Source organism: Zosterops lateralis (genome assembly GCF_965231275.1).
Source record: "Zosterops lateralis genome assembly, chromosome: 3".
Classification (NCBI taxonomy): domain Eukaryota; kingdom Metazoa; phylum Chordata; class Aves; order Passeriformes; family Zosteropidae; genus Zosterops; species Zosterops lateralis.
In genome coordinates this window covers 43,064,402-43,352,759 of record NC_139764.1, presented here as the reverse complement: position 1 = coordinate 43,352,759, position 288,358 = coordinate 43,064,402, and the positions used below count along the sequence as shown (strand labels likewise).

Sequence of the window (288,358 nt, the reverse complement as noted above, 5' to 3'; positions counted from 1 at the left end):
CAGAGAAAGTTAGTAGTCTCCAACTCTGCTGCCCAGGGAGGTAGGACAACTCCCCTATCACATCACTGGGCTAGCAACTTCTATAAGCATAGTCAAGAGGCTGAGAAAATCCTCTCTTGTACATAAGTGTAAGGCCTTTTCAGAGCTGTATGAATCACTGACATTTTCTACTGGGAAGTAAAGAAGCTTTGTGTTAATGGCAGTCTGTTTTTTCCTGAGATTTTTGGTTAACTAGAATAATCTTTAACTACTGAAACATTTCCAGTGAAGTGCTGAAGTGCTTGGAACACCAGAAGACAAGGAGATTGTGGTATGAGGAAGAGGACAGCCTGGTGGCAGACAGTGACCAGAGATGGGGATCACTGAACTCTAGTCTTTTGTCCAGTGACTGAAAATGACAATAGGTAAAAATAGTAGCTTCAGTGAAAGGCAAGAATAGCTCACAGCAGTGCTCCACTGTCCAGAGCCCAGTCTGTGCTGGGTGGCATAGGCTAAAGAGTTGATTTGACATGGGGACTATGCAGCTGTAATTGCTGAGCTCTAGTCTGTGAGCAGGAATGAGTCTGGGGAAAGGGAAACACCCATGTTTGGCACTGTTACTTATATAAAGAGTATAAAATATTTTCAGCACCAAAAAGAAAACTGAAAATTACTCATAGGCACAGATACTTCAAGATGACTGAAAGGACTTTTTTTTTTTTTTTTTTTTTTTTTTTTTTTTTTTTTTTTTTTTTTTTTTTTTTTTCCCAAAGAGTAGTCTAGTAGTCTCTTGGCCAGATCACAAAACTTTATACATCAGTCTTGGAAGAATAAGCTCTTCCTCTCATTATGTTGGAGAACCTTAAGTGCTAGAAGCTGAGTAAATAAAATTAGTTACCAGGCAGTAATTATCCTGCCAAACCTGTTCTGCTCTGGCATGCCTACAGCATGACCTCGCAGTATAAGGAACAGAGGAGGTGGTGGTGAGGAACGGTGGGATGAACCGGGACGGTGTAGGAGGCAATAAAAACTTAAGTGGGGAGAATGTGAGGCAGTATCGAAGCTGTGTCACCCCAACAGCTGAAAATTGAATAGCAGCATGGAACTGATTTGTCCTTCAGAACCTTTCTTCAAATTTGGCATGGATATAAATTCAGTGGTTATGGCAAGTTTGAAGTCTTGACTGATCAGTCCTAAATTATGTATACATGAAGAAAGGTTGCCATAAATGTGAGATTCTCTGAATTCACTTCAATTAATGATTCTGCCCCTTACAATATTTTTAATGAAACTCATAAGAAGCAGAATCCTTCATGATTTGCTCTATCTGTTAAGTGAAGGCTGGAACATAATACATTTCCTTTACAGAAGAAAATTTTCCTGATCAATTGCTTCTAAATACTCAATTTGTGTTTGCAGAAGTTAGTATAAGGGTGGCTAGTGGCTCTGATTGAATGTCATGGCCCTATGGGCAGGCAGGATGTGAATTATAAAAATCACATCCTTGCAGGCACTGACACAAATGTAGTTAACTTGAGAAGCAGTCAGATGGGTTTCCATGTGTTCTGTTTCCAATGGATAAGGTGTTCTATTTTGGCTAAATGGAATCATCTAGATTAGGGTCAAATAAAGCAAACTTACGGAAGTTGAAACAACAGAGCCTGACTTTTCAGGGAAAAAAGTAATCTCTGAAGAAGGGATGCATTCCCACTTTAATTTGGCAGGAAGATGGAGATGGAATAAAAGAGTACAGATGCATTTAGGTTTTTAAAATTTGTTAGCAGCCATACTGGTGGCAGTAGATACATTGCTATGGAAGAAAAAGAGTCAGTCCATGTTCATTTCCAACAACACCTGCCTGGCTAAATTCTACTTAAGAGGGAAGGGAGAAGGCTTCAGGTTTAGTGGTTTCCTCAAAGAAACCGTTTTGTGCTGTTTGCTTAATGACGCATCGCTGTCCACAAAGGTTAAGATCACTGATGTGTGATAGCAAAGGAATGAATGTGCCTAGTGTGGAGCTATATTTAGGGGAAGTTTTGAATCATGATGTAGTAGTGTTTAGAATCAAGGAAGTTTATATGCATGATCAGGCACAATTTCGTTCTTGAGTGAGTCATCTTTGGTCAGCGTAAATATGATTTTCCTTAGAGTTGCAAGTATTCATATTTTACCAATGATCTTGGTGTCCAAGTAGAATAACTGATAGATAACTTTTATTAAGATCAGCATTTTATGTCATGGAAAAAGTAATGTCATGTATATTTGCCATCAGGTTTAGCAATGACATTATCCAGAAAGCAGTTTGGTTTCTCTAGAGGTGTAGGTCCAGTGGGGATGAGGGCTATATGTGCATAAATACACACACCCATGTATGTATTGTATGTATGTGTTTATATATATATATATGGTGTTGTATAATTATGTATATATATAGCATGCTTCTTCAAACTCCTCACTATTATATGCCAAGTTGTGCCATATCTTTGTAGAAAAGTAATTAACCCCTTATTTGTAGGATTGTGTTAACATTAAAGAAATGTACTAGCTCAGAGAATTCAGGATGTCAACATGACCTTATTAGAAAATTACATTAAATAAAATTCAACATTTTCAATAAAGTGACCTTGCCTTCCTAAGTCCTATAATAGTCACCCAGCAGAACTGGTCTTTTTAACATCTTGTTCAAGATGTTGAAAAGACAAATGGTTGATACGCTTAATAGTTTGTACTGAAAAATAAGGGTTCAAGTCACAAAATACTTTATATTTCTTTCATCTACTCTGTAGAATTTTTTATCCTTCTTCCCCCAGCTTGGAGGTCTGCTCTTAAAGGTGGTTATAGTGGGAAATAAAAGAATGCAGTAGCTGAAGTGGCTCACACAGCTGTGGGTGTCCAAGCCTCCACTTTGATCTTACCAGTTCTGGGACCAGTTTTGATTTTGTCTTGAAGATGCCTATTCCTGGGCACCCAGGAAATGATGGTGTCAGCAATGCCCACCAGCTTCGTCTGGTCCAGTTTCAAAACATACAAACCTAGAATGGATTACACACTAAATGGTCTGTCTATAGTTACTTTTTACAGTAGCTGGGCTATATTTCCATGGTTTCTGATTTTGATTAACTGGCGCCTCATCCTAGGTTTAGTTTAGTGGTGCTGTTGGGCAATAGTGGTACATCTTTTTGCCTCTTTTATTTCAGTTTGCATCACTGTAGAATTTGTATACTTGTAAAATCAATTTTATGCAACAGGCTGAGTTGAACTTGTGTTACAGTGACAGACAAAAACTTCGTCCCAGCAGCGGTGACGTTCTCTCTGACAGCTCACACACCCTCTTATCCATTCACGGAAAGGTCACATTAACTTGTCAGAACAGCTTTCAGCTTCAGCTCCAATTGACTCTGTGTTCCTGGGCCCCAGCACGTGTACACTGCACAGGACTGCTCTCCAGGGCCTCCTTGCCCTGGGCTGTGAGTTTGAACAGAACAATATGTGCATGCTTGGACAGGATGTACTGGGCCAGTGTGCCGGTGCCTGGTCTGGACACTGACTGCTCTTTGCCTTAGGCAGCTGGGCTCCAGTGGCTGGAGATGTTTCTGAGGATGTTATCATTTGTAGCAGTGAATGTCTTCCTGCCTGCAGCGCAACAGTTCCAGCCCACAGGAGGCCTAGGGGATAGCTCACATTACCTCCAGGCCAAGGTACTTCGCTAAAGTAGGGAAGTCTGGTGCTGGATGTGGCTTGCCTGCGTGTGGATCATACAGGGCAGGTTCTTAGGATGAGTTCCAGATGCTGCCTAGATGCTGCCCAAGAAGTAATCAGCTGTGGAAGAAGTAGGTTTGAAGATCTGGGACAGGATCTCTCTCCTGCTGCATCCATAGCTGATAGCTAGGATGTATTGCAGCTTGGCTTTTCAGGGATCTAGGCTCCTGGAGAGCAATCCTAATGAGAGGCCCATCTTTGCAGACTCTAAAATGTAAAACACATTCTAACCCAGATACTCAGGTATATCTGAAAACAACACTTGGGTCTAACCTTGTGTATTTCTTGTGCTGTTTGGATCCTACAGTTCAAAGGAGCCTAATGTTTAACCGTAGGGTGGCCTAAGTTCCAGTGCTTCCCTGAAAATGTCCCAGCAGGATGGAAAACCCATTTTCCCTGGGCACAGGCTTTACAGCCAGCACGTGGTGAGGGGGAGCACTCAAACAGAAACCTTTCTCTCATCATTCCTGCAGGGCAAATCCATGTGTTTCTGGGGTTGGTCCTGGGAGTTCAGAGGCCTAATAGTTCTCTGAGAGTGCAGCACAAACCAACACACTGTACCAGATACCCTCAGCCATGGCATTTATTCCTTGTAGCTGAAGGCCTGAATTACCACAATGAAGTCAGCAGGAATTACTACTCGTCAATAAGGAAACAGGCAAAACCATCTAATTTGTGATACTCCCACCTAGCCATGCTATTTGGACTGGTCCAATTTCCAGGCAACCCTTCTGCCTCAGCAGTGTTAAATTTTAATAAATGCTATTCGTTGCTTCACTGAACCAATGCCTGGAACAGCCCATGGGTACTATTGCCACATGCACCTGCTATAATGAACACCAAAGCCTATTTCAGTGACCTGAATCTTTTGAAAATTTAGTCCTTTATTTTTATCCACTTAGAGGGAGCACAAGCTACAGTGTCCTACTTTATCTCAACTGTGTCATCTGACTCATCAATCAAAATTGAGGCTGAATCTTATTATCACCCACTGACTTTCAATCAACCTAACAAACTGATCAGAAGTAAAAAAGAAAGGTTTTGTCACCCTATACCTTTGCAAATCTTGAGTCATGTGAGATATTATAAAGTTTACAAAAAATGCAGTTTCAGCAAGGCCAAATCCTCACTCTTCCTTGGAAAGGTATGCTTAGATAGAAAGAACATCACAGGACAGAGAAAAACTTCTGTGAAGTAAGACAACTTTATTATAAGCTTTTATACTACTGGGTTGCTTAATTTTAAATATAATACAATAGTAATATTGTTTTATCCATTTCCATCAGGGTCCACTGTACACTCTTATAACATTTACCAGATATAGAAATATAAAAGATATTTGGCCAACAAGCTGTTAAAGAAATGGCTTAAAATGTAGGCCTATCTAGAAAAACTTCTGTTAAAAACCTGACTTTTTCCCCCCTGTACTTTTAAAAATGCATAAAGCAATTTAAAAACAACACCTTACCATCACCCCTACCACCAAAATCTGGTTTTCTTGTTGTTACGGCAAAACAAGTGTCAGTGACCTGATCCTATTCTGTCTGACTCATGAGACATATATAGGAAATAATTACAACACATGCTAGAAGATCATTCCTTCCTTCCTCTTAGAAACTCTTTCCCAGAATCCAGTCTGCTCTCCTTCAAAAAGTCTTCAGCCTGGCCAGGAATAAAGAAAAAAAGACTGAAATATCCCAGTTTCCAAGGAAAACAGCCCACATTGCTCACTGTTGCACCATTTGTCTTCTGATGTCTCACACCTGATTTTAAGACAGATCTACAAGAAAGTTGAAAAGATGTTCGGTTGGGACCTAATGTTCACAGCCCTTTTGAACATTGCCAACTGTGGATTTTCTTTTTCTGCTGCATCGTGATTGTCTCTACCTCCCCCGCTTTGTTTAAACTAGTCCTACCTGTTAAAGTCCTGTTAAAGTCCTACATCCCATAGAGTGAATTTAGGACTATATTTTCATAAACAGAAAAATGCAATAAAATTAACACTGTATATTTTATAACACTGTGTATTAACACGGTGTATTTTTCAAGCTATACTTTCATGAATGAAGTCCTAAGCATCACCTCAATGCAAAAAACTAATGATCAAATCTTAAACCAGGCTGCAGAATTGACCATTAGCATAGCTTTTCCAATGAAACTGAATTGGTGTTAAATTCATTTTGGGACAGTAGATATACAGCTTAGTATCAGGAACAAACTTGCTAACAGATTTTATGCTTTGGATGAGCCTCTGTTTCCAAGTCAACATCATACACTTCATCAACATAAAACTAATCCAAATTTTGATGATTAATATAAATTTATAATTAACAGTAATCAGATTGCCACAATGACAATTACTTTTATTTTGTATTCATTAAGTAAAGGGAAATGTTTTCCTAGGCAGTGCACAGAGAAGAAAGATTAAAGAGATACCCTAATATTATTGGTTGTTGGAGTAAAGTTTTATATCACTAGTCGATTAGACAAATGAGTCGTTTTCACATTGTGCTGATGTCTTCTATTTCACTACAATTAAATTTTTACCATGTTGAGTTTGACTACAAAATACAAAGGCTTTCATATGTTGTGTGCCTACCATACCACATTAAATGTGTCTTTTTGAAAAAGCATTATTAATAGAATGCAATTTACCTGCAACAGTACAAAACACTGTTGGTGAAGAAAAATAAATCTGCTGATGAAATTCAGTACATCCAAAACCTATTACTGAGTTGAAAAGGAAAACACTGTTTATAGAGAAATAATTTATGGTCTGTATACTCTTCTTCAGTTAATCTGAGCTTTGATTACAATAATGTAACATAAAACATAGTACATTCCAAGGAGCAAAACCAGAAGAATCAGATTGTAATAAAAAGATGTTTCAGCAAGATTTTTGTGAGAATAATGCATGGTAATACATATTTAACATTAAGCTTCACTGATACTAAGCATTTATGTTAGTGCTGAGTAGACCCCTTAGTCCTTAAAGGATTCTCACTTCCATTCCAGAAGGAAAACAAGCATGAAAGGAGGATATGCAGCAAGCAGCTAGAGGCTGAATGATCTCCTGTCAGCATTTCAGGACAAATCTCCCCTATCCAAGATCAGTGAAATGATTTTGTGGAGTTGCCTCAAATGTTTAAGGCAACTAGAAGAGAAATAGTTTTTGTCAGGTAAAAATAGTTACAAGAATCACACAATGAGTGAGGCTGTATGGGATTACTGATGAACAAAATTATGGTGGTTATTCCTACTATCCAAAACCAGAGCAATTTTGTCCAGGGTTGCAAAGAACCTCAATACTATTGATTATTTATATCCTCATGCTATTATCAAATCTATTCAGCCACAAAATTTGTCTAATATATTATATTATTGTGTCATAATTACTGAACAACTTAATAATTTTGAGCACTGAAAGGAGAGAAAGTTTCAGTGCTTTAAATCTCCTGAAAGTTTGAGTGAGGAAATTCTGGTTTTCTGATTTTATATCTGAAAAATGGAGTCATAGAAACAGAAGATCACTTTCTGAAAACCAGTCACCATGAAATGGGGAGAGGCATTTAATAATGTGGTCAGGAGTGCCAGCAAACCCCTACTGACATCATTAGGAGTTGACATGTACAGTTGATAGCAGTACTTTTTTGCAGTCTCATGAAGGACTTGCCTGCCTCCTAAACCTCTAATCCCCAGTGACTGAAGTCACTCCATGGAGGAGAAAGCAATGATGGAATCAGTTGGCTGCTGCCTGGAAGTAAAATCTATGTGCAAAGCACCGGGAAAGCATATTTTTCTACAGCATGTGGAAGGGATGTCTGATTTCCAAGCTGGCCTTTACCAGAAAGTTTTGTTCCCTGCCAGGGTCTTACCTTGCTCCTCTGGGCCACACTCTTTACCTGTCAGTAATTCCTGCAGGATTTTCTGGATGTTTGTATGCATGCAGGCATGTCCAAAACTCATCCATGTCACAGCAGCTCTGATGCCGGTTACCATCAGCCTTTTCTACTTGACACCCTCTCCTGCTAATTATTCAACAAACATTACTCCCCACTAAGGAACAACAATTTCCAGTTTAAATGGTGATGGATGAAGAATCCTACTGGTGTGCAGTCCCTGTCTTCCAACATAGCTCCTCAGGCAGAGCTGGCCTGAGTGACTTGCCATGCTGTCTGGACTGTGGTGGAAATGCTGGACATATGCCAGGGAAACTGCAGCTGCTGGCTTGCTGCCTTCTCCCTCATGTGGCATTATGTGGCTTGTGTATGATTTTCCACAGGCAAAGGGGACAAGAGACCTGAACGACCATTGCACAAAATAACCTGCTAGCAGCTCAGAAAAGCCTAGAGTCTTATGGTTAATTCCCTAAATGCCAATTCTGAAACTTGAAGATAGACACTCCAAAATTTTTAGCCACAGGCTTCTTTCTGCTTAGACATTCACATTGATATTCTGTGATAGATAGACATTATTTTGTGAGAACAAAATGGGCTATTATCACAGGATCATATAAATCCTCCCTGTCTTCTGGGAAGTTCAGACTGAAAGATAATCTGGATGTAACTATCCTAAAACATTAAACATTTATGAAAAATATATATCACAGCATTTTACATACAATTGTGCAATATACTTTAGTGACTTTCCTCCCAAGGCACTTCTTTTAGATATTAAATTGATGAAAAATGGTGTGATGCTTCACAGCAAGAAAATATCTCTCCTCCAGCCCCCCAAATGAACTCCCTAAGACATATTTCTTCTTCTTCATGTTAAAGCAGAAAACTGCATTTCCACCTTATCATTTTATATTGTAATGGTTCTGGTTATGAAAATAGAATAATCAAGAAAGCTATTTTTAAAATAGTTTCACTAAGCCATAGAGGAAATTATATTGTCTGCTGAGTTAGAAAATGTCTATAATTAGATTTAAGTGTCACTCCTTTCAATGCATTTTAGCATTTCTGCAGACTGTAGTCCTTACAAAGTATATAGTTCAAGAGTATAGCCTTTGTCTTTTGAAAATTATGACCCTGTGGTATACTTTCAGGAGATTATGTCTTTATATCAGCTGTAAAAGATAATCTAATAGTTGATACAGTCTCATTCCTGTGGCGTAATTTGTTTTCATTTGCTTTTCTCTATGTATTGTGTGTTGTAAGATTGTGAGGAAAATTATTCATCTGTAGATAAGAATAGTGCAGAATTTTACTATAAATGTCTCTAGTTTGTATTTTACAAGTGATGCTTGTATATATGAAGTGCTATTTACATAAAGAGCAGTGGAATTTCAGTGACTGTAGTATTTTTTCTCATTCTGCAATCTTACTCTATAAATAGAGAAAAATGTTATTAATATGAAAGATATTTATATAGCTGTCCTTTTGTAGAAAAGAAAGCCAACTGACCAGCTCTTTTTGGGTTTTTTTAATGCCTACAATAATGCCATCATTTATGAGGTTAGGTTTTTTTACTCGTCCACCTGTAGTGGCTGTTTCCAAATTGAGACCTGTTTTCTGAAAACTACACTGAAGAGTAAAAAGTGACTCCTAAAGAAACTGTTGACACCATATTTCTAGTTCATCTGGTTATCAAGACATTGCTATGCTTTAGTGTCTTCTGGGTACACCTACAGTACATAGGATATGTATAGGGTGGAGAGATGGAGAGAGGAGGGGGACACACAAGCAACCTGTGCTGTCCCCTGGCCACCTCACAGCTCTGCCACGTGTCCTGGTGATGTGCACTCGTGTAGTAGTTGCTGCGGTGCTGGCAAGCCTCCATGATCCTTTCCTCCTTTTCTTCCAGTCCACTTCTAACATTTGACCAGCTCAGATATGCCCCCTAAAACAGTCCCTGAGCTGTGACAGGGAGGGGAGGGAATGGGGAATAAAGATGCACAAGGCCAGATCATCAGCCAGCATTGAGCAGAGTAAACAAGACCAATGTAGATGGTTTGCCACACCTGCAATTCTTATGTGGATGCCTTCATCCTTGAGAAGAGCAGAGCTGACCCTTTACTCTACCAGGTACACCTTCCTCTGAGGTGTTCAACCACTGCTGGATTTGTGTTTAAATCAACTAAAGTATAATGCAGTGGAAATATTTTCCCTTCAGGACCTCTGATTTTCAGAATAAACAGTTCCCCTTGTTAGCCAGAAATGAACTGTAAAAATCACACCTCAGCCCACATGAATTCTGACTATACTTGAAACTTTAAACTAATTAAACTGTTAACTTTAAGCTCTGGCATAAAAGAAAAAAAAAAAAAAAAAAAAAAGGATCAATTTTTACATTATGTAAGTAAGGTAGCATCTCCCATTTTGGCACCCTTTGTACCTCACAACGTTGAGTTCAGATACTTCAAATCTAATTAAGACATATACATGGACTTCCACTAACTTGTCATGTAAGTACAGCTCAGGTACTAAAAAAATCAGAAACCTCAGATGACCCAGCCTGCCTGACTATGTGGCTGGTGAAACAATGCAATTTTCTTTTATCAAAAAGTCCTGACTCCAAAGATCTGTCACTGAAAGAGTCATGGGAGCAAATCACATGCCAGCCTAAAAAAATCCATATTGATGAATAAATTGAACTATAATAGTGTGTCTGTCTGGTTATTTAAAAATAGACGAACAAAGAAAATGCAAAGCACACAAAGCAGCCAATAAAGGTTTACAGAGATTACTCAAAGGCTGAAAAATTGCAAGGAAACTCCCCTTCTGGAAACAGTCTGGCTCAAGACCCTCTGAAATCAGAGAAGTGGCTTGTTCCTATGACTTTGAAAGTCTTCTAAGACACATAATTTGTGTCTTCCCAAATACAAAGAGATAGTAGCTTATTTCCTTTTTTTGCTTATATACTCCTATTATGATAGTGCCCAAATAAGAAAAAGGGAAGGGTCTTGGACACATAACAATTTAGCCTTCAGGCCATGAACTTTCAAGGAAATGGCACACAGCAAATCAATCAACAAACAGTGAGCTGAGATTGTCCCAAGAGACCTTATTAAATTTGCAGGAGAATTATGGATGCATTCAAAAGGTTCTACTGAAAATTGCTATCAAACCTCTGAACTGTTACAAGCATCTTTTGGTGATACTCTTGAGGCTTCTTCTAATATTCTACAGAAGATGCAGTTTTGCTTTCAACTCCACAGGGTGCTTCAAAAGTCTGCAAGGGTTATAATTTTCTAGCAAATACTATTGTATCGAACATTTCCTTTAAAACTCTCTTTCAAAATAAAAAGTAATGAAAAGAAAAAAAAAAAAAACCCACTTAGAATGCAAGGTTTTGACTATCAATAAAAAGAAGAGACAGCTGAAAAATTGTATATGTGAATATAGTGAAACTCAAGGATTCATAAAGAAATTAATGGCATTAATGAACCACTAGCAGGGATCTACAAATAATTGCACATTTAAAGCCTCTAAAAGTGACACTTTAGTTGGACAAATATTTACTGACATCTGAATCCATAGGAATAAACTTTTCTGGGTGCCATCAGAGTCAGCAAATTTTCTCTAGAAACTAACTTTAAAATGCTAATTTTTTGAAGGTATCTATGAATTATTCCTAGAATTATTCTGTGCAGCTGCTCCATTTCTCATTTTAGGGGTTGTCCTCACTGGGCAGGGGGGACCTGTGAGCTCCAGCCTGATCAGTTGTTCCTCAGAATCTGGCCAGGGGATTCAACATGGGAAGGGCTGATCTGATACCAGTTCCCTAAATGTTGTGCTTGAGTCAGCTCCTGGCTCAGTGGTTATTGGAAGCCTGAAGAGATTTTCCTGAAGAAGCTGAAATAAATGAGCTTGTTTTACAAAAAGTCCACCCTGCTTTTAATGAATAAATTACCCTGCAGTCTTATTGTTGGTCATGCTTTTCTAATGCATTGTAAAATCTGCTGAATCTGGAGGCAGAGCAATTATGACACTTCAGGTTCATTTGTGATTATAGTTTGTCACTGTGTAAGCAGTGACTGTGCTCACAGCTCACACTGCATCAGAGAAACTCAGAGCCTTTTATGAACACTCAGAACAGCTGGAAAAATATATCAATTTATATGTCAATACCCTAAGATACATTCTTATATTTGAATATTATATGCTGTCTTTTCTTCTCAGAAGAAATCTTTTCTTATATACAAGTTCACTAGCAGCTTCATTCTCCATGGCACTGTATACAGTCTGTGAGCAATCTGATAGGGTTTAGGGAAGGAAACAAAACTATGGTTGCTAGAGAAAATAACAGAAGCCACTCTGAGATGTGAAAAGTAAATAGCTAGAATTTGGCTAGGATATGGAAGCTAAAATTTTTGTACTCTTGGAAATGAAATAATGCTGTTTTTAATGACTACAGTTTCAAGGGTGTGCCCTTAAAACTGTTTAAACACAGCCCCTATTAGCACCAGTCTGGATTTTATGTTAACACAAGGTCAGAGAGATGAGTCACACACAGTGCAGTAATAGCGGATCACTGAACCCACGCCCGAGTGAGTGTCCTCTGCACTAGCTGGGCATTAATGGTCTGTGACCACTCTGCTTAAGGTGGCACAACTGCAGCACTCAGCAGGGACAGCATGGATTTTCTCTGTGTCCAAAGTAGAGAGCATGCACTCCCATCCTGAGTCACACAAAGGATGGGCAAACATGCAGAGGAAAGGCAAGGTTTAGGTAGGGACAGGTAGCCACATCAGTCTATTCATTCTTGGGCTCTGTGCAGTAGGTAAAGAGTTTTGGATACGGGAAAATAGCTGATGTAGGGGTTTGGCACACGTGAGAGAAGGCAGCCATCCTGGCACCCTGCAAATGCCAGACATGTTGGTGCTGAGGCAGGGGCTGTTTGATACCTATGTGAGGGTGTGTGCCAAAGAACCTGCTGGTTAATTGTAGGATGATTGAGGCAGAAGGAGGCTAAGTATTTTTGAGTAGTTGTGCCACTAGCTGATAAGAGAGGGGATATTTTATAGGCAGAGAACTAAGACAGTGATGAGGTGACTAAATTTAACCCAAATATGTGAGACAGCTAGGAAATTAACTATCATCTGTCTCCATATTCCCTGCCCAGGTTCTTAAAGCAAACAGCATTATATGCTCTACTTTTTATCTCTGCCTCTGTGAGAATCTGTCCCTGTTGAACAGTGTGCACTGCTTTGCATGCTAACAAAATACTGTGCATGATAAAAGGCTGAAAGCCAATAGCTGTAGCAGCCTTACGTAAAAATGCAATTAAAACCCTAGAATGAGTTACTGTTAGCCAAAGGGGCTAGGAGAAACCAGAAGGTTGGTCTGGATGGGTTTTTTCCCCCTAACACATTGGAGTGGGAATGGAGCTAGAGAGATAACACAGCAATTAAAAATGAGAAATGGATGAAATTAATGATGAAATTGGCTGGGAGAGGCTGAACTTTTTAGTGATTTTTAAAAATCTGTCTTTAGTAAATTAAATTTAAAAAAAAGAAGTTTGAATAATCAAGAAGTCAGAATGATACTATAAAATTAATTGCTAATTAAGAACACAGAAAAAGTAAATGAAAAATGTAAAATAGATTATAAAATGGCTCCAGTTATACATATCTCTAAGGAGCTAGAGGAATTGTGGTGTGTGAATGGATTTGATGGGGTGCTGTAGGGAGTTTGCTTTATCTGGGTTTATGTACCTAATAGTAGTGTGAAGTTACAAGACTCATCCCTCTGTGTCATGGTGAAGGAGTTGCTTCCAACACCACAACACTCCATGGAGAGACCAGAACCAATAAAGTATTTTTGTCAGAGATAGATATGATGAAACCTGATGATGATAATGTTACAGCTTCACTCAGCTTATTACAGTGTTCTCATTACCAGGACTTCAGAGCCTTACTGATATTGAGTTCACACTGGCTCTGTATTCCCTTAACTCCATCAGCTTCCAAAGGAAAAAAATGAAGGAAGTGCTGAGACAGAAATGAGGCGTCTTCAAAGGGCAAAGCTGCCACTTCAGTTACTTGTACCAGCACTAAGCTCAGAAGGGTAAACTTCAAAGGGAGTGAAGCCTCTTTTCTCCAGCAGCTGGATGAAGAAAACATGACACATATAGGGGCACAGATAGAGGGTTTTTCTGAATCCAGAGCCAAGAAAACATCTTACATGCATCTAAAGACAAGTTCCATAAAGACTTGGAAATCGAAATTGATTCCCTCTCAATTTCTTCCTTGTGCTTTAATCCTTTAATCAGAAATGATCTCTGGCAAGAATCTTCGTTAACAAGAATCACAGCCAACAGTAAAGTTGATATACCTCAAAAAGCTGCTGGAATTGCTAAAATAGCCAGCAGCAGGACAAGGCAAGAAGATATCCAGAGATCAGTGGTTCATCTTTCCACTGTGTACCACCCTTGCCTTCTGCTGAAGATTTATGCAACCTTGATCATTTGCATCTGCTGCCTGGGCTCTGAAAGCAGTGTGGAGTGACTGTGCACAGGGAAGTCTGGAGGGAACATTCCAGTTGTCACATAAGGAAAGCGCCGCTGTGCTGGTGTGAAAAGAGAGAAAACAGCTCTGACAAGCAGACCACATATGAATAATTAAAATGCTACCTATCCTGGCTGCTGGAGTCCTGTATCCAGCATTAATACACCATGTGCTACAAACAGGTGGCACCAGGGAGTGTGCCTGGTGTATCCTTAGCCTGTTTGCTGTCTTGAACAGCAGTGCATCCCATTTAGTATTTTTCAAGCAGCATTTTGGTATTTAGTCAGAAGGAAGACCTACTGCAGGCAAATGAAAGATGAGCAAAATATTTCCATCAAATTCTGCCATGGACACTGGCTGTTCACCTACACATTTCTTGTTCAGAAACCCTTGGGGTAAATTTGCATGTAACTGTAAAAATGCACACTGAGGAAACTGAGTGCACAAACTGGGAAAAGCAAGGACCACAGCAGAAAGATAAACTTGAATCTCTTGATCAGTTTTGTTTTAGTATCTTGAACTTCTTTGGATAGATCCACACAGTTTTTCATTAGATCCTTTGACCTGGTCTCAGTGTGATTCTTTTGACTTTACTTAGCCCTCTTCTATCAGAAAAAAAATATGGGGAAAAAATACATCGTTTATACCTCCACTGGGTGTGGAACTGCCCTAATGAGGATGCTGTTCCTTGATGTGCTCACTTTTCCATGTCCTCTGTGTTCAGACCCACTCTTTTAATGATCATCTGCAGCAACCTCTGAGATTCAAAGGAATTTCCCACTCAACTTTCCCCATTTGTCACTATTGAGAGTTTTATGAAACAAACACAGCTAATGAGCATTACTTGGCATGTTTCCCTTTGGTTTTTTGAGAGATGTTAGACTGAATATACTCCTGCAATGTTACACGGGGGGTCAAATACATCCCCAAGACTTCTACCTTCTGGAAGTAAAAATCATCAACGCTAAACTCATGCATGTGTTCACCACCTGCAACTCTCATTCTGCCTTCAGGAGTAGGTGTCATTGAGGCATACAAAAATAAAATTCCACATGAAATTCATGCTACTAATCTCTGCTTTGCTTTAACCTCACTTAATAAGCCCCTAGTGCATATTATAGTCCTTAGTGTTTTACTAGTGATGGCTACTATGAAGAAATTAAATACACTTGTGCATTCAGGTTCCTTTACCAGTGACAAAAAAATAAATTAGAAAATTTTAAGAAAAGCTTCTGATGGCTTTGAATTGCCTGATTAGCACAAAATCATGGCTGCAATGCACTAAAAAATCCACTCTGGATCAATCAGTGTAATTAAAACCTTATGTACCTCCTCCTGTTTCCCCCACGGAGTGGTCATTTGTTAAATTGCCCCATAAGGCTCCTGCATCGGCTTCACATTCCAGCCTGATTTCATTGTGTAATAGGGCTCTCACAATCACTCACTGTGCTTGCTTGCAGGTAGGTGTGTCAGCACTTGTCTAATAACTGCTGTACTAACCAGCCAGTTTCAGTCAAAGCTTTGGAGGTCTCAGAGGTGCTCTGGTCCTGTAAGATTTACAACAACAGAAAACTCTGAGGAGGGAGAATTTTCTGTACGTAATTTTCCTGAAAGAAATGTAAACACAATACCCATTATGAGATGTAAGGGAGTCCACTCAGCAGCCCAATTAAGCTTAATTAGTCCTCCAGTTTGCCAAACAATTTGTAAGTAACCCAACCATCCTGCATTTACAGAACCATTGTAAAATAAGGAAAACAGGGACCTCTGGGGGGCTTCTAAACCAACCAACTAGATCAATGATATTGTGTCATACCTGCTAAACATCTGTGTAACCTATTGAAGATTCCCAGCCCTGAGGTCTCCCCAGGCAATTATATGAGCAAAAAGCTTTATTCTGCACACCCTTATGCTACTGCTGAAACTTTGTAATTCATTAGTGAAGCTCTGAAAATTATGGTTCAAAGCCTGCAGTTTGTGGCTGCATTTGCTTTTCAATTTAGAGCAGTCTAGGTAAGGCAAGGAAGGTAAAACAATGCTGCAGCATTGATTTCTCTCAGAGACATGACAGTTGCATAAAGGGCTCTGCTAATTATAGCCACCAGCTATCAGCAGACCCCACAAAAGCCACAGCAGCACTGCAGCTGTTTGGAGCCTGCCACAGAGCATAGCTCTGCAAGCTGAAAGCATCTGTCACACTTTAGAATTGATTTCCAAAGGTAATGACCCAGCAGGCCCCTGCAATAAAATAAGGGTGGACTTGACTCTGGAAAGTCCTTCTGATGGTGATTTGCTGCCAGAGCACTTTTCTGCAGTACACCTGGTTTTTAACTGATGGGACTTCTCAGAGTAGATCTATTATACATGAGTCACTCAGCTTCAGGACCTTAATCCCAGAGAGGTTACTGACAAAGCTCCCTTTAATTTATTTTGGAAACAATATAGACCATCCTTGAGATGAGAAAGTGCAGTATTTAGGCAGAAACATGCAGTTCAAATTTATCCATTCATAAAAGACTCAAGAATGTCATTGCTACCCAAAAAGCCAGTAACTATTTTCCAAGTTAAATGGAATGGATCAGGCTGGGTTAAAATTACGGTTTTCATGCAGATTTTTCACTGCCTAAACATAAGACTACATTTGGAGGGATATGTGATAATTTTACACACAGTTAAATGCAGTGCTTTGCGGAGGATTAGGAAATGCCACCCTCTCTCCTTTCTCTGGCTTGAGCAAGTCCCAGCTGCTTGCTCTTTTGCTTCCTGCCCAGCTGACACCAAACTTCTGCCCACTGCCCATCTGAGTCCCTCGGCTCTGTCTATATATGCTGTAAGGTTTGGGGTAAGAGGTAGCTGAAGCAATAGCTAGGGAAAATAATCTAAACAACTTTCCTTGACCAGACCTTAGCTCTTTGCCTCTCCCAAACTTTCCCTAGGAGTAAAAAGTTTTGTGTGAAATTTTCTTTGATGAAAATCCTTGGTTCTGTTTTCAGCATCTTAAAAATCTACAAGCTGCTGCAGTTTGGCAGCAGCTCCCTCTACTCCCTGCTGCACAGGGGCCATGTTGGCTTCTATCAGGTTTGGCTGCCATTGCCTTATCAGTGCAAGAGGGTAATTCCTCAAAAGAGTGAGATAACTTCATAGAACAAGGCAGCGATGCAATTCATACCCTCCTCTCCCTAAGCCTGCCTTTTTGCCAAAAAAATGACAAAATATTTAAACATAATGTAACTTTTTAATGGTTTGTGGCATTCAGAGTTGAAACTCTAAGCAATAATTATGCTAATGAAAGATAAATTATGTTCTTGGCAACAGAACACTTTTTTGTTGGTATTGTCATTGATTCGTTTATTTGTTGCTTTCTTTTCATCATTGCTGGCTCTCATTTGTATGCAGCAAGTGCCATTTACAGCTGTCCTTGAGAGAGCGGCTGCAGCTTCCAAAACCTGTTTTTCCTTTTTTTTTGTGTGTGTGTTTCAAAAGTAACAGCTTTTTGACTTTTCAGGCCTTTGACATGCCATGGAGTTTTTCCCTAAAAAGGGTAATGACTTCTTTGCCAGAACAGCACAGCAGAGCACCAGGGGAATACATGTGGGGACTTGCCATTACAGCAGATAGGAGAGAAATGAAGTGCCCGTCCACAGGGGCCTCAGTATTGGGTTGAACGATCACATTCCCATTTCAGTTCTTAATTGAACAATAAGCAGGATGGAATGGAGTAGATCCAGAGGGATCTGCAAACCAAAAAAGCAAATACTCACCCAGAGCATGCTGCAGAAAAGAGCTTGCTGCTCTTCAGCTTACACATTTTGAGCATAAGGAGCAGCTCTATCTAAACAAAACCATCTTCATAGTGAAATCCCTTGAAAAACTGGTGATTCAATTCTGCTTCCCTCCAAAGATAAGTCTCTGCTGAGCTGGACACAGGGAGAGGTGAGCTGAGGTGGGAAGGCAGGGAAGGAGAGACTGACAGGCCATTGCACAGTGTCACCCTCAGTGAGCTGAGCAATGGTCACTGCTGCCAACACTGGTCCTCTGCCAAGGCTGAAGTACTCTGGGCTTCTGCCCTGCTGGGTTCAGAGATGTGCATAGATGTACTCTGCCTGCAGAGGAGCCCCACCTACACATGGAGGACCTTCAGCTTCCCAGCATACCATGAGGAATGGAAGCATCAGTTCAGCTGCAGTGGATGCAAAGGATGCCACAGCTCACTTATTCACATTAATGTGATCGGCATGAGCCAGAAAAGCCCTAGCTGTGAGAGCTGGGTCACAAGATCCTTGTAGGAGCTGCTGTGCAGTGCCTGTGACATGGATCAGGTCTGGGAATCTTTAAACACAGCCTGTAAAATGGATATGAATCTGATTTCCCAGTTTCCCTGTCACACCTGTGGTGTGGCACACAGCAGGTTTTTGGCATTTCTTAGTAGGATACAACTGATTCTGTTCAGTGACTGAATTATCCTTTGACACTAGTTTGAATTAATGTAAATAGAAAGTGAATTCTGTGCTTGAATTTAAAACTACTAATATCTGTGTAGCTCTTAGAAATAAGGAGCAGAGCACAGAATGCCTGCTGTATCTTATGTCTCTACACTGTGTCTCTAGCATGCAATAACTGACATTCTTTTCTTCTTTTACTCTTTGGGGATATTGCTTGAAAAATGTGCTACTCACCAGATCAATTAATCAGTTAGTGCTCTGTTTCTCCTTGTACTAGATCTGCATTAAGCGCAGCAAGAAAAACCAGCCTCTTAGGGCATGAATACTCATGATTGTTAGCACACAAAACATATCCATAACATGTTCCAGCACTTTGTGTCCCACATCGCCATTTCTTTGCCTTTGTGTATACTTGGCGAACAGTTGAGCTTTTAGGTTTTTAATAAAGGGGAGAGATGATTTCCAAAAGTACAGAATCATCTGTACTTGAAAGAACTACTACAGACTGATGAAAATACACTTGCTTCCTTGGGATTGTATCAGAAGCACCTTTCAGGCACTCAGCAGGCACTCCTGAGAGCTGCCCTGCTGCATTGCGAGCAGCTGCTGATGACAATCCCACCACCCCAGCATGACTTCTGCTGTGCTGACACAGCCTCACTGTCTCTAATTCTGCTCTTTGACAGATGATCAGACCTACCCAGGGCCACTGCTGCTGGGAAAACAACTCAGTACACACATAAAATAAAACCAACCAGGAATCACAAGGGTGCATATAAGAACATAGACTTTGTGCTGACTGACGTCAATGCAAGAACGAGTCACTGGAGATTGAGGCTGTACTCACTGGTACATGCTTTTCCTGCTTCTGTCTTGGCTCTGATTCTTTCCTTCCTCATTGCTTTACTCTGTAGTCAAAGCATGTAACACACCATGTAGTTATACTGTGCAACACATCTGTAACACTCCAAACACAAAAACCGAAATAGAGATCAAGGGGACATGTCACCAGCTTTATAACAGAGAGCAACACATATATGAGAGAGGACATTTCCACAAGGCTTGGGGTGAGCCACTGATGTATCCCAGGTATGTATGAATGATGCATTTGTTCCTTAATACCCAGGTAAGCAGAAAGGAAAGAAGGAGTTAAGAAGTTGCTGCCATGTCACTATCTGTTTGCTGCCAACACCCAGCCCAGGTAATCATTGACACCCATGTTCAATGTCTGTAAAACTCTCCCTAGATTGTGCTTCAAATTAATTTTGTACCCATAAGGAGTGACTGGATAAAAGCTCAGGACCAATGCATTTCTACCTGCTTCCATGTGTCCTCTTTTCTTCCATGAAGCCCCACACTTCAGAAAACTCAGGATTTTTCTTTTCAGCTACCTACAAGATGTAGCTTTTCTGTTCAACTATAGGTTACTCAGAAGGGCTGGTGTCCCCTATACCTGCCTTCTGAATCCTAAAAGAAACTGAAAGAGCCCACCACCCCTGACATATCAGGATTTACATTTCCTTAAATGTATGCCTTGAAATACATCCCATTCCAGAACAAGGTTACTGTAGTTCCTTGAACATAAATGAGGACATTACATCACTTTTAGAAAAGCAAAAGAGAAAACAGTGATGTAGGATTCTGTCTCAAAGTATTATTTGATTTTTAGTTTTTTGCTGGAGGAACATTTGGATATTTGATTTTGCTGCACTAGGGAGTTTTCTTTCCATTTCAAGAGTCAGAAAATTGATTTTCCATAACCAGGTAGCATGATATCTCAAAGACCTGGGAATTACTACACCAGCTTCCTTGAATGTATTCATAGCTATGGGTTTTTTTATTAGCCTAAAAGAAGGGTAAGGAGGAGGCAGGTGGCAGTCACTGGACAAATATTCTTTAAAATGTGGAAAATACCAAGCAATTCAAAAGATGCTGGCCGTAGCAAGATTTTTGCAAGTGCTGCTGACTTCCAGGAAGATAATTCACTCTCAGGTGGATGGAGCTGCACCTGATTTTTTCAGAATGATGAAGGGCAAATAGGGCAAGGCAGAACAATCTCACATCCATTCAGGAACTTCTCTCCATCTCCCTTTAAGCAGCCCAGACAACACCCATATTCCAAGTCTAAATGTCATCTGAAAATTTGGAACTCATCACAGAAATTAAATCTCTGGTTTATAAAGGTTATTGAATTTCTGCATATGATAAAATGCCTGGTAGAAATACACCTCAGGATTAGAGCTGAGTGAGAAAGAGATGGTTAGCTTTATCTTGCAGAATATTTAGATGTTTCAAAGTCTGGTATTTCTCCAGTTCCAGAATTTCTAGTATTTTAGAAATTCCCAAATTTCTAGAATAGAATCTAGATTTCTGAAGTTTTTATTTCTAAAGATTGTGTAGACTGGAAGGGAACAGTCTACACCGAGGTGAACTGGGAGTCCAAGAGGCCAAAGAGCCATTGCCCTGCAGTGCCTGCAGGAATTCAAACTTCTGGATCCCTGATGGCCATGTGGAAAGTGAAAATACAGTTTGTGTGTATGGCAGGTGCAAGACAAATACTGTCAGAAGGAAAAGTGGCTTCTAAACAGGAATTCAGACTCCTGGCAGGTTGTTCACGGAAATTTGTATGTGATATTGATCGAAGAGCTGCTGTGGCTGCTGAGTTTATTCTGAATATATAGTACATTGCTGTGCCATGTGAAATCTAAAAGAAATTCCCTTCACTTGAAATTTATACAGATTATTTCAGCAGATTTGGAACTTCATGGTTGCAGAGTCCTCTTATACTCAGTGCAATCTCATTCTTAATTTAGTTTGTGAAATGAGACTGATTTTAAAGTACATGTAGGTGAAGTTATGTGTGTCTCATTTTTACATATTGTAATAGATGTGCACATAAAAAGATTAGTTTGCAAAAAGTACATACTGTAACATGGAGAAAAATATAATCAAAGGACAGAACGCCCTTCCTTGTGATTTGGCTGAAGACAAGTTGGATTCTGATATTCCTCTAGTTCAAATGAAGCATACCTAAGGCGTTCATTCTTGTACCTGTGGTTCATTTACTAATATGATTTTATATCATCTCGACACCTTTAAGTTATATCTATGTACTTCCAAAACATCTTAGCTCTTGGTGCATGACGACCCGATCCATTTCTTGCCAGCTGGGTTTAACTATGTCAGAAAACAACAGATCACTACAGAACTCACGCTGTTGAACTTTGCCAGTTAAAGGTCAGTTCTAACTTTTCCCATTCTGCAGAAATCAGAATTGAAGCACGGTTTACTTGGCATCTTCTCAGGTGTTTCTGTTGCCAGGTACAAGTTTCCTGTGTACATAAAAGTACATGGTCTTTACCAGTGCATTCAGTTACACCTTATAGCTGATCAAAAGTGACACTCTGGTCAAAAATGTCACATATTTATTGTGTTATCCTTCTGCTTTGAGTACCCTGGACATGCCCTTTGCATTCACAGCTGGCCTTGTAAAGATGTGCATTGGTTTTATAAGCAGCCCAATAACCTCTAGAGTATTGTAGATGTGATTTGGACAGTGTGCTAAGATCATGCTTGGCAATTATTTTGAGCTGGTTTCAGCCTTGCAGAAATGAGGACAGACTAATTAGACTTGGACTGTTCAGCTGAAAAGAAGAGACAGCTGAGAGGGGAGATAATAGTGGTTTATAATGATAACTGAAGTAAACATGGAACAATTACTCAATCTTCCACCCACTATGAGAATTAGAAGGCACCCCAATTATCAGCAGCAGGATTAAAACAATGAGAAAGAAATGCCTTTTCCCCTAACATCTAATTAAACTGTGAAACTAAGTGCTCGTGGAGGTTGCAAAGGCTAAACTTATAAATTAATTTAAAAAGAGATCAGACAAATTCATGTAAGCATGAATGTCCACCACTGCTGAGTGAATGTCACAGTCTGGATGCAACTTTTGGCTCAGGAGGCCCCTTGAAAAAACGTTTACCTGGGAAGGTGCTGCTTTGCATTTGTCCTGCTTCTTATGCTCTCTCATAAGAATACATTTCTGGCCACAGCTGGAGGCGAGATGCTGGGTGGATCTTTCAATTCACACAATATAGGCGTTTTATATTTCTATTACAGTCTTCATTGGGCTGCCATAGCATTATTTCAGGCACTCACATGATGGGACATACAGTAACACAAGAGCTGTGGGAGATGCTGAGTTCTGTGGGATGATGAGGAGAAAGTGAACAAGCCCATCATGCCTTCAGCAGTGAACTGAGGTGGGTACCAGGGTGCCCAGTCTGTGGCCCTAGGATGGTACATCCGAGTCCTGGAGTACTTCTGCACAGCACTGTCACTGCACTAGAACATGCATTCAAGTGTCCACCATGATAGGATGGTCACCATGGCAGGAGAGTCACTACAATCTCCTGCAGGCCATGAGCAGCATGGGTTCTGTGGCTTCAGCCAGCACCATAATGTGGAGAACCACATGCACATGTACCCTCTTCAGGACTTGCATTACAATAAGAGACCACAAAAGCAAATTAGAGAATTGATCTCTTGGTGGAGAACAATATGACCTAGACATTGGGTGTACTGCAGTTACTGCCTCAGTCCTTGATCTTCAAACTCTTTTGCAGTTTGCTGCTGCTCCGAGTTTTGCTCTAAACTAGGAAAGGCACATATGCACACACAAAGGCACAACATTCAGCACATGCAACACATCTGCTTTCTTCTCCAAGATCATCAGCTGGGAGGAACTCTTTATCCAGTGTTACTGCCTTGTACCTTTTGCTGCTCGCTACCTTTTCCCTTTCTGAGAAGTGTACAGTCCTCCATTCAGTAGAATCAAAGTTGTGAGAGAATCAAGGTTATGGTCTCTCTTAAAAATAAAATTTATTTCATTAAAGGAATGACAAAAATCTCTCTAGATAAAACAAAAACCTATTTCAGATATCATGCAGTAATAAAAAAACCCAAAAAACTTCTAAGCCAAGGAAATCACTGAGGAATCATTATATACAAATTTCAAATATTGGACATATCACCTCACCAAAGTGATAGAGAGTGTCCTTTTAGGAGATCACAAATCAGAGAGAAGAATAATCTGAAAGACATAAAACTGAATCAGTATACTTTTTACTTTCCTCCTGAATGAAAATTGGTTTCACTCTAGTTTTCTCTTAAAAAAAACAAAAGGGAGGAAAATGTCAAGACAAAATCTCAAAGAAATAATATAGTTCCCTTTCATCACAGTTCTTTCAAAGCTGATTTTAGATTGTAAATTGCCTGGAATTGCTTCTTCAACAGTCTCTTGGTTTCCTATCTGCTAGTTCAGGTTGAATGAAAGGCACAGTTGCTGCTGGTAAAATAAGCTTTCTCTTTCGAAAGTCTGCCAACTTGTGCTCTCTGCTATCAGCAGATAAGCCAAATGGTTCTTCTGAGGAGATAGGAATTTCCAGACAACTCAGCTATTTGAAGCCTCAGCATAATAATAGGAAGACAAAAAAAATAGAAAAAAAGGGAAAAAAAAAAAAAAAAAAGAAAAAGAAGAAGAAAAAAAATCCCTTCTGTAGCATCCATAAATACAAAACAAAGAGATAACAATTATATCATCCTTCACCTACTTTAGACTGATGTGAAGAAAACATGCAAGGGGATTTCAGGACATTTCAAAGTCACTAATGCTGCAGCTCAAATATACAGAAAAGGTTTACTTTTTGATCTAGTGTACTTCTATCAATATATAGGCTGCAGGTGATACAGCCTTCTGTGTGACAATCCAGATTGCCCACAAAAGAAAAAAAAAAAAAGAAAAAAAAAGGCAGTTTAGAGAGCCAGACTGTGTTCTTTGGCCCACCTTCTGCCATTTGCTTCCCTGGAGAAGCTCCAGCCCAGCTTTCTTCTTGTGGAAATGGCCCAAGCCAGAAGGGAATGGAAGTATCTCCACAGGAACAGGCATGGCAGGTGAGGCCGCAGGACCACTCTTTGGAGCAGGCTGCAGAGGGCTGGGTAAAATTCCACCCTCAGCAGAATGTCTGGCCTCTTTTCCAGAGTGTTGCCCATGCAGCAGGGCTGGGAGAGCAAGGAATATCCCTGAACCTCCTAGAAGTCCTAAACAAACTTTCCTTTATTAGAAAAAAAAAATAATTTCCTTTATTTTTAGCTAAAGACCTAGATGCTTTGTGGGAACTACCAAGAGGCAAATGTCTTTAATTCCCCATTGCTATCCTCCAGTAGCAGGCAGTTCCCTTGAGGCTGGAGGGGGAATCCCAGATGGAGAGCCTGGCAGGCAGCTGCTGGGTGGCTGTGTACCAGCGCCCAGAGGCTGTGTCTGTGTCTGAGCCTCAGCTGCCATGCTGGTGGCAGAGATTAATCACCAGGCCAGTTCTCTTCTAAGGTGTCCTTTCCCTTTTGTTTTCTCTTGTTGAGCCACCATTTCATTTCATTTCTTTTCATCAGGGAATATGAAAGTACTGTCTTGGAGCCTGCAGCATCAAGTGAGGGAGGAAAACCACCCCTGGCCAAAAAGTCCTAATAAAAACTCTACACAGATATAGGAATAGAAAGACATGTTTTGATCTTTATAGGTTTATTTGGGAAAAGCTTTATCCTGCACTCTCCGGAAGCTCTTTGGCTGCCCCTTGCCGAGCAGAGCTGCAAAAAGCTCAGGACAGTATGGATCACACAACAGTGCTTGTGCTCTCTGCCAGCCTGCTGGGCAGAAGTTGTTTTCCAATCCATACATCATGTACAGTATTTCCATGAAAGCTGGAGCACTTTGTCAGTAAAGCTTTATTCCATGACAAAGTCAGCTGTACAATAAGAATAGACAGATCTTGTAGGGGAGCAGCTTGAGAGGGGCTGAGCATATCCATCCATGTGGCTGATGCAACAGCAAGTGCTGTGAAAGACAGGAAGCCAGTCCAGTGCAGTGTTACTGGGAAAAAAGCTGCTGGCAGGATAAGCAGAAGAATAGAGACAGGATCAGGAGTTAGCTTGGTCCACCTTTCTTGGCTCTGGCAAGCATATCCTCGATCTGCATTCAGATTCTTGGCAAACTCACGGGGCATGAGGATTTTCTACAAAAGTCCTTGCAAAAGCATGATGCTGTAATGGTTATGGATGGCTGCTTTTACAGTATAATACTGATGTACTTCACTACAGAGAGAAAAATCACTATAAACGTGAGGAGTTATTTATTTGCCCAGGAAACTGTTCAGACAAGGGGGAACTTTGTCAGACATTTCCTGTAGAAGCTGCCTGCAGAAAGTGTGACAAAAAGGTAAAACCCGTGTCATGCCTCACCTGGCAAATTCAGAAGCCCTCTGATCTAAGTCTGAGGGTGACAACATAAACCAGGAGTTCGTGTGGTTTGCACGCTCCAGAGGCTTTTCTAATAGCAAAGCCTGACAACGATTGACAGAGAGACATGGACTCCATGGGGTGCATGCATGAAGCTGTTTATTGATACACCTAGTTGAATTTATATACCTTTTCATTATATAACAAGTAATATTGCCAAGTACATTGCTTAAGTCATGCCTCACAGTAACTAACACAGGTATGTGCTGTCTTATCTCAGTTCTGCTTGCTATCACGTATCGTACCAAGCCCATCGCTGTCTCTTACCTTCCTTTCTCAAACTTCTGCTTTCAGTTGCCAAGGCTTGCAGCCTACTAATGTTAACATGTCCATTTCTGTCATGAGCTGAACAGTGCTCCCAGCTCTGCTCTCTAGCTGTATTCCCACGAAAGCCTATTTGAACTTTACTTAGCCAGCAACACTAGATGGGAACTGGTTGTATATTTCAAGCTGAAAACACATGCTGGGATCTGCCATCATACCTGACCCACCTGAACGTGGGGTCATTAGTCAGGGACAGATGTTGGCATGACACAGATTCAGAGTGCTGTGTATTTTTATGAATAATCAGTGGAAAGCAGAGAAGTAAAACTTATTCTACAAGATTACAGCAGCTAAGGCTACAATGGCAGTGACATCCCCAGAAGTTATTGTTTCCTGTTGCTGCAGGTAACATGCAGGATCTAGGGCCATTTGCACTGAAAATTTACAACCAGGACCTAAAGCTGTCATCTGCACTGAGAGGGGTTAGCTTGAGTGGAATACAGAATAAATGAGCTAGTAGGAAAAAACAAAAAGGCATAAAGAATAGAGAGGGGAGGAATAAGTGAGTTGTTGAACAAGGCTTATGACATTTCAATGAGAATAATCCTTTCTCAGACCACAAAAACATTTAGAGAGGAAATGTGGCAATAAACCTCAGAGAAGCACTGATGAGAGACTGTAAATTCAATTCCAAATGCTTGAGAGGTTGTTAAGTGGACTAATATTAAGTGGGATTATAAGTGTAATGGCATGTAATACAGCTTTTAAGTAACTAGGGAAGCATTATATGAACTGACAATGGTGATCTGTGGTTGTGGAACCTTAATAAATTTATGAGAGTTTATTACTAAATTTCATTTATAGCCATCATAAGAAATGCTCACGCATGACAACTTTGCATGAATTGAGATAATTGATCATCCAAGGAGATGTCTAAATGCATTTAAAGGAAACGTTCAAATATAAACTTCAATTTAACAAGAAAAAATATGTTAAAATCTATTCAGGGAATATTGTTAGCAGGACAACACCAAGCCCCCTAGGCAAGAAATGTTCCCTGTTATATTCGATCTTGACCACAAGAGAAGAAAAGTTTTAAATCAGCCCTCTCAGTACAGATACTCTCCCTAAAGACTCAACAGTCCCAATGAACAACAATGACATCAGTTCACTAGAGGTCTAAGTTCCAGCTTGGGCTCTGGTTGCTCATGGCCCTAATTGCAGCCTCACATTCAGCAAGTTACTGCTGTGCTCTAAATCCAGGGAAGAAGTATGAGGGTTTCTTCAGCATGAGTGTTGCTCAGGCTGGAAGGTGGCTCCAGGGCCATCTAGTCCAGCATCTGCTCAGCTTTCCCCAAGGAGAAGTGATATGCAGAGATGGGAACATTAGTGTTTTGTGCCCTCAGGGTGAGCTGTGGAGAGCACAGAGTCATGTCCCTTCCCTGCACCACAGTAAACCACTTGTGGATATGGTGTAGAGTCACCAATGGCCACAGCTGAGCCCCAGGAGCGGTGAGGGAAGGAAGGAGGGACAGAAAGAAAGAAGGTGTCAGAAAAAATGATGAAAGGTAGAGGAAGGGAAAGTGTAAGGCATAAGAGAAAGAACAAAAAAAGAAGGCTTCTTACACATGGAATAGGAAGGATCAGAAATAAACTAAGAAATCATCAAAGACAAAATGTACTTGAGGAATGGACAAAGGCCAGTAAAAGTTAAGAAATAGAAAGAGGAAGTCAAGGACAGAAATTGGGGCTCCAAATGCTATTACAGAAGTCCAGTGTCAGATCTCATTGAGCCTAAATTGGGTCTTTTTATGTTTGAATAGGATTTTTGGATGGATTTTGTGGATTTTCATAGTGGTCCAAAGAGCTCCTCTTTCAGTACAATTTCAATTGTACAAGAGTAGATGATGTCAAAACATCATGACCAACAGATATGGAAAACTAAAGGAATATAAAATTATAAGACTGAAGGTTATAGATTGAGCACATGTTAGTGAAACCAGCCCTTGGCTAAGGTCATGAGCAAGTAAGAAAGAGATCAAATCATGTACTCTGGAGCCACATAACTCAGCTGGGACCTAAATGACACCAGTCCAGGATCCAGAGAGACACAGTGACAGCTTCCCAGCTGAATCTCCATCTTTTTCTCTACTAACCTCACCCATCTTTACAACTTCCAAACCCTAAATATCATCCCTTATTCACTTCTAGGTCTTGGAACATCAGTTTGCCTGGCCTTTCTTTTGGGCATTTTTATTTGAAAGCCTTAAAATATATGTATATTCCATGACCTTGACTGCTTGGTAAATGGATTTGTTAGAAGGCTTTCAGTAAATTAAACTGTTTAAGGATGTGAGATAGTTTTCAACAGGACAGTGCCAAAACAGGCAATCAGATCCAAGAAGCAGTCCTGATTTTTACTGCAGCAGAAGCACTGTCAAAACCCTGAAGGAAGCATCTGGCAAATTAACAGAATATTAAATACAACCAAATAATATAAGGTCAAGAGACATTGCCTGTGTAGCCTTGATAGGAGCTTACTAAATGTGTTCATTTTTTAAAGGCAGATGGTGACCTTTGGAGCCTCTCTGCTGTACAAGTCTGGGAATGAGCTGGGGGCCGAAATCAAAAGAGTTTTAATGGGAGAAGGCATCTACAAAGAGCAAGTGGTGAGAGAACAGAGCTGTTTCCAGTACTTCAGAAGCAGGCAGTAGGGCGCTGCCATTTTAAGCTCACATTTGTACTTGGCCAAGATGGTTTTTTGGTGATGAATTTCCAGTCAAAGAAGTGTATGTGTCTCACTGGTCATCAGGATGCAAACAGAGGTCCATCTCCACTAAGCCACCTGTGGAACACACAGGCAGTGGGAAAGCAAAATGGGGGAAGGAGAGATCAGAGTCTGTCATGATCATCAGTCATGATGACTGTCCCTCTGTACTCTCACTGGAGAGGACACCTTGAGTACTGTGCCCATTGTTGGCCCCTACTTCAAGAAAGACCTTGGAGAGCAACGAAGCTAGAAAAGGCTCTAGAGAATAAGTCATGAGGAGCAGCTGAGGGAACTGGGGTTGTTTAGCCTGCAGAAGGGGAGTCCTTAACATTCTCTACAACTGCCTGAAAGCAGGGTGCAGCCAGGTGGGGGTCAGTCCCTTCTCCCAGGCAAGAAGTGATGGGACAAGAGGACATAATCTCAAGCTGCAGCACCAGGGGAGATATTGGTTGGACATCAGAAAGGAAATTTTCACTGAAAGTGTGGTCAGCCATTGGTAAGGGTTGACCAGGGGAGTCATTGTCCCTGGAGGAGTTCCAGAAATGACTAGATGAGGCACTTAGTACTACAGTTTAGTTGACATGGTGGTGTTCTGTCAAAAGTTGGACTCGATGATATTGGAGGTCTTTTCCAACTGTAATGATTCTATGATTCTATGATCTATTCTTTTTGTCTTTCCCTTTTCTTTTCATCTATGTCCTTTACTAACATTAGCCCATTAGAAAAAAAAATAAATTCGAGTTATCTCTCATTTGCCCACTTGTGTATGTGAAGTGTTGCAAGCCAGCAAAGTGATGTCTGAGCGCCACAGTGTGGGTTGAATTCTGCTCTGTACACTGGGTCTGCTTCTCTGACATCTCTTTGAAGTGCAGATGTAAACATCCTTGGTCATGAGTCATTAACATCCTGAGAGGTTTTGAATGAAGGCTGGGCAGCTCAGTGAACCAATATGATTTTAACAAAACTGTGATTTAATAATAATAATTAAAAAAATTAATTGAGCACCTTGTTGACATATTTTGTCTCTTATTTCAATGTACCATTTAGGAATGGAGATCTAGGGTAAATAAGGACAGAAGAATAGACTCTCACTGGAGAATTACTAGCTTCAGCTCGACTTTTGAAATTAATTTCTTGTCTTTCCTGCTTCAAAATGGGAGAGCAGGAACACTGTGTCTTATGTCCTATCCCTGGTGACAAGATTTATGAAGCCTTTGATCAGATTTCTCAGTGCACAAAGCAGAGGCTGAGTCACTGAGATGTTCCTATGGAGGCACCATGGGAAGCCGAAGGACTAACTTAGCAATATTACAATTCTTGTTACACATACGTCCCTCACCAAGCCCTAAACCACAGCAGCATCCCTTACTACCCTCTCCTGTCTGGATGCAGGTGTGGACCAGGGACAGTGCTAAGGTGAGCAGGCCAATTCCATCCCATTCCCTCCTGGGTTCCCATCAGCACCTGGCCCTGCATGTTCATGTCCCACTAGAAAATCAGTATGTGTTCTTTACATTTGTTTAAACTGAAAGCATCCCTATTCTTCTTTTCCCCTTGCACCCTGTTTCTCATGTCCTGAAATTGCAATAATCCCTTCTTGCCCCTTTGTATCTGCTTGTCTGAAATCTTGTTTTCAGAATACACATAGACACACTTGCAAGCTCAAGTCCTGTAGAAATAAAAAATCAGCTTTTACGAACTGATGTGCTTCTGGGAACATAGGGTGGTGACTTTGAATCTTAGTATCAAAAGGAGAGTGTTTTCCTGAGACTTCATTTGGAGTTCTATAAATAATTTGTGATTTCATTTTAAAAAACAAATTTTGATGCATTTTCAAACTGAAATGAAACTTCTGGAGATCTCAAAATGTCTCCCTTCTGAGAGAGAATCTAAGATGAGTGGTACATAATACATAAAACTAGTCCCAAGAGATAATGCAGAGAATATGATAAGGAAAGAAGTTCATTCCTCTAGTATAGATCAGATATCAGGGTTACAATCCACACATCTTTTGCCAGAAAAGATCTTGCAGAAAGACAGCTTCTTGCATCAAAGATAATCCCTGAACTATAAAATGTGACTCTTTCTATCCACACAGTTTTCATCTTTATTCCCATCTAAAGAATTTTGAAGAGCAGAGATGAACAAAAAAATAAATTCTGAGGGGTACAGGCAGCTCCAGGACTAAAAGACTGATGCACCTTGCACTGAAGACATTCAAGAGTGAAAGCTGAACGAGCTCTGTATATATCCCTAAATCCTGTAATGAGTCATCAAGTATTAAATCTTTTCTGTTGTATTTAAATATGTTGCCTAAGAAAAATAATAATAATAAAAAAATAATAAAAAACCCCAAACAACATAGTCGAATGCTTTCAATAGAAATTGGATCTTGAAATAGGAACAAAAAGGCTTTTTTCTCATAAAAAGGCATTTTCTTATACAGCTCTCAGTATGATTTTGAACACAGGAGGAGCAGCACTGAAGACTCACTTGAACAGCAAGCTCAGCAGGAACTGGGGGCTTGGAGCTGCTGCCTCACCCAGGAAAAAGCCCATTTTTTTGGAGGTTAAGGAATTCCTGCTGAGGTGAATATAGCAGGAGTCATGAAACATAGAATGTTTCATCAAACCTTTGCCTGTGATGAGGAGAAGCCCTGGCTTTTTGTTGGTGCTGACGTCAGGTGGGATGGATGATCCCACCACATCTCAACCCTCATGAGCAGATACTGGAGGAGCTCAGAGTAGTGAATGCACCACTATCTCCTACTTAGGAGTGTGCCAGAGAGCAAACCCAGGACAAGGGGGCAGCAGCCATCATTAAATTGTCTCTCCCTCCACTGTCTCCCTCTAAAAAGACTGGTATCAACACTCCCTATGGTCCCTAGTGCTGACAGTGAAATCTCAGCAGGGGTCTGTTTTAGCACCTTCACTGACAATCAAGAGTCAGCTTTAGAGCCTGTAGAAGAAATGGGACATGCCTGATTCTAAAGGAGGGTCTGAATCCCCTTTCCTTCCAAAAGGTTTGGGAATTGGAAGGATCAACTTGAAGAAAGCAAAGAAAGAAAGCAAACTAGTGTTGCCACAGAGCAGGGTCACTCTGAGGCTGGTTTGTGCCTTCCTGCACCTACTGGGTTAGACAGTGGAGGAAATGGTGCCATTTGGTACTGCAAGGTACAGTGCCTTGAAGATTAAATCTTTACAAGCCAGAAAACACTTAGGTTGCTTTACTTGGATCCTCATCTTTCAGTCAGACTTATAGTTGTAGTTGCACCAATTGATGGAACAGTTATAGAGATGCACTGTAAGACAACTGTCTTGAACAACAACATCTTACTTCAAGTCACAAAATAGTGTTCTTGAATGCAGTAATGATTTGATATTTGGATGAATGCCCATTCCTCTCATCCTTTATCTCAAATACTGAAAACTTGAACAATGCCCTGATTCAGCCCTGGAAATGTTGGTGCAACTCAAAGGACCAAACAGTCAGGGGCAGCACAACCCAGTGCTTTGTGGCCAAGCACTCTGAAAGAATCTCTTTGGCCAACACCAGATTTTATTGCTAAAATGTAAACATATCAAGACCTTGATACGCAAGGAGACAAGGATCAAATGAAAAGAAGACTTTCCGTAAGCAAAAAGTTTTTACTGGGGCTATGAGGGCATTTTGTCTTTTAGCAGAGACTTTGTTTGTGTGAACATACACTATTTCTCTAATACTTTCTCTTCATAACCTTTGATAAACATATAGAAACTTCTGACACTCAAAGGTGAACCATGAGACCCAGTGATGCTTACACAGTCTAAAATTACAGCCTGTTTGCTGGCCAGCCACACCATGTTTACATTTATGAGGGTATCTTTGCTAGTACCTGCCGCACATGATTTAAAGTGCACTTGAAGAAGTCTCCTACTGTGACTTCTTCATTCTTTGAAAGGTTGGTAGGGCTGAATGATTGAGATGATTTATAGTGCTTGTCTGTTGGGTGAATGATTAAACAGCACAAGTCTGGAGGAAGAAATAACACAAAAGGTTATTCATGTGCACTTGAATTGGTAGAAATATCTCATAAAATACACTGTACAGTTTGAGAAACAACATTTAATGATGGATGATATTCAAAGACATCTCAACAGATCTTATGTATTATACGTATTATAATCTAATTTATTCTACCAATTGCAGCACTTTATATTTTCCACTTTTTTTTTTTCCTTGTAGATCTGACATGTTCTGTACAGCAGAGCCTACAGCACCTAAGACTTCAACAACAGCTTTTGCTTCTTTTTCTGATAGAGGATTTTAGAACCATTACCAGTCGATGTAAAATAATGTATAATTCCACACCTAGCTTTGTAATGAACTATAGACTAAAAGGCTCTGAAATTGCTGCAATTACCATCTCCTAAAAGGGAGTCATTAAAAAAAAAAAAATTACAGTACATGATCTGAACAAAATGGAGAAGAAAATCACACTATGCACCTGGTATGTTTGCAAGGCTGTAGTGTTACATCTAATACCACAGGTGGAAAAACATGCAGTGCATATGATTTGTGGTACAGACACTGCCAGAGATACCATCCAAAGTAAAATTATGATGTATAACTGCTCCACTTTTTTTCAATAAGGAATTTTGTATGATCAATTGCTTAAACTCTGATCCATGATGATGTCACTTCTGCTACTCAAGACTTAGGTAGGTTTCATTTTAAAAATTTCAAGGAACATATCAGTATAGAAAGTACTTCTCTTCCTCTCCTTCACTCTCTAGACACTTGGCATAAAGCTAAACTAAATTTACCTCATTTGAAAGAGTAACAAAGAAGGAAAGGAGGAAAACATGACTGTGCTACATTAAACCTCAGGCAGTCCTGTATGGTGCCTTTAGCTTCAAACAATGCATCACTATGAAGGGAAAAGTCAGTTCAGATCCAGATTCAGATTTGCAAGGAAGCCTCCCATAGTCTAAAAGAATCTCATGAAAATGACAGATAATGACAGAGCGGAACTAAAATCTAAAAGGTCAAAAACCAGCTATTGTAATTTTTAAGTATAATCAGACTATTTAAGTCTCAATATTAAAAATGAAAAGGCTAATCCATGTTTTATAAAAGCTAAAAATAGGAATAATTAAACTAAAAATAGAGCAGAGAACAAGAAAGGGCATATTATATAAAGAATACAGTAACCAAGGAGATCTTTAAATGAACAATAGTAGGAAAACATTTCCAATTTCTTGGAGGTAGAAGAAAAGGCGCAACAAAAAGTAAGGGGAATAACTTGTCTCCAGTCTGCTTAGTAGAATGGTTGTAAAAATGACTGAAAACATTTCTAAAAGCACAACTGTCACAATACATAATGAAATACTTCTAAAGAGAAGATTTATGATGGCGTGAGCAGAAGAGAAAAGGCTGTGGGGACAATCAAAATTCAGTTCCTTCCATTTGCAAAAACAAGGAACATTGACTGTTTCTGTCAACCTGAACTGATCCCTGATCTGAACTGCAGTGACTGGAGCTTTATGTGACATGGGAATTTTTCCCCTGAGTTTATAAGGAGTTGAAACTGTTGTAAAAACTAACCAACCAACCACACTGAAGAAATGTACCAAAATTAGTCGCTGAATTTCAAATGCCGGTCACCAGCAGTGAGAGCCTTTCTTGAGAGAACATAAGGTCTCTGACTGGAATGAAAAATACTTTTGTTCAGTAAAGTTCCTGCTTTGTACTGGACTTAACACCACAATCAAGACTTAAAAGGCAAAATACAGTCATCTGTGAGGATGGATGAATGCAGAGCACAACTGCAAGACATGGTCTCTCACTGAGCTACCAAGAATATTTTGGAGCTCCTTCTCTGTACTGAAAATGTGATTATAATGTTATCTCTCTATTTTATAGCTGTTAGAACTTTGCCATATTTTACAAGGGCAAGTGGTGCCATCAGGAACGATTGCTTGGTTCCTGCTATCTAGATTCCTGGTATTGTCCTTCATGCCAAATACCTGGTTAAGCCTGAATTATTTGTATCTGGTGGCTTTTACTATTTTTTTAACTGAGAGTAGCTGTCCCATACTCTGAATAGTTTGTAGTTTAGGTGAAACCTCAAACTCTAGATCTAGAGATCTATTATGGAGTTCAGTTTAGAAATTAACAAGATTTGGATCTGGAGGTAGATCCAATTTTGCCCATATGTCACTGGCAAAAGAGTGAAGGATGGTGTGCCACCATAAGCTACATCAGCACAAAATGTATTTAGAACGTAAAGATGTTTTGCAGAAATGAAGCAGTTTAGAATGGCTTTAGATCTAAGTAAGCTTGTAATCAGGCCCCTAAGATCAACCTTAATATCTCCAGTTAAGCCTGTTCTAGTCTTTTATGGTGATGATGCAGTCTTCATTTCACAAGCTTGAAATCAGGTTGGTAAAAAGTGAGACGTATTTATAGATGAGTAATGATGAAAATTAGAAATTACCCTCCACAGAAAGAAGCAAAAGTAAAGTAAGAGAAAACAAGAAAGGTGCTAGAAGTCTCTACCAAAGATGTTGATCTGATAACTTGATTGAGCTGGGATGAAAACAGATGTGGTATGAGGAGAGAGGGGCTGGCTGGAAAAAACTCCCAAGTTGAATAATATTTGATGGTAACTTGGGGCAAGAATGTGTCCTGGTCACTCCTAAAGTTACTAACAGATTCCCAATGGGCAATATCCTTAAGAGGCTTTTTAAGTTATAAGCCTATGCCACACACACTGACACAGGAGGGCTGGAGGAGGAAAAACCTACACTTTATTTATATTTTTAAGTCCTATGAGAGTGGATTAACCATTACAAGCATGCTGACATGCTGAGGATGTACTTGCTTTCAGGGTCATCCAAGTTGACTTTTTGCTCCAGAAAAGTGAAAGGCTGCCTCTCATTTGCACAACCAGGGCAAAAAAAATTCTTCTATTGTCCGTATCTCAATTTATGCAAACCTGTTGTTTCAGAAATAATGCAAAATGACTTGGAGACAATCCCAGGCCAATGGGTGGTTTTAAAGTTACCTGTAGGTCAGTGAAAAGACAGTGATTGAGACTGGAAGATGTCTGGAAAAGTGTTGGCATGGAACCAGTGTCATCAATGCTGTAGTAGGACCAGGAAATGGGAAAAAAAGTTTAAGTTAACTGTGTTATTGAAGATAAATAATCTCATTCCTTGCCAACATTTCATGAAGAAATTTTTATTAGCTCAGCAAGAACCTGCTTGATGTTATGTCTATTGAAGAGTTCTGTGCTGTCCTCACTGGTTTGGGTTGTGGGGAGCACAGTTTGTTCTGCTACACTAGAGAAGCACTCTAGGGATCTGTAAATACAGTTTTTATAAAATAAGAGAAGATAGATTAGACAAATAGATAGACGTGGTTTTATTTCTCTCTCAGAAAATATAATCTGTGTTTAGATTCCTAAGCACTTAATTTGTTAGGACAAATGCTCCTCATTCTGATGCACTGATGAGATTTGAGAAAGTAAGAAGTATTTTCCTTAGACTGAGAGTTTTGAGCTACAGGTATTTTATTTTATTACAGAAATTTTAAATAAAATAAGCTAATCAAATTTAAACAGCACGAAAAATTACTAATACTCTGAATGTTAGAAGACATGGATATAAGCTAATGAATTGGCTAAATAAATGTCTGGTGAATATTAGCTAAATGTTTTTCCCCTTAGGAACATTGCTGAGCTTGATTTAATTTATTAATATAGTTTAGTAGATAGGATTTCAATTATGAAAATACAGCAATATGAAACAAGCACAATCTTTTTCTAGGTGATATCTTGCTCATTTTGTTCCACATTAGGTTTACAAAAATATGGCCATGCCTGTGTATGAAGGAAATGTAATTCAGCATACTGGAATTACTGCCAGCATTATCCATGCCACCCAGGGAATTGGCTCAATCACCTTAACAGGATTATTCCTACTGATTATAAGAGCTGAAGCATATTCTGCACTGCACTTAATACCTCATTCAAAGCACACTGGACATATTAAGCCTAATTAGTCAGCAGTGTAAGATCAAGAAATGCAAGCAAATTTGTTGCTGGCTTGACACAACACTGCATCATGGTCCTTGATTTCAGCCTGTTACAGAGATATTCTTGGTATATTTTCCTCTTAGTTCTGAGTGTTTCCTTCTGTTCCCTGTGGCTGAACATACATGCAAAGTTTTGAAATTCTTGGGTGAAAGATATTCAGCAAATACAGGGATAACATCTCACATTATCCAGCAAAAGAGTCAGCAACCCACAGCAGTTTGATTCCTTCTCAACAGTTGCGAAAGTGAAATAGTTGTCGTGATAACCTTACCAGTTCTGCAAATTATCCAGTTCTCTCCCTCCTCAAACACTGTTTAAAAACTTGAGCATGTGAGTCATCATGCCTTTATAACAAGTGTGCTGAGGCACACTGAAGAGATTTCATTAGAATTCTCTGCAGGCTGGAATAGATTATAATAAGATTACTGTCACCAACAAAGGGAAAACTGCAAAGGTAGATAAGAAATTCTAAAGGTTGCTGGAGGTGTAAGGGATGCTAGAAAAATAGGATTCTATAGAAATAAACAAACAAATCAAACCCCCTAAGGAAACTGATAACAGCAAAATTGCGGAAATGGTTGAAGAATTGTGTGGTTGAAGAATTTCACATTTGCTAGAAGTGCCAGTGGAAAAGAATTTGCAGATCATATGAATTTTAAAAGGAGGACTTTGAGGTTAACTGCTTTAAAATTTAACTCTCAGAAGAAAAATATAGCAGTCTCCCAAACACACATAACAGTCTTTACAGAGCAGCTGGTATATATTGCTTAGAGCTGATGAAGTACCCTCCAGCTGGATCCAAAACTTGTCTCAGTTGCAGGAGAAGAGGTTCTGGGTAGCAAAACTAGGAGACTTCAAAAGAAACCTGAAAAACCCACCAGTTCTACCTCACCTACATGGAGACTTGTTGATACACAGTGTAAAATAAGTACTGATTTCCACCCCGTTTGCTTCATTCCCTTGTAACATTTTGAAGGAGTCACATTCTAAGGACCCTTTGTGTTCCCCTTAGAGGGAACAAATTCAAAACACAAGCAAAGCCAATTGATTGCCACCTTTAAAGCTTTCCTGTGCTATTTTTCTACTTCAACAGCAACAACTAAGAAATTTAACAGCAATTATGATACAGGTCTACCGGGAATTGCTGGCTGTCAAAGCATCTAATATTTTCTTACTGTTTCATTTTAGCTTCTCATCTGACTCCATCTGTCTGCCTTTATGTTTCTGCTCCTTGGGAGAGGAATGACTATTTTTTTCGGTCTTTCTGCAATTCTGACTGAGCTGCCACCATGCATTGGGACAATAACAATAGTGAAATATTTTCATTGGCCAAGAATAGGCAAAAGTGGAAGATGCAGAAAACTTCCATTCATCCTTTTCCTTTAAGATGGGAGGCTCAGCAGAAGCATACATATCCCCCGTGTGCTTTATTTGCTGATGGGACAACAATATGAGTGTGTGATTTGAGTTCCAACATGCATTTTATAAAAAATAATGTTCTTATTCAAGATTCTCCCAAAAGATACATACATGCTCCTCTTTCATCTCTCCCAATCTCTTTCCATAAATGAGTGAAATTTGTCAGACCTAACAAAACAAGTAACCCTCTATTACTGGGAATGTTTTTATGCTGAGTGGTAGAGAGAGATGGCAAAGACTGGAAAAGCCAACAGAAACATGTTTAGTGCATTCTCACTTGCAGGGAGGGTGCCACTGGAAAGTCCACTTCTATGATAAAACACCCTCTCTTGTTGCAAGTTATGAATATTATAAACATTGTTACAATGAGCAGTTCCCTGCCTCTTATTTTTCAAACACAGGAAATACCATATGTTCTGTATATTTGTGGCATTTTCAAAGGTTAAATTACTGTGACCAAAACTTTAGGCAGAAGTGGTGGTCCTGCAGTATCCAGCCTGGCTAGTCACAATAAATTTCTTAAATTCTAATTTTCTTAACAATTAGAGATACTCTAGTATATCATTACTCTAAGCATTAAAGTTTAAAAAATAAATAAACAAACAAATCATGCAAACAGTTCATACAGTTCTGACCTACCTTTACAATACCTTCTCACTGTTCTATATATAACTACAACATGAGGTTTAGTGCAAAACTTACGAATGCAAAATTTTTGGAATACAATCATATTTCTGAATACATACACTTTATGTCAAGAGTAACATGTTTCATTCATTCAAATACTCATCAACACCATTCCCATCCTTACAAACTTCACTTACACACATTTGAACTCTGGTGAAATAGAAAGCACAACTCACATTGCTTTCTAATTGAAAAGCAAATCCTTGGTCTTGTTCATTTTTTGCAACTGCAGCTCAAAATAGAGACCCTCCAAAGTCATATGTGATTTCCTAGAAACATGGCAATTTGAGTAAATCTGATTTATGCTCTTATGTGAATACTTTGACCTATGGATGACATTTGATTTCTAAGTGAAGGTGCAGGACAGAAACATTGCTGAACATTATGCAGTTTTTGGTGCAGGTATCTTTTTCTTGAGTGTAGGGTACCAATATGGCTTTCACACATATTCACTGTCACATAAAAGTGCCTTTTAATCCTTAGTTGGACAGTAAAGGTATTAAAAGGATCTTTTGCACCTGCAGTGAATGTCACAGTTTTCAAGAACTTGCTTCATTGACTACAGGGATAAGACTGGACTATAATTTGCACTTCTCCAGTCATTGCTGACACTTGCATAATATTATGATTGCAGTAGGTCTGTTTTAATCACAGTAGTTTAAGAAAAATGGTTGTTAACAACTGAAAGATTTGGATAGCTCTCCAGGGAACACACAGTGCAATTATGAGCTCTCATATTCCCGTTTCTGCAGAATACTCTGTGTTTGATCCTCTGGTAAAAAGAGACTGCAGCTATACCAGATGCATCCATATGTAAATTGCTGCACATATTCAGTCTATGTGGCCATTCAGTCCTCAGTCTCTCTCTTGGGACTGCCAAAGGATCTGATTACTGGGCTGTTTTGTTGTCTGTGCTTCTTCACTAGGAGTGCAAATAACATCATTGTTGTGCTCAACAGAGACCAGAAAAATGGCAATAACTGATTATAAGGGCAGGATTTGGTGCAGTTATTTGAATAACAATTTTCCATATTGCTTTACCAGTTCTTTCACTCAGCCACTGCTGTGAGGTCCCAGGATGTTTCACCATTCAATATTGGCTTCAAAAGATATTGACACAAATAAGATATTCAAAAGAATATTCACACAAATTTTTGAAAACAAGGGTGGGGTAATGATCAGAGGTTTCTAGCCCTCAAAAATTATCTTGTGTCATTGAGTACACATTTCTAAAGGGAATATAATTTGAAAACATATTATTTTTTTTGGTGTGGCAGCCATTGCTAAATATATAAATGAAGCTTTCTCTACTCCTAAAAACTGTCAGCTTAACTAAGGTGTATCATGCCCACAGAGGTTGGTTTACAAGCACTCAGCTTACACATTTACATCTGATGGCTGAACTGGTGTACTGCTTCGTAATTCTTGACTCATGGCTCACAAGAAGATTGTAGGAGATAGTCAAAGTTCTTGTTCTTCCATCACAGACTCAGGGAAAATGGAGCTGAAATGGCAAATCACTGTATCTATCCTCCAAGTGCAAGACCAAATTAGCTGTGCATAAGACATTCCTGACAGATTGTCATTTTATTTGAAAATACCCATGATGGAGAACCTACACTAAGACAACTCCAGTTTTACTGTCTGTACTATCAGAAAGATTTTCCTCAAGAGTCAACATACTCCTCACATGCTCATCTGTTACATCCATAGTGTACCAACAGAAAAGTCTGTTCCTCTCTCTATTCCAGCTATTGTTTAAGTGTTTGGCAGCCATTTCCATGCCTCTCAAGTTCAGTTACTGGTCGAAGACGTATTCTGACTGCTGGGGTGTTATGGGAAAGAAAAAGAGCTTTCTATCCCCTCTCCCTCTTAAACAAATTGATTCTGTCCTTATCTTGGTATATGTAATAATTTACTCCCTTTTGTTTGTTCATTTCTTCCCTCACTCTCCTGAGCTTTGTGTTCACTAAACTGAATCAGTGTAGGGAAAATGGGAAATAATGCATGGAAATAATAACAATTTGACAGGACAAGACCCCAAGAAACTTGTTCTAATGACAAAGCCTTCTTTGAGTAGGCAGTTTGACCAGATGACCTTCAGATTTCCCTTTCATACTGAACTATTTCATGATTAATATTTGTAGGTTGGAACATTTAGGATGAATGTCTAAATTAGCCTTTCCAAAAGTATCATCTGCTCCACATTAATTGTCAAGGAACAGATTATGTTTAACATCCTTCTCTTCTACCCATGATGGATGAATCATTATCTCATTGCAAGGGAAAGGTGTGACTCTTTAAAAAAACTAATGCAGTGGCAGTTGTTTGCTGAACAAGTAGGTACTGAAGTTTTATTGGGTGAGGAAATGACACCTGCTTTTTATTCATTTGCACCTGGTCACAAAGTCTCTGTTTTGATTGCCTATTCTGATTGATTGCCACTGGGTTTTTCCATTTCACATTTTAAATAAGTGTTCCTTCCTCCCCAAAGGGGCTGCTCCGCTCACAAATGTTCATATATTTAAGCATTCTCATCTAGTGGCATCAGCATTAGCCAGCATGAGTTTTCTCCTCTAAGCTTTGTGCTTTCTAGAGGCTAAGAACACAGCAGGAATGAGGGCTCTTGCTCTCCTGGGTGACTGAGTCACTGGTTCAACTAAATAAAACTCCATTAATTATGAAGGAGTTAGCAATAAATAAATAAACTCTCATCTGTGAAGATTTGCTTTATTCAGGTTTAACCATAACTAATTGCTTCTTTAGTAAGTGTTGGAATAAGTGAACTAATTTTTATGTTGCAGCAACTGTACTGAAGTGTCTTTTAAAGGAACAGCTTTTTATTGCTGATTACATTTTAGTGGGTGAGCATATAAATCAGAAGCTTATTATCCATCTAGGAGCTCTTGTATCTTGCTCCTTAAACATAATTATTTTAGTTCAAATTCTTCCCTTTACTTCCAGTAAACAATAAAACTCAGGATTTTAATGCACTATCCACTCTTTTTCTGCCCATCATCATGGGCGCTGCAATACAACAGAGGTGAAGTGTTCTGCCAAAAACTCTGCATGCCTCGTCCATATTCATCCAGTTGGGACCAATCAACGATTACTTAGAAAATTAGGTGAGGAGGCCAGTCATGCCTCCAGAGAAGTCACATTTCTGAAGCGCAAGGTTCAGTCTCACTGCAGGTTGCTAGGAAAAAATACAGGTCTAAGGTGTTTATTGTAAGAATGGATTGGTCACAAAGTATTCAGTGTACTCAGGGTAAACAATGAAAAGTAATGATTGTAATATTGTGAAGTGCTCTACAAACTCTCCCCTACACTCTAAAGGCAGGAACCTCATCACATCATCCTGATGAATAAATCATTTCAGTTACAGGACAACCATGAAGAATCTCTCTGCTCTGCTAGATGTATGCTTAGCAAAGCACCAACTTTGACTACTAGCTTTCTGAGCTTTCTTTGTGCTGTTCACTAATTTTTTATTAAGAGGTGATTAATTATGGAGAACCACATCTCTCACTGCTAAATTTGCATTAAGAAACCATTAAATATCTCAAACTACAATTAACATCCTCTCTGTCCTTCTCTCCATACATGTACCAACAGATCAAAATATTTATAATTTTTTATTTGCGATTTCTCTTATGCAAGAAATACTTTAAAATATGTTAATTTCCCATTGTACTGAAGTTTCAGGAGTGAGAAGGTAATCTTACGCTACTCAGTAGAGGATAGAGGTATTTTGAAAATATCTGCACTGGAAGTCTGTTTATCCCAGCTTTTTCACTGTTTTTCCTTTTAGGGCCTTTCATGCAATCACCAAATATTTAAAAATTTTCCAACAAAAAAAGTTCCTTACTTTTTTAAAAATATAATACAACTTTGGAAATATGTGTACAATTATCCACCTCTCAGAGCAAAGAATGCCAAAGTTGTCAACAGTTTATAATCCATGTATCATCCAGTCACAGAGCTTCCTTTTTTCCCTTAGTGGGCAGAATCTGTCAAGAATAAGTAATTTGTCAGAGAGGAGGGAAGGAAAGTGCTGAATGATGCTGCAGGCAGTGGCATTTCATGCTAGTCAAAACCCTGGTTTCACATCATTAGTTTTTGAGAGAGAGATGAAGACTACAGCCTTTTTTGGGTGCAGGAAGGACAGTCATCTTCACACGTCTTGCACATTGGCCACCTGACTGTTGGATGTGCATTTACTACTTGAATCATACTTGGACTCCAGAGAGAACATCCACAGAGATGGAGAATGGCAGATGATCCTTGTCATGAAGGATGTCCTTGTGAAGAGCAGAGCACAGGGCTCAAGGTACACTCTCAAATTCAGTGGCAGCAGCTCATCACCAGCCCTGGTATTCGCATGAAGATAAAGTCCTCTTTTCAAGCTTCAAATATAACAGCTCACATTTGTTAATTAAATGGTTCTTCTCAGAGCTCTTGGGTACCTCCTACAGCAGGAACCTTGGAGAAGGTCATTTATTACTGATGAACTTTTAACAGAGCAACTGTCTCTGAGGAAATCATTGATCATTGCACCTAATGACCAGAATATCATACAGTGTAATTAATAATTGTATCAGCACCAGCTAGGCATTTGAAAAAGAGAATTTTTGACCTTTATAGGGTTTCCAATTCTATAATAATACCTACAATAGAGGCTGGCAAAGAAAAGCCAAGTTTTAGGGCTCAGAAATCATTTAATCAGAATCCACTTGGATACAAAGTAAAAAATTCTCACAGAACAATTATCCATCATTTTTTCTGAGTTCAGCCACAGTTAGTGAAACTGAAAGATCCTACCCCCTGCATAAAATGAATATGTATTTGCAAAAGAGGAGAATTACATCTATGGCCTTTATTTGCAACATGTTCTTGTTCTGTTGCCTGTCTTATTTTGAGCCTTTAAATAATCTTTAAATATGCCCCTGAGCAGACAAACAAAAAAAGTACATGTCAGGCTGACATTGAGTCAAGCAAGAAAACAAAAACAGGAGAAGAGCAGGATGCAGAACAACACACAAAAGTCTGAGACCTCTTGGTGTCAACATAAAAGGACCTGAGTGGAACAAACACGGCTCCGAGACAATCTCACGCATTTATTGATCAGGTAGTTAGCTGGTGGGAAGGGCTAATTGGCTGATACTTCCTTTGAGTCTAGCAGTGAGGATTTGGAGGACATAAAATTGAAATGCTTCAGAGACACTGAGAGAAAGGAGCAGGTCAAGGGCAGTGTGACAGAGCAGAAGAAACTGGAGATATAAGCTCTGAGGAATACAGAAGTTTAAAGCCCAGTAAAACAAAGAGACAACACAGCAATACTCTGAGGAGCAATGAAATGTTCCTTTGTACAAGCAACAGAAATGGTGCAAATCTGAGATAATTGCCAGCATGTTAAATAATCAAGAGAGAACAAACAGACCCCACCTAACATGGACTTACAATGGTAAACATCTCTGCATATGGAACAACTTTAGAGCACAATGGATTTATTCATACATTCTAAACTATAACAGCCTTTATACAGCCTTGTTTGGTTATCAGTTGTACTTCCCAGATCTATTTTCTTTCATATTAGTTTGGCACCTTGAATTCCAGCAGTGCATTTTAAGAGTTAGATGTAAAGATTACACCAGGAGGGACCAGCAGGGCCTGTCTGGGGACAGGACTTTTCTTCTGCACTGCCACTGCTGAGGCTGTGTCCCTGGGTAGGCAGCTGCTCTACACTGGCAAGTTAAGCAACACTTCACTTTTCACAGAGCACTTCTTCCAGGAACTCAAAAGTAAAAAATAACATCATATCAAACCAGAGCCTGATAGCAAATGTTTCAGTGAAACAATAACCTTTGAGCCTGAGTATGGATGAACCTCTTTATTTTCTCTCCTTACAAGGCAACATTTATCCAGCTGTCTTAAGCAGCTGCCCCCATCTCTCTCTGAGGCTGCTCCCACCAGAACTGAAGTGTGGCTGGATTCTACTGTGAAAGGAAACCCAAAGATAGGACAGGAGGAAAACGTGGGAAAAACAGTTATTTATGACAACTATCCCTTACAGCTCCCATGGAGGCAAGAAATCATGTCCTGGCAGGAGGATCATTCTTTGGCATGTTTTGCCTCAGGACACAGGCACATCCCTTGCAGACTGCCATGCAAAGCAGCTGCCTAGGGAAAGAGCCAGCTTTCCTACAAAGCAGACTTTAGAGCACTTAATTGTATGTTCCTTTCGTATCACTGCACTTCACACACTTAAAAGTAACAGCAAAAAGAAGTGGTGAGAATGTGCACATTCTGTAAGAACCTTCTACTTCCCTAAGAGTTTTCACTGTTCCACTTCATCACTCCAAAATGCCCATTTGTACATATGAAGACCAGAGGATGCCTATTCCTGTGAGCGTAAGTCCTAAAAGGTTTAGTAGGAAGAGTGAGAAGGAGATGTGGATCAATAAGAAAAATCACAAAGAAACCACGATTGTCCGTGGATAAAATGGTAAATCACAAAGAGAAAAGCAGTAATCAAACTAAAGGCTCCTACAAACACAGCCTGCTCCAACAGTGCAGAAAATCTGGCTAGGGAAAGATTTCAGTTATGAAGTGCTTTATAAAGAGAGAGAAAGAAAAAAGAAGTTGAACTAATCCCCTGCCCTGACAGATCTTGATTTCTAATCACGGATTCAAAATGTATTTTCTGCTCCCCTGCTCTTTAGTTTTCTAGACACTAAATCTCCCTTTGTGTTGGTCACTGTCCCATCAAAGTGTCAACCATCACTGTCTCCCACTTTGCCTGATCTTTGAGTCCCCAGCAACATCATACCTGTCCTTGGAGCTTGGTTTATTCAGCACAAAAGCAAAATGTGAAGGCCTCTGCTCCAGTAAGCTTAAGTCTCTTTGAGGAGCAGGATTTTGACCTTTTCCCCTATTTGTTCTTGGAGATTTGCATCAAGATGAGATTTCTGCTGCCTTCTGTAGAAACTACTGCAGTCCAGGGTTTTGGCATGGCACACAATTCTGTAGCTGTTCAACTTAGGCACTTCTGAGGAGAGATCAAAAATAAAGAAAAATTGAAGCCACAGAGAGACACTGCAAGCATTGTTCTCTCTCAAAATATCATCTCTTTGTCTGTCAGAGAAGGGAACCTTGGGGAAACATTTACAGGATGACTGTCTCTGACAACCCAAGGAAGTCCAGACTGGAGCAGATGGTGCTGTGCTTGCTTTTGGTGCCTTTAAGCCAATCCTCTGGGGGCAAGCACTCTTTCAAATTATTTGCACAATATGATCTGGAAAAATACTTTTTCCCATTTTCCAGATAAGATATCCTGATAGACCAATGAAGAAGGGAAAATAACTTCTTACAAGCTTAGTCAGATACTGAGGGAACGATAAGCCAGGCCTGTGAAGAAGAGGAATCTAAGTGAGCACAACAGTGACATCCAGAGGGCAGAGACTAGCAAGCAAGATTTACCAAATATAAATAAGAAAACAAACTCCAACACCACCACTGGAGGTGAGTTTCAAGCCCACTCATGGTAGGCTTCTCACCTCCCACAGATGCTGCTTTATCTGTGTACCTGACCACCCAGGGAAAGGAAGGGATAGGGAACACTTCTGAGACATAAACGACTGATGTATCCATCCTTTTGTAGGGCAAATGAAGATGGAGCTTCCTACAACACATGGAACAGGAGTGTACACGAGGTGTAGCACCACACAAACTGGGTCCGTTCTGGAGTAGTGCCAGCCTTCTGAGGTGACTCAAGCAGTGTCACTGGTCCAGGCAGGCTTGTCATTCCAGGTAGAACATCCCCTGCTCTTTTCTCTGCCCCACTGGGCATGCTGTGAGCTGTCTTTCTGCAGCTCTGGCTGACCAAAATGGATGTTTAGTTTCTCTCCATTGCATGAGTGCACTCTCTGTCTCTCAGTCTCTTATGCCAGCCCACGTCTCGCCTACTCCACTTTCTGCCTCTCTTCCAAATCTGTGATTTGAAACGCTTTAGAAAAGTACAACACCAATATATACAGAAGAAGGTTGCTGTTCTCTGCAGTTTTCACCAGGGAGATTTAGTGTCTAGAAAATGAGACAGTAGGGGAGCAGAAGATATGCTTCAAACTGAAATTGTTTGCTCTAAGGAAACCCCAAGACCACAGGATCCCTACAATCATTTAGATGACACGTGGTTATCCAGCTGCTTCAGGAGCAGGGATTTCAGACTCCTCACATATTAAGACAAAGAGCGCTGTAGGTGGGGTGGCTGTGCAGTATATGTTTGACCCATCCAGATCAAACTGGGATGGTGTTAGATCAGGTTCGATTTTCTGTATGTGGCAGCAGGTGGAAAGGTGTATGTTCTGCCCTCCTTCAAGGCAGGCTTGAGCAGGCTGTGTTTCACTTGTCTGCACTGTCTTAGCAAGGCTTCTGTTTCCTCAGGCAGGAATAGAAATCCCAGAGGGGGAGACCATTATCCTATTTACTGAGTCATGATGATTCACTTAGCATTCAGCTTCCATCAGATACAGCAGCTCCTGGAGTTTAAACTAAATCTGTTTCCATCCTGCTGTTATTTCAGTTTCTCACTGGCTTATCCAACTCCCCAGAAACTTCCACTTTCTGAGAAAATAAAGCAGAAAGCAAGTCTGGGTGTTTATTTATTTATTGAAGATACATTCAGAGAAACTTACTTTAAGTGTAAAGTACAAGGAGACTAGGCAGAGGACAAAGCACACGGTATTGTTAAAACCTTCAAAAACTACTTGTCTTGTTTAGACAACAGCTTTCATGTCATTGAGTGAAATGTTCTAACCTACCATGAAAACAACTTCAATCAAAGACATCTTGAAAAATGCTCTTATTTTGAAAATTCAGCCAAATTGTGGCATAGCCATTCACATACAGGGTATTCCTGCCAGGGGACCAAGAAGACAGCTGTGTCCAAGAGTTAGCAAAGGGCAATGACACAGCTTTGGTGTGAGTGCCAGGGCAGCAGAGATGCACAGCAGCTGCAATCCTGACCAACTCTGTGACAATAACTTAACAGTGGGTGTGATGATTGACACCAAAAGTGACAGGGACAAGTTCTCCTTAAGAGAGACCTGGAACAAGAAATCATGAGAGGCTTCTTTTCTCCTCAAAGCCCAGTAGTACAGAAAACCCAACGTTGTGCCCAGGATCAGAGGGAGCCTGCAGCAGAACCATCGCTCTTTCCCTCCACTCTGGAAACTGCCTCATGCTCCATGAGTTCTCAGTGGGCATCAGGATGCTGCTGTGCATCTCAGATGGACACAGATGTATCCAGAGCACATCACTTGCAAATGTTTAGGAGGACCTCTGTTTTCAACTACGTACCAAACCTCACCCCTTTTGAAGTCATTGAAAATTCCCAGATTTCAATGGGACTTCGATTTCAGTCTGTAAATCCATCTCTCCCCCATTCAAATTAGAAGGCATGGTTTGAGCTTGAAGACATATGATAAATTATAATTTCTACTGAGCAAGAAAGACATATCAGGTTAAAAGAAATAACATTATATGCGGCTGACCTGTGTCCAGTCATACTCCCTGAAACAGTGCTACTGTCCAAATTTGAAATACTCTTTTAGGTTCTCCTGGTATCTCCAAGGAAAGAGGTTTCCCAGGAGCCATTTAAAAAGTATCAAACATTACAAACCACAGGAACATGTCTCTGAAAAATCCTCCACAGTTAGTAGCATTAATTTCAGAGGAGTTAGTTACCACTAAGGAGCAAGTTACCACTGATAACATATTTCCAAAACACATTTTTGACAGCTCCAGTGGCTCGATCCATTTTTCATGGCAAAACAACATCTTTAAAAAGTGACTTTAACCTTTGCTCATACAGCTTGTACTTCATTGCTCCCCAAAGGCTACAGATCCTTCAGGCTCCCAGGCTTCAGGGCTAGGATTTAAAGTACTTGAATCCTCACAAGGGAATGTCAGATTTGAGAATGATTTAGGAGCAAAAAAATATGCCAAAGCCTCTTAAGGCAGAATTGGGATCAAGACAGTTACAGGATCAGCAACACCGTCAGCTCCCAGGTCTGTGGCAGTACTTTCAAGCACTGTGTCCAGCTCCAACCTGGTGAAGCACAGGTTGCTGTAGAATCTCTTGTGAGGACTTTCAAGCACTCCTGTGTGCTTGATGAGGAACAGAAGATGCACACTGTACATCTAAATGAACCTGGTGGTGTCTTGGGCTTTTTCTCTATACTAATTCAGAAAAGAAAATTTAGGGAGAGTAAAATCACTGCTTCTTTGCTAGATTAGGAAAGATTTGGGCATCTCTGTATGGTGAAGTTTTCTGCAAAGGGCTACTGCCATGGCTGGTGAGTGGAAGAAGGAAGAAGTGGGATTATGTCCAGAAAAGGCTGCATTTATCATATGCTCCTTGCTTCATTCTTTGCTAGGAAGAGGAATACTAGCTAGACAACTACCTGCTGTTTAGCATCTCTTTTCTCCATCTGGCCTGTATTCCCTCCTCTAATTACCTGAGGTGCTGATGGCATTCATCCAGGAGTGAAGACAGCTAATACACTGAACAGTCTTGAAAAACTTTGGAGGATGGGAAAGGTCCTACAGCAATGGTTATGATGCTTGCTCTCCCCACCAAGACATAACAGCAATGGTTATGATGCTTGCTCTTCCCACCAAGACATAATAAATAAATAAATAGAAAAATAGAAGCTCCTATAAAATTACACATTTGTCACCTTCATTTTGATGGGAGAAAGGCCAAGTTTGGAACTATTGAAACTACTATATGCTAATGATTCTAGTGGTAGAATTGGAAATCACTTTCCAAAGAGTCCAACCCAAAACTTAATCCTGCTGTGGGGCAAGGTTAAAAATTCAGAGTGTTTCTCCCATTTATCAAGCTCAGTCTCAAGGCAACAAACTGGAACTGATTTTGAGAAGTGCAGAACAGCACAGCACAAAGTGGGAGAGAAAGGGGATGAATGGTGCTCAGATGGAAGGGGAGGGCTCCTCAGGTCTGCAGGGCTAGATTTGCTTTAGGTACATGAGAAGAAAAAGTAATTTACAAAATGAGGGAGGTAATTATTCCCCTGCTTAGCACTGGAGGGTCACAATCAATAGCACATCTACTTTTGGAGAAATCGCACTTAAAGAAATGTGGGGAAATAGTCACAGTCCAAATCGGAGCAACATTATGATCAAAGGTTCAGAAATATGATTTGCAAGAAAAAGATGAAAGAGCTGAATTTGTTTAATGTCCAAAGGAAAAGAAGAGAGAAATAGAACAACAGTCTCCAAACATAAAAAGGGATTTTATTAAGAGAGACAGCAATCAACAGATGGGAAATAAAGGAATTTAGTTGAATTTCTCCTTATAGAACACCACTATTTCTGTTAAAAAAGGATGGACATCTGTCAGGGATTATACAGGTAAGGCTAATGGCATGTCAGAGCAGGGCAGCAGGCCCTTGACATCTCCTTTGGAGATTGATTTCTTTTGATTACATTATTTTATCTGTCCTCAGTAATTTCTTTCAAGTGCCCACATTATAACTGCTAATAACAAAAGCAGAGCTCCCTTCCCTTTGAAACCTCTTTTCTCCACTGTATTATTGTGCATAATGACCATGTCATTAAGTGTCAGCAGGACTAAAGGTTTGCTGTATTTTAGTTTCCAAGCATTGAGGCAACAGACTTCCAGAGGATAAATGTAGCATAACTGTTACTACTGCTAATGAGGGAGAAGAAAAAGGTCAGCATCAATACAGAAGGAGAATGCTCCACATGAAGTGTGAGGATAAAAGCAAATGTTAAAGGCAGAAACATAGAAAACCAAAGTTCCTTAGCAACCCAGAGTGACAACCTGAATAGAGAAATACAGTAGCTCACCAAGAGATATTTGTTTCTCTGAAATTCACGATACTGTCTATCCATGCTTGATAGTTAGTTATTTTAGCTTCTTCACACTAAATACACATTCACATTTTCTTGATTCCTCCATGAATTGAGGTATTTATGGACCTATGTCAAAACTACTTAACCTAGTGGAGTTACAGTGAATATAACACAGAACAATCCTTCACCAATTCCTGCAGCTCAGAGAGTCTTGCACAATTTTTGCACTTCCTCTATCCTCGTTCAGCAATGGATACCCTCTAAATGGAATTATTTACTCCTCTCCAAAAATTTGTGAGTTTTTGCCTTTGAATAGAGGAAGCCTCATGTGCTTGGGAACAAAGTAGGGAAACACCAAACCTAGGCTGTTCTGAGCTGTGAAAAAACAGGCTTAATGATGCTCTGCTATTGAAGAAAAAGGATGCTGTTGAGTTGAGAGTGGTTTGGATGAGGTTTTGAAAGCATTCTGTTAAGGAGTTGTAAAGATAGGAAGATAGGTTGGAAGGAGGAAGGGAGCTACTAGAAAGATGATGAGCCAGATGAGAGCAAGGTAGGTCAGCAGGACTGAGTCCCACTCTGCCAGGTATTGTGGTACCAAGCAGTGAGGGATTACTGATGGGTAGCAGCTTGTCTCAGTTTATCCCCCTACAAACGTCCTATTTCTCTTGATAGACAGAGTGAGGAAGTCAGGGTGGGAAAGAGCTGTGTTCATCCCTCACTGACCCGACCAGGCACCTCACATTAAGAATAGGTTGCAATGAAGCCTGCATAGAGGGGAGTCCAATTTTGTGTTGTCAATGATGCTATACAGAAATGGGCATTGGCCTTTAGTCCCATCCCAAATCTGACCCAGGTGACATAAACCAAGAGACACAATCATTTTTGACCTGAAGGTCAGGATACAGTGGCATCTGTCAGTGGTCAGAAATCAAGTGTCTTGTGATGCTTCCCTTTGAAGTGCTCCCAGTACACTCTGCCTTGGCTGCTGACACTGATCCACCACCAGGAGCACCTCAGCATCCCTGACTCTGGGGCCAGGTGTGGCTTCTCTGAGCACCAACAAGAGCAGTGTCATTTCTCGGCTGAGGGCTCTCCTAAAAGATCACAATGAGGAGCAGTGGCTTGAATTGCATAGAGTGAGTGTGGCAGGTTACCAGACAACAGGACTGTGGAACTAAAAGTTGGGTTTTTTCAGCTTGATGCTGAAATAGACATTGTGACTATTAAATAGACATTTGGTTTGGACCAAAATGCTGCATTTCATGTTTGTGTCATGAGCCACTTCTGCAAGGCAGGTAAGGGTAGATGGAATCTGGGAAACCTAAAAAGAGCTGCACTGAAACCTTAGATGTCAAATGTCCCATCTTGTCAAAGCCAGCAATGGACTGTATCAAATGTTTGCTCCTACATTTACAACCTTTTTTTCTTTACCTCTTGCAATTTCTTTCTCACAGAAGAGTCAAAAATCGTGTGTGTGTGTGTGTGTGTACTTTATATAAAGGATGACTGTAAAAGAAAGTGATTTTTCATTTTCTCACATTAAGGAAGAAAAGTCCTATGATAAAATTTTATTAAAATAGGTGTTTGAGTACATCTGGTATTCCATCATCCTGACTCAAAACATTACTTGATAGAGCACAACTAATTTTCACCAGAGCTAACCAGAAGGTAAAAGATCATAACAAAATCCTGACCAGCTCTTCCCCACCACACCATTGCTTTCCCATGCTGGAAAACAGGAGTGTGAGTTACTGGCTCCTGCACCTTCCAAGTGATGTGAGATCCAATAATATTCGAGTCTGGCCACAGGCTCTTCCCAGCTACTGTAAAAATTAACCCTGTCCTGGCTGAAACTAGGACACAAACAAACAAGCTGACCTTCAGGAGAAGCTGGTGCTGCTGCCTTTGCAAAGGAATTGCAGAGCATCATTGAGTGTTATTCAGTAACCTGTCTTCAATTCCAGAGCAGATAAAGATGATGCAAAGAAACGATTTCTGAGTATTCCAGGCACTTTGGATAACAAAAGTAAATAAGCAAACAAAAGAACCCTTTGTCTTGTCACAGAAGTTAAATTATTTTGTTTGACAATCTATTTAATTCATACTCATTCCTATTCCACATTTCAGCCTATGTGCTAGGTGAGTCACCACCATGTCTTACCTATAATAAGCAAAAAGAGGCTGTTTACAAGAGCATCAAAGTGTCTCCTTGTATGAGCCAGGAGCAAGGAGTTTTTTCCTTTAAAAAGCAGTCATATAATTCTTACACGACAGACTCTCACTGGGAAAAAGCTTTTGAACTTCAGCAAAAGAAAAGCAACTCATATAATACAAAGAAAAGTAACACATATAATATATACCTTCGTATACCTTGTCTGTGTTCCTAAAGCCTTGTAGTGCCAGGGCAAAAGGAGTTTTCAAAATCACCATTAAGGAGATGTATCAGTATGGCTCAGGTGGAAGGGACTGACTACAGACCCAGAAAGAAAAAAGGACAAGTCCAGGCAAATGTGATCTGTCACATTATTTAATAACTTGTGGGGCCATAAGCACAAGCCAAGGGACAACTCCTGTTCTGGAGCTTCTTGCTTAGCCTGCCTGCTTGCTATGAACATATCTAGTTTGGGTTTCACACATCACTGGTAGAATCAAGGAGATACTTTCCAAAGGAGCTAATAAACATAAAATTTATTCCTACACTAATGCATGGATCTGCAAGTGACAAGGACAGATTTTTCATTGCCTGGTATGTCTGGAGTTCTGCTGCTCATCTTTCTTCCCCTGCACCAGCTATAACAAATACCATGGGAAACAAATGTCAGATACACAAGAGATTGCTGTTCTCAGAGAACAGAGAAGGCAATTAATGAATCTGATTTAAACACCTCTTGGAGAGCTTTAAGTCTTTCAATTGTATTTTTAACTGACATTCACAAGTCACAAGTCTATAATGGCTGGTAAACAAAATGATTGCAGCCATCTAAAATCAAAACTAATTCTTTTGCAATGCCATGGCACAAGCAGAAATTTAACTCCTCCTTTTTAAAGTTCTTAATCAAAGCTCAGTTTTATCACAAATCCAGGATGTTCTCCCACAGAATGCCAGGAGAAAATTTAATTTATTGACATCCCAGCAGCACGTAATAGCATTTACATGGTAATTGCATAGGTGTGCAGCTATCAGAGAGAATGTTGTTTATAAAGATAGAGATTTACTTTTTCTTCAATACAAAAAGGTGATGTGTCCACGTTTCTGCCATTCACAAACACATACAGTCCATACCATCCAGTGAGCTTGACTGACAAGGTGGTTTAAAAGTGCAAGCCCAACAACTTGCCTCTGCTATGGAAGTGCATTTGGCCATAGCCATTTGAATACAGCAAATGGAAAAATTTGCAATTACAAGCACTGACAGACATAAAAGTAATCTCTATCATCTGCTGTGCCTTAAGTCAATACAAAAGCTGGTGGCTTCAGTTACTGAGTCATAACCTTCAGAACTCAACAGCAACTTTAACCCCAAAACCAAAGTAAAATTCTAGTCAGATAGGCCATGTCAACTGCAGCTTTGGGAAAAATCAGCAACCTTGGGATCTGAAAGCATGAGGGCCTTTTCCGATGAAAGCTCATGTGACATTTGTCATAGGAATCCAATGGCTGCAGGCCTTTGGAGGTCTGTAATCAAAGCCAGCCCTCAGTGGGCACCCTATGAGGTGCAGCATAATTGCTTCCTTGCTATAGGCATTCAGAAGTACTCTTGTACACACTCCAAGGGGTGTGAATCTGACTCACTACAGTGAGATGACTTTTTTTTAACACATCTTCCATCCACTGCTTGACCAAGTCTCCTGCCCCAACCCATCTCTAGCAGCTTTTAGGAAATATATTTGGATGGGCAGACAGGAATTCACTTCTCACTGACAGAATTATCCCCAAATACTTGAATTCAGTTCTGTCAAAGGCTGTAGTTTTTGCTACCACTTTCCAAGACCAAAATTACATTACAGAACTCTATGGTATAGCTTAAGGAAATGAAGTTTGTTTGTCTGACATAGCACTGGATCCTTATCAAAGCTATCTTTTCGAGCCAGCTGGATGTACTGGTGTTGCCCTTGTTTAACTGTATGAGATGGCTGCTCTGCACTGCAGCACTAACATTCAGTGAGATGGGGTATTTCAGATGCCACGGCTCCTTGCTCATTTCACAGTGTGAGCAAGGATCAGCACAAATGTTGGAGGGTAGGTTAGGAGCACAAAGACCCAGTCTGTATGCTGCAAGCATCTCCTGCTCACAAACTCAGGGAGGAAGGGAATACAGACTGACCTCAGGGAAGATCTCTACAACCTCTGAAAAGATCTAGGAAGAAAAATGTCATGTGAAATATCACCATCCCTGTCTGACATTTCAGGTGAGTCTCACAGGCAAACAGGAAAAAATGCTGCTACCCAAAACGTAATTTTTAAATTGAGGGTGCCAGTTACTGCAGCATTGTCTAGGACCCACCTCTAGCTCTCAATACACTGTTTGCACCAGCTCCTTGACATTATAAATTGTGTTATTTGCTGCCTCCCAAAATGTCATATGCCTAACCTTTCCAGGCTGCTCTTACACAGTCTGATTTTCCAAAGCTCATTAAATATACCAAAGACCAATAGTCCTGTGTAAACCTTGCGACCAAGCCAAGCTGCAAAGAGTTCAAATGTCTTGGTGTTCCACCTCAGACTTTGGGTGCATCCCATTTCTGGATGCAGAGGTCTGTCTTGCTTGTCAAACTGTGAGAAAAGGACACTTTTTTTCTTTTTAACTGTGTAGACAGTGCTACTTACAGCTAGTCGATTTTCTTTACAAACATAAATCATAAATATTCCCTGGAAACAATTGTCAGCAAAAGTCAGTTCAAGGCCCATGATTTGGTTTTCCAAATTTCCTCTAATCTGTCCCTATTGTTTAAATTAATCCCCAGTACAGAATATCTGACAGAATGGGCACTTTATGAGTGTCTTGGAAATCGTGAGACTACTGCTACATCATCAGACAGGTTGGTATTAACAGCAGATGATATTATATTATATTCCAGATACTATGAATTATTAACTTTCTGAAGGAAAACGACAAGCATTAACATGAATTCTTCCAGTATAATATCCTATTTGGTCTGGGTTTTTTAAAGGAAAAGTAAGTAAAAGAGGGCTTGCTGTTGTACCTCTCAAACTGACTAAAAATAAACAAAATCCCAACCAAAACCCCCCTTCCAACCAGGGAGTTTAATTACAAAAATTCTGTGTGTTGTAATTGAGCATTATTCCAGTGCTAGGTTGTCACACATAGGATGATGAAAGGTTGGGGGAAAATGTGCTCTTCTTCCAACATTAGGAAATGTTTCCTTAAAGATGCAAGGTATGAATCACTAGGCTTCCTGTAACATAACTAATGAAGTGCAGATCAAAAGTTACCTCACTTGCCAGTTGCGCATCAAATAACAGACAAGTTGCCAGAGAGACTTCAAAAATTCTGTCTCTCTTTTGTTCCTTTCCACAACCTTATATTTCTTACCAAAACATTTAAGAAGAGATGATGAGGATTCAAAGAATTAAGTTTTGTACCTGAACTCTTCTCATGACTTTCATCAGTGGAACCAGATCACTGATAAATATAGTTTTTCAATGGATGTGAACTGCACACTGTGCTTTCAAGGAGATAAGGCAGCAACATTATTTTGATCTTTTCCTTCATTAGGGCCCATAATGTACAGCAAAGAGCCTAAACCTAACTTTCATTCCTCTAATGAGCAGAGAAAGGTGTTTGAGTGCTGGTTAGAAGTTGTTTTGTGCAGTTAGAGAAAAGGCAGGTCACTGGTAGACATGGAATTAGGGCATCTAATTCCATGGGGGGATACAGCAGAAGAATCTCATCCTAGTCATCATGGTGGTTTGTTCTTAACCCTTCCTGTAAACCTCCCAAGAGAAGCTGGGGGTTTGGCTGACCACATTTTGTTTTCATTTCCTCTGGAGATAATCTGGTGGGTGGAGTGGGATGGTCTTAAACACCCATTTGAGGTGTCCAGAGATTGTGCTCTTGCTAAAACTGCTGATAACCACAGTATAGGTGGCTCTGTGGGTGCTCAGCAGCAGCAGATTGGGTGGAAGCTGGGGAGCTTGCTGATGGATAGCAAATGCCAAATGAGACACTTGTGCATCCCAGGCATCTAAACACCTCAAGGGAGCTGAGGTTAAACCAGGTGGTTTTGCCAGATGGAATTTCACATTCTCAGCCAGTGCAGGAAAGCAAAGCAGTCAGGAACCTCTAGCAGCAGAGGACAGGCAGAGACATGCAGTGTGGTCAACATCTGGAGCAAGGCACACATACAGGTAGCTCCACAGGATGCCTCTCCACAGCCTCAGAGCTGTCTCTTGGACTGTCTGAAACTGAAATGATTGGAGAAGGAGCATTGTCACCAGCAGAGCTGGGTGTGGTGGATGGGGCTGCTGTCATCAACTGAGAAGACAAGTTTATTTTACAGATATATTTGGCCAAATCTAAACAGCTCATCTAGCCCAGAGCTCTGTGGAAGTGACGAGAGTCGGTGCCCACACTGAGCTGAGCCCCCACAATCAGCAGAGAAGCACTGTGGTTTTCTCCCCCGTTCCCTGCCCCCTCAGAGGAAACAGGCTCTCTCTTAATGAGAACTCAATCGTGAATAAGGTCTATTAGAAAGATATTTTCCATTATGGCTGTCCCCATGTAACTTATCTCAGTTTTACCAAGTTGATCCTGAAGGAGTTTGTTCTGTGATGAAGGCTTATTCCCTGTGAAAAGCAGACTTAAGTCTGTTCCTCCTAACTCATATTTGTATAATCACTTTGATGCTTAGAAACATCATTAAAATAACTCAGCATTAGGATTTCATAGATGCTGTGGGGACAGTTGAGCACCTCCCAGTAAATTGGGATAACTGAAAACACACACACACACACACACACACACGTCACCTTTCAAATAAAAAAAAAATAAATTAAAAACCCACAAATACCACCACCTCAACCAACAGCATCACCCTACTTCCTTTCTCTGCCCTCTTCAGGATTCAATTCTGTTGAAGTAAATTTTTGGGGATTAAAAAATGAAGAAAAAAGAAAAGAAAAACACCAAAACCTGAAGCCTTGCTCTCCATCTTGACACTAAGGCATACTTTAGGAACTGTGCAGCTGTGTCTAGCTTTTTCAGCTTCACAGCTTATACCTGCCATTTCTTTAGCATTTACCCTACAGTAAAACCATGAGTTCAGAAAGGTCCAGTTCACCTCATAGTGCTTAGATCCACAGAAGGCTTTAAGCTTAACAATTTCTGTCAAGATGAAGCAATAAAAAAGATCTTGAATAACCTTTAACTGTCCATATTCTGTGATTTCATCCAGATTAGCTGCCTGTGTCTCAGTCCAAATTTTATGTTCCCTGCAGAACATATCCTTCCTCTCTGTTTCAGTGCTTTCCTGTTGCTAGTCTGGTGGCCCAGGGGAGAAATTTAGCATTCCTGCAAGCTACAACTGTTCAAAGATTTTAAGGAATGGATATTCTTAACTAAAGAGCTAATCAGGTGCAAAAGTGCTTGGAGGAGGATGTGGCTGAAGATGCAACGGGTGTCTTCAGAGAGCCTGAACCAAGGTGTTAGATTTATAAATACAGCAGCAAGCTCAAAGCCCTGCAGCAAAACAAGTGTGCTGACATCTGCAGAGCTGGAGTGGAGAGGGCATGTTGAGGCACAAAGAGGTCTCTGGGCTGTCCTTGGTCTTGCACAAGAGATGAGAGCTAGATTTGCCACCACCTCCCTTGCCAACAGCCTAACTCCTGTGCATGGTATGCCTCTCTTTCCAGGACTAAAACCTTTGCTAGAGGCAAGGAAATGTTGCAAGGAATCCAGCCTGACCACGGAGCCATAGCCAATAAGTAACTTATTTCTTCCTTTAGTTTCTTTTGATCTGTAGAATTGCTGATTTTTTTTATGTTATTTGAAGGTATGTGGTAGTGCAGCCAAGAGCTCTGCCAAGATGGAAAAAGCAAACCTGTTTTATGCTTCTTGGGCCTGATCAGCGCAGGACAGATGGTTGGGTAAGAATTATTATACCAGCTCAAAGGGATTGGGCAGTGTAAATACGCACATTTTGTACCATAGAGGAAGGGGAAACCAGCAGATGTAGTTTATGAGAAACATCTGCAGGAACCTGATAATAAGAATTTGTTAATTAGGTCAATACAGGTGGGGTTTTGTTGGGTTCCTCTCCAGCCCTCCAAGTCTTGGAGATGTTGCAGTTTTATTACCAGATGTCTTTATAAATTTTAATAATATCCATAATTACTAAGCCAGATTCATGGAGCTATGCTTCTTGAAATATCTTAATATGGCAATAAATAACTGTGCATCCTTTTTTAACACTTTGTAGTGTTTGCAATTCACAGCAAGAAGAATCCATTCAGACTAAAATTCAGCAAAAACAGTTGAGATAACAGCTACAACATGACCCCGAGGAAGAAAAAGAAAGACTCCTACCTGCTAATAAAAGCTTCCATGGTATCATTAGAGGTAACCAAGATATGGACCATGACAGCAAATACTAACATTTTAATATATTTACTATTTCTCTTTTGAAATAAAATTTTCAGGAATGCAGATACACCTTAACCATTAGTCTTTCGGAAGAAAAATATCTTTGGAGAAAAGAAAACCCCTTTTGGAACACAGTGCAGGTGCTCCTACTACCCACAGATACAGTTCTACAACAAAAACCACATGGCAAATCACAGGGATTAAAAGCATCAGTTCTTTAGGATGCTCTGGAAGTATTAAGGTTTAAATATTCTTCCCTATCCCCTTATGGCTTTTTACAAGTGAGAACAAAAAGTTTTTTATTATTACGCCATGAATATTCGTGAACAAGGCTCATCAGGGACATATTGTTCTGCCAGAAGAGCAATCCAAGCTCTCAGTGCAACAATAGCTTGAAATTAGAGGATGTATGTTCCTGACTTGAACACAGGTTTGTTGCATGATCTGAAGTAATGTGTTCCTTGCCCCATTTTAACAGAATCACAGAAGAATATGTGTTAGTCCTTTGGCTACCTTGAAGTTCACAACCTCTTACTCAAAGCAAGACTAGTTTCATCTGTTCAAGGAGCACATCAAAAGGACAAGAAACAATTGTCATAAATCGCAGAAGGGGAAACCTCAAGGTAACCACTTCAGCTGTGATGAACTTCTTGAGCACAGGAACAAGTGCTCAGAGGGCCCTCAGAAATTCTTGCTGAGAAGCCTCAAAACTAAAGTACACCAAGGCCTGCACAACCTGGTATAACTTTGAAATTAGCCTTTCTTGATTCAAGAGGCCCTTTGCCAACAGACAGCAAGCACTGTGTTCAGAATTTCCCCTTAGTTTCATTACCAATAAGCCCAGCTAAAGAACAGACTTGCTCAAAGATAATGAAATAGCAGTGCTTCATACAGTGCTGAAACAGATTTCCATCACTTGTATAATTAGCCATACCCTGGTGTTTGTGCAAAGCACAGATATTTAAGCACAGTTTCTATGACTACCATCATTCAGCTCATTATCTCTGAAGGATTAGCCTGGGGATTCTCTTGAATCAGTGTTAAGAAGGGGAAAACATGATGGCAATATTCTTACTTGGGATGTGATGGGTGCTAGGAGTGCAGCAAATCACTTTTTTAGAATATTACTTTCAAGACCCTCTCCATCTTGGTCAAGCATATTTGTGATTTTAGCTCATGACTAGTCATTTACAAACCTGCCAAGAGCTTTCCAGACAGAAACAAGGGAGCAGAGTTTGGAACTATAGCCTAAAGATGGTTCAACATGTCTTCTCCTCTAGCACAGAGGGAAAAGGCCAGCAAGCTAAAGACTCTACTTACAAAGAGCTTTAATTTCAGTAAGGTTGGGGAAGTGGATGGAAGGGACAGAGGAGATTTCCTTTAAGTATTAGAGGAGCCCAAAGTAATGAATTTATCTCCATGAGTTTATCTTTATGTCTGATCTGTAACAAGAAGGAGCTGGATCCAAGGCTCCAAGAAGATCATTCTCTGTAGAATGAATTGAAAAGGAGCTTCCTCCTCCCTGAGGAAACCCATGGACTTCAAAGTGTGTTTTCATTCCAAAAAGAGACTAAAAAGACAGTATCTTGGAAACTTCCACAAGAAGAAATAATTTTGCTTCAGTGTCATCAAAAAGGCTTTTTGAGCACTTATATAATTTAGGTTCTGATATGAAGTTTTAGAAATCAGAACATTGTCCAAACATCTGGAGAAATTTGATGAACTTATAAGAAGCCATTTAGTGCTTTCCCCCCCCCCCCCCCCCCCTTTATTCCTTGTTTTGCAGCCATAGTACCAGACAGACTTTGAAAGAATGGGTTAACACTGAGCTGAACTTCAGTTCTGGGCAAGTCTTTATTCTCTGCACAGCTGAATTTGAAAGGCTCAGGAGATTCTCTGCTGCCTTGCATCAAGGAAAAAATCATGGTGGATGAATGATAAGCAACAGGAGCAAAATTATTCAGGACACATCTTCAGGCTTACCAACACAAATAGAAAGAATAACACCTCTCTAGATGCTGCTCACTGTGCGCTCAAGTCTTAGGTGACTTCTGCTACCAGCTTTGTACAACTGATCTTAGAATAACTACAGGCTTTAAATGGTTCTCTGAAGATGGAAAGGGAAATGGCATTTCAAAGTACTAACGAGAAATTTGGGATTCCTCCACTCCTGTTATAGGAGTAGAAATTCACAGGAAGCTAACTCCCATTAAACCAGCTGCAGTCATTCTATACCTCATTTTTAAAAAGCCACAACTAAACCCACCAACCAAAAAACCTCAACACACTGCAAATTCCAGAATACTAGTTCTCTAAAATTTTAAGAGCAGTTGTATGGTTTTGGGAGTTTAGAAGTGCTGTAGGTACTTCATAGGGGTTTGAAATGTTCAGTTATACCTGACATGAATTGGCATTAAATAGAGCTCTGTAGCAGCTGGATTAGTATAATCACAGTGTACAGTACCACAACAGCCTTCAGAGCTTTCCAGAACCCAGCTGTGTTGTGCTCGAGACTGAACACACTTGGTTACCAGGAAAAAAATGCTCCCACTTGCTCTGTGTATGTCAAGGAAGAAATGAATTTTTAGGAAAAGTGTCTTTCTTCTAGGTTGTTACCATACAAATAACAACAGAGTTTTCTTAAGTAAGGGAGTTCCCACCCTTCCAATACTGATAGAAAGATGCTGGCTGTAATGCAAGGCACCCAGTGTCCCAGTCTAACAAAGTGATATGCAAAAGAAAGACCTCATCTCAAAGTTGCAATAACTTAGAGGTGTAGGTTTAATTAAAGTTCAGCCATCCCTTAAATTTCCCCATGCCCAGACACAAAATTGATGCTTACAACAGGAATTGGTTCTGGAGGCCCAAAGATGACCCCCTCTGCCGCAAGCCCCAGCAGTTTTTTCAGCAGCCACAAGCAGGAGAACAGCCATGCAGCAGCTGTAGCTGAGAGAACCTATAATCCATGGGAGACTAACTGAGATCACACACTCCTAGATTAATAATCAGTCCTACACAGCTTTGCTTTTATGCAAAAATAGTTGTCCTCCTGCTTACCTCCTGACAGCATTTAGTGCCACGGTCTAGTTGATCTGGTGGTGTCAGGTCATAGGTTGGACACAATTTCAAAGCTCTTTTCCAGCCTGAATCTGTGATTCCTGGTATCATTTCCTTTTTTTTTTTTTTTTTTTTTTTCTTTTTTTCTTTTTTTCTTTTTTTTTTTTTTTTTTAAAATGTGCCTTTAAGAGGCTTAAATCACTATATTTCCCCCACAGCATGGGTAAGGAAACAAGTTAGGCTAACAAGCAATCTAAGACAAATGATGGATAGCAGATGAACTCAATATTGTTGTCACTGTTAAACAGATTTGGAGAGGCACAGGGTACCTCTGGTGGCAGGCTGCATCTCTAACAGGATAAACTTCAGCTTGCTAATTGTCACAAAGTACAAATTGGCTGTTGCTGTGTGCCAGGAGGTCCTGGGTGATAGACTGAATGAAGGAAATTTATGTGTAATTGCCCAGAGAGATTTGGACTAAAATCTTTAACCACTGTCTTAATGGCAAAACAAGAATTCTGCTTTCTGTCATTACTGGGTCACCAGTTCTGTGCTGGCTTTTGTCTACAAGGATTGGAGATGGCTCTCTGAGTTCTGTTGTGCAATTCCTAGGCCAAGCTTGTGCCTAAACAGACCCTGCCCCAAGAAAGGTGGAGAAGTTGTAAACACAACAAAAACAGAGAGAAGAAGGAAACTCCATGTTCTTTTTGTGGTGTTCCAGAAAATCCAGCTCTCCAGTGAAAGTTGAGGGAGGGAAATGACAGGCAGGAAAAACCCTTCTGAGGAGTCTCCCACTTCTGAGGGGCAAGAGACAGATCCAGGCTCTGTCAAATCCAGAAGCAAAGACATAATTTTAGTGGCCAAGTGGATGGATGATTGCAGCTACAGCCAACATTGTACTTGCAGTTAAGTCCCCTCAGTACTTTGCCCCAGCTCACAATGTCTGCACAAGCAATAGGAGGATGGGCACTCCAGCTGTCTGTTACAGGGTTTGTTCTGGATGTTGTGGAAAGGAAGATTTGGAAACAGAAATTTCTTCACAAGAGCAAAGTCTCCATTTGCCTTTTCAAATTCTTTACTTTCTATAAAACTGTGCCTTGAAGGAACAGTAACCAGTATATAACCTGATCAAGGTCACAAAGCTTTATGTCCTAGCAGAACAGTATAGTTCAGTTCACACTGGATAAACAAAACTTATGGATTTATATGCACACCAGAAAACAGCCATCTAATTCCTCACCTTCCTTTCTTCCCCCTCACTAACATATTTTTTATGAAAAGGGTTAGAGCCCAGGGAGTTTGTATTCTCCTGCAGTGAAGTGTGCCTGTCTTAAGAAGCTTATAATTCAAGATGCTAACACCACTCATGATATTCCCTTGGATCTCCAGGGCCTAAAACACAACACTACCTGAAAATGCACCATCTCTCCTCACACTCCTGCTCTCTCCTTTAATTCTGACAGCAGGATATGCAGCACTCACGTATTTGTTTTCCCGTACCAATCCTATCATAATGAGAAGGTACTGTGAAATACTTCTTTTTGAGGAACACTTTGCTTTACAACAGGCTGGCCTTGGATAAAAAGGTGACTTTTTTTCCCAACACCTAAACCCAGTAATAACTCTTATAAACACAACCTCCTCACACAGGCCATCCGAAATGGCCATTTTTTCCTTATAGACAGAGAACCTCTTCCCAAGGCATTACTAGTGGCACATGAATTTTTATTCTGTATCACAATATTCCAGGCAATGATAGTATGATGACAAAAAGATAATTTTAATCACCATTTTTGACAATATTTTCTATATCTGTTATGGAAAAAATCATCTTCTACATTTTTCTGTCTTTCAGGAAGACAGATTGTGGCAAATTGGAGTCCCTTTGGATAATACATTACTGAAAGTTGATTGATTAGTTCAAATACTGATTAGCTCAGTATTAATAACTGAACTATTATGCTTATACTGTGCATGGACATCTCCTGAAATCTCTGGATGACAAAAAAAAAAAAAAGACTTCATCTTCTCTAGTATAAGCTTATTAGGTAAGACTAAGTATAATTCAGATTGAAACATTCACAGGTAACAGGAAACTAATCAGACAGAAGGAGATCCAAATTTTTATATCCATTTCTTTTTAGTATGAACGACAAGTCAGAGTTCAGCAAACTTACCTTTTCAGACATCTACTGGTTTCCCTTTTATCTGGGCTTCCCTGCTACTCCTTACAGGCCCAGCAGGGAAAGGTGGCCCTGAGCAGAAAGCCCCATGTGTTGTTAAGGATTTGTCCCCCTCCTATCACCAGCAACAAAGGGGGAGAAAATAGCAGAGAGACAAAACTCAAGACTGCAAGTGCACTTATTGAGGCTGACAACAAAGTGAAATGTTTAGGTGGCTAGTTGGAGATCCCGAGAGGAAAAGTAACTTAAAGCATTCAGTGAGGTGACAGAAGAAAGATTAGATGTCTTCCTATAGTTGGCATTACTCAATTCCTGTTTCAATAGCTTTACTTTCAGACACATGTACACTTCTGTACACCATTCCTCCCAAAAATATTATCAGTATTTCCACAGAAAAGAAAAATTATAAAGGGAACAGTGGTTTAAAAAACTATTTTTAAAAAGGTCTCCCACCTCAGAGAAAACGATTGACTGTCATCACTTGAGTTCTCTGCTTTTTAAAAATTTACATTTCAAAGAATAAGCCAAAGAGAAAGAAGAGATTCCACAGTAACATCAGCTTAATTAAAGCAATTGTTGAATATTTATTTTCCCTCTCATCTCCACAGAAAGATTGGTACTGCTGTAACAGTTGCATGATGTGCATACTGAAGACAGGAGCTCTGCTGAGCACTAATTTCAAGTGAAAGAACATCTATGCATTTTTATGCTTGTTAGTGCAATTATAATTCAATATTTTCATTGCATAGTGCTTAAGCAATCCCACTGAGATTCGTTCTCCTATGCAATGTACAAACATGTTGATATGACCCCCAAAAGGGCTGTATGGTTGCCAGTCCCACCTTGCAAGCACATACATGATTTAAAGGCTAAGTCTACAACGTTTTTGACAAGACTTGTACATTTGCCGCTAGCACCAGCTCCTGAGCTAGGAAAGGTGAAATGAACAGGAACAAGCACTTTATCATGTTTTTCTATTGTGCTCACACACAATGCAAACTCTGCAGCTCCCTGTCTGCAGCTGAAGGGAATATGGTTCAATATGGAGCACACATTGATCCAGGAACACTCCCAAAGCCCATCCAAGAGCATGCAAGCACTGTCATTTTGGCTAAGCACACCATCTACCCCTGTACTCCTAAGTGAGTTAGGTAGCTCACAGTCAGACCAGGATTTTTCATTCATTGCAGTGTTGTGCCAGAAGACTTTCAGGACTTCAAATGATCAAAAATCTGTGGACACTGTGTCTTTACACATACTGACACATAGCTTTGTGTGCATGCATAAATACATGCCTGCGTGTGCACACAAACATCCCCTTAATAGCCTCCTATACCCAGAGAATTGAATTTAAGCTTTGACAGCTTAAAACAAAAAGCAGAAAACAGCCACAAAAATCCTCAGACAGGGAACAATGGGGGAGTTGCCCAAACACCATCACATACCTTCTCCTGGGATGCATGAGATGGTCCTGGATGGACCAAAACTGCTACACCTCAGTAAATCCCACCAGCTTCAGTAGGGCACAGAAAATCCAGAGACTGCTTAATATTCAATCCCAAGGACTTACAGGGGAGTAGAGACAAGCACTCCAAGACACAGGCCAGCAAGTCTGGCATGGGTACCTTGACTCTCAAGTAACACAATCACCAGCTGTGTCAACTCTGCACACCATTACTAGACCTGCAAGCCATTAAGCCCCACCTTGTTTCAATTGGACTAATTAACTACTACCTTGCAGCCCTTTCCTCTTAGCTGGACTCTACTGTTGCCAGATGAATTCACACTGATTAGAGAGAAATTTTGTGCTGTGAAGAAACCTGACAGAAAACATTTTTATTTGCACAGGGTAGCTATAGTAAAACAAATGAAAAATCACCTTTCTGGCAGCTGAAGAGCTGCACAGCATTATATAGGTGTGCTCTTGTACCATTTGGCTTAGTTGGAATCACAGGAGAAAAATACCAGCCTGTTTCAGGGACCACAACCTTCCTCTGCATTTAATGCTTATATTAGTTCCTGCCATGTTCAGCAAGACTATTCAATCCTCAGCTGGTGATGAAATCTGAGCCTTGAAAAACTCACCTTTCTTAGCTGAGATGGGCTGTGAGCAGTGGCAACAGTGGTTTTTGCAAGCCAGTGGCTGTCTCTGGTGTAAAGAGGGCAAAATTTTTCTCCCTCGTCACAGACCTGAGCTCACCCTGGCTCTGCAGCAGGTTTGACATGTAGGAGTTTGTGTGGGTGTGCAAAGGGAGAAATGGGGGCAGGCATGCAGACATCTGAGCCCCAAAATGTCTTCTCCCTTCTTTGCAAACTGCCACAAGCAAATCAGAGGCAGCTGGGAGCAGCTCAGCTCCACACTTGGTGCCTGGAATGACAAACCTCGTTGTCAGTCCCATTTCCAGTTTCCCCATCCACTGCTCTATCAATGACAAGCTCAGCACAGTGGTCAGTGTTGGCAGTGAGACCAGCACAGGCTACTGCAGGCTTGATGTGGCATAAACCCATGAGTCCAGAAGTTTGTTCAATTCAGAGACTTAAGAATGAAGTCAGCCTTTCTTCCTCCAGCTTGACGATGGCATTTCTAACACCTCTCACCTCTGCCTGAGTCCTTAAAATCACTTTCCTTAAAATAAATGGGTGCCTTTAACACTCTTCTGATTCTTCATGTTGAAATAATACTAGCAAGTGGTTTAGAAAACAAAATAATTAAGAAAACAGAATGCACCCAAATTTAGTTGGTTTTTTCAATAGAAAAACACCCACAACTTTCATCATGCACCACAGAAGTCAATGAAATATCTGCTGCTTCTTAGAACCCTTTTGAAGGTTAGAGTTTTACTTTGAGCAGGAAAAATCCTAATTTTGCTTCTTGGCCTCATTTAAATTAGCTTGGGGTGGCAGAAGGCACACTTTATATCATTAGATATGAGATACCCATTTTACAAAATAAAACCATCAATACGTTAGTCACCATACTTGCATTAGCTGGTCAGCATATTCCATTTAGTAACACTCACTTTCTCCCCCTGGAGCTCCAGCTGGCCTCTGGCAGAGGAGGCTTGACAAGAACTGTTCTTAGTTTGTTTAGAGCCAGGTCTTTTATCAAGGAACAGAAGAGATGTCTGTTGAGGACATCTAGACTAACTTATTTTGGGAATCTTCAACTTTAAACCTCTTAATAAAAAGTGGTGATTCTTTAAAGCTGTTGAGTAGTCAGTAAAAAAGCACCATGTCTGAAATCATTCTGTAGGAAAAGGACATCTTAGAAGATAGCAATAAACATACTGTAGACTCACTGCAAAAATAATCCAAATCTCATGTTCATTTAAATGACATGTTTCCCATCATGTTGACAGCCACAGAGATAAAGGGAGGCAGAAGAAGGTGCTACAGGACTCTTTAATGTTCCTGTCAGCCATGGAGTTTAATTTGATCTCTTTATTTATTTGCACCTGAAGAAAATTCAATTCTGTCATTCTCTCCCTTGCTCTGAGATGAATAGACTGTATTTTTCCCAGAGATGACAATCAAATGTTGATCACAGTGACAGGTGCCAGTCCTAGTAGTCCATAAACAAATTAATTCCACAAAGATCTAATGATTTGCCATTGTGAAAATGCACCACTAATATTTAGATTCCATGCATCTCCAAACATAGGCTTTTGAAGCAGCCATTAATATTATTGTGAAGCAGCCAGTAGGAATACCAGTTTCATCTAAACAAAGATTCTTGTCAAAAACAAACTTAATGAACCCCCTACAGTATTGGGTTTGTTCATTTGACAAGCAAACAACATTTCTCAGGTAATGAGTGTTCCTCCTTCATGTCAGTGCTTTCCTCCTTCATGTCAGTGCCTTCCTCCTGTAACACCTCTGGTGACAGCCCATCTTTCCACATCTTCCCACATCAGCTGCCTGCTGCCCTCCAAAGGTCCACATTGAGGAGACTCAGCCCTGCACTGCCCACTGAATAGCCATAGCTGGAGTTTCACAGTACTTCTAGGTCTTTGTCCCTCTGCACCAGACACAGATACAGGACAAGACAGCTGTGCAGCTGCTGCATGGCCTGGGCAGTCCCCTCTGTGGCTTCTACAACCCAATGCTGGAAGGCAGAGGTGGATAGTTCATCTTTCTGGCTGGTTTTATAGCCACATAGCTTAACAAATATAAAAAATCTGTGCTATTGCTCTTATCCAGCTGCATTTGACTCTGCATCATCTTTTAGCCTCTGCAGCACTTTATTTTGAAAATGCATGGTGGAGGTGGACTGTAGAGTGGCCTGAACTTCCTGATATCATGGAAAGAACTGCTTTGTTATAATCAGTGTACGTAATCATGGAAAACCTAGTGATAGTATGAAGTACTAAGGCCTGAACAACAGGCCCTGAGCCAAAGCTGACCTCTAGGTGAACCTTCCAACCACATGTTATATATATGTTCACTCATTAACAAAATATTGTTATATGTGTCCATTTATTGGCAAAATATGCATTTACCACTCCATACCTAGAAACCAGATAAGACCAGTTATTAGGAGAGTACAGAATCAAAGACAACTCTCTTGGTTCCTTCTTGAGCCCTGGCCAGGGTTTGCATGAATGCCAACAGAAGAATAAAATTAAAAATTATGTCAGCTTGTTTGTTTTACAGTATAAAAGCTGGGCTACTGTCACAGCAAATTTTGGGAGCCTTATGTCCTGCCAGGTGGATGCCTCATGAGATTTCCCAGTTACTGGGTGTGGTTCTCCAGTCCTTTGCTATGGCAACTTCCCCCCCACAGCTGATGTATGGATTTGGATGATGCTATAGTACCAGGGTAACTGGTGATGTGTCATTCTTAATCATTAGAGGCATTCTTTTGTAGCAATGTTTTGCATTGCTTAGCTTATCCTTTTGTGATTCTTTGCAATTTTACATTATAGTAAATTATGCTATTCCTTAGGCTGGTGTCTGGGTCTCTGTCTCTGACCCTACCCACTGGCAAAACATGGTATCAGACTTCAGGTCTTAAATTATTAGAGAGGGATACATGTTTATATAACTTAAGATTCCCAGAATATTGTGGAGACCAAAAGAACAGCTGAGCTTAGAAAAGAGACTGGCAAGTTTCTGATCAAAAAAAGTCCACTAACCTTTTCCCTCAGTTGCTCTCCTTGAGAAATGTTTTGTCTTTTATCAGGGACAGGGAGAGTCAGACTACTCTGCAAATCCCCAGCAAGTGCTCCATCAAACCTTCACCTTTGCTGCAGCTAATTATCTCGCTCCAGCAGAGAGTTCTTATCAGAGACTGTACACTTCTCTGCAAACAGGGAAAATAACACACTGCTATTCCTCTGTGTGTCTCTGACAGCTCCAGCTCAGAGTATCTCACTGTATTCACAGACAATATCAGTAGTGATGGAAGTAGGAAGAAAAACCTCCTCAGAGAAAAAAAAAAATCCAAAGTGTTTCATCAGCAAAACCATGTAAGATTTACACAATAAATATTTTTAATTTTTGATTATGCATTTTAATTTCTCACATTAAGACTGTGTTGTGATGCCATGCAAAGCTCCACTGTGCTCAGGAGAACCACACTAGAGGGCTTCAACATTTCAACAAAGCAGTCCCTGAGGAATGCCTGGAAGAAATCACTTCCTTAAAACGATTTTCTTCTTCCAGTACATCTTCAATAATCTTAGCACTCAGACATTTCCAAGCCCTTCCAAAATATATTGTTACAGATTAATTTTTAATTAGCTTTCTAAAAGACTTCCCTATTAAAACACATAAAGTACTGTAACTTACTAAGAAGCCTTGTAAACGAGCTGTATTTCTTTTCATGGGCTTCAACTTATGTGGTTAATTAAATGCTGCTGAACTCATTCTCCTCATTGTACAGCTCTGTAACCTATTAAAACATTTTCCTCTGGTGCACACACACTGCACTCTTATAACTATTCAGCACACCACCGACTTTTAACTAAACAACACAAGAATTATTTTTACACTCATCAGCAAGCCACTTAAAAAATCCAGTCAGTCTCAGGACTGGGAAGGCGAACAACATCTGCACACTGAGAGCAGGAAAAGGCCAAATCTTTCCAAATGAGAAAGAATTGCTGCTAGTCGAGTAAGGGAAAAGCTCTTTTAACGTGTCATTGCTATGTGTTTGTGTCTAAGTTAAGTCAGATGTGACAGATTCCTTGGGCGGATATCACAGATTCACGGTGGGAGCAGATGGTTAAAGGGATAGGCTTTCTTATGGGAAAGGTTGTCAGGATGTTGGCTCCTTCAGCAGAGAATGAAAACACTCCATGAGAACCACCTGTGATAAAAGAAACTGAAAAGCAGAGTTACCACACAGCAAAGAACTTCAGACAATCCCTCACAAAGCCAGTTGCTTGGAATTGGGAAATAAAAATGCATAGAAAACATGGGAGAGTGACTATCTGCAGCATTTGTAAAACAATGGAAGGAAATTAATAACTTCTCACATTTTGGAACCACATGCAATGAGGATCATCCAGCAAATGCTGTAATTTTGTACAGAAGAAGGCAGCACAGGTGGCAGGGCAGACTTCTATGACAGGACCCTGTCTGCAACAGCTGAAGAAGCAAATTACATCCAAATATGCCCCTGTTCTAAGAAAAATATAATTTAGAGGCAAAATTAGGAAAAATGAGACTGGATATGAAGGATCCCATTTTCTTTTATGGGAATGATTTGATTTTGAAGGGAGAAAAAAAAACACAGCTAAAAGAAGAGTCTGTAAAATTAGGGAATAAAGAGCTAGGATCAGATCTATTTATTTTTTTAGGGGTGCTTGGTTCTGAATTTCATTTAGAGAATGCATACAATAAAGGAATAAAAATATCTATGCATAAAATTAATTTTCAGATATCTTTAATGGGACAGTCAGATTTTTAGTGTTCCACTGCCCAGCTACAAAGGCTAGAAATGTCCTTTGGTATAGAAATATCCTTAGATATGGAAATATCCTTTGTTAATAACTGTACAAATGTTTTTATGAAGTTTACTGATTGAATTAGAAAACAAACTGAATTTACCAGTGCAGCAAGGAGAAGTGTAGTAAGCAATTGACATAAATATTTAGAACATGAAATATTTAGTAAATTCACTTGCATCCCACTAGCAGGACATTCTTATCATTATGCTTGAAGCTTAATATTTTTAAATAATTCTTAATGGTTCTGGCCCATTTCCCTAGATAAGGAGAGTTCAATGTGCACTTCCAATATGCCTCATGGGAGAAAATAATGTTACAGAGTACTCTGTGAATTAAAATCTCTTCCTGGTACATTTTTCCCCCCCTTGGAATGTGGTTCCACAGCTTCCTGAAGGAATACAGGGCAAAGTATCTACTGACAGCATCCTGGGAGCACAAGAGCAAATCAGAATGAAAGGCTACAGAAAGGATTTCACAAAAAGGCTCAACAAACACAGCTGAAATTAAAGAGATAACTTGAAGGTCACCTAAATGAAATCCCTAGGAGAAAGACTGAAAACAATACAACTAACACAGAGGCATCCAGGCACAGTGAACTCTGGAGGAACACCCACATCAACCTTGTCATCCTCTGCTCATCTCCGTGTCGTTGTACAGAGAGGAGCTGGAATATCCTCCTAAGAAGGGATTTTCCTGTTTTAAAAGCCTTGAAATGAAGCTGTCATCCTTGCACGATGCTTTTACACCAAAAGACAGAGCAAGTTTTCTACAAACACTTCAGAAGGCAACATAAGGCACAGTACGTGTGCAAGCAAAATGATGAACTTTGAGTGTGAGGGACATACGTGCCCAGAATTCTTGCTGAGATAGGGTGTTACTGCACACAGGCACATGCACTGGAGACCAGTTCTGGCAAAAACTGGCAGTGATGATGCTGCTGCATAGAGAAGGGTTACATCTTGAGAAAACTGTCCTTTTCCAGCTGTAGCTGTATGGTTTGTCTGCTCTGTACAAACTGCAACATTAGCTGCTGATGGCAGACATGCTCCTAAGAGCACCTGATCAATCAGTTCTCATGAACCACAGGAAAAATAAGGCATGCAATGTCCATGTATGAGAACTAACTCGCGAAAAATGACATAGAATGTATTTACAGAAGCAATAATAAAAGATGAGATAGTTGCAGAAAGCAATTAAAACTTATTTTCTTGGTTTGCGGTGGAATTTTGGCTATATTACCAATTCAAACCACCGTGGTTTTCTGTAATTGCTGGCTTGCTATTTAAGGGTGAGAGAAAAGTGCTGCCAGGGGCACTATAGGCTGACCTGCTTCTAAAAACACAGGAAGGTCACAGTGGTAGGCAAAACACAAAGGAAAAATCATCTGGTCCACTGCACTGGCCAGTACTCTGTTTTCTCTGTCAACCAAGGGGAAATTTCAGCACTGGAAAAAAATACAAAGCCAGGACCATGGTCTACCTGAAGTACCTGTGTTGTCTTCCTTCTATAAACAAAGATACAGAATATTTTTTTTTCAATATCTCCAGAAAATGAAGCAAATCTGAAGGTCTTAGAAAAGGACAGAGAATCAACAACAATCAAAAGAGGGGAAAAAATGTTCCTTTGAGAATAGCCAAGACATACAAGTACCTGCAAGGTGTAAGAAGCAGCCCACATAGCTGAATGGGTTTTGCAACACAGTAGTAATATTAGATAATTTTCTGTTGGTAAAGTGGAAAAGAAGAACAGCAACTGTTGCTTCAAGAGAAGCTAAATATTAGAAGACAAATCACTGATCCAAACCAGTTAGTCCAAGAGATGAAGGCATTGAAAGAAAGGAAAAAAGGGGTCTGAGCACTTTCCTCCAAGAGACCCTTGTTAAGCTTCTTCTCTCCTGTATATATTCTAAGTCTCCTCCTTGAACCTAGCTCACAAAGTTACATAAAAGAAGTTGAAATAAATGTGTATCTCTCATGTTCCAGATGGGGGCTTCAGAAAACGATGTGTTCCTCCTTGACTAAAGAGAAAAAGTTTCACCAAAAGAAATCTAGGAAAATGATGAAATTTTTGAAAGAAGATAATTCTGCCCTTTTCCTCTGTCTTTTTGGTACTTCAAACAAAAATACTTCTGATTCAATATTCCTGTCCGTATCCAAAGATCCTTTGCTACCCTTAAGCCTAACACTGCTTCTCTTTAAATCAAAGGGAAGCTAATTGAAAAGCTGAGATAATTACATCTCATGGCGTATCCTCAAGTCATTGTTAACATCTGGACCTAAGGCTAAAGGAACTTGTTTAGGAGTACCTGAAAAACCTCTGTACCACACCCTTCCTTCTCTGTTGAGCTTTGACTCTTGCTCCCTGCCATCGCTGTGTTACCATCATCACCCCACACACAGCAACAGTAAAAACCAGCAGCAGTGAAGTGCCTGAATGCTTTTCGACCCTGTGCAATTCAGGCTGATCAGAAGCCTGCAGGAAATCACACTTCCAATTGGTGAATTAAAGAAGAATTGGGAAAGGGATGCAAGAGTTGACAAAGCGCATGGCAGAGTCTGACTGGAGAACTTGCTCAAAGCAAGGACGTGTTGCTGTCACTCTGTGCAATGACATGGTTTTTATCTGCTGTCCCTCCGTGCAATGCTGTCACCCCTGCATTTCTTGTTTTCAAGTGTTTGAGTCTTAGCAGCAGCTTCTCACGCTGCTTCATGTAGACAATATTGTATTCGTAGAATTTATCTGTATCTTGTTCTCTGAGAGAGAACTTGACTGATGGTCATATTGACCAATGGAGTCAGGAGGTTGTAACCTCTTTGGGCCAATCTTGGCCCTCTGTACAATATATATATAAGCTTTTGGAGTCAGAAAATAAAGAGCCTTCCATGTTTGACCCTGCTGCTGCATGCTGTCCTCTGTGAGAGTCCACACCACGCCGCAACGTAAGGGCAGGGGTAACACAGTGCCATGGTTTTTACCTGCCCACCCGAGGATAAGCACCTCGCCCCTCCTCGGCCACACACACATTTTGCCGCGTTTTCCAGTCCCGCCGAGTCCCGCGGTGGCCGCTGGTGACATCTGGTGGAACAGCAGGGGCACAGCAGCTCCGGGCCGGGAGCTCCTGGGAGGAAAGAAGCAGCGTCTGATCCCGAGCCAGAGTTTGCCCTCGCTCTCCTGAGCGTAACTTCTGCCTTAGAACGAGGCCAAATACCACAAATCCGAACCCAAACCCAACATCTCGCAGTGTTAAAGCTCCCCCAGACAGCAAGCGGCACTCCAGCAATAGACCTCAATTCTTTGCTTTCACTCCTTTTCCAGGAGAGAGTCCTCCTTCCAGGATTCACTGCTGACAATCTTAGAAAAGTACAAGCAATATCACAAGTATTCTTAAAATACAGAAAAAATAGTCCGCAACGTCGTCAAAAAACCTTTTTTTTTTTTTTCCCTGTGAAATTATGCTACTTGCAGGTACTTCCTCCTTTTGCCTGTAGCAACAGATTTAAGTGAGCCAAGCCTCTTTTGATGAGAAATAAGTGTAAACTATTCAACTCATCATTATTTGAACCGGTCCCAGGTGGTTGTGGTTTTTTTTTTTTTTTTTTTTTTTTTTTTTTTTTTTTTTTTTTTGTTGGTTTGGTTTTTCTTTGTTTGTTTTGGGGTTTTTTTTGGGTTTTTTTTTGGTTTTTTTTTTTCAATTATTTTGACCTAACATCTGAGGAAGGAATCTACACCGTTTACTTGCTCTGCTTGTCCTTTGTCTTCCAGCCTCTCCCCACTTGCTTTCTTTCAGAGAAGAGAGGACTTCCCAACCAAACTGGCAGACTAAAACAAAACAGTCAGATGTTGCAAGGAAAATTGTCTCACTTAGCTTTGACTGGACTCATGGAAGGTTGGTAGAGCAAACGGTTTATATAATTTCTCAGGATTCAAGTCTCAACTTTTTTTACAACTACCCAGCTCTACCAAGCTTTTAACTTTAATTATTTGTCTCATACTCCCAGAGCTCAGGACTGCAGCTTCAAGGAAATTAGAGATTTTTATGGAGCTACAAAAGCCACTTGAAGGCACTTTAAAAACTTTTTTAGAGCTGCAAGGCTGCATCTGTAGCAATTATATGCTTCTTTTATTAACTCTTTTATTTTAGAAAAAAATATTTAATTTAATTTAAAAAATGGAGTTTAAAGATATTCTAAATAAGAACTTCCACAACAATTCATCCCCAGAAGCATTTATGCAATGTGCATTTAGGGTCTGGTATCTTACACTTCAGTGGACTTCTCAAGAGAATTATTTGTACAGAAGCACCTTGACAAAGCTTAAAAAGGGAATTAAAGCAGCACATCAGGAAAATTGGACCTCTCCTCCTTCCTGGAGCCTTAGACATACTGCTCAAAAACAAGGTTAGTAGTAATATAAATCCACCACGCTGACACAACACAGTTCCCCTTAGTCATGATCCAAGGAAAGAAGCTGGACCCTTCAGCCAGGCTCATGTGTGACCCTGTTTTCCCTCTGCTCCAGAGACAGACTCCCAAGTCCCTTGAGGCAGCACCATACCATGAGCTGTCACTTTCTGTACAGTCAGCATGTGGCCTTCCAGCTTCTGGTCTGGATTGTTAGGGCTTCACTCCCTGGTATGGGATCTCCACCCAGCCAACTTTCGTTTCTTGCCCAGTCAATTTGTCTGCAGTACCTCGCCTCTATATATACCTTGTACAATTCAGGAGAAGAGACCTTGAATTAATGCTGCAGAATTTCTCTTCTTTGGTCATCCTTCAACCTCCCCTCAAACCACAAGCTGGCTAGTTCAGTCAGCTGTGATTGCAGTGAAGGAAGCTCAACTACAGAGCCCCCCAGGTAACCCTATGATACCATACTGAAGAAGCAGGAGGACACCTCTGTGTGCTTTAAACAACAAATGAAAGAAAACATTTTTCAGTCAACGAGTTTTCCAATGTTTGTAATGGAATTCTATTCTCCTTAATTACGCCACTTGCAAATGTGAGTTAATAATTCTGCTGGATTGCTGCATACACATCATCATGCCTATTAATCATGCTGGGTGAAGAAACACTGATTTTATTTATCTGCTTTTGGTTTTGCTATATCATTGCACACAATTCTTAATAGATTACTTTCTTGTCAGGATTTCTACCTGTGAGTTCAATGCACCAGTTAATTAACTGAAACATAAAGTTCAGTGTTCTGCAATCCTTACTTTTCCAAGTGCAAAGATAACTTTTTTCCTGAGCTGATGTTGCCATTCCCAACTTCATCACTGTGAGCAGCAGAGGAATTTGGCATTGGGCACATTCCATGATTACTGGAGGAATAAGGAATCTAACTGGCTTTGAGAATTGAATGGGTTAAAGTTCAATTTCCCCTCTAATCAGCAGGGGCAAACAGGTCTTGAATATATATATTTGAATAGAAGGCAAATTCTGTTGCTATACTCACTATCAGTATGGAGCAGGGGGGGAGGAGGCAGAAATTGCTTCTGTTTGTTGCCTTGGGTACCACAAGATGACTTGTTTTTCCTCCCCATAACAAAACCCTAGCATTTCCACATCCCAGCAAATGCAGTTGTCATAATTTGGACAGTCTCCAAGGTTCACCAAGTAGAGTAGATTCATCTTGATTTTCTCTTTAATCTCCCAGCAACTTAATCTATTGAATGAAGGACCAGTGGGCAAACCTCATCTCTGCAGGTAGCTGGTTTTAAGTTCATGGCTTTGTAAGATACCACTTTTCACTTACTATTTCCCAACCACTCATCACATGATTCAAATTACATCTGAAAGTTGATTACAGTAGGTTGCAAGAAAACCAGTATCATTGTCAATCAAAATTAGCATATCTAGCATACCAAGGAATCAGCAACTGAAACGTCATTAAATACAGAAAATCTTTGGCTTCCAGGATTCCTTCCAAAGGCATTTATAACATTGCTTAAAATCCTATGACAAATAGGAGACCGAGGGCACAGAGGAGCAACAGCAGTTATTGCTGAAATGCAATTGGTTGTACCCTGCAATGCAATGTCAACTGTCAACTCTCTAAAGTAATTCAGAGAAAAAAGAAGTATCTTTTTCTGTAACTACTACAGAATTAAAAGTATGTTCAAGTCTGGCCATGATTTGAGTGCTTGTTTCTAGCCTTAAGAAAAGGGTGAGATTAAGAAATCATTTTTCAGGATTCTACTCTAAGTATATTCATATTCTCTTGAAGTAGATTCCTCTTTGGAATTACACTGTTCTGGGTGAAAAGACTCAGAGCTTTTGCCATCTATCAATTTCAAGCTTTTGTATGATGAACTTGACTTCAAAATACTCCAAAAATAGGAAAATCACTTTCAATGTAAAAAGTCCAAGAAGATACACAAAACTCAGGTAAATACAAGGTGTACCTTTAAGACTCCCCTCCCTTTATAAAGAGGCTTATAAGTTCTCAGTGATGGGAAATTGTTGGGATATCAGGGATGAACCAGAGATAAACTGGCTATCAAACACATACTTTAACAAAAATTTTCACTTTGACAGTTTTGCTTTTCTTTTGTCAAAAAAGTATAATCAAAAGGTCCCAACCTGCTCTGCTTCTAAATACAATGTACCAATGACACAAAGGGGACTGGCTGTGACTGCCCCACCATTTGTGTACAAGCACAGCAGCAGGTTGCAGCCACAGTAACAGAAGGCTGCACAAACAAAAAAGTAAAGATAAAAAAAAGGGTGACTATTAATCAGTAGAGACTTTGTAGTAAACACCTCCTCAGCTCCTGTAGGTGATTAGCTTCAAGGGCAGAGAACTGCATTTTGGCTTGTTTAAAGAACCAAAACTTGGCACGGCAGGGCGCTACCGCGCTGCTCTTCCATCAACTGCTTACCTCTGGAATTTGAAGCTGGAGGCTTCAAACCATACATTCTTTCAAGCTTATTGACTTACCTCATATTCATACCCTTAAAGCACAGAGATACTGTGGTGGTGAATGCTGGCAGTAACAGACTATCTCTCCCTCTGCAGTGTACTACTGCAGGATCTGTACTTAGGGGAGATGAGATTTATGGTACAGCTCCAGGCGTTCCACTTCCGCAGCTCAGTTATGAGCCAAGGCTTTCTGTACCATTGACTGAGCCTCCAGAGACCCATTCAGAGCTCACTCTTCCAGTTCACAGCAAGTACTTATTTCAGGATAGCCTAAATCTAGATGATGGAGTAACACTTCTCCTCCCTCATCCTTATGCTTCACATTAATTCATTAAATCCCTTCTCCAAGGTAAAGATGGAGCTGTTCCAAGAGATAATGGTTCAGTGAAAAAGATGAACTTATCCTGACTTTGAGGCAATAAGCTGTAACATAATTCTTCTTTAGGGTGTAATTGCACATTTGCTGCCCACTCATAAATGGGAACAACCAATTAATACAGCTTTATAAGAACAGTATTAATCAGCAGTGGTTGAAACAGGATCCTTTCATTCAGACAAAAGAAAATACCAAGTATCCTAATGAATTTAGAGTGGGAGAGAACAATGAGACAAAATTGGTTGTATGAACCAGGAAATCAATCCTAAGCTGTAATAGCTTTGACCAGTCATGAGAACCTTAAAAAAAAAAAAAAAACAACACCAAACAACCAACCCAACCAAAAACAAACACTAAACTTTGTGTAATTATTTCCCTAATGTGGCAGTTACTGGCTAAATCATTGCAGCCAGTTGTGACTGGAATTGTTCCTTACCAAAGTTAAACTTTAACTTACCAGAAACCTGTGCTGTGAAAGAGAAGTATGTACAGCTGTGGCATACTCAGTTTCCAGGCTGAGTTAGAGCTCCCCTTTGTGTGTGAAGTCAAGGCATTTACTGCTGCAGCTGTTGTTTACCGCTGAAACGTGGTGCCTTTGATCACAGCCCTGCAAGTGCTTTACAAAAAAGGATGAAGTCCTTGTGCTCATCTTACAGACCAGCACTACAGTGTAAGCAAAAAGAAATTCCCTGACTTGTCCAAGATCAAAAGCCAAACTTGCCCTGGAACCAGGGTGTGATCTCCAGTTCATACTGCTTGCAGCTAAAACTTTCCTGCTGAATTCACTGCACTGAAAACTGCAGGAAAGTAAAGCCACTTTGGAAGATGCTGTTCAATGTTGCATTTTCAAGACAAAATACTAAAACATATCACAAAGTAAAAAGACAATATTTATTTCATGCAAAGGTAAGCAAAAGTTTTCAGAAGCTTACATCTAACCAGCCTTTTAAAGAATTTGTAGAACTCCTAAAGTACTTGACTTTTACAACCTCAAATGTGAACTAAACTGGCTGCATTGATTCAATGCAATTACATGGGCAGCCTTTTTAAAATCTTCCTTGAAACGGCACTGTTAATTATTGTTAAAAGTGGCATGGGAGAGGTCACTGAACTGATAACACTTAGATACAGTGTTTTTAACTCTTTGAAATTGGACACGTCTAAGGACAAGCCTACCTAGAAAAGCTATTACACAAAGATTCGATGTAGCAAACTGATTTCTTACCCTAGTGAAGAAGATTTTATATAAGGATTGAATGGGGCTGTTGAGAAGGGCACACAGGAAAATAATAAGGCAATCTGGACATCGGCCTAAAATGAGGACAGAGGTATTTACTTATAAATATGGTAATGATAAAGCAATGAGAGAGAAGAGTGAATTAGACTAGGTTGTATAAAACCATAGTAAAGATGAGGAAGAACCAAAAATCTTAATACATTGAACAAGATTATAAGTAAATTAGTATAATTTATGAGAAGTATCATGACCAGAATACAAATCATAAAAGCCAAGACTTATTAAATATGGGGAACTGATGAAATTGTTGCTTTACTTATCAGAGATTCGTATGCTTGTTAGTAGTCCAAAATACAAGAACTACAGGTTTTGAAGAAAATCTGTGAACTTATCTGAAAAACGGGACACTCCTACATCTCCATTCCCCAAACTGACAAAACTAGATTTTAGTACCTGAAGGACTTGAATATAAGCTGAGAAATAAATGGGAAAAGTAAGTTAAAAACTTTGAATCAAAGGTATGACTTCAAACAAATTCAGTGTGAGAGAAATGTGATTCAAGGGCAGGACCCAGCACCTGGTGTTGTGGAACTTCATACAATTGGCTTTGGCCCATTTGTCCAGCCTGTCCATATCCCTTTACAGAGTCTTCCTACCTTCCAGTGATCAACACTCACAACCAACTTGGTGTCACCCAACCTGCTGTCATCTCTTACACCATACTGAATCAACACTCCCCATTTTGATCCTCTGACTTCCTTTCCAGTGAGAAAAAGCTAACTGGTTGCATTACAAGAATTAGATGCCTGTAGTACCTGTATCTCACTGCTTCACGTGGTCAGGCCTGAACTGGTATTTTTAAGTATTTTATTTCACATGAAGGCTTTTGTGGACTACAGGATCTCTGGGATTTTTCAGTGTTAACAGCAAGATAAACTTAAATTGGACTATATAGAAAAGGAGGAAAAAAGACAAAGCTTCTTTACTTAGGCTTCTTTTCAACTGCAACCCAGCCTCATTCTTTTCTGACTTCCACAGGTATTCAAAAAAATTCATCAGGTGCCACAAAATTTAATAATTTTCAAAACAAGTATTATAGTCATTGTACACAAAAGCTGGGGTAATTTTTTCTTTTTGAAAAGCACTCATTGTATGTATATTCATACTATACTTTTATCCTAGAACTACCTCCAGCAATAGTGGTTGGAGCACATATAAGCCCCTCTACTTGTCTGACACATAGGTAGAAGGAGGGAGCACTGCTGTCCTTCTTCCTTGCAAACCCTCAAAGTGTTAAAAGGTTTTTAAGGGAGAAAAACTGTTCTAGGAGCATATTTACAGCTCTAAGAGTATCCCTCTTTGCTTTCAGTATCTACCAGCACATAATATGCAAACACTATGAGTGCCCCTGACTTTCTCTAAGGGTTTCACAACCCTGTTTAAAAAATACATATTGGTCATAGGCATACTTCTCTTCTAAATATGTTGTACAACTGTGGAAATAGAACCTCATGGTAGCTCTGCAGGCCTGAAAGAATATATATATTCATTCTGTAGAGCTTCCCTAACTTGGTAAAGTCATCAAGCTTGATGACTTCATACTATGACACTCTTAATATGCTTTAGATAGTATCTGTTCTTTGCATCTTCTAGCTATCAATGATGACAGTACAGGTTTTCATCTTAACAGCCTGTTCCTATAAACTTCTAATAAGTAAATAAAATTTACTTAACTAGAGAACCACCACAGTAAAAACCACCCAAACCTGAAAAGTCACCTAAAATATATACTTTAGGCAGGTTAAAGTTGAGGTACAATTAATGAAGTAGACAAGGCTATTCCCTTGGCCACATGGGAATAAGTACAAGTATTTCTTGTGGGTCAACTAGGATGTTGGTATCTTAGCCTCAAAGTCAGCCATCAAGCAGCTGCATCTTCTTAAAAATAAGAAGCAATCAAGGCCTTGGTGATGAGAATTTTGACTATCAAGAGTGGAGCCACCAATGTCAATAACTTCTGGGGCTCTAGAATGAGAAAAATATTTTGATGAAAGTGTGATAGAAGAGTGATAGAATCACTGTTACTTCTGCCTTAAACATTTCAGGTGGCACATGCACTGAAGGAGACACACATATACCCCTAATGACAGAGTCAAAAAGGCATATAGCCACGTGAAGGCCACTTCTGGAACAAAGTGGATTCCCTTTGGGTGAATACTCTGCAAGAGACTCTTCAGCACTTCCAGGAGCCATGTGCTCAATACAAACTGAAGTGACTGGAGAATGTATGTCTAGTATATATCTTTCCCTTACCTAGACTGCTGGCAGATACACCTGATGTTTGATTCACTTGCTGCTTAGCTCTATCAGGCTTGGAAATAAAATTCTGCATCCTCCCAACCACTGACAGCATTTACCAGACAGACTAAGTGGCATCTAGCACAAGGCACAAATGTCACTTTTGGTCTGGAAGGCAGCAGAGTAAAAAGGCTTTGTAAAATATTATTGCCTAATTCCCTCTGCCATAAAAGGGAGTTTAGAAACTTTTGAATTATGCAAGTGATTTGCAAAACAGTGAGCAGAATGAACAGTCCTATTGTTTATTTTCTCCTTTACCCCAAATTTGCAGACTTCCACCTGCTTTCATAAAGACTGGCAAGCTCTCAAATGACTGGACAGTTCATGGTGACTACTGCTACACCAGAGATCTTATCTAGGTGTATCTGAAGTTGGCAGGAAGACAACAGCACATGTGCAAATTCTTTGGCATGGGAAGAACTCAGCAGCTACAGCAGGAATGGCTGCCCTGGGCACCTTTCTTTCGAGAAGCACCAACAGTGTTCTGCTGCTGAGGAGTTCACAGCTGTGGCCTCTCTGCCTCTCCTTCAGAGGTCAGAGTACTCATCAATGTCTTCAGCTGTAAGAGATTCAAGCTGTCACACCCTGTAACTGCATACTTTATGTGGTGGAAGACTGGTGTTCTCAGATGTAACACAAATGTTTTTTAAAAGTCCATTTAGCAGTGTTGCAGAGCATGTGACTTCATATTAATGACCACTCAAAGGAGGAACACCAAATGTGACACCTGACTGAAGTTTGACTAGTTTGGTCACCCGGGGTGAATTAATGATTTTTGATTGATGAATTTGCTTCTAAAGCAATTTGCAGATATTTTTAACAGATTTAAGCTGTTACATCAAGCAGCACTGAACTCAGGCCATCCTGACACCAAATCTCAACTACTGAAATAATTCACTAAGGCCTAGATCTGAGAATGGTAATTATGTCTTGATTTTTGAAATGGAAAGAAAAAAAAAGGCAATTGAAGAATTGCAATTACCAAAATCACTTATGAAAAATATTTTAGATTGTATGAATAAAACATGAGATGGTTTTAACTATAACTTGCTTAAATGTCACAGGTGGAGTACCCCAGGGATTGATAAAAGTGCTGATTAGGGTTTAACACCTCCATTACCAACCCAGATGTTGGGACAGGGTGTATTCTCAGCAAGTTTACAGACAATCTAAAACAGCAGGAGTGGCTGATGCACTAGATAGCTGTGCCGCCATTCAGACAGACATGGACAGGCTGGAAAACTGGCTTAGAGGAATCTCATGAAGCAGAAATGCATTTGGGGAGGAACAAGCCCACGCACCAGTACACACTGGGGACCAACCATCTGGGAACTGGCTTTGCAGAAAATGACCTGAGAATCCTGATGGACAAGATGAACAGAAGCCAGCTGTGTGTCCTTACAGCAAAGACAGCCAACAGTTCTCTGCATTAGTTATGGTGCCAGCAGATTAATGAGGGCATCCTACTCGGCACTGGTGAGGCCACACCTGGAGCGCTGTGTCCAGTTCTGGGCTCCCCAATACAAGATACAGACTTAGTAAAACAAATCCAGTGCAGCACCACAAAGACTGGCAAAGGACTTGCATCTGTGGAAAGGCTGAGGGAGCTGGATCTGGAGAAGAGTCCACGAGGATCTTATCATTGTTTATAAATACCTGATAACGGGGTAAAGAGAGAGGTAGGCTCTTCTCAGAAGTGTCCAGCAACGGGATGAGAGGCAATGGGCACAAATGAAAAAAACAAAACAAAAAGTAAAAAAACCAAAACCAATCAATCAACAAGGAAAAAAAAAACAAACCACAAAACAACCCAAACCAGCCAGTTAACATGAAATTCAATGTGAATGTGAGCAAATGTTTTTGCTGTGAGGATGGCCAAACACTGGAACAGATTCCTGAGAGAAGCTGCGGAGTCTCCATCTGTGGAGATGCCCAGACCTTCAATGGACATGGTCTTGGGCAGCTCTATCAGAGGGGCTTAGACTGTTTCATCTCCAGAGGTCTTTTCCAACCTAAATGACCCTGTGATTCTGTGAACAAAGAAGTAAAACCATCCTAGCTGCATAGCTCTGTATTCCATTCTCCAACTTATTAGATAAAAAAGCACTTATTTTGGTTAAAGAAACTATTTTATCAGACTATCTATATCAAGCATGTTGGATTTCTGTTAGCATTGAGATAACTAACTCATATTTGGTTTGTTCAGGAGGAATTCCACTACATCCTTGAATGGACTCTGGACCTAATCTGGAATACCAAATACTGCAATCTTAAGCACCACCAAAACTGCATCAAAAATGTATTAGGTAACAGAGTCTCCTTAGTTTCTCATAATGCATACACCATAGTGATCTGAATGGTTACATTAAAAATGAAGGTGGTTGGTGACAGTGATCTTTTCTGTTACCTCACACTTGTACGCAGATCTTTGTATTACCATTATAACTGTGTATAAAATAAGCTGCCTCTGCAGCTTAGCTTACAATCTGGGCTTCATACTGACACTCAGAGGCCACATAAATATTTGTTATGCAGCCAGTCTCACTACAACCTGAGTGCAAGCATATCTTTGTAAGACAGGCTTGCAGCATTATAAATCCAATGTACGATTCAATATATTTGTATTTGAATTTCACTGCATCTTACCTGTTGTCACTGTGCAAATGGATACTTCCTCTTCCTACGTGAAAAATGGGCTAATGCACCCATGACATTATCATGGAAGAGGGAAGTTCACAAAATGTGTTAAACATATTATAAGGAAAATACTGGCTTCAATTGCTTAAAAATCCCCCAACAAACCTAACAAAAAAACCTCAAAGTACCAAATCCCTCAAAGAACCAACAGACTGTCCCAACAAAAGCCCCACAACAGAAGGATGTTATTACTTACCTGAATTCTTGATGCTGAATCAGATGCTGAGTTTATTTATATACACTACTCCTCTAAGACACCCAGCCAACATTGTAAAAAACATCAAAGGAATATTATGGTCATATTGAAGAAAAAAAACCAAGCTTATGCCAAATGTTTCTGCCTACATCAAGTGCAAGATATTACAGGAATGTTCATGTTACTGTACTGGATTCTTAATCTTGGAGTAAACAATTATATTATAATTTTCCAAGAATAGCTCCGGGTTTATTCACCAGATTACTCCTTAGTACATGTTAAAGAAACATTAAAATACATTTTTCAAGAAAATTCAGGTCACTTTCCAATACAGTAGCTACAAAACATTTATTTTTAAATAAAAACATTTAAATCATCAGGTTTTGTAAAACAGTATATCAAGTGTTTATCTTAATCTTTGTAGTGTAAGCACCTTCAGTTTTATGCTAAAACAATCAACATAAATTATTATTTGGTCAGCCTATCAACCTACATTGAAATAAATATCCTTTTAACCAAGACAGGTCACTTAATGCATACCAGATTTCCATATCTTTACAAAAAAATTCTCTGGTGATACATGAATTACAGACTGAACCCATGATTGAAATAATGTGGGGTTTTTTAATTTCAGTGAAGACTGACCTGTAATTTTAAACTATAAAAACAATTATAAAGCACTACAGACTATAGCTTAAAAAAACCTGCATCATATCAGAGAAATATTTGAGATGGTTTACCTAAGAAATGGAACACAAACTCCTAAATTACTTAGAATGCATTCAGCTGGCCATATCATACGTCCCAATCTCATGGGAAATTATCCATTGAAGAGGAATAGAAATCTTTTTTTAATTACAAGAGAGATGTAAGCCACTAATAAATGAAAACAATCTAGCTCAAACAGCTTTTTATGCTGATACTATTGATTACAAAACATAGGGTGCAAAATTCAACACTTGAAATCATATAAACCTTAAAAATACAGAACTGAACAGAAATTTACAAGTCAAAATACTTCAGCACCTGAGATTTTCCTGTAGAAAGCTAAACAGAGATACTTTCTTCAGAAACACATAATACAATCAGCTCCTTTTCTCTCAGTATTACACAGGAATAACTGATCAAGAAAGAGTTAAGATATACATAATGCTCAAAAATTCTAATTAAGCCTTGAAGGTAAATGTGCTATTAATCTATACTTAAAAAATTTGATTCATGACTTTATTTTACAAAAACATTTTGTATTAAAACTAGAATAGACAATCTATTAAAGTGTTCTGATAAAATTAAAGTTGAAACAGAAGACAAAGAACAGTATGTGACTTGAATCATGTTGACAGAGAACTACGAATACAGTGACAGAAACAGGCTTGAAGAAAACATAGTAACAATTGCTATGTAAGCATTTAGACTTACATACAAACAGTGGTTTTGTCTTTACTTTTGGTAGTAAACTAATACTTTATGGAAGTTCTTTTCTATTTTCACTTTGAGAGCTGGGAAGTTACATCTTCTGTGTTCTGTTCCGTGCGATTAAGACTTCAAGATTTTGTTTGTATAATTGTATGTCATCTTCAAGGTGGACACTGTAGTGCATACAGTCTTAGAACAGAAATTTTCTTTTTTAATCCTTTGGTTTCGAAGCTTTAAGCAACTGTGTATTCTATTCGAACTCCCAGACCCCAGAGTAAAGAAGAAGAAAAGATTTAAACACAGTTCTTAACAAAACAGTATTCTGATGAGAACACAGTCATTTTAGTCTAACATTATCTAATTTTATTTATGAAAACTATTTAAATGCCAGATGATCTGCAAAATTGGGACTTCAGATACTGGAAAATGAGGGATGTTCCTTTAATTCTAAAAACGCTTTCATCAGGGAAAGTATACTGTATATTTGATTTTATTTAATCATTCACTTAGTGATACTGTAAAAAATTAAACTACCAGTGTTATCAAAGCTAAATGTTCCTCCCCCCACAATTGACTACTTGGAATTTTCTGGAAACTTTCTATCACTGAAAACCAGTCAAGCACATCTGTTTCTGTCCTTTGATTCCGTATTTCCTAAATCTGAGTAAGCAGGCACTCAGTAGTACCTTAGGAAGAAAAGCTACAGAGATTATACTGAAAGATTTAATATTAAATTATAGCAGTTTTAAAATTAAGTGCAATAAAATGCACCATTGGCTCACTTAAAACCAATTATCCTCAAAACCCACCAACTTTCTTCAATACAAGGTGCAGCAGAGTTTAAAAAACAAGAAGGGGGACAAACCCTTCCACCACAAACAAAAAATTCAAACCCAAGAATATTGCTTTCAGTGCAAACACTGTAGTCTTCAAAAGGTTAAGAGTACAAATATTTACGTTCCAGTGTATCCTTACTTACAAGGAATGTTGTTTCACATTACAAAGTATGTCAAATACCTTTACTCCCATCCCAATACTGAAGTTTACCCTCTCAAATCGATATGGTGGCTGAAACTGAAATGTTTATACAAGCAGTGTAACTTTCTGGAGAAACTAAGCCAGTTCTCACAATAACCAAGGGCAAAAACCTGCAAATTCGGCTACTGGGTTCTTAAACAATTTCAGTATCAAATGCCAGCAAATAATCACCTCTTTAATGAGTGAACAGAGCCTCCTGTACCTTAATCCTTTATGCCTCTCTCTGAACCTACAAGCCATAGAGGTGAGCTAAAGACCACCACTCCTCAGGTGAAACTCTTCTTGACAGAACAAAACCCCGCTCTATATGTCATTTGGTTTTTTAATGCGTGAAAGTTAAATTTCTAAACCTCTCAAACCTAAAAAAAAAAACCTTCTGTGACACAACAGAGGGAGGTGGGCATTTTATTTTAATCATTCAATATATACTTATGAAGTTCACCTAGAATACCATTTTGCAGCCTTGTGCTTTTAGAGTTACCTAGTTGGGATTCCAAGGAAAATTTGAAAAAGGCACCTACTACACTTAATTAGCTGCCCGTTTTAATAATTTTGGTACTATTGGTCACAGTACATCAGAAAACAGCAGCACAAAGTGTTAGACAGACAAGAATTTTATATTTGTTCCCCTTTATGAAGCAAACATTTTTTAAATGAAAGGCACTCAAGACAGAAACTCTCTCTCCAGTTCATATATAGATGGTCGACAAGTTTTGCTCTTCATTCTGCATAAAGGCACAGTGCAGTCTCTGTTCTGACCTTCCACATCAATATCAAGTAATGAGGGCATGTGGCAGTTAGTTCTTTCCTCAGTATCTGGCAAGTTAACATCTGGCTCTACACTGCCCTCTGAACATTCAGAGTCTTTAGAGTTTGGTTTAATAATACGTGGAATAATCTGCCATGCATCTATTTTATTTCTTAGAGAAGAAGGTCGAGGCCTTGAGATAGTATTGACAACACTTTGCTTTTCATTTGAAACACCACTGTGATTGCTTCTTTGTTGAAAAGATGGGGAGGGCAGAGTTCCAGGAACTGACAAGACTGGGAGTCTGGAGACATCACTGGTTGAAGCAACTCCATTAGCTAGGGGAAAGAAAGCCCAAACAAAAAAATGCAAATTTAAACTACTTGAATTCTTTGCCATTTGTAAAACTAGGTTGCCATAAACACTGGTGACTTTTCTTCCACCACAAAAATTAAGAGGTCTGTACATTGTGGGGCATCTCCTAAGACAAGCACCAGTGGTGCTCAAGTAACGTGTTTGCATCTAGACTCACTGCAACTGGCAATCACAATTTACTTTTTATTGCTACAAAAGAGATGTAGAGAAAAAGCACTAACTCCCCAATAACTGGATGAATATTAATACTGGAATAAAGTCCCATGAACTTCTCCAGTTATTATGAGAAATTACACATGCACAGAGTATCATAAAGAACATTACATTTAAGCCACCCCAGCATTGAAATTTAGAACTTCTTTTCAAAAACTCATTGATCATGAGCTTATCTATTTAAATGCAAACCAGATTTAGAGATATTATTTTGCACTTAAATTTTTATCAGCAGCATAATTTAAAGATTTGTGGAAGTTCTTAATAACCTACCTGTGGTCTGAAAATGGTTCCCATCTGATAAGGTTCGTCTGTGACCCAACATATTTAACTTTGTGGAGGAATCTTTTGGCACATTTTGAGACTCTTGTTTCAAACCAACACTAAAAGGCTGGTTTTTCAATCGTGTTGAAACTGTATGAGGAGCCAGCTGTATCCTTTGTTCTCTCTTACTTTCAGACATTTGAGATGAAAAGTTGTCAGTGGAACTACATCGACCACAATCACCAAGCACAGTGCTTGCAAAAGCATCTTCACTATCAGGTTGAAGTAGGCATTTTGTGGAAATGGAGGGCATAGAGAGAAGATTCACAGTATCTGCAGCTGGATTTAGGGATGGAATACTTGTTTCCTCTTTCTTGGACTGCAGCCGTGTAGGGCTGGCACTCCTGCGGAATTTTGAAGCACGCTGAAATATTCCGTCACGCTTCTTTCTCTCATCTTTAGGCAAGAGCTCATCTGGACCCTGTGATTTGTTCAGTTCTCTGATATCCAAGCCCAGGGCAACAGATGCAAGGAGGACAGCACACCCATACAGCACAGAATCAGTCTTCTTCTTGTGCAGCGTCCTGCTCAGACTGTTTGTGGGTGTCATTTGAGGAGTACTGTTTGTAGAACTAGCAGAGGTTCCTTCTTCAAAGCTCTCATGTTCAACTGTGTTCTCTCCTTGATCATCTTTCCAAAGAGGTAGATTAATATAGGCCTGATTGGGCAACTTAATTGGCTTTGGTCTTTTACTGTCCAAACCTTCAGGGGTAAGTTTCTTATCAGTACAGGCACCTGTAAAACATCACAGTATTCTTTAAGATTGCAATTCAGCTGTTTAGCTATTGCATGTCTCTGCATATGCACATCATTATTTCTTTTAAAATGCACAAGTATTAACCTTGAAGGATACTGTACAATCCATTTAGATGCTGTCAGAAGCTCAGACTCACATATTGAGTTTCAGAAACACATCCTACGCCTAAACCTCTTGGTGTTTGCAACACTTTGATAACGCTTTTTAAATAACACAAAAAATATTTTGGTGTATGGATTACAGAGAAGAAAGTTACTATACACAAACTGGCAGATAAGATCTGGAATATATTCTTTACAATATTTTCAATTCGTTGAGTTCCAAAATCCAGTCAGTTATTAGAAATTTTTCCAATTAATTCATTAGGTCATGGTGGTCTGGAGTAAAAAGTAAATTTAACATCTTACAGCTAATGACTAATAAAAAGGAGGTATTATTTGACTTGCATGTGCTATTTACTGTAAACTGCTAAATGCTAGAGAATAAACACAAGTATTTGAAATTCAAGTATGTTAACTTTGTGTGCAGGGTTATAGTAGTAAGCTAATAAATCTATAAAATTACTCTTTGTGAAGCCTTGATTTATACCCCTACCACTACACATGAAGATTAAAATGCTTTTTTCCAGCAGTGTCCAAGCAGCTTACTACTACTTCTTCCAGATGGCATAAATCTAGCTGCTGGTATGGACACCAGGTTATATCACACAGGCTTTTTTCCTGACACTGGTAACTCAATTTTCTCAGATAAGAGTCCACAGTATAGAAAAAGCGAGGCACACTTTAACATTATTATTTTATCATCACTGCCCATTTACAGTAATGGTCATAAAAAACAACATGCAGCTATTACATTCCTGATCCTAAAGGGACCAAGTATGTTCTTCCTTGTGATTTACCTGTAAATAGCAACATGCTGTCTAAAACATTTTAAGATTTGAAATCTACATTTCTGTATTGAAAATTAAGGTAATAGGTCTCATTCAAAAAACCAGGGCACTAATATCTGGGAATATATCAGTGCTTACAGGTTTTTTAAAACCTACGGGTTTTTGCAACAACTATGCAGATCTCATAACAATGTCATCAATGATTATTTAAATGTCAAGACAACTACTGATTTAAGTTCTTTTTAAAAGAAACAAAAAAGTGGTGATTGCAGACCTCATATACAGAGTGGTCTGCAACTCAAAAACATGGAAAAAATCTCTTCATGGTTCTGTTCACAGACTACGTGTATTTCTCGGTTATTAATGATGTAAATACAGGGGTTTTTTGCAGAGGAAAATGGTTGGCAGCATGACTTTTCCTATAACAATCTGTAATCCTTTAAGGAATTCAAGCAATACAATTTGTAACATTGGAGTTAATACTGTTATATGGCTACTTTCACTTTTTCAAAAATAGCTCTTACCTTGGTCCACAAATAGTGAAGCTAAGGGAACACCCTTCTGATTTTTCATTAAAACAGTTGACCAAGGGTTGCTGCCATCTGAAAGGGGTCTTACTCTGCAATAACAATAGTTATTTTGAGATTACAGATCCATGCTCACATAAACTTTGTGAGAAAATTACTTTTCTTTTCAAACTATAAACCTGCAGTACATAACTTGAAAACCTTTCCAAAGGTAAAAAGAAGACTGAGTACCATTGAATCATGTGGTTATAAATGTAAACATGCCCTAATGTCAGGTATTCTTTTTGTGATAAAAATTTCATGCCTAAAAAGCAAGCCAATGAAAAATGGGCCTTTGGTACCTATTGAACAATACAGGTTTGTGAAAACCTGAACAATAGTTTCATTGTTTCAAATAAATGATGTGAAAAGTGGAAGTTTATGAAACACAGTGACTTTTAAACATACAAAAATTATATAAAACCAGTTCCAACCAATTGTCTGGAACCAACTCCTAACACAGGTAACTGAGTGGATATCCCTACCAAGAAAAATAAAGAAAGGCACTATAAATAACTTTCAAAACCCTTTCACCTTCTGTCAGCATAAAGGATGTTGTTGGTGTGAACTGTGCCTCACATATGCCAAATCAGGCAGTCTTACTTAATGATACTGAAAGTACCCAGTGGGGGCCATGCTTGCAATTCCTCAAAATAATGTGAGGAAGGGCAAGAAAGACAGGCCATAAATGTCTTGTATGCACTGGTAGCTCAGCATCCCAGTATGTTCCAAATCTCAAAGAACCAGAGATAAAAGGTAATAGATAAGAATCAATAAAACTTTAACATAAGTAGGTGTTTTATCCTTAAGACTAAGTGGGGGAGCTACGCATCAGTAATGTAATTTCTAAATTAACTAGAAGATAGGAATTCTTGCTGTAACTAGAGACAGCAGAACTTTTTTCTCTCACAACCTATGCCACTACCAAGGACGCATCAGTATTATCAAAAAACCAAAATGTTGTAGACATACTTGTCCTTACAATCTGCACGATCCTTTGTTTGAACTGAACTTGGTCCCCATGTACAACCTTTCTTTTTAAAACTTCTCTTCACATCTTCAAACTCTTCTTGGTGATATGTTGTGCTCCTTCCCCAAGTTCTGTTGCTTTCATCTGAAGTTACTGGAGATTGAATTTAAAAACACAAAGCCCACACACATAAATACTATTTCTAAAGCCAAAATATTTTGACAGAACAGAGTATCTTCTGCACTGCAAAACCACTAACACGCTAGAGTAGAAAAAAAAATTGAGATTTTTTTCCTTTAAAAAAAGCACCATGCGAACTTCAGTGATCCAAAAAGATGAGCAAGAAAGAAAAGTAATTTATGAGCTGACAAGAAACCCAGATTAAAGATAAAGTAGCAAAGCAATCACATTTTCCATGCTTCTTTTAACTGAGAACCTTATATTTAGGTAAGTCAGACAAGTGAATTAGACTGAGCACTTAAGTTCAATGAATAAAATATATTCTGTGGACAACTGGTTTAAAAAGAAACAGAATATTCCAGTTGTGACCATGATTAACATTTTCTTTCTCACTACACCAAAACAAATTATACTTTAAAGTGTCTAGCCTCCATTAAATGCTTAGTCTGTCACTGTCTCAGCTGATAAATTAAACAGCACCAGCACCTAGGAAACATAATGAAATCTTGCCTTTTTTCATAACCCCAAAGGGAAGTTCATATTCACTTGTGATATCTACATCTTGCTGGTACACATATACACTGTTTCTTCGGCCATTAGCTGTGTGTGTATCTGTTTTTGGAATCACTGAGGAAAAATTAAGAGAACGTAGTAGAGATCTTAGTCAAAATGATTTTAGAAACAGAACTGTTTCCCTCATATTTTTATCTTTGGGTCATAAAGGCATTAAGCATCTTCTAATGATGGGTTTTCATGGTAGGGTTTAAAGGATCCACTTTCTAAGACCCAGCCTGGGAGGGTAGATTTTCACCTGCCACTGACTAATTGAAGCATTAGCTTGGTATCATGATGGCATGCATACAGATATGATGGAGAGACCTAGGAGAAAAACAACGTAGCCAGTTATAAGAGCATGATAAATGAGGGGGCATTTACATGTCCATAGTTCTGCTGTTCCTTCACTGTACAGATTCTCCTCCTTCCTCAGCATACACCTTGCCAGCAAAGCTCTCCCTGTAGCATTGCACTTCACTTGCCTACTTTATACTCTCATTTACAACCACATTCCTATGGAACATGTACCTTAGTGGTTTTCCTTCTCCCTCAAAAACACTTTCTAAAATCAGCAGAATTATTTTTAATAAGAAAGTAACTAGATTTTTCTTTCAGCTTAACATTGAAAGCTAGACTTGCTCAAGACAAAGTGAAGCAGTCAAGTAACCAGTTGCTATATATGCGTGTTCAATCACCTGTATTTGAGCAAGTCGTCTTGAAACAAAGACACTTTGAAGTTAAATCAAGATAAAACATTACTGTGGGAAAGGGAATTTATTTTGCACAGGTGCAGATGGGTGTGGAAGCTAAATTGTTTCAGCTAGATACTCCTGAGATATTTGATAAGCTTTTAGGTAAAAACCTAAGGATCCAAACTCAGAAGCAGACATACTTCTTTTAAATGAGAGCCTTTATGTTGTCCTGCATGTTCAAGCCCTATGAATACAAATGCCTGCTCAAATATAAAAAGAAAAAACTCAGTGGCACTTAGCACACATACAAGGAGTGGCATTGCAATAGCTTACACAAGGCTATGCAATTAAAAAAACAAACAAACACAGAAAACTCAAGTTTTCAGAACCATGCCAATACCTGACATTTGCTTCACTTTCAAGCATTTCCTTGCAGAGCAAGGAGAATGAAAGACAAAGAGATAGTTTATACGTAATTATGACATTTTACTAAGAAAAGACTTTCTTTACCTTTCTGCAAAAAGCTAAGTAAACCAACCAACCAGAAAAAAACACCCTGTTTTGAGGACAGGAAACTATTGACAACACAGATACTCTGTCAGCTAACATCTGAAAAAGACTCCAGTTGATTTTTTTTCCATCTCACACTTCTATTATGAAAAACAAGACATAGTTTGTCCACCTCTCTCCTTTACCCACAACGTTGCCAACTGTATCCACTGCAGCTAAAACAAATACTGAAGTGCCAGAGAAGACATCACTGCTCCCCTTTAGACATTAACAATGAAAAGGATAAGGCAGAGGTGTTACAAAGGAGATGAGAGATCTGATTTCTATCCAAACTTTAAACAAATTGTCAGGCTGGTCTAAAATTCAATCAATCTTTACAGATTAGCTACAGATCAGTATGGAAAAATCCTTATGCATTCTGACTTCCCCTTCTCCTCATTTATAGCTGACAAAGTCAGATTCTGAAGTAATCTCCCTCACAGCTGACTGTGCTTGCAAGAGAAGGCAAGCAACATCCATAAGCCATCAGCTGGAACTGGTTCCACTGATTTCATAAAGAGAGAGAAGTTTAGGGCATTCCTCTCTGAATATGGATAATTAGACAATCTACTTTGCACAATAGATCAGACAATACAAATGCAAGCAGTGATTCCTGTAGGAACTGTTTTATCTGTGTGTATGTCATTCCCAACTATAAATGCATACTTCTCTGTAATTACATGATTGTAATAAAATTGTATTCCTGGTACCTCCACTATGTGAGTATGAACGCACCTTCCCTTCTGTAATCAGTATACATAAGAATGTAGACCTAAAAATGTACCCACAATTGTTTTTGTCTCTTTTTCCTATCTTCAAAAAACCCAAAATAAGATTTCTTTTGGACTTACGCCTGCTTAAAACTTGATACTCTTTTGACATAAGAAACTTGGGTTATTGGCTCATTCTTTGATATTTCCATATTACAAGACTCCCTTACTCTCTGAACCTTTTTCTTTATCAACTCCAATACCTAATAAAAACTTGTTTTCCATCTTGGGTTCTAAATGTGATGCTTTGCCTTTTGTCATAAATTTTGATTTGTCATTGTTTTATCCCAGTCAGTTTACAAATTGGTTCCCAAAGTAATTAAATAAAGGTACAATTTAAAGCATTCACAATCATTTTGAATTACTAAAAATTATTTAGCATTTTAGTAAGATTATCCCTCCTTTCAAAGAAGTTACCACTATTAGAACCAAACAAGGCATGTCCAAATCAGACAGAAATCTGCCTGGAATCTGATAGTACTACCAACATTTCAGTATGTACATGGAACACTCTCTAGTGATCAAATGAGTGGAGACTTACATTGTATAGCTCGAAGACGAGGAATTATTGTGGGGCTACTTGATGGACTAGAGCTGTTACTGTTTAAACTCCTCCTCTTGTCCAGATTGGGGGATGCCTGCACTGTTATTTTGTGCTGGAAATCTGTAAGAAAGCAAAACAAATCAGTTTTAATGTTCTGAATAAAAAATTTCTCAGAAGAACATGCTGCTATACTTCTTAAAACAAAGTTATATAATGAATTAGACTTTATTATATGTAATTTATTTATACAGTTAAGAGACATGCATATTAAAAAAAAAAAACAACAAACCCTTGAAAAACTCTAAATATAACAATGAAGATTTTGAGTCAAACAGGCAGGACTTCACACCTTCATGTGATAGTCTCACAAGAACATGAACAACAGCAAGTTGGTACAAGTGGCCCTGATCTACACATCTACACCACAAGCTGTTATTCAGTCTTTTTGGTTGTCACAGGAGGGACAAAAAATACCCCTCAGTATTTCATCTCAAATGAATCAATTCTCAAGGCAATGAGATTTGCCTGATTTTTTAAAAACATGTAATTCATATAGAATATTAAAAAAAGCATTAATAATGAAGTCACATTTATTCATGTTAGAAAATCATGACAGTAAATTACATGATTACAAATATTTATAGCAAAGTAGTAAAAAAAAGAACAACATATATTGAGGAGGAAAAGATTTATGAAATTAACCTTAATATATCACTCTAATACCCATCATCAGTGCAATTATATTGTACACTATTCTTAGAACAGAATTGTCTCAAGGACAAGTTCATCTGGATGTTCTTGATAACAAGGAGCTAACTGCTATTCTGAATGAAAATATTTATTTTATCACTGTTTCAAGTTAAATATAAGCAGAACTGGAAACATAGCACCAAATATTCAGTTGAAGTTTGCAGTCCAGCATAAATCTAACTAAAACCCATAAATCTACCATGTCTGTCTGGGAGGCTGTAGGGTGGCTTTTATCTTATTTGCTCTTATTTTTAAAGTAAGGAAAAATATTTCACTAGTGCTGAGATAGTACTCTAAATATTACTGCCCCCTTTGTGTCTTTCCAGCTACCAAGTTGCTACAATTTGGGCAGACTTGTGTTAACACAGCATCAAGTTCTTAAATGCATTTGTAATAAACTGACAGACTTGACCTGGAAGCCACTGAAACGAAGTCCACCAACCCCAGGATGCTGTTAATGAATTTGAAATAATAATGAAGGCTTTCCAGCCATTGGTGAAACCATGCATTTCTGTAGTGCTATCTGGTGGCAACATTAAAAAGGCACCTCTAAATCAGCCTTTGAGAACTGAAAGACTCTCACTGTCTACAAACACGCCTCCTTTACAAAGGGGGCATTTTAATGCATTCATAGGTGGAATGAAATGCTCTAACATTCAAATGATACCCTATTTGTATTCTGAAATCATCTGCTCCTGTTATTAATACATTTTTTTGCAAGAAATAAGGCACTGAAGATTGTAACTGCTGTGTTGTACTCCCAACTGCAATACGTGTGCAGTTTGGACCTACTGCACCTGTACACCCCTGTACAGTCCTCTCGAAGCACTGTTTTTCTGCTTGGTATTTACAATTTTAGGGCAAACAGCACTGATATTTGATCATGTTAGAAAGTTCTGGCATGTATCAAAAAGTATTTTTCTCTCTGGACAGAAACAATGATAACAAAAATTTGAACTTTGAACCAGTATTAAATCATGTGGCTCTGGTGCTAGTGACCTTTCCCTCCAAACGGTATGGACTTCTAGGTGAATCATTCTTCCAGAGGAAATGAGGACTACTTCATGAGAATATGGTATGTGAAAACTTTTCCTTGCGGGGAGGGAGCTATACAATTCTTACCAAACCCTTCTGTGCATTACAGTAGGACGTGGCAACAAAATAAAATAGGAGCCAACACTGAAAACATGAACCATGGAAGAACTGAAGAAGCTGGCATATTTAATCATTCCATATACAGTGAACTTTTAAAAAATTGCAAACCTGAAGGCAAGCTAATTCTGTGTCCATCTTTGAGTTTTAACCGGCTTCTTTTGAACTTGCCCTTCCTCTTCTTCACATTGGGTTTCTCTTGGTTCAACTGGAATATCATGATATTCAGCTCACGCTCCAGTACGTCGATCTCGCGTTCCGCTAACTGCTGCTCGCGGCGCTTCAGTAATTCTTCTTGAGATTTTTGCTGAAGAGCTGCTCTTGTCAACTCCTCTTCTCGTGATCGAAGCTCCTGAAGACAAGATTCAGAAAAGTAAAACTAAGTAATAATGTGAGGGCAGTATTAAAGGACATATGAAGTGCACAATACTTCATATCTCCCGATTTATTTTTATGATGCACTATATACATGCAACATGCCCAACCTTCTGTCAGTGCTCCATTCTGAACAAACTAAGATTCTGTATTCGGAATCAAGCATTACACAGATTTCCTTTAAACCATTTAACTTGAGTCATTCCACTTAAAACAGGTAAGCAGTAGCAATAGGGACAACGCATGCAATAAAAGATTATCAAGTGACAGCCCAGCAGAAAATGTGCTTCAAGTATTTCACATGATGAGAAACTCTTGCACAGCATGAGGGCTGCCATTGGATAGCTCCAACGCTTTAACATAAAGCCAGTGACCTGACGAATACACAAATTATTGCCTTTATCTTAAATTCTCTAACCTTTCCTGTTTTTCAGCCACGTATTAAGGAGCATTTTTCTATCTAGGAAAGCAATCAGTATTACACTGAATGGGGATTAGTGCAATAGGATAAACTAAGTCATAAGACAGCTGCTTCTTAATTAAATCTAGCAGGTATCTGTAACATCACACAGCTACTAACCACTGAATTACAGCACACAGACTCCCCAGCCACCACTCTCAGAAGAATTACTCTTATTCTTTTTTAATTTTGTTAAAGGAAAAGCTTCAGCAAGGAAGCTAGTTAATTTTTCAGAGTAAATAAATACCTAAGGCTAAACAGCTGTATAAACCTAGCATGTTAAAATTATCTTAATTTTCAGTTTCCAAAATCTGTTAAAATAAATCTGAAATTTAAGACCTCCCTAATTTTAGACTTTCCTTCATATTATGGGACATATTACAGGAAACAGAACACTTACAGTCTAAATTGCTAATAACACTGTACTTGAAAGTATAGGAAAAGGAGAACAAGATATGACTCATACTACAGATATTTCTCATGACATTTTTTTTCCCATGATTGTATAAATTCCACTTAATTCAACTCAGAAAACCATCCTTTGAAACAAAGCTATGCTGAAAGTTCAGCATATCTAAGAATTTTATTTCTATTTAAAATTAATTAATTTTTACACTATACAATTTTATAATTGTGGTGTTGCTTGGTTCTGGTTTGTTTGTCTCTGTTCCGTTTTAATTTCAGAACTGACTGCCTAATTCTGCTCATTGGTACACAACAATGCTGTATGCCAGAAAAATTCCTTATTTCATACTTTTAAAGCAAAAAATTACTTCCTGAACTGTATTATTCAGTGTTTTCAAATGAACGGATGTTCAAATATTCTTGCCAAAAAGACTATGAATGTCAAAAGGCAGGTTGGCACTGAGGCACACTGGTTGAGTGAGAAGGGTCTGTTCTTCAGAAAGATACTTTCTGGGTTTTTTTAAAAGCTGTAGCACACATACACTGCTTATCATGGGTTTAAAATTTAAGTGATATGACAGACATATGGTATACTAACTTTGAGTGAGCTTGTTTCAACACAATACTGGAAACCAAGTATTTTTTTAATTGGCCCATTTAACATAGAGCGTCTTGCTAAAGGCAATTCTGCCTCTTGGAAATTCAAAGGAACCTGTCTTTATGCCAGGTAATGCTTTGAGGTTGTGTTCTTCTGTTTGCTCTTTTGGTTTTTTTAAAGATATTTAATTATTCAATTTAGAAACTCCTGAAAATCCTCACTTTCTTCCTCCTCCATCCACTCAAAACAGGGCAACCTAAAAGAAGGGTTGAAGGCAGAAACTGCATGAATTCAGATTTAGAAAAAAGATACTTTGAAGTTTCAGTAGAGAAGATCTTTATTGCTGGATTAGTAGAGTAATAAAGGTACATTAGGAGACACTGTCAATTTTCCACCTTTCACAGCCCTCAAATCCAGGTTCCATAAATCTCAGCAACCATGCAAAAACTGTGGGCCTGTACTGAAATGGTAGACAGTCTAGAAGAAGTAAAAGTGTTTCCTCAATGAGAGATTAAGTATTTACTCTTTTGCAAATAAACTCATTAAAACCAGACTTATTGCAATTAGTTAGGCAATGTTTCCATACCACTCTACAATTAAAACACCCACTGTAAGGAAGCTTGGAAAGAATTCTATATTTCAGTTGCTCAAGAACATTTGTCAAAATAAGATTGTGATCTTCTCTTTGAGTAGGCGTCACCGTCACTCATTTGCAGTAAGCCCTTGAGGAAATTCCTCCAGCTACAGAAGTTCCTCTTTTACAGGAGGAATGAGAGTCCATACAAAGGATTTTTGTTGTTTTATTAGTATTATTATATAAATACCTCATAGTCATTACCTTCCCTCTAGTAACTCATGGCAAAATTGATAATATGCCAAATTAAAAAACCTTGTATATGTATGAAAACCTCGTCTAAGTCAAAGTTACAAGTTTTCAGTCTTAAAGAAATATACCTCATTAGGGGAGATGCCTCTGGAGATGCACTTACTTCGGCATACAAAAAGTAAATTTCATTCTATCTTTTCCCCTCCCTAACTGAGCTTAACTCACTTTTGCACCAAAAATATGACTCTTCTCTTAAACATTTTCACCTGCTTATTTAATCTAGAGCTGATTTAGTCAGATTTTTCTTGCATAGGAAATCTCATACTAGAGTAATGCCTCCAGAAAAACAAAAAATAAACAAAGAACCTGAACAGGAAGGCCTGTTACAATTGCTCCCAAAGTAAAAAGAGGAAAATGGTTGGTTGAGCAGTTGCTGGAGGGGCCAAAAACAGAGTTATGTTCTATGGCAGGTTGAGACAAGAGAACACGGTAGCTGGTGACCCCACGGCAAGTAAAAAAAGGAAGCCTCTACTCTGTTGAGGCTGTAGAGTTCCTGTAGAGGAACTATAACTCAACTGCAAAGGAAGAGACCTGACAGCTCCTTTGCTTAGCTCAGCTCTAGCCCTCTGTATGCCTACTGCAGGCAGAGCAGACCACACCACATACTTACCCTCTTCTGTGAACTGAGACAAAGAGGAAAATGCAGAGGGTAGTAGACAGGAAGTATGTAATGATACTACAATCTAATGGGTAATCAGTAAATTCTAACACCACTACCCTGATATTACAGTACATATGCAATGTCATACCCAACATTAGCCAAAGTCCACACACTGCCACTTGATAAAAACAAGTGAAGGATAAAGGTTACAAACAGTGACTAGAAAGATGAGAGTTCAGTTCTTGCTTTTGTCAAACTTGGTGACTACATCTTCCATGAAGTTCCTTCACAAGTCACTGCACCTCAGTTTATTGTCTTCCTTGTTTACAATCACTTCATGAAGAATGACAGCAAATATATACTGGGCAATAATTATACTGCAAGAAGCACCTGCAAAAAAAGTAATTTGTTTCTTCCAGAAGCCTTTCTAACAGAGACTCAAGCACACCTTGCCTATTCCAACTGTTATCCTTATCAAGTTGTCTTAAGGAAAATATAAAACTCAGGGTGGTTAAAACCAAATTGAGGTGAGTATAAGAGAAAATAAAGAGAATTGACAGTGAGTACTGATTTAGTACAAACATATCATGACGTGAGAGTATGGAACAAAGATCAGTGACAGAAATCTGAGTAATAAAAGAAACTAGATTTGCTGATTCATGTGTATGAGTTTGACCTTATTAATATGCCAAGAATATGTTCCAAACCATTGACAAGCATCCATATGATCAGTCTGTTCAGCAAGAAGAGAGATAAAAGCACAATTCCATTTTTGGAAAAGAAGCCATGGGAGGATACAGTCACATTAACAGGATGAAAGGCTTTTCATTCTCACAGCTGAGGAGAATGTTCAACAGCAGTTAAAAATTTGTGGTCATAAAGATTAGCTAAAGGGATAAATTCAATTTAAGTGACACATGCAAACATACAAGAAAAAAATAATACATTGTAAAAAAGAGCCTAGAATGCCATATTTACAGATCTACAACCAGTTTTATTTGGGGAGGCAGGTGTGGATATCTTTCTTTTTCAACTGTCTGTATATTTGTGTGTGTACATTGGCAAGCAACAATTCAAAATTTCAAAACTGCTGTATCACAAACATACATACACATATACCCTTCCTTCACTGCCATGCAATCAGAAAAATCAACTCACTTTTTCCTTGGTCCTCAATTCATTAAATATCTGCTGAATTTCCAATTTCCAGTCATCTTGCATGGAGTGGAAAGACTCTTGAGGCATTTCAGTCATAACTGCCCCTTCAATGGCAGTAAGCTGTTCAAGAATTAAGGCAAACGATGGTCGGATATGAGGGTCCTGCTCCCAGCATTCTAGAATTTACCAAAATCCCATCAGTTTGTAATAGCACATAGAACTTTTTGAAGAACTACGTGAATTTCAAGTTACTTCCTACTGCATTTCAAGTTCTAATGTGTTCTCTTTACCTGCAAGACATCACCAGTCCTGTCTCAATTTACAGAGGTGACATCAACCTACCTGTAAACAGAGGATTGTTTTTGTACTAATAGTAAGTTTTATTGGTCTATTTTTAGCATCTGAAATAGCAAAACTAGCAATATTGCATGGAAGGAATAAATGAAAAAGTAAAAAAATCATTAAACACAAGGAAATAGCCATTAGCAAACAATGTTTATTTCTCTCTAAAATATTTCCAAAACATTTTTGACACTGAGGAAGAAACAAAGAAAAAAACCCTGGCATTTGTAATTCTTCCCCTTGGAATTTTAATCTTATCTTGTATTAATCCATAGTATAATCCTGTAATTTATGAAAATTAATGTAATTTCAGAGTAGAGCAAAATTTGTGATATCAGAGCAGAAACTGTATTGTTGCTACTGAAAAACTTAATATGCAACACTGTATGGCTCCCTCAGAAACACACCCATCTTTCTGTAACACCAGATTGCTGTGTAAAGAAAAACAAAATACCTGATACACATCACTGTAAAATGAGGTACTTGTTTGGCAACCCCATGATTATTTCATACCCCCAAAACATAACTATTTAAATACATAGGGAAAAATAACATGGATACCTTTCATTAGTTTTGCAAATGGTTCAGGGCAGGTGGATGGAATGGGCAAAGTGAGCTTATTGACAGCTACTCCATAAGCCACAGCAAGGCCATCAATGCCACGGTAAGGAACTTCTCCTGTAAGCAGTTCCCACAGCAACACTCCATAACTAAAAAAGGTAATTTTTTAAACAGTTATTTTCTCAGAAAGGAACAACAAGAACACAAGAAAACACAAACAAGTATCTGTCCAACCATGTCCTCAAATTTGTGAGGATTTCCCAGTCGGTGAATGCCTCTAAGTCAGGTCTACTTTTGTCATCATGCACCTTTCCACTTACAGTGATTAAGCAAATCAGGTGTGACTTTAAGATTGGCTCACACTCTTATTCAAAATGTAAGCCTGAAGCCAGTTCTATAGAAATGCTAGGTGTCACATAAATCTGACTTACAATGGGAAGTCTGAATGACAGGAAAACAAGCAACCTTCTCCTCACCAAAAACAAACAAACAATAAAAAGAAATCCTCAGTAGAGCATTCAGGCCATTCCCCTTTCCAAATATTTCACAGCAATTTACCGAGAGGAACAGACTTTTTCTCTTATTTTTTTAAATAGCAGTAATAAAAATTACAGAAAACTCCCATCTTTATCTGGAAGTTTGCGTTTCTAATCCCATCATGCATATATAAAGGCCAGTTAACTTGTCACTTCTCACTGAAGATGCAACAAGATTGAGAAATTATTTTGTGCACACACAACTAATTTCTCCATCCTAGGAAAAAAACCCACAAAATCCAAACAAAACAACACTGTTTCCAGTGAAAGGTGGTGGCATGAAGAGATCTTTTACCAGTGTCAGGTACAGAAATCAATCACAGGAAGTCCTATTACAGTAACAATAACTATAAGAATTTCTGCAATGCTCTCCACTCAAAGAGCTGGGTGTTGTTTTTACCTTCTTTGGGTCTGTATGCCCAGTGCTGGCCTGTTCAAATGACCCAAGCCCCTACCCCCTACAGAGGAACAACACGCTGTCTGCTGTGGCTCTAGAGCTCTTATTCTACCACCACTGAAATGGAAAGCTTTCACAGTCCTTTTTGTGGAAGTGAGAATTACTCCTTTCAAAATGCTAGCCTAAAGTGGACTTTATGACTGGATTTGGTTTTTTTCTCCCTTCATCCCCAAATGCCCTCCACTTCTCTTCCTGCCAGGGAACCACTACCTGTAGAACAACGATACAAAGGACAACCTACTGCTGCTTTTGAATAGTAAAGTGAGCAGGCAAAGGAAAAAACAGAATACGAACTACTGCTCTTGCCCCTTCTCTCCAAGTGTGCAAAGAAACCACCTGCAAGTTTTGCATGACTAGACTGAACTCTCCAAGACAAGAAGAAAAGCATTCTGCACTGGGGAAGTGAGGGCTATGCACCCCCTATGATGAGAAATGACACCTCAAGTGGAGTGGATGTGACAGGGAGAAGAACATACACCAGTTAAGATTTTCTATCACTGCCTGCTTAATGAGAAAAAGTCAGTCAGCACTATACAACACCTTACAACTTCACTTTAATAACAAAACAGCCAACTACACAATATCAGCACAAATATCAGGAGTTATCCTGTCTGTTTGCCCAAGAATTTTGGCATTTCATAAAATCTTAAAAACTAATGAATTTACACTGCTAACACTTCATCAGAAGCTGAAGAAAACAGACTGCACCTGCAGCCAAAAGAAAAAGGAATTTAAAAAGTCTTGGGCTTATTACTAATTCCCATCTGATTTTTCTGATCTAATTTCTGCATTTGCTTGTATACTCAAAGAAAGTTAAAATAATCAATTCCATTTTGTTTTAAAACAGTGGTGTTCTGGCCATAATGAATACAACACTTCCTGTGGTACATACACATTTTTTGCCTGATGGAGGAATTCTCCTGAACTACAGCTCATCTGTGTCCTCGGAGAAAGTATTAAAAAAAAACCTCTCAGCAAGTACAGACTGTTCTAAATTCAAGTAATTCCCTTGTTCAGACTATTCCGTATGTGTTTTAGCATGAATTCTGAAAATCAGCAAAACATTAAATTTAACTAAAAAGAAGTCACCTTTTATAAAAAAATTGTGTCACACTATTAGCTTTAGTTGTATTTATAGTTCAAGCCTTTAATCTAAGAGAGTTCTCAACAGTGCCACGAAGGTGGTTGTAAAGTTTTAAACAGACCAACACAGTAACAGCCTTTTAATAAAAAAAAGTCTTAATGGCAAGTACCAAGAGCCAGCACTATGGGGGAAAAACTGCAAAGAGGAAGCATAAAAACATTATGGTCTTGATATGCCAGAGTTTTTGGGAGGTACTAATCTGCCCTTATCTAGGAAAACAACTAGTTGTTAACTCTCTTAACTACACAAGTAGCTACTTTGTGTAATAAATTTCACCAGCTCACATACAATTGTCTTATGCATACAGCCTCAGCTTCTAAAAAATAGCTTTTCTTTAAAGAGGAAAAGCCATATCCCTTTCCATCATCAGCAAAAGGCCAAAGTCACAATTATGTCATTGAAATACTATTGAAAACTTTTAAACCACAGAAACGAATACACTTCCAAAAATATGCTAAGTATTTTCATTATTAAAATTATTTACCTTCAATCAAATGTGATTTTCACTCTAGTGAAAACTTACTGATTTTACATATTTTAAGAGCTGAAAATCTGAAGGTAAGGTTCTCAAAATTTCTTTTACTCTACAATCCATCTTGTAGAGCAGAGGTTCCTAAGCACTGTTACATGAATCACTTCAAATTTATACAAATGTTCCAGGCAAAAGAAGCTGCTAATTCTGCTGCACAGTAGATGCTTCCTGGCTTTGCCAAGGGCTTGTACAACCAGGACACATTACTCTAAAGACCACTGCTGAAGCACACCATCAGCACTTGGAAATCTGTGGGCATATTGGTACCTTCAGGCTCCACACAAAACCAAGACTGACACACCACTCAGAAATGTGTGATGACTGATGGAAGGGTAGGATTGGAAGAGCAGAATTCTTGTCTGGGAATTTGGAAGCATATGCCAGAGTAAAATAAATACAGTAGTTAAAGGTCTGGTTTGGAAAGCAAAAGGATACACGTGCAGGGCCTGGAAAGCACTAGGTTTGCTATCTAGTATGACACCTGAGAACATACAGCCTGGAAGGCTCTGCATGAAAATACTCCCACAACATTTCCGAGCACTGGCAGATTCCGTAAGACTAGCTGGAGGTGTGAGTTGCCTCAACTTGAGCAGCCTTGATTGCTCTTTTTTTTTTTCCTAGTAAGAGGCCTGCAGATTTCATTCAGAGCCTCAGTACTGAGTATGTGTAACTGAGGTTTAGAAATTTGCTGAAACATACTGTGTTCTTGTCTTAGAGAGACCCATACACTTAAACTGGTAACCTGAAGGCTTTTTAAAACAAAAACCACTCCTGTAACCAAGATATTCTTTATTTGCTTTTCTTTTAAAGAAAGAGTGAAGACAAGCAACAGAATAGATCAAGGTGCAGTGAGCAGAAAATGTTTAGAAGCTAAGAAGGTTGAAACTATACTGCAAAACACAGCCTTTCTACTTAAAAACCTCTCCTGTTAGACTTCCATCATTGAACTAAATACTTACATTTTTACAAGAGAGGCGTGCAGAAGAGAAGGCGAAGAAGAGAAATACTGTAGGTTCCAAAAATGTAAACTAATGTTGCAGCAGAATATAAAATAATTGCACCAAAGCATACCCCCTCAGATACCTAAAATCACAGCAACAAGACTGGACAGGACCTGTAATTAAGCATGGAATACAGCTGATTAGGGAAACGCCTACACCCAACCTCCATCCCGCAAAAGAAAAAAAATTAAGAAAAAAGTAAGAAAGAATGGAAAAAACAAAGAGTGAGGCCAAAGATGCTTCCCAACTGGGCATCAACTGAGACTAATGCAAATAAAATTGGTTCCAGAGACAAGACAAATGAGTGTCACAAAACAGCAGTGCAGATACTGATTCACCACGAGAATACCAACAGTATTACTTCATGCTGTAGAATATCATGCATTCAAGCAAAATAGGACCCTATTTAAGAATTATACAATACAGAACATGCATAAAGCAGCAGGAGAAAACAGATTAAAGTCCTCCCCTCCTTCCCCAAATAGCTATCTTGGACCCTTCAGAGAAAACATATCAAAAAGAAAGGAAATGCAGACTTTTCAAGGTGGGGCACAGCAGCTTTTAAAGCCTATTGTGCAATCACTACTTTTCTGCACTCAGAAAACAAAACTAAATTAAAACTAAAGTTTTAATTACCTTTCTACAGTATATGTATCCTACACTACACCATTCAAAAATAGCATCAGCAGTGAGAGCCATATTATTTATATTATCCACAATACCATCTTAAATGAGAAAGCAACAAATTTAAGACAGGGCATTTCCCACCTTTTAAATTAGAGAGCAAGTTAGAACAATTTTGTGCTGAATACACTCTCCTTACTCCAGCTACTGGAAGCAAAATCTCTGTAAATGTAGAAGCTTCAACCTAGTATTAACTTTTACACACAATCACATTCCAAATTCCTAAAAATTGCACTAATTCAACTTAACATTTGGCAAAGTTCTGGTTTGCACCTTATTATTATTTATCAGGCAGATAAGGCAATAATTGGTTGGTCCCATTTTTAAGCAGATTGAGTTTTCAGACATCTAATATAAAATAAACCTACCAAAATAAGATCAATCATACATTAAGAGCATACAGTTATTTATATTAAGACTCCAGAGAAACACTTGGGTATACTAAGCAACAAATATTTTAAAGGCTTCTCTTAATGAGAGCTTGCTTTTAAAAAAAAAAAAAAAAAAATCTTTATTTTCCCTCTTCCTTCCCCAGTTTTTAAGTAATGGATAATAAAAGGTATAACTGAAGTAGATAATAAAAAATGTGTTTGTTTCTTAGAAAAGCTAAACTAGCCATATGTTGAGGCAATAACCTAGCAAACCACCAAAACAAAAATTCTGTCAAAATCTTCAACACAATTCCACTGAACATGGTCTTCAGCAGACAAACTTCTTACCTCCAAATATCACTTCCTTTAGAGAACATGGAAGACTTGATAACTTCTGGAGCCATCCATGCATAAGTTCCCGCTGCACTCATTTTGGTTGTTCTGTGCCACTCTCTAGCCAGACCAAAGTCTGTAATCTTCAGAGTTTTATTACAAATGTCATCATGTTCCATCTTCTCTAGCAACAAAACTGCAAAAGATTGTGTTTGTAAATTAATAGCAATTTAAAAAAAATACATTCCTCTTACAAATTTCACACATAACTTGTATTGCACAGATAATTGTATACTGTGTACTTTTAGTGTTGTGAAAATATTATTGCAATTCTTCTATGAATGAAAACTTTTTTAAAATAATTTTAAGCTATTCCAAGCTATAAAACCAATACTTACACTATCATGAACTCTTTATGCAAATGTAGGAGCATATATTAAATTAGCACAAGAAATACACTGGAGATGGAAAATAAATCAGATAACTTAAGAAAGCCCAGAATCCTAATATCCCAGATGATGACAGGCCGCGAGGAAATTATCCACTTTACAACAAGATTCTTTACAACAAAAACAGCAGCAGTAGTAAACCAAAACCAAATGTTAAGAATTCTCATAGAAGACTGATAAAGCAAAGCAGGATACATTATGTCACTGTATAAAATCCACTCTTAACAGTGCACTCAATCCTGCCCCCTACTCATCTCTGAAAGTGTTTAACAACTCAAAGAGACACAGGGAAGGACACAAGTGGGGTGCTCAAAACAACATAACCACAGCCACAAGGAATGGTTAATAGACAAGAAGCCTTTCCCTAGAAAAAAAAAACATTGGCAAACAAAAAAAAAATCTATATAAGAATGCCTCGTTAAAGAAAAAAACAGAGGTGACAATTGTTCAAAGTTTCTCACTACAAGAAATGGACACCACTGGGTAGAATTAGGAGGTGAGAATCAAACACGTGTCCATCATTCACACAACACATAGGTGAACTTTGCAACAAGATTCTGGACTTTGGAATTCTTGGCATGGTATATGAATATTATTATTTAACATAGATTTAGAAAGCATCTGCACAAATTCACAGAAATCAACTTGATAGAGGGAATTTATATCAAAAAAGTTAGTTTATTTTCATTAAATCCTTGGGCCACAAATCAGAACAAAGTTGGGAAACTATATGCCAGGGGAATTAGTTTGCCTTGGGAATCCCCAACTGGCAACAGGCCACTGGACTTGGATCCAGTCCCTTTTATGTCATACACACTGCACCTTCATGAATGTTAAAGATTAAGTTATCCTTTTTTTGCTGTTGCATCCTACAGTGTCTGACTTGTTCATGAAACAACATTACTGGCAGAGTTGTAGCACCTCTTCAGGAAACAGTGTTACAGGAAGAGAACTGGGTAATTGTCTTGGACCTCACAAGGAGAGAGACAACAGATAGAAAGCAATCATTTTAACACACTGTAATGCTAATTCCATATTCAGCTCCTCTGTCACTGTTTGTGAGAGCAGCTGTTAGTTTTAACTTTCTGTTAAAATGATTTCCTGGGACAAAGACCAAAAATTAAATTACACGTAAGAAGCATAAATGTGCGTTTTCCACCTGTATGTAGAGCAAAATACAGTACAGGGAAACCATTAACAAATAAAGCAGATGAAGATTTATCCTCCCCCTTACAGAAGAAAAACCGATGACCTTGCACTTGCAACTGAAAGAAATAATTCTTACTGGTAGAGATTAACTCTTACAAATATTTCAAAAATTAGACCAAATCCAGATAAAAGGAAAAGAACCCACATTCCATTGTCAATAAGCTTCTTAACAGAGCAAAAGAAATGAAGGCCAAAATGGTACAGATAAACCAAGAGCTCACCAATGAGAATCACCAGAACAGGTTAAATTCATGCAAGTTTTTATACTTTTATACTTGAATCAAAGACCTATTGTTTGGTGTTCCATTTCAAACATGTTCAACAGAATTCCTGACATTCCTTGTCAGTCAATGTGACCGAAACCAAAAACAGTCAGTCTTGCAAAAGGTAATAACTGGCATGTGACCAAGTTTCATCCTACAAAGGGACAACATTTCTTAGCAGTTCAAACTTCCTTTTCCGGCTGGTAGCCAGGCAAACAACAATACACACACATTACTTAGCAGCTGGGCAGTAAAAATGCTCAGCATAGCTGAGTAGCACTCTGCAAGAGCTTACCTTGGAGTAGCCTAGCAACCTTTACTATAGCATCCTTCTGCCTCTTCCATAGCTTCCTGGCCCTTGCTGCCTGCTAACCTGGGAGAAGTCATTTTACCATCACCAGTTTGCCCTGTTTACTCAGCATCCCCCTTGTTTCTTTCCAACCCTTTAAATTGTCTTTTCTGGCACCAATATACATGCAATCTTAAGCTGGGCAAGAGCCAATTCAGCACTTTTGGGTTTACTTCAATATTTTTCAGACTTTTTTTTTTTTTTCCACAAAGAATGAAGTTCATATTTACATTAGAGATTTGCTCCTGGCAAGCAGAGCCCAAAATATTTAGATGTACAAAGACTATTTGAAAACAAAACCCACAGTTTAGATTAGGTATACAGAAATGCAGAAAAATTCTATGTGCTTACTTATTCACATGTAAGTAGGACATAGGATAAGGATATTTATCTAACACTTTATTTATTTTTACATAAGTAAAACCAGATACTATATTTCTGAATGATTCAAAATTGAAGGAGATTAAGTTGGGGTCAAATGTAAAACTCTACTTTGGACTGTTACCCAAACATTCCAGACAGAAATAAAAAAAATGACCGAGCAGTCTAAGTTGCATATGATTTTTACCAGCAACACCGTTTTCAACTAAATTTTGAGTTATTATATCTCCTTTTGTGATTCTACCTTTCTGCAATGAGATCAAGGGGAAAGCAAATTTATTAATATCACAGAGCAAAGGCTTGGGTGCCATGCAACAGGCAGTCCTTGAATCTATGAGACAGCACATGTTCAGAAACATTTACAGCAGGTTAACAAAGAGGTGTTCTTTTCAATAATTCCTGAAATATAAATCAACAAGTAGAGATAAAAGCCAGGTTAGTCAGAGAGAAAAATGAAATACTATGCAGTAAAAGTGGTAGATAAGGTATCATAGAATCATAAAGGTTGGAAGAAATCTCCAAGATCATCAAATCCAACCTTTGATCAAATAGCATCATGTCAACTAAACTACAGCAATAAATACCACATCCATTCATCTCTGGCACATTTGCAGAGATGGCGCCTCCACCACCTCCTTGGGCAGCACAGTCAGAAGGTAGTGCCCACTTTAAGAAAGAACAGACCATCATACTAAAAAATATGCAAATTTGCATAAGATTAATCATAAAATCTATAGCTATAAAGAAGAGATAAAGCAAGGAGAAATTCATGGCTGTTCTGGCTAACAGAAGGAAAACTAGCAAGCTACATGTAGCTGTGCAAGTAGTTCACTCAATGCTAAAAGACACTAAAAAATGCTTAGTTTAGTAGAAACAGGGAGGTATCAATAGAATTTTACAAAGCATAACACCTCATATGAAATACTGAATGACTAAACCTGCACATACATGTCCAACAACAGGAACTGAAGCAGACACAGAAAATAGAATAGTTAGGCTCTAGTAATGTCTTTTATGCAGATAAAATCAGAAGAGCTTGTCCTTTTTGCTCGGCTAAACAAAGATTTAGAGAAGTTTATGAGAACAGAAATTACCCATACCTAGAAACAGATTGCAGACCTACAGCACTGGTGCTCTTAACAACAAATTATTTTCCTGGGCTGGTCCCTCTTACAGGTACACTTCTGATTAAACTCAGGTCTAGATCTGGAGTTAGCAGGGTGGGGAATTTTATTGCCTCTTTTCTTCCATCGCCATTTCAGCCCTCCTCTGCAGTGTAAAGCAGAATTTACTCCTCAAAAAAGTTGCAAGATCCAACACACAAACCTAATGGTTCCTGAAAAAGTAGTGCCATTAATCTTTCTTGCTTTCTGCACTATCATTGTTACAACTGAAATATTTTTCTACTGATCTTATCTTTGCACAATGCAAATATTTCATGGTGTAAGAGTACGCAGGTAAGATGTTCTGCACACTTTTAGAAACCGAAATCTAACACTTTGCCACAGAGCCAGCCGCTATTTCCCAAGAATGTGTTCCCCTAATTATAGCTGTCCCAGCAACAATTCTCTGCTACATTACTTCTGTTTCCATACAAGGTGTTCTTAGTACAAGAAAGGAACAGAATTCAGGCTTGAAAGGGAGGCACAGGTTCCAAGAAAATCCCCCTCAAATGCTCCCAGTTGCCACTCCTTTTCCTGTGCCATTCCCATTCAATCATTCCCATCTCCAAACTCACCAGTCAGGCAGTAAAGCTCTCTTAGGTGAGAAAAAAGTGAGATACACAGAAAGACCAAGTCTGGCCAGAGTTGAACAAGAACTGAATTCTCTCTTCTTTTGAGCTTGGGTTGAAATTTTACTGGGGAAAAAGAAAGATTAAGCAAGAGTCTACATATGGACTGATAAGCCAGAAATAATAGAATGGAGCACATGTAGACAAACCAGATTCCTGGGGGTGCAAGTCTGCCAAACTCGGGTACAGAATGACACCCCCAGTGCTACTTTCAAGACTAAGCTAGAGAAGAACCAGAAGTATTAATATGAGTTGCAAGCACTTTGTTTAAAGCATAATTCTAAATAAAAGGCTCGCATTCCTGCCTCAGCTTCTCTCCTTTTTATTTGTTAAAATTCATGTAACTTAAGAAACAGTCTTTACGGCAAGCCTGAGGGAGGCCTGGATGGACATTTTAGGCAGGACATCTAGGAAACCTCTACCTAGAACTAAGCTCTTCAATACTACTCTTTTAATGCAGGTTATTTCCTATGGTCTTAAGTCTTCTTTTTGTGTCTAAGCACATATGGATTGTATTTCCTCAATCATATCTAGTCAAAGTCCCCAATTAAGACAACACTTAATTTAATTTCTTTTTTTTTGAAATCCAAAGACTTCATACAGCTAAAATCAATTTTATTGTACAAACAAGGCATTCCAGGGATTTCATGTGACTTTTTTCAGTTACCATACAGATAAAATAATTAAGTAAAAAAGGTATTCTGAGAGAAGCCAAGGCAAAGGATTGAACACCTTTTTAGTTGTTTAAATATACTGAATTCAAACTATCTTCTAATGCTTAAACTTAAAAAAATCATCCCGAAATACTGAAGTCCATTCTATCTCTCTTATCATCTCTGTACTTTCTATTATACCCTCTTTATATTACCTATTTTCTTAGTACTAAAAATAAAACATTAAGCAGCCTCATATTCCCAAGTTAGTCAATTGCTACCAATCATTACTTGCTAGTTTGCTGAGCAGGTGACTATCATGGGTTTTGCAAATATAATCTATTTAATACCACAGCTATTTAAGTTACTATGACTATAGGTAAGAATGGCTACATATCCACTACATTTACCACCACTGATAAAGTCATTCTTAGAGAATACTATAAAGGAAAAAAAGTTGTTATGCTGTACAACCCTGCTTGCAAATAGAATTATCCAGACAATGCTGCTACTGTCTCTATTCCCCCCGCACCCAGTCAGTTCCCTCTCCAACTGTTTGCAAGCAAATCTGGTTCCTGTTAATTCTCTAAATCAACATGCAACAGGACCAGCAGGGTGACCCTACATCTTTACCTGGGGACTAACAAGCAGAAAAAAAAACTTATTAGATGTTGTATATCCAATTAATGAAACACAATATCTTGTCCATATTAAGAGACCCACCTCCATCATTTGGAACTGTCATTTGGCTCCAATTGTAATTGGAAATGAAAATTTCTGCATTGCTTATAGAAGCCATGTCCAGGTTTTCAACTGAAGATTAAGTATCATAGTGAAAAAAATAGGTGTGTGAACAGCAAATTAAACACCACAGTAAAAACATTAACTGATCAGAACTCTTCTGTATATACAAAAGATGATATTTTTGCCTATGCAGCACCACTTCTTAAATATCTTCCTTTTTTCTCCTGTGGGCTCTCAGGATGGGTTCTGTTATCTCTGTAGCTAGTATCTGTCAGATTGTGATTGTCTCACTGGATTAAGTTCAGAAGTCATCATCAGCAAGGGAAATTTATCCCTTAAATACAGCTTACATATTCAGGAGACTTTTTTATTCTAGGGATACTGTGCTCCTCTATTATCTATGTCCCTTTACAGCAGGCATATAACCAGTTCTTAATTTTCACACTTAACTGAAAAGAACAGTTTGTTCTTAAATGCATTTGTCTAAAAATATCCAGCTTAAGGAAAAAAAAAAAAAAAAACCAAAACCAACAACCCAAAAAATGTACCTCACAGGAGCCAACATATATCAAAAAACCAAAAAAATCCTGAACAAAGTGTTCCCAGCTGGAAAGCCAAAACAAGACAAGACTTGACACAAAAAGTCCTTGACATCATGAATTGACAAATGCACACCAATCTTGTAAGAAAAGCACATCCCATAGTAGGATATGTGGTAAAAGAAAAGCACCAAAGGGTGAGAATGACTAGGAGCCACCTGCCTTCTGGAGAAAATGAAGGGAAAAGGATAAAGAGGAAAAGGGATGAGAGATTTCAACAGCTCCAACATACCTTGCGTCACCATTTTTTGCTTCCCCTTACTTCTTTAATAACTATTATTAAAGCAACTTTGGGCAAATGGAAACTTGAGAGAAAGAAGCAGTTTTAACAAGTTATTGGCACTAAGTACAGATGCTGCAAGTTACTTTACTGCATGCCATTTGTGCTTCATTGCTCTTCAGACAGATCTGTAATGCAAACCAGAAATTCCTATTGTACTGTAAGAGGAAGTACTAGAGGTAACAAGCATTTATAATTAGACATTCAAATAATCCCAATTTAAACACTGGATCAGCAGTAAATTCTGAAAAAACGTAGGATTTGGATACTGCATCAGCAAAAAATCAAAAACAGACTGGACACCAAACATTCTCAAGTTCTCTTTAATGAAATATTAAACTAAATTCTCCTGTTTAAAAACTAAATTTAAGAAAAACGACCTCATTAAAGCAATTCCTCCATCATTTCACAATTATATGGAAATCAGTCAATACTGAAACTAGGTTTTAAAACTCAAAACACTCAGTTGTGTGCTATCTACCAAGAACCTCCTCACTTATTTGAAACAGCAATTACTTTCTTCGCTTGCTATTTTTAAAAGGCAGCCTTGAAGAAAAAAATAAAAAAGAACACCCCAAAAATAGAAACACAAAAAAAAGTGACCAAAAGAGAGGCAGATGAGGTGGATAACAGTTAGGTGGTAAATTCTTGATTAAGAAAATGTTCTAGTTTCAAACTTGGCAGAATAAAGTGACACCATCTTTGTTAGGAAAGTGACTTATTTCTTTAAGGAACTTCATCCTATTTTTAGAACAAACAAAATATATGGCAAACTAAAGCTATTATGTTCAAACTGCAGAAGAAGTCTTCATCAATATATAACACTTTAGGCACAGTTTCCTCCAAGAGAAACTATGAGAAACCATTAATTTCCTGCCGAACCCAAAATTAACACCCGGCCATTCCCTAAATCAACGTATGTCATACAATATACAGAATTTAACAAGCAAGGCAAATGAGGTTTATAATCTCACAAATGGCATCCAAAGGGCAAGAGCTGACAGATGGTACCTTCCTTCAGAATTAACAATTTAAGTTATCTATCATTAGTCAAATCACCTTTTCAATATTTAGTTTTAGAATATTTCATTCAAATTTGTCTTGGATTTATTAGTTATTTTTTTGAAGTCTGTAGAACATGACTCAATGGAGTTTGATGTTTCAAGCTAATCAGAAGGATACACAGCTTCTGAGTACATGGAAGTATTTACATAGTTGGCATACTTGTCCTGATCATAACATATTACACTCTGCAATTATGAACTTCCTTGTTGCTTTATTTTTTGTGACCTGTCTCAAGGTGCACTTGATGTGTTGAAATGAGAATATTTAATACAAAAAAAGGTCACATCAAAATGAAATAAAGTTTAATATAAATACATAGACACATATCTAAAAAAAATTTAAAAGACACTCTACATTTAAAGGTGACTTACTAGCAAAGCTGAAGTAAAGACATGTAGTCTGATGTCACAACCAAGACAGTAAAAGTCTGCTGCCACTGAAATATCTACCTTAACCTCCTCTTCATTTTTGGCCCCTCATCCTCTACAGTTTTTTCCCTCCAGACTGAGTCTAGCAACTGGGTAGTCTTGGGAGACTCAACTAGCCAAATAGCTCAGCAGAAAAGGAAGCCTGCAAATAAACCAGCTTACAGCAGTTTCCTGCTGGATGTCTCCAAAGATTTAACCTGATCTACTGACCACACAGGCAGAGACTGAGATGTGTAGACTCTGCTGACAGGTGGGAGGGGGGAGAAGCTGCCTGGAGGTAGGTGGGGAAGCCTCCTGGTGCAGCTATAGCTGCCCAAGGAAGCCACGCGTCACCTGTTGCAACAAGTGGGAAGTCAAGCAACATTTCAGAAACAGGTCAACCTTTTTACATCTAGTTTTAGTCAGAGATTTAAAGATAGGATCCAGCTTTGCTACTTTTTTTTCCATTGTAAAATCACCTTTGATGAAATCTACTACTGAAAAGAACTCATGAAATAAACCAAAAACGAAAAAATTCCTGGGTCCCTTTGAAGATGCCAATTGCTATGAATCCAAATTCTGGTTGGAGATACTCAGTCAGGTTTAGTCATTGAGTTCCTTCAGAATCTCATCAGTTAACATGAAACCCCTTTATCATAATTTCTATGAGGAATTTTGATAGGTTACACTTTACAAAGAATTTTCAGTCTGTCCATTTCTTTTATAAAGAATATTTTAGAGTCTTGCTGTCTTTAAAAAAAAAAAAAAAAAAAAAAAAAAGCCAAACAACCTGTTACTAAACAAATAGAAAAAAAAAAAAAAAAAGACAATTTTGAGCCCACTCTTTTTTTTTTTTTTTTTTAAGACAAAACTTGGGCAGAGAAAAGTCCTATCAAAATATATTCTGTGGGGGTAGGATTCCTGCATTCCATCCTTGCAGTTTCTTCAGTACCCTCTCAAGACTGTGCATTTTCAAGAACTCTAATTTCCAATAGCAAAGTGAAAAGACTTTTTCTGAAATGAGAACTCTGCAAACTTGACAGGGCTGTCCTTCTCTTGAGAAGAGAAAATGAAAGGGAAAACTGATTGTCTCAATAATTAGTGTAACATTAAGCAATGAGTTAAAAAGTACATTTTTTTTCCTTTCTACATAATACAGGAGGAAATAAAAGCAATTTGTTTCTGGAAAAACAGTGGCATCTAATCCTCACAGAAAAGAAAAATCACAAAACTGCCTAAACACTTCAAACTAAAATATAACCAGTTCCCAAGGGTTAACTTGTCCCATAATGAACCACAGCAAGGAAGCATTTACTCCTACATTTTTGAGAGGGAAAGCTGACTTATCAGCTCTGAGTTAATAGTACACCTGCCAAAACACAGAATTTAGTCACTATGAAGAGAACAAAGAATGATTATGTAGCCAACATTGGCATGTCTAGGACTGATTTAACTGGATCTATGACCCCACACACACACAAAAAAGGTTAAAGTTGGCAGCAAGCTGCAAGAAGGAAGAATAGTTCTGTGGTGATATTATACAAATATGTAATTTTTCCAACTTACCATATTTAATCCATGAATTTAACATGAAGTAAGTGGGGTAAAATTTAAACATCCACTTGTTTTCACTGACTGGACTGAGGTAGGCTCTTAGTAATATGGTCAAGCAAGGTAAAAATGATGAAATGTAGTTTAAAGCTGTCAATCTAGGAATGCACATTACACCAGTTGTTATTTTTGTACTATGAATATAGACAGAAAGTAATTTAGTATTTATCTGTATGTATGTTTACTTCAATGCCCTGATTTTGCTTCTAATAAATAAAACAATTCCAAAGTAAAAAAAAAAAAAAAAAAAAAAAAAAAAAAAAAAAAAAAAAAAAAGAGTATCTGCATTTTTAGAAGCATTATTACCGAAAGTCATTGAAACAAATTTCAATGCCTTAAATTTTAACAAATAATCAGAAATAAAATTCAAGGTCAGAAATTACCCTACACTGCAACCACCCCTTGCAAATGTTTATCATACAAGGTCAGCCTGTTTCAGAACTTGAAACACTGAAGCAAATTTAGAAGAAAGTTCAAACTCAGTGGTAAGAAAACTTACATATTGCAAACAAAAAGCCATTCTCTTCTAAGGTCAAAGAAACCACAAAACAGCATTCAACATCCAAATACAGTTCAGTGATGTGTTACTTCTCTATTCTTTTGAGGTTGCAGAACATTTTCATGGAACTTTAAATATTTGCTAAGAGGGTCCAAAGACATGCCCTGTCCCTGTAGTTCCAATGGGGATGGGGGAATAATCTGTGACTGAAAACTCAGTTATGTCTCAACTTCTTCTAATGCCTGGTAACACTATCAATGTCTAAAATACCAACCACACTTTGCAGTCTGTTTATTTAAGTACAACACCTCATTTAACAAGTGTTTCGGTCAGCAGTTAGACTTATTTTTCACTGTTTAGAGGAATGAACAAAATTGTGTAAGTATTTTAACAGCCAATGGGAGGTGTTCAGCTGGCTGTTTTTCCACTGACCTCTGTGGAAATGGGTTGCTTGCTCAGTATAATTTTCAAAGGTAGAAAGGTATATGAACATATCCTTAGGATACCAACTTTAAAAATTAAAAAAAAAAAAAAAAAAAAAAAAAAAAAAAAAAAAAAAAATTGAGCCAAATAATGCTTGAAGTCTTCTTTAATACACAAATATAAAAACCACTGTTATCCAAAGTCCTACACTTCAATTTATAATTCTACTCCAAAACAGAACTCTATCACCAAAAACAGTGAGCAAACACAACATACAGACTACAATGTGATTCCCCACATACTCCATTAAGAGGTCACCAGAAACTCTGATGCAAATCGAAGTCCTGCAGAAACCTGCTAGGAATAACACAAAGCAGCAAAAAACCAAACCAAACAAACAAAAACCAACAAAACAAAACCAAATCAAAAACAAAACAAAAAAACCACCAACAAAACACCAAAAAACCCACCCCAATCTTCCAAAAATTGTAAACCAGATGGCTTGGTGTTTTACAATGACAAAACAAAGAGAGAAGAAAGACATGAAAAACCAAGTTCGATCCAGAGAAAGATCAAAGTAATATTACTCTTGACTTAATAATACCTGTTAGAGATGCAGTCTCAAGACCAAAAAAGAAACAACTCTCTACAGCTGTCAGATGAACATAGTTGGGAAAACATTCAAATTAAAGTCTTTATTAAAAATGAGTTATAAATAGGGGTATTAAAAGTTCATGGGGTTTTAATTAATCAAATTACATAAAGCTAGTGTTTCAGCCTAGAGTCTTGTTTTCAGCATTAAGCACTACATGTAAATATACTTGTTAAGTTTGAGGGACTTTGTTCTAAATTAATGAGCAATTTTTTCCACCTGTTGATGTCCAGACTTGAGACACAGAGTAACATCAAACAGAAGCAAATTTAGAATATAGTAATTGAGGTGAAATAAATGGCTACTGCAGTTAAGTCTTCATCTACAAATAAAATAACTACTGGATATTATTCCTCCTCTGAAAGCTCAGACTGTATAAATATTGTGTTACAAAGCAGTAGTTCACAAAATTTCATTTGACGGATATTGTATTAAAATCATAATGGTCCTGAATATTATTTTTAAATGCTGAAACATCCTTCAACTGGAAATTCGGCCCCCACAACATTTTTAGCACTGTAACTATATTTATTAATTATTTATAATAACTATAGTTATTAACACGTAATTTATTTCTACGGTGGATTGAGACAATCACAGCAATCAGTTACTCCAAATTGTTCTCTCTTGAATTCCAGCATCTTTCTGAATACAAAAGATACAATATATTTCTATGCAACAAGTAAATATATCAAGTGAATATTTAAAGAGGCATAACACATAGGATTGCCTTTGATGAACTGGAAAAAGATAATATTCTAGCTCAAGGCTGCTAAGCATTTGATGCTCCCACAGAATCCAGCTAACCCTCAGGGCCTCTCAAAATATAGAATCCCTATCTACATAGTCTGAGCAGACAAGAAATAATGAAAAAATTACTGGGAGCAATGTTTTATGAAACACAGAACTCTTTCATGTGACATAAGGACATTTGAAAGAAAAACTTACCGGAATTCAATAGCATGCTAGCTTTAAGTAGATTGTAACCTTTAAAACAGGTGTTGTTTCCCAAATTAATGAAATTTTGCAATTCTACCAATGTTTGCATGACGGTAGTTTGATTTTGGTTTTCTGTGTTGTTTTTTTTCAAAGAAAACTTAGCAACAAGGTTATAAAAGCCACAGTGCTCCTTCCTGCTTACACACTTTCAGGTGCTTCAGGATGTATGATTGGTTCCTAATGTTGTAATGCAGCAGCATTATTTTTACAGCAAAGCACAAGGCAGGGCTATTGCCTCTCGAGATGGGGTAGGAACCTGGTACACCTGGCATAATTTTTAGCTTTATGCAATTTTAAGTAATTAAGAACAATGTAAACCATTTAAGTACTATGACTTCCTATACAAAGACAGCATGGAAAACAATAGCATGCAGATTTTAAAATGCTAAATAACTTCTGCCCCACTGTTCTACCTGATGGACATTTATCAAAGTGATACCACATTATCAAAGACGTGGTTCCTATGGGTTTTATGAAAGTCATTTGCCCTACGGCAGAGGACCTTCAGTTAATTCTGCCAGGAAAAACATCCACTCCCTTCCAGACCTCAGAGACACCAGCCACCAGGAGCTCAGCAGCCAGCCAGGCAGCACAAGCAGTGTCAAACCAATTACAGCATATGCAGCATGATACAGGAGGCGCCTGAGTCACCCAGCACTGGAGATAGGCACCTTGGGACAGCCAGGCTCAGCCTTCCAGGGACACTGCAGACGTGGAAGCTCCACAAATGGGAGTGCCAAGAGGAGGAGATTGAGATGCAGAATACATATTCATAGAATACATGAGGTTTTTTTAGTTTTGTTATACCACAATAGGTGAGCAGTAATTGGCACAGTGCTACTGACAGAAAAAACTCCAAGTTTCACTGCCATTAGTGGGCATCCTGGAACTTTATTTTCAAAGGAAACTACATTGAAGCTCAAATCTTCTTAAAAGCCATTTTTCTTCTCTCTCAAAACTACCAAAGACAATTGTAGTATAATGTATTTTGAATTCTCTTGGTAACTGTACAAGATTCTGAATTTCAAACATTTAATAACAGCTGTACTAGTGATGTGAACAAGTCTTAACCTCTTCAAAATAGTTGAGACAAATTATGCACCCTAGTGACAAAATCAGATCAGAAAATGGCAGATAGACTTAAGTCTAATTTTTTAAACTAGAAAAAACTCTAGTTTCTCTCTGTTTAGAAGAGAGAACTTTCTCTCCCTGAACAGCTAGCCCAAAGTTGCTATACAGAGAAATTTGAGAGAAAGGACTTTTTATAAATTCTGGGAAACATCTCCATCTTATTTCAAAGCTGTTTAACAGCATAACTTGAGCAATTCTGCTGCAAATAACGTATAAAAGCAAAGAACCAGAGATAATTTGTTCTTGCTTTTCTCAAACTCCAGGACACCTTGCCTCATCAAAAGCAATTCAACTGTTTTGTCAAAACACATCACATTTCCTTTTAAGGTTTTAAAATCAATTATTTTAAAATCAAATTATTTCTACTCTCAAACTGCTTCTCATTATACTATTTGAAGAACATGACATTACAGTGGGTTGTCCTCTCGTTTGTTTGATTCCTTCAGATTCCAAGTAGCTCTCATTAGCACTGTCACTTCCATGGTCTTATTCAACAATCCTTGAAACTCCAGCTGACCTTGACAATTTCAAAAAGCAATATAAACTCAACGCCCTTCACAGAGCTGAGGAGCAAAGGACCCTGGATTGTTGGAGAAGCTGGTGAAATCCACAGCAAACTGAACCCTTCTGGCACAGCATCTATGACAAGTGAGCACAGAGTACCGTGTAACACGGAACTTATCAGTACTGTGTTAGTACACCTAATCTACACATAATCAACTCCGTATTCATGGACAGGTCTATGCCATAAACAAGATATTCTGAACTTACTGCAATGCTTCCTAGAAGTACACAAGGCTGCTGCACTAGAGATGAAGTGCGTTTTTTTAAAGGCAGAAGCAGCGCAGTCTCAAATCAACCCCAGAATCACAAACCTCTGTTTTTTCTATACCTCAGAAAGTGAAAATATGGCATACTCTAGCTGAACATATTACTAGCATTCTTCAGGATAGAATAATCAGGGAAGGCTGTGCTGAACCCTTATACAACCTCAGGTCTTGTAACTAATGGGGTGTCTTTGCTCAGAAGCAAGAAATTTGATTCCCTCAAGAGCAAAAAAGTTGCCCTTCCAAGGAGTCAGAAAAACAGCTGAAATGTGGTAAAAAGACACATATAACTATTGGTGCCTAGCCTTGTTGATGAATTCCTGGATTTTATTTCCAGTAAAACTTAATTTTTTTTTCATAATCAGCTGGAATGCTTAATCAAGACTGAATTCCTACCCAGAAGACAGAGTTGGGAATATTCAAGTATTTTCACAATTTTTAAGACACCTCCTTTTCAGTTAAAGCATCAGTTAATTCAGAATTCCTTCACTAACAATGATGGCTTGAAAAAAAAATCAAATTTTCTTCCAAGATTTTTATTCAGATTTTAGATTAGCTAAAGTTCACATGTTAATTTTTAATTTTAGATTATGTACTTAATCTATAAAGTATATTGAGGAATCTGAGAACTGCTTATGAGAAGTTATCCTCAAAAGAGGCTACGATCTTTGTCAGTGAAAGACAAAACTTTCTCATCACTTCAACCACACAAGGTTTTACAAAGGACCCACAATTCATAAGTCAACATAAGAGACCGTGGTTACTATGTTTTATTTTATCAAAGATACGTAAAGCTAAAAGTGCTCTTTACACCTTTGTTTTGTCTGCTTCTGACAAACCTGTAAATTTAAATTTATTTTACATGGACTCCAGAACTGAAGAAACTCTCTCTGCTGTTAATAAAATGCATGAGTAACACTTCCTTGTTCAGCCCTAAAAACCAAGTTTGTTAGTTTTTCTTTCCAATATAGAAAACATTTGTTTACCTATTCATTTCCCTTACTCTGGCAGAAACACAAACCTTTTCCCACCTCCCAAAAGGAGTCAAATGGAATAAGACCACTCAAACCTAGACAGTCACTGCTGTTAGTAAAAGCTGGCTGCTCTCAAGGCTCTTCTGTGGCACTTTCTCTCCAGTCCTGTCAATTTGGCATCAGTGAAACCACACTAGATATGCTGTAGAGATTCCCAACTCCCTAAAATTGCACAGAGAGAAGTAACATGCCTGCTTTTGAGATGCTTGCTATTGCCTGCCAACCACAAGCCCAGACACATACCTTTTCTGGATCAAATGCACTGGTAGAAGGGGCTCCCTTTCCCTGGCTGGAAAAATTAGTTCCTGCCTACTTGCTAGATAAATAGTTTGAGAAGCATTCCTTTCCACACTGTATTAAGAGCAGTCATTTTTCTCATTTATTGTCTGAGGAGGAAAAAACATCTGTCTTAACAAAAATAACTAAGCTAGCACAAAACTGATAGATCCGTATACTACCCTAGAGTTGCTTAAGGGGAGAGCACTGAACCACCAGCACCAGCAGTGCCAGAAAGCAGCAATGAGCAGGTGAGGAATGGGTGCTGCCAGAGCCCTGCCTGGAGCTGCAGCCACTGCAGAACTGTTACTATCCACGCCAAGGAGTCGCTCAGTGAACCCTGGCAGCATTCCACTCCCACTGTGCAAGACTGCAAAAGACTACAGAAAAAGAATGAAGGGGAATCTTCCACGAATGGATGAGTTACCACATCAGGGGATACTGCCATGGCTTGCAGTCACTTTAAATTCATGTTGTTGAATGGTATATGGTACCACCGGTGCACCATTGCCTTCTAACACTATCATTTAGGTGGATGATCAAGGGACATAATTCTATTCAGCATATTCAACAAACTAAGAAGTTTGAAGTTTCTTGGTATGATTAAGAAATACATGTGAGAGATCTAACCAGCTCATATTAAGTGAATCTACAACAGGAGTTAGTAATGGAAGCAGTGAATAGGCACATGGGCTGAGGTTATAATCGTTATTATATTTTTGAAATGCTCTGCCATTACCCCTATACAAAAAGATAATGGTAACCAGTTCTCAGCAGTACCCAATGCAGCTCTCAGTGTTATGCTAAACCACAGGGTTATGAATTTATTTTGGACACAAACTTTGCCACTGTCACTTAACATGCTGCTAGCAAGCAGCAGTCCCCTCAGCCTAAGGAGAGCCACTAAAAATTCAAGGTGCAGCAGCTCATTCCGAACACAGTAGCAAACTAAACGGGCTCAAGCTGCCCACAGACCACTTGCTAGAAATTAAGGTGTTGGCCATGACGCTAAAGGTCCGAGAGTTCACTGCCTGTGCTACAAACAGAACCACAAACACAGCTGAGCTAGGTTCTTTCTTTATCAAACAAATAGTGAAAGTATTCTCAGAACAGTCAGTCCCATGACTGAGCCTTGTCTTAACAGCCCATGCATGGTGACCTGCAGGACACACAGCCTCTTAAACGAAGTGCTTCAAACTTGAATGAAGCTTTTTTATTTCTGCTGGACTACTTAAGGACTCCTAACTGGAAAAAAAAAAAAAAAAAAAAAAAAAAAAAAAAAAAAAAAAAAAAGACTAACACATTGGTGCACTTTAGGAACACTCAGAACAGAAAGAAAAGAGTTGAGATAGGTTCAGCTATTTATGGAAACACACAGATTTCCACTTTCAGGTCATCATTTCTAAACACAACTACAATGGCTAGGCATAACACTCTGTTCTAGTAAGCCAGCCTTCCAAATGCACAGTGGCCAAAATCTTAGATGCTTCTATATTGTCCGATGGACCAAAGAGCCATTAAGCAGGAATTGAGCAACTCCCTCATTCCTGCAGGTGCATTTATCCATGCCAAGGGATGAAAGCAAATCTGGCATCTGAACAACAGCTTCTACTGGTTTTAGGGTACTTGTCTTTTCCACCTCAACATTGACTAAATTTCAGGAATGTTAAATACATGCAGTGAAAACCAGAAACACACATGATGTTCGGCAGTGAAACAGAAACGATATCCTTAGTAAGTATTTTCTTTATAAGGTGCTTGGTTCCTTGGGTAAGTTTTAAAAGCCAAGACCACACAAGGCATCAGAGCAAATATAGATTTGCCTTGTAGATTTGCAATTGTGGCTGCGCGCAGGATTTTATCCCGCTTGAAGTGACCTCCCGTCAGAGGGGGCAGGACTTTGGAGGTACCCCAGGCTCCTCCCGACCTTTCCACGAGTTCCTAGCCAGCTCACAGCCCGGCAAACCAACCTGTCGCTTGCCCAAGCTTCTGGCACCGGGTGCCCGAGTTGCGACACCCGTCCCCCGGTGGAACAGGGCACCCGGACGGGGCCCGTCCAGGCCCGGCCGCCCCGGGCCCCGCGGCCTAAGGCGGGGACATCCCCTCCCGCCGGTCCGAAGGTCCCTCGTCACCGCCCCCCCGCCCCGTCCGGGACTCACTGTTGCTGGACTTGAGGTCCCGGTGCAGGATGGGGACGATGGCCTCGTCGTGCAGGTAGAGCATGCCGCGGGCGATCTGCACCGCCCAGTTCACCAGGATGTGCGGGGGGATGCGGCGGCCCCCGCGGGCGGCCCCGGCCCCGGGAGAGGCGGCCAGGGCCCTGTTGAGGGACCCGCCGCGGGCGAACTCCATGACGAGGCAGAGGTTGGGCTCCCGCAGGCAGACCCCGTGCAGGGCGATGATGTTGGGGTGCCGCAGCATGGAGAAGAGCTTGGCCTCCTGCCGCACGCTCTCCGCCGTGGCCGTGATGTCCTCGTCGGGGTCCTGCCGCGCCGCCTTCACGGCCACCTCGCGGCCGCGCCAGGTGGCCCGGTACACCTTCCCGAAGCCCCCCACGCCGATGATCTCCTGCAGCTCCAGGTGCTGGAAGTCGATCTCCGTCAGGCTCCCCGCGGGGTCCCCCGGCCCGCCGCCCCCGGCCGCCGCCGCGCCGCGGGGCTGGCGGGTCACGTAGTTGGCCGGGAAGATGCCGAGGCGGTGGCGGATCTTCCCCGCCCACCAGCCGTCGTCGCCGGACACCGCCGCGTCCTGCGACAGCACCTCCACCACGTCCCCCCGCCGCAGGCTCAGCTCGTCCTCGCCGCTCGCCTCGTAGTCGTACAGCGCCGTCCACAGCGGGCACGGACCCCCGCTACCACCGGCGGCCGCCGCCGCCGCTCCGGCGCCCGGCAGAGCCATGGCAGCGACTTCAGCCCCGGCGGCCACCAGCAGCAGCGCCGCCGACGCGGGAGCGCCGGCCCGGCCGCATCCTCACCTGCCGCCGCCGCCGCCGAGGGGGAGCCGCGGGAGGGGAGGGGAGGGCGGGGCGGGGCGCGGGCAGGGGCAGGGGCGGGGCCGCCCGGCCCGGTCGCCGCCGCCGCCGCCGCGGGGCTCCGGCAGCCAGAGCGCAGGCGCGCGCGGGAAAGGCGGGGAGGGCAGCGCCGGTGCCTCGCGCCCGCCCGCCCGCGGCCGCCGATTGGCCGCCCGGTGTCACGTGTCGCGGGGCGCGGCGCGCGGAGGGGCCGGGGATGAGGCTGAGGGGGGAGCTGTGACACACCTCACACCCCTCACACACCCTTTGGTCCCCCGAGGGCTGCAGAGCGGGCTGGGGGTTTGTGCCTGAGCGTCTGTGCCTGAGCCGCAGCTTCCCCTCTCCTTCTTTCTGCGGCTTTGGGGCTCCTTTGGAACAAGCCCCAAGCGGGTTCTGAAGACACGGAGCTCCCTTGGTTGGTGCTTGCTCTGCAGCCCGCCTCCGCCTCTCTGGGCCCTCACGGAATGGTCAGGCTGGGAAGGACCACAGGGGATTACCTGGTCCAACATCCCTGCTCAGGCAGGGTCATCCCAGAGCACACGGCACAGGATTGAGGCCAGGTGGTCCTTGAACATCTCCGGTGAGGGAGATGCCATGACCTCTCTGGGCAGTCTGTTCCAATGCTCGGTCATTCTCACAGTAAGAAGTTCTTCCTCATATTCAGATGGAACTTCTATGCATCAGTTTCTGCCTGTTGCCTCTCGTCCTATTGCCCAGCCCCAGTGAGAAGAGCCTGGCTCCATCCCGTTGGCACCCTCCCTTTAGATACTGACAGACATTGATGGGGTCCCCTCTCAGTCACCACTTCTCGAGGCTGAACAGGCTCAGCTTCCCTCCACCTTTCCCCGTAAGAGATGCTCCAGGCCCTTAATTGTCTTTGTTACCCTCCTCTGGCCCCACTCCAACTCTCCCCTGCTCACCACCCTGTCCATGCAGGGGCTGAGAGAGTCCCAGCCCTGTGTGGTACCATCACACAATCCTTGCAATTAAGAGGTTGCCCGAAAATAGCAAATGCTCTGTGTCTGCTATTTCTGGGTAAAGATTCTCCTGGTTTTAAGTGGAAAAATTGTATCACTTTCTAAACTAGAGTTGTCCTTTCCTTGGAAGTTGGGGGGAAGTGTGTGGGCTGGGGACGCCCTCCCGTCTCGCCAGTGTGGTGGGAAACCGTGCTTCAAAGTGGAATGAAATGAGTTTTCATGCCAGGAGCCAATCACTGTGCTGTGGGACCTGTGGTTGTGGATGTGGCTGCTGCTCGCAGAGGCCCCAAGGAGGACAGTAAAGGCTCGGGAAAGATGTAAAACTGCACTGCTGGGTTGAATAACCTGGTGTGATAAGCACTCGATGTTTTGCACAAAAACGTACATCCAGAGCACTGTGCATCTCTACATAAGCACAAAATTTGCAGCTGGATACCACAAATTTGAACACAAAGACAGTAATTAAAAAAAAAAAAAGTTAAAATTACAGTATTAAAAAAATCATAAATTCTTGTTTATCCTACTGTATTTATAGTTACACACAAGGCAAAAATACAATTATGCTAAAGTGACTTAGTGAACCACATTAACCAAGAAGAAAGAATGCAGAACCAGCATGTCTATCAAGTCTTCTCCCATTTCCTTTAATATAACATTGCCTTGCAGCTATTCAGAGAGGTAATTACAAGCCTTTCCCTTATCTGCATATTTGCCTTATTATAAAAGCCATAAAGTATGTTGTAATACAAGCGTTCTGCCACACAAATTCCACCTTGTACTTTGTTATCTAAAAGAATCTGCAGGAACTAATTAAGTGTGGAATGTTTTGGGTCAGACGAGGTATTGGTTGCAGTACAGTGAAATGTTTAAATATTTATCTAGAGCTATTATTCTAAAATTTGCTTTCTGAAGTGCCACTATCCACTAGCAATCACTGCACTCAGGTTAGACTTTGTTCAGTGTTTCTTCAACACGCAGTGTTCCAGGATTTTGGTGTATAGTTGCTGTTCTAGGAGTTCCAATAATGGAAATATGATGAACCCGAAACCGTGTAAAGTGCCCTTAACTTTCATGACGGCACCACCTAGTGGAGTTACCGGCTAAAAGAGCGGCGTACAGACGGCAGAGTTTTCGGCTCAGACCCTCACTGGCATCTCTCTGTTGAGAAAAGAAATCCCTTTTTTTCATCTTTGGCACTCCTGCAACTGTGTAGCTACGATACTGTGCATCTACATTGTGTCCAGAATACATATTCTGACCTGGAAATTACAGCAACCCTTCATAACTGCAAGTATCATTAAACCAAAAAAATACTTGGTGTCAGCATTATCCAAAGATGAGGAAGAGTTGAAAGACTTGAGTGATGTGTGGACAAGTGCCATGGTTTAACCCCAGCCATCAGCCAAGCCCCACGAAAGCACTCACTCACTCCCCCACCAGCAGGATCAAGGAGAGAATCAGAGAGAATGAGAAAACTTGTGTGTTGAGATAAAACAGTTTAATAGGGAAAGGAAAGTCACACTCAGAAGCAAAGCAAACCAAAGAATTAATTCACCACTTTCCATGGGTAGGTAGGTGTTCAGCCACCTCCAGGACAACAGGGCCCCACCACATGTAGTGGTTACTTAGGAAGATAAACGCCATCACTCCAAATGTCCTCCTCTTCCTCTTTCTTCCCCCCACTTTATATACTGAGCATGATGTCATATGGTCTGGAATATCCCTTTGGCCAACTTCAGTCACCTGTCCTGGCTATGCTCCCTCCCAGATTTTCTTTTTTGTACCACCTCACTGGCAGGACATGAGACACAGCAAGTTCTTTGATTTAAGACAAACATGACATAGCAAAAACCAAATATCAGTGTGTTATCAACAGTATTCTCATATGGAATCCAAAACATGGCACTGCACCAGCTACTGAGATGAAAATTTACTCTATCCCAGCCAAAACCAGGATAAAAAGTCAACCTAATATCAGTTGCAGACTGCATTATCTAGGCCTTCCACATTATTACCTACCTATTAGAGGTCTCAAAAAAAAAAAAAAAAAAAAAAAAAAAAAAAAAAAAAAAAAGAGAGACAAGGTTTTGAAAAAGGTTTCTATTTTATTTACACCCTTGTCTACCCACCTTTCTATTTTGGAGCTGTGCATGTAAAGGAAATTATTTGCTGGTCTGCCTGTGGAAAATTACTTCAGTTGTTTCTGAAACTTAACATTTTTAGTTACCATACATCAAAAACATTATTCATAGCTGCATACTGCACTTGATTCAATCATTACAATTGCTTTAACAAACTTTGTCATCTTTGAAAAGAACCTGCAAAGGATTAAAAAAAAAAATCACTCAACAAGGCAGAAATTTGGGCAAGATGTGTATACAGGAGTAGCACATGAGGCACGGCCAGGACTGCCCCTCCTTCATACAGCTCAAGAACTGCTCAGGAAACTTTGTTGAGGTCACACTGAGCAAGTACGTAAGCCCCAAGGCTGTAGATGTTAAGGCATCTAATAGTGGCAGTGCTGTTGAAGCTGACGATGCCATTCCTCCCTCACTCCCAACCACAGTGCTGATCATCATCCCTCTCATCAGGCCAAAACAAGCATCCAGCATGGCCACATTGCCTGTGACATCAGGAAGAAAGCTGAGGTATGTGGTTCATGAGCTCACAAATACTGTAACAGCATCTTTGGTCTCTTACCTTTGTCAAAAAAAAAAAAAAAAGAAAAAAAAATCCATGCAAAGCACAGCAGAATGGCACGTTTGGTCTGTGAAACTAGCCATGGTAGGAACAGTTGAAGTAGGGTAAATTTGGTCATGGCACAAGATGATAGATGTATCCATTACATAAATGCATCCTTCACAAAATTGACTGTAATAAAGGTCTATAAATATGGAGCAGTCCCTAGAAGGGGCTGGTGAGAGACTTAAAATTGAATTTCACCGCTATTTGCTGATGGCTGGGGATGGGAGGTGGTCAGCCCTGGTGTTCACGAACCACTCTTACACCCCTTCCTTCGGGGGTGTCCCATAAGACAACACCTGGTATCCTTATGCCTCATTGTTCACTGACTTTAGTCTCCCCTGCTCAAGGCTTCCACTCAGCTCCATCACCTTTTCAGCCTCACTCTCCCCCACTCCGCCTGTGCTTCCTCCAGCCCGCCCCTACCTCCTCACTCCGCTAGTTTGACGTCAGCGACGCGAAACTCTTCAACGAAGGCAGACTGCGATTGTCCCTAAACCCATTCGTGAAAGAATCCGAATTTTTGTTTTGAGGAATTGCCCCACATCCCGCCCAAAACACATCTCAAGTCAACGCCGAACGGGTGGCACTGAAGTTGGGCAGAGCTCTCAGATCGGAAACTCGTGATGTATCGGGCAGGATCAGTGAGAACCCGGCGGTGGGGGAGTGGCCGGCGAGGCGCAGCCCAGCTGGCGGCCGCCGGGGCTGCCCCCGTGCCGCGCTCTCTTTGCACCTGTGAACGCCCCTCGCGGTGCCCGGGGCGGGACGCGCCCGTCACCGACGCCCCCGCGCCAGAACCGCCCCCCTCCGCGGCGGCTCGGCCCGGGCCCGCTTCTCCCCGCGGCCTCCCAGCGCTGCCGCCGCTCCCCCGGCAGCCGGGCGCGGACCCCGGCAGGGCGGCGGTCCCGGCGGGCGGCGGGGCCGGGCGAGCGAGGCGCCCGGCGGGGGGCGGCCCGTGAACGCGCCCTCCCGGCGGCGGCGGCGCCCGGGGTGGGGCGGGCGGGATGCTCGGCGTCGCGGGGCACCATGGGAGAATCCGCGGGCGCCCGGCATGGCGGCGGCGGCGGCGGGCGGCTGAGGGGCGGCGGTGGCGGCGGCGGGGGGCGGCCATGGTGTCGCCGGCGGCGCGGCTGGTGGGGCAGGGCGTGTGGGCGGCGCTGACCGGGGGCTGGTACCACGACCCGGAGCAGGGCGCCTTCACCAACAGCTGCCACCTCTATCTGTGGCTGTTCCTGCTGACGCTGCCCATGGCCCTGCACCTGGTGAGAGGGGCTGGGGGGCGGCCGGGGGCGGGCGCCGGGAGGGAGCCGCGGGCCCGGCCCTCAGGGGGGCGGCAGGGCCAGGGCGGGTGCGTTCGGAGGGCTGTACACTGCTCCGTGGGGGGCTTAAATATTGGGCATTCTGGGCTTGAGCTGAGGATTTTGTGTCTAAAGGTTAACGGGGTGAGTCCGCCAGCTGCGCTGGGCTGGGGCCGGACTTTCAGCCCTGCCCCGGAGGAGTTGGGTAGGGGTGCAGCGCTGGCCTCTGCAAGGGCTGAATGATCTGGGGACGTTTGCTCAGAAATCTCTTTCGGAGACAGGTGTTTCGGGTTTGGTTTTGGTTTTTTTTTTTATTTTTTTTTTAATTTTTTTTTTTAAAGTTTGATCTAGTCTTACCTGCTGAGAAGGTTAAATAAATGGAAAAATCCAGATAGCGTGTAATTAATACGCCTTGCTGAATGTCACTGCTGGATCACATGGCTTTTTGTGACATGCTGCTCCCTTTGGGCTGAAATTTAAACTTTGCAAGTGAATAACAACTAGAGTTTGTTTGCCGCGCTTTAACATTTATTTTCCTGAAAAGCTTGAAACTTTTGCTCTTGTTCTTGTGGGTTTTCTTGTTTGTGGGTGAGAAAAGCTTAAAGTGTGCTGGATCATCGAATCTATTTTGGTGTGTCCTTCAGTGATTATAGGGTAATATTGCTTCCGTTAGAAGCTCCTTTTATATTATTCTTAGCTCCTTTTGGTTCCTGGAGTGACTCAACTAAATTCTCAACTTCTAAAGAGGTTTCTTCACACTGCGTGGTCAGATATGGGCCTGATTATCAAAAGCAAAGAGCATTTATGACTCCCCTGCAATCCCAGTGGAAAGCAAGTCCTCTGTTTTTAAGCGTGAATTGGTATTGGATTTTGTGGCATGGATTGCAGTGAGTTCCTGTAAGAATGGCTCATGGAGTTAATGAAGCAGAATGACAATATGCTTTCTTCTGATTGATTGCATATTTCCTATGCAAACCAGCAAGAGTCTCGCATTGTGAGATTTGCTTGTCCAAGTCATATATTAAAAAGGGGGAAAATTGAAGGCTAAGTTTTTTGTCCCAGTTGATATAAGTATGTAGCTGGAAGTATTCCTTGTGGGAAACATCTGAAGAAGGTGTGGGGGTTGCACAAAAGAACACTGGACTGTAGGTCAGAGCTAAAGTAGAAGTCATTTTTAAAGGGGAGAAAATGTAACTTATCTACTGAACTCTCTTGGGCATCATCTTTCCCTATCTAGATGGACTTGCTTTTTCTGCAGACTGACTTTCTGATTAATCGTTTGGTTAAATGCAGGACTTGTGTTCCTGAGCTAACATATTGCTATGGGAATTCTTTGTCCTTGATAAGAATAATGCATTTATTATGATGGATGCCTGGCAGTAATTATGTCCTTACATGTTTTCTTGTTTTCAAGTGGCTTGTTTCTAAGGCTTTGTAAACTTTATGCAAGACATCTATTCTTGCCACTTAGAAACTTGAACCTGCTTTTTAACTAAAGGTTTTTTCTGGTTTATAAGAATTTTCGTTTATAATATTCAATAATATTTGGAGTGATATTTGTGTTACATACTTGACACCAATATTTTGGGTTCAGCAAAGCAGTCAGTGATGTTTCTTGAAATGGCAAAATCAAAACAGATCAGAATACTACTTTTAAAATTTTTCGTTTGCTTGGGGTGATCTTTTGTTGAAGTCAGGAAGTCTCTGAAACAGTGTGATTTGAATCAAATGACAAAACTCATCCATGTGTTTTTAGTTTTTTCACAGTGGCTCAGCAGAGGCGTGCTGACGGTAGCATTGAGAAGCTTAAAGTATCAAGTTGTTTCTGTTGTGTGGATCGAGAATTTCTTTCTCTAGCTTATTCAGCATAGCTTACTTTGCTACTAAGGATTCCTTTATTAGCTTCCCTGCCCCTGAAAATGCAGATCTCTGTTTCCATTACTTTATTTTCTTTATCATTTAGACATTAAAAATGTACACTGGATATTTGGAACATCATTACTGTTCAAATTAACTTTCAAAATTATAATGAGATCTCTTCTAACTGTGCCATATCAACTTTCATAATATATCAAGATTTAAAGTTATCTTATTCCTCCAAACACTTGAGGATCCCTAGGTGTTTTGCACATGAAAATAGTGATAGCTCTTTAGTATTCAGCTCCTGGGCTGAATTCAGCCCCAGTAAAACACCAGTGACCTAGAGATGCAACCTTGGGAACTACTTGTACTATAGCTTATTTTACAAGCTGCAAGAGAATGTGCATTGTGCTTGGGTGACACCCCAAAGCAACATACTGAATGTTTCTCCTGCCTTTTGTTGGACAAGGAACCCTTGAACTTGCAGGGTTGTTACTTGTTGTGCACCAGATCTTCAAATCATGCTGTGATAGGAGAAGTACAGCATGGCAGTATAAGGGTGTGGGCACATAAATTACTCAGAGGTAAACTGTGATAAAACTAGCAGTGTGTCAGCTGCTTCCAGTCCCACTTGAGCACCTTTTACCCTGCTCTATCTCTCTGTAAAAGTTAAGGATGCATATATCTCCACAGCAGAGAGATAGGCTACCCTGTTATGTACTATATTTACTGTGTGGTAGGACACACACTTAGAACTCAATGTACAGCCCTGGAATTTTATTTGCTACCTGCTTTCCCGTATTTTATGTTGTGTGATGGACATCTCCTAGTATTGAATCACCTTAATTAACATATAAACATGGATCTTTGGCCCCAATGTCCTGTCTCCCACACATATCTGATAGTAGTGGCTGACTGCAGGTTTGTTTGGTAGTTCTATAGTACACTGAGACAGTGAGGCCCAGTGCCTTGCTTTAGATGCCTCAGAGGCTCAAGCAGTGGGTGGGATCCATCAGGGTCTAAGCACCCTTTATCATTCAGCCCAATTTACAAGGAGGGGTATTTTGTCCAAGGGTTGCATACTTTTATATACATATCTCAGTCACCTCCCCCTTTGTGCTACTCAAATAATGTCAGTGGTCATATGAAGGAGAATGTGGCTGTTCTTCTGAGAACAATCTCTGGGCAGGCAGAAGCCCCAAGCAAAGGTGCTCCTTCCATGGTGATGTCAACTCTGTTGGATTTGCAGCAGTAAGCTGGGCCACATTTGGGGCACACCAGCCTGCACTTCTGGCTGTGACCCCACGCTATTCTGGTGCAGGGTACAACAACAGAAGCTACTGGAGAACAAAAAGTACATTATGGTAGAATTTTTAATGGGATAAGAATGAAGAAAATAGGGCTACAGCATTCATAGAAACCTGTGGGAAATCATGAAGCCCTCTTTCTAATGAATTTGTATTTGTGGATATTTTTTTTCCTAGCTTCTAATAAGATGTCAGCTCAATTGAAGCTTTTCCTCCCACTGGGGTGGCATCAAAAGGTCAGAGAGCTGTGTGGGTTCCTCTCATTAATGGAGGAGGTGTACTGCTATGACCTTGCCCAGTGGGGTGTATTCTCTTAAAGTTTGTTGAATAACTTTTTAATTCTTTGGCTGCGTTTCAACTGAGGGGATGGAGGGAGATGATGAATACGCAGACACATGATGTGATTATAAAACCTCATTTTCGTAGAAAACCAGGCTAATTTTAACTATAGTACATCAAAAGTTACTCTAGCATCTAATTCCTCAGTGGTCTATAGCTTAATTCCTCCTTAGCCTGGATTTGATAGCTTTCACCTGGCTGTACCTGGAAACACCAACTGCAGTCATATGACACTGGTACCTTATGCAAGAGGCCTGATTCAGAGAATGGAGGGCTTTCCATTATCAGCTTCATCTTTCTCCTAATTTCTCATGTGGACAGAGAGCAACCTGCTGGCTTGTAGTACTCAGCCTGCCCCAAGATTCAGAGTATTAAAGATGCACTGGCCATTGGCAGCCTTGGTGTGGTGAGTGCACTAAAACACAGCCTATCTCGGACAGATGGGCACAGAGACCACGGGCTGGCTCAGGGTGCAGCTCCAGTAGGTCTGGTCACAAGGCAGGGATGAGGACATGCAGCACTCAGCATTTGCTAAAACTGGCCCTGTTTTCCACTCAAAAATCTAGGAGTTTCCTTTGAGTCTGTCTTGTAGCGTGCTCTCTGCACCTATAGGCTGCACTATGGAAATCTATTTTTGTTGTGTCCTGTTGACATTATTCATGTAATATTTATTAAGCTTTATGAAGGTCACCTATAAAGCACTTCTCTTCTCATGGGCCATTCTGACTTGTTATTTAATGAGTGTTTGATCTGTGCCTTTTAGTGTATAGTTGAAGAGGTTCATTGGAAGGTGAACAAATCTCTCTTAAACAAGTCATTACAGATAATTGGCTGTCACTCTTTGTGAAACCAAGCAATTTCTTACTCATTTTGTAAAAACATTAGTCATAAACCACAAATTCTTCAACCTCAAGTTCTTCAACCTCATCTACTAAGCCTTATACCCTGAGAACATGACCTTGCAAATGGATCCTCTCTCTGGCCTGAGTTCACTAAATAACTGAAAGATAGGTATGCTGAGAGTTGGTATTTACCCAGTACCATGAAGTACTCTTAACAGACTTAAGCCTCAACTTGTAGAAAGTCATATCTGAGTTATTAGGGATCATTGGTAGTAAGTACATACTAAATAGCTTCCCCACTATTGTGCAATAGGTTCTTTGTATCTGAATCAGAATAGTCATAAAAAAGGATCTGCCTGAAAATTTTCACGTGTACATCTTGATGGTATGAAGTCCCAGTGAGCCAAAAGCAGCATCAGAATTGTATCCCACTTGCTTGTCACAACACAGAAATGATTCAATGTATTAATTTCAACATCAAGATAAATGTGGTGACTTGTTCCAAAGATGAAATAAGCATGCCTTATTCCCTTCCCTTTACCTGTGTGGTTGGTGTCATTTATTTATGAATTTGAAAAAATGATTGATTTAGTTCCAAAGTAAATAACATTCTTAAAAATTACTTTCACCTGAGTATTGAAAACCTTTTTTGTTTTTGTGTGTTGCTTGGGGTTTTTTGTTGTTCTTGTGTGAGAATATAATAAAGGTCTGTTTAAATGAAACCCCTAAAACTTGGAAAGAGATTAAATTCACTGGGAGACTGCAGCTGTGTAATGACAATACATAAGCATGTTCCATGACTATAATGGTAAAGACTTTGGTACTTCAATTATAACTTCAAGTGTCCATTGCTATGATTTGCCCTTTACTGTAAGGAAGTATTTGTATATAAAAGAATTTGTTAGTATGCCATGTCTGTGACAGAACTTTACAGACTATAGTTGAACTGTAATTAATTTTAATGACTAAGAGCTGTGGTGCTCATCACAGATCAGCAAACAGATCACAGACAGCTGCAAATTAACGATTATGTACTTTAGAAAAAGAATTCAAAGGCGTTGTGTCATAGTTTAACCCCAGCTGCCGACTAGGTACCACACATCTAGTCGTGCACTCCTTGAGCCTCAGCCAGGACAGGATGCCTCTCTGTGTTTTTATTCATTTGCCTCGACTAGTCCTGACTAACTACTTAAAATTCTTCAGTGGTTAAGGTATTTGGGAACACGTTGTGAGGCATTAGAAAATGGACACAAACTATAGTGTTTTACTGTTCGGTCATAACTGACATACTGGGTAAGATGACAGAATTTTTTCTAAAGGTTTCCTGTTTGTAGATAACTAATGTTTCATTTTATGTCTGTATTTTTATGAATTTACAGTTTAGGAAAGGCTGCAGCTGCATTAACATGGGAATGCAATATTTTAAAAAGCTTTATGATGTTTGTCAATAGTGAGATTTTGCTGATTTTGATAAAAATAATATCCACAGCCAATAAAAATAAAATGTGAAATGGTTTGAAACTTGAAGAAACCCTTAAACCTTTGCTGTGAGCAGAACTCAATAAATATAGTGTATTTAAAAATTTTAACAGCATCTTCTCAAAGCAAACTGTTACCATTGTGTCTTCATTATGTTTTTCTGTAGGCTTTTCCAGCAAATGCAGTGACAGTGTTTGTGTACTGCAGCTCGGTGACAGTTTTCTTCACGGTAATAAAGGTGATCAGCTACCGTTTGCACCTGATGTTTGATAAAGGCGAAGTAATTCAACAAAAGCTCTCAAGAAAAAATGGAAGGCAATGTAAAGATACAGAGGTTCAAAAAGGAGAAGCGGTTCCGTCCTCAAATTGTAGGTAAGGTTTTCATTGCATTGCTGGCACATGTGAAATGGGTGAGTTTGCACCATGGTCCTGCATAGCAGAAATGTCTGTTGAATGCAAGAGTACTCCTTACAGCTGTATAAAGAATGACAAAAACTTGCTTAGTCCTTTTCAGCTGGGTAGCTGAAATGTTCTTGTGGTGAAGCAGGCAGAGCTGCACCTGATTCAGAGGTCGGGCAGTAGCTGGGCACCATGAAGGTGGTAGAGGAGATATGTGCTGGAGGTGCTAACAGGTCCTGAAGAAAACCTGGAAGAAGTTTTCTGGGGGAGCCTTAAATGCTTGCTCATTCCTCATCCTGCTGAGAAGAGGCAAGGAAGTGTCAGGCACCTGTTGGTAATGAAAATGCTTTAATATTATGGCTTTGGAAGTCAACGCAAGCTCATGTTGCCTTTCTGTGCTTGTTGTAACTTCCTTCTCAGATCACAGTTAGATGCATAAGTTAATTTACCCCCTTACATTTTATTGTGACTGCTTATGATGCTTTTGTGGACCTGTTCATGAGGAAAGCTAGTACTGCTTTTATTTCTCAGGGGCATTTGGTGTGTAGTTATAGCTTCCCTACTGAGGAGCCAAGTACTATTAGTCTTTCCTGAATATAATCAGTGAGGCTGCTTCCAGGCTGTGATGGTATTAAAGGTAAATACAGTAGCAAGATACTGACATTTTCCAGATTGTGTATTGGTCAACTGTTCCACTATACACTCTGGAATAAATGGAGACTTTTCCTGCTGGTTTTTCAAGCTTGAGTCCCACAAACAAATGAAGCTGGCAAGTGGCTTTCATTGATACCGAGTGTTATGGCAGATATAAAAAATGCTGAAATAAGGTACATCTAAAAGTGGCAGAAGCATAGAGATGTCCAAAGGAAGCTTAAATTGAGTAGCTTTGTTAAAAGCACCGGTCAAGCTTCAACAGAGAGCTCTGTATAAAAGAATTAGGATAATTTTTTTGTGCAATTGCTACTGCTAGTTCTGTGCCAGCTAAGTAGTATCAAGATAGTTTGTGTTCCTCTGTGCTACTGCTCTTCTGTGTCCTTGCACATGTGCATCTGTGCTACACTCCTGTCAGTGATGTTGCTGGGACAGTCAAGGTCCACCTGCCTTGAGACTCTTCTGAGAAATGCCTGTGTGCCACTAACCATAAGACATTTTTATTTTAGGTGGCCTATGCCTTTCATACTGTTTTACCTGAGAAGTAAAGGTAGAATGACTTAAAAGTTACGTGTTAAATCACATGACTGTTCCTCCCAGGTTGATTTGTGTATGCACAACGATCCATTATTTAGTCCTTGGTGAGAAAATAAAGAACTTAATATTATTTTGACCAGATGGATGATAGAATTTTTTAAACAGACCTTGATAGTTGGCAGGTTGGTTGAACAAGTTTTGAAGCCAGTTAATGACAAACAGATTGTGGAAAGATAATAGAGACCCCCAGATAAATAATTTTATAGCTTATATACAGCTTTGGGATTTTAAAAATATATTTTTAATGAAAAAAATTTCCATAAACAAATAGAAAAGCCCAACTTCATGCTCTTTGACATTTTGCTGTGGTGTTTTTCTAGGTTTTTTTGTTTATTCTTTTTTTGTGGTTTTTTGTTAAATTGAATTTTTTTGTGTTATACCTGTGAAAGAGAACATTTGTAGGCTATTGATAGTAAACCTTGTCCTAAAATACCTGCTTATATCTATGGAAAAGCTAGTAGAATGTATGTGTAAAAGGAATTAGTGGATAGTTTAGTGTATCCACAAAGGAACTGATCAATAAATTGCTTTATAATATATGAAATTTGTAATGGCTGTATATTTGCTTTGCCTAGACCAGAGCAAAAATTTTATTTTCTGGTCTAATGCTTATATTAGTACTCTCTGTTTTGCATTTCAAATAGGTGTTTTATGGAGGTTTTCAGATAAACAGGCAGTTGGATAAAGCTTACATACTCAATGACTTGAAAAGCAAAAATTGCAAAAGGATTATCTTGATTGTTGTATATCTATGGAAAAGCCCCAAATAGCCTTTTGTGCCCAAAAATCTGTGTGTGTGTCAGGCAGGGTAAATAGCATTATAATATGCATAGGGAGGTTGAAGAGATGTCATTGTATTTCTTGTAGCTCTACTTCTAAGGACACCATAATCGTTTTACATTGGTTTTTATTCTTTTGCTTTTATCAAGTTGTCCTGGTGAGGAAGGAAGTGCAGAAAGGTGTCACAGTATTTTTACAGCCCAGTGCTTTCATCATTGGAGGGGAAAGAAGTGCTGTTACTTCATTGTGCTGTGCTGCTTCTTCCCAATTTGTTCTTATTCATCAGCTACTTCCCAAACCTCACTGTGATGGCCTGTGGTAAGAAGCATTACTTTACCTTCCATGTGCTTCTCCTTCAGCAATAACTCGGGGGATCATGTCGTCGGTGAGACCAGCCAAAATGACTCTACCCAGACAATTCCTGACAGTTCCAGAGTGCAGGCTCCACATTCACAGGACTCACCTGGAGCCACGGTTAGTATGTGCACTCCTCCAGCAATGTCCTCACTTCCTGCCGTCCACAGCTCACCACACACAGTTTTGTGTTGCCAGGTACTCATTGCTTGTGGCATGGGCCTGCTCCAAGCAGGAAGGGTCATTCCATGCATCTACTGGGTATACCACTGCTGACAGTCAGCCTTGTCCTAAAGGTTTGGCTTTGCAGAGCTGAAACTGTCTTACATAATGCTGCACTTCTTAGGAGGGCTCTCTCTGCTCTATAGATAGCAAGTGTCCTTTGTAAATCTTGCCAAGAGCAGCTAGTTTTTTGGGGCTGCTTTGAGAGGAGGGAGAGGCTAATGCAATCAGCATTATTTTGTTGCCTCTGAAGGGATCCGCTCCTGGAGCGTTAATAATTTGGTTTTGTGTAAGTAGACTTATGCTTATAAAATGAACCAGAAACATCTCTTCAGTATTTAAACAAAGCATAAAAGCCATTTAAATCTAGGAGATGTCTACAGGAGGTTAAAAGTCCATATATATGCACTCAATTCCATTGGCCATGCTTAATAAATCAAAGGTATGTGACATGATGAAGGTGATCTATGTAAATGTTATTAAAGAAAAAAAATAGGAAGCACTCATGATGAGTTGAAGAAATTTTCAAAAAGTTACGAAACAGCATAATGCTGTCTGTGTAATCTTAAGCTACTCCCCTTGCATACTGTAATAACATCTTTAATTATGTGATACCATGCTATTTTTTTCTACAGGACTCCTGCCTCAGTCAGTGCAGAGGATGGTTAGTGATTTCTGAATAAGTGGTTATTTGATACTTCATTTTGTCTTCATATTCCTCCACACCCACCCCTTATCCCTACTTACTACAAATTATTGAAATCCCGGTCTGAATCAGAACTATTTCTTCATTTCCTGGAGTGTTTTTACCTTTTTGTAGCATCTGTATGGTTCACAGACATTAATAGTTATTTTGGTTTGGTTTTTTTTTTTATGAGGTAAAATATTTTTCACCTTGTTTCTGTCCCGCTCTCCAGTATTCTGGTATTTGTCCATTCTGCAAACCTAGTCTTCCTGGGATCTCATCCTAGTCTCCCACTTCCAAACATGTAGGTTGGGTCTTGTCAAACCAAGTCTCCTGTTCTTGCTGCCAGGATAGCACCATGAAATTTGAGAAAATAATAATAATTTCTTCTTGGCTTTGGTGTCTGTCAGTTGGAAGAGAGCCGCAGTAATTTTTTTCAATGTCTTCTTCTTAATTAGGCACTTAGGCTGTTGAATTTAAACTCCTGAAGTATTTCTCTGGGGTATTGTGTTTAGTTTTGAGTTCCCCAATTAGTTCCCATGCACATTGACCTGCTGATGAGAACCCAGCAGAGGCCACCAAGGTGATTGAGGAACGTGATGTGTGAGGACAGGCAGATGGGATGTTTTAGCCTTTGTAAGGCTAAACTCTTTTGTAAGCATAGAAGAAGAGCTTACTGCTGTCTTCAGCTTTCTAATAGTAAGATACACAGCAGGTTGAGCACGCTTTCCTCAGAGGTGCCCAGTGACAGTTGCAGCCATGGAAAGCTACAGTTAGATCAATTACATATAATGTCTTTTATGTGGGGTCATTTTGGTTTTTTGGTGGTTGGTATGTTGATTTTATTTTTCCCCTACCAAGTGAGTGGTCAAATACTGGAAGAAGTTTTCCGGAGAAGTTGTGAAATCTCCTTCTTTGGAGATTTTCAAAGCTCTGTTGGAGATGGCCCTGAGCAACCTGCTCAAACTGTACCTGCTTTGAGTGTGTGTGTATGGCAGAGGGGATTTGGATTAAATTACCTTCAAAGCTTTCTTGGAATCTAAATGATTCTATATTAATTTAATTTCTCTGTTCTCTAGTTTTCCATTGAGAAATACTTACCAATGCTAGAGGCCAAACTTTTCATTCTAGTGCTTTGGAAACACATAGCTGGAAAAAACGGAACAGATGAACGCATTCTATTCCTTAATGGTTAAAAGAAAATGTATGGATTAGGCACTGCAAATTTTATTTTTTAAAGAAAGTCTTGCTTTTCTTTCCCCTCTCCAAACATCACACATAATTGCAGTGATGCAATTTGAAGCATAACTGTTCTACAACCATCTCCCTCACCCACCCCTTGCATTTTGTGCAAGGTACATGTTCAAATTTAGTGATTTTAAGCAGCTTACCAATGCTGTAATTAACCTTTGATTAGATAGCTATTGATAGCTACATTGATAGATGTGAGTCTTTTTCCCAACAGAATTTAATGTTAATCTTGTGTGTTCCTTCATTTTTTTAGGACCTGCCAACACGGGAAACTATTGAAGATCTTAGAGGTATTTTAAAGGTTTTATAAATTCCTTTAAACTGTTGTTTAATCATTGCTTGGTACAAAAAGTAATGGCACAGAGGACTTCATGGCAGGTTCTGTCACTAGGATCTGAGTTGAAGAGCCAGAACTAAATGTCAAGGGTATTCTAACAGACTAATCCTTCTGAGCTGTAAGCCAAGCTCTTTGGGATGCAGTCTTTTGAGGGGCGTGCAAATATCTCTCCCTATTTTGATACAGGGAGATGCAAGAGCCTTGCCCCACATTCTTGGGAAGTTCTGTGCTTCTGTAAAGCATTAAACTAGGAAGCTAACACTTGGATTGCATCTTAGAGCCCTCAAACATCTGGCTGTAAACTTCTGCTATGATTGTCAACCTTTAGCCCTGTGTTGTATATTCCAGTACACCTTACTTTGTCTACACTTCCAGTGCTTGAGATGTCTTCATATTTTAAATATTATTTTGTTTTTGTTGAGGCTGATCACCATATCCTTTGTTACCATTTAGAAATTGCAGAAAGTGATGTAGCAAACCTGCAGCATTGGCTTATTCTTTCTTTCACCTCTCCCTAAGTGGGGATAGTTCTGTAAAACATTTTGATTTTGAAATTAGCTGCTTCCTCAGCTATTTTGATTATTTAAATAGACATGCTGCTACTCTTGTCCTGACTTGGAAAGGTTCTATCTTGCATTTGTAGTATTTCAAATCTAGCTACCACAAAGAAACCCTTCTTGCTTTGGAACTGTTTTAATCAGCCATGTCATCTGTGCTTCCTTTGGAAGCTTCCTCTGCTTTGGGTCATGTTTTGTTGGTTGAAGATCATACTTTAATAATACTTAGTGTTCCTGTGGGACCTAATGCCCAAATGTTTTTTCTTAGGTGTTATGGTACTAGAAGACCAGGCTACACCGCCAGTTTCATCTACCTCACCCTGTATCAAAGCAGATATATTACCTGTTTCTACAACCTCCTGTTCAGGTGCCACCACATCAGCAATAGCAACAAAACCAGCTGCTATGGAAACATTTCCTGGTGATGGAGTGAATGGACAGCCTTGTGGTCACCATGGATCCCAAGATATTCTTGTGGACAGAGACATAGGGAAAAACTTCTCCAATATTTCTTCATCACAAGGTGATATTTTAAGGACTGGAGTTTCTTCAGAGCCATGGGACAGTGAAAATTCAGTTATTTCAGACCATTTGAGTAATCCTAGAAGCTACAAAAGAGAGACATTCCCAGATGGATCACCACAGACAGGCTTTACCAGCAACTGCCCGCAGTGCAATGCTATTGCCGTCAAAGAGCACGAGCAGATGGAAAATTCTTGCAGTGCTGGTAATAGCCATGAGGACCTTGATTGCTCAGACAGTGAGACTGCTGTTGCAGTTGTGGACAATTCTATTCCTGGTGACCAGCTGTGTGAACCCATTAAAATTGTCATCACAATGAGTACTACACCAAACACCACCCTCAGTGACCTGCCGGGCTCTGTCCACTTACAGGCCCTGGAAAGTGAGAGAACAAGCTCAGCCCTTGACTCTGGTGTAGTTAGAACAGGCTGGTCAAGTCAGCAAACTAATGAACAGCTCAGAATCCCTGTTATCACATTTGACCTGTCTGATGACAGTAAAGCTAAGCCTTGCACAGAAGTTAGTGAAAGTGAGAGAACTCCAGAAATGTTGAGGGCAGAGCTGTCATCCAACCAATGCTCTGGCTATGAATCGGGTGATGCAGTAAAGGACCTCAGCAACCCAGCAAATACACCTCTAGAAACTAACACTTGTTCAGATCCAAATCAGGAAAATGCTGTGGAAAATGTCCAGACTGTTGATTTAAGTTCTAAGGAAGACCTGCACAACCTAGACCCACAGTCCTGTAGAACTGCTCATGAAAAGAGGCACATGCGGGTGTTGAGTGTAGACAGCGGGACAGATGTGCTTTTAAGTAAGAATTCTGTGGAGGCATCTGACAAAGAAAAGACCTTACCAACCTCTAAATCAGATCTAGAAGCTAAAGAAGGTCAGATACCCAATGAATCTAACTTTCTAGAATTTGTCTCCCTCTTGGAATCCATTAATACCTCAAAGATGAAGACATCTAATCAATCCACTGTCAAAATGGAGACAACAAAGGAAAATGGGCTTGTTGGAGGTATTATGCATGGATTACAATTCTTTTGGAATAAAGATCTTGTGAAGAGTTTGATTACTTAGAGCAGCTTAGCTGGAGATCTGCATTAAGGCAAATTCCTTGAGGAAGACTGGTTTTGCTAATAGGACCAGGGTAGGACTGGACTTGGTGGGACAAAGTGGTTTAGTAAAAGTGTGTGATAGTGTCAGCTGCAGTTTTTCAATGTTTTTATTATTGAAGAAAACTTTTTTTTTTTTCCTCTAGGAAACATAATAATAAACTTAGTAGGTATCCATTATGTATTTAGTATTCTATATTAAAATAGTGTGCCTGGATTGTTGGAAAACCAGAAGTATCTTGCAAAAATGTGTCTAGCTTTAGCATTACACCTGCCCTTGCACATCTTCCCAGGCGCATTTTGAAGAGCGGTCTGTGTGCCTCTAAGTATGAAAGCTGGAGTTGTCACTGGAGATGGTTCAACTTCTAGCTAACACGTGTACACACATATACATACATTTCTAAATTTCCTGAATGGTTGTGGGTTGGCTTATAATTAAAAAAAAAAAAAAAAAAGGAAAATCATGTGCTTGTTCTCAATAGGTAAGAGTTTTGATTTTCAGTCACTTAAAATACTTGCGTTTTAAGGATGAAAGTTTGGTGGCTGTTTTCAGTGAAACCCCCCACTATTTTAATGAAAAATAGTATATTCTCATGCAGGGAATATAATCAAAAGGGCTTTTATTTAAAACAGAATCAATCAGCTAATTTAAAAACCTATATGCAGTACAATTTATAGCTTTTATATAGAAATTTCTGGGTTTAATCAGCATTGTCATTGCTGTCACTGAGCTCAGTGACCCTTATCTGTTGGGAAGGACTGTTGTTTGTAGTGTCTCTAGCAGCCCTCCAGCAAAATTAGTAGGGCTATTTAATGAGAATGTGAGATACAGTGCAGTGAGGGCAGATGCAATCTCGGGGCACTTCCCCAAGTGGCCAGCAGAATTGGTTTAGAAGATCTGAGTCAAAGTAAAATAAGACAACTTGTATCTTCTCCTTCTCCAAAATGTTTGGTTTACCTTATACCCTATGATAAGCTGTTTTAAAAAAGCCTAAGAGGATGCAGTCTGAATACTTAGTTTGCATGGAAGGTAAGAAACTTAATGCTACCCTAGAGTAACAGCTTGGCACTTCTATTTTGTCTGCTCCCTGTTTCACCAGCTTGTTCCTGCAAGAGCCTTCCATTACACGAAAAATGCGCAACTGGCTTAAAAGGTTTTTAAAAACTGTTGTGAAATGTGTGCTTTTATCTTGTTAAAGAAATAAGTAGGATTATCTTCTCAGTGTGTCATTTCCTTTTAGATTCCATTTACCTTTCACTCTGTCTTTCTCTAAGTCTGTCCTGTCCAACGTATTACACCCTTATGTCATTCCATCTTTCACCAGGGTCCATTTGTTCTTCCACTTTTTCTAGTTCTATGCCTTTCCTTCCTCAGTCATCTCTTCTGTTTTGGCACAGTTTTGGCACTCTCCTCCTGTGCCACCTCCTTATTTGTCTTCCTCTTCATATTGCTATGCTCTTGTCTTTCTTTCTGTTCTTCCTAGCAATCCACACTGTTGCTGGTTTAGGCTTTCCTACTCTTTTGAGCCCACCTAAAGCTGTTGCCTCCCCACAGTTTGCATTTACTTCTCCTGTACTTACCCTCCTCTCAATTCCTTCATTAGAAGGAATTGAGAGGAAAGTAAGTATAGGAGAAGTGAATTTTTTTTCACCTAGACCTGCTGCCTCTCTTCTGGTGTATCTTACCCATCTCTCCCGCCTTCTCAGGCTATTTATTCTTCATTGCAATTTCTGTCCTTCTCTGTCAAGTTTATCAGCCTGCCCTGCTGGCTCCAGTCTGTGCTCTGGTTGCCCAAGACAAGTGCTGAGCAAGCCCTGCTTCTCACCTGAGCCCTGCTGAGCCCTGCTGGATTCTTGCTGGATTCCTGGGGTGCAGAGTCACCTACCTGCACAACAGCACACAGCAACATGAGGGGTGCAGCAAGCAGATTTTGATCTTCTGTATTCCTCAGCCATAAAAAGGATTGTATTATTTACACAATAATTGTACCTCTGAGTGATGTGGCTTAGCTGGAAAAGAGAATTTCAGAGGTAAATTTAAATGAAAATTAAAAAAGAGAGAGTGCAGCTAATCTAGAAGGGTCTTTCAGACAAGTACCCTCAGATAATATGAACAGGGAGGATTGCTGTATGAGAGAAAGCAATGGATGATCAGAATAAGTGAGATTCAGATTCCACAGTGAAAACCCAAACCCCAACCCCAAAGCTTATTCATGTGTGTGTAGTTGTTGTGCTTTAGAGCTGATGAACAAGATTCTTATCATGAGGAAACGTGAAGGAAACAGATCGCGAGGAAACAGAAGAATTCTGCTCTTCCCTCAAACCAAGCACTCATTTAGTGACTTGAACTGAATTTCATAGAATCACAGAATGGTTTTGTTCGGAAGAGACCTTAAACATCATCTAGTTCCAAACCTTTGCCATGGGCAGGGACATCTTCCACTAGGCCAGGATGCTCAAAGCCCCATCCAACCTAGCTTTGAGCATTAGGGATGGGACATCCACTGCTTGTCTGGACAACCTGTTTTGGTGCCTCAGCATCCTCACAGTAAAGAATTTCTTCCTAATATCTATTCTAAATCTTCCTATTTCTCTTTTCTTAAGTCTGTACTTTTGTGAGACAGTGAAGTTGAGCTGCATAGATGTGTAATTAAGTGTCTCTGCAATATGGGCTCAGCAAGTGTCATCCTGAAACAGAAGATGGACTGAAAAAGGGGTGCCCTGCAGGAGCAGGGATGGCAGCTGTGGATTCTGCACCTCAATCTGGTGCTGTGGGAAAAAGGAGATTCAATCTGAGCTCCTTGAGCTTGGGAGAGGTAGTTCAAAGGCAGTTATTTTTAAGAGCAAGTAGGCTTTGTTTTCCAGCCTAGTCAGAACGTGCTGTTTGTTAAAATAAATTACTGTCATTACTGGCAGCTTCCCCTTAGCAAGACTGAATTTTAGGAATGAGAAAGCCTTTAATTTGTTTACAGCCTTGAAATTGCAAATATGCTTTAATAATATAGTATCTTGGAACAGATCTGAATAAACATTATTCCCACATTAGAGTGGTTGTTAAGAAAAGTGTGTATGTGTGTGTGGGAATACAGAGTCAGGCTATGCACCAGTTGTTTTGAGGGAGGAGGTTGGTTCTGTTTGGTTTTTGTTCTTTTAACCTTGCAAACTGTCTAATTGGCAAAAGTTAGCAATAGATGTCGGGTCCAAATGAGCATGAAATGCACCCCAGAAAGATTTTTATTAGGCAATGTGAAAAACTTGGCAAATTCCTGGAAAGCTGGATATTCAGAGCTTTGCAAAAGAAAGCTGATATTTTGCGTAATTTGTGGAAGGTATGGAGAAGGGCTCATCAGAACAGTCTGGCATGTGAGTGAATGTCACAGATGGGTCTTTGTTATGGGTGGTCCCTCACAGAACTTGTGTGTTCTGTGGAAGTAGAAGAGTTATAATCCTGACCACATAAGCCTTTGCCAGTAGACAGCTTGGTAAAATGCACTACAAGAAAATGAAAGCCTTTCTTTACACTTCTGAGGGTGCCAGATTTAACCTGTTAAAATACAGGATATAAAAGCTCTAAGAGCTATTCTATAGCCACTCTACCTCTTCTAGATTGTGAGAAAATACCACTGGTACTGTTGCTAAAACTGACTTTCAGACCAGTGTCTTTTTAGTTTTGAATCACACTTGTATCACCCCCATGATGAAAGTGTGTTGTAGGACAACCACAAATTTTTTTTCAGTCTTCAAGAAGTGTAAAGAAACCTGGGTTTATTGGCTGCTTTGGGTCCCTCTGATGTGTCTTGAACCAAGTAAGAGCAGTTGTGCATCAGACTTATGCAGGGCAAAGCCTCCTGTATGTCCCCTTTGGCACAGCAAGCTTCTAATCTAGGACAGACAGTATTATCACCCTGGGAGCAAAGCCTGATGTGGGAGTGGTGGGGACTGGCACGGGAGAAACTAAACCAGGACTGCATGGCCTGAATTTAGATGTTTTGCAGGCTCTTTTTAGAAAATGTACTCATCATTCTGGGCAGTGCACAAACCACAACCTCAAGTGAGTTGTTCTGGATCCCAAGCAATTACCCTTCTCCTATAAAAAACTAAAACATACTCCTGTGGGTATTTTTAGACTTTTTTTTTTTTTCCCCTTGCATGTGAGAAAGAAGATTATCACACGCCATGTAGTCATGGGGAAGAGGAATCTTGTGCATTGAGTCACTGGTGCAGTTGACAGCCATGGTGGGAAGTGACAAGCAGGTGATTTTGCTGGCAGGGAGGTAGCACCTAGGAAATTAAGCCCTGCCTGGTGCTAGCTCATCTCTTGGAGCAGCTGTGTATCATCCCAGACTCTTCTGCCAGAAAGGGGCCACATGGCATGTGGTGCACCTCTTTGGATGTGGAGGAACTGGTGTACAGAAGTTAGTTAGTTAGAAGTTAGTTCTCTGAATCTGATGCTCCGTGTGTAAGGCTTGACAGGTTAAAATTTTAAAATTTCAGTCTTTAAGTCGAAGAGGTAGTAGTATGTATGATGGCAAGTCTGACATCTGCAAAGAAAATACAAGGTTATTTCAGAGGTCTGCGTTCTGATGTAATTGGTAGGTATAATGATTAGGCTACTTATTTCTAGCTCTGCTGCTGACACAAAAGATTGTTTCGAGCAAGTCACTTCCTGTGGCAGGTACAGTGCCTATTGCTAGTTCTTCCTGTTGCTTCAGAATTAATGTGGCAACCCTCATTAATGGATAATGCCATGTGCTTCTTCAGTGTCCATGCAGAACTCTTGTAGCAACTCCTGGACAGTGTGGTATTCCCTTGGCACTCCTGTTGTTTGGTGGATGACCAACTTAAATGTCAGTTTTTTCTTTTAACGTATTTGTGGCATAATAGGAAAATTTCCATTGAGAATAAAGTGTGTAAGCTAGATGTTTCTGCTAAAGCAGTTGGTGATGAAAGGATTAAAAATGTTCTTAGGGTTTATAATCCACATATATGAATGGCACACTTCACAGTTTGTAGAACTTTGGTTTCATACTGGTGCTAACAAAAGCATAGAGCGATTTGAAATCATTTCTTTGTGGCTGAACAGGCAGCAAATATATTTTAACGTGAAAATTTCTGTTTTGGAACATAATGTTGATGAAGAAAGTGGATTCTGTAGCAAAGCAATTAATGAACAGAAGAGAGACAGGCTTAATTAGCTTAATTCTGCTTGCCCAGGTTTCAAACCAGATGGTGTTTGAAATTATGACAGCAGTGGCATTTTATTTTACAGGAGTGAGCTGTGAAGGTTGGGAGAGGGATATGTCAGATGAGGAAGAAGGCTTGGAAGACTGTGGCCACAAATAGTAAAAATGTTTTGGAGGAAAGTTATAGAGTAATAATATTTCATTCTAATTACCTAATAATAATGTGACTTAAAGGCTGAGATACAGTATCACAATAACCAACTATCGGTGTATCACAGAATTAAAGAATGGTTTCAGTCAGAAGGGACCTTAATAAAAAAGGTTAAGAAAACTGCCCCTGCCCCTCCTTGGGCAGGGATGCCTTCCACTAGACCAGGTTGCTCAGAGCCCTATCCAACCTGGCCTTGAGCACTTCCAGGAATGAGGCATTCATAACTTCTCGGGGCAAGTTGTGCCAGTTCCTCACCACTCTCAGAGTGAAGAATTTATTCCAAATATCCAATCTAAACCTGCCCTCTTTCAATTTAAAGACGTTCCCCCTTGTTTTATCATTAAACACTCTTTAAAAAGTCCTTATTCAGATTTCTTGTGGTCTCTCTTCAGGTACTGAAAGGCTGCAATTAGGTGTCCCTGGAGCTTTCTCTAGGCTGTAATCTCAGCCAACTCTCCCACCCTTTCCTCGCAGGAGAGAGGTTCCATCCCTCTGATCATCTTGGTGGCCCTCCTCTGGACTCCCTGTATTAAAATATGTACAAAGGCTGTTTAATTTCAGCTGTAAAATTGTTTGCAGCCTCCTCCTAGAGAAGAACAAGAGTTTGTCTGTAAAGATGATTTGGGATGCTTAAAATCTGTTCTATAAATTAAAAAGTTACATGGCAAAATAAATTATGGTACTGTAAATGCTTTTAAATTAGGAGTTCATTTGTCAGCACTGGGATGGTATACTTGTAAGTAATGTTGATATGCTGTTTAAAGTCTTTAGTGCAGAAAAAATGTTTACTGATAGTATCTTATGTATGGGACATATAAGAATTGTTCCTTTTCATAAGTATTTTACCATGATAACTTAAGCTTATGTCTTGTTCTCTATCAAAATATGAAAATGGTACACAGACCAAAACTTGGCTGTTTATGCAGGACTCTTCTGAATCACCCTGCACCAAGACTGATTTAGCCATGAGTCCTGATAGTTACACCTCATATGTCTGAGTCATGTGGCATATAATTTCCAGATAAATTATGTAGTTATTGCAGAGCTTAGGTCCGATCTTGATACTACTGTGAGCCCAGCCATGCATGAGCTGGAGACGTGTGGAGCAGTGGATAAGGGTAAATGACACAGGGAGAAGTGTAAGTACAGTGCCATGTTGTCCTCTTTAGTCTGCTCTTGCACTTGGAAAAGGTTATCCTGGTGTTTGAGCTTTGCCAGCACAATTTCCGTGCAGGGAGCGTTTGGTGACGTAGGGCTGATTGGATTGCGTACTCTGGCAGGACACTCCTAGTCTAGACACCTCTATCTTAATTTAAATACTGAAGGTGTAAGTCACTTGGAAGAAGATGAGTAATAATCTTGAAAACCAGTCACAAAGCCATCATGGCCCACTTTTCCAGTGCTGGAAGTACTCATCACCATGCTATTGTCTGATTGGCATATAAAGCCTATAAGAAGCCGTATGTTTAGGTTTTTGTTATTATGCCTCTTTACCACAGCAGGAAAAAGAAGTCTGCAAGGCTTGTGGTTTGGAATGGAAAAGAGAGAAACATATTCTGAAACCACTGGATAATCAGATTTTTTAAAAAATCCTTTTAATTGTTCCAGCCCTAAAGCTAGTTTGGGGCACTATGGGACCATTTAGGTTATTTAAACCACAGTTTCTGATCTCTATCAATTATTCTTACAGCTTGAACAGCCCAAGCCTTTAGGAAGGTCATTTTGATAGGTATCTGTGGCTCCATCACCATCCACAGGTATGGTTACATCATTAAGGGGGTGCTTCAGTAATGACAGTTTCTGCTTAACCTGGAGTTTGAATCTTTAACTAGGAAAGGAAAAAAATTGTTCTCTTCCCCTAACTGCCTTTTTTTTTTTTTTCCCAAGATAAAATAAAATAGACCTGGAAGACCTATTGAATTTTGCATCCATGCACAACAAAGTATTTCCCTGTACCAAACTTGTGCTCGTTTCATTGTATAGCACAGTTTCATTTATAGCACAGGCTTTAGGGTATGAGGGGGCTTTGTCCTGTGAATTGAAACTGGTGTAGAGTTGTTTTAGCTCATGAGGGTATATTTGTTTCTAGAAATAATGTATTGGTAGATCACAATTTGAGGAAAACAAGACAGATGATCTGAAAGGCCTGCATATGCAAAAGCTTGTTTACTTTTTTCAGTTTTATCAGCTTACATTATAAAAGTGGCTCTTTACAAGTCTTTGTTCTGTTTTATCCTTAGACTGACTTAGATATCACACCACTGTTTCTTGACTGGTGATTCTTGTAGGTTAGGATGGTAATTATATTGGTGAGAAATATGGCTTAAGATACGGAATTTTCAGTGGGGCAAAATTTCTGTGTTTTTTTTCCTTGATCTGAGGTGTTTAAACAGCTGGTATTGCAAGAAGTCTGGGTAAATGTGTTTCAAAGTGCTTTACTTGGTGCAAAAAGCTACCAGGACTTACTGAGGTATCTCCAACAAGCACCCCTGTTTTCCATTTCAAGTATTTAATTGCACAACTGCACAGGGTGCTTATGAAATCACTGTCTTAGTTGCACTTTAAAACCTTAACAGATAATTTTTTTGGTTTATAAACAAAACACAGTTGAAAAATGTTTCACTATTCACCATGAATATGTTGTACACACACATATATATGAATAAATGACATGCATGTGTAAAGAGGTAATATAAATATAATTGGTACTCAAAGTAGTAGAAATTGGACAAATACTTCATGTGTATTTTTAAATCTATAGTTCTGTATTTTCCAAGTTTAGGATAATCTGCTGTGAAATTGTTTTGCCAGTTTGCCCTTTGTCCTGTGCCAGGTGTGTGGCCAGTGGGGAAGAGGGATTAGGCAGCTATCTGCTTTCCTGTCCAAGAGCTCTATTTCCTTTGAAGGTGCTGCTTTCCCTTTTGTAAAGTGGGAATGGATCAGTGCTTCTGCTTTTCCACTGCCAGCATATACAGCTTGGGAACAAATTACAACCCCCAGGGAAGCAGCCTCTTACCATTCTAGATTAGGAACAGATTGCTTCCCTCTGAAACAATAGGGGAAGCAAAGCAGAAATTCTCTCGTTTGTCCTCTACTTCACACAGTATGTTCTTGAAATGGCCCATTCATGACGGCCAGAGTACCTCTTCATCCAGTTTTGTGGTTGTATTGTTTTAAGTATATGGGTAGTGCTTTCCGTAATACTAGCAAATACTGCAGTTATAGATTTTCATTTTTAGATGCTCTTGTTCAGTAGTTAATGAATGAAACTCTTGAAAGTCATCTGTGGAGAGTGGCTCCACTTCACTGCCCTGTTTTCCAGATAGCCAGATGACGGAGAAAAAAGAAGAAATGGTGGGAACAGAAAAGCACTGTGAGCAACTTCCTAAACAGGAAAGATCAGATGTACAAAGCCAAGATCGTGCTAGTACTAGTCCGGTGCTACCAGAGTCTGCCAAATTTGCAGCACTGTAAGGCCAGTTTACTTTACAATTTTGTACTTCAAAGATATGATGTAAGCTGTTTTGTTTCACTGAGTAGAAATGACATAAACTTTTAATTAACCTCTCTTTCTTTTTGTTTTATTGAGAACAAGAAAAAAGTTCCTCATAGTAGTTTTGAAACATTTTTGTGTCAAGTTACCAGGGCAGCAGGCAAAGGCAGATAATCTACCGGGTAACTTCTCAGCAAGACAGTTCTGTCTTGCAAGTAATAAGTGGACCTGAGGCATCTGTGCAAGATGAGCTCTCCGTGGATGCAATGCATGTGTTCATAGATGAAAATGGTGAGTTTATCTAGTTGGGATAATTACAATGCATGAGGAAATTTCTAAACACTTCAGATGTCCTGGAAGGAAATTTCTCTTGTCTGTTACTGGTTGCATGTTTTTCTCTGTGTGTGGGGAACAAAAAAGGCTTAGTGATTTAAAGTCAGATGAGCAATAGATAGTTTCCAAATCCACCAACGACCATCACAGACTCAAGCCTTACATAATGCCTGAATTTTGTCTTCCAAACATCATCCTTAAAAGATGCTGGCTAGGCCAGAAGACAACTTCTGTCCCATCAGAAGAACCCCTGGTGTTTTCTGCCTGGATAGAAGTTTTGCACTGACCTGGCTGGGCAAAATATGACTCCTTTTTGCAGTTTTGTTCTTCAACTGGCTCAGACTGACCTCTTGATATGGTGGTGCTTGCTGTCATTTGTAGTTGTGATCTGCTGCTCCTTTAAAGAAAATTAATGAGTGACCTAGTCTTGCCCCATGCATATACTTGGGATGCCACTGCTCTGAAGCTATTCTTGGAGTCTGAAGCTGTTGGATGGATTTGAGTCCTGTGTAGTACCCTGTGAGGTACTGGCTCATACCTCTGAAAGACAGCTGTCCCAAAAGTCCTATTTCCTTTAAAGTTGCCTTCAAAACCAGCATGGAGTGAGTGCTCATGGTCCTGGGCCTGTGACCTTGGAGATACTTTGGTTTTCTGCCTGTTCCTGCTGGCAGCCTGCAGCCCCTGCTGTGCTGTGGGCAGAAGGGCAGCAGCTGCCAGTGGGGCAGGAGACACAGCCTCTGGGTCAGCCAGCACCCACCCTTGACTTTGTGCTGCCTCTGCAAAAAGGGAGGAGCTGTGGCTGCAGTTCTAGCAGAACTTTTTTGCTTTGTACCTCCTGACCTCACCTTTGTGAATGGAAAGAGGAAAATCTGATTTCATATTTTATGGTGAACTTACATTAATTGATGTGTTCTGCGTTTAATTGCCTTTTAAATTTTCACTGTGACTTCTGTGTTTTGATTTTCTCAGGTTTTCAGTTGTTCAAATGTTAATTTGCTTTCTGAAATCTAAAATGAGCCTAATGCACAGACTGAAAAAATATATTTATAAATATGCCTGACATGAAATGTGTATTTTATAAATTTCTTGTGTACACAAATGATCGCATCATGGAACTGACATTTTTTCCCTCTGTATTTTCTAAAGGAGAAATTAGATCCTGCTATTTAAAAGCTGGCTGTCAGAAGGAAGGAAATTTTAGACATCAGCTATCAAATTGTGATTGTATGTCAAATGCTCAGTAAGTAAGCCTTTATTTTTAGAAACATTGAAAGTTTTCATTGCTGGAAACTCTGAAACTGTAGCTGTGAAAGATACATATGAAGGGGAGTAATGGTGAATAAATGTGCTAACCTTTTCTAGAGAAGGCAAAGCATGAAAATTTTTCTGCTTTCTGCTGAAACAGTGACAGCTTTGTAAAAACATAGGAAAGAAAAAGTGAAAGTGAAAATTAGAGCTATCCACTTGGCTTTAATTACTTTCTGGGAATAGCTAAAGTCAAGTGTAGCTATTATAAATAAAATTGTAAACAAAGTAAGTGTGACTGTTCTATCAACCTTATCTTGTTTGGTTCCCATACTTGTTGCATTCTTTGAAAAAATTTAGTGTTGAGTTAGTATCAGTCATGGGCCTGTGGATTCTAGCAGCAGAGCCTTTCACCTTGCATTAAATCTCTTAATGATAATTTGCTGTTCTGATGAGGTATCCAAACAATTTTCTTTTTTCAAAAGTTATTTTTAGAGTGATCCGTACAAATCCTGTATTTATTACTGTGGTTTCCACACTCTTCCCTGTGATCTTTGTTTGCATAGCTGTAAAAAGAATTTTAGCTATTCATAAGTATTTTAAAGAAATAATTTTGTTTTTTCATACTGTTTTACAGCGTTTAGAGAAGTTGAGTGAGGGAGTGAGAATGGTCTTCTTTTAATAGCAAATATTGTTCTTCAAGTGTTTGGCTTTTAGTGGAGACTTTTGCAAAACTTGGGACCATATTAAAAACAGCATTAGTATTTTAGATATAATGCTAATATGAGAGACAGGGGAATAATGCTTTTATTTGTCAGTGGGCAAAGAGTAAAAAAAAAAAATAAGTTGAGTAGTAGATATGTTCTGTCTGTCTTTAGCAGAATAACCCTCTCCCCTGCCACCATCCTTGTAGAGTTGAGTGTTGACCTGAAAAAAATCAAACATTTTACTCTGGTTCTATTTATTTCTTGCAACTCTCTTTGTTTCACCTTGCACAGAACACCCTTCTGCTCCCTCTTGCTGTATCTATGAACTTGAATCTGTCCTAAATTCAGAAATAGTTTTCTGTCCCCTGACTTTTAACAGTTCATTTGTTTTTAATCAGAGGAAGGACCATCTTCCTTCTCTTGTAAGAAGTCATGCTGAATCTGCTTTTGCTAGATGCTTATGTGTCACCACTGTCTTCCTCTGCTAAGTGCAGTTTTTCAGTTGTGGTTTGCAGACCTTAAGGGATGAGGTTTATTTTTAAAGGGTCTACTCAATCCTGTTAACAAAAGCAAGTTCAGCTATTCTTTACAGGCACTTACATGCATGTCATTTCTTAAATGTGCACCTTTGCTGGAAGTCTCAGAGTATAGTGGTAGTTCAGACCAGAGAATGAAACAGATTAGCAAATAGGAGTGGGTTCCCAGGACCCTTTCTTTGTGGAAGTCAGTGGGAAGCCAGAACACGAGCTTTTCCAAGAAGAGAGCAGCATAAAGGCAAGTGCAAAGCAGAAGTTAATATGAAAAATAAGGAAAGAGGACAAGGAGCTTTAAGTATGCTTAAGCTGGTTTTTGCAGGGGTAATTTGTAATGTCTAGGGCAGAGAGATGAGTGAGAGCTGTTTGTTCGGTGGGCAGTTTCTACCATCGGTGAGTAAATTGAAGGGTAGCATAGGAATGAATGGGTTTTTGTTTTTTCTTCAGGTGTCCAACCATCAAGTAGTTTTGTATTTAGACAATAAGGAGCACGTAGAGCATGTAGAAAATGGAGGAGCAAACCTGCTTTAAGGTTTGCAGTACAGATACAGTAGGGATGCAGTACAGGCATGATGCATCTTTCCCTCTCCCCTGTCCCCACCTGCAAGCTTGCTCATCAGTTGTGTCAGGTTACTTTCTTTTTCCTAAAGATAAACCAAATGATCAATGAAGGAAAGGTTATTAGTTAAAAAAAAAAAAAAAAGCAAGTACAATGAAATAAAGCACAAGGTGTAATCAGCAAGTACTTAACCTTTTCTGTGTGTCTGTCTGTAGAGGGTTCTTGATGAAAATTATTCCCTTGAGGGTGAGCCCTTTCAGGTGGAGATATTCATTGTAAGAAAAGTCCATACCAACAGGGGATGCTGCTGTTATGGAAGGATATTGGAAAATAGACACGGAAAGCACCTCTGAGATGAGCATGACTTATCTACCAGCCCATGAAAAAGTTAACTAAGGAGAAGACAATGATTTTGACAGTACATCTTCATGAGCAATTGAAATGGTGCAGAAACAATGAATACTGTTAGGCCTGGTGTCTGAATTCATTAATGAGCCATCCAAATTAGATTTCATGAGTCAAGAGATGCAAGAGAAAATTAATGCCTAGCCAAAAGAGGTGTCATCCTCCTTTCATAGGAGGGAGTAGATTTTTGGTCTCATGGGGCCCAGATTTCAGAATTTAAAATAAGCATAGAGAACAATACAAGGGTTTGCAGTAGATGTGTGTGAGCTCTTTAAACACTTATCACCAATCATGCTTGCTTTATACTGTTAAGATTAAGCTGCTCCTAAGGGGAAAATGTCAAACTCAGTTGAGGAAGTGGAGTAAACATGTGGATTTGAATGGACTGTGCCCTGATGTGCTTCTTTATGAGGAGAATTGGTCCAGGCTCAAGGATGACAAGAGGCCTCTTGCTTTGTGGGTGTTTTTGGGAGTCACTGGTGTCTAGGAGCTGTGATGCTTCTGGATAACGCTGCAGTTGTGAAAAGGGAAGGAATTTTGACTGAAGAAGGTATGAACTGTGCCTGATTTGTCAAGAGTAAGGTAATTGCCTTATGAATTGGCCATAGGTAATTATCTTTTAACAGTGTTATGCAAAAATGAAGATGTTTAAATATTACTTCAAAAAAGCTCTTAAAGAAAGCCTTGAGGCAGACTATCTAACGTTTTATGATCTTCAATTCAAATTATAACTTTCTATTTCTGTCTATTGAGTCCTAAAATTGTCTTCTCCATTTGTAAGCTTAAGCATTTCAAATCAGACTATTCAGAACTGAAATTAAAGTAGTATTCCCATGGCCCATAAACATTTTATCTTCTTGGCATAGCATCTGGAATTAATTTTTCACAAATAATTCAAAATCTTAACAATGTCACTGTCAGAGAAGTGAGGATGTGTTGCAGTTTTATTTTTCTTCTTTGTTTTTGTGTGCTTCCTGCTTTTCATTTGCTTAGGAGGGGCTGGATGGACAACAATGGATTGCAGTGTGCCAGAGAAAGCTGATGTCCAAATCTGAAGGAGTCTCTGATTTCTGCCTTCAGAGACTCCTTGACATTGTAGGCAATACTGTTAAAGGGAATTAGACTTTGTCTTGTCAAATATCAGTGGTCCGTCACCTCTTTTTGGTTCTACAATGTTGTGAGACGATCTTTAGAGTATTCTCCAGTTATCAATATGAAAATATATTTCATAATTTTTTACTTTGTGTCTTTGGTTGGTTGGTTTGGTTTTTTTAGTTTATTGTTGGCTTTTTCAACTATAGTAGTTGTCTTAATATTACCTGTACCTGTAGTCCTTGTCCTTGGAAATTTTCAGAGCTTCTTAAATGTAGTATTAATACTTTCTTATTAATAATTTTCAAAACTATCTCTTACTTCTTATTAAAGGTTACTGAGAATTAGAATTTTTTCAAATTGTCTCTGTACTTAGTTCTCACCAAATTGTCTCTCACTTGTCTAGCAGTCCAGCTTTTAAAATACTTGAAGACCTAGCCAAGTTAAATCTTGAGAAGGTTTTTATGTTGTAATTATCACCAAAGTAGATAATTCCTTTTCCATCAGAATCCCCACTTTGATGCCTGATTCTTGTCACTGAGTTTAGTAAATTATTTAAACATTGGCAGGACTAATCAAGTCAACAATTATTGTCAGTGTGATTACCCAGACCCCACTTTTGTCTGTTGGCTTGCCAGCCACACCTCTTGCCAGCAGTCCCAGTGGAATGGCTTCCCTGCTGAGCTAATTGCATCTAAATTTGATGCACCCATTACTCTGCCAAGTTCACCTCTAGCCATAAATTGATTTGTGACAGGCTTTTACAAAAGTATAAACTCTATTCCCAGCTCATGGATCATGTTAGAAATTAGTACAGAAAGACCATTTGAATCTGTTCTGAACTGAGTCACCAAGACATGATGGAGCCTGACCTTCCTGGAGATGGCTGAACTGAACACCTGCTTGCCCTGAGTCTTGGTGACTTGGAGAAGCAAATGCCATCACTCCAAACATCCTCCTTTCCTCCTCCTTCACCTGGATTTATATGCTGAGTGCCATGTTGTAGGGAGCATCTCTCTGGTCAGTCAGGGTCAGCTGTCGTGGTTTTGCCTCTTCTCAGCTGCTTCTGCCCCCCCTCAGCCTCATCCCTGATGGGGTGCTGTGAGAAGCAGAAAAAGCCCTTGGGGCTCTGTGTAAGGGCTGCTCAGAAGCAGCTAAAACATACCTGTGTTATCAACACCATTTCCAACACAAATCCAAAACATAGCTCCATACCAGCTACTATTAAGAAAAGTAACTCTACCCCAACCAGAACCAGTACAAACTGAAAACCCAGCTCATAGCAAAAAGCACCTTTATCTTAGGTGCAGATTCTCCTTGCTATGTGATACTTGAGCTTTCATTTGGAGTCAGTTATATATAAAATTCAACTTGCTCTCTACCTTAAAAAAAATTATTCCAGTTTGAGCCTTATCCTGCTTTCTTGGTCATGTATTTTTTAATTTACCTTTAAAGTTATTTTAATAATATTGCTTTCTGTAGGATAAAATTATATTCATGTATGTTTCATTACTAAATGTGGTTCAACCATGCCAGTACAATCATGCATTCATATTGCACTTTTCATGTTCTGTCTGAGTGTTGATCCTCTGAATGCTCTGAACTCCTCACTTCTTTCAGATGAGGCTCTGACACTGAAACCAGACTTCTTAAAACGTATATTACAGCTAAAATGTTTTGCGGTACAGATAGGGACCTCCATTTAAAACAAATGCTTAGTGTGTTTTTTTTTTTTTTTTTGGGGTTTTTTTTTTTTTTTTTAAGAATACTTTTATTTTGGTATCATCAGGGCTGAAAATTAAAAAAAGTATTTGCAGCAAACTAGTGGCTAGCAACTACTAAAAAAATTATTTAAGATACCTGCCAGTACAGCTGCAGAGTTGCTGGTGTTTGTGGCCCTGGGCAAAAGAGAGAATGTCAGATCAATGAGAAAACTTACTTGATTTTCATTCTCATCCCAGAATAAACTGCTTGAGTGTGTTATACTATATGAAAGTGTATCTGAATGCCTTAGCGGTACTGTGTGTCTCCTTCATAAATCCACTAATATTTAGTGTGTTCGCTGCTGGAAAATTGCCTGAATCTTTGAAGTTATTTCTCATAAGAGAATAGATTTTTTTTAATGTGTTTCGAAATGTTTTAGAATGTGACCAAGAAGTGTGTCACTAAAACATCTTTGTATTTCTCAGCAAGGTGACCCAAATAACACAATCCCCTGCTGCTCTTGTAATAAGCTGCTGAATCTTAAAGATTTCTTAATGCTGCTTGCCAGATTGTGCAGCTCTGGAGCTGAGCATGTTTTGAAATGGATGCGACAAGTATTACAGAGTCCTCCTTGGGATTCAGTGGTTTCAGATGAGCTGCTCCCCTGGGCACAGAGCTGCTTGAATACAGAAATGAGTGGGGTGTGTGCACTGAAAATGGTAATGTTGTGTTGAAATGAAGCCAGATATTTTTCTGAGAAGTACTCTTTATAAACTCAGTAGCATTTTCCTGATGGCTTGCAAGTGGTAGGAGGAAACCTTTGCGTTAAGCTTGAGCAATTAAAATCCTTTCCTTTATTTGTGTAGGGGTTTTTAGCCCTTCTTTCGCTGAACACTGGGCGGGGACACGAGTGTTTTCAGCAGAATGAGACACAGAGGTGGGAGGGGACCATGCTGCCACATGATGGCAGCAAAATCCTGCTCAGGACTAGGAGCTTCTGGAGTTCTTCATGTGTTGGGACTGGCTTCTCTTCTATCCCCTGCCCTTCCTTCCATAAGGAGAGCTAAAAGGAATGTTTTTAGGTATTTTGGAGATAACACAATTGTGGAAACTATTAATGCACTAATTCCAATAAGGCTGGATCTTCTCAAAATGCATCCTCTGGTTTACTAGCTAACACGTACTGTTTGTTTTTAAAGTCTTTAGTGTATTTATCTTTGCTTTGAAATGTAATAAGCTTGCAAATTATCAGTTTACATGCTTATTAGCAAAAAAACCCGTATCTGAATACTGGGAAGTAAGAGTGTGCTGAATGGACCCCATTCTTTACATTTGAGTAAGAAGGCATTCATCACTTCCTGCCTTCAAATTGACCACAGTGCCTTTGGGAACGTGCTCTACAAGGCCTTTCTGTCCATCTGCAGTAGCTGACTTAATATGTACCATTGCTTGTTTTGCAGTCTTGCAGTCTTTGCAACACTGCAACGGTGATCTGATACCTTTCCTGCCTATTATGTCAGTATATCACTGCATCCAGCTTTCACATTCTCTAAACTCAGATATTCTGCCTTATTGTCATTAGGGGTGTTATTTTTGCTAGTTAAAACAAATGCCAAAAATTGCCCCCAAATCCTGTAGTAAAATTTGTATAAAGACACATTTGTACAATTAGCAAAATATGAACAAGATTTGAGAGAGATTTCGTCTTTAGCTTGAGCTGCTATCAGATGTAAGCACTGAAGAAAGTTAAGATGCACACTCTGAATTAATTTTACACTTTATGAAACTGGTGATATCTTACCAAAAAAGTAAAGAATGCTTCCTCTTTGAGTTTTTTGTTTCCTGTGATTCAATTTGTCACATAATTATCCACTGCTAATGCAGCTATCACTATCATATTTCAATCTTCTTACATGCTCTGAGTTGCTTTTTAGTGTAAGTCTTGTTATTTGGGAACTGTAAGCCATCATTTTCTTAAAAGAAGCAACATCTACAACTTTAGAGTCAGTCTGGAACTGTGCAAGTACTCTGGTCAGATTGGTGCTGGCAGGTTTCTAATGGAAACCTAATGAGCAACATCACTTCAGACAGCTACACTTGAGCCACAGACTGACTGTTTTGAAAGAGCACAAGGGTATGGGTGTGTTGAGTTGCTGTGTTGTCAGCACTGGCTGGGTCTTGTACAACTACATCATTCAGGTCTCAGTTCAGGGCATTTGGATACACCTCAGACCAGTACCCCAGAAGTGATTGCTTGTTGGATATGCAGGAGGAGACATTTCCAACTCTGAGATGCCTTCTGGCTCTTCACAGCCATAGTTGCTTACCATCACCTAAGGGCAGAATTTTAGGGAGCAGTATTGCTTTCAGCTATATTATTCATTATTGCTATGGATATTTATTATGCACTGTAAACTCCGTAGTGACCCAGACAGAAAGATCCCCCTAGGCAGTCCAGTGAGATCTTTCTGGGTTCAAGCATGTGTCCTTTCTCCAAAATGCAGGTTAAAATGAAATTTAACCAAGACCTGCAAAACAGCTTTATTAACAGGGAATTGTTTGTGGTGTGCTTGTATAATGAACTTACCTTTAAAGGGGTTCAGAACCAAGGCAAGCTAATCCTAACAAAAGGGACAACTTAGGCTAGGTTATGTTTGAATAGCTCAGGCCGAGTTGTCAGTGGTGTCATGCAACAGGCTAAACAGAGAGGAAGAAGGAAGATTTTTCCGGCAATGTGTGGTTATACTGAAACATTCTGTGTGTTATATGCTTGCTCCACTACCTTATGCTTACTGAGTGTTCTTACAAAATGGGATTATGAGCCAGAAAAAAATTCCTGGTTTTATACACAATTATCAGTAGAGGGTGCTATGTTGCTTTTGAATTTGATCTTTGTAGGTTATATGTTTATCAAAGATATTTTTAGTTAATAATTTATTATTCAAAATTTAGTTCAATTATACCTTTGCTTACATTAGCAGTGCAGTTTACTGTGATAGATCTTGATAATATTAATTTGATTCTGCAAATGAACAGATTTTCTATTTAGCAAGATTTTGTGTTATACTGTGATCAGCTCCATTATAATGATTTTATGATTAGAGAGTGTTTGCTCCTATTTATATATGGTAATAAATTTATAGAATCTAGTTTATAGGCTTACAAAAACACAAACACCATCATCTCATTTCTTATTGGTGTTTGCTGTCAGTGTGATAGCAGTGTCATCAGATGAGATGTACAGTTTCTAAGTAGCTGTGCAAGCAATTCATCTTTGGGGGTAGCAAGTGAATGTCAGAAGGAGGTTGTGTGGAAAATAGGGATGAGGAAGACAAAAATCGCAAACAGGAGCTGAAGGAAATGGAAGATGAGGCGAGAATAAGAAGATACAGAGAAATGAGGCTGATGACTGCCAGATGACAGATTCTGATTTTGGAATTGTTGCTTTGCTAGCTCTGCCTTCCCAACTTCTCTGTCCTAATGGCTTTTTCAAGCTTATAACGTTTCTGACTCTTCCCCACAGTCAGTGTCTTGGCTGCTCATGGTCTCCTCTGCCACTTCCTGAAAGGAGGAGCTATGGATTTTTAATGTAAACACAAAACACACTATGGGTGCTCTTGGCTTTTTAGTTAACTTGGTGGGAGATGACTTGATCTCCTAAGTTTATTCTTGGAAGAGGTCTTATTAGTAAAAGTTTTGATTTCTAAGAACTGATAGACTCCCCTGGTATTCTGTTCCCTCCATCTGTCCTGCCATTTCCATTTTTGGTGAGTGTGGGATTAAAGATGTGGTCCAATCTCAAAATACTTTTGGCTTTTGTAGAAAGACAGCTAAAGATGCAGAAATTTAGTGAAGATTGACTCTTTGTTTAGGAAGGCATGAGCAAGCACTGTTTTAGTCTCCTCTTTAGATGAGTCACCTTCTGGGCAGGAATTCCCAGGCTAGTCTAACATAACCTGGGCTAAATTTGCCTTTTTCCTGCTGTGAAGAGGGAGATTCAGGGTTGCACCCACAATGGCAAGGAATGGGACAGCTCATCCTGAGGAAACAAACAAAAAATCCTTTGCCTTCCTTCTGACTGGACAAGGTTGCTCTGTAGTCCGTATCTGTGGAAATCTTACTCTTGGGAGATGTTCCTAAAGGCTTCCTCCACTTTCTTCCTGCTTAAATCTTCTGGTTGTGATCCAGGACCTTGAATGAGTGCCCATACCTTCTGTACTGTTTTGTTAATAACTGCTGACAAAGGAGATGATTCTTACAGAAGGCTGCCTTGTGGCTGGGACATCAAGTGGGTTGTGTTGGACCACGTTCTCCTTTGCTGGTAGGGTCCAAAGCTTTCCTGACTCTGTGGAGTGGATTGTGCTGCTGTCTAGAGCAGAAGTGTGGAGTGCAGAGGAAGCCATTAAGGTCAGGAGCTCATTTCTGCTCAGCTGAGAGTTCTGCTTGAGTGGCAGATGGTGAATATCAGGTCTGGAATTCAAGCCTGATAGCAATCAAGGCTTTGAAAACATAAACTACCTGGCTCAGAAACCAGAGGTAGGACGGCTCCTCTGCTGACATCCTGAGGCTGATTGTGTTCTGTTGGTCCAGGCAGAGCTAGCAAACCCTGGAGGGGAGGAGAGATTGTGTGCATTTCAACCTGTTGGTGTGACACTTCAGCCCTTCCTTTAAGTAATCCAGACCTTGAACTATGTTCCAGAACAATGCTAACCACTGCAGCTGAAATTAACAGCCAGTTATGTGCAGGACAGCCACAATTTTAATGCCTTAACAGAAGTTACGTAGCAGCCTTTGGGAACTGGCGACCAAAAGCAAGGAAAGTTGAGTTAACTAAAATTTATAAGGCGCCTTTGGGGCAGATGTAGAGTATGCAAGAAGAGAGTTTTAATCTTTTCACTGCCATAGGCTTCCTGGCTGACTGTAGGCAGATTGCTCTAGTTTCCTGGTGCTTGTCTTTATGCAAAATAAGAACAACAGATATTGACTACCTTGCATGAGCACTTAGGTGCTTTCACCTCATGGAGATAGAAAAGTAGTAAGAGCCCAAGGCAGGTATCTAGACGCAGTGGAGCAATGAGCTTGGAGCAGAGCACTGATGTATAAATTCCATTTGGAAAAGAATTAGAAAGAAATATTCAAAATAGATCTCTTCCCCAGGTAACAATTATTTCATTTCAATAAAGTTGTCTTTGAAACCAGTCAGTCATGTCGTGGTAACACCATTTCTGCCACCCAACAGGCACTGATGCTTTAAATGCAGATTCTCCCAAGTGTTTAGGTGCTGTACCTACAACATGAAACAGTAAATGTGAGGAAAAACAATAAATAGTATCTTCCTTAGGGCAAGTTTACACTCAGTATGGGGGATATCTGAACTAGCCTTATGTAAATTAGCTCGTGTATTGTTATCTTGCTAGGGCAGAAGGAAGTTCTTGTAGCCTGAATTCTCAGCAGGGTTAATCAGTACTCATTGAATTCAGTGCAGGTGAAACCAGACTAGCTTGGTACCTAAGTGAGCTCGTTGGAAGCTATTCTGGGATTTCTGCAGTATCTACTTTGCAGTTTTGCTCTGTAGATGTGCCTGTCTAAACTTAAATTGTCAATGGACAGGAAAAGGCTTTTCTGAAGTGTGATTCCTTGAGGGTGTTCATCTCAGAATGAGAAAAGCTGTGATACAGAAGTATCTGTTTCTCTGTGGTGGATGTAGTAAATCAAGTGTATCTGAATTTGGGTGTTAACTGCTTTGTGGAGCTGTGCTAGATTTCACATATGAAGGTGAAAGGTTCCCAAGTCCTGTGAGCCAACCAGTAGCGTAATTATAGACTTTCTCCTGTAATGTTTCAGAATTGTTAGGAAAATATTGCTGCTTAAAACAATCTCCTTCTTTCCTGTCCTCTGTGCACAGTGAAATACAGTTCAGCTCCTCCAGTACTACCACTTCAGAGAGCCAAGAACCGTCTTCTGGGGATCAAGCAGCCAGTGCACTTCAGCAGCAGCTCCTACTGATGGTGGCTAGAAGGACCCTTTCAGAAAACCCACGGGTACATTGTAATATCTGAATTTCTAGCATCTTGGTGAACTGCTCAATAAACAAATGCTGCAGGCTTGCTCCTGAGACAATTTTGTTGATTTTGCTGTACAGCTTTTCTTGGTATTGCTTGTGTGGGAGAAGAGGTGTTTTGTGTTGATGGATACAACTCGGCTGTTTTCTAGCGACAATGAGTAGTGTCCTTGGGGAGTACTTAAAGACTCCATCACTGAAAAAGTTCATCTTCTATCTTCAGGCATATTTCATTTGGAAGAAAACACAGCTGTTAGGATTTTAGACACACCACCAGATTTTATTAGTATGAAGTGTTTATTCCAAATTCATTGCTGTCATAAAACCTCATGTCTGGTTTCACTTTTCTGAATTGGGCAACCAGACCTCTGGAATGTTGAAGCCACCTCCTCAATAGGGCCAGTAAAAGAAAAAGGTGCTCAGACTTCAGATTGCATAGTCTTATGTGGACATGAACTTTGCAGTGTTTGGGGTCTGTGACTTAGGGCTATAATCTGTTTTTAAAATTCTTTTTATAATACCTTTGACTTTCTCTCTGCCATATCAAATTCTAGTTTGGTATTTATGAATAACAGTAAAATGTCAGTTAATTAACTTTCATCTTAGATTTCACATAGGAACGTTAGGCTAGAAGCAGTTTGTATAAAGGAATTATTTTAAACTAAAAATAAATCAATTGTCCCAAATAGTGTCTTTCAAATTTGGACAGGGTCTTCCATCTAAAGGCTCAGATGTTTTCCAGGTATTTATAGTCTTGTAAACTGCCTGTAAATTAGAGAACAATTGCCATTTCTTCTCTCTCTTTCAGGAAGACTGCTCCTCAAGGTCAAATAGCAAATTTGTAGCCAGGCCAGGCAGTAATTTCAGAATGTCCTGATTTCTGATTTTTTTTTCTTAAACATGAAATTCTGACCCTAGATAAGTCAGGAAAAGCATTGTCATTGATTTCAGGCTGTCACTAACACCATATAAATTTATGAAGTGACTTTTATAAGCCCTTTTTTGATAGGAAAACAGACTTGAGTGACTTGCTCAGGGCTAGTCAGAGAGTTTCCCAAATCCATCTGAAAAACCTGACTCTCACTCAAGCACTGCAAGACTCGCACAGAAGATTTCATCCAAAGGTTACAGTTCCTCAGGAGCCAAAGTGTTCACTTACACATTCAGCTAAAGGCACGTTGGGCTGTTCTGGGGAGACTCAATGATCAGATCCTCTGGTGTTTTCAGTGAACTCTCTGCCACTCTTTTGATTTTTTTTTTTTTTTTTTTTGTATCTAGTAAGGCGAGCAATCTACATTAGATGTGTGAAGTTAATGACTGCAGCAGACTGAGCTTCGCTTTACTTTCTGTTGGGTAATAGGACCCAAGAGAAACAAAACTATGCCAGTATTAGCAACTGTAATATTTTAAAACAAGTTTTTTTTTTCCTTTAAAAATGCCCTAACCACATGTTTAAGTTACTTTTTAAAGTAGTAATAAAAATATTAAAATTTGGACTACATAAACTACTTTCAGATTTTCAAGTCAGCATGGTAAAAGGATTGCAATTGGTCTCATGGCTTTTAAATTGCTTAGAATTGTTAATAAAGGAAAGAAGGCCAAATAGCCCAGCATCCTCTTGTGCATCTTAATGCCCAGAAATATGAGGGATTGTCCTCCACTACTAGCAGTTGAGCTCCCTGGCCCTGCATGGCTGTACACTTTTAGTCAATTGGAGGCATGAGATAAAATGCCTAAACTTGAATTTCTTTATCCAGAGCCTATGCTAGCCTGTTTCATCTCATATTTGCCAGCAGACTGAGGATATCAATGAGTTGTTTCCCAGCTGATGCACAGGAATACATTGTCGTGTGTAAACTGTGTAAAATTCCTTTTCCTGAAAAGCGAAGATTAGAAATTATTCCAATATTCTGAGAAAAAAATTTAACAATTCCTTTGTGCAGGTGGACAGGTTGCTTAAAAAACAGTGCTTTGTTAGCAGTTATAGTTGGATGATCAAATACTTTGCACAGAAATCCCATTCCCTGACTAGGAAAATTATTTCAACATAAATAACTCTAATGTAGGCATTGCTAGAGTCCCTTATAAATAGAGCTACTTATATATAAGTATATTTGTTGATTAATTATCTTTAAGGAGGGGTGGGGAAAAGGCTGCCTAGGAGGAGGTTGAAAGCCACTTGACTTCAGTGATTTGAAATCTCAAATTCTTCTTGAAAGAAAAATAAGTAACTTCCTCTGTAACATCAGTAATGTTGTACCTTGGAAAGGAATCACTGCTTTACAGAGGTTTTTTTCATCTGTTGTCTAGCTTTGCAGGCTTAGCTGATGGTCTGCAGATAGTTGGAGGAGAGTTGTAGAGAAGATGTGCAAAAAGCCTTAGAATCTGGGAAAAGCAATATTCAAAAGGGTGGATTTATGATTATGATTATACGATTAGAGCCTCTTAAATTAGTGCTGTTTATGCTATTTGTGCTTGTTTGCAATTCTTTTTCCTCCTCTTGCTGCTCTTGAGGAGGCACACCTGAGGTGGTATTCAAAGCATCTCAGGAAAGATAAACAAAGCTGTGTTCTGGAAGAAAAGTTGATAAGTCACACCTCTAGGCCTTAAGGCCTACTTATTTATTTATATATTTATTTAATTTAAAATAAGGATTTGTCCTGTCATGTTTTTGTGTTGCACTGTAATTAGCCTGATACATGGGAAAATCTTCAAAAAGAAACCTTAGACAAGTATTGGATCTGGACTAAAAAATAATTACTTTTTTAATTAACATTTAGTATTATTTTTTTGAAGCATATTGTCACTATTGAGCTGCATAATTAATATAGCTTCTGTCTATCTGCAACAATTCAACTGGTGTGATATTTTTGTTTCTAATTTAAAATTAAGAAAATCAATATGCTAATGTGCTCCCACTATCCCTTTCAATAGTAAAAAAAAAAATAAATTAAAAAAATCTGATACTTCATGTAAATTTGGCCTTTTCAACACCTGTTTTTCTGGCAGCTCTGTGTGAGTGTGAGAGTTTTGTGTATCTCTGGTTTGTTTTTACAGCAGCCCAGCCAGGACCCTGAGGATTCCTCATGTTCCTCAGCACAACGGAAGCTGAACAGGCAGTTTTACAGATTTGTTGTGTTCCCTGGCAAGTGGATTAAAGTCTGGTATGATCGTCTTACCTTGTTGGCGTTGCTGGACAGGTAAGCTTTTTTTTTTTTTTTTTAAGCTGCTCTATGTAGTGTTACAGTGGGTGGCTCCACATGTCCATAAAGCAATGCTGACCACTAGAGAAGGAGAATTCAGGTTGAGTATGAAGTTCAGGGCTGGTTTCAGTGGTTCTTGCTACCCTTTGTCTTCAGGTAGAGACTTTGATTCATGTGAGTACCAGGCTTGTAGACTAGTCTGTAATTTGATTCACAGATGTTATAGATCCAATGATTTTTGATGAGAAAATCAGAAGTAGAAGGGTCCCAGAATATTGTAAACCAAGAACTCCAGTCTTAAAAAAAAAAAAAAAAAGAAGATTATTTATAGACTGGTATTCAGGTGAAGATTTTTGAGCTGCTGCCTCTGTCCCAGTTCAAGTTTATTTGTCTCTGCTTCTGTTGGGAGTGCTGTGCCATATGGATTAACATGGGCTCCACAGCAGAAATTTCAGATGACAGTTTTACCTGATGCAGATATCAGGCTACATGTCAGGGAGCTTTAAGTCCAGAGCAGGTATTTACTTATCTGTGGTGTCTTATCTCTGTGTTTCAATTGCATGGGAATCTTTTCTGCTGATAAGCTCTTTTGTTCCATCCTGAATATTAACACTTTTTTTTATCTCAGCTTCCATGTTCTAGCAGAACAGATAAATAAAACATCAGATCACAAATTTGGTCTTTCATCCAATTCTTTGTTGTCAGATGTATATTTTTCATTAATGGAAGGCCTTATTTCCTCATTTAAAAGTGTTTGGGTGTTTGATTTTATTTGCAGTTGTTCATGTGTTGGGGTGTTTTTATGCTTTTTTTGTATTTGTTTGTGGCTTTATAAACATGAATGTTTCTTCAAATCATCTCCATTGTGGAATTCTGATTGGGAAGTGAGATAGGAAGGGATATTAGACTTTAGTGTATTTATGCACTATACAGTGCACAATGCACTATACATTTTCACTGTCATTTTGGATAAGGCTTTTTGGCATGGGGATGAAATACTGTTGAATACAGAAATGTAGTTATGGGATGCAGTGAATTCTGATAGCTGCAGCACTGGCAGTTCATACCTGCCTTGGTCTAATGAATCTATAAATATTTTGTACTTCTCCAACACTTTTATTCACATAGGACAGAAGATATAAAGGAAAATGTGTTTGCTGTCCTTCTAGTAGTTCTTGTTTCACTTCTTGGATTCCTGACTCTGAACCAAGGCTTCTGTAAAGACATTTGGGTTCTGTTGTTCTGTCTCGTAATGGCCAGCTGCCAGTATTCTCTTCTCAAGGTAGGACTCAAGTTCATGGCCAGTTGCTGAATTCTTTTCGAACTTCTACAAAGAAAAAATCCTGTAAACAAACATCTTTTTTTCTGTTTTCCTTTTAGAGTGTTCAGCCTGATCCTGCTTCACCAATACATGTAAGTCTCAGTCAGTAAAACAAGTCTTTCTCCTCTGTTGTCACTTGTGTACTGTGAAACAGCTGGCTGTTCAGGGAAACACATTTATTAGTCATTTGCTATTCTAGCTGATTTATGAAAAAGAAAAAGACATCTGTGATTTCAAGACTTTGTATTAGGTTTAATTATTTTAAAGCTATTTGAATTTATCACTGCTATTATAAAAGTGCTTTTTCTTTAAGTTAATATGTGCAGTAAAAAAGTTCATCTGGACTATATTGCTGATGTTCAATCCTGTGACATCACACAAACCTTTTCTTTGCTCTCCTTTAGAAACAGACAGAAAAAAAGAGCAGAAGTTTCAGACTAGCAGCTCAGTTGTTGCTCAGTTAGGATTTTTTTCCATTTTTTTTCCTTTGGGATTGGGGATTGATCATTTTATTTTGTTAAATATGCTGCCGAAGATTTATTTTGTTAAAAGTATTATTAGCTCATCAAATGGCACAGGTGTTTTCCCTTTGTTACAATATGGTCACAGTTTCTGTGCTTGTGTCCTGAAGAAATGGCCAAATCTTTGAGTGAATGCAGGATGTAAGGATCCTTGCTGGTTGCTATATATATATATATATATATATATATATATATATATATACATATACATATATATATATAATTTTTTTTTTATACATCTAAGAAATTGAACTCTGATGGTGCCCAACCACCTTGCAGAGAACCAGTTCTTTACATGAGTCTGTCCTTGTTATAGTACTTTTTGAGGGGCATCATCCTACAGTTGCAACCTTACCACTCCACCTGTCACAATGTCTCAGCATTTTTGATTTGTGGGTTGTGGAAGACATTTCAGTGGCCACAATGCCTTGTCCTTTCTTTTACACTTGGATGCTAGTTGCTTATGTTTCTTATTACGCTCTTTGAATGTTTTTTAGGATATCTTGTCTTCCTTCAGGTTTCAAAAATGATGTGTTGAAAACTTCAGGTCTGCTGCCGGATCAGTTCCCTTTGGCAGGGAACAATTATTTTTGTCAGTTTAGAGGCTAGAAATACAGGCTGAACTTGAAATTGATGTTATTTATGTATGTATGCTGCACCCTTCACTAGATAGATTTCAGAAGAGTCTCAATTTCTTTTCCATGTCAATTATTAAGGGGTGAAGTTAGGGTGGTTTTTGTTATAATGCATTCATAGGAATTACCTGTCTATATAAAAAGTAGGAAAAGGTAATAAACAGCCACTTACTCATTGTAGGAGAATACTTTCAGTACATTAAAGAAGTAGTCCAACCTCAGTGAAAAGTTGGGCAGTCTTGTGAGTAAAGTAGTATAATTTGTCAACTCAACTGGCATCTGTCTAGATATAATCATGTGAACTGTAATCAAATAGTTTGCACTTAATCAGACATTAGTAATGTGTATGTTTGTTGAAAGTAGGGGGCAAACAAATCAAACCTTCATTATAAACCTATGCAGCCCATATGTCTTTTATAGTATTAAACACAATGTAGTGTTTAAACAGAGCATTTTTTTTTGGTGCAGAATCCAGGTCTGAATTTCATGTTCTCACAGTACTATTACAAGTGTTATTCTCTGTATTGTATTGTGTAAGTCATGCAGCAGTGGAACAAAGTAACAATAGCTGTATTCTCATCTTCCTTTTCTTTTCTATAACTTTGAGGGATACTCTCTTTCCAACTTCTGGTGCACTATGCAAACTCCAAGAGAAATAAAATTTAGAAAGCTTTTCCACTAAGGGTTTTAAAGGTGGAAGTGTTGTCATGCTAAAATAGAAGATTAGCAATTTCTACATTATATCTTTTTAACACAATAGGTATTTGTAAAGTCTTGCTTGAACTGCTAAGCACCTCAGAAATAGGACAATGAGAAGGTGAGAAGAGATATTTCATGTACTGTTTCATAATTCATGTGACTGCATTAAATTTAGAGAGAATAACATCTCTTGATGTTAATGTAAGGATGCAGAACAGCATAGGGATTAAAGAATGATCTATGCTGTGCTCATGAATGAAAATGCAGATGAGATTTTTTTGAGTGAGAAACAAACCATTATGAGCCTCAGATCTGCACAGTGAATTAAGTTCTATTCATGGATCCATGAGTAGCCACTAACGCCTTACATTAGCCACAACAGCTGAGGAAGTTCCAGACTTCTTCCCTATCTCATGTGCAGAGTTTGTTACCGTTTGGTGAGACTTTGTGACTTTGTCATCTCTCTCATTTCAAAGCCTGTAGGGTTTTGAAAGCCTGCTTTAAAATAGCATCCAGTGAGCTCGAAAACACAGTATCTAGAGATGCTGTAAGCTTTTGTTCCAAACTCCTCCTGAGTGCCAATGTATTCACTTGCTGCTGTTGAGGAAGAGCTGGCATTTACTGTTGCTGCAGGTTTCTACTGGTGCCTGCTATGAGAGTCTGATTTTCCTGTCCTCTGGAGCTTTAGCCTTTCTAGTTCTGGTTCATTGAGAGCTGGTGGCCTTTAGCTGCTGTTTACACAGGGTTACATTCATATGGGATGATGAAATTTTGGAACGGCCTCCTCACTGGAGTGGTGGAGAGAAGAAAATCAAGTCCTTTCCAAAGTGTGTTATATCTTGCTGTTAGTGACCTGATACAAACAACTGCTGTTGACCGCAGGGTATTAAAATTCAGAGATCCAGGAGATCTCTGATGCTTGTCATGTGTATTCAAGGCTTTTACAAAAACCTTAGGCAAAGTTTTACATTTAGTAAATGGCTCTATAGAAGGATTGGGAGAGCTTGTCTCTGAGTACCTCATAAGATACGTGTATAGCTCAGGATCTAGCTTGAGCTTACAAAGGCATTTGAGCTTGAAAGATGGCAGTCGTGCTCTTAACAAGATTTAGAGAATCTCTTGCATAGATTGATTCAGTCCTGTCACGTGCCAAAGCAGATAGTTAACTCAGTTGTGTAGCTACCATAGGCAGTTTCCTGAGTCCCATAAGGCACTTATAAAGTATTTTTAATTTGTCCCTATAAGCTTTTCTGTAAAACTGAGCACATGCACATTTCTTTATATAAAAAAGCCTTCTGTCTTTCTCCTCTTACATGTGTGCACCCACAAATAAAAAAAAAAAAGCCCATTAGATATTTTTAAAATTTTCCAATCAAAATGCTTTGCAGTCAAAACTACTGTTTTAGTAAATGGAAGTGTTTGTGAAATTATTCTTTGTTGAAAGTCCTAACATTTTTATGGAAATATGAGATGCATCACTGCTGTGTTGGTAAGATGTGAATATGTATCTGAAACATATTAATGAGAAACATGGGCATGATAAAAGTGACTTTTTTTAGCAGACTTTGGGAAAGGAAGATCTTTCACTGAAATGTCGATCAGTGACGGAAAAAAAATTGTTTAACAAATGAGATGTAAAATATAAAAAGAATCCTGCTTCATTATTTAAATTCTTCTAAACAAGAATGCAGAGTGGAGTAATTTCACCAAGATTAAATCAGTTCTGCATTTCAAAATTTGGTGAGCTTGCCTAGTAAAACAAAATGAGCCCTTAATATCTAAAATGCCTTGTTAAACGTGTTGTGCTGCCACATGCCCATTTTGGTGAAGGGCTGCATAGCTTTGTCTGTCAGTGGCAGATACAGGAGGGCTTTGCTCCTATTTTTCTGTTTTATTTATTAAATGCAATGTCTATCCCCTGGCTGTGACTTTTGGGAAGAGATCATCTCTTTCCTGGAAGGTGTCTACTGTTGCCCTCAAACCAGTCCTGTCCCAAATAATGCCCTTCACATGAAGCATGTAAATGACAGTGAAATACCACACTAATACTTGTAGCAGTTCTTCTTTCTTGTTTTGTGTTGCATGTTCCCCAGTTGTGGGGACTGGAGTATTTACTGTGCTCTAGGAAGCTCATTCAGTTTGAGGACATTCCAAGGAGTGCAAGAGCTGTGCAGACACTGCCCTTCTGAGTGTATTGTTGCTGCATTGCTTTGCTTCTGTTGATAAGAATCTAGAAAGATTTCAAGATTCTGTCTCATTACCCACCACCACCACCTCCTGAAAATCAGGGAAGGTAGTATTTGCTCGCATTTTGCAGCTTTCAGAAAATCTCTGGAATCTGCTTCCTCAATCATAAGTGGCATTACTGTAGTTAGCACGGTGAGAGTGATTGAATTAGCTTATTCTATTCTAAGGTAGAAATGACTACAATGACCATCCAGTGCCACTGCCTGACCACTTAGGGCTGACCAAAAGTCAAAGCAAGCTGTTAAGAGCATTGCCCAAATGCCTCTTCTAAATACTGCCAGGCTTGGGGCATCAACCACCTCTCTAGGAACCCTGTTCCTGTGTTTGACCTCCTTTTTAAAAGAAATGCCCCTGCCTGATGCAGCTTAGAGCCATTTCCACACATCCTGTCACTGGATGGGACAGGAGATCAGCACCACCTTCTCCACTTCCCCTCGTCAGGAGCCTGTAGGGAGCAATGAAGTTGTCCCTCAGCCTTGTCTTCTCCAAACTACACACGCCCAAAATCCTTAACTGCTCCTTATAGGACATTCGTTGGAACCATTTCATCAGCTTTCTTGCTCTGCTCTGGATGCCTTCAGGGGCCTTCACATCCTTTTAAAATTGTGAGACCCAAAACACACAGCACTCAAGGTGAGGCTGCACCATTGCTGAGTACAGCAGGATAATCACCTCTTGACCATCTCATGTTGCTGGTTTTGATGCACCCCAGATGCAATTTTCCCTCTTGGCTGTTGTCACTCACAGCAGACTCACGTCGAACCTGCTGGTGGGCAGCACCCCCAGGTCCATTTCTCCAGGGCTGTTTGCCAGCCACTCATCTTATAATTTACACTTGTGCCCAGCATTACTCAATCCTAGGAGCAGCATCTAACACTGCATCTCGTTAATCACTGCCAAGTGTTCCGGTCTGTCTAGTTCCCTCCGCGAAGCTGCCTGACTCTAAACAAAGTCAACAGCACCTTCGGGATTGGTATCTTTGGCAAACTTGCTAAATGGTACATTCAGTTCCTACACTGATAATCTGCTCTAGGACTGAGCCCTGAGAAACTTCACTGCTGATGGGTCACCAGCTGGATGTGTCCCCTTTCACTGCAGCCCTTTCAGCCAGTTCTTCACCCAGCACACCATAACCTACTTTAGAAGTAAGAGTTAAATATGCACTGTAATCCTAATTGAGTATGTCAATGTTCTGCATGGAACTGCAAGGTGTGTGGAGTTAAACCTCTGGGCTTGTAGTCATCAACTGTCTTACCCAGCTGCCTTCAAATAATCACCATGCAAAGATAAAACTGACTTCCATAGTTCAAGAAGCAAGACAAGAATGTTACAGCACAATAAACCAGACTTTACTTCATGTTTCATATCCTGACGTTCGCTCCAGGCCAATTGTTTAGGTGTATATTTATTATGGTTTTTACCTAAGGCACAGCTCATATTTTACATAAATGAACTGAAGTTTAAAGAACTCCAGAAAGTAATAGTTCAATTTTTATTTTTTTTAATTTAAAGTTGTATTTTTATCTTTATAATTCTCCATGGATTATTTTGTGGACATGTGTCCTATTAAAAAAAAAAAAAAAGGCAGTAGTAAAATTGAAATTGATTAAACAGCAAGGATTTGTGTTCCTGACTTGATTCATATTCCACGGATGTGAGGCACAATGTAAGCCCACCAGTTCCCTGTAATCTGCCACCTTGTTAACTGATTGATCCCAAAAGAGAGTACAGGTCAGTTAATAGCAGGCTAACGTATGAGCTTGGCTGGTAGCCAAACAAATGCAACCACAATTTCAAGTCAGTAAGTAGACTCAAAAAAAGACGTGATCTTTTATTATACTCACTTAAATTACATTTTTCAAATAAGAACAGTTGTATGGCAGCTTTATGCAAGGCAAACTTGGATTCTTGTCACTTTGCTCCTGGCTTTTCACACTCAAATAATCTTTTGGCTCATCAGTGTTTAAAATGTCTAAGTTACTCTTAAGCCTGCTACCAGGAGAACTATTAAGGTTCTTCTTAAGTGTCTGTTAGTTTCCCTGGCCTGCAGCCCCACGTGAGTGTTTTGTAGGATTAGTGGGAATCAATTGTGTGAAAGACATCAGATGAGATTCCTTCCACATCCTAATTCCTTTGGATCATCATTTCAAAGTGTTTCATGACAAGCAGACCAGAAACTGCTGATGAGTGTCACCCCCTTCAGAAGGTATGCTGATTTGCTCTCAAGTGGTTCAAAGAAACAAAAAAATTAAACTGTTGAAGAAGAGTCCATGCCCATGCCTCACACTGTACTGGGGATATGCTCTATATATTTTTTCTTCCCAGGATTCAATAAAAAATTAAATTAATTTTATATTTCATAAAATTAAAAAAGGTCAAGTCACCTGAAGCAGATGTTCATTAAAATAAAAGAAATACAGAGAAAAATTACTTTTCTACTGGAAAGAAAGATTTAGACAGGTTGAGGGTTTTTTTTCCCCGCAGGAAATGATGGCTCCTGGAATTTGTAAGTTTTAAAAGGTCCAGAAGGGTAGTTTTCAAAAGCATAAATGATTGCTGGAGTCAGTCTTAAACTGCTCATTGTGCCTTTTGAAACTCTCCTCTGGAGAAGATAAAATACCTTGCAATGTTTTTATTACTAATTATTATGTATAAGTCATTAAAATATTTTGTCTGACCCCTGACCCTCTCTCCAGGTTAATACAGTGCATGCAGTAGAAGAATGAATATAAAACTTTTACTTTTTTCTTTTTTTTTTCTTTTTTTCTTCCAGGGACACAATAAAATCATAATCTACAGCAGACCTGTATATTTTTGTATATTGTGTGGCCTTATTTTGCTGCTAGATGCTGGGTCTAAAGACACAAATCCTCCTGTATATACAATGTATGGCCTGAAGCTCTTCTCACCCAGATCTCTCCAGTCAGCCAGAGACCATGTAATAGGTGAGTCAGTATTTTTCCAAGGACTGCCAAAAGGAATAAAGTGTGAGTCTGTGTTTTTCCATGCTGGCAATCAAATGCAAGTTATGGAGGCACAACTCAAAGTCAAATTGATAGAAACATTTGGAATGACTTAAGATAGGGCGGGGGGCAGCTGGCAACCTCCCCTCATGCAAAAGGAGTTCCTAATGAAATGAGGCTCATAGAAACGTTTCCATAGAAAACTAAAAGTCACTGATGTTATTAGCAAAAATCATCATCTGTGAAATGCAGTCAATCTTTGCAATGCCTTGTCTATGTGGAGCAGTTACTGCAGAATAACTTAAGTTTTAAATTTAATTCCTGGAAGCTAATCCATGCCAGATCCTCAGATGGACATCAATCTTCAATTATCACAAGGAAAGTGCCTTATCTTGGTTTAGTTTAATCATTCTGTCTATTTGACCAGTTAGTATGGAGCAGCCACTCTGCAGTAGCTCTTTTGACCTGTTTCCTTCTAGAATCATGTTCTGAGGTTGCTGAGGACATTCAGATATTGCCCCAAGACAGATCTGATAATCCTTGGCACTAATTCAGAGTGGCCACAGCTGACATTACCCTGTTCTGTCAGGACACTTCTTCCTGTTGCACACCGCACTTACAGTCTGTAATTGTGATGTTACACCAGCTGAGCCACGGATACAAGTGCTGGTCTGCACTCCCATGAATAGTGCAACACTGTTAAGGTACAAAGTAGGAAATGTGAGGTTTACTGTAAAAGTTGTGAAAATCTCCTAGAAAGCTGTGTTGTAGCATACCCAAGATGGCCTGTTGGTTTGTGAATTTAGAACCAGGAGAACCTAACATAATAGAAGAAAAACATTTTTGTGATATAGTGTATGACCTTCAAGGTCTTTGTTCTCCTGTGACTGTTGTGCTTGCTTTTTGCCATACTCAGGTCACACTCACTGCCTGAAAGGCATACTATATTTAGGAAAGCCTCCTGGCCTTAACATGGGTACTATGGCTCCCAGTTCTCACCAGAAATAGGAGAATATAAAGAGATGCATCTGACTTATTTTAATTAGCTTTTTTGATTACTTTCCTTTGGTCTCATTTAAGTTTCTCCTTACATCTTATTTTCTCTGTCTGTCAAAGGTGAGCAGTAAAAATGCTGATAAATAATTCAACAAGAATCATAGATGACACTTGGGATAGAGATAAATGAAAAACTATAGCAACCAGCATAAGGAAACAAAGTGTGGGTATAAATGTGTTAATTTTGGCTGGTCTCAAAAGAGATGGCAGAGCATGTTCTTGAAGCAGGAGGGGGTGGGGGAGAGAGGAAATACAGGCTCATCTCCCCAAGCTGGCATGTGTTTAATGAGAAAGAGAGAAGAAACCCTTTCCTTTTGCTTGTCCCCTGTTCTCGTTTTGCCAAGATGTGTTGGTTCAAGTGATGTTTGGTGCTGTGTTTTGGCTATTCTTTACTTTATCTGTATTTGACTCTAGTTAGGAGTCCTAACCTCTGACTGCTGTGAATCCTTGCAATTGTTCCCAATGCAGTGACCTCTGTGAGCATGGCAGTCCAGCATCCTGTGGCACCTCACTGCACTTTTAGTGTAGATTCTCTTATGTAATGAAGGTATAGAAGTATTTGGTTTGGGCTACAAAATAATGAGGGAAGTTGGTGCTTCTGAATACCAATAAAGTCTTACTACTGTTTTGCAGTTTTGCCCATTTCCTCGGTATTTCTAATCTCTTTCCATTGGTCTGTCATCATATGGCGACTTTTTAGTTTATATTTTAATCATAATTTATTGTGGTATTAGGAGTTGATATGTTTGGAAACCAAGGAAATTTTGACTCTGTTGCAAATATCAAGGGAAGGAAAAGTCTTTTATTTCAGGTGTTTATTACAATAGAAAGCACAAGCCATCGGAATCACAGAATGTACCAAAGAGCTGGTGTGATGCCACATATCATACTCTGATAAAAGTCTTGGAACAAGGTCATGAAAGAAAATAATTGCAGATTTGTTAGATGTGTAACCTAATTACTTATGAAACATGTTTTTTAACACGTTCATTTATTTTCAATCTACTCCATTATCTGATTCTGTTTTATTTTAAATTTGTGATGATTCTGCTATTGATTTATATTTCTATTAATTGGGGGTTCATGACTTTATTTCTGACTGATTTTCATCTTGAATTCCTTATTTCAGTTAACATTTTTGCTAGATTAACATATGAAGTGCAAGTAAGGGGGCGAACAACCAACCTCAGTTACTGGGAGCTACAGGTGTGGTTAGTGACAAAAGTAGTTGTATTTCATATTTGATAGTTCTTGTGATGAAACCATTTAAACATTCAACAGGTAAGTGAAATTCTTTGGCAGACATTTCAGAAGACTTGAGAATCAGAAGGTGGCAAAATTTTGTGATAGTGGGTCTTCTGTGTGCTCCTTGTAGCAGTGATTGAGCTTTTGTAAAGGAAATAAAGCCTATGAATGTTGTGCTTTCCCATGTTCATGAGTGGGAGAACAAAAAGACCATTTCAAATAATGCTTTTTCTTTTCCTTGTGAAAAAAACCCATATTTTACTACTCTGATATATATTTTTCAAATAATATTTTTCTAAATGTTTGCAACATGGTGTTGCCACTCTACATTTCTCAAAAGACACAAATTTTCCAAATTTATAATTTGTGTTTCCCTGTCACATTTATGTGATATGTGCTTTGTAGAGGAAAAATGCAGTGTTAAATGTAACAGCTTGCATAACTATCCTTTAGTGGTCCAACTTTTAAAGGTGGTCTGTATGAAAATGTATGATGCCCAAAGAAATTATCTTCAGAATTCATAATGCAATTTCAAAGGATTAAACAGTTACATTTACTGTCTGCTTCCCACAAGGGGAACTTCTGCTTCTAAATTCAATCCTTTTGTTGGTGACAATTGTTTATTTTCCTGTACGGTGTGCTCCTCAGTGCAGGATTAGATAAACTAAGCTGCCTCAGCTAAAGAAGTTGCTAGGGTCATTCAAGGTATTAATAGAGAATGGGTGAGGTGAGGACAGTTTTACAGTCAACTAACTTTTCCCTCCTTGTTTACATTTGTCTCTGTATATCTTGGTGTACTGTCAACTCTTTATTCTCATCCTTCCTTCCACTGCTCTTATTCCACTTTTTCTGAGGTTACTACAGCAAAGGCAATCATTTGGGCTATAACTCAGTAGTCTAAGACGAATTCTGGCAGTTCTGCAAATCCTTTGCCGAAAGAACAATATCTCCTAAGAGTTTCAGCAGTGTGTTTTTAGGATAGTTAATCCATGGTGAGTCCACATGGCCTGCTGAGCAGTTTTCTGTTGTGCCATTTTGCCCATCTTCAAGAGTGGTTCTTGCTTGGCTTGGCATGACTTGGTGGAATATCTAAAAATGTGCAGAGTAATAGAGGAAGAGGAATTCGATATTGGCATTTGTATGTAAAAGGCTGAGAAGAGAGCATTTCTGTATTTTCTTACATACAGATAATTTGTGCCAGTAGCGGGAAGTAGTGTTGAAGGTGCATTGTGAATCCAAGTATACTTGGGTGCTGTCTGTGTTTAGCACTTGAGCATGTTGTTTTCTCTCCTGTGTTGGACTTTGTCAGCAAGATTTACAGTACTAGAGAACAGTAGTGCATAATACAGTGAGGATAAAAGCTGTCAGATCAAACTTGGTGTGTTGTTTCCTTTTAGCACAAGATGCCTTAGTAAGATGAGCTGGCAGATGTGAAATTAGCGTTGAGCAAAGAACACAAATTCTTTTGTTTCCTTCTCAAAAATCTGACTGGGGGAATGGGGAATAAGTTGTACTAGTGACTTGTTTAATTTGCCTTTTATGGAAGCTGGCAGAATATTCTGAGGAAGCTTTGCTATAGGTTTCTCCTGTTTCTAGGGTCTGCTATAAGTGTCTGCTCTTGATTGCTGGGAGAGGCAGGATATTGTGATAGCCAAGATATTTCAGGTCTTAGCCATTAAAATATTTTTTGTTTATATTAAATTGTTGTAGCTGTTCTTGAACCATCTCAGATTCAAGTTCCAAAGTCTGCAAATTAAAATTTCTCTACTTTGAAAGGAACAAATAAAACCTTGAAAGTATTTGACAAGTGGTAAGGAGTCTATGTAATGCTGTTTTTTTCTGCCACTGTTTTTATCCAAAAATCAATCTTAAGGCTAATGCTGAGCTTTAGTTTCTTATGTGTAAAATAACATTATTTATTTTGAATACATGAGGAGGAAAGTGTAATCATTGCTGCTAAGGTTACGGTATGGTCACTTGAATAATCTTCAGAATTTATTACAACAATTTCTTATTCTGCTGTCATGCATATTTCTTTATTTGCCATACATTGGATGTGTGACTGTGTTCTAAAATACTTTTTTTTTTTTTTTCTTAGTGTTTTTATATTGCTTTCCTGCAATTTCTCTTCTTGGACTTTTCCCTCAAATCAATACCTTCTGCATATATCTTTTGGAACAAATAGATATGTTGCTTTTTGGCGGTTCTGGTAAGTAGCCATCTGCAGCCTGAGCTATCCCCCTTTCTGGCCTTATAACCTCAAATTAGAATATATTATTGCATGTTACATAGCACAGTGCATGTTAAAGCTCAAAAAGCTAATACTATCCATCTAACAGTGGGGTGAATACTCATTGTAGCTTAAGTAGCAGGAAAGATTGAGATGCATCTACATTGTCATCTTAGTTTGTGTCAGAAACGAAGTTCCTCTTTCTTCCCACTTACCACATGTCTATATTTCAGCTGCTGCTGGGTTCGTATCTGCACTGTACAGCATTTCCCGAAGCTTTGTTGTTCTGATTGTCCTATATGCCTTCTGCTTCAGTGCAGTGAAGGTAAGCCAGAAAAACAACACTGGAACAATTCAAAATTTCAAGCTAGAAATTGATGTAATCTGGGGAGACTAGCATTGTTTGGTCCTACATTGTCCTTGCTTATCAAGATAAGCTTTGCAAGCCATGCTTCAGTTTCTGTATGTTAGTTACACTGAAATAGACCAAAACTGTAGCGAAATTTCTGAAGTAAATGTGTATCTAATACCTGTGATTATTTGCCTCTTATATGTATCAGTGTGAAGTTATCCACTGAATTTTCTCTACAAGCATAAACAGCAGCCTCGACTTAAAAGGCTGCAGTCTCTGTTGACCTGCATAGCCAGGCCTAATTTGCTTATAATTCCTGGTAACGTTTTTGCTGTTGCTTCATAACAATATGCCTAAGAACTTAAACGTTGAGCAGACTAGCAGACCATCTAAGTAAGTAATGTGTCTGCATCCACAGTGAAATGCAATTTAGGAATTTAATGCAAGCCAGATGACTGGGTTTGCCACTTTTTTTCCTAATATATCACAGCCATTAGACTAGGGATATTGGAGAGTGTGCTTATATAATTTGGTGTCTGTGGACTTGTCTATGAATTTGTCATGTCCCTTCCTGAATGTGCTGGTCCCCTCTGACTCCACAGCTTTGTGCCAACAAATTCTAGATGTTGACTGTGCTCTGTGCAAAGCAATCCTGTCCTTCATTGGTTTTAAGCTGATCTGCTAATTTAACCTGATCTTCTTGATGCCTAGTATTTGTGTAGGATTTGTGAAAAACCTGGTCTGCATTCTTTTAATCTGCTGCCTTTACAGTTTTGCAGGTGTCAGATATATCTCCTTCAGCCATCTCTTTAAACTGAAAAGTCCCAGCCTTTCTTGTGTCTCCCTGTAAACAGCTGCTTTCTCAGTGGTAGCTAAGTTAGTCACCCTACTCTGTGCCTTCTCTTGCTCTGCTAACTTCAGATGTAGAGAGTCAATTGTGAGTGGTGCTCAGGATGCAGGTGTGCCACAGCTGTCTATACTGGCATAGGACTGGTTCCCTTACCAGTGATGTCTAGTTTTGGGCAATATTCAAGCTAAAGTTTTTTTAATTTTTTTTTTAATATATTAATGTGCAGTCCATTAATGTGTAGTCCTCTGCATGAGACATTTAAAAAATAGCAATGAAATTTTGTCTTCCTTCAAGTCGGCTGTAAAATTCCCAGTGAACACAGCAAGACCAGAATTTCATGTTAGACTTGTAAGAAAATTGATCCTGTAGGGGACAGGATTTTGGCAGTGTTTCATGGAGGGCTGGATGCTGTCAGTGTCCATGAAGGGGTGCAGCAGGATGTGCTGTGATTGACAAGCTGCCCTTGACATCTTGTGGGCACATGTCAGAGGAAGCTTTGTGGTGGCACATGCACAACACACATGGACAACCCAATATGAGGTTCTGCAACTGTCAAGGATGTATCATGTCAGCGCCCAGGCTGGCGATTTACACAGATGAGAGGGGCAGTCAGGTGTTCCTTTAAGGGAATACTTTTAGGAACATCAGCATTTCTATTCTGGCTTTCAAGATTTTTTCACTTGAAATTTTGAACAGTAGCCTTAAATCAAAGAAGGACAATTATAATGCCTTAATGGTTATTTGTAGATGATCAGAGTGGCTGTGTGTTCTTAACCACTCGCAATAGTAAGGTAAAATGTGTTAAACACATTTGGTGGCTTGAGTCCTTACAAAATAAATTACAGCAACTCAGCTGCTGTGTTAAAACACTTGAAATTAAATGTCTTTGAACATGTGGTGTTCTCCCAGGGAATCTCCTGTCACCTGGCTCACCCAGTTTATCAGTTGTATTGGTTAGACCTGACCCAGCTGTGTGATTGATTCTGCAAAGTTTAACTGCTGCCTGTGCAGTTTCCTGCAAAAGTAACCAGTACTCCTACTGCTGTTTTCTGGCTATATTAACAATTTGGAAATTGGCAGCTGGGACAGAGAAGGAGGCTCTCCTTAAGGATGAACAGAGTGAGAAAATGGGTAACTGAGATGAGAAACAATGATAAAAATGAAAGACAGGAGTTAAACTACTGTTAAACAGGCAAATACCTGGGGAAGGATTTTTTTTTTTTCTTCCTAAGATTAACAGAGAGCGATTTACTAGTTGAGAGTAGGGAAGTTGTGTTATGGATACTTCAAAAATGTTTTTTTGTAAACATTAGGGAAAAAATCCACTTAAAATAGTTGACATACTCTTTTCTGAGCATAATACTTTAAATTACAGCATGCAGGTGGCTTTGTAGATAAGCAATCTCCTTGTAGATTAGGCTTCAAACTGCTTAGAAATATGCTTTTAATGCTACCTTGAAGTTGAGTGCTGTGAAAGATTTACAAGATATCTGTTGTAAATTACTAATATTAAGTTCAGACTTTCTGTTCACACAGAAGTTAGAGTTAATTTGAATTTTAATGGTACTGTTTTTGTGAAGGCACTTCTGAGAAGGTTGATTTAAAGCATGTAAAGATGATTCCTCTTGCTTCAGCTCATAATTTCAGTCTGCTGGGGTGCTTGAAATTTCATACTTTTTTTCTTCTAGAAGTTATGATATAAGGTTTATGAAATAAAATCTTAGCTTGTGTTAGACCTTCTTGTTCTTCGGTTCAGAGATTTTTATTTTTAACTGATTTCTGTAATGTTGCAAGAGAATGATCATTTGGTTGATGGAGGAAGAGTAGGAATGTGCTTAATCTGATCCTGAATAGGGCCCACTGTGAAAAGCGGTTTAATGCTCCTGTAAGTACCTTGAACTGTTTTGATAAGCAGTGAGAAGCAATTTATGATCCTAATCAAGTGAAGATTTTAATTTTTGGTGCACTCTAAATTGTAGAGTTTAACTCAAAAATGAGCAAATGCTGTTATTTGTTCCACTGAGGTGTTTACAAAACAGTAGTAACATGGTTTTCTTTAAAGCTAGAGGGAACATCTCTTCCATACTTGCACTTTATAGCTGTTGTTTATATTTTATTCTTGTTTTACTCTGTTTTCTTTTGGTCAGTTTGCCAAAATCAACAGATCAAAATCTTAATTATTTATGAGGTAAAAAAAAAATAATTAAAAAAATCACCATAATCAAAAATTTTCAGGACAGGGAAACATGATAGATTCTATTTGGCAGAGGACTTCTGGGTTGCAAAGCTTATTTTTTTGGCTGAAATGTAGCATCCTCAAATGTCAACTCCATTTATTGGCAGAACATCTTATAGCTCAGCAGGTGTAACTACCAGAGTTCTATTTCCTGAAATAAATTGCAGAGGAGAATGGATCTCTAAGTGATTTTGTGCTTTTTACTGGTGAGCAATTGCTCACATCAAATGCCCAGCCTGAAGAACATTCCAGTGGTATCAGGCTTGATTCTCTCCTTCCTTAAGTGGTTCTTGTGTTCTAGTTATAATCTTGCTGGGTGAAATAGTCTACTAACTTGCTTTCTCTGTGTACATTAATTATTCTGAAAGGAAATATATTTCTCCTGAAGAAGCTAATTGGAATAATAATTCATGTACCATATTATTTTCATTTTTCATTAAAATAGAATGCATTTTTATTTTATAAGTCTGTGTTCTTAAGTGAGTTTTTCTTGTTCTTTTTTAGAGCATAAGCTATATATACATACAATAGTTTGATTTAGTTTTGCTCAGATCTTGAAATTCATTTAGAATAACAAATTCACAGCAATTAATAGTTTTCTCTACAACTTCAGTTTTAGAAAATGAGGAGGTAGGAATTGTTTTGGGGTGTGTCCACAGAGCAGTGTGAGTACTCAAGGTAACTTTCAGCACGTGAATATAAGCTCTGAAAAATGAGACTGGACAGTCTGCCTTGTCCAGACTGATTTTGCTGTTGAATTATGTTGTATAAGACCAACTGAGAGCCTTTATGAAAAAGCAGCTGTGGTATGAACATATCATTTAGTTACATCTAAGTAAGTTTAACTTCACAGTTCAACTTAATAATTCTCAAGGATTTTCATTCAGGTAAGTTGCCTGAGGAAAATTATTATACAGTATTCTCAGTTGAGAGTTCATCCTGTGACCTGCAGACAATGTTTGACATGTCTGACAAGTTCATCTGTCCTGGTCACTCTTTCTGAGTGACCTTGCAGTGCCTTTGCCATCACATGACCAGAAATATTTCTCTCTGGTGGCTAAAATGCACATAACACCTTAAAAAGGATGGACGGATCTGTAGTCTTGTGTGAGCAGTGAGGGTGTAGGTTGGGTCAAGTGTCAGGCTGCTGTCATGTCCCTTCACAGGCCTTGATCAGAAGCACATGACGTGTTTTGGGGAGTGGCTGCACACTGCTCACCTGGCAACCCTGGGATGTTTGTTATGTGGCCAAATATGCATTTTCACACAACTAAGATAAGGGACAGACTGTCACCAGGGCAGGCACAGACTCTTTGCAAGATGATGATACCTGTGCGTGTGCTGTGTGACTTGGAGGAGAAAAAGGAACATGTGGTTCAGAGGTAACTGGGAAGCAAACGGGTCCCAGCTGCTGTGGCCAGGCAATGGCTCCCGTCCTCATAGTGCTCTTGAGCAGCTTTGCCCTTGCTTGATATTGGTGTGGAGGAGCTGAGGGTCTGCAGCTTGTCAAGACCTCCTCTTGTGGTGCTACTGCTGGGATGATCAGTTTTCATTTTCTGTAAAGCTGTCACATAAAAAAGTAACCCCAAATTGTTCACAGTAGGAAGTACAGAGTATTGCATCTGAAATTACAACAGATAATTTCTCCATAAAAACTGTGAGCACAAAATAGCTGTTCTCTATGTGTTTGAGGCCTTGAGGACTGATGGGCAGGACACTATTTATCACTGCTATCAGTGAAAGCAGCGTATTGTGAGTGGAACAGGTTTACAAGTCTCTGTCTGCCCTGACTGGTGCAGAAGTTGTTCCCTGTGGTGATGATGTGAAGTCACATGGATAGATTCCTGTTGTGCTGTCCCAGTGATGCCAAAGTGATTTGGTTGAGGTACTGTAGAGCATCTCTTCATCAATCTTTCCCCACAACACATTTGTATTGTGATACAGTGAGGACACCAGCTGCTTATCAATCCTTGCACATAACCATACTGTAAACCTGGTTTCAGGCAAGTATGTAGGTAAATGTCTTAGATTCTGAAGTGCAAAACCCTGAAATTCTCCTGCTTGCTTTGAAATTTCTTTATCTCCCAGACCTCTGTTTAATGATATCATCACTCCTTATTCCAGTTCTTTCCAGGTCCTCTATGAACTTTCATTTACTTTTGCTTAATACAAAGCTCTAAATCCTAAGCATGGTTTTATCAACTCTTTTGTTCATTCCTTGGATTCTTACATCCAATAGCAGCAATTTTTCAGCTCACTACTTTTTTTGGAGCTCTTGGGTAACTGAGCTTAGTTTAGCATTACCTGAGTTCACTTCAGCATGGCGTTATTTCTGATCTCATCTTCAATCCTGAAATCTTGAACAGAAATTGGCAGCTCTAATAGCTATCTTTGCTATACAAAAGAGTTTTCTCTTTTTCCAGGAGGAGGTGTTTTTATTTTTCAGATATTACATTCATCAGACTGGAGACATGGGAATTTCTGTGCCATCTTTTTCACTTGACTAGAATTTCATGATGTACTGATTTTTGTCTCTTGCTCCATCTGTTTTGTGGTCTGTGCCCAAATATTTAAGACATACTTTAAAAAAAAGTCAGGTATGCCCTCTTACTTTTTCTACAAATATTTGGTCTGGAATTTAGCCATCCTGATATCAGTCTTTAGCATTTCAGTGTGCCAGGGTTTTGCTGTGGGGCAGAAGAGCACATCCCTGTATGTTTCTGGAGTCAGTCAGTTCTTGTCTCCTGCCTTCTGTTCATATCAGTTGGTTTGGATTTGAAATGTATCCAGAACCAGTTAATTACTTGTCATCCAGATAATTTTTTTTTTAATGGAATTTGCAGTTTATCTCAATCAGCCTGGGGAAAAAAAAAAAATCAGATTTTTGGACTTGGGTCAGAAAAATTAAACTGATGTGAATGTATTCATATGTGGCAGGCCAGCTTTTTCCAGCTTTGTGTAAATATATTTTTTTGACATGTAAGTTACATATTTTTCCGTTACCTCATACCTGAAGAAAGTGCTTTCTGGTGACTTGTTTATTGCTTCGGTGGACAGTTACTAAAATTCCTGTGTGGATTTTAAACTGTTCTCAGCTCACATTGATGTAGTTTGGTTTGTTTAATGAGTTTGAAACTCATTAATCAGAATAACAGTGCTTTTTGCTTCCTGTCTTCAGTGATGCAGTCTTCATCTATGTACTAATAATTTTGGAATATTTGTCAGAGGGTTTTATGGTGGGAAAGAGTTGCAAGCATATGACTCCCTCAGTCTGCTAAGACTACTCAAATAAATTTCTAGACAGCAGTGAACAGGCTCATGTTTATAGACAGAATGCCTGTATGTGTAAATGACCAAAAATAGAAGTATATTATTGGACAGCTTTATTTGTGTTGCATAGAATACTCTCAGTCCTTTTGGAGGTTTTGGGGGCAATGTTTTTTCCTATTTAGGGATCCCTGAGGTTCAAGCAAGAACTGTTAGGGGTGTTAATTTTTGAGAGTATTCCTAGATACCATGCCTTTCAGTAAGGGAAGTTTGCAGCCGTAGTCAAGTCTTGCACTGCAGACATAACTTCAGTAGTTATGGCCTTAGTTTTCTGTATATAATGAGAAATTATTTTCCAGATAGAAAAAAGAAATTATGCCCCTAGAATCTGACATGGCCCAGGGTTGCTCTCACTGTATGTCACTATACAGGAATGTAGAAATCTGCATTATTTCTTTAGGATAAACTCACCATTTTGTGAAATAGGAGTATCCATGTTTCCTGCCTAAAGCTGCGGCTCATCCTGCTTTTTAGCCAAGGAATTCCAGTCATAGATTGGGATCCTGTTCTGTAACTTGGCGTGTTACACATGGACACCTCTGTATTAGTCCAGTCTTTATGGATTTTAAATTTTAGCAGTGAAAATACAGTCCAAGATAGTAGCAGTTGCAGAGAAAGAGGACCAGTGTTACTTGGAGTGGGCAGTGATGTCTGTGTTCTGGTTACTTATTGCTTGTCACGTTTTCAGAAATCATCTGGGAAAGTAATGCTTTGTTTTCCATGGATGATGGGAAGATAAGGCTGGTGGGCATCTCTTCCTAGAATTTGTCTTTAATCTGTGTAACTTGAGGCCCATTAATTCACATATTTTGGTTGTTAGTGTTCATGGAAAAGGAGTATTCATGGGCAATATGGTGTTCAGCTTATAGTTAGCTTGTAGAGAACAAGTTCTTACTATTTTTTCATATTCTGGGGGGAAGAGGGTTCCCTTTTACAATCCCTTTCAGAAAGTCAGTGTTTTAGATGTTAGGATGATAGTATTTGTTTCCATCTTTATCATCAAATGTACAGAATGGTTGACCATCAGCATTTCTTGCTTTATTGCTTGATATGTGAGCAATGACACAGATCCGTGATGAGGCAGGGGTGTGAAGGTAAGGAGAAAAGTTTGATTGAATTGCACAAGGGAGTATGTGACTTCTAAAGATTCATTCCAACCTGAGCCATTCTCTGACTCTGTAAATAGTGATGAAATCATGAGAGTGGAAAACCAGGTATATGAAGACGAACTAGAGTTTGTCTTCATGTTTAAAAACTCAGCCACTGTGCCAACACCTTCACCTTCAATGATGCTGTCACTGCAGCAATCTGCCGAGTCATTGATGAGTTGAGAGGAATACTCTGAAATACAAAAAAAACAAAAACAAACCGACCAACAACAACAACAAAAACCAACAGAAAAAGTAACAAGAATTTCTACTTAGCATAATTGATTCTCTGTTCAGAACACTTTTTGTCTCTGGAGTAGAACATATGATTTATTTGAGCATATCTTTGAAAGATAAGTGTGGTACATGTGGATTTTTAAGGAGAAGAAAGAAGTAAAAAGGATAAATAATGTAGGACAGAAAACTACTACTTTTTAAAAATACATTTGCCTTCCCACCTCTAGCAATGGTAAAAGGCTCATAAGTTCAAAGACACCTTTATCTTCCCTTAGTGGATTGTTTTGGGATTAGGCAATTCTGTGGTTGGAATGGAATACCCCCACTCCCACCACTGGGTCTGTTGTAACTCATGGCTTTCATCCTTAACCCTGTAAGTCTGTTTCTCTTGTTTTAGAAATGACTACGTGAGTGTCTGCATCAAAGTCAAAACTGTATATGAAAGCACTACATGTCACCTCAACCCAGTGAGGTAAACTAGGAAGTGAAAGTCCCTGTCTAGTATAACAGATAATACCAGCTTCCAAGAGTAAAACTTGTCATTCCTGTTTTCCCACTGAGAAGAATCATTGTTCAATTATCAACTATATTGATTTTTTTATTTTTTTATTTTTTTAATTTAAAGCTACCAGGCATCATTAGTGGGGGAGGAAAATGACAAAATGGAAGAGTACATCACACTGATATTGGACAAGTGACACCTTTGTTCATTTTCATCTTTTCTACAACATTGTGTAGCATTTTTCTGGAAAATCCTGTTCTCTAGGCACATAGCAAATGTTGATGCTTTGTCCTACCTGCTTTTCTGGCTCCCTGATGTCTGAATTTTGAGAGGACAATGACAGTTTGGACCTGGGAACACAGGCCACAGAGAAGCTATGTGTAATATGTAAAAAACATGGAAATAGAATTCCTGAGATATTAATGTGGAGAGTCAGGCATGTACAGCTTTATAGTAGAAAGAGGGTGGAATGATTTTTCAAACTGGTTACTGATAAATTTCAATATTGGGAATATTGCCCGACTCCTGATAGTATTTTGTTTTCACAAGAAGTTGCAGGGCGAAGGGGCAGTCATGGCATAGAAGCTGTGAGGATCTGTACACAATTGTATTGCCCTGAAAATGCAAAGGATGTTTGGATAGGCTGTGATTCAGCCATTTCCAGAACATTTTGGCTTTGGTTAATTTTCTTCAGTGTTTTGAAGAATATGAATTGAATATGACAGGGTAGACTAAGCATGGAAAAAGCTAACCCAAAATATATTTGGCCCCAAAACTGGGAACAATTAAATGAAGAGGAGGATTGTATGGTAAAGTTTAAATTGTCAAATAAATGGTGCTGGATTCTTTCAATAATAGCATGTGAATCTCTCTTTTGTTTGTAATTACTGTTTTGGGTAGGATTATTTGATAGAACTTGGCTCTTCTGTCTTTCATCTTTGTGATGTTCAGTAGTATGATGAGAGGAAGATAGTTCTTGGAATTAAAAATTCTTTTTTTTTTGGTACTACTTTTAGGATAACGAGAATATCAGAGTTAAATTGCAAAATTCCATGCTGCAATGGGTTAGATGTTTGACACTTAAAAGAAAAATAGTTTGTCTTCAATATTCATTGCACCTGAAAGAAAATGAGTGTTTCCTAACATGCTAAGATATCATGCATGTAACTGAGCAAAATAATGCTAATAAACCTAGTTTATCCTCTGAGAATATTGGTCCTGTACTAATGGTTGAGTTTTTAAAGCAAGAGATAACTGTGCAGAAGAAGTCTTGTTTGCACAAGCCTGAAGTTTGACAGATCCTACAAGCATTGCTTCTCAAATCCTGTCCAGAAAGTGCTCTGATGCCAGGATCTGGTGAATTCACATTTGGTTGATCAAGTAGAAGTTGTGTGGAGGCGAGGAGCACAACTAGTAAGTGAAATGGCTATGGATTTGATCCAAGTTTCTGTGTCTTTAACAGATGAAATCTGTGTTCCTCACAGATAAGTCTCAAGTATGTCTTAGGATCCCTAATTTGTACCTGACAACTTCACAGATAAAGCTAATTTTGATAAGTGTTTCTTGAGCTTTATATTCTTTCTCTTATTCTTTCTAGCTAGTTTCAGCTGTTTAAGTCACCTGGAGAGAGTTTCTCATCTCAGTTCTGTCCAGAGTGTGTTAGCGAGTGTGTCCATTGTCTCTTGTTTCCCTGTTTGGGGATGTCACACGTGGTGGTGGGTGCTCTCCCTCTCTGCTGTGTCAGCATCCAGGCAGGGCCTGGGTGTAATGCACAGGGCAGCAGAAACATGTCTGAAAGAAAGCCCACTGCCTGATCTATGTGATATTGTCGTTTGTTATGTGCAGTCTGGCTACAGGTCAAGTAATTGTATATCAATTTAGCATGTAGATAAATACACTGCAGTTGGTTTCACTCGGATCTCATTTTAATGAGAATTTTCCTCTAACATTTCATTGAAGAGGAAAGAAAACTTGCCTTTCATGTGGTTTCCTAGCTAATTGCTGATTATAGAGGAGTTGCATAATATGACCACAAAACATGCCTTTAATTGCTGCTTTTTTTCACAGTAATAAACTTTGATATGAAAAAGGATTTTCAGTCTGTGGTAGATGGTGTACAAGTTTAGATGTTGTGCATGTAACATTGCATGTATGATGTATGACTTAACCTACTTACTTTGGCCTTTTAAGTTCTGCATTCCTAACTTTGCTTTCTGTCATCCCCTCAGGAGCCCTGGGATGCACAGCACATTCCAGCGCTGTTCTCTGCTTTCTGTGGTCTGCTAGTTGCACTTTCTTATCACCTCAGCAGACAAAGCAGCGACCCATCTGTGCTGATGTAAGTTGCCTGTAAATGTTATTTGCTGATTACTCTGTACAGCACACAGCCAGAGTGATGCCTGGGTGTCTGAACCACAGCAGTTGCTTCCTGAAAGTATTGTGGTGAGGTGAAATTCCTCACCATGTCTGTATGGTTGGTATCAGCCCTGTCTGTGAATGAAGTGCTGCAGTCAGATCACCAGCAGGGCTGGTGCTCTTTAATCAGCACTAACCAAAATCTCTGAAGCAGATTTTCCCCTCTGGGAGGCTGTATACTTGCTGGGGTGGAGGAAAGTGATTTAGTTGATAGGGATTCAGGCAACTAAAGTTACAGAATGTGCATAGGGTAGCACTGGGGCCAGGAAAATGGACTTTTAATGTGCTGGGAAGATGGCTGAATACCAGCTCTTGCTGAGGATTACTACACTAGGCTATGCCTCTCAGTTTGAGGTTCCATCTTTCCTTTTGTTCTCTGACATAGTCTGTTAGAGGTAACAGAGGAGAGGAAGTGTATGCTAAGAGGTGACATTGCAAACAAGGGAGATTAAGGGGAGAAGTCTCAACATTGCATGTTGAGATGATGTGTGAGAAAGACCCAATAGATCCATAGCTCAGGTGCAGCAAATGTGAATTTCCCAGTGAGGAAACAGTGATATATGGCTGGTATAGGGGCTGTGGCAGTCAGCAAGCAGCTGGGCAATTACATATATTGCTGTGGGGCTAAGCAAGCAAGTGGGTTTTGTGCAGCCAGTATCACCATGCCATTTCAAATTCTCCTTCACAGATAGCTCAGTTTTATCCTAGAAGAGTACAATGGGCCTGTGAGGAAACCCACAGGTTCTCTCCTTTGATTCATGAAGTGTGTTCTCTCCTTTGATTCATAAGGTGAGGCTCAATTCTGCAATGCAGAAGAGAGGAAGGGTAAGTGGAGAGCTTTTTAGGCTGTTCAGGATTCTCTTTTAGTATAGAAACTTGGAAAAAGCAGAACAACATTGATGAGGAAGGAAAGTATGTAGAGCACTAGTGGGAAATTGTCATCCCGGTAAATCTTAGTGAAGAGTTGAGAACTTCTTTTTTTGCCATGCAAAAGATTCAGGGAATCTGACATTTATACCTTACTAGGTTCTGATGTGGCAAAGCAACAAGAACTGCTTGCATGTCTTGCCATGAACTTTACCCACAGCCTACTGTGTGTGACAGATGTCAGATAGACCTGGATCAAGCTTTGTGTAGTTTATTTGCCATTACAGTATGGAACTTATATATGGAAGGAAGTGAAGCTATGTGCTGTGTTAGGGAGAGTTCTTAGCCTTGAAGTAAAACATACACAGGTAAATTGCAAATCAGCATGGAATTGTGAGTTCTTTCAATTTTGAAGTAATTTAAATGTATCCTTTTCTCTCACTTCTCAGAAAGGACACACCAGTCCATGGACCTCTTTAATAAAACAGAAACTTTTCTTCCTTGAAACTTTTGTGTTAAGGTAGTAATCTTAAACCATTAAATGCCTTTTAACTTGTAAATCTAGCTAACAATTTCATTTGCAATGAAATCTCCAGCAACTGAAATCAGTATTAAAAATCTAAAAATTAACAATACGTGTACAACAACATCACATGTTTATTGTGCAATTGTAAAAATGCATAATCCTTAAAAAAAAGAGATTTAATATTTTTTTCTCTAAACAGCTCTGAACTAATTTTAAATATGTTTAGGAGATGGGAAAAAATATTTAAGATGTGGCCTGTGGCATAAAATTCAAGATGGATGAGGAGGTAGCACATAAATCTTGAAGAGAGAATTAATATACAGTTTTTACAAAATAGGCTTCCTTGGCCATTTTAACATGGATTTAAAGAGCTCTCATATTGGTTTCAGCTCAGCTGAAACAGAAGAGTCATAAATGCAACAGTACCCTCTCTGCTCTTTCTTCTAAATGATTGAGTCACATTGATTGTGCTGGTGAGACTCCTCAGGATTCTGATGAGGAATTGCTGCCCTGATCACAGGTAGAGCTGGTTTGTGTCAATCTCCAACTGTACGGAGATAAGAATGCTAATATATACATGAAGAAGGAAATCTGAGGCTGTTCTTCCTTCAGGAATATTCATATCTGTTGCACATGTTCAGAAGTATCCTAACTAGGATGTTTTTTTTAAACAGGTCCCTTATTCAGTGTAAATATGTCCCTCATTATCTGCGCCAACGATTTGAAGATTCATCAGAAGATCCACTCCCAGAAAAAATGAGAGAATCAGTGGTAAGGCTTTTTCTTTCATTACTTTCTGTTCAAAGCTCTCTTTCTCTCATCCATTTTGGCCACCGAGAAACCTTGTAAATATTGTCATTTTGTAATTTAAATTACAAAAACATGGATAGGTGATCTTTACAGTGAGGCCAGCAGTGAGAAGGGGGATACACACTATTTTCTTTTCTGAAGGGCTCCTTTGAAGGGCTCTGCCCCATTGATTCTTTAACACAGTCCATGGGAAATGCACTCTTAGAGCTTGGGGAGTGGGATATCTCTCATCCTAGTACACAGAGAACTAATGCAGGTTCTGTGCAGAGTTACAGCCTGGCAATCTGGTGTGTCCAAAGTAGGCTGGATTGTTCAACAAGCATTCAAAAAGCTGAGTGGTCCTGCCAAGCTCTCTGTCTGTGCTGGAGAAGAGCATTTGGTCCACAGAATTACATGTGTTTCAAACAGCCCTTATTCTTTTTTTTTTTTTCTATGGCTAGGCCTATCTGTTTTTCAGGAATGCCTTTTCTGTGCCGGGAAGTACTCTTGACTGTGTGCCCTCCACCCCAGCTGAGCCAAGTGGAGCACACTGTCAGACTTGGCACCTAGAGGTGGAAGAAGCACATGAAACTGGGATAGTATGGGAGAGGGAGCTACATGCCTGGTGCCAAGCATTGCCATCTCATCATCTCTTCTTTGCTTGGCAGGCTGTTTATTTACTACTGTCTGGCAGGAAGCTCGAAGTTTATGTCAGCTTATTTCTCACTTCAGCATAAACATCATGAAGTGACCCATCTTCCTTCTTGTGTCTTTTTAAATTAAAAAAAATGTTTGCTGTTACCCTGGGGAGGTTGATCTTATAGGGCATTCATGTGAGAAGATCATCAAGTTTCCAGAAATGCTAAGGGGTGTTTGACATTCATCAGTCACGTGAACTGTCCTGCTTCCTGGCTGTCAGACAATTCTTCCTCCTGACCACATCCCCAGTGCCTGCATCCAAGCATTTGCAGCCTAGGCAGCTATTCCTAAACTTCTAAATGCCCTCTGAAATCCAGGAGCATTCAGAGACTCTCTGGAAGACAGACTGCCTTTTTTGACCCTTAGACATGACCTGGGAGTCCACAGTTCCTATTGGCCTCCAGATGTCCCTTCAAAGGGATGCATCTCTCATGTACATCTTGAATCATTTTATAAGGTATTACACAGCCTACATTCAGCTACATTGATTTCACACTACCAATGTTTTCTACTTTTCTAAGCTGTGCTTACATTGTCATTTTTACCATGTATAATGTTGTTTTAAATTGATCCCTCTAATAGGACCTACATAAGATAAAGTGATATGGCTATTTCTTATTGCTTGTATTGAGCTACAGTTTCTTGCAAACTAAACTGTTTGCAACAGTTGATACTGGAATATGAATGTGCATCTAGAAACAGAGTAAAAAATTAAGTATTTTTGTTAGAACTTTGCTGTATTCTGTTGTACTTGTGGTGTGTAGGTTATTGCCATGGTTCATTAGCATTCCATTCTTGTAAATGGGGACTGTGTGGCAGATGTAATGGAAAGCTTCTCATGCTCCTGTAGTTCTGTCTTTTGCTGATAGTGCCTTTCTTGGATGAGTACAGAGTCTGATCTCATCTGTTCTGCAGATGGAGCCCAGCCCGGGGACTGAAGCAGTTACTGCAGCTGTCCACTTAACTGGTTTCATTTCACAGTGCAGAAGGAAACCTTGAGCAAGGCTTTACTATATTGAAAACAAACCCCTAAAATAGTGGAAAAAAATCTGTATCTAAGATCCTTAAGATCCTGGCTGTATTTTCAAAATGGAATGATTTTTCAGACTCTTAACAGTTTTTATATCAGTAACATGGACAGGGTTCTGCTGTCTTACACTAACACTGCACAGCTGCACTTGGGCCCTTGAGCCAGTGGGTGGAAGATGCAGAAATATATAGGGATAACTGCACTGGGATTTTCCAGACACAGGAGTTCAGTTCTTCTCTTCAGAATGTTTCATTCCTGACACACTTTTAGGATTAATTAAGTGGGCTTCCTGGCACCTTTGCTCTCCAGGAAATACCTGGATTTGGGAATTGGCACTTTACTGCTCTGTACATTTGATACTCCACGCTGCTGCTGCTATTAGGCAGAGCTGCTTTCCTTCGGTGTTGCTGGAGCTTGCTAGTTCTTTGCCTTAATTTTTTTTTTCCTCTGTTTGGGCTTTCTTCAATCTGTATAAAAATAGTAAGCACAAGTGTTTGCTTATGATGTCTATTAGCAGCCCTAATTTTGAAGAAATTAGCTGAAGAAAGAGAGGGCAGTTTTTCATCAATGTGGGCTCTTTGTCTAACCCTTGTGTTACCTGGTGCCTCTGTCTCAGTTGAACACCCAAGGAGACTCCCACTACAGTCTCACCAATGCAGTGCTGATAGGGCAAGTGGGGAAGAGCTGAGGCAGGAGAAAACACACATGTATTGAGTTCAAGGAGCACAATCAAGCCATAGTCCTTGCTGACTTGCTTCAGCAACAGCAGTCATGTTTAGGATGCAGACTCGGCTGACTCTTCAAAGCCAATTTAAAATAATTTCCAGAAATTTTGTAAGGAGATCTTCAAACGGTTCAGCAGCTGGGTGAAACAAAGTATCAGTATTTGGAAGAGATTTCATTATGGTAGCTCATTTTTTCTTGAAGTGCTCCCCTGCTAGGACAGTATTCCTGACCCCTGCAAGTGGCAAGAGATGGCAGGATGCAACACAAGCCAGCCTTGCCTTGGTGATGTGTGGTCTACATAAGACCATTTAAATAAGACCCATTTTAATCAGAAGGCTAGAGGCATGCAGAACCAAATCACTTTCTCAAGGAGCTGAAAGCAAGCAAGGTTAATATTGAAAATTAATGTGTTGTTTTCTGAATGGCTTTGCATTGATGTTAGGAGTAATAAATACAGGCATCTCTAACGTTTAGTTACATGACTTTTACCCTTTTCCTTTCCTTGAATAGCTGTGTAAGAATTGCCAGCTTTGGAAGCCTGAATTATGAAGCAGCTGTGATTGATAATTGACCATTCAACTTTGAGAATGGAGCTTCCTACCATTATAATTAATTTCTGTAGGCATCCACATGGCTGATTATTAGATTAAGCAGTGGCCTGAGGGTGATAATGTGTTACATTCAAACTCAAGGTTCCTTCCTGGTCTTTAGTACAAACATTTAGATAGCTAATAAAAGGATTTGTACAAAGCTTCAAAAACGTAATGTAAATAATGGTTGGGCTTGATTTTAAACATCTTTTCCACATAAATTCTATGATTCTGTGATAATAATTAAAACCAAAAAAAGTGCCACTCTAATATATTCTGCTTGTGGAATCCCCAAGGCATCAAAGGTAGCAGTGTTGGCTTGGGGTTTCTTTTTTTTTTTCCCTTGAGTGTAAAATGGAGAGTGTAGAATGGCTTTCAGCCCACACTATGACAGTCACTGGAGATATATGACCTGTGAATAGATCTTATTTTTTACATTTTTGGACCAATTGTAGTGAAGAGCTCAAGTGTCACGCTTCAGTATTCAACTTATAAGTTCCTGGCCTTGGGAATGACATCCAAAATCCTGCTTGAGACGGTTGGGTCCAAGGTAAGCACATGTTTTTCAGGAGCCAGCTGCCTTCCATAGGAAGGCCAGAAGCCACAGATCCATCCCCAGCAGGTAGAAGCCCAAGGTTTTCTCCTGGAGAGTAGCTGTGAGTCTCTCTCAGCCAGAGAGATCGCTGCCCTTTCCTGGGGGACCCTGTCCCCTGTGCAGTCACACGGAACTGAGACAAACACTGCTCAGCTTTGTTTTAGAAGGAAAAAAGCCTGAATTTTGTGAGAGGCTTGAAAGTGTTGGCTACATCAAGAGGAAGCTCCTGTGGGGATCATTGAGCAAGTCAGCAGCTGAGCAGTATATTTACATTTTGAAACACCTCAGTGCAAGGGCAGAGGGACAAGCCTGGACATATATGATACTTTAAACACTTTTGATATTGCCAGAAATGGAAAACAATTTTCAAATTTGGATATCTGAATAATAATAATTTCCTTAAAAACATAGGCCTTTTTTTGTATAGGCTTTTCAAAAGGGATGAGAGCACTGTAAAAAGAACAATTGCAAAATGAAAGATGGGACATACAAGTCCTGTGCAATATAATTTATGTAATGTGTTCTCTTCTGAATGTAGTGTTTGAAAAGATTCTCTTTGGTGATCTGGCCTGGAATGTAAAGTTAGGATGTCACCTCTCCCCAAAATGTGCATCATTATCACCTCTGCTGATTTTACAGCTAAATTCTTAATATTTTACATGGTTTCTAAAGTGTCAGCTTCTTCAGTCATCTGATTGTGAGAGAAATCAGTCATTTTAATAGTAAGCCTTTTGGGTTGTACAGAAGAGCCTGTGAATGTGATTGGAGCATGTTTGTTGTGCTTAGAAGCTTGTTTTAGATTATTGAGTAGTTGAATTCAGCTGTGCAGAAAATGATACTTGATCAAGACTCTTCATGCTGTGTATTCACAAAAGGACTGAAATAATGCCATATAAATTTGTCACTGCTTAGTTTTCTCAGATACTGTTATTTTACATAGATTTTGTATGCAACATCTTTAAAAATATCTGGAAAGGTTAAAAAAAATAATTTCCGTTGCATGGATTGGTAATAATTCAATTATTCATTTTTATTAGACCGTGTTTTTTCAGCACTGCTACTTGCTAGTGAGAGAAAGTTGTGAGAGAACTGAACAGAGAAGATCTATGAGGACAGGCAGGGAGCAGAGGTTTAGTCAGGGAAGAGAAGGCTTTTCCTCTGAGCTCCCTCATGTTGAGGTTCTTTTGTTGAATGCGACAGCCATGGAACAAGACTACCAGGCTGTGCTTTGGAAAGATGGTCAGGAGGTGTTACAAAGACCTAACTCTGCTCCCATAACTTCCCACCAAATGTAGCCTATGCAGAGTACAGGGCTGTCCAGAGAAGGATAACTCTGAGTGGAGGTCTATACATACTCCTGAGCAGCCTGGGAAGGGCAAAGACCATGGTGGTCACTTGAGATTTCAGCTAAGCCGTATTGGAGTCTCCTGGGACAAAGCAAAAGTATTTTCCAAGCCTGAAGGCTTTTTAGTCCTCTTGCATTTCAAAGGATTGCTGCAGCAAGTGGAAGTGCTGATGCTGGTGACCTTTTACTGAGAAGCATCTTTCATAACAGGGAGTGATAGGCAGCCTAAATATAGAGGTTCCTACCAGCTACCCTGGTAACTCGCAACCCTTCTGTTCTTCGCTTGTTCTGCTTGCTTTCTTTTTATCTTCTCTATTTGTAGGTTTGCTGTACCATCATTATTTTAGTTGTCTTTCTTTTTCTCTGATGAGATACATTAAGCCTACCTAGATTGCACCACCAGGAAGTCAGATGAACCTCTGGTTCTAATAAAAGTGTGGCTTTTCACATGTTTCTAGGTATCTTTGAATTAAAGCGCAAGTCAGCTTCTAAACCAAGAGCTACAAATAGTTTCTCATTTGGTAACTTAGCAGCGATACTGAGTGCTGAACCTAAATGTTCTTCTTATAAATCTAAGACAAGATTTTCATTTACTCACAAAAGCATTTGGGTGACCTCTGAAGTACAATTCAGAAGACTGCAGAGATCACAAGCTATCTTGTTTATTTGTTTAGTGAGAGTGACATTTTAATCACAAGAAAATCCTGCTGTAAAGACAGTGCTATTCCCAGTCTTTAGAAACAAAGTTACCTCCATAGTTACAGATCTTTACATAAAAGCACATGTCCTTTCATTATCATTCAATGACACTGGAAAAAAGCATTTTAAATCCACAAAATCTTGCTGCAATTTGACTTCCAATAAAGAAAACAGAGAATAGGACATGTTGCTTTAGAACATAATAAATGTATTAATGTTGTGTCTTAGAAGACATTAGAGACTAGCATGACGGTTTTTTGGTAATGCAAGAGAAAGGGAATAAGAACTATTAGTTCTTGAAAATAGGAAATGGAACCAGAATTTTGATTCACAAAAATAAGAAAGTCATAATGGAAAAGAGTTACATTCCTCAAGCAGAATCAGATTCAGTATTAAAATGTATTGCTTTCATTTCTCCAATATTATAACTTTGTTATTTAAAAATATAATTCAAAATTAGGCATGAAAAATTTAAATGTGATTACTTCAACAAACCTGGAGTGTGGAGAAATAATTTCCCAAAGCAGAGTGGAGAAAATACTTTTCTATTAGGGAGTGCCGATTAGTCTTATTGCAATGCAGAGTGTAAGTAATTGAGAACAGAGTAATTTACTTTGGTTAAAATAGTGCTGCCTTACTAATTTTGTGTAAAATAATTATTTTCACAGAAAGAAATCTTGAAATCGGATCTCATTGTCTGCACAGCAGTTGCTGTTCTGTCATTTGCTGTCAGTGCCAGTACTGTGTTCCTGTCATTAAGGGTGTGTATCTATCTTTTTTCCCCCTAAGGTATTATGTCTCTTATGCAAAACCACAGGGTGCTTTAACTGGAAAGAATAGACACTGTGGGAAGAGAAGTTACTGATGTATTTACTGGTCATGATAACACTATTATATCTGAAAAGCAGTTAGTTTCTGGATATTTGTATTAATTTCAGTATTACTTATTTTACATCTCTTTCCTTAAACCTCCACAGCTCTTATGATATGGAACCCAGAGGACAGAATGAATAAGCCTGACATTTTGCCTTTTTTCCTCTAACCATGGAGGAAAAAATTGGTTAATTGTGTGTGCAAAACACATATGTCAAAATCCATATTCACCTTGAGTCAAGAATTTGAACATAGGAATAAAAAATTATTGGCACAAAAATACAATTATAGAAACTGTTAAAAATGGTGTTTTTTTTTAAAAAGTATATAAATGTTGTATGCAAATTATAACTGTGTTTCCTTTTTTTCTGCTTTGGCCCAGCCATTTCTCAGCATTGTCCTGTTTGCTTTAGCGTGGACAGTGGGATTTGTAACACATTACATCCTTCCTCAGCTCCGCAAGCATCACCCCTGGCTGTGGATCTCCCACCCCATCCTCAAAAGCAAAGAGCACCAGCAGCGGGAAGTGAGAGGTTTGTAGCGCAGTCTCTTCTAAACAGTGGATGCAATGACTTCCAGCTTGCCTTGGTTTGAAGAACAGAAAGAAAAATCCAGGAGTAACAGAGCTGGGAGAATAAATTACCCTTTTACTTTTGAGTAGCACACCTATCTGATTGTTTTAATTTTTCCACTGCACTGCCAGCAGATCTGTGAACCTGTAAGAGCTGTCTTCTCAGGCCACTGCCCAGATGGGCTGAGGCCAGGCACACAGGTCTGGAGATTGTCTGGTCTGATGCCCCTGCTCAGAGTAGGGTCAGCTAGAGCAGGTTGCTCTGGGCTGTGTCCAGTTTTTAATATTTTCAAGCGTGGAGACTCTAAAACCTCTCTGGACAACCTGTAATAGCATTCAGTCATCCTTACAGTAAGAAAGGTTGTTTCAAGTTGTGGCGTTTGAGTAGTGTTTTGGGTTCTTTTATAAATCATGCTTGACATCATATAGTTCATGCCTAATACATTGGCATTTTACATTATTTAAAAACTTAAAAGATTGATTAAATTGATGCATTTTTTTTTTTTACTTTGACATATCAGCAAATGTAGTGCAATTTAGGTGTTATAATTTCAATTGTAACACTTTTAGAGAAACATTAATATTGAAAAGGACTGAAATTTTCTTTAAGATTTGTTCTTGATGGTGTCTGCTGGCTTCAGTGGGTAGTGAGTCCCTTGATGCATGTGAATATCAGTCAATATTTTAGTATGTCAAGATCTGATTTCCTGTTCTGATAGTTATTTTTGAAGCAGGCAGTGTGCTTTGAGAAGCGCAGCTTCCCCCCTCCACCCCAGCTCTCTTCTTTTCTTTGCTACCAGCTGAATGCTTGCTTGTCATTTCTTGATGGATCCCACGCCTTAATAATTCTCAATATATGTTTCTGAAGTGTTTGAAGGAAGCATTTGGAGAACAGTCTGTTGAGGGAGTTTGTTCTTCAACTAGACCGCAAAAGAGTTCAGATCACTCTCTGGAAAACCATTAACAATTTAATTCTTTTTATAAAAAAAAAAAAATCACGTGCTTCAAAACAATTACTTTTCAAACAAGGGTTGGATATGAAAAAAGTATCCAAGAGACTTGATTGAAGGTTGTCTTTTAAGTTTTACTGCGATATGCCAAGGAACGTATAATAGAAACATAAATATTATTAAGCACAACACCCAGCTGAAAACAGTGTCCAGGACTTCCTGTCCCTAATAACCAGTAATTCCAATAAATACCCAAGTTCCACTCTTTGTTTCAACACTTAATCATAGAAGACCACTGTAGGATTTCTTTGCCTTGTCCTGATTAAGTCTGTCTTCATTTGTCAGGAAACATTGTTTTCCTAAATGCAGTGACTCAGCATTTGAAAAGGTTGAAGGTAGAGACCTATTGGACTGATTTCCACCGATGGGTTTCCTTCTGTTTTGAGATCCAGCTGCTTTTCTCATGCTGCCCACTGTCGGGAACAGGCTTTTTTTGCTTCTTTTGCAGTCTTCATTTAATGTGGCCCATTCTTGTACTTTGGAGTCTAAGTATTATTGCAATATAGCTGGTGTTGTGTGTTAGAAAACCAGAGTTTAAAAAAAAAAATAAATTTATATATATATATATTACAATCCCTTAGGCTATTGCAGAGCTTTTTTATCACGTCTGAGATGAGACAGACTGTGGAAAAGGTAATTCCTTTGATAGATATGTCTGACGGGCTGTCTTCTTTCTTTTGTCCTGTAATAAAAATGTAGGAATTAAACTTTAAAATATTCCCTATTTGTTTAGAAAGAGAAACTTGGAAAAAGGACAGTAGTAGCCCATAGTTGTCAGATGTGGACAATGAAAGAATGAGTACACAAAATAAGATGGCTGTGAAGAGTTTTTACTGCATAGATTTTTTTTTTTTTTTTTTTTTTGACAAGGGTAGTGCTACTGAAAGACAAATAACTGCTTACAATTAGCCAAACAACTGGCAATGACAATTCTACAAGTTGATTACTGTCTTTGTTGCATAGACTCTGGATGAACTGCTTGAACTTTAAGGTGTTCCGTAGAACAGCAATTACCAGACCAGTTCCTGTGGTGCCCCTGTGAGATAACTCATTTATTGCTTGTCATTGTCTTGTCCGGATGCAGGACGAAAGGCTTAGGTCAAGATGTATGAGCTTATGGTATAATAGATGTGTAGAAACTAGTGCAGGACTAAATGAGAAAGAAACCCTGATATAATAGGCTAGTTCTTCTCCTCCTTCCTCCCCACTACTGCTTTTATACCCCACAGGTTCACATAAGCCATTTTCAAATCATTCAAGTCTTTCCCTGAGCCTCTCTGAATGTGAGCTCTTCTTTCTGTCTCCATTGTCTGAACAGATCTCTCTCTGCTCCTGCACCTGCCTTCTGTTGGTTTGCCTGATGTGCTTATCTCTTTACTGAAGCTTGAGTTCTTACACAGAGCACAGCTTTGGACATGGCTGAAGTTCTTGAGCTCAGGAGGAGGAGAGAGGAGTGGGGAATAACAGCTAGGTTCCAAGATGGATATTTTGCTGTGTATGAACTTTTAGGAGGTGGCCTTTAGGTAATGAAGAGGAAATATTTTTATGTTATAGCAAGAAACAGAAGTTAATTATATTTTCTGATGGGGGATTTTTTCAAGATCATTGCCTTAGCTGAAGGTACTGGCAAAGCATTACTTCAACCTAATTTAGAAGGATTGCTTTTAGATCTTTCTCTTAGCCTATGCAATATACAACTGTGCCTGTAGAATGCAGAAATCAATTGATTCAGCATATCTTCTTTGTCTGTCACTGAAAAGGTGTATATGGAAGAGGGGGGTGTCTACATATAATTGTTTTCATTTTACAGGGTTGATTATTGGGAGATTCAGTAGCTGGAATTTTTATTTCTGAGTTAATCACAAGTTCTGCATTTTTGTGTTCACCGTTTTTCCAATAACCTTGTCTAGCTGAGTTTTGAAGAGAAAGGCATTGCTTTTGTCTGCACACAAGTGTTTCTGCACTCAGTTCACCTAAGTTGTCATAGCAGTTGGATTTCATTGTGCACTTGGTTCTTGTTTAACACTCATATTAAGCACTGTTGTATTGTTAGAAAAGTCTACTGAAAAAAAAGAGCTATTCCTTAGAAATGATGTGAGATGTGATTGTGGCAGGGTGTCTGTTTAAGTGTTTTGGGAAACATTTATGACAATTTCTAGCTCTTGGTAACTCTTCAGTCTTTAGATCTCAAGGGGTGTTTCATTTATCAATGAGGTCAATGATAATTTGCTTTCTAATGAACAGTGTTTTGCTACTATGAGATGGGGAAGTAGAGGCACTGAGTTCAAATGAGGTTTCCTAGGTGATTCAGCCAGGTCAGTGCCAGAGCTGGAGAGGGCCTTTCTGGGGTCATTACATTCACTGAGAGTACTATTGAATATACTGACTAAATAATTGGATAATGTAAAAACTACCATGTACTACCTTTTATTTTTTCTGAATGTGTCTCAGGAGTGCAGTTATAAGCAGCAAAACAGATACTCTCTAAACTCAGAGAACAAAATTATTTCTCTATTGTCAAAGAATTATGAATTCCATTGTTTCATAAATTAGTTGGTTGACTTTATTTATTAATGTGAGCTAACTCATATCTTCTATGGTACTCAAGTGCAAAAAATGCTGATGATTTGACGACACGATCTGTTATCTGAATTTCCATTTCAGATGCTGCTCATTTGATGTGGTTTGAAAGGCTTTATGTGTGGCTACAGTGCTTTGAGAAATACATTTTATATCCAGCCATAATACTGAATGCACTCACCATTGATGCTTTCTCAATTAGTAAATACAAGAAGCTTGGTACACAGTAAGTAGATTATAACTCAAAGCATGTGATTAGTAGAGTATTTGGTTTTAGACTGAAGACTGAGAAATGGAATTTGTTTTTAAATAAGCCTATAATCTTGTCGCGGTTTGCTTTCATGCATATTAGTTCAAAATACAATAGTCATTGGCTTTGCTGCAAGAAAAATGCAAAGGTAGTTAGCTTAGCACACTAAAATATGTCTCCAGTGAGAGAGAGTGAAATTAAAAGATTAAAGAGCTATATATAGATGTATATGGAAGGTCTAAATGTCAATTAAAAGCAAGACACACTATACCAGGCTGCAGGTGTTTGATGGGCATAAACTCAGTGGGGTAACTAGAATTAATCAGATGAAAATGAGAAATCTAGGCTGGATATCAGGAAACATTTCCTAACTGAGGATTTTTAACACTATGCTGTAGTCTCCCAAAGGAGTTATCAGAGGCTTCACCACACAAGTCTTTTAAGGTTGAATAAAATATTAAACAGTGTAGAAAGGTGCATAGTCTTGTATTAAGAGTGGTTTGAGAAAGATGGGGGTACAAGTTTTGATGAAGTCTGATGTCTTAGATATTAAGCAGAACTGGTGATGCTGATCCATGGTCTCACAGTATGATCCTTGCTGACAGCCTTTTATGGTAAGTATTTTAGTCAGCGACTTGCCTACTGCAGATATTCAGCAGGCTTAGTGACTGCAGTATCCCCAGTGAGCAGAGTTTCTGCAGCCTTTTTATCAGAATGACAGTGATGCAGATGATAAAACAAAGAAACAGCCTTGGAATGTTCCAGTAGCAAGAAAAACTGCTGGGAGGTGGGGGAGAGCTCCTCAGTATCCACAATAACAGATTCCTAATTTCAAATATTAGATAAAAAAAACTTTGATGTAAAAATTGCATGTTGATTTAGTTATTTCTCTCTCTTGAGGAGCAACACAGCTTTAGGAACTACAGAACTATAAGGAAAAGGCAGACCCTGCTTTTAGGAGTTGAAACTTGGACTAGGACATTAGTCAAATTTTCTGCATATTTCCCACAGACAGCTACTTTTCCAGAGAGACTCTTGCCACTGACTCATTGATAACCTCTGCATCCCCACTGACCTTTTTTCTGCCCAGGCACTTGGAAGATGCCACAGCCTAGGTGCTTCAAGAGTTCAAGTGTATTGTCCAGGGTGACACTGAAACCACACTTATCCCTCTATTTAGTTCTGCAAGGCTGGGAGAATTAAAAGTAGTCAGAAAGCCATTTGTTACCAGCCAGCAGACGTGACTGAACACATGCGCGGAGCAAATATGTAGGGTTAGGAAGGTGCTATTTTTACATAGTCATTCCTCCAAGCTAGATTGCACTTTAAAGTATCACCTCCCTCAAGTGTTCAGAAGAAATGAGTCAGACCCCCAGAAGTCTTGAGATTAAAGAAAGTAATTACATTTGTCTGCCTCTGATTGTTTGGCCTGTGGGGGAATACCACAGCAGCCCTTTCCTTCCCCATCCCCCTGGTGTCTGTGTGATCACCTGCGTAAAACCTTTCTCCTTTTCCTTGTAACTCTGGTCTATTATCTATGAAACTCCCTTTTCCTCTGGTTCTCCTCTTTAATATATTCTCCCTACAGCTGCCATCCAAATGCCACACACAAAGCATTCATCTTCAGATGAATCCTACCTCTTTCTTAACTCTGTAAACCCATGAGGGATCCTGGATTCTCCTTGCTACTTCCATATACAGTGCTACCGAGGGTTGTACTTGTTGTGCTTTAATGCATAAATACCTGTTTTCTGTTGCTGGAACATTCCTTAGTTATTGACCACCCATGATGCTGTAGGGAAGGGAAGACACTCTCCCACTCAGCGTCTGGAAGTGTCTGAGGTGGTACATTTTGTGTGATTTGATGTTGGAGTTTTCCTCAAATTGAATTTATCTTTTAAAGAAGCTTCACCTTGCCTTGTGATTTAAAGGACTGCAGTAATTTGCTTCTTGAGGAGGCAGAACAGCTCCTTTATAGTCAGGAGTTTGCTTGAGCTTTCCAGGCCTTGATGTGCTGGCTATTAAAAGGACCCATGCTGACAGGGCCTGCCCCTGTTACCTGCCAAAAAGGCACTGGAAATCATCCCCCCTACTCACGCTCCCTTACATCTTTTCCCAGGAGCTAAGGCCTCAGGAAAAGCACCTTCTGTGGCAGTATTTTTAAAGAAGGAATAATGAGCAGATTATTTTCTGTTACCCTCTGAATGCGTTATTTTGTAAAGTGTCATTTTTTGGTGAGGGTTTCATCATAGTAACAAGCTCAGTGACAAAAATGTCTTCCTTTTGCTCTATAATTTGTAAGTTTCTGTGTGAAAATTTCTCCATGTTGCAAGAATTTGCTGCTTTCTGAAGAATGAGATCTACAACTGGTTAATATAGGATACACTGGGATGGCTTCTGGTGGCGTCAGAATCTATTTAGCTTAGTCATTATGTTTTCCATTCAGAAGTGTGGGGCAAATTGAAAAGAACAGCTTTGACAAGGTGGAAAATTAGGTTAGCTTGGCGTTTCATTCCAACAGTAATGCTCTGCTGATCCTTTAGAATGACCAGCACTCAAAATAAAGTTGCATCTGCATTACAGGAGATACACAATAATGAATAAATGCCACATAAAATCAACCTGGAAAATAGGAATCTTGCTAGGATGGTGGAAACCTGTTGAGCTTTCTAGCCTGCCAAGTGTCAGTCACGGCAGCAGCTATTCTACTGGTTAGCAGCAGGATGAAGGGGAAGCTTCCATGCGTTTTGCAAATACCTGGTCTATTTCTCACTCATTATACATTGAAGTCCCCACATTTTGGAAGACATAGGTGCAACACAGCTTCTTTTCATCTGATGAATTACTATATAGAATAGTCATCTTTCTGGTCAAGAACAGTGGTAAGAATTTCAAACACTTCACATCTGTGTTTTTATCCAGAATTTTGGCAGTCCATAATGAAATTACAAGTAAAATTATAAATTCTATCATTGAATGAAATTTCTTGTAATTAAAAAAAAAAGAGCTTAAGGATTTTTTTTTTTTTCCGAATTACAGTAATGTATTAATGAAACTGCCAAGGTATTTCCTGGACTGAAGTTTTATTTTAAGAAAGATATAAAAATGTCTATCTAGATTCTTAGGTTTTAGTAGTCATTACCACTCTTTTTAGTACAGAGTTTGTTCTTTTTTGCAACTTATAAATGTGTAATAATGATAAGGGAAAAATACTGAATTTCTCATAAGTAAATTAAATGCGATGATATTATTTCTATACTCTTTTAACAAATAAGATATGTAGATTTAGATATGCATAGCAATCTAGAATACATCTGGTAAGATATTTGTATTTAAGAGCTTTTTAATTTAATGCCTTATGACTTGATTAGGTTTTTCTCTCTGCTTTTCTTACAGCTGTGACATTATCCTGATAACAGTTGCTGGGATGAAACTCCTCCGCTCCTCATTCTGTAATCCTATTAATCAATTTGTTACTTTGAGTTTTACTGTGATCTTCTTCAGATTTGACTACAGAGACATTTCAGAAAATTTCTTGCTGGATTTCTTCATGATGTCCATTGTATTTCATAAGGCAAGTTTTAGAGCTCCTATAATTTCTTTGGAAAATATATCTTCTCAGTGTCACCTGGATGATCAATACGTGGTAGGACTTTTAGAAGTAATGAATGCATACACAGACTCACATTATTGCTACTATAGAGGAAAAAATCTGTTAAATTGAAAAAAAGGCTTTGATTAAGTGTTTTTTCTGGCTTTGTGCAATGTTTTTCATCTACTTTTTGTTCACATGTTGCTATATAAAGTTCAGGATTGTTGTTTTCAAGAGGAGAATTCTCAATGAGTTTGAAAGATCCTCTTGGGTCATTAGTGCAGGACTGTCCTCCAGATCAATCGCCTGGTGTTTTTATCTCGGTTTCCTTTGAATGCCTCTAGTGGTTGACTCAACAACTTCCTTTGGGAAATTATTCCATTATCTAATCACCCTCATGATAATAAATGTTTTCCTAATGTCAGCCTTAACATTTTTCTTTTCCTATTTTCAGTCTGTTATCCTTGTGGTGCTGCCCTTAACCTTAACCTCAGTGCTCCTTCCTCTCTATTACATTGTTAACTCTTGAAGTGTGCTCCAGTTGAGTTTATTTAAAAACTACCAAACCCTTTCTGCATCAGTCAGGTCAGATCCTGTCTTTATTTGGAATCTAAGCTGTTTCACTGAAAGAATTAGGCTTAACTGATACCTTGAGAAAACATGGGGAAGTACTGAAGATTTGAAAGTATTTGTCCAGATGTAACTCTGGTGAGGTGTTTGGTTTTGTTGTCCCTTGTTTTGTTTGGATTTTTTTTGTTCAGGCTTCTTTGCTTGATTTCTTTTTCTAAAATATTCCTACTGTATGTGTGAGTATGACCCAGATAGCATCCTGTAGTTTCTGAGAGAAGAAAGACATGGTTCTATATTGGTTGCTGCATGTGCTGTGGAGGTATCTAGCCCTTCTACACAAGGGGCATCAGCTCATACTGCTGTCCATGCCCACCTGGAAATTTCAGGCTTCTTATGGAAAAGCCCAGTTAATTGGTGTTACATTGGGAGTTCCCCATCATTTAGAGTGAAGGAGAGATTAAATGCTTTTCCTGCTTTATTTCTGTGCTGCTCTATGAGAAGATGAGAAAGGAGGAATCACAACTTGATGAGGTAACTTGAGCTCACAGTTTTTGCTGAACGCTTGGACCACACTTCAGCAGAAGCTTCACCTGCTTCAGGCCTTCGCTTTCAGAACTGTTGTTCTGCTTTCTCTCTGCTGGGGTGAGAAGGCAAGGGCTGGGGAGGAAGGGCAGAAGAAGAGGAGTAGAAGAGATGAGACAAAGCTCTGCTTTAGAAAGATCCCCCTCCACTATACTCTGACCATAAAACAGGACTAGAGCAATTTTTTAAGTTTCTTAGCTTAGAGTGAAAGATAACCAACAAAAGCGATGCAGAGTTTGCTAGCATTATGCCAGTTTTCAATATTTGTTCCATTACCATGTTCACTAGAGAAAGGGGGAAGTTTCTGCCTCCAAAGAAGTTTATCACTGATGTGCATCAGTGGAATGTCTGACTGATGGTTTCCTCAGTCCTAAAACTCATTCTCTAAAAACCTCTTTACAGGATCAAAAAATCAGCATGCCAGAATTGAAAGTTCCACTACTTGTTAATTGTTTTGTAAATGTTGACCACATGAGCATATCACAAAATACTGCTGTGAGTTATTGCATGCTTTTGTAAGAAAGAGATATAAATCTTTTCAGTAGGATTTTTTTTACAGTGTTACTTGGGTAGATTGAAGCCACTGATCACAGTGGAAAGACTAGTGTTAGCAATGAGAATGAGATAGTGAAGGATGCTTGTTAAATTAAGCAGAGATGTTTGCTAAAATAACTACTGCTCTACTAGACTGAAAACTGTACTACAGACATGTTTTGAAAATGTAGTTTTAGCATTGATCTTCCATCTTCATATCTAACAATATCTGAAATTATGCAGGTCATTAGTTCAGCAAGTGGAATTGTCCTTGTTCCATTTAAAAATTCTAAGTCAAACGGTTGAATTATTTATATTACAAAAGCACATGCACAATTTCACAATGATCATTAGATCCAATATGAAAAATAGCATTGCAGATGATAGCAATTAAATTCCTTTTAATTTCAAATCATAAAGGGCATAAGTTTTCTTTACCCTAATTAAGGTTTGAACTTTAATTAGCTCAGCATTGTGGGACTTCAGTAAAGGATATGATCACTTGAGGATAAAGATGATGTGTGTTTATTTTATACTATAGGCCCTAAGCAAGCTGCATCCACCTTTGTTCTTAAAAGCTTTATGGGTCTTCACAGATTCTGTCTGTATTTCGGTAGTTTTTATGTTTGCACTTATTTTTTAAAATACGAACAAAATCTGAAATATTGTCTATTGCTGTCACCTTTAGTTATGCAGAGTTTATCACACAGTCATGACTGATTTTTGTTTGCACATCGAAAATGTCAGTTTGCCACTTTCTTAATTAGGGAACACTAGAAGTGCTGTGTCACAGTCATAGTGACAGCAATTTTTAAGCAACCTTACCCCACAAAAAGCATTTAAAACACAGTGGTAATATTTTTTTCTTCTACCAGGCACTGGGGAAGAAAGAATCTAAATTCAACAGACATTCATAACTGCACTAGTCACTCTTGATGCAGATTATATGGAATAAAACTTTGCTAATAATGTTTGGTAGAGTATTTCTAAATAGCTCACTGATTGTGCTTCCCTTGTTTTCCCCATTGTGCTGTTAATTTAATGTAATTTATTCAAATCAGAAACTCCAAATGAGCATACTGCTCCCTGAGCAAGCTGGGACACGGAAGTCCGAATTGCTGCTCACAGATTCTCATCTCTCTTAGCCAAAACACCCACACTGAGGTGACACAGGGAACAAGAGAGTCTATTCAGTTCTATTCCTGAGATTTTTTTTTTTTTTTTGTCTTTTGAACATCGTACGACTTACTAATGTGACACAGTTAATTCAATTATTTTTAAAAAATGAGCAGCTGTTTACATTTTGACAAATAACAGAATGTGAAAACACTAAATGTTGATTTAGGCACATACAGAGTGTGCTATTTTGTATTTCAAATTGCCTTGGGAAGACAGCATGATAAACAGTTAGGAAAGATTTTCTTACTTGTTTTTGAGAATGATTTCAGCTTTCAATTCAAGTGAAACAGGATTTCTCCATCTTTCTTAGACTGAGACTTTCCATGTAGCAAGACCAGATTGTGTCCTTGACTACAACCTGGGATTCTTCTGTCCAAAACTCCTGTTGTCTATAATCTTTAAATCAGAGCTGAATGGCCTTTCAAAAGTATGTGGTTGCTCATTCAAAATGTGTGGGTGTAATGCTCTGATGTATATTCTGCAGGAAGTCAAACCAGATAATCAAGACAGTCTTGGTCTATGTGACTCCATGTAAACTTTTCAAATGAGCCAGTTGTTCTCCCTGGATGTGTTAGGAGATAGTGTCAGTGCAAAGGTTAATAAGAATGTTCATATTAAGTGAAAATGGAAACCCACAAAAAACGGAGAATATATTCTTATAGGCATAGCAAATATGGAGTATGTAATAGGACTTAGGAAATTTCTTCCTAGACTTTTAACACTAGGAAAAGTTCTGAGACTCTTTCTTGTAATAGAGTAAAAGAAAGTGGAAATATTAAATGGTTTGAATAGTTTATGTGGAACTGATTAAAAAGAGGCCTTTCTTCCATCCTTTTGCTGTCTACTGACATAATATCAAACTGAGGAAAAGCTCTAACACATGCAAAAGCTATGAGAGGAAGAGCATATGGATGGTTAAGTGATGTTATAGCTCATCCAGTCCATTTTTCTTCAGTGTGATAAAAACAAACAAAAAGTAAAACAGTAATGTACCCAGCACTGCCTTCCGTGGCAGATGTGTGAGATGCTTTTGAAGGATGTCTGGAGCAGCTGCTCAAGAACGAACCGGTATTTAAGTGTGAAGTGGAAGCGGATACAAATCATTCAAACAGCCGGGATATCAGTTTGGAACTGGCTGAATGTTAACAAGGATGCTCAGGGCAAGACTTGTCCTCAGCTCTTTTGCTGTGCTCTGTTAAAAATGTAGTTTTCCGTTTCATCCAGTACCACAGGCATTCTCTAAATTTTGCTGGTGGAAAGGAGTCATAGTATGTCCCTGAACTGCTTTTGGAACCTCAAGCAGAGCTGATGTTGAGCTGAAGGAGCAAAGACAGCAAAAAAACTGGGTAGTGTGGCTGTGGATCCTGCTGGCTGTAGTGTGCTCTTGGCTATTACAAAAGCCTAGTGGGAGGTTCTCGCCAGTCTCTTCACTACTGGGAGCATGCTGCTAAACTGGCTCTTACCAGCAGCTCTTTCATCTCTACAGCACAACTGAGAAATTATACTTGTACTTTGGAGTATGGATTTTTGGCAAATCTGTGCAGCTTCCTTTAAGCCCTAAAGAGTGAGCCACCCCTAGCTTACACAGTCATCTACCACATGGATCTGAATGGGAATATCTAAATGGGAATGATGACTGCCATTAATATTCTGATATATAGGACTACAACTTCTTATCTCTTTCACAGTCTTATATGTTACTGTCAGGTAGTTTAATGGCCTCCTAATTTGTGTGTGGATGAACTAATTAGTAAAACAAAAATATGAAATCACCTTATATTTTCTTAACATCAAGTCTTCTGAGGGTTCTGAATTTGTCTTCATGCATAAGGCAAAATAATCAAAGAAGCAGAGCTTGTTAAATTTGCCTTCATTAACACTGAATTTATTTGCCTAAGTACTCTTATTCCTGCTGAGCTCACTTAAATATACAACTTCCCTGTTCGGTATTTTTTCCTCTTTCCCATAATACATTTTCCAGCTAATAAGGAATCCACATTTTTGTGAGAATTTTTCTTTTTCTGCATACTGCTTTCTGGCATAGTATCCAAGACCCACATTTATGAAGGATGATCTTTGTCAAAGTAGATCCAGCTCACGCAGCCAGTTTGTAGCAACCTGGCAGACCTGTGCTGATCAGGCTTAACTTTCAACATCCACAACACAGTCCCTTGGACAGGAAAGAAATTATGTGTGTCATCTTGTTTTCCTTCATTTTATGAGAAAGTGCTGCCAAGTGCATTGACCTTCTTGGTGCTTTGTTGAAGTCAAGTAATTAACCTATTGGATCTTTTTATTGCCTTTGTGGCAATAAAACTCTTGGTTAATTGGCATGTCTCATTGATTTAGGTGCTACTTATAAGTCAAATGCCTCACTCTTTTTCCTTTCCTCTTCTGATTTTTCATCCTTCTCTGAATCTGATGTTTCACCTCAAGGCTTCTGGCTCCAAGTCATTAATTCATATTTTAATCCATTCGCTGCCATTTGTGCATACTGAAATCCAATGTCTTAATTATCTATACCCTCTTGGCTCACAGCTGTTTCCTCAATTTTTGGTATCTGGTATATAAACCCTTTTTAAGACACTTTCTACTGAGTAAAATACCCAAGGCTACATCTGATATTTGACAGGATAATCCCAGTGGTATTTTCCATAGACTCCTTAGCTCTCTTGGGTACTGTACAGTTCATGTTTCCTCTTAATATTGGAGAAATGGTTTAATTGATTTTTCATTCAGCCTACTGTCACTGACCTCTTTGTCAGACTTCATTCATTACACTATTCCTGAATTACATTTTCTCTCTCTCTCTTTTTTTTTTTTGTCTTGTTTTCTCTAGAATGGGCCAAGTACATTTAGGGGTTCAGGGAGGTGTACACCCACTCACTGGGTCTGTATGGCTCAGTATCCACTATATACTATATCCACTATGTTCATGTGCATTTGTGCTGATAGAGGCCTGTTCTGTCTGTGTTGATGCCGGCACTGAAAGAGAAACCTGGAGTACTGCAGTGCAAACAATGTTTTTTCTTATGTCCGCTTTTACCACAGAATGATAGAATTACTTGAGTTGGAAGGGACTTTAAATATCATTGAGTTCCAACTCCCCTGCCATGGGCAGGAACACCTTCTAACAAATCAGGTTGCTCAGAGCCCCATCAAACCTGGCCTTGAACACTTCCATGGATGGAAGCATCCACAGCTTCTCTGGGCAACCTGTTCCAGTACCTCACAACCCTCCTAGTGAAAAATTTCTTCCTAATTCTTTATCTCTTTAAGTTAAAAACCATTCCCCCTTTTCCTTTCACTTCAGGCCCCTATAAAAGCCCCTCTTTCCAGCTCTCTTGTAGGTCTCCTTTCAGTACTGGAAGGCTGTTTTAAAGTCTCTCTGGAGCCTTCACTTCACCAGACTGAACAACTCCAATTCTCTCAGCCTTTTCTTCATAGGAGAGGCACTCCATTCCTCTGACCATCTTCTTTGCCATCCTCTGGACCCACTCTGGCAGGTTCCTGTCTTTCTTGTGCTGGGGCCCCAGAGCTGGATGCAGATATTCCAGGTGAGGTCTCACCAGAGCAGAGCAGAGGGACAGAATCCCCTCCCTGGTCCTGCTGCCCACACTGCTTTGGATGCAGCCCAGGACACGTTTGGTTTCTGTGAGTGCACATGGCTGGGTCATGTCCAGCCTCTCATCCACTTGCAGCCCCAAGTCCTTCTCCACCGGGCTGCTCTCAATCCATTCTCTGAGCAGCCTGTGTTTGTGCCTGGGATTGCCCCAACCCAAGTGCAAGACCTTTCACTTGGCTTTGCTCAACTACATGAGATTTGCATGGGCCCAATCCTTTCAAAAAGGAAATTTCTGGGAAGATACAGTGTTAGCAGAATCCATGCCTATGAAGGCTTTCCTGAAAATGCTTGAATCAGTGCAGCTGATGAGTCCATTCCGAGCTGCGCTGATTTATTTTGCTTGTCTGGCCCTCTTCATATTAAACTGATGAGCTCTGATCTTGTCGTTTTTGCCCACCTTGGGATATATGTGAACCTGTTTTTTTTACAATGCCACAGGTTCCTTCCCAGGACTCTTGCTATCAGCTGACAATGTAGGAAGAAGCAGCATCTGCCATGAGCAAATCCAGGCCTCTGTTAGGATTTATCATCATCTCCTTGTCATAATCCTTACCATACTTACATCTGGTTAACATTTAACTTCAATTGTAAGGCTTTCAAGGCTTGCTACTCAAACTGCTTAAAACATGCTTGTTTTGTACATTGTCAATGTTAAGTGTTGAATGTTGTGTTTGAGGAATATATTCTTTCCTCCAAGGTTTGATATCAGAGATTTGGACTGATTATATTTTGATCCTCTTGTATGTAGTACATTAGACAATGATTTTGAAGCCCACAATATAAAGGCTTCAGGTGTCTGTGAGCATTTGCAGATAAAGACATCCTGGAAAGTATTTGTTGTAGGTTCAAACACAGCTGTCCAAATATGCCAGTAGAATGTCACAATTACTTAACACATAAGCATTAAAAACTTCAGTATTTCCAGTAAATCTTGTTTTGCAGGATTTTGTAGGTGCAGTTTGTTTTAAATGGTATTAAATAAAACCCCAAAAGTCAATGATTTGCAAAGGATAGCCAGGAACAAGAGTAAAATTCTTCCACCAAATTTAATTTGATATCCTTAAACACATACATACTTACAGCTTTTCCCTCTTGATGTATATTAATTTTTATTGACATACCAAAAAGAAAATAAAAAATATACCAGTAGGTATTAGAATTTAATTCCAAAAGCTGGAGTTTCCACTTGATCAGAATTAGCTTAACATGAAAAAGTAAATACTCCTCTCGGAGTCTCTGTTCAAATCATCTGAAGTTCTCAGGATCTAAAGAGAAGTATAAAGAAATACCTGTTCAAACTGGGAAGTAATTTCTTTCTGCACTTAAGTTTTTTTAATCTCAATTTGTGTTGCATGTAAAGCATATTGCTATATATATATATATATGACCATTATTTTTGTTTAAAACCTATGTGTAAATATAGACAGTTTTTATAAAACACAGAAAAATTCAAACTTAGCAAGAAAATGTTAATGTTTATGCATTATTTAGTCCCAGAGTTGCCAAGAAGTCTGCCCACACAAAATTCCAACAGATGCCAAACACATAGAAGGGCCGCCAAAAGCTGAGAGCATTGCATAGTCTCTATTTCACACTGAGTCATTTAAATTCAGGTGTTAACCTCTGCCTAGTTTATTAAAACCTATCAGACTCCACAAATCTTTCATTATTCATGTACATTAACTGCATTATCCATTAACTTTGTTTGTACTGGTACTTAAATTTAGTTAAGTAAGAATAACCAGATTCAAAGAAAATCCTGGGAAGATAAGTCTTTGCCTTTGCTTTGTTTATTACTCTCTGGTGCACCAGAAGTCTGTAGGGTCTTCAGAACTCATAGAAGATTTAAGGATGATTAAGATAAACTGTGTTCCCACATAAATAAATATGAAAGATGGATGCATGTTCTTCACTTCTACTTGACGGTAGTGGAAATGTGCTGGTTTAAATTCACTGAGCATGCTGATAATTTCAAGTCTTTATCAAAGATTTTAAAAACTGTTTCCTGTGTTATACTGTCACATACATAAAGATATCTAGGAATATTAGAACTTTTATGCCCCCTAAATAATATATAATTATATATTATAAATAATATAGTAACATGTAATAGTTTCTTCTTATTGAAATGTAGAAAGCTTTGCAGATCTAATAAGGCTTAGTACAAATATTCTTTTATAAATTGTTCTAAAAGGAAATGCAGAAGTCTTAAATAAAAATTAATCTTTTATGTATGTTTAAGGAAATGGTTATAAAAAGAGGGTTAAAAATCACCAGAGACTATTTTTTTCACCTTGACTTTAGATGGGAAGGTTTCCTCTTTGTATCTAGCACTGTTATGCCTCACCCTCCCTCATTCGAACAAAACTCTGCTGAGGATAATTTGTGTGTTTCACAGAAACACAAAAGGGCTGAGGTGTCCCATCAGGTCTCATGGAAGTGGTTTTTTTCTAGTTTGGTTTAATGTGCCTTTATTTAATACTTTGCTATGTAGGGTGTCTCAATTTTCCATGCTTCCTCACAGGTCTCAGAGGCCTCTCACTTGAAGGGTCCCCAGTAAAGACCAAGGCAAGGAAGGCATTGACTACTTTGACCTTCCCTGTGCCCTTTATCACCACGTCCCCCGTTCCATTCATCAGCAGGTCCATGTGATTTTTTTTCCAGCCTGTGTGTTGCTGTGGATACACCTGTAGAAGTCTTTTCTGTTGCCTTTTACTTTCTTCAAGATTCAGTTCTAGATGGGTTTTGCCTTTTCTCTCTCTCTTTAATTGGTTCTGTATTGTTTCTGACAATTTAAAAAATATTAAAATTTTCGTCTTTAGCTCATGTCTTCAGATTACTGAAGGTTGAAATGCAGCTAGTTGTAGTTGAAATGAGAGAATAGCTCAGCCTCCCCTATTTATAAAGGCAGTTTTTAGCAGCTTCAGTTTCTTTCTGTGAGAAAAGCTCCCTGAGTTCCCCTATCAGATGTAGGAGGAAGCATATTGCAAATTGGATGAAACTGATAAGGAGAAACCGTTTCTCAGATCGTTCTAGCAAAATGAAGAAGAGAAAATGTAAAGCCAAGTCCTCCTTTCCTAAATCTCAGTGTCGTAGTTGGTAGATGACATCACCTTTAGCAATTATAGTTAGAGATGTAAAATGCTAATGGCATATTACCCTGAAGGCGTTTTGCAGAACATGCCCTGGAAGCAGGGATTTAAGAGGTAATAGAGGCACTTGACAACTCTTAATGAAAGCAGTAGCTTGAAAATCACACATTTCCAGGCTTTTAAGTTCGGTGTTGTAAGGCTTTCAAAAACCCAGAGAGGTTCACTAAAGCATTCTTGCTTCATGTTCTTGTGAATGGAAATGAGCTCCTTTGCCTGTCTTGTGGAAGTGTTAGCTGAGAGGCAAGTGTTGAAAGAAACAACAGCAAGTTCAAGTAATGGTGAATGCAGAAGCAGTAGGACTTGTTAGATGCAACAGGGAACTTGGGTTCCATGGGCCAAGTTTTGCAAGGTGTAAATAATAAAGAACAACTAAAAATTACGTATTGGAACAAGGAGCCAGAAGGGTGTCCTCCTGGATTTGGTCTCCTAGCAAAAGCAAAACCTGAATTTTATTTGAGATTTGAAAAATCGTTTGATGAATTCTGTGCTTTGAGCACAGCTGGGGTGATTTATGGCTCTTTGATTTCAATCTGTAACTGGCAGAACTTTGCTAGGTTGTGCTGCAGTTTTGAATTTTTGAGGTTTCAAATGCAAGTCATCAGCTTTTTCCAGCCCTTCACTTTTTGCAGATAAAATTTTTCTTCCAGCTGTTCATTGTGATGTTTTAGATAAACAAAAATGAAGCGAAACAAAGCAACCCCCAACCTGCTAAATAAGATTCAAATAAATAAATGTCTGTTTGCATTTCCGTTCAGTTTTACTTCTCTACTTTACTGCAAGTCTGCAGTCTGCAAGTCACATGTATTATTTTTCACAGAAAACAAAGTTAGCAAGATATGGGTTTCTCAAACCAAGTAGGGGTAAGCAGGCTTAGCATTGAAGGGATTGTAACAGCTTGTTTTTATCAGGGCTTTGGTGGTTTTAAATAGTATATCTGTGCAAATTAAGTGTAACCTATACTTTGCATATTGCTCCTAATTTTTTGGGTCATGCCAAAGCAAAGAAAGTGTGTGAATCATTCCTTGCATCTCAACTGGAAGGCTTATTAGTTGTAAATGCATCTAGTGTGATACTGCATATACCGAGTTAGCAGCTGCTGTCTGATAGTTTCACAGCACAAAGACCAGAACAGCTCAGTGCTACAATTGATTCTTACGTCCCTCATATTTAATATGCAATTATTTACTGCAGTCCATGGAGAAGCTCAGTGAAACATCCTGTAAGTGCATTGCCACTGTGGATACAAATGGCCAAGTGGGGTTTTGAGGGTGGTGACTTAAGGAGGGGTGAAAGGAGCTGGTCAGAGGAGGTGTGTCCTCTCCGACTGTCAGCATGCTCATTCATGACCTGTGCTCTGTTCCCGAGGCCAGCTATCATGGGGAGGCTTGTGTCCATGCTAATGAACTCTCCCAGTCTGTATGCAAGGTGGAGGTATGGAATTACCACCTGGAAATGAACCACAGAGGATTTTCATTCAGAAGGATTCCTGGAGATTGTTCGGAAGAGTGTTATCTGGGCCAGACCAGAACCTTCCCTGATGCCTTTGTAACAGTTTAAAAATATGCACAATATCAGTGCTTGAGAACATTCCCTGGAAGCATTTTAATGTGCAAATGTGGATACAGTCTCCATGTCTTTCAGGATGTTGGCAAAGTCTTGTTTTTCACTAACTCAAAAAAAAAAAATACTCTAAGAAATTCAACATATATTTGCTATATGAGCATGAAATATTGCATATACTCCTGTTTCACTGTCAACTTCTGTGTGTGTTGAGCACTAATGTCTATTGATGGCCAAATCTTTCTTGACAGTTTGTCAGGAACCCACTCTGTAATAGATGAGACATAAGATCTGTTTTGGCCTGATGCCAAGAGAAATGACAGAGGGGGAAAAATGTATTCCAGGGAATAAGTACACATCATTCTTGAATCAGAAACTGCTAGTTGGAGAGCCAAGCATATTTTACAGGAAGCAAAAGTAAATTTGTTGTGTTTTTCAGTTTGTACTGCACAACAATAAAAGCTCGTATATATGCAACGTTTTTATGATACAATGGTCTTGAAAATGTAGCTACAATTCATGATTAATGCTGTGCATATGCTTACATTGTGATAGCTTCTCCCATTGAGTCAACAAATGAGAATGTTGTTTTCTTGAGAAGTAAGTCTTATTTCCATGTGCATAGCCACAGGTCACACATTGGACTTTCTCTGTTCACTGTATCCAATTTCTCCTGGAGTCTCTTCTCTTGTAACCGTCTGACTTGTGGTCATCTATAGTCAGTGAATATCAGAACCTGTTTTCCCACTTTCTAATTAGAGCAGACATACTTCTGAAAGGTAATCTGGGAGCCACCTCAATATGGTGGTTAAAAATGTACCTCATTGCAAGGTTGAATTACAAATGAAGAATCTATTTTAATGCCTTACAGAAGTAAGACCTTAATACCTATAAAAGCTAATAATAGAAAATAACTTATCTCATGTTTATTCCAGGGCCCAGTAAAGTGTCTCTTTCAGATACTAGTTTAAAATTATCTCAGTGCCTAAAAAGTGACCATGTTTTTCTTTTTTTCCTTTTTTTTCAGCTGTGGGACCTACTGCAGAAGTTGCAGTTCATCATGACATACATTGCTCCCTGGCAGATTGCCTGGGGGTCATCGTTCCATGTTTTCGCTCAGCTCTTTGCAATACCTCATATCCTTTATAAATTTGTTTTTCTTTATTCTTGAGTTCCTCTTCATGTATGCAATTTATCTACAGCGATGAATGAGATTTAAAATTCTTAGGTAATGTACTTTAAAAGTTGAAAATCTTGGAACATCTTCTAGGAAACACAGTTTTCTTTTTTTTTTTTTTTTTCCCCTTTTTTTGGCTGCATGGGAACTGAAACTTGGAAACTGAACTCTGACTCAACCTGGTGTGTTTATTCCCACCCAGCCACATTCTGCAGATCACTTACTTCCCTAGTCCTCAGCACTGAGTTTTGATGCATCCAGAAAGAAATGTTGTGACAGACATATTGCTGGGCTTATGGCTGACTGAGCTCTCAAATATTAGTTTCTTTCTCAGTTGTTTCTAGTTGGTATGTCAGATATAAATTCATTTCAGTGAGCCAATTTCTGCTGCAACTGTCCTGATTTTTTTTTCATTTCAGAAGCAGACAGATTTTTACATTTTAATTTTTTCATTGGGGTGCTGAGAAACATTCTTCTTTTTAACCTTTCCATTCTATTTTATGTGTAAAAATATATATTCATCAGTACCAAAGCAGTCCTTCAGAAGCAGTCTCTTTCGGTGCCTGTTCCAAGGCTGTCTCCAGGTTTGTGGATATGGGGAGTAAAACACAGAGTTCAATGACCTCCAAATGACCTGTCTGTAGGGTTAAAAAGTGTATATTGAATTTCTAGAACAAAAATTATTCAATTTAAATTCAAATTCAATTAGAAACTTGATTGAATACATAAAAAACCCCAACCAAAAACATTTTAACTGAACAAATTTAACTTTATTGGCATCTAAGGCATTGCCAGATACTAACTTTAAACTTCTCCTTTCCCTGCTAACCAAAGTTGTGGAAGAAGAGTTGACAAAGCGGTTTTAGTTCAGACCTACTGATGAGTTTACTTTGTACTGTTTATTAGATATGTGCTCTTAAGTCTTCCTCCCTTTCATCCCACAGGGTTGAGGTTTTTTTCTCTTGAGTGATTTCTTCCTTCTGCTCTTTGCTGTGAAACATAAGCAATGCTGACTAACAATGCTTACGTTTCTAGATGGGAAGAATAAATGGAAGCCTCAGAAAGAGGGAAATGCAGACAGAATAACTCCCAGAGGGAAAGTTTTAGATTGTCTCCTTATAACAGGAAAGCATTATAAAAGCAGTGATCTGTCCTAAGAGTTTTAGGTTATTTGTAGCAAATCCTTCCAGAATTTCACAACAAAAAATATTTTCATTTCTGTTGGGGAAGTGTGTATGAATTTATTTAGCAAAACATTGAAGAACTAGTATTATATTTCAACAAGTTTCCCTTTGGTCACAAGTATTTTCTGCAATGGTAACTTTGCTCTTGATTAAATTACCAATTAAATTTTGCAAAATGAAAAGTAGCTAAACCAGAGTTTTGTTTGTTTACAGAGTTATTGCTAAAGTGATCTAGCCTAGCTTTTTATTATTTATATTTATAGTATGCTTTGTAAATGCAAATCTGTCTTTTAAGGCAGTGCTGCAATTAAGATACTGGTTAAATGCTGAAGTTAATATTCCCACAACAGCAATAACTCTGCCTCTTTGCACAGTAATTTTATTTGTTGTTATCATAACCCTGCAAACAGTAATGATGAATGCATGTTGCAGTTTACAGGGTACTAAACCTGCCATTTCTTTACAGAGTTAATTATTTGTGGCTCTTAATTGCTTCAATCAGTTCTGCAAACAGGATGCAAATTTTTAAGTTTTGAAGTGCCTGGTTGAACTTCTGCTGCAGAGCTCAGTGATATGAGTAGTTCAGCACACTTTAATGCCTTTGGGGACAGCGTGCAGGGCATGAAGGGCAACACGTGTGGAGCTTGCCCTGGTGGAGGTTGTAGAGTCTCCACCATTAGAAACTTTCAAGATTTTAGGTGAATGTCTATCAGGAGTCATATAGGTTTAGTTGATCTTGCTTGTGGCTGCTAGATGACTAGGTGACCCTTCAAAGTCCCTCTTAATCCTAAAAGACCAGGAACAGGAATGGGCTTCAGACTTGAGGATAGATCTGCAGCTTCACTTCCTACCATTTAAGTGAGTAAGATGAGGTTATGCATTTATAAATATCAGGGCACTGAGAAAGTCAGTGTACTTTGTAGTTCAAAGGCAGATTTTACCTAAAAAAGGAACAGTGAAATTGGAGGGAAGAAAAAAAAAAAAAAAGAGTTTGTAGTTGAGATTATCCTGTTTAGGAGAGTTTCTGCTTTGGATGCTTCAGGGTTATGGCTCTAACATCAGAAAACAGTGCCCTGTGACGCTGTGCAGAGCCCTGTGGCACTGTGACAGTCACTTTTCCCATCCTCTAAGTGATTTTGTGCCTGGAAGGGTCCTGTAGTAATTGCAAGTAAAAATGTGGGTTTTGAGAAGCAGAGGATTTGAACTGCCCTTACTGTGTAGTTTTGTGTTAAGAGAAGGGAAGATTTTCAAAATGTCAGTCTTTCACTTACTTGTTTTGAAGCTGGTTTGAATTTGAACAGATTTTTAAATTGCAAGAATTAATCCTCAAAGGCAATGTTTCATTTAATGTTGAAGAGTTTTTAGCTTTGAGGCTTTTGTTCTCAAAATTTGATTTTGGCCATGTTAGAAAGAAAATCCATTATTCACAAAGAAATAAGTTCTATTTCTAGACAATGTAGCCTAACAAAGATGCTACACAGGAAACCTGGCTTGGCTTGTAAGAAAGTATGCCTGTAAGTTTTTGACACATAATTAATTAAAACGTTAGTATTTAAAGTAAATAAATAATGACCTAATACAAACAAATTGGATATCCTTAAATAAAAATACTCCTGTGACTGATAATTGCCCACTGCACATGTTAGATATACGTAAGAGTCAGATGCTGTTACTTGCTCTCATGACACACTTACAGATATGAAACAGTTAAAATCACTTTTCACAAATCAAATAGGTAATGTCTTCTACTGTCCATTTAGTAGAGCATTATGTCTTTTGAGGAAGAAAACCCCCGTTGCTACTGATTATGTCTAAGACACAAACAGTTCACAGTGGTGTGCAAAATGTCTTAGCTGATGATGGTGGCAATTTTTAAATCAGTCATTATATTAGTACTGACTTAAAAAAAACTTGGTTTGCTGTCCTTGTCTGTCCTCTTTGTTCTCTTTTCCTCTCTTCAGCTTCCATGCCTTCTTCCCTTATCTGACACTTGTAAATACTTGTTCGTCTTTCACTGCCAGTGCTTGGTTATGACTGCACTATAATGTGACAGTTTAACTTTTTTGATGCACTTGCTTTTGCTCTGTGCTCTCTGTCACTTTTTAAAACTCTAGACTCTAAGGGCAACTCATTTTTCAATCTCTCTAATGTACTAAGACACTGTTCCAGACCACTGTCTTTTAGTAAGGTTGAGAGATACAAAAGGTATCTTTTAGAAAATATTTGTTTCTACATTTTGCAAATGGCTTTGAAAGCATGGCTAGCTAGCAGTTTTATGGAAATACTGTACCAAGAATGATGTTGATACTTTTGTTAAAATGGGCTTTTTGTGAAGTCTCAGGGATTGTGGGACACATGTACAGTATATTGCTGTAAGAGGGTATGCTAAAACACTGTGGTTATTGGGTGATTTTAACTGAAATATAGTTTGAGATGCCCTCTATCACTGTCCACTGATAGTGGTTCCTTTAGTTCATTGCTTCTTTATTTTGCACCTCCCTCCCAAGAGGGATGTAAGGGATGACAACTAGTCTCTTAAGCCAGTTTAAAAGTGTTTTTCCTTAAATTTCATGAATGTGGTATGGATTAGTGAAGAATTTAGGCATAACCTTTTATTTGCTTGCATCTATTTAATGATGTTCCTTTTAATTTGCATCTTTTTCAGTATGCTTATCCATCTCCTAACTTGCTTTCCAGCAGCCTGAAATATGACTACATTTAAAGTAAACTATGGGTTCAGGCATTTGTTATGATGTTTATGTGTATTACTTATAAATACCCTGTCCTCACTTTCTCATTTCTTATATATTTCAAAAAGTTTGAAACGCTGAACATTTTTTAGATGTCTGTCAGCATGGAATAGTAAATTCTCAGTAAGAATCAATGTGAAGGCACAATTTTGAACCAGCAGGTTGGAGAATAGAAGCACAGTTTCTCTACATGCCAGGTCATTCCAGAACAAGCATAAACCCACAGAATGGAACACTGGACACAGTGAAAGAAGGACTCCTGTATGGAGAACAAATAAATTCCAAGAGATTGGTTTTTTCCTCGTTGTGTGTGTTTTAAACTCTGTGTCAGACTGGAAAGGCACTTTTATGTTACAGAAGATAACTTAGGTAGCTGGAAAAGGATGTTTGCTGCACTGCCTATGCCTGGCATCTGTCCTTGGGGAGAGATTAGACAGGGTCACCCCAATAATTAAACTGCTGTAGCATTGAAGAGCCCCCGATGACATGCTGGTCATGGGTGATATTTGGCACTGCCTGCCTTCCTCTTTTTCCATGTTACCTTAACTTGCAATTTTCAGACTCTGCTATGCTTTTTTTTCAAACTCTGGCCACTTCAGTCTTTTCTACACCACTGAGTCCATTTCTGGGTAGTGTCATCTTCATCGCATCGTATGCACGACCAGTCAAGTTCTGGGAGAAAAACTACAAGTAAGACTATTCAAAAATTTTTACCCTTGTTATTTGTAAAGGTTTTGCTCTCATTAGTTTCATTTCTGGTGGTGTTTTTGTTTCCAAAGGTAATCCTTAAATTAGGGCATGAGAGGTTAATCTTTGAATCTTGTTTCTAGTGTTTTACTTTCCCATGGTTAATTGGCTATTTCTGAAAGTGTATTTAAGCAATTATCAGTATGTTACAGATGAGGCATCATGTTGCGTTTGTTATACAGACACACAGTAATGAAGCTGTGAAAACAAAAAAAGCAGTAGAACTCCCAGTTGTAAGCCTTTTTTGTCTTGCTATCTAGTGCTAGCAACTAATTCTGTGAAGCCTTTGGCATTGGCAGTCAGACTGCATAAATACATTTTATACTAACTAGGAGGATAAATTCTACCCTGTGGGATACTGCAGGTAACTGAAGCTGCAGAATTGTGATATGAGGCACAAATGGGAAATCACATTGACCAAGTCAGGGCTTGGCCTCACCAGTGAGAAGGGCCATACCCTTACCACACCTCATGTGTTAGTGCTGCTGGTGTATCTTAGTTTGAAGAGTTTTATTGTGTTGCATTTTGACTTGTGTCAGTGAGTGGGAATGTACTCGTCTATAAAAAATTAGTCAGACAAAGCCAAGTTGTATGAAGAGGCTTTGTATTAGTTTCTGAATGTGATGAGATTTGTGGAAAACTTTCAAGGGGAGCTGAGTTTTGTACATTGGCACTAGATCTTAACAAAATTCTCTCTCACATCTTTTCTACTAGGTCAACAGTTTGGTTCTTTCAAGGGAGTGAAGTGGAGGGCAGTTATGGAAAGGCAGGAAGCTACTGCTAATCCCACAGACAGTTATACATTTTTGGACAGGAACTTTGAACAATATTAAGTAGGAAGTAAGGATTTTAACATCTGCTACATTTTACTTCAACCAGAGTATTTTGAAGGCACACAGTTCCCTTTCTAGGTACCAGTTAGAGAACCAACCTCTGTTGAAGGCACGTCACTGCCATATAGTTAGGTTAGTGTCAAGTCTTTAGGTTATTGTCAGGGGGAAAAGAGGGAGTCATTTATATTTGCCTTTGGTTTGTCTAATCTTTTGATACAAAATGAGCAGGAGATAGTCACAGGAAGTATCAAAAATGGTTAATACTTAATACTTTAACAAGGGGGTGTGTGTGACTTGTTTTCATCAGTAGTGACCATGAGTGATTCCCACTAAGGGAAGTCAAGAACTTGATGCTAATAGTTTTGCAAAGCAAGGTAATTATTTTATCCATAAACTGTAAAACCTCAAGTGCTGAAAACCAAACCCTTTTAGAACTTTAATCCACTAACACTTGTCCTTTCAAAATAAGCAGCAACTACAACTTTGTCTTCAGCCAAAAGGCTTACGTTACTCTTTGTAAAAAATTGTGCTCTGTTGCTTGTTAGAAATTTTATGGTATCTTCTGTGACATCACTTAAAACAAAAACCACAACCTTGCCTCTCGAGAACCTTTCAGAAGTAGAAAACAGCCTATTAGAAGGTTCAGGTTGTCATTAAACTGAAATAAGTCTTTGCCTGAACCTGTGGAATCTCAGAATATGTACATGGAATGACTCCTCCTAAATTTGTATTCATATTGTCTCTAGTACTTCTGATTCTCCTTTGCCTTACTTCCATTTCTCATGAGGAACTAACCAGAATGAGTGAGAGTTGGACTGAAAAACTCCTGGTTTATTAAAAGGACACTGTGAAAAGACAAAAAAAGGCAACAAAGGGGAGTAATTTTGTATTAAGAATAAGGAAATTTTCTACAAAATACTTCAAATAATTAAATGAACTAAATGGGCCTTGCCTTACTGCTTTGAATTTTGGCCTTTCAACATGTAAAAATTCAAAGGGATAGCATAATTGCTTTCTTTTTGAGCTGTGGCGTTTGATAGGATCAGGAACTTGAGCTGGAATGGAAAGTTGTTCTGGCTCCTACACATCAGTCTTTAGGCTGCAGTTCCTTACAGCCAGATGTGCACTGAGTTTCAAGGTTATATAAGACAAAACAGAACAAACAAATGGGAAAGTTATTGTACAGATTTCTTTTTTGGTGTGCATTGGCAGTTTCCCCAAGTTCAGCTCAGGGTATTCATGGAAAGTCACAGATTCACTGCAGCATTGTCTGAGATGAGTTCATACTAAGCAGAGCTCTTGAAGATTATTTTTTTTTCCTGTTTCCATACTCACAGCTTGTTGACAGTAATTTTGCCCAAGGGACAGCTACCTTCAATGTACTTTATATAGCTTTTTTTTCCTGCCTGCTTCACATGCATACTTGTTTTCAAACACTTCCTTGCTGTATTGATGACTATATTAAATTATCACATATTAGCTACAAATAATTCATTTACACTTATGTGAAGTTAGATATTGTCAATTCCAGGGTTATTTTTTTAAATATAATTAAATCTCTTAATTGGAATAACTGAAAACAACTTTGACAAGCAGTCTAAGTATCAAAATAGTTTTTCTTTCAGGTCATAAATTAGATTGCTTTCTTAGATTGTCTTTTCTGTACTGATTGTAATCACTATTTGCACACTTTTCTGTTGTCAAGCAAACTTCATTGTTGTTTCACTTAAGGAAGAATTATTTTTGCATCTCGTTTGGGCCAACAGCCTGAACTTAGATGGGGAAAAGAAAATCCTGTTCATTTTTGGTAGAGTGAATCCAAAGTTGAAACTTCGATCTTTAGCAAGTACAGAGTATCATGTTAATAGAACAGGGCTACTAGGCCTGTAGTCTGAGTGCTGAGCAACTGATCATCTGTTCTTTAAAGTGTTGGTTTGGTTGTCCCTACCTGGTGTTTTCTGAGTGCACACATGTGTATCTTGTGTTTCCAGGTTTCTTTTAGTCCCACTTTTTCTGCTGGCTAAAGAGGGGTTTGAGTGCTCAAGTTTCTCTGACTCAGCTTCTTCCGTTCTAGATGATGCAAATTGGAGCTGAAAATCTCAGGGAATTAAAATGGTGGCTTGTTTGTTTTTTTCAAGGAGCTGAAAGACTCAAGTGGATAGAAAAAGAAAAAGGGATTCATTTTGATAGTAAGCAAACTGTGAAATTCCTAACAGGCTGTTCAAAATTCAGGTCTCACGCTGTGCCTGTTTGGGCTCTTGCGGTGCATGCAGAGAGCATGGGTGTTCTTCCCTGCAATCAGCAGATGCTGTTTACTTTTACTGTGCCCTTTGGTACTCACTGCAGGCAGAGTCTGCTACACCAATACATCACTGGGGTCAGGGATCCTTCAGAGAGGAAGAGTGACTAAGAAGAAGAAAAAGTAAGGCATTAAGGAAGGTGAATGAGGAAGAAGAACTCTTGCAATCAGTTTTACAGCTTTTGCTGCCTTTGTTGTGGAAAAGAGAGGGGTGTAAAATGAAAGCCTGAGCTGCTGCTTACCTTATGGGAGTTCAATTATGAGAATTTTTCTTTCTCTCTCTCTCTCTCTCTTATTTTTGGGTTTGTTTTTTTACAATGGAAAGTTTGCTATGACACTGGTTTTTTCCAGCCATTGGCCTGGGTCCCGCTTCCCAGTTTGAAGCTGCTCTTGTAGTCCCTATTTTCACAGCTGTTGGAATGATTAGGCTGTAGATGTCAGAGAGAGAAAAGGAAATAGCAGTAAATTTTATTTAATGTATAGATGCTTTATAGCATAAAGTGTTTGTCCAAATGCTATTGTTCAATTCCTCTGCTTTTGCTTTTTTTTCTCAAATACATTGCCACGCTGCAGCCAGACTCTGTCCTTCTCCTCCCTTCCTCTTATCTTCCTTTGTATCTTGGATGCGACAATGACAGAACAGAATAGGAAGTTTACTTTTATTCCCCAGTAGGTCTAAGAGTTGGATCATGTTCTCTGCTGCAGCTGTGGCTTGTCCCCACAAACAGCAAACTGCCACCAGGAATCTGGAGATTTCACTGTTTACAAGCTGCTTGTCTCTCCTGCACCTTCCTGTTTCTATTCTTCTGGTTCAGTGCCTATTTTTGGGTGAGGCACAGCTTGCATTTGCTTTGAAGCGCCCTGAATGAATTACAGTGTGGCGTAACTGAATTAATTAGGTGTCTCTAAAGAGGCTGTGATTAAATTCGCAGTTATCTCAGACTGGCATTACAGGATGCCTCTCTATGTTTGGGACTATGTGAGCAAGCCTTTCTTTTCTCCGTCTTTTTAAGAAGTGTATCACTGTGTTATTGTTCCAGTCATTGTGGTCTGGAAAATAACCACCTGTAGGTTAATACAGCTGGGAAGGGAGGGTGAGGAAAACCTGCCCTGCTTCAGATGCAGCACAGATGGCTTTTTCTTCTTTTTGCCTGCCAGCTCGCTTAACCTGCCCATCTCAGACAGCGTGCAGGTGGAATGGGAAGAGTTTTCCCAGTGTACACATAATTCTGATTGACCCCACATTATGCACATGTGTGGGAAAAGGAGCTGTGAAAAGTACCTGTCTGCTGTCTCCCTTTTCCCCCATAAAATAGCAGGCCTTCCACTTCCAAATGCTTATTTTTAACACATGCTGGTGCCTCTGGTTTCCCTGTGAGCCTGCTCATCTGTTACAGCTGTTAAAACCCCTGCTCTAAACATAAAATGTCATTCACCCATAACTGTCCACAGCCCTTGTTTGGGGTCTGCACACTCAGACCTTTCAAGTTGTTCTTTTTAGGACTGGATTTCTTTTTTTTTTCTTAGTCTTTTTCTTGCTGTGTTGTTTGATTTTTCATATGTTTTTAGACCTCCATAGTAGTGATGTTTACAGAGGAACAACTGCAGCAGATGTTTATAGTTCAGTAATGGCTTGGACTTTGATTTATAGTGAATAATAAAACTTCAGTGTTTTTTCCCCATTTTCCCCCTAATTGACAGGAGATAGTGTTTGCTTTCTTTCATCAAATATTTTCTCATATGTTATGTTCTCTTATGTTCTAACTGCTGTCACTGCCCTACTTAGGGTTCAAACTTTCTTGAATATTTCCAGCTACCTGGTCTGAAAGCCACATTGTAACCTTGAGTTTTACTGTTCATTGCAATTATTTTAGTTTCTTCCAAACTGATTTCTCTGCAAATTTTTGTGTTTCTCTCTAGCTGCCTCTATTTCTATCCTGTTTTTATGAACTGACCAGAAGGAAGCACTGTATTTCTGTTTGCTCTAAAATGAGCTGAGGTTCGGGTGCCTTTGATCACAGCTATTACTCACTGATGAATGCTGGTCCCTTTGGTGACTGTGGTTCTTCTAAGAGAGGTCTTCACTGAGTTGGCCTCAGGGCTCCTCCAGGCTTTTATTGAGGGTTGAGTTAATTTAGAACTCTTCAAAATAGTATCAATAGTATAAATAAGTGTCAGTGTGCAGAGAAACTTGAAACGAGTGCTTATTAGCCCATGGGATTTACAAGTGAAAACAAATAGGACCAACAAATGAATGGGTTTTGGCGCTAATTTTTGGGGTGTTGCCTCCAAATCAGAAGGGCTTATCAATCCTATTTACAAATCATGTAGAATTTGGTGAGAGTCTTCCTGGGTATTTCAAAGGTGCTTGGATCTGTGAGAATCCAGCCTGTACTGGTATACTGCAGTCTATACTGCTGGATACTTTGGCCTGACGTGGTATCCTTGAGTATAGCATTGATGCAGTTGGAAGTGGCAGTCCCTGGCTGGCAGCAGTGCAAAATCTGAAATATTAGCAAGCTGCTGCCATTTTTTCTTTGTTTGTCTTCTCTTAAGATTGGCAGATCACCCAATAAAGGTGATTTTTTTATTATTATTTTTTATTTATTAAAAAACATGCTCCTCTCTTTGAACAATGAATATAAACTGGTCTTTGAGAAGTTAAACTGTTCTCCAAGGGCATTTGTGGCCATGGTTCTGGCACTGGGGGAGAGAATAGAGAAAACCAAAACGTTTGAAGAACAAAGAACATCTTTGTGTGTACTTCAGCCTTAGTTCTTCATGAACTGTCTGAAATTACATGTTATTCATTAGACTTATTCATCTGACTGTCTTCTCAAGACCCTTCCCTGTCTGCTCCCTGCTGTAGTGTATAACCACTCTCTATCTTGCACGCCACCAGTACTGCCCACGGACTTTTGCCTGCAACACTTGCCTGGTTTGGAAGTCTTTCAGTGTAGTGCTTTGCAGAGGGACAAAGCATTCAGGTGTGAGGGGTGTTGCTTCAGGTACAGCCCCAGGCTAAAAGAAGCCCTGCTAGAAACTGCCTTTCCTTCAGCGTCTTGAGCTGTGATCTGCCCTAGAGCAAGTGACCATGTGTGCCCCTTTAGCTACCTGCTATAGCATGGAGTTGTGCACATCTCCTCTCCAACCCAGTCCTCACCTCATCATTTGACTCCACATCAAGAGAAAGCATGGGCAAGGAAAACAGGCACCTTTAGTCAAGTAGGTTTGGTATTAAAATAAGTGTTTTCTGAGTTGCTTGGAGTTTCACACTCAAGGGAGGCTATACAAAATTCAAAGATGTAGTTTAACTGTTTGGCAGTATATCTTTAACTGGTAACATCTCAAAATTTTGCCCCTGGCAGTCAATAAAACAAATTGAGGCTAATTGACTAGGAGCCATATGTGTGATAATTAATTGGGAATGTATCCTGATTCAGTGCTCTGTAGTTCCCTGCCGAGTTAAAGATGTGTTCACAACTCCAATTCACTGAATCATTCTAAGAGGACAGAGTAAAGACAGAGGGGAGACATCAAAAAGGGAATGCATGCTGAGATCAGGAGGATCACAAGTAGAGATCAAAACTGTAAGTGGCATAAATGGAAAGGGAAAGGGGTGGGTGGGCAGAAAGGAAAAGGCATGCAATGAAATCTCTGAGGGGGTAACCCAACAGACATGGGTAAGGAACTCAGACCTACAGAGGAGAAGAAATCATGAGCATGATAGAGGAGGGCTTTTAAATATATGTTTAGAAAGAAAAGCAGCAACAGGATGTAATAAACAATAATGGACTCCCATCAGAAATAAGGCATATGTAATGTTTTAAGGGTGTATGTGGATATACAGTGGCACTAAAGATTTATAATGCTGTTCATCTAATCATTAGTTTCCAAATTATGTAAATGATCAAGTTAACTCATGAAATTTCTGTCATGTCAAATATTGGAAACCTCTTGAAATGCATTGTCTGAATTTCCATAAGAATAAGTGTTCTCAGCAAGTGTTCATCCATTCACTTGGATAATGTAGATCAAGTCCTGTGTTGGATTTAACTGAATCAAACATTTAGGGCCAAGCTGAGATTCTGAGTACTAAACCTAAACCTTATATTCAAGGAAATGCTTATTTAAGCCACTTTTGTCAAGATTTGAAAACTGGTAAAGCAGAGATCCAGGAGGAGATGTTCAACAAGTGTAACCATTCTAACCAAGGTGATAAGACACATTGTGTACAGGTAGCAGCAGGGAACAGTTCATGCTACAGCATGCTTGGGTCTTGGTTGTCTCCTGATGTACAAAGGTATGCACTGGACCCAGGTTGCCTTGGGGCTTGTTAAGAGCAAAATGTAAACCATCTCTTCTTTCTGAGATAGTGCAAAATGCAGAATTGTGTCACCATTGCCACTGAGAATTGCCTCTGAAACTTTGTTCTAGTTGGGACTAGGTAAATATTAGATGAAAGCTAGTGGGGTTTTTTGTTTTCATTTTTTTTCTTTTAAAGTCCTTTGACTAGCAGTGTTTGCTCTCAAAATATCAGAGATGTTTTCAGTCTGAAGAGTTCTGTAGAGGATACCAAGATGAATGCTGTAAATTATTAACATTCTCGACAGTCCTTGCAATAAAAAACACAGAGGTATTGAAAGTTATCCCTCTTTTAGATTGGAATTGCTACAACTGCAGAGTAGCAGTAAGATTTTTGTTGTTCTTCGGTGTAGTGTCACTGATGCTGCACTTGCGTTTATAGCACTGGAATGGCTCGGTTAGCTTCTGTTTTGCCTCCTTTCATCTTTTGGTGAGAAATATGGATATGGAAAACCCTGTAGTGAACTAAACTAGTATTTCTGATACAGGCTTTCTTTGGAACACCAGTCTTTGTCACAGTCTTGTATTTCATCATACCTTCTTGCCGTCTCTACCTTCTAATTTTATTACTAAGCAATCATATTGAGTCTGAAAGGGAGAACTAAAATTTCTTAAATAGATATTATTTTAATATTGCACACTGAAAAAGCATGAAAACACTGCGTTTTCAGCACTAAAGAATATCAAGAATTCTTAAATGCCTTGTTGTCCTTTCCTCCTTTTATGATGTTTAAACAATGTTTCTCTCTTGGTGTGGAGTAAAGGAGGAAAACAGCTTGGCCCCATTTGCCGAATCGACTCCCAACATTTGGTTTGGTTTTGTTTTTTTACACACTGTTCTTACTCTCTCTAGTGAAAACTTCACCGGGGTATTTCTCATCACCTCCTTTCTACTCTCCAGCTCCTTGCAGTTTCTCAGGCTTTTGCTGCTTCACTCACTGGCCCATCAGTGCAGAGCCCAGGTGAATCAGTCCTGTGGAGCTCTTTGCCCAGGGCTGGGCACAGTGGTACCTTTCCTGTGATGTTTGTGTTTGCTTATTATGGGAACAACACAAGAAAAACACTCATATGTACTATTTCGGATACCTGGTTTTGTGTAATGTCATTAACACATTTGCTGTGAAATAAAAGCACTTCTTTCAGCTGCAGACAGTGAGATCCAGCTGTGAAGCAGAGTCCCGTGCTAAGCCTTGTCCTTAGGAGAATGTCAGGATCCTGACCTTTTTCACAACCTCAAGAATGCACACAAAAAAACTCTGTGCAGTTGCATGATCTTTCCACTTAAAAACCGTCTTCTATTGTGTAGAAAAAAATAATCCGAAGACAGTAATTAAATGTCTTTTAAAAGAAAAAGCATACTTAGATAAGGGGAAAGAAATTAAATAAGACAAAAGCAGGACTATTGATGACATTTTAGTAAAGCATTAGTGAGTATTTTAAAGTACACAGATGCTTAAATCACCTGGCTTACAAATAAGAGGTGAATTCCCCAGCTAAACCTTTGAATGTCAGAGCACTAAGGTGGGCTGTTTAACCTATGTTTGGACATTCAACTTTTGTTCTCGAGTTCACACTTTGCATTTTCATTCCCCTTGCTGCAGAAGTACAGAAACTTCCAGACAGGTGTTGGAATATGCCAAATAAACATGCTGAGTCATTTCAGCAGATGACTCTGGTTTTAACACCCACTTAAACAAACAACAGCAAAAAAAAAACCAAAAAAAACCCAAACCAAACCAAAACAAAAACCCTCCAGAACATTAAAAAAACACAAACCACAAAAAACCCCAAACAAACCCAAGAAGCCTCAAAATCAGTTATGAAGACCTCTTTAAAAAAGTAAAGAAACTCTAAGAACAGAAAGTGTTATTGATAATAAGACCTTTCTGTGTTTTAAAAGGATGCTTCAACAGTGCTGTCTTTAACAACTGGGACTTTTTATACCTTAGCCCTCCCCTGGTTTCCTAGTGTGCAATCAAAGCCACTTTTTATTGTTGTTAGATGAAATACTGGTCCAGTGAAGGAGAATCTCGCAGGGAAGGAGAGGAGGAAGAAAGCATTAAAAAAAACCCAAACAACGGAGTGAGTGATCAGGAAGGTAAAATTGCTCTCATTATTAAGAGATCCCTCTTTCTTAATGTGACTTAAACCCAAGTTGTATCTTCCATGCAGCTGCCAAGAAAACCTGGGCAAGGTCACGAACAAAGGGGCTGTCAGCCCTTGCTGTTAAAACCACACTGAAATCATTCTGTCTTTTAGATGAAATTGATTTAAAACTACTTCAGTATCCTTCCTCTTAATATCATTGTTTTTACCTCTGGTGTCCTTCAAATACTGATGGGTGCCTGCTTATTCTGCCCTGTCATTCTCCTCCTCCCTCACATTGTAGACAACTGCTACTGTGTTTTTAATGCTAAGCCTTTGTTTATAGAGCCAGCAGTATTAAGCATTCACAGGAAAATACTGAAGATTTTTTTTCCAGATTCCCATGAATAATCATAGGGCTGCAGCACAGTAAAGTTTCTCTTTTAAATTTGCCTGCTAGATGTCATCGAAGAGTGGATTAAAATTCATTGGACACAGACAAAGAAAAACTTTGGATCGACCCTAGAAAGGCATGTCTGCATCTCCCAGAGGAAAACTGCTTTTCTTTGTTTTGTTCTCTCTCAAAGTAGAGATCCTCTTCTACTCAGCAGGAATCCAGGAAATCTTGAATTTGTGTTTTGGGGGAAAACTCAGCAGCAGCAGGGCAGGTAGAACAGCTGGAATTTTATTTTGATCTTCTGGAAATAATTATTTATTTAGCATCAAATCAGCTATGGTTTATTTATTTTCCTCAATTTACCTGATTCTCAATATACTCTCTTTATTCTCCAGACTACCTTAATCCCCCTCAGACTTTTTTCTGTCTTTCTAATGAAATTGAGAAACTGAAGTGGGAGAAAAAAATCTTTCCAGGCAGTATGTTTAGGAAAGAAAATATAGGAAGTGGTACAACTTTTTTGCAAAGAGAAGCAATAATTTTAATTACATGAACAATGCTACACAGACTGGTGGATTATCCCAGTGCCCATGTAAATGGGGGATTAAAAGAGCATGAAGTAGATATTTCAGGAACTAAGCAGGATGTTGACTTTAAAATTGCTGAAGACTTAGCTGAAGACAGTTCAACACAATCACTTTTTCTCTAGGGCAGTTGCGGGAGGAACTGTACTTGGTTTGCATAGAATAATGCAGTTCCGGAAGAAATTCAATTACTGAGCTAATTATCACATTGGATGAGTGGTAACAACTAAATAGAAAGTAAGAGGCCACTGGAGGAAAGCCCAAATCACTTACTAATCCCAAAAGTTCACAGTGAGAGGTCCTGGTTGAGAAGTAAAGGTGTTGCTGGTTTGATTGTTAGTTGTAGTGGATTATACTTTAATCCAATGCAAATTCCCATTGCCTTCAAAAAGATACAAACACAGCTTTGGTTACTAATAATTGTAGAAGACTTTTAAAATCCAGAATTGATTACCTGATGGCATTGATTCAACTAAGCTGAATTTCAGCACAGAAGTTTGTTTCATAAACTGTCTATATTACCCTTGGTCTTAAAAAAATTAAATAAAATTATACCTCATAATAGCTGCATAAAGATTTGAGTTTTTCTAATAGTGTCTGAAAAGGTAAATTCTTGTCTCATGTCCTAAGGCCTGTGTTTTAGCTGCTTAAACAAAGCCTTAATGGAGCCTGGTTTTGTTTTGTTGGGTTTTTTTCATTTACGAGGGCTGTTTTATTTCCTTCCCCTCTTCCCAATCAGGTTGTATCATGTGTCTTGGAGTGTCCCAAAGCACTTGTGATTTTCCCTGATTGTTTCACGTATCTTTCTGTCAAAGGAAAAAATAAGGAGGGGAGGGGAAAGAAATAGACCCTGAGCTGCATGGTGAGCAAAAATTGTAGATTAATTTTTTCTGAAGTATTGGTTGATTTTATGGGTCTCAATATGCCTCCAGAACAGAAATGGTAAGAAACTGGAGTAAAGAACAGTATTAACTTTTACCTTACACTATCACACTGATTTCAGAGGGACTGAAAGTTAATAAGGCGTCTCATAATCTTAAAACATACGCATTTTGAAATCAGCAGTGCTTCTCTGCTGAGAATAGAAAATTGATTGAATTCCGCAACCTAATGTTTATGCTTACTCTTGCGTATACAGGTGGATATATATCAGGGTGGAAGAATTCTGACAACCTTTTTAAAGTAAAATGATTCTTTATATTTGGAACTGCTTAGAAAGCCCTTCCCCCCCATTGCCATTTTGTGTTGAATAGGAAATGATAATTGCAGTTACAATGAGCTGAGCCAACCAGAAGCAGGAAGATAAATAATACCTCAAATAAAATGTTAATCTATGTAGATAATATACTAATATTAATTACAAATAATTTTAATTAAGACTCTTTATTTTCTCAATCGTACTTTTTGCAAAGTAGTAAACGTGCCTATTTAAGGAAAAAAAAATCAGTTGCTTTTGGTAGGAAGTAGAACTAAAGCAAATCTGTTCCTCTTCTATTGCATGGAAACGTTTGTGCAATTTTTCTCTTGGTCAGTTTTCCACAACTTTTTTGGGGAGGCTGCAGGGAGTGGATGAAAAGGCTTTGTAACATCAGTGGCATCCTTCTCCTAGTTGGATTCAGCATGAACTTAGACACAAAATCCTGGGAACCGGTACTGAATCTCTGCTGTGTAGCAAAGACAACATTATCTTTATACCATCCTTTTTCAGCGTTACTTAAGCTGTTTAAAAGCCTCCCTTATAAGTGTTACCTCTTTGGTGCTGTCTTCCTTGGGGCACGTCTGCGGTTTTCACAGTGAGTAGTTAAATTCAGGCTTTGGAGGTTGGCTGGCCAATCACCAGCGTGTTCAAAATGTCCTCTGGGTCCTGTGCTCCCCATGCCGTGAGCCAAACTCCAGCCAGTCCCACCCAACCGTGCCAACCTCACTGCAGTTCCACCAAGGACACCATGAGGGCCACACCTGGGTGTCTCCTTTGGAGCCTGATAAAAATGAAATTTGAAATGTTTATCTTGTAATGTAACAGTAAAAAAAAAGCCACCTCTGCGGCACCCCACCCCCGCCGCTGGAGCCCGGCGCTGCCGCTGCCGAGGACCGAGAGAGAGGGCCTCGAAGGGAGGCGAGGCGCGGGCCTCGCCCCCGGTCCCCCCGCCCCGTGCGGGCGGCTGTCTGCGAGCTCCCCGCTCCCGGAGCGAGCCACTGGGATGGAGCTCGTCCTCGCCAGCGCCATGCTGCGGCGCGGTGGCGGTGGCCTGGGGCGAGAGCGAACAGAACCGGCCGCTTCTCCCCGCCCACAGCGGTGACCCCAGTGAGCAGGGCCGTCTGGCCCCGGTCCCCGCCCACCGCCGCGGGCTCCCGGCTCCCAAACCACCCCCGAGCGACCGCGGGGTGGCCAGCCGCCACTGAGAAAGCCGAGAGTGGGCAGGGCCACCCCGACCCCCACCGCCGCCGTGGGGCTGGCTCCCGGCCCTGCAGTCCCCACCGCTGAGCAGCCGGCCGCCCGGCCCGAGCCTGGCACGAAAATCCCCAAAGCCCGCAAAACCACCACATGGCGCGCCCAGACCGCCACCCCACTCCAAAAAAAAAGGGAACCCACGCCCGCCACATTCCATCCCCACCTCACAGCCCCGGCGCTGCCCACCATCGAAACTTCCAAGACGCCATATCTGATTGCAAAATTGCCATGAGAGCCCACAGCCCCTGCTTCCCGGGTGCGACCCTGTACATGCAAATTAGAAATCCCAGGTGCATCTTGGGATCCTTTTAACACCAAAAACCCCTTATAAAACTAAGTAAAATTAAAACACACAAAAACCAATACTAGGCTGTGTAAACCCTAGAGTATGAGGGGAACTGATTTTTCCAGTTTTTGTGACTCGCTGTGACTTGAAAGTACCAAGCCAGAAGTGAGACCCCGAAGAAAACAAAGGAAATTCAGAACTCTGGGAACACTCCCAGCGAGGGAAGAGTTCTCCAGCTCTGCTGAACTTCCTGCTGCAGAGCTGACAAGGACCCTCCTCCTCCACGGCGCATCGGGCTGCCACACCCCTCGAGCAACCATTGTAAGAACTGATTAATAAAGGCATTTTAAGGAGAAAATTATTATCTCCACCCATATTTATAACAGATCCCGTGCCAGGGAAAGTGGCGCTGTGGCTCTTCTCCCCTGTGTTTACAGGCCTTCATACAGATGAGGCCCTTGCCACTGTCACCCATAACTTTATGCTGACTGTTGTTTGGGCCTTTTCCTGGTTTTGCTTTAATCCCATTTTCCAAGGAATGAGAGATCGTATTTACATATTTGATAGACATGTCTTCTGTTAAGGCTTGTGATTGAGTACAAAACTTTTGAGGCGACGTTCTTAATGAAGTGTCCTGAAATCCTGATGTACCCATGCCAGAGCAGTATTTTAGGGAAATTGATGTTTACTATAGCATTTTTATTAGGCACACTTTCATTTTTACCCCAAGTACCCCAGGGTGCTTGGGAGATGCTTTGGACTTAGTGTTGTATATCCCTACTCACCACAACAATCATTCTCTTCTGTTTAACACATGCTGGCCCAGTGATTCTCTCATTCCTTGTTTTCTGACTGTAATAGTGTATTTTATTACAGGTAGTAATAAAAGCTCAATCCAATTTACCTTTTTAGTTGCTTTCTCTTTTGTAATCATTTTTCCTGTGCTGTTTATATTCCAGAGCTACAGTGAAAATACTGAATAGGGAATGTGCTATTCATAAGGGTGACAGGGTTAGTGCCTGTATGAACTAAGGCCCTCTAATTTACTCTTTTTCAAGCAGTAAGAATGGCCAGGGACTCTCCTGTTACTGCCTAGCTAAATATGAAACTAAGTAACGTATTTTTGTGTTGTTGTTTTTCCATAGATGGTACACACCCACAGAAATGTTTTCACTCAAAGAAAACTCCTTGGGTCCAGCTGTTTCCCTTAACGCTTAGAAGAAAAGAAAGACTGATTAAATATTCTTTCTATTCATTGCTTTGGTGGCACCTGGCTGATCTGTTTCTGGAGCCAGTTCAATTATTTAAGTGCACAGTGTTGTACTTATTGTACAAATTCTGAATGGACTGTGCCCCACAAGAGGGAAAATGGGCAGAAGAGTGTGCTGATAAGCTACAATATCAATAGCCATATTGACCTGAAATAACTATATGTGCTTGATGAATGGATTAGTCTGAACTTCCTAATTATATAAACACAAAATGAAGAGATGTGTTAAACAAAATAAATGTTTATTGTGAGAATTGCTTATTTTAAAAAAAGAATTGGCTATAAACATGTCTTTATTTCCAGCACCAAAAGATCGGACCATTCCAACACCAGACTGGCAATTCAAATTGAAAAGGATGGAGGTATGGCCTGGGATGTCTTGCTTGATTTGCAAAACGTGATGTATTTCACTGGTGAGGCTTTGCTGGGAAAGCTGAAGAGGTCCAAATGGTTTAATGTTGTGTGTACAAAGCAGAGCATTTTACATGTAGCAGAGCACCAGTGACCCGATGAGTAAATTTACTCCTCAGTTACATGTAGCTGATCAGATGGAGAGCTGCTGGGCTGCCAATTGCTTGGTTAATCATAACATTGGAGTTTGTTTAGAATATGCAGCAGGCACCCTAGCTAGACTCAGGTCAGCTGAGGACAGGGAAAGCTTTTGGAAAAAAAAGCAGCAAGTTAGTAGTGCTCCTACCACTGAGTAGTTTGGGCTGACAGGTATCTCCTCTTCCCTGAAGAGAAACCTTTTTGAGAGGGAGGAGAAGGGAAATTGGAAAACTTGCAAGAGGAAGAAGCAGGAAGGATGGTGGGCTGCTCTGCTGGTATCAGAGCATTAAATGAGCACTCACCTGTGGCCATGCAAAGCAACTTCCCAGGCCACACGGAGTGGTTCCTGTGAGACTGGGAAGTGAGAGCAGTTTTTGGCACATCAGTGGACACAGAGAACATGTGGTACATCAGCTGACACTCTTCAGAGCCTGGTGGGACAGAACCCTTCTGAGGGGAGCTGATGCTAATGTTACATGCCAAAATCCCATCCCAGTGAAAGAGGCCAAGGTTTAATATATGGGGTTTTTTCACTTTAGTGTACTGTGGCCAATTCTATCTGAGATGGTGGGGGTTGTATTGTAGAGTTAGAAATTTACATTTTAATTATTGCTGGTTTACCCCCCACATCCTTTTTATCCTTATCCATTACATCAGTATCATGAACAAATAAACATGAACAAATACATATCTTCAAGCAGAAATGGATTAAATCCAGGATGTCCAAGAAGGCGAGAGAGATATTAATAATTTGAAGCATGAACAGTGCTTTTTAATTATTTATCATTTAAGGCAGGGAGCTAAGAGTTTTCCCAAGGCCATTTTGTCATCTGGTAGCAATGACCTTTAGCATTATTATATATGCTAATAAGTGAATTATGTTTTAAACCCTGTAGCTCAAGAAAAGCATTCCTTTTGTGTATGTGCTTAAAAGACTCATTTTATGACTTGCTTAAATTTTGATTAAAAACACCCCAGAAGATGCACAGGCCAGTGTGTCTGCATGGACATGGGCACACATGGACAAACATACCAGGGCTGTGTGCTTAATGGCTATAGGCACAAAAAGCAGTGTAGTTACAGACCCTCTCCTCCTCTGGTATGAAGGAGTAATTTGTAGGGGAAGCCTCTGCAAGCCTCATCTTTGGGGTTTTTCTCCATGTTAGATCCCCTCCTAAATATGCACGAACATAAAAATGCATGACTGCCTGTATGTCTGTATCCACATACACTCTCATGCATACAAATGCACCCACAAGATGTTGGTTTATACATCTGTTTGTGCACCAGCATTTTAAGAGCGTTGAAGGTGGGACAGTGCTGCACTACAGAAGAGAAAAGCAGTTCTCATATCAAGCATATATTGTGTAAAAGAGAACAAGCACAGGATAACACCGTAGCATTTGTAGAAGGGTTCGATCCCTTTCACAAATCACCATCATAAAGTGCTCCTTTTAATCCAGTTAAAGGCCATAGACCTTCATGAGATGACACTTCTAGAGTGTGATGGGGTGTTTTTCACCTGGGCATTTGGTCCAAGCAATGTGTAATTAAGCAGCTAAAATTTTTAAAGTGGTAGCAATTCTAGTGGTGAATGTTCCATTCTTACTCAGTATGCTAAGTAAACTCTTTTAAAAGAAGTATCCTCATTTTAAGTATCAACACATGCTTCATGGACAAAGCCTTGAAAAATTCTTGGAGGACTAAAAGAAAAAAAAAAAGCCAAAAATTATTGGTATCTGTGTGACCAAAGTATTTAAAAGTCTCAGAAAAAACATTTGAATTTAAGCATATGTTCTGAAGTAATAATGGCTTTTTGTTTCTTTAGATTAAAAATAGTATGCAGACATTAACTTAGCATTGCAGAGACTTTTAGTGGCGCCAAGAAACTCTTACTGTTGTAAATCATGGAAATTATTTGATTGAGTTTGAAATATATGTTATCACTAATGTGATTTTTTATTTACAGTATTCATATTAACCTGATTCATTGAAGGGCTACCTAGGAAATGTAGATTGTATAAAGTGTCAGGAAGATATCATCTAGCTAGAGGAAGAAGATTTAAGTAGGAATGAAAAAGAGCATAAACTTTTATGCAGAATGGCTTTGTATATATTTTTTTACAAATGTATGCTGCTCTGGTTGTAGGAAATGATGACAATAATCTCAACTCCATTTTTTATGAGCATTTGACAAGATCTCTGCAGGAGTCTCTTTGTGGAGATTTGATCCTGGGCCGCTGGGGAAACTACAACACAGGAGACTGTTTTATTCTGACATCGGATTATTTAAATGCCTTTGTGCACTTGATTGAAATTGGAAATGGCCTTGTCACCTTTCAGCTCAGAGGGCTCGAATTTCGAGGTAAGGATCCATGATGATTTAAATAGCAACAAAACCAGCAATAAATCCTGTCTGTCTTTTTAATCTATCACAACTCTATAGTACAACATAGAGTTTGAGGACCTTTGTCTTTCTACAGATACTTGTCTCTCTGAAAGCTTGGTGCTTCATTGTATCATTGTATGGATGTTGTTTTGAAATCTAGATGTTAAGAAATTTGGAGCCATGTTATGCAGTATCATAAAACTTTCAGAAAGAAGGTTTGTTGAGCGATTTGCTTGGTTCACAGATCTTTTGTGTAATGCTTAGTTATGTTTTCAGATTATTTATTTTCCTCCATAACTATGAAAATTGGAGTTGTTCTTAAAATTGTTCAACTCAAAAAACCTTGTCTTTGGAGAGAAAAAACCAACAACAAACCAAGACTCCTGCCATGGAAAATATCCTGTGTCAAACCATGCAAGAAGCCGGTGCTAAGATGATCTCTTTCGCACTAGAACAACTGAGTATAATCAAGGTGACTTTTCAACAAGGTTGAGTGTGAGAAAATAAGCGACAGACTGGCTCTTTAAATGCACTTAAGTGTGGGAGGATTAGACTAGGAAATAACATGTGTGGGCTCAAGTCTTGGCTCTGTGACAGACTCCATGTAGGATGTTGAACAGGTTGTGGTGAATTCTTCATGTTCACGTTCCTTCCTGTGTAGTGGGGATGAAGATAACACTTCTTGTGTCCTCAGCAAAGTTATGTGGAAAGAAAACAGTAAATGCCTGAAACAGCTTGGTATTGTAGTACCTCATGAGATGCCTCTTCAGAACAAATGCAAATTGTGAGGAAAAACAACTAGAAAGGAAGAAAGATAATTTATTTATCCACCTTATGATTTCTTGTTGCTGATGATTGTTGAGGTCATGCATGTGTGGTTCTGAGGCTTGCTTCAACTTCCAGGAGGTCTGTGCAAATATTCTTGTATTCATCTTCTCCTTGGCTATCCCCAAGGTGAGCAGTGGTGCTGTTGTGTCAGGGATAGATACTTGCAGTCTAACTTCCAAAATTTATCTTTGCTGATCATCCTTTTGTGTTAAAATAGTTCAGTGTGAGATTTGAAATGAACAGAAGAAAGAGATCTCCTTCCCATTTAAATTACAGGAGTTTTTTGAGGTGGTTTTTCTTTTTCTTTGTGCAATTGCCCATTACTGCTGGGTCCCTCTCTATCACCACCATTGCCAGGCAGTAGAAGTAAAGTAAATATTGGAAACAGATGAAAGCATATGAGAAGATGCTCAAGCCTAGCAGACAGGGATAATGAACTGGAAGTTGAATGGGGAACAACTGGATAGTTTTGTTGCAAAGTGGTTCAGGATGACTTTCTTTGACGTTGAGCCAGGATCATTCACAGCCAGAAAGTGCCATTTGGCACTTGGATCTGAGAGCAGAGCTCAAAAATTGCAGTGTGCCACCTGTCGAGGCATCTCTATATTCCCTAAAATCACAGTTTAAGTAATTAAGTGTGTCTGAAAATTGACCTTTCCATGCAGATTGCCTAATGCTGTTTAGTGTTAATTAACTGCAGTTAATACTGTTTTACTCTGTGAATAGATACAGCATGTCTGCCAGCTGCAACAGGTCTTTAAATTCAGCTGAGGCTGAGCCCCACAGCCTCTCATGTCTTTCATGCACTGCTGTTGAGAGTCAGCTGAGTTCTCAAGAGGAATATCCTCTTTCCCAGTCTTTCTTGCACTCCTCAGAGGGAGGCTGGCATCCTGCAAGGCAGCCAGCCTCCTTCTTACTTGAGTCTTTGATGGGCCTGAACCAAGAGAGCAGCAGCAAACTGGACTGGAAAGTAATGCCAGTTACTGGAGGTGGAGAGGAGTGGGGAAATGGTGGCTTCATCTAGATTATCTCATCCTCAATACAAATCTAGTTCCCATTGCGTCCTCACCCTCAGGATATCACTGGGGAAAGAGACTACCCAATACTAGAGGAGAAAGTAGTTGGAAATAAGAGAAAAATGAGTCTCTCTCTTCTCTGAACCCACTGGATAATCCTATTCAAAGAATAGGACAAAATTCGTGGTTATTTTGTGTTCTCACAGACATGGTATGTAAGGAAGTTTTCTCTGGTTTTCAGAGTATTTGGTAGAGGAGTTATTTTGGGAACAGAAATTAGGAGTGTGTGTTTTGCTATTCCATTGTTTGGCCTGGAGCAGGGAAGCCATGTAGGGTTGAATAAAGGAACTTACCTGAAACAAAACGAGCTCAAACATGGGGCACTTGCTATGCCATGTGAGAGCTGAACCCCACTGGACTGTGCTGAATGAGTGCCAGAGAAACCACACAGATTACAAGCCTGGTAAGGATGGAGTAGGAGAATCAGGGGAGCCCAGAGGGGAACCAAGCACAAGCCAGAGAAGGATGCTTGGATCTGCCTGATGCAGACTATAACAAAAGCCTCATGGACACCAAAAAGTGAGCAGATGATCTGCTGTGTGCCCAGTGGAGACTTCCTGGGGTGTTTGTGCTGATACCAGAGGGTTGTTTGTGTCTCCACATAACCCTGAGGGCTGGTGTGCTTTAGATAAACTCTGCTGCAGAACCGGGCTCTCCTGTACATGTTTTGGTCCTTCTGCCAACAAGGAGCTGCTCTAGTGGGGCTGCAGGCCACAGGCACTCAGACACTAGTCTGAGTAAAAGGAACCAGAGGAGCTGACCTGAATACAGAAGTTCATAAGGGGATGAACCAAGGCAATTCAAAGGACATTGTGTAAAAGCTGAGACTGAAATTCTGCCTTGGAAGGCATTCTTTGCTCCTTCTCTTGAATAGAATTGATGCCTACAGGGGCAGGAAGGTAGAGCAGGCTTCCATCAAGCAGCACCAAGAGACATCTCTGGTGTGGACTGGGCACATTCTTCCCCATTTCAAGTCTTGCAAAGGACTGGTGAATATAGCCTGAATACTGAATACAGTAAGAAATTTTTATGCAGAAGTGAGAGAATGTATGGAACTGCCCTGGAAGAAGCTGACGGGTTACGAAGTCAAGTGACAGTTATTAAGCACCAGACTCTGCTTTGGGCATCCTGCATTCCTATTTTCAGTTGTCTGGTCATGCACTGTTTTTTACAGGGGACCCTAATTCCTTTCATTGTGCAGAATGGTTTCCCACAATGGGGAGAAAAGGGCCAGAGGAGGAAATTGTAATCTGTAATTTCTGAGCTTTGGCTGCTTAACTTCAATTTCAAACAAGTAATTTTAATTGAGGGCCCCAAGAATCTGCTGTTCCTTAAATAGGAAATCTGTGTTTGCTTTGGGAATGAGTGAATCACAACAGTATTCTCTGTGACTGTTTTCTGTTTATGACTAAACCAAAAGAAATATTTGCCTTGTGGAGCTCAGGATTTTCCTACGCGTGTTTCTCGTTGTGGTAGCTGAAAGGCTGTGCTGGCAATACTGGTGGTGCTAGAAGAAGGGGTCACAAAACCTGAATTTTAAGTGTATGGTGGCAGGAGGTACTTGCTGCCTCCTCAGTTTGCAGTCCATCCTAATTGAGATTTGGCATTGTAAGCGACTGATCCAGATGCCTTTCTGTTTGTAATAGAAGCATTTGTCTCAGCTTTTAAATGAAAAAACAAACCCAACCAAATGCCTGCAGGCAGCATCAGACTGAACAGACTGAAAGAAGAGAGTCAGCAAATCTGGGATTCCTTTCATCTGTCTTCAGTCCTGTTTGTATTAAACACCTTGGATGAATTAGTTTTCCACTCTTCCATTATATGGACAGAGAGGGGCTGTGCCTCCATTGTGTCATTCATCCTGAGTGTAAAGCAGAGGAGAGGCTCAAGACCTCCAGGCACGGACAGGAAATGCCCTTTAGGGACAGTAAAGAGAAGGTAGTAATGAGCTGAAACCAGGGGAACACTTCCAAGGAGCTGCCCAGTGGTGTGGAGGAATTGAGCCCTTCAGTAACTTAACTGTGTGTGTTAGACCACAGTGGAATGCTAAAAGCAGCCTGCCTGAAGAAATACATAACATATCGTTTAATTTAAAAGGAAGAGATGGGAAAACCCACAGTCAGGGAACAAGCAGAAACAATGTCAAAATATCTCCCTCTCAGGAGTTCCGTGTAGAACAAGGGTGATTTAAAATGTTTTCCTACTTAGTCTATGTGTCTGCAAAGTATCTTTTGGAGAATATTTATTTAGGCATTACATGTGTAGAAACTACCTACTGATGGTGTTGCTGAAGTCTTCAGGAGCTGTTTTATAACTCCTGCACAGTATTCCTCAGTAATTTAATGAACTTTTGATTTAATTTAATGATTTTTTTTGTTACTGCATGTTGCACGTGCAATATTCACGCTTCACTTGGAACTTCATTAGATGGATCAAGGCAAGAAGCACAGAGCAGACACAGATGTAGTTGTACACAGTGGCAGGCAGCTGTGGCAGCAGGATGGGATTGCCTGTGGGGCTCTCTCAGTGCTAGCTAGCTTATTTCCCACGCAAAATGGTGTATGAAAGCAGCCAACTCAGGCTGTGTGCTCGAGGCACAGTAGTGATGTCTAAAAAGGACAGTTACTCATTCCTGCAGCATGTGTATGGTGCACAGTTGTATTGCAGTAGCAAGTACATTACCAGTGTAAGGAATATTTATTTGTGTTTGATTTTTGTGTCTGAAGGCTCTGTAGCACTATGAAGAATCATTCTTAATTTAAGGAGTGGTTGCAACTTATATTTTTTAACAAATCACTTCTTGCTATTGGGAAGTAAAAGTGCCCGTGTTCATATTTTTCCTGAGACCACACTTGACCACATGTTCAATGTATGTAGCAGAGCATGAAAAGGTATTGATAAATTACAGAGAGTTCAGAGAAAAACAGCATTTTTTGACACATCCCAGCAGTGTTTGTGGGAAAGAACAAAGACTGAGGGACACAATTCTTGGAAATACTAGAAACATGGACAGAAAGGATGCAAAGGGATTTCTTTAATCTTGGTTACTTAATTGGGAAGAATAGTATGAAACTGAGAAGAGGATACTTCTAAGTTAAATGCAGGAGATCTGTGATGTGTAAGCCTTTCTAGGTGTACAATGATGCTCCAACAGTGGAAGCCATCTATAAATTTCAAATAGACTTTGAATAGTTTCTATAGCACATGCTAGAAATAAATATTTAATGTAATTTTTCCTTTTTCTTCCTTTCACAATTTTATGTGTATTTATGTGTGCACTGGAAAAGACTTCTGGAAGGAAGGAAAATGTTAAATGCAGTGCAACCTTTTTACTGAGAAATTATCTTTGCCAAAACCAAAACATTGCATGTTGCATTGCACTGCAAAAGATGAGACGTGAGAAGCTTTTGTGGTATTTTATAGCTGCAAGTTTAACAACAAACATCTTTGGAGAATGCTATCTCCACGTGGCTTTTCTTAATGTGTCTCTGTGGGCCAAGAAAAGGGAAGGTTTCTGAGGAGAAGGGATGTCTGTTATTATAGCAACTGATCTGGTTTGAAAACCAGATTGTTTTTCAGACATACAATCACCTAAAGCAGCTGAAAGCCAAACCAGAGTTTTACACCTAACAGCTTTTATGTTTGAGGAATTGATACTGTTTTTTAAGTCCTGAAATTTGTCTTTGAAACAAGCTGAGACTATCAGAACCTATAAAATCTGTTCTTTATCCCAGTTCCACAAGCAAAAGAGCAGGAAGGAGACAAAAAATTGGAGTTTCCAGAATGTGTCTAATTCTGATGTTCATGGCTTTCCATTTGTGACCTCAGTTCACTGCTCTTCGAAGTATTTGGATTTTTGTGGTTTTAGAACCATATCTGATGCATGTTTCAGTAGAGGATGGCCTTCCAATGGCTGTAATTATGCTCACTGTGCTTTTTTTTTGTGTGATAACTTACTGCTTATTAAAGTGCTATCCTGAGCAGAAAAGAAATTCTGGTTGAGAAGGAGCCTAATCCGTTAGAATTTGGGAATATTTGGTTTTGCAGCATAAGCTTGTTGAAGCAGAGCCAGATAATTCTAGTGTATTGCATTTATTTGTAAGACATTCTTGTGCTTGGTTTTGCCAAACAAATGGTGGGGAAACAGGCATTTTTGTGGAGTCATCTGTGAAGAGACCTGTGCATGGCTTAGGTAAGGAGTTACCCTGGGCATGAGCCTTTTCTGTGTAGATTTGCACCCCAGTTGCTTATTTGTCAGCAATCCTCAGTGCTCAAGCTGTTGCTGCCTTCAGCCACAATAATTAGTCCCTGTTCTGGATGTGTTGCTATACTGAAGTGTTTTATGGAAATTAAAACTGCTCCTAGAATACTTCTAGTATGTGGCTGTGTAATGGATTTTTCTTTCTAGGCCCTCAGATCTTGAAAAATGCTTTTCACTCCCTGAGTTTCCACAATTGAATTCAAAAGCACACTATGGTTTCAGCCTTTAATTCTAGAAGGCTGGGTGATCATTCAGTTAGGTGTATTTTGTCCTCTTGAAGCAAGATTAGTCTTCAGTCTCAGTTTTCTCATTTCCATTTGGGTCAAATCATTGTGGCAGAGCACAAGTCTGTCCTCAAATCCTGATGTGTCAGGAAAATACAAAGAGCTCCAAGTTCTCACCCTGGCTTTCTCCTGAGCTCACACAGGCTGACCTTGCTTTGTTCAGCTGGCACATGTTTTTTACATTGATGGATTTTTGGCAACCCTCCAGTGTTAGATACCTTACAAATGAATTGGTCACATCTATACTAGCAGGGGTCAGAGTGAATGACTAAACTAGAGTGAAGTGTACGAGATTATTTTCCTTCCACTGCAGAAAGAAATGTAAGAAAATGTTTTCCCTCAGATTTTGAAATTACTAATTACTAGTGAAAACATTTTCCCGTATTTTAATATTTAATGGTACTACACTTAATTATATTGCAGAAGTGAAGTGCACGTTCTGTTCCCTGCTCTTTGGTTTTATGAATAATTCTCTCAGAGCTGCTTGAACTTGCTAATTTTTTTTGAGAAGCAATATAAAAATTGTCATTTAAATCATCAGCTTATAGCACATACAAAAAAAGTCCAGGGCCAGCCTTCTGTAAAAGGCAAACACAAATGCTTGACTTCATTCACTGTGTCCTGTCCCTTCTGGCTCAATGCATAAAGCTGAGCACATGCTCTTAGTCTCTGTGGTACCAGTGTTTGGAGTAATGAACCAAAAAGGATTGATGTATGCTCTGGTAAATGAAATTTTACAGTAAAATGCCAGTCTGGCATTGAAGTCCAGCCAGTGTAATAAGGACTAAAGTGAGGCTCCATTAAAGATGAGAAGAAATTACTGACAATTGTTCTAGAACTGACTGCAGATATTGGGAGAGAACCAACATGTACTTGAGCATGAAGCCTGAATGTTGTCTTTGTAGACTTGAGTCCTTTTACTAGATGTTGTTTGGAAATACTAATCAGCAGGAATGAGGATTTGGTGTTTTGTCAGGGCACTGGCCATGGCTCAGGTTACAGATTTGAACTTAAGTGGGATACCCAGAGGGTACGCCAGCAGTAAAGACACCAAATCCCCAAGGGGGTAGTGCCCAAGTCCTTCAAACAGCTTTTGTTAATCAAGTGCATGTTAGCCAGATGTTGAAGAGCACACCCCTGATTTCATTCTTTGGAATAAATCCAGAAAACAACCACATGAAGTCCTTTGGTTGTTTCCCATAGCTTTTGTAATAACACAGTTCCTCTTAGAATGACTCCTGCTCGTCAAGTTCAACATTGATTTCACCCCCTGTAGCATAATTTTAACTCTAGCTGATTAAAATTACCTAGCAAAGACAACTTGGAGGCATTTTAACCTGTAGAATTAGCTAAGAATACAAATAATGTTCTGGCATCATGTCCTGTTTGTTATGCAAGTGATGACAGTTTAAACATTGAGAGTCTCTTGAATTCACCTTTTCTTTGCCTTACCAGTCTCCTTGGGCCTCTATGTTACAAAATATATCCCCTAAGAAAACCAGTAATTACAGAAACTGCAGTAATAATATTTGGCTTTTATTGAAAGAGGTAGTACAGAGAGTAAAGCCTTCCATAGAAATAAAATTTGATATTTCCATACCAAGAGAAGAAAAAGCATATGTATACAAATAGTTACATAGACTGAGCAAAGGCATCTTTAAATCCTGTTGTAGAGGGATCAGGGACAGTTGTTCATTGTGTTTTTATTTTTTCTTTACTTGCAAACTATTTGGCAGTACTTAATTTTGCACCTGGGATGAAGATGTATCTTCTCTCAAATTCAGTGTAATACTGAAAGACCTTTAAACTTTCAAAAATAAGCATAACAGTAATAGTAACAGCCCCAGCATGGAGCATTTGTTTTACTCTTTTCAAGCAACGTACAAAGGAATGTTTTCCCTACTCCAGTTTGAGTACAATGTCTTCCGATTTGATTTCACAGAAGCATCTGCTGACCCAGAGCAGTTCTTGGGGTTTTTTTGCTGTTGAGCAGTAAGTGTTAATTCATGTAGAAATCTGTGAAATACGAAGCAGAAGCAGTCCAGTTCATGTCCAGTCCAACTGGAAATGTCAGCCTAATAGGTCATGTTTTGTACTTGGCAGTATTGAAAGGCAAGACGTTTGTATTTAGATGACCTGAAGACTTTTAATAATTTTTCATATGTTATATCCCTGAAGTCTAAGGAGGAATGCTTATCAGTGTGTGAGCAACACTGGGTTCACAGTGTAAATTTTCATTCATGGCAAATTGAAAAGAAAACACTGGAATATACTGAATCTTTTTCCTCCATCTCTGAGGGCTGTGATCCTTTTTTTCCTCACACATTTCCTTTGGATTTTTCTATTCTCCTTTACTTATATGTTTTGCCTGCTGCACACATTTTAGCAGATGCACAGGCAAAAAAAGAAGTGGTAACCCATACTTTAACATATTTTGTTTATTTTGAAAGATTTTTCTTAGCAAGGAGAAAGGAATATTCTAGATGGTACTTCTACTGTTAATGCAAACTGAAGGTCACAGGTTGTTGACCACAGAGTTGTGATGGGACTGGAACAGACAGTCGAGGGCCCAGCAGTTGTCATCATGCTCTACAGAAAGGCTTTGGGATCCTGCCCTGCTCCAGGCTCTCTTTTGGGGTGCTGGCAGACTGCAGGGAATTGAAGCTGGCACTGTGTTCTTTCCTGGCTGAATATTCCAGTGATGAACACAGCCAAATTCTTCTCTCATTTACAGTGACACAACAGGTCTGTTGGTCCTGTTGGGGAGGGAGCTGTTGAACTGCAGTGCAGTGCCTCACATCTTCCTCTCTTGTCAAATCTGTTTAGAAGCTGATGGATTCAGCAATCTGTGGGGTGATACTGAACCTCTTGCAGAAGGCCTGAGCAAGATGTGTTACTTGCAGCACAGGACATGCCCTTGAAAGAGGTTTATGTACAAACTCAGTGGGGAGTAAGTTCTGCAACAGCCTATGGAGGATAAATTTTAAAAAGAAGCATACATCAGGAACATAAAACTTATATATTTTGAGAACACTGGAGGGAGCACAGGGGTGTCTCCTTCAGTTTTTATTAGTAGTGCCTACATTGTTTAGAAACTGCATTCAACTGCATAGATTTCAAATCCACAAGGGTTCGGCTTGACCATCTAGAGTGCACAGCACAAGCTGAAAGTGCAGAGTCTGCATTATTCTGCATCTGCCTCATGACTTCTTTTTGAGGTAACATAACCTTTTTAGAAAAATTTGCTCTACTTTGATCTAAACCTCGTGTAATAGACTAATTAGAAAGCTGTTCTGTTCTTGTGATGTACTGCCACTAGTGCTGTTCATTAGAGATGTTTGATCCAGAGTAGCTTTTACTCCAGTGGGAGAGAGAACAACCTGGTAGATGTTATTTTTGGAACCTGCTTTCCAAGATAGTTTGCTAAAACCCAGATTTTACAAGTGCTCTGACACACTAAAATCTTTCTTTGGGTCTGGTATGTTAGTTGAATAAGCAGACTAAGACTGGGAACAATTTGCTTAATGTGCTTTATGGAGCGAGACTCTTTAGTGTTTCTTCCTGGCGAGTTTTTACGAAGGCAGAAGCTGTGGTCTCTAGTTTAGCTCAGCTCAGAACCAATTAGAACTAGAACATTAGATCAGGCCCTTTTGGCTTTTATAGGTGATAGTTGTAAATGAGTAATGTACAGCCCTTTATTTGCTGCTGCACATGGCTCACTTAGCACATGGAGTTTGTTGCCATAGCTCGTTTTTTCAGATTTTTGCTAAGTGTGTACAACCTTCAAACATACTTTGGATGTAAGCTTGCAAGATGTCCTTTGTTTCCTCCTCCCCCAATAACTGGCAGCACACTCTCTCTTTCTCACTGCCAAGGGACGTACTGCCAGCAGAGAGAAGTGGAAGCTATAACAGAAGGAGATGAAGACAACGAAGGCTGCTGCTGTTGCAAGCCCGGGCACTTGCCTCACCTGCTGTCCTGTAATGCAGCCTTCAACCTGCGCTGGCTGACGTGGGAGATCACACGGACCCAGTACATCCTGGAAGGATACAGCATCATTGACAACAACGCTGCCACAATGCTGCAGGTGTTTGACCTGCGCAGAATCCTTATCAGATACTATATCAAGGTAAACTCTTCGGTAAAGTGTACTTTGTTCCTAGGCAGGTTTGTCAAACGAATTGCCGTTTGTCTATAGAAGAAAGAGCATTGGCAGTTCTTTGCTTTTATGTTTATCCATCTGCACTACAGTCTGGCAGTCAGACTGAGTTGATGGTGGATCATAGAACCATAGAATCATTTGGTTTGATCTTAAGATCATCCAGTTCCAATCCTCCTCCTATGACAGGGACACCTTCCACTCGAATAGGGATAATCAATTCATGTCTCCCTTTGCTAAATTTAATTCTTATCACTTATACTTACAGTTAGTACAGAAAGTGGCAGGCATGCTTCAGTGGAGATTCAAGAAGGTGAGTTACAATGCTGTAGTGATAAAGTCAGACAAAGTCTTCTTACTTATGTTCTTACAATACTTCACTAACAGTTCATTATTTCTTCTTGTCTTGGCCTTTCCAATGTTTTGTTTTGGTTTTTTTTTCTGGAAAAGAAAAGAAAGATATTAACAAGCATAAAGCTCTTGGGAAACTTCTGAAGATCTGTTTCTCAAATGTACTTTTTTAGTAGTGCAAACCCCCTTCTTACCTTCTGTTTTACGTATATACCACAGCACATTTGAAGTTGGTTTATTCAATTGATTACACAGCAGTTATTTTACACCACTTCTATATTTGCATTTTTATTAAGATCACAATAACCTTACAGATACTAATTTGTAGAAATAATTGAACCTTATAGTCTAGTAAGATATCTTCATCCTTTGCCAAAACAATTCCCAATCCACCAAACGAAGAATTTGTTGAGATTTATAGTCCTCTACTGAAACAGCAAGAGCCAAGTTCTGTTTTCTATGGCACTAGTACTGCCATGAAGCCAGTTCCTAAAGCTCCAATTCCTGACACCTCCTTTCTGCTTATATCTGTGGAATTGTAAAAAATCTGTCAACTTCAGAGGCAGACCTGTTGTAAATAAGTTAATCACCATTTTTTGCAAATGAACCAGTGTAGTAAAAACAAGCTCATTGCTTTACAAAGCTGCTTTGATCATGCAGTTGATTTCTTCTGGGATTTCATAAGTAATTTTGCAGGCAGGATGGCCTGGTAACCAACCTGCTTTGTTTAATAAACTAATTAGTAAATAAAACTGTATGTGAGCATGATTTTTTCATCTTAGAAGGGGGAGTTGTGGCTATAAATTATTTTAAAGCAATGTAACTAAGCTAAGAAAAGCCAAAGCAAAACAAAAAAACAACTCTTCTTTAATGAGTATGTTGCTACAATTGCTTTGCTTCACTTTAAAAGGTAACCTGAATAACTGGAACATAAACCGGTGCAAGCTGGCAAATGACTCAGCTTTTGATGGGGAATCAGATTGAAAAAATCCCAGTCAAAGCTGCAATCAAATCAGCATCTTATTAGTTTAAAGCAGTGAAGAATTTTGCTTTATAAAGTGGAACTAGTTTTGTGACTTAAAATGAGTTAATATATTGAGGACTTGCAGGAAGAGCGAGGTTCACCACATGGGGTGTAAAACTTAACTGAAAGATAGTTTAGAGCTTCTGGGGCTGGACAGAAGATAAAATGGCTTAGACAAACTTTAATCCCATGTGGTACAGGTGTGGTCAGCTAATCCTGTTTTGAGTAGAAGGGAGTGGGTTAAATGCTCTGCACATCACTGAGGTGTGCTGTGGCTCCAACTCCACTCCATGCAGAGTTCATGTGCACTACTGATGGCTCTGAAAGCATGAAAATCAAATCTCTTTTTGCTGGATTTAGTTGAGGCAGTATTATTATACTGCACTGACAGAGCTTCATTCTCAGAAGGTCTTCATTCTTAGGCTGTCAGTCTTTTAAATCTACTTCTCTTTTGAGGGATGGATGAACAGAAGATAATAATAAACTGTTGGCACCTTCAATATTAGCCTGGGCTGGGGCTCCCTTTAGTGAAGGGAGGGTACACTCAGGAAATCTCTTCTGTAGAATGTCACTTCCCAAAAGTTACCTAGATATTTTCTCCTTGTATTTTTAAAGTAATTGGGCTTTCTTCCATGAACAGGAGCTTTAAAAAGATTTGGTAAAATCTTTAGTACAGCCTTGGAAAGTGAGAAGATTATAATATGTATTAGATCAGGTTTTTTTTCCTGTTTATTTAATTCTAGCCTCCAAATAAACAATATGAGACACAGAGGTGAGAATTCATTCCTTCCCTAGCTCTTTCTTCTGGGGGAATCTAGATCAACACTCTGTGCAGTTCCACTGTGAACATTTAAAAAGTCCTTGACACTTTCTTTTTAACAGTGTGAAGTAATTGTAAGAAGAACTATAGATAAGGTAGTATTCAGGTCACATAAAACACAGACTCAAAAAACACTTAGACTGGAATTTCTGGAGGAACTGCACTTCCATTGCATTGAGCATTTGGAGCATTTCTGGTTTACTCTCTGTAGCTTACAATGTTGTAAATATTTACCATATTGTTTCAGAAATGCCATATACCTGAGGATGTACTTGTGCACAAAACATATCTTGTAAGAGTTACCAAGAGCAGAATTTAATTAGGCAACAGAAGATTTTCTTGTTTCTGTGTCTGATTGCAAGTCTGATTTTTTTCCCAACTGAATCAGCTTCTTTGTAAACACAGATGAGGACAATAAAAAAATAAGCTCTATCTTAAAAATCAACAAAGAGAATGTATGTTTTATTTTTGTTCTTCTATCCTTCAAGAATAATTATTGTATTGGTCCTTTAAACAATGAGTTGCACTGAGCATCTTATTCTTAAATCATATTTATTTCATTTGCAGTTTTGTTGGTGGCCTAGAAATGCATACATTTCTTATTATGAAAGGATTTTTATTCCCCACAAATAAAGTGGGTCAGCTCCTGTAGCCCTTCTGCATGTATTTTGAAATAATTTCCTGCCCAACTACTGTGATATTTTTCCCTTGTGCCTCTTCCATCTCTTCTCAATATATTCTTATTTAAACATCTTCTAGTATTCAAGAAGTCTGTGTATTTGCTGAGTGCTGTATTTTCAGCTCCTATTGTTTCTACATGAATCCTTTCTAAGGAGTGTATTGTTCTCCTCATGCCAAAAAATTAAGGGCCCATCCTGTCTGTATCTGTCTGAGTTGTCTTTTTCCTCTGATTTCTTGATTCTCCTTTTACTTGTATTTTTATACAATTTGAGAGGAAAACTGTGGAGACTGTCTGGGGTTTTTTAAAGGCCTGTTAGTGCTTCTGTCCTTTGTAATCCATCATATTTTCATTTTATACATTTATTTACTTAGTACTATTTCCGTTGACTGGGTAAAGTGGAACTACATCATCTTCAGTCACGAATCATACTTGCTTCTCATTTGCTTTGGAATCCAACTTTAAATTAATATTGTAAAACATTATAATGAGACTTTCCTGCTGATGGAACACACTGGAACATCTTAAGTTTCATATTCTTTTTAAAATATGCTCCAAGTTGTGTTTGTATAGAATTTTTTTAATTACTTTTTTTATTTACTATTATTTTAATGTGTCCAGACAGAGCAGTTAGAAAAACTTAGAAACTCAGGCACAGGCATGAGATACGTGTGTTGCTGCTTTCTAACATTTATGTATTTGGTAAAAGAGACCCCGCTGAATGCTGTTCCCCCCTCAGTGCTTTAAAAGAAACACAGTTATATCAGTTATATCAGCTTTTTAACCTGACATGTAAGAAAAAAAATCTATTATTTTTTTACCTGCTGCATTGACAAATAACAAATTTGTGTCATACACATCTGTCATGTCTCATTTTTGTGGCTAATAAGGAATTAGGAAAGTGTCACCCCCAGAAAACACTAAGTCTACTGAGGAAAAAAGAGCCCTATTTTGAGGATGTGACAATCTACTACTGTTTCTTGAAACATGCCTAAGCTATTATTGATATCACCTTCTTGGTGACAGACTCTAGAACCCCACTAGTATTGACATGTTTGAATGCTGAAACTCTCTATTCCTATCATTGTATTGATTTTCCTGTAAGGCAACAGGATATTAAAAATATTACTTCATTTTCTGTTGTCTGCTTTCAATATCAGTTATTGTCATCTTTCTAACTTGAACACTTTTGTGTGTGAAGCAATAATGATGCTAAGCAGTAAAATGTAAGATATATATACACATACTATTATAGTTCTTAATGGGGTCCTATTTGGCTTCTCTTCTGTGTAAAATATGTCTGCTTTAATCAGAGTTCAGAGTGAATAACATTTGCACATTTTGTCAACAGAGTATAATATACTTTACAGCAAGTTCTCCCAAAATCCTTGACTGGATAAAAGATGAATCCATCCAAAAGATACTGCAGCCTTATGCAAAGTGGCATTATATTGAACGTGACCTTGCAATGTTTAACGTTAACATAGACGAAGATTATGTTCCGTGTCTCCAAGGAATAACAAGAGCCAGCTTCTGCAGTGTTTATCTGGACTGGATTCAGTTCTGTGCCAGGAAAAGGGTGGAGGTACATGTCAATTTATTTGATTTTTTTTAAGTAGTATTAGTTTTAATTCTTGGGATTTGAGTGAAATGGTGCATGGCTACTCTTTTACTTGCTCAGGATTAATAGAATAAAATTTATTTCATATAAGCTTTTAGCTTTAATGTAAAAGGAAAATATGTTTGTGGAAGGGAAAAAACATATTTTGGAAACTACCCATGTGCGAAAACTGGAGTCTTAAGGAGCATTAGTCTTTAAATACAGAACTAGTTCTTTACTGTGCAGATTTCCAGCAATGTTAATTTTGTTGGCTCTAGAAAGCACAGATATATCAAGTGCTCACAGAAGTACTGCTAGAGCAGGCTCCATTCAGAGAATGTCATCAGAGCATTGCAGTTCCTTCAGTGTTGACAGTGATTGTTACATTTACCACATGTCTGTGATGTCTGTGTATCCTTTTCAGAAATTTGCTTGTACTTGCTTACAGTTGCAGGATGGTAGGGGGTGTATGGCACACTCCCTGCTGGCATAGGCCACCTCTGAGAGCTCATGACCCAAACATGAACCACACCACAGAACTGTGTAAAACTTTAGAAGGTCAAGGGCAGATGTGCAGCTGTGCATTTCCATGGTCTGAGCCACTAAGATTACTGATGGTCAGCAGTCGTTTGTCAGAAATGCACTACTGTATTTCCATGGGATACTCAAAGTAGCCCAGAGGGAGAGTACAGTTTCTAACGAGCATATTGCCTCAATCTGATTTTCTGATTATTGCTGATAGTGGCAAAAGTGGAGCAATGTCTCTCCCCGGCCACAACGTGCTGTATTTGTGCATTTTTCCACTCAGGATCACAGACTGCACATCCCATTACTGACCTTAGCTGGTGTAACATCACTGAATCTTTCTTGAAACATCACTGAATGTTTCTGCCCTTTAGTTCCTTCTCATGTCTCTGATGCTGAGTACCATTCCACCAGTTCTCCTGCATGTCATTATACTGATATTATTTTCATTGAATTGTCTTCTGAGCCCTTTCCACCATCTCCTCCTACTGGGAATACTTGACTTCTTTTCTTTCTCATCTCCATGTCTCGGCTCTCAAAGAATTGGGACACACAAAGACATTGCACGGTGTGAGGAAAGCTGCTGTTAATTGATGCCTTTCCACTTGTTCTCTGGCTTAGATTTTCAAATTCAATAATAGATTTAGGGATGCCAGTAGGCTGGAAATATGTCAGGCTTCAAAAGGCAAATTAATGCCTGCACTGGTCTCACACACACACACACACACACACACACACACACGCGCGCGTATCTTTTTGTTACATATTTTACCTTTGTTTTTAAATTCACTGACTATAGAGAAGCAAAGTTCATGTAGAAAGTGGAATAAAAAAATCCCAAGTTCACTGTCCACATAACCCAGAAAATCAATATGTTTTATAGAAGGAGCTACATTCTCCATTATAATTTGCTTTAGTTTTAGAGTCAAAGAAAACTCTTAAGAAATCACTCATTGCATGGACTGAAATAATAATCTGTATCCTTCTGAAGATTAATATGCATGCAGGGTTGTTCCAGTTTTTTCCTCCTACTTGGTAGCAAAGTTTTCTTTGTGAAAATTTCATTTAAAAGCCTCTCCTGAGCTAGTAAACATAAATGAAATGTTCTGACTGCTTGTTAAAATGGGAAGTCAGTGTCATCAACCATTTAGATAGATATTGTTATTTTCTGAAAGTGTGTGCCTGCAAACTTTTCCAAAGAGATTGTGCTTCTGGAATCTGTGATAAGGTTTCATAGGAACTGTGTTCCATGAAAAGGATTTTGGCTGTCTCCAATTACAATTGCTCCCAACAACAAAGAACCTCTTCCAGTTTAGTGTCAGGTCTGGGAGGAGTGGAAACAAACAAAAACCCCACAATAAAACCCCACCACCACCAAAAGCCCCTTCCCTTGGGATCTCACTACCTAAGAATGAAATGTTCTGTTTCTAGCTAGTGGGCAAAACAAGCTTGCATTTTGCAAAAGTCCTTCAATGGTGATGGTCTTCCTTCTTGGTCTGTTTAATTGCAAAGGATATTTTGGTGTGTAGGTCCAGCTACATGCAAATGTTATGAATGTCACCATTTGTAGCATTGTGCTGCTTTTAAATGTGATATTTGCACTTAGAGTAATATGCTAATCTTAAAACTTTGTAGCACCTGGACAGTGATGAAGATTCTCCTCTGGTGACGCTTTCCTTTGCCTTGTGTATACTGGGTCGGAGAGCTTTGGGAACTGCATCTCACAATATGGCCATCAGGTAATCTTTAGGAATCCTTTTTACATGTGATGTGGGATTTTAAGAGGAGATTAGATCAAGGTGAAATCTCATTTCTGCATAAAATGTTTTCTGTCATTCCTGGTCATCTTTTTCTTTGTGATTGGCTAAATAACTAACACCAGTCTTTATTTTATAGGGCAAAGCAGAATTTTTGATTGAAAGAATGGGTACCAATGGTTATTGCTTGTGTTCACTCATGCCTGGCCACTGGAATGCTGTCCTACCTCTGGTATTCCAGCAGGAGAAAGAAATCTCCAGAAGAGGAAGAAACTGCTGAGTTGTAGTTAGCTAAATAATAATAAATATTTAGCGGTTCTCTTCTGTATTCCTCAGGGGTACATTCCTGTTCACTGTGCCACTTCATGCTGGCAACTAAGGAAAGGAGAACCTCTCATCTCCTGAGGCTGCAGTTTTGTCTGTTCTCAGTCTACCTTGCTCATTCATTCAAAACACTTCTTCCTAGGAAGCCTGGTTAATTAAAATATGCTTCATTGAGATCATTTCTAAATATGCTCTCCATCTTATATTTTCATTAGGGATTCTTCCATTTTCACTGGGAGTTCTGAGTTCTTTGGGTTTTACAATTTACACTCTGCTATAGATGACACATTTTATTAATGAAATAATGATTATTTTAATGGAGTTTAACTTCCCACGTAATTTTAGGGTTTTATTAGGTTTATTTGAACCCTCTGTGTGCACAGGAGTTTAGTAACAATGGAGAAGCTGAATAAATACAGTTTCTAAGTGACCTTGCTGTGTTGCCACAGAATGGTGAGCAAAGCTACCTAGACCTCTATCAACCTGCTCCTTAGAGAGGATTTGTCTTACTAACAAGCAAACAAAGACAGCATGTGTGATTTTGAATGCATTTTGTTATAAGATAAAACAGTCCTTTTAAATATTCATTCTAGCTTTGTTATCTGTTGAGACATTTAAAACAGTTTGTTTTATGTCTTCCATGCAAAATGTTTGTGGCTCACGTGGCTTATTTCTTGTTGTGCTGCTGCTTTCTGCTTTCTAAAGTGGCTTTTGTCATCTATTTTCTACTAGTCTTTGCACTTTCCCTTCCTGTAGTAGTTTTCCTTTGGGTGGCATTTCTTCTCCCTTCATTTCAATTCACTCAAATTAGTGTGATGTTAGGTGAGTCGTTGGTATTTTTAAAACTGTCCTTTTTTTTGATGATTCAAATTTTAGAGTTTTGGGGGTATCATGGGAAAGTTTATGTGCATTTATGATATTTATTTGAGCAAAGATTAAAGTGATTTTTGATCTGGGCCTGCAATAGATAGGTCACAGCAATATTAGGAATTCATCTAAAAATAACACAAATGCTTCCTAAAACTGTTATCACATTGCATGTACTTTCCACTGGATCTTAAAATCTTCATTACAATGCTTTGGCTGTAGTACAGATACTATAACAATGTCCCCTATTTGTACTGGCTCACATGGTTAGTAGCTAATGCAAAGGGATAATATTATCAGAGACTTTCCAAAGCTTAACATGGAAAGTATGAATGTTGAGGATAATTATTTGTATAGTGTTCTATAAAGATTTTAATAATAATTTCAGGAGTCAGCTATACCATGTCTTTTCAAAATCTGACAAATACCAATGAACCGAATTACTTCCTCTCTTTTGATAAGTGGACTCTCTATATTTAAAAATACTTTCCTTGGGGAGGGAAGGTCTGCAGAAAGGCAAAAACTAGGGTACTCATCTGAGGTGCACAGCTCTCTCACTTCTTTTTTAATCTGTTCTATATAATCTTCAATTAAGTCCTGGTTTTCTTTTTATTAAGCAAGTGCTCCAGGGTAGTATCAAATCATTGTATTTTTAAAATGTATTTTGTGACATAAAAGGGACTAAGTGGAAGCTTCTGTCGGTATCTTTTCCAATGCTACTTCACAAAGGCTTTCCCTGGAAAAGTTTCACTGTGGAAAAACTGTGTCACTTCCCCACCTGGTTAAATTACCTTTAATACATTTCCACTGTCAGAAGGATCTGGAGAAATAGAAATCTGAGTAGCACAGTTGAAGTTATAAATTGCTATAGCTACAAAACATGACTTTAGCTTGGTAAAATACATTTCTTCTTGTCTTTCACAATGTATATATCTTAACTGACAAAACCAATTCAGTAAAAATTATTAACTGAGGAGCAAAGTGGGTACCCTACCCTCTGACATCAAGATTTTAACAACAGAAATCCCCCCCAGTACATTCACTTGAGCATGAAGGGCACCCTACTTATGGTGTTTATTGCTTCAGACAGATCTGCACCACCACTTGTTTAAACACAAATGAGCAGTCACTCAGTGAGATTCCAATAGGAATACAATTATACACCATGCCAGGGGAAGGAGACTTTTTCCAGTGTGTGCAATGCTGATGAGGCCAGATGGAGATGCTCATGAGAATTGTCTTCAGGCATTCCTCTCTCTGTGTGTTTGGTAGAGCACAGCAGCTCTCACCAAGGGTGATCTTGAGTGTTCCTGCACGTCCTGGTCACCAGCTCTCAGACTGCTGCAGGTCAGCATTCAGTCACATGGGGAAGAGGTACTTCAGGCCCTCAGAAGCTGGAGGAACGTTTCCTTGAGTGATGCTTCACAGTCCTTTTCTTTGAAAAGGTGTGCCATGGTATTTTGGAGATCTTTCAGAGCCTACTGGTGCTGAACAGAGTTTTAGTTTTCTCAGGAATGATCAGAGCAGGCAGTCTCACAGCCAGATGTGTGCATAAGAGTGGGTTGTACCACATATATGAGGCTGGAACTAGATGATCTTTAAGGTCCCTTCCAACCCAGGTCATCCCATGACTCTGGCTGTTGGGGTGTGGGTCATTTTGTCAGAGGCCAGGGCTCCTAACACATTTTGTCATGCTCAAATGCTGGATTACAAAATTACACATTTAGATTACTCTGGAAAGCACTGAGAATTTACCTGGGTCATCTTGGGACTTTCTCTCTGTGGAACATCTTGTGTGTGACATTGCTAGAGCTTTTGGGATGTGTTTGAGATGTAAGGTAGGCATCGTACTCTTCTCACTGCATGAAGCATTTCAGATGTTCAGTGAAAGCAAACCAGCCAAGAATCTGCTGTGCTCTGCAGTTCATGTTGCATTCTCAGAAGTGACTATGCAGGTAGTAGGAAACTTTCTCTGAACTAAGTCTAGTCCTTGCTGTGTCTTGGAAGAGTGAGTCATCCAGCTGCTGTGCAGTGGAGCAAAGGTAATGTTAACGTGGGCTGTGCACGACAGAGTTGAGAGTCAAGTTTATATTGTGTATGCAAACTATCAATTTGCACTCATTTGCTCATGATTTTGTCTAATCTATTAATCAGCAAATGTCACTGTGTAAACCAAGATTTTAAATGCTCTTATGTATGTAAATAATTATTCACTGTACCTGTTCATGTAAATGTCAGGAGAAACCTAACATTAACACTAGATTACACAATAAATGCATTCATTAAGGAGGCAGAACATTGCAATGCAAATCACTTGCTCTTTTAAACTCTCATTAGGAGGCATCCTGCACAAAATGCAATTTGAAGAATGACATGACATTACCATTCATTTATTCAAATGTGAATGATATGTTTAGTTTTCTATTTGTTAAAAAATTACAGAATAAGTCTATTCAGCCACTAAAGCTACTTGTAAAGAAATATTTAGTAAAAATTTCAAATTTGGAAAAAATAAAAAATCTCTCAATAAAGCATCTCTCATCAAATATTTCCAACACTAGCAAGATTGGCTGCTCAGGTTCCCCAAGTTCAGTTTGGACAAAGGGTCATTCCAAGGAATGCCTCTGCCTGGAGGAACTTCTGCTCATTCTGAAAGCCAGGGGAGAAGCTGGTTGCTCTTGCCCCTTCCCACCTGGTCACCCCACTGCACCTGTCCAGCATCTGAGGGAAGGGGACGACACAGAGGGCATGGCCCATGGCACCACAGGGCTACTGCTGGTGCTGCACTGCTGGTGGGAGTTCAAGCAGACAGTGCAGCTTGATGTATGCCAGAGCTGAGCAGGGCAGAAAAGTTTGACTCTTAGCTCACAACTACTGTCATCTAAAATATCCAATTAGAAGAGCTACCACTGAAAATATTTCAGGTGAACTCTGACACTCAGGTCGTTACTAGCTCACAGGCATGCCCGTTCCTTTGTTCCTTAAATAAACCTACAGTTAACATTGGAGAAGGTCTGCAGATGCAAAATACACACAGAGATATTCACCAGCTCATTAGTCTGCATCCACACTGTTTTCAGGCTGGCACTAAATGCTTTTAGTTTCAGCTGTTGGAGCAGTGTAAGGAGTGCAGTAGGAGGGAGTATTTGCTTTGGCACTGTTGCCCTTCCTCTGGTGTTTGTGGCACTACTTAATCCCCTCTTTTCTGCACCTTCAAGATTCCCATGCACCTACCAGCCTTGTTCTAAAATAGCTTGCAGTTGTGACAGCAGCTTTTCAGGTTGTTAGCTCAGAGGGTTGGAAATGTTGCCAGATACCATAGTTATGTCTCTTACAGATTAATGTTATTTCTTTGACATGTAATTTTACCTTGTTTTTTAAAATATTTTGAACCAGCCTGTAACTACAGCAGATTACTAATTGAGGTATGTTAAAAGTGGGCCAAGAAAACAGCAGCAACCTTCAGTGAGGCCTGAGATCAAAGTGGTTGAGAGTCAGGCCTGAGATTAAAGTGGTTGACTTTTACAGCTTCGTAATAATCTCATTAGTGTCTTCAGGAGAGAGCATAACAATGGGAAGAATAACGAGAGTTGTATCTTATATGGATTGAGGCTGCATGTTATAGAAGTAACGGCTTGAGATAGTGTCACATTATAGGTAGAATATACCCAAAAGCCTCATTACAATTGTCAGGAGAATAAAAGATGCCCATGGTTCTGTGAATACAGCAATCTCCTCCAGACTGCTCTGGTGGAAAATACAATACATAAAATAATTGACTCTCAGCCTCTCACAACTACTGCCACCACTGATTTGCTCCTTGTAGCAGTCATGTTTGTTCTTAACAATCCCCTGAGTTAGAGAACTTATTATGCAGAGGGATGATAAATGGATGAGCCTCCCCTAAGCCCAAGGAGAGCTGTAAGTGCTTCCCCCCACTCCCTCTGCTGATGCTCGGCTGCAGTTTGCATGGCTGTCCTGGTCCTGGCCGTGCCTTCAGCACATCCTGCTGTTCACAGCAGCCTGGTTAGCTGGTGCTGATGCCCCTAAGGCCCTTTGATGTGAATGCAAACTCCCAGTCTGCTCTGGTGGTCAGATTTGGCTCTGAGAGCCTCCCAAGCTGTAAAAAACCAGTTTTCTCTCCTGCCTACTCCTTCCTTCGTCCCAGCGAACTTTTCAGGGCAAATACGGGGGTGTTATGTGGGGAGACTATACTAAGATCATCATTAGATGCAGACTTCAAGGTAGCTTTTACAATTTCACCCTGGGAAGAATATTTAGGTACAGAAGGTTTTGTTTTTTTCCAGGCAAGGATTCAGCTGTGTATGCTGATGTTGTCTGGTGGGTGGGCAAGTGAAAGGAGCCTTCCTGATGTGTAGCCTTTTCAAAGGGGCTGATAGTCACAAATTTCACCACACTGGCTGCACTCATCATTCTCCCCCACCCTCCCAGCTGGCTTATTTTAGGGCTTTCATAGCTATTAAGCAGGGTTTGAGTACATTATCATTTTCTGAACTGTGGAGATGATGGATTGAATGTCAGTGGGGACCGGGACCCACTCCTTAAGGACACATAATAACTCCCATTGAAATCAGTGCTTGAATGTTTTGAAGAGCTGAGTGTGCCTGTCTCACATAAGCATGTTTTAATATGTAACTTAGTACTAATAAATGCAAATCAGTTAAGAATTCATGAAAGTTTCTTTGTACTCCTTATGTTCCCAGCAGTGACAGCAGCCCTGCCTTTCTGGCTAGTTTGGGTCCCACTGATCAGTTGATTTGTATTACATGATGCTTTCATGGAGAAAATCAGTATCCAGCTGTTTCTCTGGTAACAACATGTGTATTTCCACTTTAATTTCTAAGACATGCTTCCTACCTAGAGCAAAATTGGAATGCCTTTGAGCTGAAGTTGGCCAGGCATTCTCCCAGTCTCTCTTCTTCCTCTATCAGAGAAGAGAATATATTGAAATTTTTTTTTTCTTTTTTATAAAATAATTAAGAAAGCTCAATTATGTGGAAAGATTATGTGTTCTCTAGGGAAAGGCTGGGCAGTAATGAAAACTACTAATGTCTTAATACAGCTTCACCCCAGAGTCTTCACAATCTAAACGATCAACTGTTGTAAGAGTGAGTAAAATCCTAGCCAGTGGATGAAACTATGTCCTGTGGGTTTGCAAGGTATGCCTGTTTTTAATAGATGGGTCTGCTTTTGTGAATTTTGAGATCACTTCTTCAGAGCAACATCAGGACAGCAGTCACTTACTAGCATTATACAAGTGACAGTGGCATGGGAATGTTGTAATTCAGGGTGCAGATCGGAGCTAAGGTTGATTGTTTCTCTTCACAAAGCCCTCGTGCAATCATCATCTAACCACTACCTGATTTTGTAGCTTTTACCTTGTGCTTATATCTCGGGTCCAGGTAAACCATCACGCAAGGCCAGGCAGAACTGCCTACATCTAGTTTCTTACAGTAGAAAAAAGAAACCCAGTGTGTATTTGCTTTAGGGCATATTGTTTCAGTAGGAAGCACCTGTTGGTTGATTCTTGCTCTCACCTGGTTTGCTGAACAGTTCTGAAATTTAGTATTCTCAGTACCTCTGCTTTAATGTTCACATTTAGGTTTGAATGTCATGAGAAAGGTCTTAGATTTCCTGAAAGTATTTTTTTCTATTATTATTTTTCACTTACAAGGACATCCTTCATTCCGGGTGCCCCATTCATCTCATGGCCAGTCATTTACAGAGCATGCAGAAGGAAAACTGCCTCTCCCAAGGGATGTTTGTTTTTTTTTTTGTTAGAGAAACATGAGGTGACCCTGCTTTACACCCACTGCAGGCGCACTTTGCCCTGGGCCAGAGGGTCCCCAGCCACCGCACAGGTCAGCAGGAGGTTGGAGGCTGACAGATCTGGCTTGGAGAGACGGGAATGACTTCTGGCAGTGACTGCTGCCTTTCTCTTACAGCTTGGACTCTTTTCTTTATGGGCTCCATGCACTTTTTAAAGGAGACTTTCGGATAGCAGCAAAAGATGAGTGGGTGTTTGCAGACATGGATCTGTTGCATAAGGTGGTTGCCCCAGCAATCCGAATGTCTCTGAAGCTACACCAGGTAGGGTATTTATTTATGTATTTATTTTTAGCATTTATTATTGTGTCTGTTTTCTTAGGAAAACACAGGATACCTTAGCAACTGTACAAAGGGGAAAAAAAGAGGCAAATGGAGTACTTGCCACTTTATTCTAAGAAACGTCCTTCACCAAGATGGAAGAGTTCGGCATTTATTTATTTTGCATTCACTTGATTTTCTTTTCTGAACCCAAGCTGCCCATTTAAAACCACTTTGCAGACCTTGACCCTGCATTTTTCATCAAAAGAAATCAGAAAATCTTGTCGTATTTTACTTGCATGGATACTATAAAGGTGGTTTCTAGATTGAAAGGAAATACATTGATTATGCTGATTTCACTGCTAATTTCAGGTCAGGCCCTGTATAGCTTAGAGTTAATTTTGTTCTTGGCACATTATGGTTTAGTATCATATGCTTTTATTGTGAATGATATTTATAATTGTTCTAGATGTTATTGAACTGCTGTGAATTTGTATCTGATTCTTTTACACAATAATTTTATGATGTTATCACTGGCCATGGTGCTGCTGGATGAAGTTTCAGTGTTGTGGTGTTTGCTGATGGATTCCCAGTTTGTGCTATTGTTGGTGGGGTTTTGTGAATAAAAAGAAGAATTTCCACAAGAACTGTGGACTGCCCTAGGTGATATCTCTCTCCAACTTCCCCAAAAGCTCTGTCTCCCATAGTTTCACACTTCATTAAAAAAAAAAAAAAAAAAAAGGATAAGGTGGCATTCTCCAAGTGTCTTTGTCCAGTGTAGTTGTAAGATCAGAACAGGTTACAATAAAACCAAAATTGTACCTTTCTATGTTACTGTTAAATGAACCTCCCAGAAGACATTTTATCAAGTGTCAAGTCACTTGGAAGGGGCCAGCTCGCAGCTGTTTGGAAGCCCGTACTTTGTTTACTGTCAATAGTTTTTGTGTTTTCACAAAGGTACCTGACCTCTTCAATGCTTTTTCCTGCATGACCAGGACCAGTTCACATGCCCAGATGAGTACGAGGACCCCGCAGTCCTGTACGAGGCGATCCAATCCTTTGAGGAAAAGGTTGTGATTTGTCACGAGGGGGACCCAGCCTGGCGCAGTGCAGTCCTGTCCAACCGGGAGGAGCTGCTCACTCTGAGACACGTGGTAGATGAAGGAGCAGATGAATATAAAGTTATCATGCTCCACAAAAGCTACTTGAGCTTCAAGGTGATCAAGGTACATATGCCATCTTTCTAATATTGCAGTAATTGAGGGCTGTGGTAACTAGTACTATTTCTTAGTAATGTGGCCAAAAGGAGAAGTTAATTGTAGTTTTTAAAGTAGGGACTGGAGGCCAAAAGAGCTCTCTTCAGTTGACTTCCATTTTGCCACCCACATTTGTGTCTGTGAAATAACATTCCAGGCTTTACCAGAGAGTAGCTGCAAAAGTTCATAAAAAAGCTCTTGGTGCAAAGACGTGATGTGTTTGCACACTCAGCCACTGCCGTTCTACTTAGCTCCTGCAGTTCTGCATCTTGATCTGCATGTTTTTAACCCACCTGCAGGTCAACAAGGAGTGTGTCAGAGGGCTTTGGGCTGGCCAGCAGCAGGAACTGATTTTCTTACGCAATCGTAACCCGGAGAGAGGAAGCATCCAGAACAATAAACAGGTGTTACGGAACTTAATTAATTCTTCATGTGATCAGCCACTGGGATATCCAATGTATGTTTCCCCCTTAACCACCTCGTACCTTGGGACACACAGCCAACTGAGGAACATTTGGGGGGGACCTGTCAGTTTGGACAACATTAAAAAGTGGTTCAAATCCAAGTGGTTAAGGTAAGTGTTAAATTTTTGCTATGCTGATAAGAGACCCTGCAGTTTCACTGTATTTTCTGTTAAAAGAGAGTAATTCTGTATTGTTGTCTGTCAGAAAAAAGAATTAATTGCAAGTAACTCAGAATATAACAAAATAGTGCTGCAAATAGAACTGAAAGAAAACCCTCATTCATGACAAAGCTTTCTATATGTTCAACAAGATCCATTCAAATCACACAGCACTATAGACACTTCCCTTATTCCACAGAATTTTACTCTTTATGCCATTGAAAAAAGGGTATCTTTTCTGTAACTCTGAACATGAGTAAACGTGCTGGTAGATTTTGTTGAGTTATGCTCTAAAGCTTCAGCAGTTAGATATTCATCCCCAAGTTGTTGTTCTTGACCAAAGCACACCTAAAAATGTAGTTGCTATTCACCAAAACTGCCTAATTTCCCCTAGCTGTGCATGATCACTACCTGACACTGCCTCTCCCATTCCTACTTGCACTTTTCACACAGCAGTAATTGCCTCATTCCCTGCCCAGTTGCCACTGTAGCTGAGGAGAGGCAGGGCACCATGGAGACATGATGGGAGCCAGCTCGCATACCAAGCCTATGTTAAAATGCCGATATTATATCTAATTACTTAAGATGCTAGTTTCCCACTGTGCAGCCCATCCCTCTGAGCTCTCTCCAGCCCATTCCTCTTTGCTACTTGGTTACCTCATGCAGCAGTTAATCTTGAGAGACCACTGCAACATTAGATAAAGGGCCCTAAGGTATTTCAGGGTTCCAAAGCCACAAAATGCAGACAAGGGTCATATACAATTGGCTTGTGTCATAAACAGTTTTGTTCCAAGTAAGCTTATCACACCATCATCTTTGCCATCTCCTAAAATGTCAGAAGACTTGCAGTGGTGTGAGAGAGAACTCTTTGAGGGCACCTAACACTGGTGACACAAATTTTCACGTGTAACAAGTGGCTGACTCTGTGTGTGTGTCTGCAAACAGAATGCGAAAGGACTGCCATGCAGCAGCTCATCACGACAGAGGCAATGTTGAAGAGGTGGATAGTGGAGGGGGGTCTTCATCTAGCAACAATTCCACAGGGAATTCAAGCCAGAGCAGTAGCTCACAGCCCACCAGGGATGGAACCCCTCAGCTGCAAACTTCATCTCAAGAGGTCCACCAGCGGGCAGGTATGTGCACAATTTACTTGCCTTTCTTTGGAGTCTTCTCCTGGGGGACACCTGGGCAGATGCTTTTGGGGAGTCTTCAAATCCGGGGGAAAACTTATTTTAGAAAGAGAGTGCAGTTTGTCTCTTCTAATAACCAAGAACATACAGGAGACGGCTTCCTGATATTGTTCCAGGTATTTACTGGGAGGATGTAACACAAAAGTAGTTCACCAAAGGTTCCACTGTCAAAGTCCATTATGGGTAATTTTTGCTAGCAGCAAAACACTACACACTTCCACCTAGCAGGTGACACTAAGAATGCCAGAATGAGGAATGCAGATGGGAGGGAATGTACACATGCCGTGCAGGGAGCCTGTACCATGGTGAACCTCTGCTTACTTTTGACTGGGAACAGCAGATTGAAAGCATGCAAAAATCTTAATTATCTTGGAAGGACTGTGACAATTTATTTGAGGAATTGGTTTGGCTGCTCATCAGCGCATGTGGAGAACAAACAAATGGAAAATAGCTTCTTTTGTCTATATAGCAGTTACCAAGAGAAAATTAAATATTGCCAATCATTCTGTCAACTAACAGCTGAGCCCTTCTCAAATTATGGATTCAGAAGTGCTTCAGACATGTTCACAAGGTAGAACTAGTGGCCTTTACATTGGAAATGTATGTTAAGTAATACAGATAAGAATAATGGTTTGGACAGTCACATCCAGAGGGTAGTGGTCAACGGTTCAGAGTCCTGATGGACATCAGTGACAAATGGTGTCCCTTGGGGTTCCATACTGGGACAACTGTTATTTAATATCTTCATCAGAGACATAGACCAAGGGATCAAGTACACCCTCAGCAACTTTGCAGATGACACTGGGCGAAGTGGTGCAGCTGACACACCTGAAGGATGGGATGCCATCCAGAGGTACTTGCACAAGCTCAAGAAATGAGCCCATGGGAATCCCATGCAGTTGGTGCAAGGTGCTGCACCTCTGTCAGAGGAATCCCCAGAATCAACACAGGCTGGGGATGAACGGATCCAAAGCAGCTCTGTGGAAAAGGACTTGGGGATGCTGGTGGATGAGAGGCTGGACATGACCCATCCATGTGCACTCACAGGCCAGAAACCAAACATGTCCTGGGCTACGTCCAAAGCAGTGTGGGCAGCAGGTCCAGGGAGGGGATTCTGTCCCTCTGCTCTGGTGAGACCTCAGCTGCAGTGCTGCATCCAGCTCTGGGGTCCCAGCACAGAAGGACATCAAGTTGTTGGAGCAGGTCCAGAGAAGGGTTACTGTATTACATATATAGATTTATATATACACATATAGAGATTATATATGAGGAAAGGCAAAGAGAATTGGGTTTGTTCAGCCTGGAGAAGAGAAGGCTTTGGGGTGACCTAATTGCAACTTTCCAGTACCTGAAGAGAGTTCACAAGATGGAAAGTGACTTTTTACAAGAACATGGAGTGAACAAGGGGGAATGGCTTCAAACTGAAAGAGGGTTTAGGGGTTTAATTGGATATTGGGAAAAAAATCTCTACTGTGAGGGCAGTGAGGCACTGGGACATATTGTTCAGAGAAGCTGTAGATGCCCCATTCCTGCAAGTATTCAAGGCTTGGCTGGATGGGGCTTTGAGCAACTTAATCTAGTAACAGTGTCCCTGTCCACAGCAGGGAGCTTGGAACTAGACAAGTTGGTCCCTTCCAACCCAAATCATTCCATGATTCTAAGTTTGGTAATGGGTCACTGTGAGATCTTTCACTGTGGGATCAGGACTTGTAATTTAAAGCAAATTAACTCTACATTTCAACAAGTTTGTGGTATTATTATGTAAATTAAAGTAGAGAACTTGATGGGTTTGACACTTGTTTCCTGTTAGATCATTTTGACCTATCATTAAAGATAATGGGCAGGACTGGAATAAATCTTGCCCTGAATATAAATCACATTGTAAGAATAAAACAACTGCAGCTTTTAATTATGTCTAGTGTTAGAGGAATCCTCATGTGCATACTCATAATTTGACACAACAGTAATCAGAGTAGCAAACTTAATTGTGATATAATGATCCTGAGCATACCATACGATAAAGTAAGTTAATTGTGACTTGTTTAAAAGAAGATATTGATTGGGTGCCCAGAAAACCATAATCAAGAGAGAAAGTCACACTTGGGTAAGAAAAGCAACCTGGCTTTTGATAAAATGAAAACATGCACAACAAATGCAAGGAAATGGTAGCAAATGGAAATCTGTATTTGCTCCTGAGATACTGTGGAAAATGAAACAAGAAGAATTTTTTGGCTAGGGTCATGAGGGACAAAAAGATAAAAGTGGGCTTATGGCTGTTTATTTTTAAAGAATATTTAGAAGCAAAAGAAATCCTAGCAGTGGTCTTGATCTGTCACTCTATAGAAAGGCAGAGTTGCCAATATGCAATATGTAGAATTGAGAAAAGAAATGTCTGGTTTATATTGGGAAAAAACACAGGTAATCTATTTCTATGATCTGATCATGAAACAGTTCCTTCCATCCTAGCAGCTACAAAGAACATGAAAGAGTGGCTATCAAAGCTATATGCTTAATTGAGCAAAGCCAAATGACTCATTCAAGAAGGGTTTTAAGAGAGCTGGTTAAAAAACAAGCTCTGTTCGATCTTCAATATGTATCAGGACTTTAAGGCAATATTACAGCACTGGAAAAGAACTTATGCTATGCCTGTTAAAAATCATATTGTTGTCCTGCCATGTACAGTCCTAGTGCCCTAATTTAAGGACATTTTTAGTTTGGAAGCACTTCAAAGAAGAGCCAAAAAAGGATCAGAATTCTGGTAAATACATCCTGTATTGAAAGATAAAGCACTTTCAAGCAGTTGGTATTGTAAGAGATGCTTTGATTGTCGTCTGTAAGTATTTACCTGGGCAATGAAAGGTGAGCAAAGACCATTGGTCTGAGCAGACTTGGATGTAACAAAACTAAAATTCAGATTTGAAATCAAGAGAACATTTTTAATATCGAGAGAGTAAGTAAGTAGTGAAACAAGAGACTAAGGGTTAAGGTGGATTCTCCATGACTGGAGATGCTGGATTTATTTTTAAAAATCACAGTAGCAATTAATAAAACCACACAGGAGTTAATTCTGGGAAGTTCTATGGCCCATGCTATATAGGACAGCAGACTAGGTAATCATAGTAATGCCTTCTAGATTCATAATCTGTGCATCAAGTGCATTTAACTTCTTCATATTTCATATTGCATTTTGCAGCTTGGTACCACTGAGTCTGCAAAATGCAGTGAAAGCCCTATAGAAAAGTGTGATCAAAATCAGGAGCACTGGAAACATGTGGGGTTCTCCCCCAAAGTGTCCTTATTTCATGATGCAGTTTATAGAACAGTCTTTGTTTTTCTATGTGTTTTCAGGGACAAAGTTTTTAGGTGTAGATGCGGGTGGTCTCCTGCCCAGTGCTCCAACCACTGCATTTGGGATGAATATAGGATACTTTTGGACAGGGGTCAGCTTCGCAATTTAAATCACAGATGTTTGGCCACATTAGCCACAGCACAAACTAACACACCACAGCCCCTCTGTTCTCAATTCCAGTCCTTTCTTTTTATTTAAGAAAGGTGAGCTATTGAAATAACCATCAGATGTAGAAACCAAAGCACTTAAGCAGAACCCCAGGGTTTGAAGAAACTGCATCCCCGTGGGGGCCAGACGTGTGTGTGCACAGCCGCAGACACGGCAGCCAGGCCTGGCACCCATCACAGCACGGGGAGGATACAGGACACTGGCAGAGCAGTACACAGGGGCTATGGAATCACAGAATATCCTGAGCTGGAGAGGACCTGAAAGGACCATCCAAGTCCAACTCTTGGCTCTGCAAAGACCACCTCAAGAATCACATCCTCTGCCTGAGAGCGTTGTCCAGGAGCTTCCAAGAGCCGTCTGTTGCATCATTCTTCAGCAGAGATCCTGGGGATCTTATTTCTTAGGAAAGTTATTTTTTTATTGTTTGGAGTATAAAAGTAGAGCTAAAGATACATTATAAATGAGGTGTGAAAGTGTCCAGTACTTGCCAAACCAACTAGGTTTTAGTGAGCTCCAGTTAGGCTGTAGCCCAGCTCTGCTCATCTGACTTTGTGCCAAGTTACCTAGATTCTCTTTGCTTCAGCATTTGAAAAATGGGGATAATGATACCAGCCTCTGGAAAGCAGGTCTGTGGACGTAAAACAGCATGTTTCAGCCATATAATGTAAATGACTTGGATATGAAATTTTGCATTGCTGGAACCTGCATGAATTCAGTAGTCATGTTTTTAGAAGATAATATTAGATTTATATTCCTTTATGCCAGCAAAATTTCAGTATTTGGAGGAGTTCAGGTATTGGGGAAAACCAAAGCAAAAAAAAAAAAGAAAAAAATTACCAACAGCCTGGAAATGCCTGCCAGAAAAACTAGTTTCTGTGTTGATGGTTCTCAACAGATTTCCTGGCATCAACTCCCCACCCCACAGCTATAGCTAGGAAACCAAAATGCCAGCTTGTGTTAATGTTTGGAGTTTCCTGGAGAGAAAAAAAAAAAAAAAAAAAAAAAAAAAAAAAAAAAAAAAAAAAAAAAAAAGCAGGCACTATCATGACTGGGTATTTGCTGTGTAAGCCTGGGTTAGAGGCTATCTACAGAAACAGTGAACTCTGCTGGGGCCTGTGGCACCCACCAACCCATGGCAGAATGCCTGGGTACAAGCAGGCCTCTGCTGAGTTCACTGGCCGGTATTTTATGATTTATTTTTCATGCCATGGCTATTTAAATGCACAAGCATAAGAAACACAGAAATTGTTGGCTTGAATGACAGAAGGTGTTGATGTAAATGTTAAATAAGGGGATGTATTTGTTCAGGAAGGATTTGTCTAGGGCTGTCAGAACAGCTTATCTAATTTGCTTTCTTTATCCAGCAGTGGCTGCATTGAGATGCTTCCCAGCAAGGGGCAAGAGCCTTATGTGGGTCTCATTCAGACCTCCAATAGTATACTCTACCTAAAAGCATTCACATGTTTTCAAGTCTGTGATGTACTGTGAATGTCTCTCTTGGAACTCAAGAGTTTACTATTAGTCTTAAAAACTTCCTTGTGGCTTGAATGCTGCATTCTTCCACTAGGCTGAATGTCCAAATTATCTCTCCTCATATGCAGGAATAATTATTTTAGATGTGCCATTGTCTTAACTTACAGGTTTCTGGTTTCATTGTTGCATTTAATTATACAAAGCCATTTAAGGTGGATATTCAACATTCCATTAGTGTGGTTGTCAAAGGGGAGCAGAGTTACAGCAACACTACGCTCAATCATTCACTGGGCTGATTAAACTGTACATAGCAGAACAGCTGTGAGCCTGTGATTGGAGTGCTTTGCTTGTCTCTTCTCATTTCCCTGTCTTTTGACTCAGTGCACAACCTATAGAGCTATTTTGACCAAAACTCAGAACACCTGTAGTGGAAAACACTACACAGAAAATGCACAAAGATTCATAGGTTTAGGAGTTCTTATGCTAATAAAACCAGTGGTCATATGCCAACAGTAATAATGTACACATGGGACACTGTCAATAGCATGGAGTTCATCAGAATGCCACTGACTTAAATATATTAATCTTTCTTTTGAAGGCAGGAGAAAACCCAGGAGTCAGTCTGTCCAGGCACACACTGCTTTAAACCAAAGGCCCCCTGCTTCAAGTCACTCTGGACCAATTGTAGAAAGCCGCCAGCCTTTCATCCAAACATCTACATCTGCCCACGAAATTGCCCAAAGGCTTTCTAGTAGTCAGCTGTCATTCCACAACTCGGCAACATCTGTGTTTTCTCAGTCCCCTGCTGTTCCTGTTGCTGGCCAGCTGACTGTGCAGGACCGGGCTGCAGCAATGCTCAGGTCCAGCCTGGCCTCCTCCACCAGCTCCACTCTCAGCCTACTGTTCGGCAAGAGAAGTTTTTCAAGTGCTTTGGTGATTTCTGGGCTCTCGGCTGCGGACGGAGGCAACACGAGCGACACGCAGTCATCCAGCAGCATGAACATCGCCATGGGGCCGTCTGCCAGAGCAGCAAGCCAGGCAGCTCGGGTAAGGCTGAAGCCCAAACAGCACTACTGAGTGTGAGGCCCCTTCTGCTCACCTCTCTGGTTCTTAACTGTCCTCACCACCACTGGGCTTCTTCCTTCTCAGTGGTCAGAAAACAGTTTTTTTCCAAAATTGTTGGTATTTTGGTATTTTTTGGGGATTTGCTGCATCACAATGAGACTGTTTATTATTAGTGTGTCTCTGAGAGTGTGAGTAACTAATGGGGGGGTTGTTACACACATACCTGAAATTGCAAACTAGGGCAAAATCACTCTTCCTTTCACTCAAAACAGGGACTTACATCTCCATTTTCTGCAGCCCAGATGATGAGTACCATCATAGCAGATTAAATACTGCTTCCTTGCCTGCTGCAAGTCCTATGCAGGACTTAAAATTATTTTATCTGTAGGAAAAAGAATGGTTTCCCCTCAATAGTGCATTTCTTCTGTCCCTCTCTCTGACTAGAAATTCAATCTAAGACCTGAAACCTTGTTGCTGAAAGTTAGTCAAAGGAACCTGTATGAAATATTTACCAAAGGAAACCAACATGCCCTGTGATTAAGCATTTTCTAACAGCAAAACACTACATACTTCCAGCCTTCTTCCCAATATACTCACAGTTTTATTCCTATCTTCCCTGAAAAATTCAATTCACATTGTAAAGTTATGGTTTTACAGTTTACTTAAGTGTATTTATTTAATTTGGTTGCCATCCATTGCTGTCCTGAGGTTTGAAAATTGATCTCAGCACCAGAAAGCAGAAACATGAGAAGATGGACTAGAAATAAGGAGTGACTGCAATTAGATAACATAATTAGACAGACTTTTGCATTTGACCTGTCAAAATGGAAACCAAACCTGTGACAGGGGAAGACTGGATATAAGTCCCTAGCACTTTTCTGTTACTGTCCTTCTGAATTGTGTATAACTTCCCTAGTTTCCAAAGAGTTCTCCAAACCTCAAGTGAGAAAAGCTCCTTGGCCTGTGTGTATTTTGCCCTCAACACAAAAATACCACGTGTGGTAGAGTTCCCTAGAGTTTCACCATGAACTTCAACAGGAGCCAACTGAATGTCACCCATCTGGGTCCAATCCTGCTTTGTTACTGTAACAGGCATTAATATTTCTATTCATACAGCTGAATATATCCAATGAGAAGGCACAATTCCAACTCCCAGTTTATGGCCTAATTCACAAGAGTTCAGCCAGTCTGCAATACTGAGTACTAATGATAGGATTCACTTTGTCCAACTCTCAGCCATCTAAAATTTGGGCATGATGTCTCAGTAGGTTGTTGAGGCTTCTGCTTTCAGTGAAGAGGCCTTCATCCACTTCATCCTTGGAGCTATTAGGAGGAAATTCCCCCTGGGACATTTGCATCTCTCTGCCAACCATGGGTAGCCTAAATGACACACCAAGACCACATGGTGAAATTTAGATGAGGTGAATCCTGGCCAAGGTGACTGCTCAGTGTCCAGGTGCCTGTTTGATTGAAAGCAGTAAAGAGGAAGCGTTTCATTTCAACGTTCACACAGCAAAGATCTGGAATGCTTTTATCTTAATGGACTCCTTACAGTGGGGCAGCACTGTGCTTAACATTTTCAGACTGATAATTGCATTCCAGTTTTAATGAAAAGGTTTCTTTGTAAGTTGGATTTAAAATTTGGTGTATGAAGCAAGCTCCAGAGCAACCCAATTTAACAACTTAGAAGTCAGCCCTGCTTGAAGCAGCAGTTTGGACTGGATGACCTCCAGAAGTCCTTTTCAATCCAAATTCTTTTACAGTTCTCTATACATGTACATCTGTGGTACTAAACCTGCAGCTCCTGGTCTGCTTTTCCTTCCAAATTTATGCGTTACACAAAGTGTGACAAGTACCTCTTCAGAACTCCCTTGTGAATAATGCATGTTAAGAATCCCATGGAGTTTCACAGAATGACATCCCTACGTCAATTTTTAAACTTTTTTCACCTGTCACTTCAAAAAAATAGCTGAAGTGCTACTTAGAAATTTCCTAAACTAGTTGACTTTTTCTTTCTTACTTTCCAGCAAGTCACTGAGACCTGTGAAGCAACAGATGCTGCGGAACCAAGACCCCAGTGGGAGGCGGGTCCGGCCCATGCCCTATTCATGAGTCGTAACCTGGAGTGCAGAAGGGCCAGCCAAGAAGATATGGCCCTGGAAGACACGGCTTCTCAGCAGAGCCTGTCTGAGGAGCAGTAAGGAGCTTTCCTAGCACAAGGGTCACACGCTTCTTAGCATTAAATACAGAGTTAGGTCAGAAAGCTGCACATAGGTTTAGGTTCTTTCAAATATAATAAGCAACCTTCAAATGTTTATTTTTCTAACTTCTACACAAGAATATTACAGGGCAGATGTTCTTCAGCTAATGGCCTTGGTATGGGTAGGGGTGGAAGATATCCCAAAAAATACACAGTGCCACTTCATCTCAGGTTCTTGTAAATCCTAGAACAATGAATACAACCTATTCAACGTTCCTTCCCTGGAATGGTTAGAATCACAAACGAATACAGTAGGAAATATTAATACAACTCAGTGAAAAGCACACAAAAGACATCTCTTTCCTGCCATAACTAAACAGCTGATTGCATGCAAACTAACTGAAATTTGGTATCTAACATATAGCAAAAGGCAACTAAGAACAGAAGCAATGAATACATAAAAGGACAGTACAGTGTCCTGTAACATTAGAGCTAAATCTGATTTTTTTTTTCCAACAGCAAATCTCATTTTTCTTTGATGTGTTATGCAGGTGCTAATGCTGAATAGCAACACAGCATCTCAGACTGATATACTGCATGCAGCCATACTGAAATACTGTGTGAACGAGCCATGCTACAACAATTAACAAAAGTGTAAGAAAAGAAAGTATTCAGTGCATGGAAAGTCTTCAAAGCATATGGTACACCTTATTTGCAAAGCAGCTTTGCCTAAATTAGGTATTATCTCGTGCTCCTGTTTGGTTTACAGCAGCATTTCTCAAATTCCAAGCAACAGTACCCTTAGAAGTTGCAAAGGGGCCATGGGGAATCCTCCTCAAGAACAGAAAAGTGCAAAGCAGGCTGTACTTACTGACTGCAAGTGTTTGTGTTCAGAAGGGAACAGCTGAATACCTTTAATTACTGGACACAGCTCACTGTCCATAGACACTTGTAGCCAGTAATTACAAAGCCTTCTGATTTCCCTCCTCCAGAAAAAACTGAGCTGCTGCCAATAAAGACAGATGACACAAAAAGGGAGGCCATGCCTTCACAAGGTTTGGGGAATACTGATTTACAGGAATGCATGACTACTTTGAAACCCAAAAGGCTACAACAAATCCTTCCTCTACTAGAGAGTCTAAACAAATACATGTGTGGTTTTTTTCCAATTAAAAAAATTGCAGCTATCAGTGTCTTGCTGTTCCTCTTTACTGTAACTACCATAGATTGTTTCTAAATCTCAACACAATGATGTGCAGCCAGGCTTTGTCCCAATTAACAAGATTTAACAAGAGATGCTATAGCTAAGTCTCATTACTGTTAGGCAATACTCAGTTGCATTCTGAGCTTCCTACTGTGCCACACTTCTGATCTGAGTAGTAGAACTAAGACTGAGTGAAAATAAAATGATCCAAGTATGTTTTGTGCAGCAGCAGTTTCTGGGTCTTCTATTTGCAATTGTTTTCACTTGCTTTCTGCCTTGCAAAATTAAGAAACCTATTCTTTTTTAGTTCACTTTGGATCTTGATGAGCTGATTATTAATAATGCTTAGCACAATCTTGGAAAAATTCTGCTCAGGTTCACAAAGACAAAAGCAGAGTATTCATATACAGCCTCTAGACACATGGTCATCAGTGCAGTTCAGACCCTACTGTCTCTGGTATCCAGGTGAGATGTGGAAGAGGAAACTGAATTCAGCTGCTGCCTTCTGACCAGTTCTAGCAGATGATGACTCTTGTCCCCCCACACAGTTTATGAAGTGCTTCATTACAAATGAAGGATGGAGGCTACCTGTGTATGCTCCTACTAATAGCCAGCAGCCCCATTTCTGCCTTGGAGGCTTTTGCATGGCACTCCACAGAATAAACCATCACAGCTTTGTCTTCCTGCATGGAGGCAGCACAAACAGGTGGCTCTGGAAAGCATCAAGAACTTCCCCATATTCACCTAGCATCACTTAGGTATCCAATTTTCACATCTTCAAGTTTGAATCAATTTCCATGAAAAGTAAGTCATTCTAGTAGTCCCAATCAACCTAAATTATTCTGTGGATCCAGCTCAAGCATACTAAACCAGACTGGAGAATGACTGCACAAATCCCTTCAGTGGCAACCACTGTGTTTGCTTATCATGGACTGAGGCCCAGTGACAGCACCTTCCCCCAGCACCACACCCTCTGCAAGACTCCACCATCTCCACAGCCTCTGGTATTGCATCCTAAAATAATGCAGCTGCCTCACAATTCCTGACTTAGTCCAAGTCACTGTCCCTTGGAGCATAATTCCTTGGGGAGAGCAGCTGTGCTATGAAGTCCAGATGCCTGCTGCACAGGATGGCTGCCAGAAACAGCGGGTTCTAATGCCTTTGTGCAGTCACAGTGAGCAAGCATGGCAAAACAGGAGGCAAGGTAAGATTCAAGAATCAGTTGCTTTTTTTGTAGCCATGCCTTACAGAGTTTTTATTTTGCCTTAAAGTTGCTATTGTAGCATAGTGGGTTGAAAAAACCCAAGAGTGATTACTAACAAGTGTAACATAGGAAAAAAATATCAAAATGAGCACCAACTCTCCCATGTTATATTTCTCCATATTTTTGGACACAGTCTGCTGTTTTAGTAATGAGACTACTGCTATATGCAGCAGTTTTAAATATGAGCCAATCCTACAAAATAATCTGACATAATGGTTAGAAATGAAACCTGCAACTAGGCATGAGGTTTTATCAAATACATCTTGAATTTCCCCCATTTTTGCATGAGCTAGAGATATATACACCTAGTTAACTCTCCTTGTGACAGAAGGTGCATTTAGGGCTCTGATGCACACCAGGCTAATAAATAAGAACCTAACTTTTACACAAGGCCTAATTTGAACAATAAGCTGCTCCAAACAGCTCTGCATAACACCAAAAGGCACCTGAGTCCTCAGCACCACTGCCTACATACACGTGAAGGCTTTGAGTCATATTTTTATTCCTGAAAAACAGCTTCATACTTAACCTCACACAGGAAGTGGCTCAGAATTGCAAGATGGATGTATGCCACTTTTGGGGCAGGTTTTGGCCTTTAACTGAAAAGCAAATGTGTTTTCATTGCTTTTATGTCATCTGTGACCCTGCTGATGGGTTTCACAATGCCAAACACCGTTAAAACTTGGCCATAAAGTTGCTCAGGCTTAATAGTTTGCCTACACGTGTGATCTCTTGCTACAGCTGTGATGCAGGAAGGATACCACCATCACCATGTAAGCACCTTTTATCAAGAGTTCCATCAGGGTTTTTTCATCAGGTGCTCTGCTTGATTTTTCCAGAGCTGTGGAGGCCACTTACCTCATTCAGTCAGTCCAGAATGTTTTTGTTTCTACAACATGAAAATAGTGATATTCCCATCTTGTTAGCAAGCTGAATGCATCCTTTGAGGAAATCAAGTGCTCAATCCACAAGACCATTTGTACATGCAGTTCTTCCATAGAAAGGTCAGAAGGGATGAAGAAATGGAGACCTTTTCTGCCTTCCCCCAGCTTAACCTCACATAATCTCACCACTGCTGAAAAGAAACACTAGGAGTGATTTTATCCACTGTCTCAGCAACCAATACAGCAGGTTACAGGAGGAAGGACAATGAGTAGATGGTAAAACAAGCACAAACACTACTACAGCCTTTGCACTGAGCATGGGATACTCACCTCCCTCATATTTTGTTTTGCTAAAATTTCTTTTCCCAAATAGGCTCTTATTTACATCATATAGTAAAAGCCAGTTGCTACACTTGTAATGATAAAACATGGTCTGATGATCTGGCAAAAAGAATTTCAGTGACTTTTTACTAAAGCCAAGCACAGGCTGCTGAACTGCTCACATCCACCAAGAACACTGGCAAGCCCCAGCCTGGCCTTCAGCCCAGCTGTTTCCCACCACAGCAAGCAATAGGAACCAGTGATAGATGAAGTCTGCAAACTTCATTCCTGTTCATCCAAAAATAAAAACCAGAGGTGCTGGCTGTTCCCTCCATTTTGTAGTGTCATGCAACTTCTCTGTGAGGAACTGAAGTTCTTGTTGCAAAGTCTCACCTCATTCCCACAGGCAGAAAGTCTTGGCACTCCCTTCACTGAAGACAAATCTCAATGAAAAGGACTTACCAGCGTGAATCTTTTTTCCTTGGCATGATGACTAGATACTCTCAGTATCTATGAATGACATTCTGACACTATTAAGTTCTTAGGTTTCTCTGTGATATCATTCACAGCTTTTTATAAGAACTGCTTATTAGAATAAGGCAAGAAAATGTCATCTGCATTTGTCTCTAGCCCACCAACTGATAGCTTTTCTCTTACTGGAAAATTTAAGTTAAAGATTAGCTGAATTTTGTGCAGCTCATTATAGAAGATTAGAATTACCAGTGAGATTCTCCAGCATATGAAAATCATCTTGTCTTCAATGCATTTTTTAAAAATACTCAAATATTGCCATATTTAGATTACTCCCTGGATTAGGAGCTGGTATTTAATTACTATGTTTCACTAGTGTTTGTACATCCTTAAATCTGAAACAGAGACATATTACTTGTAATTAACTTCGCAATAGGTCCAGTATCAAAGATTCACCTCTCTCACTCAGTTTTACAAGTCAAAAATTGCCTAATGCATGATAAATAATGCAGGGCCTGTCTATTCCATGCTGTGTGCAATTTTATGCTGGAATTACAAGATTTGTGGCCAAAAATGTCCTTGATTCTCAGGCTTCCAGACAGTAATTGGTACTCCACGTTCTCCCCTTCTTTGCACCAATTAAAACCTGCAGGTGCACGAAAGTTGTCATCTGGAATCTAGCTGGTACATCAGAGGTGCTTTTCACCAAATGTGTGCTATTAATAAAATTGGCCCATCAGGGGAATTTTGAATGCTCCATTTGCTGTTACAGTGCTCTCAAGGCCTTCCAAGTATTTTACTACTGCAAGACCAGACAATAAATTTTTACCTTTAAAGGAAACACAAGCTGTCATAAAAACTTACATGCAGTTGGAAATACAACTTTCTCACTCACTTGATGTATATTCAAACAGGCAAATCGTATCTTCAGGACCGTCTGAGATTTAAAGGCCAGACATGACTGTTAAGGTCATCTACATTCTCCTGCTGAACACAGAACCTCTCTATTTCTCTTGAAAAGCACTCTAGCTCAGAGAGAAAACAGGCCTTAAAAAAGGACAACAAATTAATGACAGCAATCTTGAGATAGGTAGCAGAAAACAAAAGACACTGATGTCAGTAGCAAAAATATGCATTAGCTTAAAAGTGCTGATATTTCACTCACAGTTCAGAGAAGGAAAAATCCACCTGCGTTTTCTAGTGACTATCTAGCCTCAGTACAACAGGTCTTCCTTGAACCATGAGACAATGGATTAAAAGTACTATTGGCACTGATCAAAAGTTCCCCAACCTTGCTGTAATTGTTTGGGTTTTTTCCCCCCGCACTCTACTAAATGATGGCACTACAGCAGGCATCATGGCATTACATGCAGGGCAATGTATTTACTTTTATGGGGAATAAACACCACTTTAAGTGATCTCTCAGCAAAACTGGCTGAACCAGAACTCAGAAGACTGACTCCTAATAGAACTCTCCTCCTCAGCTTCTACCAGAGAAGTGTCAAACCTCTCCATTTTTTATTTAGCTTTTAAGGTCAGTCCTCATTTAAGACTCAACAGCAGTCCCACTAAAACTGTGCTAGATTTTGGGTAACTCTTTAATCATTGAAAGAACTATTTTTTTGCAGCATATTTTACAGATTAAGAGACTTAGCATTGAAACAGGAGGGCATCCAACACTTGTGTGCAGAGAGGTTTCTCTTCAAAAACCCAAGGCATACAGCCCTGACAAAGTTTATTTTGGTCCCAAGTCCTCCACATCTAAAAAGAAATAGAGTTGTCTGAGTAGAATGCCTGAAGTAATTAAGAGATTAGTGTGTCTTTAGAGCACAACTTTATTTTGCAAAAGGCAGCCAGAAGCTGTGGAGATCCTAAGAGGCGTTTTCCCCAAATATGATGAAGACAGTAGTACCATCCAAATGGATCTGGGCAGACAGGTACTCCTAACACGGCAGTGAGGGAATGAGCCCATGGCATCCCTTAACAAGGCACGCACCTCCCACCACCCATGGAGGTGCAATGCTTGTGCCAGACCCTTGTTCTGCATACAGGAGACAAAAAGGACATTCCCTCCATGCTCCTAGGAGCTGTTTGCAGGGTGTGTGTAAAAATACCTGTCCCCATCCAGCCCTATACAACTCTGGGAGTCAGTTTTATTGAAATAAATCAATTAAATAATACTTGAAGATGCCTTTAAATAGCTTTCTCATTTTAACAGTCATTGAACTGAACAGAAAAAAAGTTAAGAAACGACTGAATTTCTACCAACTTTCTTCAGCCAGAAATGACCATAAATTTTACAATGAATAGTGTGCACCTGGGAGGGAATTCTGTTTTCACAACATGCAAAACTGATTAACTGGCAGCATATTTGCTGAACACATTTGCACTCCTCACAGGGAAACACATTGTCTAATACTCTCAAACACTTCTCAATTCACCATTAAGTATGCACAGAATTGAGTAAGGAAAAAAACCCAAACAAACATAAGTATCAACAAACACAGCACATTGTAAAATTAATATAGACCAATGCAGTGTTAACACAATCATGACTTAAACTCAGCATGAAAAACACAAGATTTGATGAACTTTATGGACTTCAATATTTTTATA

At 39.5% G+C, this 288,358-nt stretch overlaps 2 protein-coding genes across 2 annotated transcripts; one reads left to right on the top strand and one right to left on the bottom strand.

Annotated features, from left to right (window-relative positions):
- Positions 1-85,984: 85,984 nt before the first annotated feature.
- Positions 85,985-127,159, bottom strand: MAP3K21 (mitogen-activated protein kinase kinase kinase 21; the record flags this gene model as incomplete). Its single annotated transcript, XM_083856392.1, has 11 exons — positions 85,985-89,226; positions 89,750-90,535; positions 91,971-92,065; positions 92,985-93,135; positions 93,649-93,789; positions 96,270-96,392; positions 98,286-98,526; positions 102,658-102,833; positions 103,561-103,709; positions 108,634-108,814; positions 126,421-127,159. 11 exons carry the CDS (start codon positions 127,157-127,159, stop codon positions 88,805-88,807), a joined length of 3,204 nt encoding a protein of 1,067 aa, XP_083712518.1. The 3' UTR covers positions 85,985-88,804.
- Positions 127,160-132,090: 4,931 nt separating this feature from the next.
- Positions 132,091-283,461, top strand: PCNX2 (pecanex 2). The gene is made up of 34 exons (XM_083856391.1): positions 132,091-132,252; positions 138,282-138,487; positions 140,902-141,016; positions 143,308-143,344; positions 144,217-145,491; positions 154,305-154,452; positions 154,621-154,766; positions 155,955-156,048; positions 166,959-167,094; positions 170,172-170,314; positions 171,446-171,599; positions 171,698-171,730; positions 178,514-178,685; positions 183,103-183,213; positions 183,468-183,559; positions 194,115-194,224; positions 196,369-196,465; positions 202,836-202,928; positions 203,423-203,573; positions 207,286-207,427; positions 210,848-211,025; positions 223,273-223,381; positions 227,917-228,046; positions 242,978-243,036; positions 245,373-245,588; positions 255,937-256,190; positions 260,446-260,679; positions 262,855-262,958; positions 270,134-270,278; positions 271,271-271,501; positions 271,831-272,105; positions 273,099-273,286; positions 278,932-279,380; positions 281,426-283,461. Exons 1-34 carry the CDS (start codon positions 132,100-132,102, stop codon positions 281,597-281,599), a joined length of 6,354 nt encoding a protein of 2,117 aa, XP_083712517.1. The 5' UTR covers positions 132,091-132,099; the 3' UTR covers positions 281,600-283,461.
- The last annotated feature ends 4,897 nt before the right edge of the window (positions 283,462-288,358 follow it).

Bases quoted from the DNA above. Each gene is read 5' to 3' on its own strand.
- PCNX2 (XM_083856391.1), top strand. From the start codon at position 132,100: ATGGTGTCGCCGGCGGCGCGGCTGGTGGGGCAGGGCGTGTGGGCGGCG. The intron at 207,428-210,847 runs GTAAGTAGATTA...CTTTTCTTACAG, and splicing joins TACAAGAAGCTTGGTACACA to CTGTGACATTATCCTGATAA. The intron at 223,382-227,916 runs ATATCCTTTATA...TGCAATTTTCAG, and splicing joins TCAGCTCTTTGCAATACCTC to ACTCTGCTATGCTTTTTTTT.